Source organism: Stegodyphus dumicola, chromosome 9, assembly GCF_044657685.1.
Source record: "Stegodyphus dumicola isolate Sdum_Otavi_A_Nest chromosome 9, ASM4465768v1".
Lineage (NCBI taxonomy): Eukaryota > Metazoa > Arthropoda > Arachnida > Araneae > Eresidae > Stegodyphus > Stegodyphus dumicola.
Window position 1 is genome coordinate 90,078,942 of NC_140776.1, and position 288,358 is coordinate 90,367,299.

Sequence of the window (288,358 nt, forward strand, 5' to 3'; positions counted from 1 at the left end):
GAAAGGAATGTTACCTTTGCACCTGTTTGCAAAGCTGAGTGTATGCAGATGCCAGTGTGTCTTCTACAAATATGTAAATAAAATCATAAAATTAGTTTAAGGAGTTACAGTCTATCGTTTAGTAATTGGTCAGACCATTCTGAGTGGCCTGTTGAGAGGCATGGTCTTTCAGAATTCTAATAAATCTGCCATAGTTAGCATTTTTTTCCTTTCTTTAAATTTCTTTTCCACCATAGCTTAGTATTCTGATCACGTTTCTGGCTAAGAATAAAAGTAAATATAGTGGTTGAAAAAAAAAAAAAAAAAAAAAAAAAAAAAAAAAAAAAAAAAAAACTAATATTTTGTTCTAGACATTCTAATAATCATATAACTTCACATAACATCACCTAAATCTGCACTGCAGAAGCTGACTCATTCTTAATAATGGGAATGCTCATAAATCTCTTGAGATGTGCATACATTTGTTCTCTGCTATTTGAGTATCTGTCCTCCAGAAGACACCATGCTAACTTATAATTGGAATCAGTTATCGATATCGTTTGGATTTGTTCTAAAGGCATCTCCTTTCAATGCTACTTTAAAAGACTGCAATATTATAGCATCTCATAAATATGAATTCTGATCAATACTCGCTTTAAAAATATCCTTAAAGAAGAAAACCAAGAATGCATTTCTCCTGGAAATGTGAGTAATAAAATCTTAGGTAAATGCACAAAAGAATTTTCAGAAATTATAGTATTTCCAGTTTATTCTCTTTAACAATTTTTGACAAACTATTATTTATTTCAAATTCCATATCAATAAGGTTACTGCTGATTTCATCTTGCTCATTCAAAGTTTTTTGATATTTTCATCAGTATTTAATAATAGAATAAAAATACTATCAAACTCATTTTTCAGATTGTTAAATTTAGTTTCTAACAATTCTAAGTTACTAATACTTAAATTTGGCTCAGAAGTTTCTTTTATCATTTCAGTAAAACAGTTTCTTTTTAGAGAGAGCATCTTTCAATTTTGCAGCCATTTTGACGTTTATCAATAATAACAAATTATCACACAAATTTAATTCAGAATTTACTCAGTGCAATTATTAATAATAAACAAAATTTCAAAGACTATGTATCACTTTCTTTCAGCATATGGTCGTAATCCACAAACATAAATTCTCCAGAAACTAAAAATGGCAAAACCGCCTGTTCAACAATTTGCTTATTTACTCAGCCAATTTTACTTCGGCCCTACTGGACCAGTGACACTACAATACTTTTGATAATTGAATAAAAACAATCAGATAACTAGCCTATAAATGTTCCTGACTATATCAATGCTAAGCATGAGTGAAATGATTACAGAAGTGAGAAATTTTTAGAGCCTGTCAAGCAAAAAAGTAGGAAAAGAGAAAAGAAGAATTCTGATTTAGCTCTGGGAAAGGCTGCAGCCTCACAGCACCTCCCTTGGACTTGCCACTGAATGTCATTAAAAGTGCATTATGATTTTGATCAACGAAGTCAAGCAGCATCAGATGCAATCAATACAAATTTTCTTGCGATGATGTGATTCAAATTAATGTGAAAAATATGCAATAGGCTACCAATAAGGAAAAAATACAATGAAATTTAAGGAAATGGAAGATGATCAATATATTCTTGCAGGAGCTAGCTATCAGTTTTATTGATAGCTTTTGCAAGAATATATCATAATTTGCTTTTATATACACTTTCTGAATAATTTTATAAGAAGAGTTCATTGTCAGATATTGAGCTGCTGCATATATAAACTATAAATACAAGTACACTGAATGTAAAAAGTAATTATAACTTCAGTTTTTTCAATTTTTTTAAAATTACCTTAGACTGAGCAACAATTAAAAGAAAAAAATATTTATTATTCTGTAAAAATCTCACATACAGATTAGAATTATGAATACTCCATATATAACTATAAATGTCTACATAATTATAAATATTTGAGAGCATAATTTACAATGTACAATGACCACAAAATGATGCTCATGTTTTTTGCTATCACAGTATAAGAGCATATACTAAAAATTTTAATAAACATGCACGCTGAATCATATGCTATGCTAGTCTTGCAACATCTTCTGAATTTCCTTTTCCTTGTGGCTGAAACAATAAATAAATAAAACTTGAAAATGGAATAGCATCATTACATTATTATTATTTTTTTTTTAGATAAACCTATATACAAAATAAATCAAATTCATTTTTTGATTATGGCTTATCCTACCACATCATGAATGATTGAAATAGAAAATTTCTTCTTTCACAATAGACTAAGGAATAAAATTCATGTTTAACATAAAAATTAAAGAAAAGTATTTTTTTAGCAAGCTTCTTCAAGTTATGAGAAAATATAATAAATAGCATTTTCAGCACGAAAACATTTTTTTCTGTTCACTGACCTTGTACTTCCTGTACACAGAGAAACAAGATATTTATCTCAGTTTACCATTAAAAATAGAAATTATGATCTTACAAGAGTTTACAAAGAAGCTTTACTTTGAAAAAAAATTTTTTTTGAACACAAAAACTTTAACAAGTGTCTGAAAATAAGATATTTTTTAGAAAAGATATATTTATAGAAAATTATCAAACTGTAACTGTTATACTAAAAATATCCATTTTGAATTTGATAATTTAAATATAAATTATACTGAGAAACTGATGGGAAGTGAGGGTTATCTGCCAATGGACAAAGCCTTTGTAAAATAATTTTTAAAGTAATGATGAGGGTAATGATGTAGCTACTGCTATCTACTGCTTTCATTTCTTCCCTTTTTTATTTTGTAAATGGCATCAATAAGAATGGTTGTTGTTTTAATAACTTCTTTTCATAACATCAGTATTAGTATTGTCTGCAGGATTGACAATTTTGTCAATTCTTCAGACATTATTATCACTTAAACAATTATATGATGCTGGGGGAATTTGAAAGCTAGATATTCTACATAACATGTGGAATACCATATGCAGCAAATGCTTCAGTGTTATTTCAGAAGCACGATGGAGATTCATCAATAAAACTGATAGCTACTTTTTGGCCATGCTATATGACATTTGTAATGTATATGTCTGAATGACTCAAAAAGGAGGCCCTTTACAGGGCTACGCCTGTTTTTTTGTTTGTAAAACTGGAAGGAATTAAAATTTAATGGAATAAAAATTTCATAAGTTATTTAATTAATTAATGGAACCCTTTTTCAATTATGTGTTCTTATTTGTATTTATTTTAAAAACAGCAATTTAAAGATGTCATCTTAGATCACTACCAACAAATGAATCCCATTAACATTATGCAAGGAAAATTCTGTGGCATTTAGCCTATAAGACATTTAGGCAACATGTACATTTAGCCAAAATGGCATCTAGCCAACAGAACATTCAGCCAATGGGTACACTTCACTTAACTAACATGGTCAATGCAGACATGCAGATTAAAAAAAAAAAAAAAAAAAAAAAAATTGCGACAATGTTTTAGTAAATTATGCTCATATTTATCTGACAAAAGGCTGTTTCCAGGGTATACAATGAGAATGTTTAAGGACAAATACCAATTTTTTTTTTCCTTAATATAAAGTTTGAAGATGATATATTTAAAAGTTAGATAGAAATGCAATTTTATTTTGGTGTAGATTTCGAAATCCATTTTGAAAAAAGAATGCTCAGATACAGGTCTTCTATTTCAGAAGGAAAAAAGAAAATTTTAGCAATTGAAAGAGCAAAATGATTTTACATGGGGGGGAGGATGAATCAAGCAAATCGAAAACAAATGAATCTAATGTGATCTGTCGTGGAAAATAATAATCAAATCTGAAAATACTAAGATATTAGAATCTTGAAAACATCAAAAAATTAGTTTCATTACGTAAAGATGAAAAATTTTTGTTACTGTGAAAAGGTTCAAAGAAATCCAGTTTACTATCTGAAGAAGCTATACTTAAATTTTTGTAAACTGAAAGTCAAAGTTATGATAAAGTGTCCAGCTGCGAATAGCTATCAAAAATTTATTTATTTCTCCTTTCAAACATAAGATTCCTGTTACCTGATGAGAAATTTCAAAGCTGTTTCAGTTTAGCTGATATATGTAAAACCATTATTGACATGATAGGTTAAAATGCTACAAGAATTAAAATCAAAGATGGGATCTGAACAATGTTTACTAATAAATGAGAAAACAATTCTAAAGTTTAACTTATAGGCAATCTGAGCAATTTTGTAATCAGTGCTATTATGTTGTTTTTGAAAGCAAAATGTGTTTTATGATGACAAGAGGTACTTAGTTGCTTTTAAATATTGTTATGAACTAAACTTTTTCCTTGTTATTTGCAATGCATTTTTTAATATCAATTAAAGTAATGATGATATTAGATCATGTTTTATAAACATATACTGCATGCTAAACATTCACAATTATATATGCAAGCTAAGAATTAAAATAAATCTAATACTTATCAAAACTGCAAATACTTAATTGTTTTAATTAAATTTGATTTTAAGGTAAATACTTAAATAAATTTGGAACAGTAAAAAAAAAAATTAAATTATTAAATTTATACATCTTGTATTTTTTTACAACTGCTATTAAACACTGTTATGTGCTATATTTTCTTCTTTGTAATTTATTTGTGATGCATTTTTAAATATAAATATCTATTAGACTGAGTTTTACAGAATGCACATTTTTTTTTTTTTACTGCATGCTAAATACTCATAATTATATATATATGCAAGTTAAGAATTAAAATAAATATAATACTTAAATAAATTCAGCATTTGGAACTGATAAATTCCAAATTGTGCAAATGCTTGATTTTAAGATAACACTTTAATAAATTTGAAACTAAAAATAAAATAAAATTATTAAATTTAACAAACATTTTCTATTTGTATAAAGCAAATTTAAAGTTAATTTAAATTTTGTATTTTTTATAATTAATATATTTTCGGTTTATTAGAAGGCTGATAGCTGCAAAATGGAGCTATTTATTATTTTAACAAACTGTTCTGTTTTAGCAGCAAAATGTAATGGATATAACAGCAAAGTAAAAGAACACTTTTCTGTAAAATACCCATAAATATCATTTGAAATACTTCAGTGCTAAATATTTCACAGTAGTTCTTTTATATGGTGCATTATATTTCTCATTGGTAGCACATGCCTCATATTTCATTCAACTCATCACTGGTAACACTGGCCGCATACTTCATTGCAAAATTTTAAAACTTATTATGTAAAAACCAGTGGCGTGTGGTAGGTTTTCATGCAGGTGTGCAGAGAACAACAACAATAATAATAAAACCATAAAAATGTACATTAAACACTTCTTTAACTTTTTATTATTCATTTGTACACAAAATCTATACGTCTATACGTATTACTAACAAACTCATCAATTACATGATCATAAAACTCTGGTTTTGACCGTAATAAGTGTAACATTTCTTTTTCTATTGATATTAGAGATAAATTGTTTAATATATTCTGGCTCATTGTAATTGCGTGCATAATTTTTTACTCTTTTCAATGCTGAAAATGATCTCTCCACTGAAGCAGTTGAAAATGGAATTGTACAAATTAAATGTGCCAATTTATTTACTTCGCTTAGGGCATCTGTCAAGTCATTCAGCATTATATGCTGAATAAATTTTGATTAATTCATTTCATGGTATGACTCACTACAATAAAGAACGCATAATTCATTGGTTAGCTTTATAAAATCGAAATATTTTGCATAAGCGTTCTTTAACAAATTAGGCATTCATCCAGAAATTTACTTTGATATTTCTTAAAAAAGCTGAAATTCAATAGTTCAAAAAATTAGAGTGAATTTAATTTTTTAAAACGGACATCTAACTGACAATAAATAGTATCCATTCTTTCATAATATAAATTTTAAAAATGTTAGTCTTGGTCTACACTTGAGTTTTGTAAATTTACACGACGCTTTTTTTAAATTTGGGGGACCAACTACAGAAATAGTCTCTTCATAAACTTCATCAAATGCAACAGAAGTTCGCATATTTCAAATTGCATCTTTAACTTTCTCTACTTTTTGACTAGAATATGCTATATCTAAGTTAGTTTTTCGTAAAATGTCAAATAGAACATCAGTCTAACTAAACACTGGCAAAAATATTTAGGAGAAAATTACCGTTAAATTCTTCAAAAAAACATGTGATACCTCTTTGCAATATTAATTGTATCATTATCCCAGCCTTCTGGATTTTCAATAATATTTTCAAATAAATCAGATAGGCCTTGCCTTTCGCTTTTTATGGTATTTACCAAACGAGATGAATAGTTCCAATGTGATGTAGCTAATTTTGGAAATTTTCTTTTAATAATTTCATTTAAAACATGATTTCTTTTTGTAGACACCGGAAAAAATGAGGCTATGCCAGAAATTGTTGCAAAAAATAATTTACAATCTTTTATAAATAATACAGATTTTTCAGTCACCTCAAATTAATAAAAATTGCTTACCATGACAAATATATGAGAAGGAATCATTTCTCGGATAAGAGGATCAAGTGAAAGCTCATTTGATCTTCCAGGACTCAGAGTTAAACGCAGATGTGGCAAAAGAGCATAACCAGGTACCAAAGGATAAAGATTGTATTTCAATTTATAAACATCTCTTGGCAAAATTCGGAAATGCATCTGAAAAATTGAAAACATATGTTTTTCATTTGTTGGTGCTACCAAAAACTAAGTGAATAATACAGTCAAGTACCGATAAATGACTGCTTCTTCAAGCACTAAACTGTCTCTTTTTATAAGCAATATAATTTGAAATAAAGCTGTGAAAAATCAACAGTTTAAAAAAGAACCTTGGTCTGTGTAGTAGTTCATGACAGTTTTGAAAATTAAATAAGAAAAATGTTATAACATTTCCTAAACAATGATTTATATTCTTTATTTTTTGTATGCTATTAAAAACAATTTTGTGAACGAATATTGACTTCATTTCTTTAAATGAATAACATATTCTTATGACTATCAATTTATCTACTTATTATTTTCATGAAATTAGCATTCTGTTAGCTCTTAGCTCATACCAAATCTGACATTTTAAAATCTTTTAAATGTACTGATCATCCCTTTTTATAACATGATGTAACCGTTGAATTTTTTCATTTGAGAATCCTTCCCTTTGAAGATAACACAGATGTTTAACTTTGTTGCCACCCTGTAGCTTGTTATGGGCACTAGATTTTAAGAATATTATTTATCAGAAAAAAAAGGGGGTGGAAACATGCAATATAAATATGAGACAGAGAAGAATCGGCTCATCAAAAAAGTTGCATGGTACAAATTTTGAAATAATAAATTTAATTAATCATTTATATTAAAATAAGATTTATTAGCTAATACACAATTACAAAATCCACCTGTAAATATCTAGAACTTCACACAATTATGAGTGCAGACAGGAGAAGAAACATGAAGACATAAAACAAAATTATATACACAAAACAGAATACACTTAAAATACCTTGTATTTTCTATGCATTATATCCCAGTTATTTAAATATAAAAATATAACTTTTCAAAACACATAACAAATTTATTCTTATTCAAACAATTCTTTAAACAATTCTTTGATGGTAAAATGTATAAGTCACATTAAAAACAAATTTATAAATTAATATCGTATAATATCAATTCTAAGGCATAAAGCACATTAAATAAAAATTTTAAAATATAACCTATAAATAAATTAGTATTTAATAATAGCAATTCTTAGATGAAAAGTTTCTGAAATATGACTAATAAAAAGACAATGACCACTCTGTAACTTGATCCAGACCATCAAGTGTATATAACTCATATCATCAGAAATATCTTAATTTTGGCATCAACCTAAAACATTTCTTAATACTAACGAATTAAAATTGCATCTCCAACAGCAAAAGTAATTTTTAAGAAAAACCAAAACACAGATTTTTATCCTTATGTTACTGCAATGTAATTTATCTTATGCCTTCATTTGTGAACACAATATATATTAAATGAGTGTTTCTCAATCTATGATCCATGGCCTTATAAGTGTTCTTTGAAGCCCGCCCTTGAGTTCTTCCTAGATTTCCAAAAATGACCAAAAAAGCAATAGTAAAAATAACAAACTGAAAGACAACAGTTAATTGAACTCTCAAATGACACTTGCCTTGAAATGAAATTCCAAGCAGAAGATATGGTTAATTTTTGAACCTCATTACTAGTGAAAACAGAATACAGAGGCTGTACACACATTTTTTAGGCGATGTATATTGTATTCAGAAAACTAAATTACATAAAATTCTTGTGTTTTAAATGTTCTTTTTGACATCCCTTATTCAGAGCTATCTTTCGACACCGCAATTTCCAGGATAATAATTTGAAGTGGCAGAAGAGGTATTCTATCCCATTCCTCCCGAACAGCTTTCCAGAGTCCTGTTAGGGTTTTGGGACAACGTTTGGATATTGCAGTTTTTAAAAGTCCGAAAGCACAAAAATCCATAGGTGACACATCGGGAGATTTAGTAGGGATATCAGTGAAGGGTATGGGCTTGATACCAGTTTTTTGTTCCATTTCTTTTAGGAAATTTACAGTGGATTTTGATGTGTGACTGCTAGCTTTGTCCTGATGGAGTCTCACAGATTGATGGCACTGTAGGTAAAGCAATGGTATTTCATTCCGAAAAATTGGCGATAAAATATGTTCCTGATACAGTCAAAAGTTGTTAATTCAGACACCCATAATCCGGACCTCAAAGCTAAAAACTTTCTGCGCAGGCGCTGCGTTGACACATGCGCATAGGCGTTTATGTGTGCGCGTAAGACCTTTACGACTGCGCATATGCGTGTGCGCAAGCGCAGAATACGTTTTCCCGTGTGCGTTTAATGTATAACGGACAGTATAAGCTAAAATTATCTAATTATCTATTTCAGTTAATGTTGATGATTGCGTTGTTCCTTAATCTTCGAATTGGATGCGGCTTATTATTTTTTGCAGACTGTAAGAGCAATTTTATAAAAGTAAACTTTCGATTATGTCAAATAGAATTTCCGATGCTGGAGCTCCCAAAGGATCTACAAAACGAAAGTATGTTTTGATGTCCGTCAAACAAAAAGTGGAATTGCTGCAAAAAATGGATAAAGATATGAAGAAGGTGACAGAGAGGTTAGTGAAAACGGAAAAATTTCGATTTACAAGTTAGTCGGTATTCTCGGCACAGCAATTACGGGACTTGAACAGCGAAACTTTGTAACCGAACAAGAAATTATGTTTGTTTATAGAATTAAAGAGAAAGTATTATCACATAAAACGAAACAACTTACATTGAAAGAAATGTTTAATAAAGTAAACAAATAAATATTAAGCTTTTTTTTTTTTTTTGTGTGTAAATTTTGATACCCTTTAGATCGTAATTGTTCTTTATTTCATAAATTACGGTTTCATATTTTTAATTTTAGAATTTCTGCATGCCATCTTACGAGATTTAAACTGATGATCTATAATCCGGAAAAATCGATAATCCCGAATTGCCGAAGTCCTGACGATTCTGGATTAACGACTTTTGACTGTAGTATTTGGAGTTAATCTGGACATTTTTTTTGCACTCTCTTTATTTTTAACTTGCCATTATAAGAAAAACCAGCAACAATCATGAATCCCTTAGAAAAACTTTCTTTTGATTCTTTGAACCATATGCTTAAATTTTTTTTCTCGTCTTTTATGATACTAAATGGCTTTTTTGTTACAATCATTTAAATACAACCATGCTTCATCTATTGTGACAACTGTTTTCCATTTTTCTTTGGGTAAGTGTTTCTCATATAGAATTCTGCAGCGTGTCCTGAGTTGAGCTATATGCTTTGGAAGAAGACGATGCACATTGCATTTTTTTGCTTTCTTAAGATTTAAATCAACGTTTATCATTTTGTTTACAGTAGACACCGAGCATTTTAATTATTTTGCAACTATCCTTTGACTAGGGGAATTTTCTTTTAACATTAAACAATGTACCTTTGCAATAGTCGAAGATGTCCGTTTTTTCCTTGGATAATTGTTTGGAATTTTTGTTCCACTTGAGGATCCAATTTAACGTTTTTTTTTTCCTTTCTTGTTGATAATATTACCTATCTACACTTTAGATATCACAAAACCATGACCCTCACATCGTTTTTGGATAATGGAGTATGCATATTTCTTTTCGGAAAGAGCATAAATGTAGCCTTCGAACCACTGCTTTGTTAAATTTGCCATTTTGAATAAAAACAAAAGCCACAGACGATAATTTTGACTTTTAAAAACATAGTACAATTGCAATTACTTCTTTTGCAGCAAACGATTTTTTATTACCGCTTACCAAAATCGTCTAAAAAATGTGCGAACAGCCTCTGTATAGTGAACTGTACAATGTGTTTTAAAAATTAGAATTCAATTTGCTCCTATGTATCTGTATGAGAAATAAAGTACTACAATCGATTAATGTACATGCGAGAACTGGCAGGCTTATCTATCTCATTAAGTGTATAAGAGCAATGCTTTAATTTTTAGTAAATAAGATACTGACAAATCTAATAGCTTTAAACTATTAAAAGTAAATATAAATTTTGTTTTATTAATTTAATTACTTAACATCACTGTAAAATTTAATGAATTTTAATGAATTTTGTTTTAAAAATTTAAGTATACTAGTAGCGATATATGCTAAAAAATTGATTTGGAAGGGGACATGAGTAAGATGGTCTACAGAACACTCTAATTTTTAAAACTGGTCAACACCTGAAAAAAGTTTGAGAAAACCATGAAATTAATGAATTGTCTTTTCATTTACAGTTTTTGCACACTGACATGATGAGCTGGTCATGATAGTTACTTCAATTAATTATGATTTCAAGAATATTTAGAACATTAACCCGGCATTACTCGCGCAGGGTATGGCATACCCATCTTCTTGAAATTTTTAATGTTTCTTCCTAATCTTTTTTGGGAAATGGATGAGTCTTTGTATATCTGAACTCTAAGGTCATAACCTTGAAGAAGGGAAAACCTGGGGCCAAATTCTGAAAATAGTTCTTCAGATATTGCCTTGAATGGGTATATTATACCCTGCGCGAGTATTTGCGTTATAGTTCTGAGTATGCGAACAAACATTCAAATTTTCTTCTGATATGGCTCGTTATCGCAACTATGATGAAAATATGCAATAATTGAGAAATTTATTGGATATTGTATCTTTGAATGAATAACTATTGTGAAAAAACAAAAGAGATTTCTCCAATGTTTCTTAATAAAAAAAAGAAAGAGATTTACTCTCCATGTCCAAAAAAAAAAAACACAATAATTGTCTCACACACCCAGAAAAATAAGAATATTCTACTTTCAACTATCCATAATGATGATGTAATAGACTCATCTACAGGAGAATCGAAAAAACCTGAAACAATAACTTTCTACAATTTATCTAAAGAAGCAATTAACGTTGTAGACAAAATTGCTGCCACATATTCAATGGCTAAGAAATCTACTCATTGGTTCATACCAATATTTTTTGCACTGTTGAACGTTGCTGCAATATATGTGCGAAATATTTTGTTATATACAAAGAAACCACCTACTGAACATCAAACAAGACGGTCATTTTCGAAATATTTGGGATTTCAACTTGCAGAAGAATACAAAAAAAAAAAAAAAAAAAAAATAGAAGATAAAAAGCGATGCTTCCATGAAACATAAAAGAAAAAAAATCTGATGTGTACATCACATGACTTCCTTGTATTGGAATATTAAATTATATGCATTTTTTCTTGCATTTCATTTAAACTTATTGGATTGAATTAAATCTACTTCGCCGACAGCGCATAAACCACAATAGAATAAATGCATTCTTTAAAACTCACTCTAGTATTTGTTTACCAGAGCGACACTCTGGCGCTAGATTCACTTAACAGTATTAATAATTATATAACAGTTAACTTATATAATAATTTTATAATGGAAACTAAGCTAACTGTTATATAATCCAATAATTATATAACAGTTAACTTATATATTTCTTTCATATTATAACTCATAATGCACAAAATTTATATCATTTAAAGAATAGAATTATCTAATCGTTGCCTCATGTTCTATTCAAATACTATAATAAAGCTAGAATGATGTATAAAAGAAATTAAGCAAACAAAACAAAAAAGAAACAGTTTTTCACAGACGATTGAGTATTTCTCATTTAATTAATTCAGTTCTCACTTTGCGAGAAGGCAAAAATACATAAAAACTCAAAATATCTATATTAAAAATTACGAAGTAAATCTTAAACGCTTATTTCCTCGAAAAAATTCCAGAAAGGATTAAGCATGATTTAAATAATAAATGAAATCATTATCTTTGTTGTTGCGAAGCTAAGTTTCTCTAAATTGGCAACAAATCCACTAGTTTCCTGTTTCAAATCTAAACATCAATGGCCGCCATTAAAAAAGGCTTAGCGGCAATTAAACAACTTTAAAATTGCTGATAATTATAAAAATATTGCACACAGATTTACTAAAGGCATAAAATCCTTAACCGGAAGATAAAAACAACATAATTCAATCATTTTTAAAGCAAAAAATGTACAATTTACCAACATATAAGAGTAAAGAAACTGAGATCACTGAGCCAGGTAACAGAGTGGATATATATATAAATATATTTATATACGTTTGGTGCGGCCGATTGCAACCAAAATACGAGGTGCACATCTACATGTTATAGCAGTCCTATATACAAAATTTCAACATTCTGAGGCTACTCGTTTTTTTGAGTTATGCGGGATGCGTACGTACGTTCGTACAGACGCCATGAAAAATTCTCTTCAGAATTCATTTTAAAGCAGTTTTATAATTTTTTTGAAGGAAAAGTGTATTTTATTCTGTCCTTATGTACAGATATCACGCAAAAACATCGTTAAATTGCATTCGATAGAGGTCAAAATGGATATTTTCGTTGAAATATGCTGCCTGAAACTTTTCGCGATTACAATACTTCCTTTTTACTTCGTACAAGGAAGTAAAAAAGGATCCAATGGAGACATTGCTCCACCTACAAAGAAGGCCAATGTAATAGCTAAAAATGCCCTGAATACTGTAATAGAAAGGACAAAAAAACTAAATTTATTGTGAAAGGTGTGACAAACATATTTGTATGGAATCCATGGCCTGTATTTGCAGAAAATATGCAAAATAAATGTAAATAACATAATTAACTAGTTTTACAACTCTAGTTTTCTTTTTAAATTTTTTTTCTGCCTTTCATACATAGCTTTTCTGGTAGAAAATATAATGAAACACGCTTGGGTATGACACAACATGCACGAGTAACATTGTTCATTTTTGTCATGCGGGTAATACCGGGTTAATAAGACAGGTTTATATTCAACATCCATTAAATCAATCATATTCAAACTATGAACGACGATCACAAACAGGGTTGCAAATATTTATAGTGGGGTCACAAGATGGATAAAAATTATAAAAAAATCTGAATTGATGATACATAACAAAAAATCCATGCTTTGACTGGGGTCGCAAATTTTTTTGGGGTGTCATTTGCATTTTTATGAGGTAACAAAGTTTGATGGAGCCATAAAGTTTGAATAACACTGCATTAAATAATTGACATTCACAATTTAAATCTGCTGGGGGTTGGGGGAAAGAAGATGAAGAAAAGAAAAGGATAACAGTGTAAGAGTGATGCTGTGTATAATGTGTTAGGTAAGGTAAGCAATACTAATAACAACAAAAAATATATTATAACTGAGGTTTTTTAAAAATGCCAATAAATGAATGTAAGTTGAACGTAGATGGTATGAAAAGTATATTCTGGATGATAAGAGCTATTTAATCCTGAATAATAAGAGTAATTTTTTATTACCTTTAAATCATCTAAACAAGTTAAAATAATCAAGTTGTAATTTAAGAAATAATAAGATGGTTGACTTATTTAGGAAGTTTAAAGTATTTTAGAAAAAGAGTTACTAAACAAAATTTACTATATAAAATTTTTATAGATCTTTTTGTCTCATAACACATAATTTCTGTTTTCCACTAATGTTGTAATGTTGGATGCTTAAAACATGTTTCTGAAAAAAGCTTCAGGTTTTTGTCAAACATTCAATACTTTTTCTAGATATTCCATACAGAAAAATCTCACCATCTATTTTTAAGTTAATTTTTTCTTTAAATATTTTCAAGACTTATTTAAACATAAAAAAAAAAAAAAAAAAATTAATATCAAGATGTAATATTTTTTATTTACTTAAATGTAGAAAATACGCTTTTGCATGTAGAATAACAGTTAATCATTTCCTTAAACTCGCGTAAAACTTATAACAGTATGAGACACATCATGTCAAAGAAAACTTAATGAAAACATGCTTTGCATATGATGACTAGAAGGTGAACTATACCTGCTTATTCCCTGCATACATAAAAGCATCACTGCTATCCACTACTAACTCCATATCCTGTACACATGTAGTTCGATTGTGGATAAAATAAGTTATAGTCATGGGAGTGCGAACCCAACCATGAGCTGGGCTTTCCAGCTCTAAAAATATAGGTGGTTTTGTGGCATCTATTACAGGCAACAGAACATCAGTGTGAATGGAGTAGCACTGCTCACTAGATGATTTTCTGAAAAGTATTAAGAAATAGTTAAATGACATACAGTTCAGAAAATAACTGCTTGATAAAGAATTTAAGTTCCAAATTATTAATGGTTTTAAAATAGAGAAATTAATTAAATAGTTAAATGAAACTGAAAATACTGGACAGAATATCACTGTGGATCATTAGAAAAACAAATTATGAAATATAAACCTAAAAATAGTTGATAAGCATGATATTTTTATTTTCCTAGTAATTACTTATCCCTGATTTTCAGTGACATTAAATAATACACAATCTTTTTTTTTTGGGGGGGGGGGGGAGAAAGAGTATTTTCAGAGTACAGCTAAAAAAATGCATGGAATGAATGAAGTAAAACTTCTCTACTGGAATTTCAGCATATTTTTTAAAATAAAATTTGCTTATTGATATTTTTAAAAAAAAGTTTACTTGTAATTTGTACATTAACACTAAGTAAGCAGAAACATGGGTCCAAATTCACATGCTTTCTTTAATGCAGTCAGTCAGCTATTTTATTAATCAACAAACCTTATTTAAGAACTAAGCAAAATTTATTTTGCTATTTTTGTTATTTATTCATATGAAACAGAACTTCATAAAACAACTAACACAATTCCAACAATGCAAATCTTGGTACTGTAAGATCAAGGATTCAGCTGATTTGCATAAAATAAATTTATATGAAAATTTAAATACATAACTTGAAATAATAAACTAATTCAAGAAATTTGTCCATCATGCTTTTTGGAAAGTAATGTTATTGAACAAAATAATCAAAACTTCATTTACACATAGTATGAATTACATGCAGGTGCATCAATATATCCACAAATAAGTAAGCATATATTATGTATTATTGTAAAAATAAATATAGTCTTAGTCTGAGCTCTCTTCATTAAATTGCTGAACACAATGCTAGCTTTCTAAAATGATACAGCAGAAGACACATACAAATATAACATTTTGAAATATGTATAAACAAGTGTATACATACCTCTTCCATTTTAAAGTGTAAGCACCTAAGTTTATTTTGGGAGGGCAATCTGCATCTGATACAAGAACAAAGCACTCACAAGCAGCTTCATTGAAATGAAGAGTCACTGGAAAAGCAAATATAATTATATATTATATAATATAATTATATAATATATAATTATATTTAATATATTATATAATATAATTATATAATATATAATTAATATATTATATAATATAATTATATAATATATAATTAATATATTATATAATATAATTATAATATATTATATAATATAATTATATAATATATAATTAATAAGCAAATATAATTATATATTGTACTATATATAATATAATTATATATTATATATAGTACAATTTTAAATAAATAATCTTTCAAAAACTGTATCAATTAACTTTTAATTTATGCCCATGCTTTTTTGTTACAGAGCAAAAATATGATTATGTAACAATAAAATAAAAAAACTACACCTACAGTTATATTAAAAATAGCTTGAAATTCAATCAGATAGTTCCTATACTCGTATATTACTCTACCAAGAACCTTTGAAGTCTATAATAGAATTGAACTACCTTTATGTAGCAATGCAGTAAATATAGATTGCCATGATTACCAAACACTGATATGGGATGCTTACAAAAACAAAACATGAAAAAGGAAGCATAACAAAAAATTATAAACATTATAACATTCTAAAAAATTGAAAATAGTGGATAGGTAATGGTTTATTTTACTCTGATTAAAAAATCAATGAAGTTTAATAAAATGAAAACATAGAATAATTAAAAAAGTGGAAGGCTAATCATTTTTAGCTCAGTCATTACTTTAATTACATTAGTTTCTTCTTTCAAATAATTATAAAATTGGGCACAAGTCATTTTAAAATTATAATGACAAATCAAAATTGCTTCAGTTGTCTCCACTGACCACCTGCTTCTTTTGTCCAACCACTAAGCTGACATTAGGGAAAATATTCTTTCCTTGTTTGTATTGTGGGCTGGAATGGCATATATGTATTTGTATAACAGTACACTGGTTGTCTCACACAGAGTTTACAGAGAAAACAGGATATGTAATACAAGATTGAGTAATAGGATAGGTAGTGGAATAAACAGGAGCTGAGGAAACGGTTCAGGTATTACATGAATGAGTAGTGAAATACGGTAACAGTACTGTATATACAAGATTATATGGCAACCCTAAGTATATAACATAGAATAGTCAAGAATAATTATGAATAATAGTCAAGAATTTCTCCAATTACACTAACATCATCTAAATTACTGATTACTTATTTTAATTTAGCTTAACTACAACTTCTAATAAGATAAACAATATTCTCGGAATAATATATTAGTAAATCTAAATATTCAATAACATACCATTTTATAATAAACTTGAGACATAAAAATCAGCTTTTTTTCATCTGGAATAAATTATTTATTTAATCTCAGGAAATACTGAATCATTACTTTATTCTTCCTTTGAGGTATTGTTCACAAATTTCATACAGTCTATAATGCTTTTAAATGAATCAAATTTCAGTCCATAAACATTTTCCTTTGCTTTTAAAAATACAAAGTGACATGAAGCTAAATCTGGACTATATGAAGGAAGGTCGAAAAGCTTGAATCCTCAAACTCTTAGAAATTAAAATGTTTTGTTGCACTGTCAAGAAGCAATAGCCCACACAGAAAAGTATTATTGCATTGTCAAGACGCAATATCCTTGCAATCCAATTTCTGTCTAATTCACATTTCATTGACCATACTAAAAATATTTTGTGATATACGTAGGTAAGTCAGAAAGTTAGATGCACCCCTTCATAAAAATTTTCTGTCAAAGGCTTATTTTAATGAAACTGTTTGGCAACACTTCAGACATTTAGCTGTATCATGTGATGTAGTGGCTTTCATAAGGCAATTTTAATTTGTCTGATAATCAGTTGTAAACATGTTTTGACAGCTGCAAGCGGCATCCAAATTGGAAATGCATGCAGTGGTTTGGTTTTTGTGAGTGAAGAGGTGTAACTTGCTGTGAAATTTATCAACATTTGCATGAGGTTTATGGTGAAAATACAATGTCATGTCAAGCTATCACAAAGTGGTGCAACATGTTTGAGAACGGATGTACAGATATTGATGACGCTGAGCATGAATGAAGACCATCAACTGCCACAAATCCTGAAATTACTGCTCACATTAATGAATTCATTCCTGCAAACGGATGTATGACGGAATAGATATCTAATATCAAAATAGATAGACGAAATCTCTAATGAACTGGATATTTCTCATGGAAATGTTAAATTATTGCTGAAAAGCTTCAATTTCATAAAGTTTGTGCTGAATGGGTGCCTCATCTACTGATGGCAGAACATAAAGGGAAGTGTTTTGAGAGTGCATTGAAATTTCTGCAATGCTACCAAAAGGAAGGAAATGAGTTTTGGTACAAAATTGTGGCCAGAGATGAGTCTTGGATTCACCACTTCTCACCTGAAATGAAATGCAGCTCTCTCGAGTGGAAACATTCCAATTCCCCCACTTGAAAAAAATGTGTTGAACTGTTTTATCTGCGGGAAAGGTGATGCTGACACTGTTTTTCAGCAGAGAAGGTTTGATGCAGAGTTCATGCCGAAGGGTGCCACAATTAATGCATCTTCTTATTGTGAAACACACATGACTGTGACAATCACTTAAAAATCGATGGCCAGGTAAATTGTCGAAAGTCATTGTGTTATTACAATGTGACAATGCAAGACAGTATGCAGTAAAACAAACATGTGACTTTCTGAAAAAATTTATGTGGGAAGTGTAGGTTCACCCTCATTATAGCCCAGACCTTGCACCATGTGACTTTTATGTTTTTGGTCCCATGAAAGCAGAACTTTCTAAGTGACGGTATTGGATGGCAAGGTGAAAGCTGGAACCCAAGAATGGTTTATTAGACACTGGACAGGATTTCTTTACTTCAAAAAACTTGTACCCCGCCTCCACAAATGATTAAATAACAGAAGTAGTTACGTTAAGAAGCAGATTTTGAATGGAACTTTAAGATACAAATAAAGTTATTGCAAAATTTCTATCTTGTTTTGCTTCCTTAAGCAATGCAACTAACTTTTTGAATGACCCTCGTACTATTCAAACAGTCACTGCTCTTTGATATTCTAGCATTACAGTTTTAACATGCCCATTTCTACAGAGAAAAGAGCACAGCATTTTCTTCCCACCATTTCACAATACCTTGATGTTGATAGAAGAATATTCATAAATTCGTTTTGAGTGATAATGTTAAAATGTGTGTTAAAGTCCTTCATCATATATTTCAAACTCTTTTTTGGATACCAGTCTGTTCAAGCCAGTTTTGATTGGACGATCAGGAAATGAGGATTCCAAAGACTTCAAAGCCTCCTGACATCAAGTTTTTCTTGAAGAATACTTCTAATGGCTGCTGATCAAATATTTAAAACATCTTAAATTTAAGCATAATTTGTAAGATAGTCCTCTTTAACATCATCTCCACAGTGCTGATATTTTGATCAATTAAAGCAATGGCCAATCAGCCACATGCTCTTAATTTTGCAAAGAATTTCACTCCTTTCTTAATTCATTTAGCTGCTTGTAACTGGCTGCTTTGGAAAGAAAGGGTCTGGTGAAATATCACACAAATATTTTAAGTATTCAGCATTTACTTAATCTAACTTTAATGCTGTAATAAAATTGTGACATGAAAATGCTCAGAATTGAATTCTACATTTTAAAACTAAGTGTCAGTTAAATAAATACAATACTGTCTTCTTGCCAAACTGCAATTTTAAATCCTTTGTACATGGCACTATCAAATGTTTCCTCTGCATAAAATACAAAACATTTTATGTGGCAGCATCCTCAAAATTTCAAAGCAAACTATTACTCCAAAATTGTCTTATACTAATGATATTATTATTTCTACTTTAAAACATCTGAGAGTATAATATTAAGAGAACATTATTTTTACAATAATGCATTCTTCAGATTTCATAAATGTAAATAGATTTCATGTATGTAAAGCGCTAAGCTGGTAATGGTTTTTGTGATTAATTTTTTTCCATCAAATTTGGCGAGAATTTGCCCAAAGTTGCCAAACTCGGAGATCATCTGGCGACATTTTGCTCTGATCCCTATACAATTGTAATTATCTGATTGCTACATGTAACAGTAACTGTATCCAGCAGTATATGTAACTGTATACAGGTCTTCCAAGAATATCAAGAAATTGAAGGTATAGGAAATTTCCAGGTGGCCAGAACAAAACTATATAAGACCAGATAGAGCATCAGTAGTTTTAGTACATACTTGAGTTCAGAGTATTGAGAGATCTCTGTGTGAGCTTTGCTTCTTAGATGTGCTTTGTGCTGTATTTTGTATTGTGTTTAATGTTCTTAATAGCTTGAGGTGGTAACTACTGATTGTACCGAGAAGAACTGTACAAGTACTTCTGTGAAAAGTCTCAAAAACTATAAAGTGTTTCTTTTGAAGAAATAGACTTAATCAAGATATCATTGTTTCTGTATGCATTCAATCCATTACGAACCCATATGCACATGACAACACCTTATATCACTCTTTTTTTTTTACTACAAGTCCTGATTAAAATTAGAAGTCAAAAAGAATTTAAAAAATAATACAATTGTGAAACTAGGCAAAATAAGAACTTACAATTTTGCAGAAGTGAAGTAACATCCTTATCCACAAATTTTATTTGATAGGGCTGTAATGAAAATGAGAATGAGAATGAGCTTCTAAAAGACTTACTCTGTATTGAACATGATTGCAGTAAGGAAATGGTAGCAACAGAAAGATGTTTATGGGTAAATTACTATAATTTTTTGTACCTAACCATAGTTTCTCACTTTATATAACATATAAGTAACAAATGTTTTTGACAAACATATGAACAACAATAAATAGAGTTGGGGCAAAAGTCATGCCAACTATTTTTTTCTTGTAGATATGTGAACGGATCACAAAATGTATATGTGTCGTGTGGAAGTTCTGTAGGCATAGTGTGTATGCAGAACAACAGATGGCTCTGTCATAGCTGGCTATGTGGTAGGGAGGGCTCTGAAATCAGTCAGTTGGTGAGTGTCGTGCGAGATGGAAGCAACCCGTGTTGAGCACCGTGCTGACACCAAAATAGCCGTTCTCCGAGGGAGAAATGCGATGGAATGTCACAGTGAATTAGTAGAAACCCTTGGGAATAATGCCCTATCATATTGTACAGTAGCACGGTGAGTAGGAAAGTTTCAGCAAGGACGTATGTCAACCAGTGATGAGCAACGTTCGATTCGACCGGTGATTGTGTAGACCGATTTAGCACATGCCATCATCGAGCACCTCATGGATGAAAACAGACGATGAACGTTACTGGAGTTAGAGAGGGCAAGTAGCATCGAAAAACGCACCATCCACAGGATATTGCTTAATGAGCTAGCGTCATAACCCTTCCCCAGTCAAATTGATGGTGATCCTCGCGTATGACGTCAGGGGTGTCATTATTTGCCACTTTGTTCCTCATGGCAGAACAGTGACCGCACAGTACTACAGGGACTTCTAGGTACGATGTGGTGCTCGGGATAAACATCCAGATCTTGTGGACAGTGCAATAATTCTGCACGACAATGCAAGACCAAATAAAGCAGAAAATGTGTATGGCAGCTACTCCGACTTTGGAAAGAATTGGAACCACCATCGGTACTCTCCTGACCTTTCGCCCTATAACTTTGATTTCATTCCCAAGATTAAGGAACCAATATGAGGTAGGTGGTTTGCAACACGAGAGGAATTTGCTAATGCTGTGTGCCAACAGATGACCCGATTCACACATGGTGCAGCAAATGATGAGGCTGATGGTATTCAGCGCCTCCCCATCGTTGGCAGCAGGTCGTCACAATAGCAGGGGACTACATTGAGGGTCTTTAGGCCCAGGTTTGTCATGTCAACTTTATGTATATTGTGTTATAATTCTTTTGCACGGTGAATGCCATATTGCCCTGTATACTACCGTAATAAATTCGTGTGTTACGATATTTCAGTGCTATTTGTCCACACATGTAGTTAAGACCTTGTCCTTTCGTCTGTATATGTCACATTTTTCAACCGGACTGATATCTTCAAGGAAAAAAATAGTTGCCATGACTTTTGCCCCAACCTACGTAAATTGATCTGATATTTTATTAGTAAAATATGCAGTTTTTACTAAATACAATTTAATAAAAAAAGTTACATGTATTATATTACAAGCAATAACTACACAATGGCATGCTAACTAGAGAAAGCAGGCTAGTAATTTAACATTTTAGACAATAAAGCTTTTAAGTAAACTTTTACTTGACATTCAAAGGCATTAAAAAGAAAACCATTTTATCTCTTCAAACTGCTAGCGTTTGTGTACAATCTAGGTTTCACTGGAATTTGATGTGATGCTCAAAATGTGTTAGCTTTACGTTAGAAGAACTAGCTAGTTTTTCTAACGTAAACGAGATCCCTCAGCTGCCTTGACACGCTGTTACTGCTAGGGGTGAGCCTCAAGAAATTTTACTTTTTTCATGATTCTTATAAGTTAAATTAAGCAACTCTTAGTGTTATATTTAGTTTACATTCATGAAAATGCTCTTGTGATGCATGAAAGGATTCAAAGTAAAATATATCAACTCAGAAAATTTAAGTTAAAACTATGCAAAGGGGAGCAATAAGAATGAATCCGCACACAAGACATCATTATGGAATATGCATAAACAACACCTGAAGCTATTTTGTGACAATGTGTTGATCAGCTGTCAGTAATATAATCCCATGAACTTGATTGCCTGTCTACTATGTCTTTGGGAAATTATGTGTTCAAAAGAAGTAATAAAAAATTATAAAAAGTGCATCAACTTCATATGCTCTCATTTATACAAAAATTAAACAACACGTAACATTATATCCATTATTTCAGAGGGGAATGTTAAACAATTTCAAATGATTAATAATATGCATATAGAAAAGTAATTTGTTTTGCTGGTTTCATGTTCTTTTCTTTTTTAGAATTTTTATTTATTTATTTATTTTAAAATCATGGATCAAATTAAAAAATTATTTACGTATTATTGTAAGATCACTTTCATTTCTCCTTATCTGATTGCCATAACTTTACCAGTGCATATTATATATTATTGCACTAGTATCATAAGACTCTGGATTCAAAATACAGTAAACCCTTTAACGTAACAATATCCATAGACCACTTTTAAAGTAACAAACATTTTTGAGAAAATAAATAATCATTAGTGTTCACTTCCACGCCTGTCGAATTAATTTCTACCTTTTCGTTGCCCTGTGTTGGCAACATGCTTTTGAGATTTGTCATTCGTAGGATTCGGTCGCTAAAAGCGTAGCTGGCCTGTAACAGTTATAATTATTATTTTATGCTTATCTGTACTTCTGAATTATTACTAAATGTTTACGTGTGAATGTTATATTATTAAATGTATTCAGTTTGGTTGAAATAGACCGAGAGTGACTGAATTTATTAAGTATAATCAAAGTCGAAACCGCGTCATCCATGTCGGCGCCATTCTAATACAAGGTACGTAAACATCATTTGGAGGCACGCCGATGAGATCATATCAAGAATTCGTCAGCAATTCAAATACAGATAAGTGATGATTTTTTAGTTCGATTTACATCTAAATTTGATTCTTGAAGTTTTATATCTATTTTGTATTGATTTTGATTTTGAACTTGAATACTTCGATTACTTATTATGGATCAAGCTACTGTCATTAGATTGCGTGGTAGGGCAAAAGCGGCCTTCACAAGGCTTCAGAATACTATTTCTTCCGATTTATCTAAAAATGAAGTTATTTTGCATCTGGAGCGCTTGGAAAGGATTTATTCAGATTTTGATAAATTTGATGCCCAATTACCAGAAGAACAGTTAGAAATTGAAGAGTTTGAATCGAAGTATTTTGGTTTGAAACTTCAGTATCAAAATTTATTAGATGTATTAAATGCGGCTAATGTGCCAAATGTTACAGGAAATTCTAATATTAGTAACTTTAAGTTACCTAAGTTGAATATTCCTATTTTTTCGGGTAACTTTAATGACTGGATGAATTTTAAAGATTTGTTTGTTGCAACAGTGCATAATACTTCTTTATCGAATATACAGAAATTTCAGTATTTAATCGGATCACATGCTGATGAACCAGCTTCTATAATTAAACATATTCCGTTATCAAATAATTCTTATGAAGAAGCATGGGCAAAATTGCTCGCTAGGTACGATAAAAAGAAACAAATCGTACAATCGTTAATTAAAACATTTATGAATCAAAAATGTATTTCACAGGTTGATAATGTTAATTTACGGCAATTAGCTGATACTTCCGATGAAGTTATCAGAGGTTTAAAAGCTCTTGGTGACAAAGCAACTTCTAGGGATCCATGGTTAATATTTATGTTGCTTCAAAAGGTAGATTCAGAAACTTGAAAGTTATGGGCACAGAAAACAGCGGAAGATGATTTTCCTACATTGGAATCATGTTCCCTCTAAACAGAATCCAGCAGACATTGCTTCTCGTGGTATTGAACCTCAACTCCTACCAAATTGTACTTTGTGGTGGAATGGTCCACCATGGTTGCGTCAGGAAGAGGAAAAATGGCCTGAATATGAATTAAAATCTGAAGATGATGCTGAAGTAAAGGCCGAACAAAGATCTGATCCTATTTTTATTTCTCATATACGTGAATCGAATGATTTATTAGCTAATTTGTTCGAGCATTATTCTTCGTGTTGTAAAATTGTTCGTATTCTGGCTTACTGCCAAAGATTTATTACTAATTGCAAGAAGCATCATGTTACTCAGAACATTTCACGTAGTGGCATTAACTCCAGCTGCCTTATGCCGCTAACATTTCTAGAGATTCGAGTAGAAGAAAATTTCATTATTCGTTGGATTCAGAATCATCATTTCAAAGATGATTTACAATGTATTAAAGAAGAGAAACCTTTACCCAAGAAGAGCCAACTACGTTCTTTGTATCCATTCGTAGATAAAGATTGTCTCTTACGGGTGGGAGGACGTCTTCGAAATTCATCTTTAGCATTTAACATCAAATATCCTGTCATACTTCCTTCTCGACATAAATTTAGCGAATTACTAGTGAAAGAACTTCATATTACTTACCTTCATGCTGGTCCTTCTTTATTATCACACCTCATTAGACAATCTTACTGGATAATTGGAGGAAAGAAACTGATACGCAGTTGTGTCATCCATTGCTTAATATGTCATCGATTTAAAGCTGCTTCAAATTCGCAATTGATGGGTGACTTACCTGAACATCGTGTGACTTTGGAACGACCTTTTTAGGCATCTGGTGTGGATTACGCTGGTCCTATTACCATTAAATTTAATAAGGGTCGTGGCTCTAAAACAACGAAAGGCTATATAGCTCTGTTTGTTTGCTTGTCGACTAAAGCTGTGCATATAGAAGCAGTCAGTGACCTGACGGTAGACTCGTTTATCGCTGCACTTAGACGTTTCATCTCACGTCGCGGTGCACCACGGCACATTTACAGTGACAGCGGTACCAATTTTGTGGGAGCATGCCGAAAACTACAAGAACTAAATCAGATTTGGTCTTCCTTGTATGCAATGGAATCGGTTTCCCGAGAACTAACTAAGTCATCTATTGAATGGCATTTTATACCGCCTGCTTCGCCCCACTTTGGAGGAATATGGGAAGCCGGCATTCGCTCAGCGAAATTTCATCTGAGAAGAGTATTGAAAGAGACTCTTTTAACCTATGAAGAGTTGTCAATGCTACTTACCCAGATCGAGGCTATTTTGAATTCACGTCCACTTACTTATGTGACCGATACTGATATTGACTGTATTAATGTTTTAACCCCTTCTCATTTCATTACAGGTGATACTTTAACTTCCTTTCCAGAGAGCCATCAGAATTTACGCACAAGGAGTTCTAGGTGGGAACTTGTACAGAATCTACGTCTGGGATTCTGGAAGCGATGGAAAAAGGAATACTTGACTTCGCTTCAGCAGAGAGCCAAGTGGCAGTACAACAGACCCAATCTAAAAATCGACACCGTGGTTCTTATCATCGAAGATGGATCTCCACCGCTAGCTTGGCCGATAGGACGGATCATCGATGTCCACCCGGGCAAGGACGGCTTGGCTCGCATAGCCACTGTCAAAACTAAAACTGGTGTTTTCAAAAGAGGAATTAATAAACTTTCACCTTTGCCTGTGTATCAGGACTAAACCTGATAGGGTGGGAGTATGTTCACTTCCACGCCTGTCGAATTAATTTCTACCTTTTCGTTGCCCTGTGTTGGCAACATGCTTTTGAGATTTGTCGTTCGTAGGATTCGGTCGCTAAAAGCGTAGCTGGCCTGTAACAGTTATAATTGTTATTTTATGCTTATCTGTACTTCTGAATTATTACTAAATGTTTACGTGTGAATGTTATATTATTAAATGTATTCAGTTTGGTTGAAATAGACCGAGAGTGACTGAATTTATTAAGTATAATCAAAGTCGAAACTGCGTCATCCATGTCGGCGCCATTCTAATACGAGGTACGTAATGCCGACATGGATGACGCAGTTTCTACTTTAAACATACTTAATAAATTCAGTCACTCTCGGTCTATTTCAACCAAACTGAATACATTTAATAAAATAACATTCACACGTAAACATTTAGTAATAATTCAGGAGTACAGATAAGCATAAAATAAGAATTATAACTGTTACAGGCCAGCTACGCTTTTAGCGACCGAATCCTATGAACGACAAATCTCAAAAGCATGTTGCCAAAGCAGGGCAACGAAAAGGTAGAAATTAATTCGACAGGCGTGGAAGTAAACAATTAGTGTTAAAGTTCACCTCTCTGAAATGACCACCCACATCAAATGAAAACCAAAATCATCTGGAATCATGAGTGGTCATTTGAGAGAAGATTATAATTTCCTTACATATCTAATTTCCTTTGGAGAAAACTACTACATACCACTATAATTATCCTTTAACCCTTAATGCTCCATTGGCTCCGCTATGGAGCCGTCCGTCATTTGTTCCGTAACTCCTTAGGCTCCGCTGCAGAGCTGTCTCTCATTTGTTCCGTAACTCCTTAGGCTCCGCTGCAGAGCCCAATATTTTTAGCATGATTAGGCTTAAGATGTTACAGAATCGTCGGCGTTGGCATTTGTTATCTGCAGTTAAAACGTGCTCAGTCTCGCTACTGTTACGATTGAAACATTATTTGACCTATTTTATGGCTAGCAACATGGAGAAAAATAATTATTGTGATGAGAATATAGAGTGATAGTGAAGATGTGTTTAATTTTTCATTGTTAGAAGATATTGTGGAAGACAATGTTGATTATAATTCTGATACTTCAAGTAGTGGTTCCGAAATTATACTACCAAAGATATGACAAATGGTAGTTATTAAAAGTGAAAGTGAAGAGTCGCCGGAAGACTTAGAAGAATGGCGCAATGCCACGGAAGAATTAGATATTCCAGATAGAATACATTTTAGTGTATCGCCAAATGTCATTGGACCACAAATTCCTACAAATATTGTACAGCCGACACAATATTTCAAATTATTTTTCACAAACGAACTGGTAAATGAAATTATAAAAGAAACCAACAATTAAGCAGAAAATGTTCTAAAGAATAAAGAAATATCTAGTAATTCTATTTGGAAAACGTGGTGTGTGGTGGAAGAGGATGAGTTTTGGGCTTTTATTGGAGTTATTATCAATATGGGTACGATACCCCTGGCGAATATGCAGGATTATTGGTCAGTTAAGGAGAATTGTCACATCCCTTTGTTTGGTAAAATATTTACAAGAAAGAGATTTATACAGATATTCTGGATGCTGCATTCACTGCGAAAATGTGCCTGAGAACACTGTGAATGTGAAAACACTGTGAAATGTGAGTTGCTGGTAGGCAGTGGTACAAAATCATGCAGAGTGCTAAGGGTTAATAATTTCCTAGAACCTAACAATATAATACTGAAAAGGAATAAGAAGAAAGCTTGGAGATAAGAATCTGTATCGTGAATACCAGATGTTTCAAAAACACTTTCATTTGTAAACATAACCTATTGTGATCACAGAAAAAAATAAAGCTGTTACACATTATATTCTATACTTTTATTAATAAATAGTTGTAGTTGATAGCAGTTAATAGTTATGATGCTGATATATATAAAGAGAGAGAGAAAGAAAAAGAAGAGAAACATGCCAAAGTAAAATGCAAAATTAGGCAAAGCAACAACCTTGTGCTTGTCACAGATTTATATACAGATATTAATACAACTAAAATATGATTAGAAATAAATTTCAGACATATTAAACATTGAACATACATAAATTCATCTTTTGGGTAATGAATTGATTAATTACAGCAAATTTACTAAATAAGTCTTACTTTATAAATTGAACATAATACTTCTAAACATATTCTGGAAAAACAGACTGCAATTTTTTTCTGATATGTCTTCTTAGATATTACTGATGGCATACTAAATAAAAGTCTTCATCAAACAAGAACTATTCTTAGTTCAAATTAGTATAATTTTGATATTCATTTTCATGGTGCGGTCCCATATTACAATTTACATTTTTTAATATAACTTATTATATCTAATACTAGATTATAATTTACATACTGCTAGAGAATTAATTTTTTTAAATTTCCAGTTGGCTTCATTTTGTTCAGTAAGCTAAATATTGTTTCAAAGATGTGAATTACACTGAATAGGTTTCACGTATATAAAAAAGGTAAAAGGAAATTTAAACAGAAATTCATAGTTATCACTTTAATAAAAATAAATTTTACTGCCTCAAAATTTATTATAAAAAAATCCCCCAAAAAAGAAATGCCATCTTCTGTAGTGAACTACAAAATTACTGAAATAAAATGAGTAATTATTCACTGGAACTCAGAGTTTAATACTGCACTTCAAATTATTCCACTACTAACCACTCTCTCACATATATGAATACAACTTCTAACAAATATCATATTATAGAAAAGAAATTTAAAAGAAATGTTTTAAAAAGACACAGTGCTTACCAACTCAATTTTAGAATCTTCAAGATATAACGGTATTGAAGAAAAGGAATGCACATCTATTTTTAATATAAATGGCTCTTCTGTTCGAATATTCTGCTGTTCTTCAAACTGAGAAGGAGAAAAAGCATTTATTATTTGACAAAATACACAATAAGACTTTTGTGAATTATAAATATACAATAATACTAGTAATAGAATAACTAAAATACAAAGTAAACATTTAAGTGAATCTTAATTGAGTCTTTTCCATTAAATCCATATCATGCATTTTTGGTGTCATACTACCACATTTTAGTTTATTTTTTTCCTCCATGCCTTTTGCATGATACAATATGACATGCAATGATCAGAAATAGCAACAAGGAAATAGTCTCTAATTTCACATCTTCGTGCTAAAACTCAATGTATGTGTGGGAAGAGGAAACACAGGTCCTATGCTTTTCTTTTTGTGAATATGCTTTCAACAATTTCTGCAATTTTGCAGTATCTATCAGTTTTGACATTAAGATGAGATAATGAGAAATTGAAATGTACCTCTTTTTTGTAATTATACCAATCACTGCATGGTGTAATTCATTTGAAGCAATTTTTGAAAAACTCAACAGATGTTAACTCCTGGCATGATAAGTAAACAATCTGCTTGGCAGTAATGAAAGAAATGCTTGCTCCAACAAACTACATTTATGTTCACAGAACTGTTCCTTTCTTGCATAAGGTTGCACAGTAATTTCAGCTCTGAGTCATATTTTAATATCATGAGCTGGTTACTTGAATATAATCATTCTTTGTGAAGAATAATGCATTATTGAGGAAACAGAATTGCCACTTCTTCATCATCTCTTGAGCCTTCCTAAGCCAAAAAAACCACTTCAGCAAAGAATCCATCTATCCATGTAAGAAGTCAAACCAAATTTGCAATTCCTTTTCCCAAGGAAAAACCATAAAAAAGAGAAGAAAGCCACTAAGTGGTATGGCTTTAATGGAAAAATAACCTCAAATAAATGTCACACAGTTTAAGACAAGTTTTATACATACTTTCATGTTTAAGATTTTGACCATAAATTCAAAAGGTTCTATAGATGAAACTTCCAGATCTTGAGTTTTCTTGCAGCAACAACATAAAAGCTGATCATCTATTTCTATGTTAATATTATATGTTACCTGAAAATAAAGTAGAAAAGAAGAGATATCAAAATTTAGACTGCAAATTCCTTGATTATCAAATATAAGATAGATATAAAACTTTAAAAAAATTATACATTCAATTAAATAAATAAAGTTAAAAAGAATGAATTTGCTTTCAACATGAAAAGCAACATATATATTTAACACTCATACAAAATACTTACTTCAAAAACTATTTTTCGCACAGCCACTTCAGCAGCCTTCAGGTAAATAACCTTCTGAGTCTAAATACAATACAAAATGGGCCAATTTAAATTGCACTTAAAAAAAAAACTTTTTTGTTCTGATTTTTAATGCTCAGCTCAAAAATACATTTAAATTAAAAAAGGCAGCTCAACAATAAATAATTTTAATAATGATCATAAACAAACATACTTTTGTTTAAATATTTTATTTAAAAAATATTTTTAGTACACACAAGATAGTATGAAAAATTAAGGCATACAGGTTTTTCTGCAGCAAATGTACAAATGTTTTATATTCATATAAAGATATACAGAACTAATAACCGCATGGTACAATTAAATTCTAAATGTTTCAAATACTATTACAACAACAACAAAAAAGATCGGAGGAAGCCCCCACCAAAAAAATCTGAATGGTTCCAGATTTTAAATTACGTCCATTTTTGTGTGTTACCTTTATTTATTAAATATCCTGTTCTTTGCACTTAAACCATAAAATTCAGTTCAGAAGCAATGTTGCAAAATAATTTTAAAATGGGAATATCTTTAGAATTTTCGATACACGGTTCCGCACCCGCTGGAGATAAAAGGTCTCCACCTCCCACCATAGAGTGTTGCCATTGCTCGCTTTTAAATCATTGAGTTTGTTACTCAAAAATTCGTTAAAGTTTTACAAAATATGAAATCGATAATAAAACAAATTCCAAATTTCAAATTTGGTCTTTCACATGCCCATATTCGTGGGAGAATTATGTCATTCAAAATTCAATGGTTCTATGTACCGTTGTTTTATCACAATGCGAGAAATAGACATACATTTATGCAGATCTTTCATTATTTAGAAGTAAAATGCATACATATGAAAGAAATAATATAACAGAAAAAGTATGTTGAATTTACACTATTTGTAAATAATAGCCAAACTATCATTTATATATATAATTATGCAGTATTAATAATATATAATTATATACAGAATTAATAAAGAAGTTCAAAAAACACATTGGCGTAGTTTACATCAGACTAAAGCAGGGTGAGCAAATACTTTCAACCCTGGGCCAAAAAGGTCATTTTTGTGTATTTTGTAGGTCGGTGCTTTGCATGGTGTGCTGATGCTTGTGCAACTATCTTTTGTAGTGTTCCTATTGTTTGCTTGGCCCTGATGGCGAGAAAGGAGAACATTCCTATCCAGTATAAATAATAATTACAATTTAAAATAGCTTAAAAGGTTTTTTAAGCACTTAATATCATATTTTTTTATTTTTAATAAGCCCTAGACAGTGAGCATAGAGTCACAAGGGTGCTGCATGAGGGTCAACCAATGAAATATAAAATATGCACATAAATTTCAAGGAATATAAATAAAAGCAAAAAAAAAAGGACATTTACGATTAATCAAACATTTTTATAAATTTATAGCTCTGCACACATTTTTATTTTTATTACAAATACTTTGTTTTAAAAAAAATTATTCATTAATATATACTTAATGTGAGACATAAAATCTTGTATGCTTGCAGTTATATCTAAATTAGGTTCCAACTCACTTGTAGCAATCCTTAATATCTAAAGTTAATTTTCATCAATAATTTGTGATTGCTATTTATTTTTCATATACTTCATTAATGAAGAAGTTCTCTTCCATATATATGTTGATCTAAAAACTGAATATTTTTATATGGAAAGAATTTTTCCAGAAAATGTTAAAATTTAATTGAATTTAGAGAACCATAAAAATCATTAATTCACTTGAATGAAAGTTTTCTTTTAATAAATCATCTGATTGCAAATCAATCAGCACTAACTGAATACAAACTGGAGCACCCTAAACATTAAAATTAAATGGTATGCTTATTTAATGATAAATCTTTTTCAATTTTTTTAGTCTTCAAATGATCTCTTCCTAATGGTCATCAAATGACTGACATGTATACTGCTTCATTTTTAAATAATCAGTCTTTTTATCTTGACAATATTTATATTTCATTGTTCAGTTTCTAAATTAAAGCTGCTGGAAATGATAAAACTATATTTCCAGCACATGATAAAACTATATTTCCAGCACATGATGAAACTATATTTCCAGCACATGCTTTATGGAGCACTAAAGCTCCATAAGGCACATGCTTTCTAGCATATCTAATATTCTCAGACTGACCATTAGTACAGTCATGTGTATACATTATATGCACATAATACAGGTCTTGTGTATGCGCATATACATTATAGCAATAGACATGCACTCATGCTGTTGATTTTAGTAGCCTGTGTGAAACATTGGGTAAGGCAGACATGAAATTCTATTAAGCAGGATTTCATAATAGGCCAGATTATGCAATTAAAAGGGCTTCCTTTGGCCCACATGCCGACTTTTGTCCATTCTTGGTATTAAAGGAATACTATACTAACATGATACAGTATTATTAAATACAAAGACAGTAATTTTTAAGATGTAATTTCATTCCTTTAATTTTTTTTAAGTCTGTCATCATTTTCATGATAACTCAGTGGGCAGCTGCCAAAAAGTTAAATCCTCTTTAAATTTTTCTTGAGAGTTTTCAATAAATATAATCTACTTTATTCCAGCTATTATTAATTTATTTATCATTTAAATATTTTATAATTCAAAACAACTGACTCTCTAATTAAAAGAAACAATGTATTTAAATATCCATAAATTATGAAAAAATTAAAATTTTAGAGAGATATTGAAGGAGATTATTGAAATAAATGTATAATCCTAAAATCAATAGAATTCTTAAGTAAGATTTCATTTGAATAAATTTTTAGGTTTATATTAAAACTGCAGTTAAAGTTAGCTTAAAATATAAACTTAATTCTCCAAGTTTGCATTTTAAACTTCTTCAAACAAAACTGCAATAAAGAAATCTCTGATTCTACACAAAAAGCACTGTATGCAAAATTAATTCCCATCAACATCATTACAGGATATACTAAGCTGAACAATTTACCTAAATGACAATTACCCAAGTTTCAAGAAAAATATTAAACAGAATCAAAATAAAGAGCACTTTGCTGATGAATTTAACCTGTTCTTAATATATAAATATTTTAACAATGACGCAGTAAAGAAATTTAATATGTTTTCTATTATTTTTTGCATAAAAGAATCTTGAAAAGATAAAAATTTATATTAGTTATAAAATTATATACTATTTGCCATAATCAAAAAGAAAGAATAATAGATTTAAATACTTTAAATAATTTTTAAAAATATACTTAAAGTTAAACAATGTACTTAAAGATATGTTAAAAAATATATTTTTGTAAAACTTCCAGATTTAAAATTCCGGATAGTTTCCAAAAAACATACCTGCTCCCCAGGAGCAATTTCTCCAAGCGAAACATAAGGCAAATGCTGAACAAATTGTTGTGGTTGTTCTGGAACTTCAGAAAGATGAGCTTAAAATAAAAACATTGCATAAGCTTAATATAAAATTTTACATGAAAAGTTATTTAAGAATAAAAATAACTATAAAGTAAATCATGTATAATAAATATCATAATCATGCACTCATTTTAAAATATTTCTTTTCTGAACATGATCTCCAACATAATTACACATCTCTGATCTAATGCAACAAAAAAGCTGACTCAAGAACACCTAAGCCTTAGATTATAAACTAGTGTATGCATCTATTGCTTACTACAAAATTTCCTAATTTAACCTTTTATTATTTTAAATAAGATATTTCATAGTACTTTTCTGTTATTGGGACTGGATTCAGAAATGTAGTGTTAAATTCTATGGGTTCGTGGATTTGGATTGATTGATGACAACACTTGACGAAGAATCAAAAACAACTTATTTGCCAGTATTACTCAAGACAGTTCAAAAAACATGTTTACAATCTGCGAAAAACTATGACAAGCACACTGAAACAATCAGCAACACAGCCTTTATGCTATCAGGTTGTAACAGTGAAGACAGCTTCACGGCAAAACAATAAATACAGCTTCCAGCTCGGTCGATCGCTCTCAGAACTCAACACACTCAAAATACTCTTCACGATAAACTCTCGATATACTCAATGATACATTGCTACTCTGCATACAGGTAGAGTTTATATAGCTTTTGGTATGCCTTCGAGAACATTCTTGGCCAAAATGGTAAGAATTCATTCTAGAATGTTCTCCATCCATCTATGGCATATCGGCAATTTTGTCACCAAATGGGTGGTTTCGCACCCAAATCTGGCAACCCTAAACCTGCTTTGTGGGGAAGCTATCTTACCCCAACTGGACATCTTGTAATCGTATGTATGTATGTACTTGTGTAAAAAGTAATAAGACTTAATACATACACACATATATATAGATAAACACATGCATGTACATATGTGTGTGTATACTACGCACGCACATACATTTCTGAATCCTGTCCTGATAACAAGAAAAGTACCTAAACTAAACTGAAACCTTTAAAAATAAAGCAATATAGAGTAAACATAAAAGACATAAAACAAATAAACATAAAAGGAAAACACATAAATAAAGATCTAGAGTTATAGTAATATCTAGTATTATAGAAATAAAAATTAAATCTAGTATTATAGAAATAAAAATTATGTCTCAAACAGTAGACTTTAAAATAAATGAATGTCCTTATCTTTCTAATTAAAAAATACATTTAAAATTTAATTTAATGCTTCAGAATTGAACTCACTAATGAGAAGTGAACATCAAACCATATCACGTATTTTATTTTTGAAACCATATCACGTATTTTATTTTTGAAACCATATCACGTATTTTCACGTATTTAAAAGTATATGAAAAGTCCATTTCTAAATAACCTATAAGTGCACTATTCCTGTAAGAGCAACTGTTCCTACAAGGGCAATAAAGTATGAATTAGCCTCATACCATGGTCATTTGATTAACGACCCCAGTCTTAAAGGGTTAAATAAGGGTGACTCCCAAATATGTGTAATTCAAAGTTGATTTAAGTCCCAATAACAGAAAAGTACTATGAAATATCTTATTTAAAATAATAAAAGGTTAAATTAGGAAATTTTGTAGTAAGCAATAGATGCACATATTGGTTTATAATCTAAGGCTCAGGTGTTCTTGAGTCAGCTTTCACTATTAAGTGACTCCCAGATATGTGTAAAATAGTATATTCACTTTTATATTTCACCCCATTATGTATTATTCCCACACATGAGGTTTTCTAACATATGATTTATAAATTTCCAATTTATGGTAACAATATAAAATCGAAAGTATACTGTGTAACTAAAAAGAATACTAGTAAAACTAATAATTTCTTTGAAATATAAAATAGAATAATGTGTTCTTTAAGGTGTGAAACCTGAGCCTTCCCTTTAAAAAATGAAGTGTATAATTTTCCACTGTCAATTTTCAAGAAGTAAAACTGTTTAAAAAAAAAAAAAAAAAAAAAAAAAAAAAAAAAAAAAGGTGGGGAAGAGATTATGTGAGTAAATATGATTAAATATAGTTAATATACACTTTAATTTTTCCCTTTTGATTGTTTAGTACAGTTCAAAGTCCGAAATCCAGACTTGTCAGAACTTCGGTGATGCTGGATTTGGGATTTTTCCAGATATTAGATCATCAGTTTATTATAATGAAATGATGAAGTATTTATGATCTAAAGGGTATCAAAATTTACACAAAAAAGCTTAATATTTATTTATTTACCTTATTAAACATTTCTTTCAATTTAAATTGTTTATGTTGCTTTCTTTTTTGTGCTAATACTTTAATTCTGTAGACAGACATAATCTCTTGCTCAGTCACATTGTTGAAGTCCTGTAACTGCTGTGTCGAGAATTCCAACTAACTTGTCAATCGAAATTTTCTCATTTTCAGTAACTCTGCCACTTTCTTCACTACCAGTAGTGGTATTTTCTGGATCTAGAACCATACTACAGATTTTGCCATTCGTTAACTGATTGATGATTGAGAAGCATTTTTATCACAATGAAAAACTTCTTTCATATCATCTTCATTCATTACCACTTTTCCACATTCTTTACAAAATCTGTTAATTGGAAAATTTCACCTTTGTTTTGCGATATCCAAAAACCTTTAAAATTTGTGGCTATCGTCATCAAATTTAGCTATCGTTCATTATACATATTTGGCTATGCATCATGAGCTTGGTGATTACTGACAAGTTGTTCCATTAAATTTTATCTTGCTTCTATCGGGCCCTGAGACAATTAAGCCTGAATTGTATTAGTTTAGTTATTTATTATACTTATGTCTATTTCATGCATAAGATCAGAGTTCTGAATAAATTCCCGCATATACTTAAACCTTATTGAGGGCAGGCACTAGATATCTTACCACCTGATGCAGTCTCTGTGGGTCCTAAATTTTCGACCCGGTGTGGCCATGTGATTCCTGGAACTGGTGTTTATGTGAATAAAAAATCAGTTATTCTTAATTCAAATAGTCCTAAATGTAAATTTTGGTTCTATGAGTATCATCAACAAAATCTATTTTTAGCATATGGAAAGAAATTTTTCCCTTGTCAAAATTTTTTAGTGCATTTAACTTAAATCTGTAATCATCGCCAAAGCGTAATGTCAATGTAAAAGTTTACCATACTCCTTTATTATTCAATCACTAACACAAAAAAATTGTTCAGGCATCGCTATACGAGTCATTACTCAAGCTGTCATGTGTTGATAAACATGGAATGATGAAGGGAAAGTATAATAAATAATGATTCGTCAGGTTGGCATCAGATCAACGATGTATCTATGTGGAATGTTTCAGTTGAGATGTGTGCCAGCAGATATGCAGCAATGGAGTCAAATTACTGATCATACAAGTTTATGCTAAAATGATTGTTTCTTCTATAACAAGGTATTTTATTTAATGCCAAAGTGAAATTAAGAATCAGGTCTCTCCAGCTGTTTTATTAGGCATGGAGGGGGGAATCAAATGTGCATGCGTAAAGCCTCTGAGAAAACTGTTGTTTGCAGTTTTGAGGTCTGGATTTTAGATCAGTCCGGATACTGTCCGGATTTCGAACTTTGTACTGTAGTAACTAAGTCAGCCTTCTATATGTTATATTTAGTAATTTGACCATTTTAGTGCCGATTGTATTTGGATATTTTTATTAATTTTTATCACTTCTTGATAGAAATCATCAGCTTCTGTGTTTTACTTTTGAAAATGAAGTATTTTCAATTTATTTTGAGTAAGAGTTGAAGTTAAGAAAAATACCATATAGAACCATCAAATAATAGTACAACTTTAAATCTATTAACAATAAATATAATTAATGAAATTGTATATTGATTCCACCTGGTGAAAGCAAAATAATAATAATAAGGTGGCATTATTATACATTATTAATCGAATGCAGAACCCAAAGATAATTTTTCCATTAATAACACATACTTTGCATAAACAACATCGAAGAAAATGTCTAAAGAATTTGCTCAAAAAATTTCGAATCTGATTCTCCAGATTCTTGTTCAAGCAGGCAGAAAATCATACAAATGTTCAGTCATTTTTAAAATAAAAACAATATTAACAATTGTCACTTTATAAAAACTTTAAATTTTATAATAGTCTTTATCTCTTATTTAAACTGAAAAAAAAAAAAAAAAAAATACAAATGTCTGCGACTACACAGCATTCGACTAACTGGAAAGCTCAAGTAACTAGAATTTTTTTTTAATTTTAAAAACTTTTAAAAATTAAATTAAGCAAATAAAAAAGTTCTAACTCAGTTATAAAGCATGAATAGTACTATGATTCAAATCAAACGAATACTGTTGCTGAACAATGCGATTTAGCACTAATAAGACGTAAGTCTCTGGCTTTATGTGAACCTGATTAATTCTTAATAAGTTGCTTTAATTTTTGCAGGAAGGGATGTAAGTTAACTGCTGTTTTTCTGTTTTTCAATTGCATTAAAAAAAAAAAAATAAAAGAAGAAGAAGAAATTTGGAACTTGTCTTCAACAGAACAGCATGCAGTAGAATATTTTAGATTTATGGTATGTTGGCATCAAAAAAAATCTTACTTATAGGCAAACTGATAAACACTGACTGTGTAATATGCAAAAATTATGACAAGCGATTTAAGATTTTATATATTACATCTGTAACTTGTATATGTTGATCAACTAAATAAAGAGCTTATCCCTTCAAACTTCTGCCAAAATGACTAGCACAAGTTTCGTGAGATCACCACTGTCATGGTTGATGGAATTTCAGAATCGAATATTATGTTTTACTTCCCAATTTATATCTAGATTGCCCTTTTTCTTCCACATAATGTAAACGTAGGCAATTGATACTCAAGCTGGTAAAAATAAAATGATATTTTTTATACAGTACAAAGTCCGTAATCTAGACTCATCCGAACTACGCCGATTACGGATTAGGGGCTTTTCCTGATTATAGATCATCAATTTAAATCTGGTAAGATGGCATGCAGAAATTATATAATTAAAAATATGAAATTGTAATTTATGAAATAAAGAGCAATTATGATCTAAATGGTATCAAAATTTACAAAAAAAAAAATAAAGCTTAATATTTATTTGTTTACTTTATTAAACATTTCTTTCAATGTAAGTTGTTCAAGATGCTTCCACAAAAAATTCAAAAAGTTCCTTTTTCTTTTTGCTTATGTTACATACAGTTGACTTTCCAATGTCATACTCCTCACATAATTTCGAGACAGATAAGACTTTATCCATTTTTTGCAGCAATTCCACTTTTTGTTTGATGGACATCGAAACATGCTTTCTATTTGTAGATCCTTTGACAGCTCCAGAATTGGAAACTCTTTTTGACATAATCAAAAGTTCAAGCTTAATTTTTATAAAATTATTCTAACAATCTGCAAAAAATAATAAGCCGGATCCAATTAGAAGATTAAGGAACAGCGCAATCTGCAACATTAACTGAAATGCCTTAGAATCAGTAAAGATAATTTTAGCCTAGCTTATACTGTCCATTATACATTAAACGTGCAAGCATAAACACATTACACGCATGCGTAAAGCATAGAAAAAAAAAAGTTTGTGGCTTTGAGGTCTGGATTAAAGATCATTCCGAATAATGGACGTCTGAATTACGGACTTTGTACTGTAATTTTAAACCAGTATTCTCCCCCCCTACTCATCCATTCTACTGTGACTTGCATATTTTATGCAATTTTCAGAATTTTTCCATATCCAGAATTCAGCTTTTCCCAAGCTTTCTGGATAGTCGAGTTTTTTCTGCATATGTTTTGACATACTTTTGTTATCGCGATTAATTACCCTTAATGCAGACTACAGAATAATATGACTTAGGATAACATGAGACTAAAACAGCAGGAGAGTTAAAAATTCATACAGAAGGTTCACAAGATATAACATTAGTTTTCTTTTAAATTTATAACATAAATGCTCATTAAAAAATAAATAAAATTAAAGCTTCAAAAAATGTAACTTACTACTTTCATGAACAAACTGTTCCTGCCCTTCATTCAGATAAACACTGAGCATGACATTATCAATTTTGTTTATTTCATCATTCACAATGGTAAGTGAGAAAACATAAAACTCATTAATCAGAACCGGTGGTTGATGATCAATGTTGATACTAATTTGAGCACTTCTTGGCAAAATCCTGTTAAAAAAAAAAAAAAAAAAGAATTAGATTTTAATATACATGCATATTACATGCAAAACAGAAATCATAATTTTGAAAATTAGTTTATAAGCATATATTTTAGAAACAGAAAGATATAATACATGCAATTAAACTTATTTTAAATACATTTCTAGTTTTAAATTTTTAACAAAATATTAAGTTTTTAATGTACAATATTTTTTAAAAATATCTCACTTTTATGCAAAATTGTTTCTAAATAAAAATATAGTTATTGTGTTTTTGTAACTGCATTAAATTCAAAACAAATCTGTAGCTAAACTTTAAAAAAAAAAAATGATGTACCATATAATCCTGGCATATAATGCGCACAAAATAAGACTGAAATTTATAAGTGTACGTTATACATCAGGTATAAAAATGACAGATTTAGAAATAAGGAAAAGACAAGCATACAAAAAAAAAAAAAAAAAAAAAAAAAAAAAGATTTCACATGCAGCTAAATGCTGCTCATTTAAAAGAAATGACATACCTAGAGAACTTAATTTTCATTATGAAAACAGTTTTGTTTTATGTACACTATTGGATATACTACATTTTTAAAATGACTTTGGAATTATATCAGGTTTAATTTCATTCCCTGCTTTTATTATCCCCTCGCACATTATTTCTTAACTGGCATAAAGTATTTGCCCTCCTAACATCCACATACTCAACTGTCATTTCAAATTTTCTTTGAACGATTTATTGAAACACATATCTAAAAGATGAATGAATGGCATTAATCCACTTGGAATAATTGCCATTTACGTGTCAGACACTTCCATCAAATTCATTGCATGGGATCTGAACATGTCCCAAATTATAACTTTCTGGATTCTTTAAGACGACAGGACGCTTTTATATATTTATATAGATGTATAGCCGACATTTTAACTTAGGATTACTTGCATACACTTTAAACAGTTTTATCATTGTGTCCATTTCTTTACACAATTTTATCCTACATTTGGTTTCTTAAAATGCTATTCATATTTTAGTCAAATATTTTATTTTTGAAATCGCAAAAATCAAATATCATAGGATTAAAAAGTTTTAAATTAAAAAAAATACAAATACTAAATATTACGCAATTTTTTTTTTTTTTTCTCTTTTTTTTCAGGCATTCTGCTTTATTCTTTCTCTTTTCCTTTAGGCATTCTGCAAGTGTATTAAAAAGCATCCAACTTTTCGAAATATCTTGGTATTTCTGACAATCATTTTAAATAAAGTTATCGCCTTCCATTTCATAAAGGCCCACAAACGACCGAGCGGTAAAGTCACTGAACACTGGTAGTTCACTCCGGGGTTCGAATCTCGGTAAACAGGCTGGTTGCATGGGCGTTTTCGTGGATTTTCTCATGTGTACCGTGTATGACAGCTGGTTTCCCTTAGAAAGTTCTTCACGAAGTATTTTGTTAGAGCCTTTATCAGTCTTTAAGAGGCTAAACATTCTGAAGGTATGAGATGAAAGGAAAGACTGGTTTTATCAAGAGGTTTTGGTTTATTTAATTATGACATAGCACACTAGGGCTATCTGCCTAAGGGAAGGAATGCCTTTGTAGATGACTTTCTAAGGGAAACTGGCTCGTATACACGTTACACATGGGAAACCACGAAAACGTCCATGCAGCCAGCTTGTTCGCGGGATTCGAACCTCGGACCGAACTACCAGTGTTCAGGGACTTTACCGCTCAGCCGCTGTTTCATCAGGAGGGGAAAAAAATGCCTTTAGGTGACATTCACATACAATACTGGATAAACTCTTGAATCTTCAAATAATTCAACTGAGAAAATCGTGGGATTCTCCATTTATGATACGATATGATTTTCTGTAACGTAATTTAAATTTATACAACCATATAGTCTAAAACCAGTCACTCTTCACTTTAATCTGCAATGATATCGTTTTTGTCTTTTCTGTTAACACAAGCTCAATTGATGGTATTTGCTGGTGTACACGTCCAAGTGTTTTCTCTTTGAACGCCTAAATTCTTTGAAGTATCCTGAAAGTATATTCAAAAGCGTCCAACTTTTTGAAACATCTTGGTATGTCTGACAGCCAAATTTTCCCTGAAAACTTTTTGCTTACTTTTCTCCCTAATTTTCTTCTTTCCTTCTACAGTTATTTTCAGTGCTCACACAATAAAATTAAGATTTTTTGATTGCTAGACTTCTATAAATTTTGCATTCTTGTCAATTTTTTAAAATATGAATTGCATTTCAGCTGAAGACAGCTTTTTATTTTCTAGTCATTGTTACTATAAATAAAGTTTAAAGCAAAGTCCAAAGGATAAATATTTTAATTAAAAGATTTTTGCTAAATGACAAGGAAATAAAACAGTCCAGCAGGGTTTATTCTGTACCACTGAGTGAGCCGATTCTTATATCGGCTGAAACAATCTAAATCATATTAAAGATCATGTTTTATATACAATCTATAACGCGAGAGAAAAATTAGCTTCTTAAAACATTCTTTCTAAGAGGATTAATATAAAACATTATATTTATATATATTTTTTAAAGCTGGGACTTGAACCAAACTGTCAAACTTTTAAAGTTTTTAAAACTTTTAAACTTTAAAACTTTTAAAGAAAAATATTTGCATTCAGACAGAAAGTTTTTTGAAATATTTGCAATTACTTTATAAGAAGGATTAATAACTGTAATAATTACTTATTATATTACTGATGATTAGGATTCAGTTCTTGACAATTACATTTGAAATTAGAATTTTAAGGATATAATGAAAATACGCTACGCACAAAAATACATTTTAGGATAAAAAGTGAGTGGATTTTTTATGTTTTAAAACTTCTTGAATTCATTTAATAAACATCGTACCCTCGTTGTTAATTGAATCCAGAATGTTGGGTGTCGTTTATATAATTATTCTCACTTGTCCACAGAATCTGCTGACTTATCCAGCCATTAAGTAGCTGCAGATCATTTCTACACAACCACCGAACTTCCATTAATTCAGTCTCTAGAGGGTTGTATGTTTATATCATAATTTGACTTTTATAAAAATGATTATTCTAAATCTTATGTTTCTATAAAAATATACTGTGCTTTAAAAATATGGATGATAGTATCAGCCATTCTTTCAGATACTTCAAAAGCAACAGTTTGTTTAGAAATAAATTATGCAGTTAATGTCATAAAATTCAAATAAACATCAAACGAAAGTTCTCAGTTTTAGACAATTCGATTTAAATGAAGTAAATGACGATAAAACGCCGAGGGTAAAAATTTACTCTTATATATATATATAAATTAAAAAAAAAAAAAAAAAAAGATAGAGAGAAATTAAAAAATAGTTAAAAATTTGAATAATATCATCCATAATTTTAAAAAATAGCCTTTCATATAGTATTAATAAATACTTTTTATGCATCATTGAGGGAAAAAATGTCATATAATTAATTCTCCGAAAAATTTTACTTGAAATTTAAGGTTAAAAATAGCTGTGGCAATTCAGTGTAACAAAAACCCATAGCCCACATTTGGCGTTATTATCGCTCAAAAAAAAGATGCCAAATTTCAAAACACGAAAATATGTAAATTCGTGTATATCTTAGAAAATTTTTAATAAAAAAATCTAATTTTTTGCAGATATGCTTAAAAATACACCTACTTTAAGATGATGGTAAAAATTTTATAGGTTATGATTCAAAATTTTTTTCAAAAAATTTATAAAAATTATTTAAAAATAGAAATTTAAAAAATAAAACACAAAAAATGGGTAAATTTTATTTGGAATGAACCTAAATTTCGAAATGTGAGAGAAAAAGTCAAAAAAGTTTAATAAAAAAAGAGATATTAATAAATATTTGCCAAATTCAATTAACATTGAGGAGCTAAAATTTTGAGAGCTAATATTTTAAAAACTACTCATACGATTTTTACAAAACTTGGTATTCTGGCATAATTTGAGTCATAGAATCGAAATATGGAAAAAAATTGATATGTTATTTCAGAAAAAGTTCGATTTTGTGTCAAAATACCTACGTTAGAATAGTGCTATATATAAATCTAATATATATCCTAAGTCGCGCTTTCGAGACATGAAAACGCAGTTTGAATTTTGTCAATCGGCCCAGTAGAATGGAAGATATAGTACTGTCCCTTTTTTTTTTTTTTTTTTTTGAGCAGTGTACATTAGTTTGCCCAACAGTAAGATGAACACAATAAATCAAAGGATGAATATTAATATATATTGCCAAAGAAATATAGAGTTCAGAAATGGTGGTGCATAGAAAAAAAAATTCTTTTTCCTCCTTAACTTATAGTAGTACACCAAAGCTGACTAGCTCTTATTATAGTAATGAAGGTTAGTTGTCCTTGAGAGATGCGCTGCCAAAAACATGAATTTTTTAAACTGTTCTTATGAAATGAAGAATTAGATTCAAAGCCAAAAGAGGTAATCCCAAACTAGACTTGTGTTGCATTAACAAAGTCAAAACAAACAATAAGGAGTTAGCATGTATGTAGACTAGGCATGTATCACTAACGCACGTAAAGTTAGCCAGTTTCATTCTCACTACAGCCACAGTGATTGATTTCATATATCAATCTATGTAATTTTGAAAAACTTTCATTTGTATGGGACAAGCATAAAAATAACTTAAGAAGAGAGCAGTGATAATAACAGAGATGTTTTATGTCTCATAAGATAATAGAAGGGATGTAATTTTGTTTTCCCAATAAGATACAGTGCTTTTCAATATGCGGATAATGTATCTCAAATTGCAAATAATCCTTTGGTCAATTTCAGCACCTTTTGATTAGGTGTTGTAAAGTAATACTAGCTGTTTCAAATGAAATATATCATATCCAAGAAAAACAATCCATGGAAAATATATCATCAAGTCTCTATTGCTATTAATTCTGACATTTCCCAAGTATATGTCATACAAATTTTTTTAAAGTTTGTTAAAAGCATGGTAAAATGCACAAAATCACTTAGAAATGTGAATGTTGTTTAATGGTTTTACGTGCTCCAGAGTGCTTAAAAATATACTGAAATTTACTATTATATACAAACTCTCCAATTAAAATAAGGTTCATTAATATATATAACTAGTGTTTATTTGCTAAATAGTTGTACTTTATTTTTTGAAAATTAATTTATTAATATATCATAATTTTCATTTGCCCCCTTTAATATCAAATCTAATCCAGCTTTTATATTTGTCTCTTGAATTATTTCTACTCTACCACATCTTAATATTGCAAAATAATAATAACAATGTATTTTGTCTATAAAGTATACAAAACGGCTGGTGAATAAAGTTATTAAAGTGAAGATGAATCTTTATGAAATTTTTTTAAATATTTTATTACAGAATGGCATTCATCTGTTTTGCATCACTGCATTAAAGTTTTCAATCATTTAATGAATTTTTATGGTAATTTTACTCTTATTTATTGAGAATTAAGTATTATCTTCAATTTGCAGCCTCTTTTTATATTTAGATGTATTTAATTACTTTATTAATTTCATAATGCATGTAAATCCTGAGTAAACAGATATTGGAATTGCAAAATTAGTTTAAGGGAAACTGGAGGTCTAGGTTGCTGACATCTACTGGTCCTGGTCAAATATGGTACTTTCTAACTTAGCAACATTTTTAACTTTGTAAATAACATACTTTCAAAAATCTTAGATTAAGTTTTCTAGAAGATTCAGATTGTAACATCTATCCCATAGTTACATAATAAGTGCTTTTGAGACACCCTAAATAATTTGAGCATAGTTTACTTAAATTCATACGCTATTGAATTTTAAGTACTCAATGATTTTTAATCTTTTAATTTGCAAATGAATTAGTGATTTGTGATATATGTTCTATTCTTAGGGAAAATTTATAGCATTACATTTTACTTTTTTTTTAACTATGTTTATGTGTTTTTTTACATGTAAAAAATGCTCTTTATTTTAACACTTGCAAATAAAGTAAATCACTCTATACCTGGCTTGGTTATTCAGATCTACATTAATTGATAACACTCCGTTTAAATACACATCATGTCATTACAGCTTATTAATTATTTACTGGCTGGTTGCTCAGAAACAAACATACTTACATAGCATGTGACAAAGGAATTATGTTTTGGAATGTTGGATCATCACTGAAAGAGCCTGCTTTCACTGATGTTGCACCAGAAGCAAATACTGAAAGTATTTCAGGAGGAGTAGTCCAATGCAGAACAGAACACAAATATTCATCAGAGCCCATCTGCAGAGCAACAGATGTGATCTGAAAGTTAAGCATTTGAAGACCAAAATGATTCATCCAAATCATACAACAATTGAATTAAAATTGACATTAATACTAAACGCATATGCAAAATGTACTATGAATAAAATATTGATCAAGTTACATAAACTGGGAAATGTGCTTTGTTCATAGTAGCTGAAATAGCAGGTTGTATGGCATTCTTCCATGAGTAAAATCTTTATCAGACTTCAGAACTTCCATCTGATTAGTTGATCTATGCATAACAGAGTTTCCAGCAAAATATACCCCCCACACACATTGTAAAATATTGCGAATATACAGAGGAAACAAACATCTGATGCAACAGTTGCCCAAAGTTGAGGATACAAACCTACCATTCAAATTAGTTCTAGAAGAAGCACTCTTCTCAGGAAAGTACCTTTTGCATCTGTAGGTTTAATTAGACCATAACATGAATATGAGACAGTTTCCCTAAAAATGTTCTCTGCCCTTAAGTACTAACTTTAAACCCCTTTTTTCCCAAAAATGTTTTTATGACTTTCAAAAGGGGGAAAATTCAGATAATCACTTATTTATACTGAAAGAAGCTTAGTAATAACATTCTATTTTAACCTCCATACTAGTTACTCAAATTAAAATGTTTGTACTATTATATTATAACTATATAGTGAAAAGACATGTTTTCCTCTATACCCATTATGTAGCATGGTGTACGAATGTGCTATGCAAATGCACCTCACATAAAAATGAATTAACTTTTGAAATGATGCATTGTTAGCAAGTAAAACAATTTATACCTAATCCTTCAATTTTTGTGCCATTATTTTGAAATATGTCCACTAATTAATGGATACCACGTATTATTATTACAGTCACTCATTCTATTACTTGTTTTGACCCAAAGAAACATACAAAATAAATAAATAAATAAAATAAAATTGTGTACTATATTAATCATAGTTCCGGTAATTCCTAAAAACCGAATATCTAACTTTTTCTCAATTCTATTCACCAATTTACTCTTTTAATTAATAAAATATATATATCATATTTGTAAAAATAATTAAGAAATTTATCAGAAGGAAAGCCCGATAAAAAGTGTTACATATTAATAAATGAATTTTTTTCTATAAAATGGTTTAAAGCAGAACACCGTGTACAGTTTTCAAGTAATATAGATCTGTAAAAAATGCTAATTATAAAACATTAACATGAATTGATATAAAAATTGTATGTAAAGCTAAATCACATAAAAAAGGAAAGCTTGAGGCTGTAACATTGAATATTTTCATTATAAAAATTAAAAAGTAGAATTATGGCACAAAGATAAACAATTACTAAGATTTAATGAAGAAACTGCCATATTAATATGATTCTTTTACTTCACATAAATTTCTTCCTACCTGGATTGTCTTGCCTATGTCATTTAAATCAGGTATAAAACTAAAAGTGTAAGTGTAGGTATTTCGAGGTACAAGATTAAGCTTATGCACATTTGTTTCTTCAGAATAGTTAATTTTGTCATTAGCTGAGGGAACTTCACAGAAATGATTATAATACTGAAAAATAAAAATAAAATAAACCATTAATAAAAAATCTGCATAAATGAATTATAAAAGGATTCAAATGATGATTAATAATAATTGACAAACATTTAAAAACTTACTTCATTATTAAACAATACAGTTAATTTAGAAAATGAGATTGGCTGCGGGCAGTTCATCCTTTAAAAGAAAAATAAAGATTCAATCTCTATGAAATGAAAATATATAAGAAAAGAAAACAGCAAAATTTATTTCAGTTGGTAAAATATTAATGTCAAATTAAATATCTCATTCTTTCCATCCTGTGAATGATATGTAATTTATGCATCATTAAAATCTGCATAAGGTTTTACTTTATTTTTCTAATAGTTTTTATTTTTGAACTACTAGTTTCTCACCTACATTTCCCTGCCAGGATGAGTTTTTTAGGATAACGATTTATGCAAATAAGTTTGAAATGAGTCTTTAGCTGAAGTCTAGGTCACCTCAGTGAGAAAGAATGTTTTACCTTTCGACCACGTTGTTGCTATTAGTTAAAGTTTGCTATTCTACAGCCGTACTTAATACGTACATGCTAACCTATGTCTGTTATTCTTAATTAAGGACCAACTCGGAGAGTTTGATTCTGTGCAGCTTCAGCTACTTAATTTGATTTAGTATTAGTTAGTTTTCTATTTTCTGTTTTGGTTTAAAGCCCAAGTGAAAGCTTCTTGTACACAAGAACACAGCGAATAGTCACTACATAGTTCTATAATATTCTAGACTTGAAGAAACTCTATTTCAGCTAGGAAATTACATTCTAGATAATATGCAATGTATGCATCATTGAAAACATTCAAATCAGATTTTTTCACTTCAATCAAATCCCCAAATTTTTCAGTTCAGAACTACTAGTTACATTGAAAACTAATTCTTTGATTACTCATATAGCTAGGAAGATTTAAATCCTTTGAAAATTACTATCTTTTTATAAATTTTGCTGCTGCAGATATATAAAATATTAAAAGCTATTGCTTTCAAATAAATTTTATAAGGCACAACAGTATATTCTGCAAATTAAAATCAATTACTCATTGATACTTTTTAACAGTACTTTTACACTAATTGTTTATAAGAAAATAAAACATAATATAGCAATCCTTTACCTAGAGCAAAAACTTCATTAGCTTTCCCCAGAGACTTACTTTTATTTGAAATAATCATGCAATATTTTAAGCCTGACCTGCAGAAATATAACTTTTCCCCCTTTGACATGATTAAAAAATGTCATATTAAATATATTAAAACACTAATTTATTTTTTACATATTTCATATTATTACTATTTACTGTTGACAAATTTAGTTATTAAAACAAATAAGCAAATAACTAACATTTAACACTGTTATCTCAAATACATATCAAAATCACTAATTTATTACTGAAATAACTAATTAAAAATGGAGAAATATACTTTATGAAATATACATTCCATACCTCAAATAAACTGTAACTGTGATCCGCTGATCAGCCATATAACTTTCAGATGCAAAGCCAGCTTTACATTCAACTAGAAGAACATATCACACATTATAAAGATTATATTTTTTAACATAGTTGTATAAATAATATGCTATGTGTCTTGTAGATACAAAATTAATTCATAAATTCCTTAAGTTATTATTTTTTATCATTCTGTAGAATTCAAGTTTATAGGCTTCTTAATTAATTTCTTGCTTTCAAATATTTTTAATTAAAATATGCCATTAGATCATCAGCTTTAAAATAAGGAAATTGAAAATTATTACCAATGTAAAAGGATTTCAAACTGGCAAATATGATTTAAAATCAAATAACATAATTTAGACCATTAAAACAGCTGTATTATGATTTTAATGTAATTTTTTAAATTAAGAATAATAAATTAAATATTAAGCTAGAGTTTTAGGCTAATTTCATTCAATATATATAATTATATCTAATACTGGCAAAAGTGAAATGGGGGAAAATTGTTTATCATAATGTTTTTAAGTAGTATGAAAATGCAATTAACAACTCATGTGCCATATAATCTTGTACAGAGAAAATAGTAATATAGCATTTAAAAATTGAAAGCAAAATTAAATACAGGTGTCTATCATTTAATGTTAGTTAAATCTTCATAATATTGCTCAATAGACTACTGCAACATATTAAAACACTTCTGAATGAGAAAATTCAATCAGAGAAGTTGCTCTTAAGCTCTTTTACATGAAAGTGGAATATGTGCAATTTAAGTTTCATTAAGATAAAATAAGATCATTGTCTTAACTTTTTTTAAAAAATCTGTTATCAAAATTTTTTTATAGCATTTACTTTTCTTCTGACACATAGTTATCAATATTTGATTTTGATTTACATTTGAAAGAGATGATCTAAATTAAACAAATTTAAAAACAAAATATTTCGAAATTTACTGATTGGGAACCTCCTGGTTTTACTGGAAGGGTTGGTAGCTTTGCATTACACATTCTTGAATTTTATTTAGTGCAATGTTCAACCTGTATTCAAATATAAACTATTATCATAAAAGTGTGTATTTAGTGTTATGCATTTCACAAATACTGTAGAATGAGCTGTTATGTACATATTGCAGTTCATCATATATGGATGCTTGCTTTTAAAAATATCTAAAATTGCACATATAAATTATCAAGTCCTAACACAAAAATACAGAAAATGAGTCTCAGAAGGCAGCTTTCTTATTTCAGTTTCACCCAAATAATTTTTTTTAATGAAGTTTAATTTTATTATACTATCCAAAGATCAAAACATCTAATAAATTCAAAATATAAGCAGTTTTCTCATTGTGCAGAAAAATTAATGCAAAATCATATGTAAACCTAATCCATTAGTCAAGAGTAAGACATGTTTTTCTTTTTATTTGGTGGTCTTATAATTAAAAAATTTTAAATATAATAGTCAATTCTAATCAATAAAATATAAGAATTACAGCATTCTCAATTTTAAAAGAAACAATCTGAATCACTAAGAGAAGCACTGGCTTTACATTTTTCTAAAAATAATCTTCACCTTCTTCCCAAAGAACAAGATGCACCTCACACACATGGTTCAAATGAAACCAAATTTTGTATGTAAATATTGTAGTTTGTAAATATTGTGTTTTGTATGTAAATATGTAGGCTGAATATCCAAGTGATTAAAATTTCAAATCTGAAAAACAGCTCTTTGGTCTCAGGTCTAAAAAATAATCTTTGTTGTGTTTAGCTAATTTACGTGTTAAAGACAGCAGAGTTATCATGAAAAACTTGAATGCAAACACTGTCAGCACAAAAGATGGTTTAGCACTTAATTTTCCACAAATTTTGCACTATTAGTTTTAATGATGCAGACTAGGATAAACTGTTACAATCCAGCCCATTCTGGAGAGACAAGGCCCTCCAAAATTATTGGAAACAAAATAATAAACAAATAACATAAAAGGTCATAACAGGTAGAATCTGGTAACATCTGCAACTTGTCTAGCCAGGAAATGAAGAAGCAATTGTGTGAAAATTGCACAAACAGTGATTATTATATCATTTTTTATCATCCATGCTCATAGATCCAAATATACACAGTGGTAGATTTAGGATTTTGCCACCCTAATCTAAACTTGTTCTACTGCCCCTATTCACAAGTATTATTTAGGATAATAATAAATCAGAATACCATTTCACATATATTTCTATTCAAATAAAGATTTTATTTGAATAAAGATAATTCGAAGAAACTGTAAAATTTAAAATTAGGAGAAACACTACAAGGATTTTTCAAGGATAATTTTGTATATCAAATTACCTTTGACATTAATAGGTTTCATTCAAAATCTATGCCAGTTTAAGGCTACTTTTTCCTCCAGTTTAAAAAAAATTACATGTGTATTTATGAACTGTGAACATGTAGGAGTTAAAAAGTTATTAAAAATAGAAATGAAAAAGAAAAATGAAAGAAAGGAAACAAGAAAATTCAAAGAAAATAATAATTAGTTTTTAAATTAATTTATGTTAATGTGCATAGCATTAACCATAAAAAATACTGAAAGAAAAAATTTAATACATATATCTGTTTATTTTATTTCATAATTTTGTGTTACTCTTTTGCTTCTGCAAATTTCTTAACTATAACAGGGTTCATAGCCACATTTTAGTTAAAAAAATAAGCACCTATAAGCACTTTTCAAGCACATTTTAAGAAAAAATATAAGCACATGTCTAATTACATTATACACAAATGCATAACCTTAAAAATTAGACTTGTAATTTAAAATATGAGAAATGCAGTATTTATCAAGAGAGAATAAGCATTACCTCAACCATAAAAAATAATTACTCTTTTTTTTTTTTTTTTAATTTTAAGTAACAGTTCAATTTACAGAAGTAGTTTACAATGAGAGAAAAAAAACTATGCAGAACCAAACTATATTACAAGATTCAATGATGAAATTTCAGTTCAAAATAGAGAAAATAAATAATAATAAGGCATATTTATTGTATTCGCTTTGAACCTAATAATAAATACAATTTATTTTTCCACTCATACTGATATTTAAATAATTTAAATCTAAATTCTGAACATTTTCTAAATTTTCATTGTATATCAGTTTTTCCCTAACAGATATTGCAAGCAAAGTAATTTAAGTAAAAAAGAGGAACATTTCTGAAATCAGAAGACAGAAATTTACTTCATGCAGTCATCCTTTAACAGCAAAAGCTTAACTAACCCGCATACTTGGATATTGGCGAATATTCGGACAGTCGAGCGTAACTTGAAAAAGAGGAGCGGAGGGGGATAGACTGTAGCCGCTATTTAGATTTTTCCGCTAAATAAGTGCTTTTGACATTTTGATATGTGAATCATATAAAAATAAACCAATGGAACTGAAAAATATTCTGCTCAGGAAGCACAGTAAAACTCTTATAAGTGTTCACAAACAAATCTCAGACAGAGCATCAAAATTAATTATCTCTGCAAAATATCGCAAACCGTTATTGCGCAATACGTGCACCGTAATTTTCCCCTATGTGGTATTACGCAATCGGAACCAACAGCTGCCGGTATTGGGAGAATAAAGAAGTAAATAACTGGGGTGTGTTTTATTCTAATTTTCAACACACAGCGCTAAATTTACGGAATAGAATCATTCTTCACTTGGGTTGGTAGACCGCAGAACTTTTAGTCCTATTCAATCCAGATTGGTAAGTGACAAAAAAAAAAAAAAAAAAAAAAAAGGTCCATTGCTTGTTTTGCAGCGAACTGTAATAGTTTCAATATTCGAGATTTTGCGGAGAAAGGGAGAACCTCCCAATCTTCGTACTGTATAATGTATTGGCCAAAAAAATGAAATTATTTTGACTATTCGATTACTTTCCCTTTATTTAAGCCATTCCAAATATTTTTCCTTAGAAAGGTAATCTGTGTTAAAACACAACCATTTTTGGAAGTTTACTATACTTCAGCAGTTACTGCAATTATGTTATTATAAACATTCATACATATGCTCATAATATAAGCATAACGATCATAATAAACACGAATATGAACTGACCAAGCGGAACGAGAATGCAAATTATTGAGATCTTGATAGAAATTCAAATGTGTGTAGTATTTGGGTGGGAGGAAAAGAATGCCGAATGTACAGGAATTTTCTATTGCTTTCGCAATTCTTTGACCAATAGAACGACGGGCACCTGTCTGTACTCTTCGTGCACACCAAAGGTTATGTTAATGCAGAGAAAGGGGAAAAAGCTGTTTCTGGGAGTATGATTCACCATCTAACATTCCATATTAGGAAGAAAAGTTGTTTATTTAGTTTCGGTTTTGGTACGAGGAAAAATAGTGCTTTCATTAAAAAAAAGCACTAAAAACAAAAAATAACGGCTTTAAAGAAAAAGTAAGCACCTATAAGGGCCTTTATATTTTATTTTCAAATATAAGGACTTATAAGCACTTATAAGGACCGCTACGAACCCTGTATAACGTAAAAAGAAATATTTTTGAGTACATTATAATCTATTATATTAACTAAATTATGTAATCTTCCCTCAGATATTGTTGATCTTGGGGGGGGAGGGAAGTTTTTATTCATCAAAGACAAGAAAATGATTATTCAGATGTACAGTTTGTAACAGGAGTAAAAAATTTTTCATATGCCAAAGACAAAAAAAATTATCTTTCAAATGTACAGTCCGTAATAGACGCACTTTATTCTTCTTACTTACGGATATATTTCTATTTTCATCATCATTTAAATGTTCTCATGAATATATTTTTCAAATAAACTTGTAAAAATGATGATCAATAACTACAAATAAAATTTCAATTTTGTTCTTTATTATTTAAAATATGTTGCTCTTCTTAATTTATATTGAAGAATAAGTGTGCTTATGAATTTTACTTACTCTACAATCTATGTCAATTAATATATTTTCCTCCTTTTGAAGTAATAAAAATTAATTTTTATATCTTTAAATACATCAGTGAGAGTGAAAAATTATCTTTCAAATGTACAGTCCGTAATAGACGCACTTTATTCTTCTTACTTACGGATATATTTCTATTTTCATCATCATTTAAATGTTCTCATGAATATATTTTTCAAATAAACTTGTAAAAATGATGATCAATAACTACAAATAAAATTTCAATTTTGTTCTTTATTATTTAAAATATGTTGCTCTTCTTAATTTATATTGAAGAATAAGTGTGCTTATGAATTTTACTTACTCTACAATCTATGTCAATTAATATATTTTCCTCCTTTTGAAGTAATAAAAATTAATTTTTATATCTTTAAATACATCAGTGAGAGATTTTATAATTTCATTATTATGGAAATAGTCCTGTTATTAAACTGTATTTTTTACTTGTTATATTAATCCTATCCAAAAAATCTTCTAGAACACTGCCATTTTTTGAACTTCAACAAATTATTGACAAGGCTTTTTAATTTCTACCAAATCCTGATTGCAATTTTTTCCATTCATGGCTGCAGAAAGTAAAATAATTAAATAATTATACAGTTCTCTTAACAAATAAAGAAATATAATGTTTCATTACAACTTGACACTGCACAGTGTCTAACAAGGTTTAGGGAGCAAGCAGCATACATTATATGCACAAGTATTAATTTTCTTAATAAAGCTTGGATATCTGAGCAAATTTGTGATTTATTGCTAGCTTGTCATGGGGCAAACAGAATGCCCGTTAAGTCTCAGGTCAGTTCTTAACATTTATCCCAATATTTAGTTATAAGAATAAAAACAACTCCATTGAAATATTGTTCTCCTACATTTACCTCATTAGAAAAAATACTACAAATGACTAATATAAAGAAGAAAAACAATAACTGAGAAATATTTAGTAAGGTGGTGATTTCTCAGTTATTTTAGCCATTAACAAAGCAAAATCTTCATATATAATTAAACATGCATAACTTATGCATGAAAAACAATATTTATTTTCATTTAATAATTTGCAGTATGATTAACAAAAAAAGGGGGATAGATTTCAGTAGTTAACTGCACTGTCCTTAAAAAACGATTATTTCATCGCAATCTTCTAATGGATGCTCATGACTAGTTAATTTTTTTATTCCTGCATTGTAAAATTTCTTTCTAATAACTGATTTTTTCCATTAATCTGCAAGTATAGCTTTTGATTATCATCATTATTATTATTTGCATGTACATCTTCTGATCCTCCCCTAGATACTCTAACTTTTAAATTTAGCATATAGGATTTATGAAACTGCTAGTGCTGTTCAACTATTAAATTCCTCTAATTATCATATCCTGTATTTCCAAACTACTTACAGTAGAGTCTTTCATCCAATATCTAAAAATCCATGAAATTTTACTAACACTTTCCTCTTTGTCCAGTCTCTTAAGGCATCCAATTGCATTTCCATTGTCATGTTAGTCTGCCTTCTTTTCTTCTTGGTCAATATGTCACTTGCATAGATAGACAATACAACATTTGCAAGCCTATATAGAAACTAATCTGCCCCCCAAAAATTAAAAATTTATGTTACAATAAAGTAGAGCCATATACTGTCAGTCAAGCCTGTTAATGGCTAGTAATCGAAAAGAAAAGAATGTGACTAGTAATTGATAATTGCTACTTGATTTTCTTCAGCAACTTTATTACGAATGGGATGGATTGGAATTTTTGCAAAAAGAACAAAACCTATAACCAGATTCTTCATTCAGGTTCCAAGAAAAAGTGTCACAAAGCGAAAGAGACAAAGGCTGAAAAATTTGAATACTGTAACATATCTTTGAATAGAACAGAAAAACATGCTGACATTCATACACATAAATACATATTGTAATTACAAGAATAAAAATATACTTATTCTGTTTGCACAGTATAAGCTATGTTAGGAATTATTACAGTCTAGCTGTTAATACACCATTACATTATTTCACAGATAATTATGTTCTGCTTGAGAAGAAATCATTTAGAAACAACTTTTTTTTTTTTTTTAAACATTTTGAGTAAATATGCTAGTATTTTAGCATTTTAATATTATGTTTGATCAGAACAGCTTCTCCCTTATCACTTTTTTTTGGTGGTGGTGGTAGGGTACTAATAATTATATAAGCATTTTCTTGAGATGACTTTCAATTAATACTAAAATTAGTAAATTAAAAAAAAAATTAAACAAAACTCATCTAGCTTAGTTTTAATTTTTCTGCATTACAGAGATCATTTCAAACGAAACTCACCTAATCTGGTTTTAAAATTACCTTAATATACAAATCAATAAGCAAATAAGAAATCAGAGAACCAATTAAATGAATCTAAAAAGACTTTTTGTTTCTGTTCATCAAATAGCACCAGTCTGGAATAAGACAGGGCCAAATTTGCATCAATTAAGTAATAAAAAACATTTTTCAATATCAATATGTTCAACAGCATATAATGAGTCTATTAGCTAATACCGACATTTCAGGACAATGTGACAATATTTTTTTTACTATTGCTTTACATTAAGAAAAAATATAAGCCATAATATAGTTATTTATTTATTATCAGACATTTGCATCTGAAAATGTGTGAAAACTTTTAAAAATCCGTTTATAGTTAAGTTTTTTTTTTTTTTTTTTGTATCAGTTTAATTTTGCAAACTGATTGAAATTTATAATTCTAAGTTTTGCTAGCAATAAAATTTGTTGCCCTAGGCTTTAACTTATGGCTAGCCACCTCTGCACACAAATACATTAACATGAACAACCATAGGATGACTTGTACAATGTCATTCCATTCCAAGCGATCAATCTGTTGCTTAAGGCTGATCATCAAGTATTGTTGACACTGTCTCAAAACAAACAAACTTGTACAAAGTTACTTGCATAGTCATAGATGCATGGAATATCTCTATATTGGTAATTCCATAAACTTCCTGCACCAGGAATAACAACCTTCAGAACACTTGGATATGCTTGACAAGCTCTCAGTACCACCTTCACAACAGAACAACACACTAAAGAAATACAACTAGTTTTGTTATTCTTATCACAGCATCTCCATATCAGATTTCAACAGGTCAGTTTCCAGCCAAACGATACAGTTTTACCAGGATTGTGTTCATGGTATTAATTCCTTTGCATGGTTAATCCAACCACCTGTGATTAAGCACACCTGGTACATGATAAGATACATTTCATTCTAGAATGTTTATAAACTGGCTAGCCAATTTAATCATGTCTGGCACATCACATATCAGGATGTTTTTTGTGAAATACACATACAAAGTCTGTCCTGAAAGTAATGTCAGTAAGTGTATTAAAAATCATTTATTGAATTTATCATTACAAGTGTTTAAAAATCTTCAAAATAGTTTCCTTTTACATCGACACATCAGCTCCAGCAGAACTTCCAGCTCTTAAATGTGCTGCATTAATCTTCCTCCAGATGTCCTTTAACCCTTTGGGTACATTTGATGACTTAGACTTCTCGTTCACTTGTTTGCCTAAGTTATGGTTAATGAATCTTAATCACCATTCAAACTAGGACAAAATTAAACATGTGCATTCTTGTTCATGGCAAAAATGATTGGTATCAGTTATAAGAGCAAGTTTCTTCCTGTACTTCAGTGAACGTTGTTTGTGAAAAGTAAACAGAAGAATTTTTTCAAATAAATCCGTACCCTATGGGTTAATCTCTGGTGAGCTGCTTTGATCCTGTCCACTGTTTCAAAATGCTTGCCTTTCAGGTGTGCTTTGAGGCATGAAAAGAGAAAAAAACCCGAGGGGGAGGGGGAACCAAGTCCGGGCTGTACAGAGGCTGGAGGATTGTTGGCATCCCTGCTTTGACCAGTTAGTCCGTGACGATGAAGGCACTGTGGGCCGGCACATTATCGGCACGCTTCCAGTTGTCTATGATGTCCGGCCAGATGTGTTGAACTTTGCGTTTCAGTCTTTTGAGGACTTTCACACAAAATTTAGAGTTCACAGTGGTTCTAGGTTCTACAAATTCATGATGAATCAGTCCGTGGATGTCAAAAAACATGATGAGCATCATCTTGTTCTTTTATTTGCTCCTCCTGGCTTTCTTCAGGTGGGTGGATGAGGGTGTGTGCCACTCTGATGATTGCCTTTTGGTTTCCGGGTCATATTCAAATACCCAAGTCTCATCACCTGTAATGATGCTGTCCAAAAACTTTCGATCACATTTCCACAAGTTGAGGTTTTCTTGGCATGTTTCAATGCACCATGACTTTTGGTCATGAGTCAGCACTTTTTTTCATGAGTGAGCACTTTTGGAACCATTTCTGCACACACCTTCCGCATGCTGATATGGTTTGTAATGATTTCATGAACTTAAGTTTTTGGAATGTTTAACATGTCGGCCATTTAACAAACACTTAGTTTAATGCACTTAAACTACTTTTAATCATCGGTCTGAGCTCAACAGTTCCTTCACTCATGTCACATTGTCAGCCGTGGTGGTCATGGATGGCCGTCCAGCGTGGTCCTCGTCATCAACCTTTACCCAGCCTTCCAGAAAGGCCTTGTGCCACTGAAACTCTTGTCGATTTGACAGGGCATGTTCTTTGTAAACAGTCTTGATCATAGTAACAGTCTCTGTAGCAGTCTTGCCAAGTTACACGCAAAACTTGATCACAAATCTTTATTCTAATGAACGCTGCATTTTCAATTGCTGAAGATTTAAAAAAACTTTCACAGACAGGCCGTCCTCACTCTCCTGATGTTCGAAGCACACTGAGCGATGGTGTGCTACTTAGCTGAGTTCCCCCACTACCAGTTTCAAATAGTTAGGCCACGTTCCAACATACAATCACATACCAATAAATTCACTGATATTACATTCAAGACAGACCTTGTTTATCTTAACTACATCATGTAAATTCTGGTACATGAGCCAAAGAAGAAACTCTCCCAACTTTTTCCAAATAAAGACCCACTGCTCAAGTATCATTATCATTTCTTTCTTTATGTAAATTAAATAAAATGGCAAACATAAAATTTAAGTTGAAATGCACACTATTTCATTTTAGTTGCCGTAACGGCAAACATCTGACTTACTAAATGGAACAATTGATGCCATCTGAATAGTGAAAATAAGAGGTTCCTTGTGATTATGCATTGTTTCCTGCCATAACTTTTCTGCTTCTTTATTATCTTGCTCAGAAATTCCAGGCATAGCAAATAGTGGCTTTCCCTTAAATTACACAAAATTATAATATTATTAAATCACAAATGTACATATTATATTCCAAAATGGTTGTAAACAAACAATTAAAACCATAAACATAGTACATGGGGGAGAAAAAAAGGTTACATGCATTTTCCAGTTTGCATAGCTCCCAAATAACAAACTTCAGGCGAAACAACAGAAGTTACAGTTTCATTTCATAAAAACAATTTCAGTACAAAATCATGATCATAAATAAGTAGAATTCTGGATAGGTAAGTGTTGTTCAATGATGCTACAAGTATTTTTGGAGAAAAGGAGATAAAATTAATAGCACTTAACAAATATGAAATAAAAATCAGAATTTCCAAGATCTAAAATTTTTTTTAATTTTTAAGAGAAATATCTATGAATATAAATTCATAGATGATTGTAGACTCACATACCAGCACTTCTTTAATGTTGATTAAAATTAAAATAGAATAATAATACAAATTAATAATGCAAATTAAAATAGATGTGGGATAATCTCATGTTGCCCAATACTAAAAAGCTGTAGCATAGCTTTTAGAAGAATTTTAGGAATTCAGTACAGTCAATTCATGATTAACCAAGGGTGCATTTATTGGGTTGCAGATTAATCACACACTGCCTTAAAAAGTTAAATTTATGTATTGCATAAAGATAAAATGATTACTATCATGAATCATCAGCATAAAACAAAATTGTCTACAGAAAATATAAAAAGGAAAAGAAAAGTGTATGGGACAATAACAGTGACACCAGATAATGCTTTCCAGACGAAATCTGCCTAAAACAGAAAGTTTTAACTTTTTTTATAATGAGTGTGATGCAATGGCATTGTTGGATTTTCTTTAATACTATTTATTTTCAATCCAATGGTATTTTGGGTTTTGTTTAATGCTATTAGTTTCTTCCTTACTAATGATATTTATTCTTCTATTATTTACTGTGCATTCTTTACACTGCATGAAACTACCCTCATGTAATCATGATTTCTGAGTTAACCATGGACATCTTCCCAGGTATTATACTGGTTTATTGGAAGTTGTTATAACTTCCATTAACTTTTAATAATAATGCTGCCAAATGATGTCAAGGTCTTCAATGTAATACCTTTAAGTGTATATATGATGGGGGACTCTTTAGACCTTATAAAACATTTGATCCCCTTGTTACACTTCAGACCTTCAGCATACTTTTTTGAGCTGCTGATGGATAGGATTCAACATCTCAGCACATTTGATGTCCATATTGCAGGACAAAGATGTATGGAATATATCATTTATGAAGTCGAGCAGGCACTGGGCTTTCCTTGAGCCACTTTTCATGGCTATATGGAGTCTGATTAAACTTGAGCTTGACACCAGGTGGTTCTGACAAGTAATCTGTTGCTTTATATCTCAGCAGATTGCTAAACAACAATGCTACGAATCATTCAGCCATCCAACAATGGAGAACAATGAAGTGTAAACAGGCATACTATCTAGAACTATACTTTTGCAATGGTGTAGAGAAACCATCATCCAGTGAGGTGCTTCTGTTCACTGCGCATCACAAAAGTCAAAGAAACACTGCCATTAGATCCTTAAAGTAAGGAAAAATTGCACTTAGCCTGATGAAGTTAAGTATGAACTGATGAGCTAAGTATGTGTGTCACTTGCTGAAAGCAGGGTGCGAAGCTTATCAGCTCTTGTCAGTAGGATATAGTTCATGCAAGTGTAGTGCCCAAGGGATTAAAACCACTGAATATAGTCAAAAGTCGTTCATTCGGACACCCATAATACGGAATGATCTGTAATCCGGACCTCAAAGCTACAAACTTTCTGCGCATCCGTCGTGTCGACATAAGACCTTTACGGCTGCAAATATGCATGTGCGCATGCGCAAAATACGTTTATGCATGCACGTTTAATGTATAACAGATGGTATAAGCTAAGCTAAAATTATCTAATTCCGTTAATGTTGCAGATTTCATTGTTCCTTAACCTTCGAATTGGATCCAGCTTATTATTTTTTGCAGACTGTTAGAGCAATTTTATAAAAGTAAGCTTGAACTTTCGATTATGTCAAATAGAATTTCCGATATATATTTACTAATATGTAAAGGATCTACAAAGCGAAAGTATGTTTCGAAGTCCATTAAACAAAAAGTGGAATTGCTGCAAAAAATGACCTAACCATTCCGAAATCTGTTTATTAATTTCACGCTGCTCTGTGGCGGCGGCGGCGGGGGGGGAGGGGATGCCACAGCGCGCAATGAATTGGAAGTTGATCTGTCAGCACTATCCTTATATTCAGGGCAGATGTTTTTATTTTATTCAATCATTCTTTACTAAATGTAGTTTTTCATCTCGATGTACTCGGTCTTTGATATGATTTAAATCAAGTTCCTCGTCATTATAATTCGCTTCCGATAGTGAAGAAAGTGACACAAAGGTTATTGAAAACGAAAAAATTTTGATTGACAAATTAGTCGGTATTCTCGACACAGCAATTATAGGACTTGAACAGCGGAACTTTGTAACTGAACAAGAAATTATGTCTGTTTATAGAATTAAAGAGAAAGTATTATCACATAAAACGAAGCAACTTAAACAACTTACATTGAAAGAAATGTTTAATAAAGTAAACAAATAAATATTAAGCTTTTTCTTTTTGTAAATTTTGATACCCTTTAGATCATAATTGTTCATTTTATAAATTACAGTTTCATATTTTTAATTTTATAATTTCTGCATGCCATCTCACCAGATTTATACTGATGATCTATAATCTGGAAAAATTGATAATCCGGAATCGCCGAAGTCCCGACGAGTCCGAATTTGTAGTTTTGGTTTGTGCTTGATCGCAGGCAAAAGGGCTGGCCGCATGGTTCATTTTCATGGTCTTCTCCATATATAACATGGACGCAAGCCAGTTTCCTTAAAAAGACTGATGAACTTAGCCTGATGAATCACTGTCACTTAGCCTGATGAAATTAACCTGAAGCTAAATAAACCAATTTCTTCAAAAAGTCAGATGAACTTAGCCTGATGAATCACTATCACTTAGCCTGATGAAGCTAAGTATGTATGCAACATGCTGAAAGCATGGTGCAAAGCTTTCAAAGCTTGTCAGTGTAGTTCATGCAAGTCTAGTGGCCAAGTGATTAAGACCACTAAATCCTGGTAGTTTGAACAGGTCTGGGGTTGAGCCCAGGCAAAAGGGTTGGCCAGGCAAAAGGGTTGGCAGTTTTCTCAAAACGTCCTCTATGAATGCATCTCTCCTCTTAGGCAGGCAGCCTTAGTGGCTTTGCCATATTCAAATAAGCAAACATCAAGCAAGTGTAGGTGTAATTTTGTATGGGAACTCTTTTAACAGGGGAAAAAATTTGCCCCTCAGTGCATATACTTTTATCTGTCTCTTACCAACAAACAATACAGGAACCTTCTACCAGATTATGTGAACTCATTTGGTTGCTTACAATATCCTTCAAGACCTACAAGACAATGCACTGTTTCATTATTTCTAAACTACTGCTTAGTGGTTCAAGGAACACTCAGCAAAGATGAGAGTGCCGGCCTAGCTCATGAGGTCACATGACCTCAATCCTATCAAACGCATTTAGAACAATAATGGCAGAGATATGAGCATTTTAGACCCTGTTCCAACAAATCTTCATGCGGATATCTATGCAGCATGCAGAAATCAATATAACTCAGAGTGCTTCCACTATCTCATGGAATCCATATCATGCTACATTGCCATAGTCTTCAAAGCGAAAGAGAGCATTACACACTACTAGGCATGCATCCATATTTGAATTGCTTGTCAGAGTACACAGAGCAGGCTAGAAGAGGTTATGAAAATTAAAATAAGCATTTATTTTTGTCTGCAAAGTTAAATTATAGATTAATTACACATGTGAAAGTAACAGACTTATTAACTAAAAAACTTCTGCATTTTTATTGCAGATATTGTAATAGATCTCTTTTTTTGTCACTGTTTCTGAAGAATATTTTACAGCACTAATAGTGAAATTGTGTTTCATTCAATACCTTTGCTAAATTATGTAATAAATAAGGTTTTAGCTCCAATAATGAGCTCATGTAGAAGAGTTTAGAAGCTATTACATACTGGTTTGGATACCTGCTTTTGTGACCAAGTGTAAGCTGATGGTCAACAGTTTAAATATCTGCTTTAGTGCTTTAGTGTACTACAATGGTATCTGCCGAAAATATTGTGGAGAAAACAATAAAACGCAAAAATACATATTGTAAAAATTATTGTGAAAAAAATAGAAAGCTAAGAAAAAACATTGCAGTTCTAAATTACCATGGTATAAAACAACATTGTAAAAAATAAAGCTGTTCAAAAACATCACCATAAAAATATCGTAGTACAACATAAAGAATCTACAAATCATCGGATGACTATAATATCGCAGACATATTTTTCAAGGTTTAAAAGTTCCAAATGCATACTCACATAATGATTTATAAGCACAAGTAAGGATTAAGAATATTTTTATATCAATATTTCATATTTTTTGATTCATTAATAATATTTTTGGCTAAAAATGCAAGAAAGAAATTTTAGCATTAAAAAGCTGAAAAATGAGTAGAAAATTAATGTTAAGTATAAGTATGCATAAATCAATGCTACATATGAGTATTATTGCTACTAATTGTATTAATGCTACTTAGTTAATAGAATTTTAAAGTTATATAAACTATTAAATGACATCATTTAGTTAACCTTCCAGCACGAGTGCTTGGCAATTTTACATGAGCATGCGCGTGTTGCATTTTTTACGACATCCGTTATTTTACCGTTTTTGACATGAAAAACGATAGAAATGAGTGAATATTGATAATAAATTTGTTAAGAAATCAAATATTAATCTTATTATTGCAAAATACAAATGATATCACATTCAAATATAAGTAAATTATTTTTAAGTTAGTGAGATGGAAATGCAAATAATGAATTAGATGCAAATCATTATATAAAATTTTAAATTTTTTATTCAATAATTATATTTTAAAATCGAAGCTAATTTTAATATTCATCAAAGACAAGTATAGACAATAAAAAAGGAAAACACCTTGGTAGGAAAAAAAGTAAGTTTAGCATTACTTACTTCTGCAAAAAAATTTACTTCTTACTGGTTAAAAAAAATGCACTTTAAACTAACTTTAATGTTTTTATTTATTTCTAGAAAATAGAAATAAAAGAAAATAAGGAAAGGAAATCGCTATTGTTCTCACATCCAAAGGTTTCCTTGTCTTCCTTTTCTTCATCAGATAATTCTTGAAGAATCTGAGCAAAATCAGCTGGTTGCACATATTTTTTTGCCATGAAAACCGATATAAAATTTACAGAGCCAAATGTATTCAAATTAAAATAATACACGGCAACTAATAACACAAAATTACAAAATATTTGAGAAAAAAATATTTTCCGAATTTTAAAACACGACCACACTTTTATGAAAAAACTGCCATGTAGCACAAAAACCCAGTTTAAAAAAAAAAAAAAAAAAAAAGTCAAATGACTTTCTGTTGGCACATTCCATGATGTGGAGAAGGGTAGAAAGGAGAAACAGAAATGACGTTCAGACGTCTCAGCTTCGATACACAAAAAATGTGCTTTAAAAACTGAATTTGTTGTAAATTTTTCGCATACACGCGTGCTGGAAGGTTAATCTCTTTTACAAAGTTGTATTGGCAGTTTTTCGTGAAAAATATAGTCTAAAAAATTAGAAGGGAAGATGAGTATGAAGTAATTATCAAACTGTAAAATTATTTTCTTTTACCTTGTTAATCTGATATTCTTTTAGTAAAAATTAAGTCTTGTTTTGTTTAAGTTCATTTGTCTTCTTAAAAGTGTCATTAACATTTTTATGTACAGCCTTGATTGAATGTTAATTCGTTAGTTATGACAAAAAATGTCAAGACGAAGCTATGCAATATTTCAGGAGGGGACTTTGCAAAGAACATTAGTGCTCTCTGCCTAAAGGCAGGGAAACCTTTGTGGGGCTTTCTTAGAAAATCTATTGTATCCACATTATATATTAAAAACACACACAAATCTCAAATATCGAGTTTGTTCCCTGGGTCAAACTACTGTGTTCAATGACTTTACCCCTTGTGCTTGGTGGCCATTTCAGGAAGGGAATATTAACAAAAAACTAATTTATTTTTAAAACATTCATTGAGAAGACTCCAATTTAAAATTACACCTAAAAACTGTAAACGCAATTTTTTTTTTTTCAGAAAGAATATATAATTAAAATGAATCCTTTTCACAACTTTGCTCCTAAGATGAATAGTGTTTCTGAGAACATAAATAAAAACAGGTATAAAACAATACCTCTCTAAGATGATCACAGAAGACTAAAAACATACAAAATTATCAATAGTCTTTTCAAAGAGGGTTTTTTTTTTTTTTTTTTTTTTTTTTTTTTTTATATATATTTAGACATTTTTATAAATAATTTACAAATATGATTAAATGCCTTCAGATACATTTTATTCTAAAATTTTTTTAGTTATTGCTTGAACTTTTATAACATATGGTGAACTATCTTTCTTAGAAGATCATTTCTAAAAGTGACCAGTACAGCTGTGATACACGCAGCGTATTTTTTAAGAAAGGGCCATTTTGTTGCATACACTAATATGCATTGTAAAGGTGACAATGAGTGCTTGCATTGTGCCCCGGCATTCCTTGGAAACATCTGTACTGTGTAGGTAATCTGTAAGGTCAGTTCTGTGTCTTTAAAATGTTCAAGATTATCGAATCTCCTGTCCCGTGCGAGGTACAGTGAGTGATACGTTTTTTTGTTCTCAAGAAACTTGCCTACTACGGACATTCACTGGCAGATTTGTGATGCTACTGCCATGAATGAAGGCAAAGGGTGTAAGTGGGTCAGAGACTTCAAAGCTGGCCACAACAATGTTCAAATTCATTATAAGCCCCACACCGGTCGCCCATCTGTGATCACAGACAACATGGTAGCTTCAGTTGAATCGAAAATTCCTGAGAACAAACACTTCACCATAAGCACTCTTTTAAATGAATTTCCTGGAGTGTCTAACCTAGGATGTGAAAATGGACATGACATTTTTGTTATCAGAGCAGGTGGCAAGTTTCTATGAGAAGAGTATTCAAAATCTAGTTCCAAGATATTATACGTGTTTAAACAATCTTGGCAACTATGTTGAAAAATAGAGAAACGTAAGTAGATTCTGAAAATAAATTTGGTTTCTGAAAATTTTTTTTGGTTTGGTTTTTATTTTCAGAACTCTTGTATACATATATATATATATATATATATATACCCCCTGATCTTAAAAGTTCTTACCCAGCCTTTGTTTTGACAATCCTTTATCAAAATTATATACTTCCAATTATACAAGTGTTTTAAATGATGATAATATTCATGCTTTGGTAATCTTTGTTTTGAGAATCCTTTATCGAAATTATATACTTGCAATTACAGAAATATTTTAAATGAGGAAAATATTCATCTTTTGTGTAGCAATGTCAAAAAAAAAAAAAAAAAAAGAGACAAATAATGAAATCTAAATTTAATGTCTTTGTCATGAAATAATAAAATTATAAGAAATTTGACTCCCATGTGACATAAATTAGCCAGGAAATTTAATTTTAACATTTACAGTTTTTTATGTCCTTTTCAACTTACCTAAAGGATTGGTTATTCAAGTTAGAGTAATTCGAGGAGATAAGTTTAAATGAAAATGCAACAAAAAGTGTGTATATTTTAATAGGCCATACAAAGGAAGACATGTGGTGTTTGCATCAGATTTCTTTTTCTTTAGTAAGCATTTAATTTTTTGATTAAAAAAACTTTGAACTATTTCTTGCCATTTCTTAATACACAGTGAATTAGCTCAAAGGGATGTTGTCTTGGAGTGACCAATAATCAGTTTAGGTATATATAGACATATATTATCAACTGATTGTGAAACACTGGTTTCTTCCAGATATAAACCACTTGTTTTCTGTTTTGGTCCAAAACAATATTTTATATTTTGTTAATTTCAAAAGTCAATAAAGACATTACATAGTTAAATGGGAAACATTCCGTCAGCTGTAAAATGTCAGCTAAGCAATTTGCCATTTGATTTATTTTTAGTACATCTGATATTCATTTTGTTATTTTACAAGGAATCAGAACTATTTATGCAGATATATAAGGGGTTTCATTTAGAAGTCAAACAAGAAAAAATCAGCGTTATATTTTCAAATTTTCACAAGAATAGTTTCGATGGTTTTACCGAACCTTCATCCCCAGCTGCAAAAGCACAAATGAACAAGATAAGATATAGTATTTAGATAAGATAAGAAAGACTGGATTTACAGAATTCCTTGCCAGTGTGGTTTAATTTACATTGGTCAAACTAAGACAGCTCTAAAATTTCACGTTAAGGAACATGAGGCATATGTTAGAAAAAAGGAAACACAGAAGTCTTCTGTTGCTCAGCATTGTTGGTCCGAAAATCACACTTTCAATTTTTCTGCAGCCAAAATTATTCAAAAAAACATTTTCCATTGGGAAACTGGATTTTCTAGAGGCACTTCACATTCAAAAAATCTTTCTGTTCGAGTTGATGAGCTAATTCCTATCCATCTTTGCCTTCAGCCATTAAAGAAATTATGTTTTAGCTCAGGTTTCATCAACAGATGGCGACAGTAGCGTGACTCCTGTCCAGTCTTTTTTAGCTTATCTAATCACTATATTTTATTTCATTCATTTTCGCTTTTGCAGCTGAGGATGATGGTTCGGTAAAACCATCGAAACCAGTCCTGTCAAAATTTGAAAATATAACGCTGATTTTTGTTGTTTGACTTCTAAATTAATACTTGTTCGGCATGTTATTGTATCTTAATATAAAGGTTTTTCAAGTGAAAAAGTACAAAACATCACAACTAAACTGGTTGAAATTTGAATTTGCCACTTTGGATAATATAGTGAGACATCTAAGGACATAAATGAAGTGTCCAACGTGGTTGTGTGCATGCACAAGCCCTTACACATGATGCCAGAGTGAAGCAGGAAGTTGTGTGTTCCGTCCAATTGATGTGGCAGTGCATGTGATGACATCTTGGAACTCACATTGCAAAATTTGATGATTGAGCAGCAGCAAGATGTTATCAGATTTCTGACTGTAGAAGGGGTTAAAGCGGCCAATACTCAGTGCCAGATGGTGGTCATATATGGAGGAGACTGTCTATCTGACAAGTCAGTGAGAAAGTGGAGTGCCAGTTTTCGTGAAGGCTTGGAGCGTTTGAGTGATGACCCAAGATCAGGGCAGGTAAAAACAGTAATCCCGGCTGTACTCATCAACAAGTTGAACGACTTGTTGAAAAGTGACATCTCAAAGAGAAGTGCTTCAACTTGGATGACAAGCTGCTGGACACAGTGGAGGACTGGCTCTTGTAACAGCTACAGGAATTCTGGGAAGAAGAAATCCACTGTTTCAGTTGAGCTTAGGCCTTTGGTGATTACTTGTGAATAAAGACTTAAGTACATCTATTGTGTCATTTCATACCTTTTCATTTGAACACCCCCCATAGATTAATGATTAAATAAAAATTAAATTTAAGTTCTTGCTTCATTTGATGAATATTAATATTTCACAGTGAAAAATTAGTAAACAGAGTTTTTAAAATCAGAATAAATTAGAATTATTTAATTATTTTAAAACGGCTTAAACCTAAAGCAAAATGTCATTAAATTAAATGTCAGATAGATGGCTAGAAGATACAGAACTAGATGTAGACAACTAAAAGTATTACACAAATAAAAAATAAATAAATAAAAAAATAAGAGATGAGACTAGTTAGAGTAAAATTATTCATGTTGAAATAAAATGGAAAGAATTTAAAAATAAAATAAGCCCTGTTTAGCTATCCATATCAAAAGAAAGGCCTCATATGAATATACTATACATTGTTACTATTTGAACACTTTTAAATATCTAAATGATGAGTTTATATTAGCCAAATATTTTATTAGTTACTTATCTCTGTCCATCTATATTTATACACATACTGTCGAGCAACGAGTGCCTGATGTACCAGTCGCAGCCACTATCCCACCAAAAGAGAAAACTTTTATTTAAGAAACTTCATAATAAGTCAAACAGGAAAATCAAAAATAGGCTTTACATCTAAAATCATCTTGTACATTTTTATGAATCGTTTCCATTTTTATTCTGGTATTTATTATTATTATTATTATTATTATTGCCTTGAATTTTGTTCAATCAAACATTTTGCAAATCATTCCAATTTGTAAATACCCTGCTTGCTTCTTGTAAGCATAATTGTGGTCACATGAATAAGATTGCTGAATACTGGCAGTTTGCCCGGTATTTGATCCCAGGCTAACGTGTTGCCTGCATGGTGGTTTTCCGCATGTGAAACTTGAATACAACCTGTTTCCCTTAGAAAGTCCTTCACAGCGGCTTCTTTCCCTACAGGCAGATAGCCGTCATCTGCTGTACTGTATTCTAGTCTAATTTGCAAGCATAATATTAGTGATTTTGGAAATGAGATAATAGTGATTTTGGTATTGATATACATATCAAACATGTGTACATAACTAATTTACTAGGTTATGCATTGTACTTATTTTCAATCAACCTCTGATTTTTAGAATAGACTTTTGTGAAATAATTCCATCATAAGAACTTTTAAATACTTCCATCACAAGAACAGGACTGAGATAATGATAAAATGAAAGAAATATTCATCTTGGTTGAATGATTTTAAAAATACTAAATTATGACTTGCAATGGGAAAATTATCATCAACCATAAAAAAATTTTAATCTGAATTAAGTAATTCACATTTTTTTCAGTTTCAATAAACACGTTATACTGGTTTTGCAATAATGAAGTTTAGTTTAATCAGATTTTCATTATATAGAGTAGAATCCCAACTATACCAGATAATGTGGATTACCTCGAATGATTGAAAATATGTATAAATGTTCACCTATAATTTCATAAAAAGTTAACTTTAAGAAAATTTGCAGTGTTATTACGCAAAGTGGCAGATTGGCCAAACAGGCCCTGGCAGGAAAAAAATATGCCTGGTCTAAGGCCCCATATAAAATGTCATTATGCACTTAAGTTTTCAGTGTTATCATAATCATCATAAAAAGTAACTTTATAAAATAAAATATACTTTTGCAGAAAAGTAACACTATTCATATATATATATATTAATACAAATAAAAAGATAATTTTATTTGATTTTAAAGTGTACATTATGAAAATAAATATGTCTTCTTTAAAATTAGCTTTTTTCCAAAGTATCTCAGAAGCCTTTAGTTTAATTCTTAAAATTCAAAATATCTTCTTTTTACTGAAAAAGGGTTATATCTGATCACTTTAATTAAAAAATAATCATGGAGCATGCAAATACGGATATTAATTTATACTTATTATTTATATTCAAAATAATATATTTATAAAGCACTCAAAACAACACATTATAAACAATGACTTTTTTTTCTTTTAATTCACAACATTGGCCACTGACATATGAAACTTTTCATTCAATGAAATTTAAAGTCATGTAAAATATATACAGTTTTTACCTTTGTAATCTAGCTTTCCTAAGGACAGTTTATTGAAGTTTCTATTTTATTAATTTTTATCTTTAATAAAAAAATTATGCGGACAAACAGAAGCCTCAAATTTATTAATTAAAACTTCCAAGAACAAAAATTGACACAAAATTAAGTATCAATCAGAAATATTAATATAATTTCGCTTTCAGTTTCTGGTATAAATGTGCATAAATTAAGGTACTTTAAAAGCTCAGAAATTCCAAGAAAAACACATAATCTTATGAAATAAAAGACTATGACTAGTATTTTTATTGTACTATTTATTTTTATTGTATTAATATGAGGTACTTTCCTTAAAACGTTCTCTTTGAACCACATTTCCTAAGCGATAATTTCTCAGCAGTTCCATGATAAAATACCTACCTTCCTTAGCAGAAGCCATAATAAAATGCCTACCTGTCAATATATAAAATAATCTTTCACAATAAACCAATTACTGATCACTTCTAGAGAACACTGCTTAGAGATAATTCACTACGTATTAAGAAAGACCAAGAAATAAGCAAAAATGTATCAACTCAAAAAATCGAAAATTAAATACCTACTGAAAGAAATAAAAATTACTTAAGTGGGAAAGCTCAATGCAGTAAATCTCCTCTGAGGCCAACATTTACAGTTCTAAATGATTTACCTTTCAGTGAAGCTGGTTGTCTTAGAAAGATTTCCAAATTTCCCAGCTATACTGGTCACTTTTAAAAGTAGTAATCTAAGAAAGATGGTTAACTATATCTTATAAAAGATCCAGCAATAGCTAAAAAAATTTTCAATAAAATGTATCTGAAAAAATTTAATCATATTTTTAAATTATTCATAAAAATGCCTAAAAATAAAGTTAAATATATAAAAACCTCTTTAAAGCTACCACTTACAATTCTACATCTTTTTAGTCTCCTATGAATGTGATCATCTTTAGAGAGGTATTCTTTAATACCCATATTTACTTACATTCTCAGAAACACTAGTTATCTTAAGAAGACTGTTGCCAAGAGGATTCACAATAATTATGTATTCTTTCTGAAAAAAATCTGCATTTATTTTCTAGGTATAATTTTGAATTTGAGTCTTCTCAATGAATATTGTAAAAATGAATCAGTATCCATTAATATTCCCTTCCTGAAATGGCCAGGCTTTCCTGCCCTTATGCATAGAGACCTAATGTGCTTTGCAATAATCCAATAAATCCAAAACCTTTAGTGAAATATTATGTAGCTTCTACCTGATATGTTTTGCCATAAATAACGAATCAACATTGGAATGAGGCTATACATAAATTACATTAATGCCATTTTTAAGAAGACAAATGAACTCAAACAAAACAAGACTTAATTTTTACTATATATCAGATTAACAGAGGTAAAAGAAAATAATTTTACAGTTTGATAATTACTTAAACAATTTCAATATAGGCAACTCCAATGCGTGCACATCTTCCCTTTTCTAATTTTTTAAACTACTTTTTTTTTTTCAAAGAAAAACTGCCAATATTACTTTATGGAAGAAGTTAATTAAATAATGACTTTTAATAGTTAATACATAAATTTAAAATTCTATTAACTGTGTAGCACTAATTACATACTCCTGCATAGCATTAATTTTCTATGTATTTTCAGCTTTTGAATCCTAAAGTTTCTTTCTTGCTTCTTAGCCCCCCCCCAAAAAAAACTGCATAAAAAAAATATGAAATATACAGATAAAAATATTCTTCATTTTTATTTGCACTTACAAATTATTCTGAGAATATGCCTTTCCAACTTTTAAAGCCTGAAAAACACATGTCTGTGATGTTATCATCATGTGATGATTTGTAGATGCTTTACTTTTATCACAACATTTTTTAACTACTTCATTTTTTATGATGATACCACGATGTTTTAGAGCAGGGTTTCTTAAACTTTTTCCAGTCACAACCCCTTTTTGTTACTAAGATTTTTTCGCAACCCCCAGAACCCCATAATATTTACAAAAGTTTTGTGGGACCCCATAAGTATTGTGCAAATCTGACACACGCATGAGTGAAACTGTTAATTTTTTCACTTGTACTGTAATATACTATTGCAGTTTTAGGTCATTAATTTCTAATTTTAAGACAGCACAAAGTGAAAATTTTAAATAAGTAACAGATGAAATGACAGCATCATGTGCAAAGCAAGGAAATGAACGTTTATACTAATATAAAAGGAATCCGTCAAAACATTTTCATTTTTTAGTTTGTCTGTATTATTGTCTTATCTTTATCTATTTTCAGATACATTGTGTAAAATAGTTGGTAATTGTAAAATTATTATAATAAGTTAAGGAAATATCAGAACTGCTAAAATTTTTGGCAACCCCCTGCTGCAGGTCCCCCAACCCACACTTTAAGAAACGCTGCTTTAGAGCTAATTTTTTTTTTTTTTTTTTGCTCTATCTTCTCCCATGATGTTCTAGACATTTTTTCCTTGTGTTGTCTTCGCAGTGATGTTTTCGTCTGCAACCACTAAAATGGTTGCTTCAAATTTTACTTGTGATACACTGTTTATTAATTTGCACATCACAAAGATATCCTCGCCCCCCCCCAAAAAAAAAACAGTTACATGGCTACTCTTATTTATGACTTACCCTGCATTTACAAAATGTATGAGAAATACACATGAATATTAGCCTCATTTACACAATTCCATAATAATATTAAATACTTACCAATAATATATTACTTATATTATTTTGAACAACAGTTTTTTCATCTGTACTACATAAAATCCCTATTAAATTATATGTTAAGGAAAAAAAGAAACAGAAAAATAAATATATATGAACACTGTCAATTATTGCTACTAGCAAATTTCCAAATAAAAAATGCACAGAAAATTTTCTGAATGTTTCCCAAGCAGTAATGTAATATCAAATCCTGATATAATATATATATTTGATTATTACTGTATATAACTCTTAAAAAAAGTCATTATTTGCAAATACTGGGAAAATAATCAATGGCAAGAATGTAAATAATTTTTCTGTCTAACCATGATATTAAATACACAATGTCAGCCATCAAAACAAACTTATTCCGTATCGAAACATGACTATTATAAAAAATCTTGACATGTACTATGACTAGTTATAGCACATAAACAATTCGCACACATTATTTGCCAATATTTAAGGATACAATTGCTGATTATCTCAATGCCTAATAAAATATAGTCTTGCACACTAGCAGATAAATATGCAGAACGCAAAGCAGTGGAAAGTATGCTAGAAACAATTGGACGCCATTTTTCAATCCTATAGTCCCAAAGTACATGCTTCAACAAGCTGTAAAATAATGAATTTTCATTAAAGCCACAATACCATACAAGGAAAGCAGAATTTTTCAAAATTACTAGTAAGAAATAATATATTTATTATTAAGCCAGTTTATATAAAATTAAAACACATAAAAAATATTAAATGTTACGCAAGTTTTAAAAAATGCATAAATATGTTTATTAATTCTGAAAAATAATGGAACATGTATCTCCAAAGTTCTATGAAAACTCAAGACTGGTTACATCTAAAAATTCTACATACAGTGGCTCAATAGCAATTCTGTCTTCAAAAATCATTAGTTTGGTGTACTTATCCTAGTAATTATAAACTGCTTTTACAAAAGCATGATTAATATATCAATATCACCACATTATATGTCTGTAGTATCCTGATAAGTTTTAAGATGCTAGTTCATATAAAAAAAATTCCCTAGCTAGATTTCCTTTTTATATAAATAGATGCATAAAACAAAATAGTTGATTTCATTATCTTTTTTCAAAATTTAATTCTTTTAGACATAATTTATTAATAAAAAATAGCATTCTACTAAGCAGGGGCATGCCATCCATATGAGAAAGGTCATGCTGTGCTCAATGGTGGCAAGGTCTTCAAAAGGCACCTAGAGTAATTTTATTATCTACCAATACTAATCGGTGGTGAAATTATAAACCATTCACTTAGACTGTTCACCATTCAGTCAAAAGTTTTCAGGTTCAAGTTTGCAAAATTTCAGGTTTACTTAAACACTTTTGCAGTCGGTGCAGGTTTATTGATTTTTCATTATTCTCCTAAGTGTGCGAGCCATATGAGCATACCAAATATATGTATTCATTAAGTCCTAATTTGCTAATACAGTGATTGTGAAAAGTAATTAGAAAATAAGATGAGTTATTAAGTGAATTCAGCTTCAATAATTAATTACAATAAGTATAATGCTTTAATCAACTTTAAAAAAGCTTACGTAGTTGTAACTACATATTCAGTTTACCAAATTTCTATAAATACGTAATGAAATGTGGCATTACAGTAGTTCTAAAACTTAAAATTTTGAATTTTCTTTAATAATTTCTTTATATAAAACAAATAAAACTTTGTGCTTCCTAATTCTTAGTGTTTTACTGATTTTATTTAGATGGCCGAGGAGAAGAAAAGAAATTGTCTAGTTGTCAAAACTTGTTTAACAACCAATACTGGGAGGAAGACTTAAAGAAGAGCAATTACCAGCTTTTTTCGGAAGCTCGCACATTTTTGAAACAGTACTTCTACTCATAACAGTGGTTTTGTGAATGGGTTAATGATGTAAATATTATCTTAATGAAAGGAAGTTTATGAAAACAGAGACTAAAATAAGCAAGCATACAAATTTAGCTAAAAAATGCAGGTCTTCATGTGCAGATTCAAACAGCCGTGCCACTTAGAGGGTTAAGAAAATATTCCGTATATATATATATAGAGAGAGAGAGAAAGTTTTATTCTATTCTGTATATATATATATATATATATATATTTGTATACAGAATAAAACTGACTATAAATCTACTAATCTATTATTTCACAGCACTCTGCATGACATTTTGTATTTAGCATCATAAAGCATAGTTAACATTTTACTAATTGGATTTTTTTCTCTATGGAGATGATCTATGAGACAAAAATATCTTTTTCTCTATGAGATCAAAAAGATGAATTCAGTATTTACACAATTATTCTAATTTCAGTGCTAAAAGCATTTTCATGTGATACTGTACATTATTTCTAGAAACTTTGTAATTGGAAGTAAGCGCCTTGGATTAATATTTAAAACAATAAATCAGCAACCATCTTTTCTGAACACATTGTAAGCAGATTACACCCCACAGATAACTTTGGAGTTACCTGGTTAAAAAAAGATGTCAAAGGGAAAATGGCTCATATTAGTTAGACTAAAGAAAAACAACAAAAGCCTTACTGTTCTCCTAGAAGGAACCAATGTTAGAATGCAACGATCAGCATTCTAAGATTTTATTTTAATCACTTACAACCATTATGCATGGTTAAGATTCATAAATGACAGTGATTTTTAATAACACACTATATTCATTTTTCAACTTTATTTTATTACTTTTCTTATTTGAATTAGCTTTTAATGATTTTATTCTATTATTTATTAATTACTATTTTATTTGACTTTATGAGCAACATGAGGAATGTTACAGAAACTTTCAAAAAAGTTTTATAAATCACTAAGTAAAAAAATCTATAGCTAAAATATCAGCAATAAAAACTGACAAAATATATTATGCAATGAAAATAAACATGGGCCTCTTCATTTCATTTAGCATGGACATAGCACTGTTAAAAATTAGAAATTAAGAATATGCTGTCTTTTTTTTTTTTTTTTCCCCTACATGCTTCACATACTATTTGAACTTAGAATAACATAGTAAATAGAGTAAGAACTTGCTTTTTTTTATCACAATTATTTTCAAAAATTTATCCATATGAAATTATATATTTCAGTTTGCAAGATTTGCTGTCACTTCCAAGAAGTATCTTTTTAAGTTTGTTTTCTAAAATTTTTGTTTTGGTAAACATTTTACAGTTCAGCTTTAATTGTGAAATGAAAACAAGCGTCAACAATCTACATAATTTGTTTATTTAGCAGCATTTAATTGGAAAAAATCTTTTAAGTGTAGAGCAGAATTGTGTTTTATTACAGATATACGTAAATATATGAATACAAAATTCAAATTTCTAAAAATTATATTTAAACCCTAATGTAATACTTACGTTAAAGCCTGCCTGTAATCTTTGTAACAATAATATTCTTCTCCCATTTCTACAGCTACAATAAATAAAAATATTTATGAAATGAAAAGTTAACTAGACAAATAGCATTTTAAATGATGCCAGTTTGATAATGAAAGTTTTAACAATCTTACTTAACTGTCGTTTCATTCTAGGACACTTGTACTTCTTAAACTGAGCTACAGCACTGCTTAGAAGAGGTATAATTATCATCTGCAAGATTTTCAAAATGTCAAATGCTTATATATATATATATACACACACACACTGGTAAATACTGATTAGTTATGAATGTGTTTATAGAAACCATTTTCTCAAAATAAATAAAATCACAAGAATGCTGAAAGAAAATTCATTTTGTGCACATTATTTATGCTTAAAATGAAAATTACAATTTAATGTGCAATTTGTGCTTGTGGATCATTCTTTATTTGTGATCTGTACACTGCCATTAAATATTTCTATTAAAATACTGAGAACATAAATAAATAAAGAGATTGTACAGAACAGTTACAATCTTTATTATCGAATAGATTAATGAAACTAAAATTATTAGCAATAATATGATTAGAATATGGTCATTAAATGGATAAATTATATCTCTAATTGGAAAATAATGTTATCTCAAAGCTAATTAGAACTGCAATATGAGGTACATATGAGGGTTATGCACCCAGTAAGGAATGTCTTTGTAGAGAATCTTAAAAGGAAATGGATTTGTAGACATATTTCCCTAGGGAAAAACCATAAAAATCCCAAGTCATTCAATCTTAAACAAAACTCTTATCAACTCTTGAAGATCTTATTTACTTTGATGCTAGTACAATCTTGGCAAGCAGATCAATAATAAATGATCCAATATAACAAAAACTATCGGATTTTATAACATATCTATATTGTCATCTTTATTGAATATATAAGGTCTACCAGGCAGCACGTAGCCTGGCATTATCATGATGCCAGTATGATATGCTTCCTAATTAATATCACCCAGTTCTTTGACTGCTTTGTTTCAATTATCCATTTACTGAAAGTATCTTTCTGAATTGAGATTTTCATTAGCTTCAAAAGCTCATAATGTATTGGTCCTTGGATTTTCCACCATATACATAACATTCTCTTATTCAGGCTCAAACTCGGTTTAGAGGTGGTGCAGGCAGGTTGTCCGTGCTCACACTTTTCCTAACACTGTTTTCGTAGGTAATCCCCTTTTCATCACCAATTATCTCCAGTCCAAGAAGGATTCGTTTTTGTTTCAAACAAGCAGAAATATGAATATGATGACTTGATCATATAAATTTTTCTCACTTAAATTATGAGGCAAACATATGGATTATTTATAGATCAATCCTAGTTTCCAAATACAATCTGTAGTTTATTGAGCTGGGTTAATTTTTTCTGATATCTCCAGTGTTGTCAAAAAGGATTTTGCCCTATCATGATCTTGAAAATATTATCATTAATCAAAGACAGCTGCCCCCAGAATGGCTTATCATTAAGGTTGAAATCACTAGCTTCGAACTATTTTTTTATCATTATCATCTCCTGCATGTTCTATCCACCAAAAACTTTCAAATCTGTCTCTAAATTTTGACATGCTTCTATAGAATTTCTTGCTAGAATTCATAAAAATACAGTGTCGTAAATGAACTTTATTGGTAGCCATGTTTACACAATTAAGTATTACTTAATAATGACACAAGACCCTTCTGTTTCATATAATTTAGAAGATGACATGTGAAATGATAAAGAAACTACCATATAAGTCTTAAATGAATACATTCATGCATGTTGAAATTTGAAATGGTTACCAGGCAGAACTTTCCAGTAGATCTTACACAATAATAGAACACATACCTTAAAAAATAATTAAACAGAAATGAATTTCTAAGCTTTTAATAGTATTAAAACTTTAAAAAAATGTTCTAAAATCAATTACTATATAAATAAAGTAATACAAATATATGCAAAATCTATGAGACATTTACCATAAACATTAAGTTGTTTCATATTTATTAGATGAAAAAAAAAAATAAAACAAAAAAGCATCAGGGATTCCCAACCCTATACCCGCGGGCACCATGGCACCCATCGGTCATTTAATATGTGCCCGCCGCTGTGGGATTAGAATAAAAATGTTTCAGTTTTCAATAAAATTCTACTTGAAAGTTTTCTCATTTTTAATGAAATAGAAATTGCACCTAACACATATACCAGCACAAAGCGAAATGCGACCAATCTCTTTTTTAATGTGCATGTATTAACTCTATCCAACTATAAATCTATCTTGAAAAAGCATATGATGCCCGCTGTCCAACAGATATTCTAAAATGTGTTCTTAGGGGCAAAAAGGTTGGGGATCCCTGAATTACATTCTAATCAGAAAAATATATCCTCCGAGCAGCAATATACTAAATTCAATGTGTTTTCAATATAAGATACCATGAAGACTGAGGTTGACATCCTTGTTAAAGAAATTGCTAACATATGAACCTGGTTAGTGATGTTTACATCTCAAGAAGATGAAACATATAAAACTTCAAAGGACTCAAGTCCAAAGAATAAATATGCAGAGTGAAATAGGAAATTGTATCTGAAGCTATTTCCAACAGATGCATATGGCTACATCCATTTTGTAAGAGTATGATACCTTAATGATTGATGAGCAATGTTTGTTTGGTGCATAACTTTTGGTAACATTTATCCAACTAGTGGTAATACAAGTCATTTCTGACTATTTAGCTCTGCAACTAAAATTTATGCACCACAATCTTGGCAATCCATAATACAGGAATCATAACCCATACGTGCAAGTATGTTTCAAAATTTGTTTCAGAGGTTCACCCTCTATATTCAATGCTCCTGTTGGCATAGAGCATCCATTTTTTAACACACTGAGAAAATAATTATAAACGTTACATTCAAGGAGAGCAATGCATGCCTACAAATGCCTACTTATTGCTGTTTGACTAATTTGTGATGAACCCAGGTATCCAGGTATCAATTCAACAACCTACGCTTCAGTGACCATGGCAATTATTTCATACACATCACATCTAAATTTGAAATTGTACAAATGATTATCTTGTACCTTAAAGTACTTTGATCTATCTGAAATAAATAATCAAGTTTAAGAAGTGTTTATTAATCCCAACTATAATGCACCTGTAGAAATCTATCGCAGTGGTCAATAATTACAAAAACAACTAAATATGTAAACATAAAATATATAGGTCCCATTAATGTAACCACCTTTTACATTTGGCTTAAATGCTAAATAAATAATGATATAACACATGTGTCCGCAGTAAATTTGTTATGCATATAAAGTGCATTGTAGGCATTTGAGAAACATTTAAATTGTTGTTATCAATAAAAGGTGCAATTTATCAGACTTACACAAAGGATTTATTATTAGTTTGGGGGAAAAGGTGTGGTAGTATTTCAGAAACTGTGAAGTTTATGAATTGTTTGCATGCTTCTATGGTAAATGTGTACCATGAGTGGTAAAATAGAAATATGCAAAATATTAATTGTTAAAACTTGGGAACACAGATGAATGAAGTGAACAGCAGCTTGGTACATTCAAGTTGATCAACATGTTTAGTAGAGAAACTGACAGAACAAATGAACTTGGGGAAAGGGGTTACCAAAATTGAAGTCAAACGTTTAGCTCTAATGAAGAGAAAAAATATATTTTTATCAATAAAACATTTTCACAACATTTTGTTTCTTCAAAGAAACAAAATGTTGTGAAAATACAGCATAGAAATCTTTAAAACATTTGCTATACAGTGGCACTTAACATCTATTATAAACATTTATCATTTGACTACCACAGTATTTGCTTCTTTTGCTTTAATTTGTTGGATTTTTCTCAATAACGTGGTTTATCAGATCCTTTCTCATTTCGCTTGAAGGTAAATTCTGAAAGAAAGTACATGAAGATAAAGGCTTCAAAATTTTCAGAATATTTTTTCCTTGTTTTTAGTAATGCCAGTGTAACACTTCTTTGAAAATCTACCGGGGAAATTTTGAGGTCTACAGCAATCTTACAAAGTTTCCATGCAACTGATTTATCTACATCAATAAAATTTATAAAATCAGGCTCCCACCATTTTTTACTTTTACATGAACTCTATACACATCGCAATGAAATTGTCCAGAATGTCCAAGCCATCCAATAGTTGTTTTAATTTCCAGTGATCTAGATACAGATTTATTTTCTTGAGTACCTCTTGGTCACTGAAAGCAAAATAAATTAGAAGGTAGTTGTCATACCTATGATAGAACTGTCATTCCATAGAATTACTGCAATGTCATGCTCTTTATCAAATGCAGTCTCATATGTTGCATGGTCTTCTTTTCCCATTGTTTTATGCAGGTATAATAGGACAATTTCCTAATCTGTACTCAAGAACTGTTCCAGCCACATGAAATTTCAGCTCATTCAATTCCGACAACAACGTATGATGTAAAAAATTTGTCAAAATATACACACTGATTTGAAAGAATTTCCACCACACCACACAAAAATCTGTCGTAATATCTCCACCTAATCCAAGACCAGTCACTGTCTTTGAAGATTTTCCTCTATATCAACATGATAAAAGTATTCTTCATAGGAACACAAAACACTAAACTTCGTATTCAAAATGGATGAAACATTCTGCATGAATGTCCACTGAAGTATGGTATCATTTGTTTATCTATAGAAAGATACATTGAAAAAAGCCTTAGCCAGGTTTTTGGTTTTATTTAAGGCTATCAATTCAATTTTTGCTTGATGTTGGTATAGGCAGGAAGTGTCATTACTGAGCATACTAATGGATTCTTTGTCGAGAGGCATCACTACACGTATAGGACCAAGCAATTTTTTCTTTGGTTAGATGAATTTTTTTACCATTTTTTTTATGAACTCAATGCATTTTTATATTTTTTAGATGAAAAAAATATTGATCTCACCTGATACACCTTTTGGCATTGGCAAATTATCACCTAAGACATAATTATCAAAGCATTCCTTATCCATCACAATGTATGGATCTAGGGAAAACGCTAATAATCTATTTCAACCTCAACCATCATCATCTGATGAAAGTTCTAAAACATTACAATCATTTAACTCCTTCATAAATTATAATGCTTCATTCAAAGTTAAAAACATTGTCTTGGATATTCATTACTTTGGAACAGCTGTTTTGTGGAATCTATAAAAGGAAATACCACTTTCTATGAAAATCTGTGTAAATTCGCAAAGACTGCTTCAAGCATACACTACATTTTCACAGCATTTAAATAAATGCATAGCAACAAAGACAAAATAATAACTTCATCTTTTGACACCATTAAATAGTCTAATGTTTGTAGAAGACTGAAATGTCTTCATAAAATTATTTGATTGGTGGTGCCTTCATAAAATTATTTGATTGGTTTCTATGAGACCAACTCAAAATTAAAAGGAAAAAACTTTTCAAAAAAAGTAAACAAATTATAATTAATTTTCATAAATATTTTTAATGTGAGAGAAACATTAAAGTTTTATCTATAATAATATATAAGTTAAAAAAACACTATGCAGAAGACGAAAAAGTGTTGACTTATGTTGCAAAAATGCAACGTCACTCATTAATGGGTTAACCATTTCTGGATTAACACAAGCTGGTGGTGGCAAATTTAAAATTTGGGAAAGTTTTCATGGCATTTTTTGAGTTTGCTGACATTATGGATCTCATTAAGAATAAATCAAATTTTGCAAACCATGCAATTTTTTTCCTCTTTGGAATGACAGAATCTTCTGTGATGTGTCATGTCATTAAGAATGCATGTGGCCAGTTGTATGAGAGAAAAGTTTTATTGTGCTGCATAAGGAAAATTTTACTGTACTTCCTTGGCTCCTAAATTCCCGATTAAAACCCAAACAACCCAATCAAGAAATTATAAAAGCACCTAGATTGGCTGTTTGCTGTATGGGTCCTACATTTCATACCCTCCAGCAACTGCATAACAATCAGCCTGATTCCATCTCCCTGTGAACACTTTCCAGCACCATTCTGAGTCTCTCCAAGCCCACCCAGCTGCTATTCATTTTGCACAGGATGGTTATTCCAGACAGTAGCAGCTGGTCGCATTAATGTAATTAGAGCGTGTGTGTGTGTATGTGTATAACATAAATGTATGCTACAAAAGGAAATGCATAAAAACCACAGCAAATAGAATTCTTAGATAAGATTATGCAAAAGAATGCATAAAACCCCAAAATATTAAAATGAGACTAAAAAAGTTCAAAGATTGTTATGATTAAATAAATACACTTTAAGCAACTAAATGATTAAATTTATAAGGTCAATAATTTAGTATAAATTATTTATCAGTCATTACTTTCACGCTTACATTTTATTCAAGTTTAAGACATCTATCAGTGATGAAATATATTTGATCATTTCAGAAATCAGAAAGAATATTTTAAAAGCTTGTGCAATTATTAGGAATGGCAAATTACTATCAAATGTAAGATTAAATAAATGACAACATAAAATATTAAAATATAATTATGATACAGAAATTAAACATACAGAATGGTCTACTTCATGGTATTCCTTATACTTCAAAGCTAAGATTCCTTGCATTTCTTTTTGGGGATCAGGTGGTTCCAAACCTGAACAAAAAAAAAGGGGGGGCATCAAAATGCTTCTGAGGGAATTTATATGCATTCATACAAGACAACAAGAAACCAATTGAGATAACAAGAAAGAACATCTAACAACAAGAAACAATTCGAGAAAATATAGGTAGAAGTTAGGCCAATATATCTATTGTACATAAGCGATTGAGGTATTGCTTTACTTAGCTAACTTGTTAAGATTCTGCTCCAATTTTGAATTCCTAAAAGAGAACATTTGGGGGCTGCAGTTCAAAGGTATCCAACCCCGCTTCCCTTACCACGAACATTTCATCCAGATTTCAGCTCATCATGTATCTTGAGTGTCCCTTGCACAGAGAACACTATATACTCAAAAACATCCATGCCTTCTCTGGGATTTGAACGCAGGCCCTTCAGTTATGGCACTATCCCATCTAAGCAGCAGTGAGAAGTTACTTCAGCAGCTCACAAGGGAAGTGCCACCAGTCCTTAGTCTCACCAATTTTGCCCAAATTCTGCATAATTTTATATGGCCTTAAAATAAATATTGTTACAAAATGCCCAACTGCCGTAAGATAGCTTCCCCGCAAAGCAGGTTTACGGTTGCCAGAAAATGGCAAGGGAAGGCATGGTTGCCATGTTTGGCAAGAAATTGCCCATTTGGGGATATGACATAGACAGCTGGAGAACCTTCTAGAACAAATCCCTACCGGTTTGGACATGCAAAACGCAAGCCAAAAGCTATAGAAACCCTGCTGGTACGTGGAGTTAATACACGGACAGTAAGCGAATACGCAGTCTTAGTGTTGAGTTGGTCGTCGAGTGCATCAAGAGAGTCTCTTATTGTATCGTGAGTTAGTGCATCGTTGAGTTTTATCTCAGAGTGTGTTGAGCTTCAAGAACAACTGAACCGAGTCGGGAGCTGTACTCTAGTGTATCGTCGAGTGCATCATGAGTTGTAGCATGAAGAGTCTCGAGAGTAAGTAGAAATCTGAGAATGACCAAGGAGAGTCGGGAGCTGTTTTCTGGTATTTGCCATGAAGCTGTCTTCACTATTATAGTCTGAAGGCTCTGATTGTGTCAATGTGCTTGTCGTAGTTCTTCAACAACTGTAAATGTGCTTTTGAAGCTGTCTTGAATAATACTGGCTAATAAATTGTGTTTTCATTCTTCATCAAATGTCATCATTATTGACTCAAAATCCACGAACCCATATGTAGGAAGAAAGACAAGACAGTGTATATATATGAAGAGGTTATGCATTTTACAAAACTATGTGATAAAACTGATATTAAATAGTCTTGCATTATTTTTAAATCTCTTTTCCCTCCAAGCCCAAAGGGGTGTTAGCCAAGAAGGGTTATTGGTTTAAAAACAGCATTTTGTGTTGAATTGCTATAAACGGCTGTATCACTTTTCAAATTGTTGCCACCAAATATTAATATTATTATTTAAAGAAATTATATAACAAAGAATCTGTGTGAATGTATGTATGTTTACTGCATGGTAAAAAAACAACTATACCTAGAGCCATCAAAATATCAACAATGTAGTTCTCCACCCAAATATGGGCACCTGGAAGCCTGAATTTTGAATTTGTTTTATTACCTGTTTCATATTTTTTAAACTTTAAGGAATTTTTGATTAAGACTTAATGATTTCAAAGCTAGCAATGGCAACACATTGTTCGAAAAAAAAATCTTTTATCTCTAACACATGAAACTGTTTGTTGGAAATTCCAAAGATATGCTATTTTTAAATATTTTGAGCTCAAATGCTCCCTAAAAGTATATGGATGTGTAAATGATAAAAAAAAGTCCCTTTGGGCGTAATATAAAATCTGAAAACTTTCAAATTTCAAATATATGTGTACTTCCCCCCCCTTGAAATAAACACCAATAATTTTCTAGCAAACATACAGCACTATTATTCAGATGTTCCAGTGTTATAGAGCTGCTGCCATCATTCTCTTCTTTCTTCATTCAGTGCTCTTATGTATTTTTTGTAATGCTACTTTATTTGAAAGACAATCTATGAAAATTAGGAAAAATAAAGGAAATAATATAAAAAAGTCAAAATTGCAAAAATTTCATACAAGAAGCAATTTTTCATTTATTTCATATCGTACTTTCTGATAAATTTATTATGACTGATAGATGATATTCACTATAAAAACATTCAAAATTTAAAATACAGTCACTGGGTATATTGATTACATGATTGTTTACCATAATTCAAGCATTTTTCAAACTAATATTTCTTAAAACGTTTAAGGGAAAAAAGCACTTCTGCTAACCTTCATAAAAATTTTTTTTCTATATATCATTTGCAGTGCCACATTTTCTTCCAGAATATATATATGTTTCATAAATGCAAATTTATGTAAAAAAATTTGAATTGTGATGAACTATCATTAATTCAATGTATTGCTAAATATGTTTTCACGTTTTAAAAATAAATAGCAATTTCAGTTGTAAATAAATAGTGGAACGCATAAGTTAGAACAACTTAAGTGAGAAATTGCTTTCAGAACAAAATTTTTTAACACTGGTACATAAATTTTAACATTGTTTTCTTCAATACACTTCTACAGTTCTTATCTTCCAGTTCAAAGTTTTGGGAGAATTCTCATGTTTAAAAGGAAGTAAATTTGATTTCAAAAAATGTTTTCTAAAAGCAGTTAAAAATAAATACTAGCTACAAAAAGATACAAACTGAGAATTCCTAATTAGCAGTTTTATATGTTAAATAGGAAAACATTAGTGTTTGCTATAAAAGGAAAAATATAAATAATATGACTTAAAGCTTTAATCTCAACCTTCTCATTTAATTTTGAGAGATAAAAGCTCTCCTTTCATAGACATATTCTTTTAGGTCATCTATCATTATGCAAACTTTGCATGAAATCAGACAGATTGAAGTCATGTACTTCCTTTGTTAGTAGTGAAGCATAAACAAACTATTTAATTAAAGCACCTCTGTGAAAATTAACAGTACTTTCTGATTTGCCAGCTACCTCCCCCTCCCAGTTCAAAGTTTTAGGAGAATTCTCATGTTTAAAAGGAAGTATTGTAATCGTGAAAAACTTCAGGCATCATATTTCAATGAAAATAAATTCTGACTGCTATCGATTCTGACTATTCTGATTATGCTATTCTGATTCTGACTGCTATCGAATGCAATTTAACGATATTTTTGCGCGGCATCCATACATAAGGACAGAATAAAGGACTCTTTTCGCCCATAAAAATTATAAAACTGATTTAAAATTAATTCTGAAGAGAAATTTTTGTGGCATTTGTGCGTATGTACGTACGTATCTTGCATAACTCAGAAACGAGTAACCTCATAATGTTGAAATTTTGAATGTAGGATTCCTATAACATGTAGATATGCACCTCGTATTTTGGTTGAATTCAGCCACACCAAAAGTATGTAAATATATGTATATATATATATATATATCCACTCTGTTACTTGGCTCAGTAATCTCGGTTTCTTTACTCTTATATGTTTCTAAATTGTGCATTTTTTGCTTTAAAATGATTGAATTAGGTTGTTCTTATCTTCCGGTTAAGGTTTTTATGCCTTTAATAAATCTGTATGCAATATTTTAAGAATTATCAACAATTTAGAAGTTGTTTAAGTGCCGCTAAGCCTAATTATTTTTGCTATGCCGGCCATGTTTGTTTACATTTGAAGCAGCAGAATAGTAGATTGCTGCCAATCTAATGAAAGTAAGCTTTGCAATAACGAAGATAACGCCCTTTTTTATTACTGTGAATTAAATCAAGCTTAATCCATTCAGAAATTTATTCGAGGAAATAAATGTTTAAGATTTACTTCATAATTTTCAATACAGATATTTTGAGTTTTATGTATTTTTGCCTTGTCGCGAAGTGAAAACTGAATTAATTAAATGAGAAATACTGAATCGTCTGTGAAAAACTAGTTTTTTTTTTTTTTTTTTTTTTTTTTTTTTGTTGTTGTTTACTTAATTTCTTTTATACATCATTTTAGATTTATTATAGTATTTGAATATAACATGTGGCAATGATTAGATAATTCTTAATATGATATAGACTTTGTGCATTCTGAATTAAAAAAATGAATGAAATGTAATGCTTTTAAATGAACCTAGGGCCAGAGTGTCGCTATGGTAAACAAATATAGTGTATTTTAAAGAGTACCTTTATTCTGTCGTGGTTTATGCACAACAGAATAAAGGTACTCTTTAAAATTTCTTTTCGACGAAGTAAATTGAATTCAATCCAATGTTTTAATGAAATGCAAGAAAAAATGCATATAATTTAATATTCCATACATGGAAGTCATGAGGTGTACACATCAGATTTTTTAGTATACACGACAACAGCCAACCTTTGCATGAACATTAGCATTCATATGTTTAAATACACATAAATTTTTATGTTTTATATTTAACTATCGTTTTACTGAACATTATCTAATTTCAGTAAATTAGTGCCGTTATAAATGTACATACTTCTGTTGTCAATTTTGAAAACTCATAATTGCCTGATAAGTTTTTTTTATTTTTTTTATCACTCTATTCTCATTAATTCCTAAAGCATACTAGGTGAGAAGATGTAGCTTTGTGAATGGATCTCTAGTTACTAATATAGTCTGGTATTTAAGACTCTGAAAATTTGTTATAAAATACTTCTTTTTATTACTCTTTATAAACAGAACAATACCTACGAGTCGTAAAGTTAATTAAACAAATGTTTATGTCAATTCACCAGGTTTGTACACATTTCTCCAGAGGGAAATTAAATATTTTTAAGGAATTTTACAGATCATTAATGAAAAAAATTAAGGACTTTTCAGTAAATAGGAACTGAATAAATTCAGTTAAAGAAACAGATCTATAATTAAGACACAATAACATGCCGAATAAATACTAATTCAGAAGAGTATTCTGAAACAGATCTATGTTCAGATCTATGCCTGAACTTTACTTTTGTAACACCATCTCAAGAATAAAATAGATCCAAAAGTAGGATGCATTATTATTAAACATACGAGTGTTTTCTTTTTTTTCAACCTCCAATCGCACAATATGATGGCCAGGCAAGCGGCAGGTGGTTGGTGTGTGTAGTAGGCGACTGTGCATCTCCCCCTCCACATGCTCTGTCACTGGCGAGTTCAACATGCCATTTCCTGTTGAGTTGCAGTCATGTAAACATGGCTGTCACTGTTGATTCCCTTGCTAAGTGTGAATTGCTAGCTGTTATTCGTTCTTGCAGGCAGAAGGGAACAGTGCAGCAGAAAGTCATCAAAGAATGAGTCGAGTGTATGGAGACATCTTTATGAGTGATGCCGTCGTTCGAATTTGGTGTCGAAAGTTTAAAGGTTACTGAACTGATGTGCATGATGAAGTCAAGGATGCAAGCCTGTCACTACAGATGACATTGTTCAACAAGTTGACCATGCGGTTAAGGAAAATTGAAATTTCACCATAGGTGAATTATAGATGAAATTTTCAGAAGTTTCAAGATCTTCCCTGCAATCTATCATTAGTGAACAGTTGCACTACCAAAAAGTTTGCACTCGCTGGGTCCCACAGATGTTGACTGACGATCACAAAATTCGCCACATGTCTGCAGCAATGGAGTTTCTTGTCCATTACAATACTGATGGAGAAGATTTCTTGGTAGTTTTCGGTTTTGCCGGTGCATGCGTTAAAGTCGCCAATAATGGTGCAACTGATGCTAAACGGAATATCCTCGATGGTAACCTTTAATGCTTCATATTTTCAAAACAAGTCTCAGCCATTTGTTATCAGATTGATTGTTTCTTTCAATACTGGAATACAATTACATAGAATTTTTACCAGATACGTAAGTTTAGTTAAGTTTTATGTCCTAAGGCCATCCACGTTAATCAAGTCAATTAGGATGCAATCACACCGCTTACCCGAAGCCGAAAATATAGAATAGGCAAAGTCAAGGGTTAACTTCATCCATTCTAATGAGAATGCACTAGCGAAGTAAAGCACTGCAGTTTTACATAATTTCGGAGTAAGCTATTCGTACGAACTGAAATAATTCTTGCATTTAAACTTATGTTCCGAATTAAGATTTCCTTGAAATTAATGTACATAATTACTGACAGAATTAGATTTTTGTAACATAGTTTACATGAGATGAGATCACTTGGAGTCACATTATATGAACCGGCGAATTGGCATGTTGAATCATGTTCATAGTAAATTTTTAACTTAATGTCTTTTCACAGTTTTATTGTCTTTATTTATTGACTTTTTTACAAAATTTTAAACGATATTAAAATGCTTATGCCTTCAAAATAAAAAAATTCTTAGAACTAACATTTTTGTATATACTGTATGTTGTCGCCAATAAAGTCTGCTTGGCGAGATTTGCGCCGGCGAAACGGAAAAGTACCGATTTTTTTAAATCCATTGTGACAAGTGATGAGACATGGATTCAATATGGCATGCCCAAAAAAGAAACGTCAATCACAATAATGGATGCAAACAAATTCTCCAAAGAGACTCACAAAATTCAAACAAACCTTCAACAACCTTAAGGTTATGGCAAGTGTTTTTTTGGACCAAAAGGTGGCAACTGTTTTTTGGGACCAAAAAGGTGCGTTTCTTGTGGAGTTTATGCAGCATAGAACAACAATTAATGCAGATTCATATTGTGAAACTTTGTGATGCTTATGGACAACAGTCAAAACAAACGAAGAGGCATGCTGACTTCTGAAATTGTTCTGATCCACGACAATGCCCATCCTCACAGCACTCATGTAACTCAGCGGCTCCTTCAGCAATTTCAATGGGACATTTTCGAACACCCACCATATAATCTTGACCTAGCCCTGAGTGACTTTCATCTCTTCCCTGAACTGAAGCAGTGGCTTGGGGGCAGAACTTCCAAAATGACTTGGAGCTAAAAGAAACCATCACAACTCACTTCCAATCATTGGCAGAAACATTTTATGAAGAGGGTATTGCAAAGCATGTTCACAGATATGGCAAATGCCTCAATCGTCAAGGTGATTATGCAAAGAAACAACCTGTATTATACATTACGTTTGGTAATAAAATCTTTTTTGTATATTTACCTGTCTTTTCTTTATATCCCATTGGAGGTTGAAAAAAAATAATCTATGTAATTTAAGGGGTGTTGGAACCCCCAAAATCTTTAAAAAATTGTGATTTCGGATTTTTGCATTTTCAAATTTTCTACACTTTTATCTTTCTAAAAATACCATTCTTTAATCTCTATGAAAATTAGAACTGTAAAAAAATCTAGTTTTAATTTGTCATCTGCTGCTTTGATCAATGAGGATTTTTACATAAAAACGCGTTTTTCTCCCAACATGATTTTTTTATACTCGATGTACCTTTTCTCAGGAACTACTGCTCACAGGTATCTAAACTTTTTATGGCTTATTTATTAGGTTCTCTAATATTTACTGAGATGAGCTTTTTGTAATAAACTTAGAAAAAAAAAATTGTAATTTTTTTGTGTGAGAAAAGTGTTAAATTTTACTATGCCTAACAAAATATTCTGTAATTTACTCTAAAATTCAAAATGTTTCAAAAGCTCATTTCAGTATAATCAGATAGGTATACTTTAATTACAGAAAAAATTTCAAGCTTGTATCTACAGCAGATTTTGAGAAAAGGTACATCGATAATGGCCAATTTAGCATTGTCGGTATACGGGTTTCTGATATCCCTTAATAAACATAATTATAAAACAAATTTTAAAATAAAATCAATGTTATAAAATTTATCAAGTGGCACTAAATTTTTACAAGTATAACAGTTCAACATACTTGAAAGAAGATAAGTGACATTTTATTTACATTGTACTAGCAGTTAGCTTTAAGCTGATTTTTGCTTATATGTCTCATTTTATATGATTTTTGCTTATATGTTTCATCCCGTATTTGCTCAGGCCAGAGGCTTAGCAAATAGAAAGCAGATTTTATGTCAAACAGCATGTGTTAAAATAAAATCATAATCAGCATAATCTGTGAATTTATTTAAACATTATTTTGCACATTTTTAACTTACTCTGACAACAAGCTCGCCAGGGCCTCTGACCATAAAATTCTAATGAATCAGCTCCTTCCAATACTTCAAAATCTGGAGGTTTTTCAACAGACTAAATAAAGGAGAAAATATTTTTTTAATTATCTTAACACAGCTTCAATGAAATGTTTAAAATTAATAAATACTATAATATTTAATTATAAGTACATACTTTGCACAATTTATAGCATAACATTTTACGATTAGAAGCATGGTTTGCCGCCTGCTGATAATAAAAGCCTGGATGTTGAGTTTGAATTGCGTTTAATCCTTGTTGCACAGCATCCTCAAACAGATCTCCAAAATGACTAAATCTATAAATTTAAAACATAACATCAAATCTAAATATAAATGATGAATAATGAAACTTATAGAAACTGCACAATAAATCCACAATTACTGTTTTGACATCCAAGCACTATGTTCGAATGCTAATTCTGGGTGCCCAACTTTGTTCTTGAATATATCTACATGGTTTCGAAATTGTGCTATAGCATCTAAAGGGGCTCCATTAAGAAATGATAAGCGGCACATCTATAATAAATATAAGATGTTTAAAATATGATGCTTTAAAAACCTTCTAATTTGAAAATAAAAATGCAATTTAAATAAACAGCTTTCAATCAAAAGATTAGAGACTTTTATTTTCTAACAGCATTTTAAACTTAACACATTAATTCTAAATACATTGCTTACAAAATGATATTTTTTTATTATAATAAGAAACAGTCTTCTAAAACATAAATACTATTTTTCATTTACAACAGATCATATAAATTATAAATATAATGCAATCAAAATACAGAATTTAACAGATGATACAAGTTCACCGTAATATTCAGATGTATAATTGTTCTTTTAATTAAAAACAATTAGAGTTGTGGTAATATGGAATCGATTACAAATAACCTATGAATATGGAATACAAATCTTCTGATCTTTATAACACAGAAATACAAATGATACAAATGATCTGATTTGAATGGAAATACAAATAATCTCTGAATTCAACAGCAATTATAATATTTCAGTACATAATTTCTTTATTAATACCTTATAATTTATAAATCCTGCGATAGTCTTAATTTCCAACATATTGGCATCAGAAGCTCTTACTTCCATTAAATTTGCATAAGCTTGCTTGTAATTTCTAAAAGATAACTTTTGTCAAAAATACAAAGTTTTATTATATAAAAATATTTTTAAAAATTTATTCATGTAATTTTTTTAATACTTACTTTAAAGCTGTATTGATATCTTGTTTCAGCTCAGAAAGGAAGGCTATCTTAAACTGATGTCTCACAAAAAGTAGCTTAAAATAAGTAAATAAAACATAATTTAGAAAAATGAATAATTAAACACATTAGTTTGCATTTATATCAAAACAAATGATATGTTAAGTATATAATATGTATAGAAGTATACACATACAAGAAATGTAATATAGAAAATTTCTACCTTCAAAATTAATCAATCATCTTTCCTTCAATAATAGTCTTAAGTCTTAAAAGTTATGATTTTCCAAAGAAAACAAAAAATATTAAAATATTACTAGATAAACTAATAAATATTAATTTAGTGAATTTTGTTAAAAATACAGTGGAATGAAAAATAAACTTGAATAAAAAGAATTTAAACCATGCGAAAGGTAATGATGCTCAGATCTAGTAACATGATCCATTTTAATCCTTAACTAATTTTGAAATTTTCACCAAGCATTTTTATTATTTAAATTTACGTACAACTCCAAAACGTTTTAATAATGTTCTATTTTTAAAAATAAGTCTAAAAAATAATTACTTTCAGACAGTGTGTGAATTTTTATAGGTTATAATTCAAAGTATTTTACAATATATTCATAAAAATTACTTTACAACATATTCATAAAAATTACTTAATTTTTTAAAATATATTAGAGAATATGGAGCCTTATTTGGATTCAGAATATTCAGGATATGGTCTTCAGAAGAAAGCAAAGAAATTTAACTAGAAAGTGATATTGTATATAAGCCAGAATTCAATTAACATTACCAACCTAAAATTTTAAGTGCTGATTTAAAAACTGCCAGGACAATTTTTATAAAACTTGGCACACTGGTATAATTTGAGTCACAGAATAGAACAATGCAAAAAGATCAGCAGATCTTTTGCAGAAAGTTTGATTCGATATCAAAATACATATGTTAGAACAATGCTATGTATAAAAATTATAAACTGCACTTTTGAAACATGATAAATGCAATCTGAATGTTGTCGATCAACCAGTTGTGCAATAAAACTTAATAAATCATTTTTTATTTTGGATTTCTCCCCCCCCCCCCCATAGACAAAATTTAATAAGATATCACTTTTACAGTTGTAAAGTGAACAAGAAAACAAATACATACATTTAAACTACAAAAGAAAAAGTCTGATGTGGACATCACATGACTTCCTTGTACAGAATATTTAATTATGTGCGTTTCATTTAAACTTATTTCATTAGATATATTTCTCATTCAATTAATTCAGTTCTCACTTTGTGGCACGGCAAAATACATAAAATCTCAAAATATCTTTATTAAAAATTGAAAAATATAAAACACCAAAAACAGTTAAAACAAATAATTTTTTTTTCAATTAAAATTAAGTTTCTACACAAAAACAAGTAACGGCCAATGGGCAAGAAGGCAGATTTTTCAGTGTACAAAACTGAAAGTTTGCTTTTGGTCCCACTCGGCAAAAAGATACTGAAGGCACAGAAACTGAATTCACTATTTTGCCAAGTTTCAAATGTAAACAATAATGGCTACTTATGGTAAAAAAAAGGGGGGGCTTAGCTGCACTTAAACAACTTTTAAATTGTTGATAATTCTACAAATTTTGCATGCAGATTAACTAAAAGCATAAAAACCTTAACCAGAAGAAAAGAACAACATAATTCAATCATTTTTAAAGCAAAAAATGCACAATTCACCCACATATAAGAATTTTAAAAAATTGAGCTCACGGAGCCAAGTAACAGAGTATATATATATACACCCCACTCTGTTTGACTGTATACAGTCAAAAGTATTTAATCCGAATGTCCATAATCTGGAATGATCTATAATCAGGACCTCAAAGCTACAAACTTTCTGCGCATGTGTAAATGCATAATGCGTTTACACCTGCGCATATGCATTTACGCATACGCATAATACCTTTACGCATGCGCATTTAATGTATAACGGACAGTATAAGCTAAGCTAAAATTATCTAATTATCTATTTCAGTTAATGTTGCAGATTGCGTTGTTCCTTAATCTTCTGATTGGATCCGGCTTATTATTTTTTGCAGACTGTTAGAGCAATTTCATAAAAGTAAGCTTGAACTTTCGATTATGTCAAAAAGAATTTCCAATTCAGGAGCTGCCAAAGGATCTACAACGCAAAAGCATGTGTCGATGTCCATCAAAGAAAAAGTGGAATTGCTGCAAAAAAAGGATAAAGGCATATCCTTTGTTTTTGTAACCATTCCGAAATCTGTTTATCAATTTCACGCTGCTCTACCGGGGGGGGGGACATCGTGGCGCACAGTGAACTGGAAGATGATCTGTCAGCATTATCCTTATCTTTAGGGCAGATGTTTTTATTTTATTCAGCTTATAATTCCTTACTAAATGTAGCGTTTCATCTCAATGTATTCAGTCTTTGATATGATTTAAATCGAATTCCTCGTCACTATAAATATCATGAATACACATCAAATAGTTTTCTGGTTGCAATTTTCTAATTTCGACTATGCATAATGTATGCTTTACGCATGCGCGATTTGAAAGAAATGTTTAATACAGTAAACAAATAAATATTAAGCTTTTTTTTTTTTTTTTTAATTTTAATACCTTTTAGACCATAACTGCTCTTTATTTCATAAATTACGGTTTCATATTTTGAATTTTATAATTTCTGCATGCCATCTTACCAGATTTAAATTGATGATCTATAATCCGGAAAAACTGATAATCCGGAATCGCCAAAGTCCCGACGAGTCTGGATTAAAGACTTTTGACTGTACATATTTTTTGGTGCAGCCAATTGCAACTAAAAAGAGAGGTGCACAAAAAATCTCTTATGAATTTATTTTAAATCCTTTTTGCAACCTGATTTGGGGAAAAGGGTCCTTTATTCTATCTCTATGTACAGATGTCGTGCAAAAACATTGTTAAATTGGATTTGATATTGGTCAAAATGGATATTTTCATTGAAATGTGAAAACCTAAAATTTTCACGATTACAATACTTTCTTTACTCTGTACAAGGAAGTAAAAAAAGGTGAACAAAAAGATTCATTTACACATTTATTATCATGTCATGACTGATTTGGTTACAGTAAAACTTTGTTCATTTATTTCAGCTTACATATCCAATATTGATGGAATTTTGGTAAAAATATAAAATTGTAAAAAATAGATATTAATATGTTAAAAATATATTCACTTCATACAAAGAATGTCAGATTTCTAGTTCTGATAACAAAAATTTCATTACCTGGTGAGTGGTTTTATTCAAGTGATCTCTGTGATTTTTAATGCGCCGGCTTTCATGATGAAAATAAGTTTGGGCCAATTCATAGAAGGCATTCTGCAAACTAAAAAGCAATATTTTTTAAGATTTGGATTAAATTTCAAAGGTCAAATTCTTACCAAGGAAAGAAAATGCAAAGAACAGAGAATACCGCAAAGTATAACCATATAAGTGGTCAGAGTGTGGCAGTACAAATAATGTTTTCCCAGACAAATCACAAGCACTGCATAAAGATGCTGCTCTTTCAGCTGCAATCTGATCATCAGCTGCAATTTGAAAAATAATTAATTAGTTAACTTTATATTTCCCATTATAAATTAACATAACATAAGCATATTTTGTATCATTTTCTTTAAAAATCATAATTATTAGTTCCAATTTTGGAACAGCGTTTGTTTTGACTTCATTGTTATGCCTCTCCTTATTTATAACTTTACAGAGTAGACTGAGTAATTGAGTTTGGATTTAAAAAACAGTTTGAAATGGTACGTACTGCATATAGCTGATCTTTATAAATGGGCTGTTTCATCAACCAACTATAAACTGAATGCAGATATAGCAACCATCACAACTTTGAAACACAGTATTTTTTAATTAATTGAAAATAAATTATGGATTTCAAGTCCCAGATCGCTACAAAATGATATATAATATCATGATTTTAGCACAGAGGAAGATATAGGTTAGTTACTAATAAACAACCTTTAGTAATTAAACTTTAAACTAAATTTATACTAAAATTCAATTCAAGAAATTAAGATAAATAAATGCATTTACTATGATACAAAAATAATTAACCAGTAACTAATACATGGGTAGAAATGAGAGTGGAAAAAATTTAGTATGCAATTTGTGTCGAACAGGGATTCTTGGAAAATTTTCCAAATCATCTACATTCATGTTGCTATTAACTTGCTAGAACAATAAGATGAATGAATTTACTACAATAATAGCTTGTATTACATAATACATGAGGCTTTACAGAAGTCCTTAAATTCATTTTCTTCATACAAAGTCATTTCATTAAAAAGTAAGTCTATCAAAATGAATTTACAGAATTATCTTAAATTTCAGAAAGGTTTGAATGACTCAAAGAGTAACTAAAAATGTCAAAATTTTTAAACATGACTGAAAGTTCAAACTTGTAAAGTTTATCTGATTTTCAGCAGGATCTTGAAAATATTGTTATTTCTTTTGTTAACTTGGGGGAACGGAGAGTAAAATAAAACATTTCCTGTGAATTTACAGTAATCTTCAAACACAAAACTCAATATCTTGCAAATTTAAACATTTAGCAATGCTGGTCAAAATCAAATGCTTAAATTTTTTATAAATTTCTAAAAAGACATTTTTGCCTCTACTATTATAATTTTTATTCCTACATTTTTTTAGAAAAGCCTTAGATACAATGAACTAAAAGAAGTCACTACTATCTTTCAGATATATAACTTCAAGTACATTCATACTTTACAGATTTTGAGATAAAGCTAAAACTCATAATTAATAACAATTAAATCACAAAACTGTCTTTTAGTTTAGAGCCCGCCAAATATTTCATTCAAATTTTATAAAAATTATAGTAGTTTAATGCACTTCCCATTATTAAAACTTACTTATTATGGTCATTGCAGCTGAGGACACAGCTGATAAATTTCAAGAAAATTTGCCGATTTAACTATACATACAGATCAAATACACTGACCTACACACCGCATTATAATGGATTATCATATTAACTGTAAGAAAATGAATCCAACACAAAAAACTTATAAATATATATGCCTATATGTAATTATCTTCAAATTCCTTCAGCTATATCATACACCTGTAATTAATAACTTCAGCAGTCATTAAATTATGTTTGTTGCTAATGTTTCTTCATTACACTATAATGAATATAAAAAAATCTCTTAAAGGAAATTTTCTTTAAACGCCATACCCTTTCATATGTTGAGCCAAAAGATTAGATATACAATATAATTCAAAATTATCAAAATATTCATTTCTTTCACATAATTTCAACTGACTGACATAGTCTGAGAAAACTAATTTCTCATACTAATGCAAGTTTATTATACTCCAATTTTAAAACAACTGGAACTTTACTGCTTTTCACCTATGACTGCAATGCATGAAGATATATTGTAAAAAAAACTAAATTCAGTAAAATTATAAACACAAAATTTTTAAAAAATCTGAAAGCTTTCAAATTTTATATTATGCCCAAATGGGCGTTTTTGTTCATTTACATACACATACATATTTTGAGAGCATTTGGGCTAATGCCACACTGGGCTAAAAATATTTAAAAACACCACATCGCTAGAATTTCCGATAAAAAGTCTCACCTGCTGGACATAAAAATGTTTTATTCCCTACAGTGTTGCCAATGCTGTCTTTGAAAATGTTGAGTTTTTAAATAAAAAAAGTTTTACAAAATATGAAATACATAATAAAACAAATTCCAAATTCAGGTTTCCAGGTGCCGATGTTAAGGTGGAGGACTACGTTATTCACAATTTGATGACTCTAGGTACCATTGTTTTTTCACAAAAAGAGAAAAATACACACATTCATGTAGATTCTTCATTATTTAGTTTCTTTAAATATAATGCAGGGCGGTAACGTTTGGTGGAAAAAAAGTTGAGAAGTGATACAGCCGTTTATAGTGATTCAATGCGAAATGCTGTTTCGAGACTTACAGCCTTTCTGGGCTAAAAATAGCATAGAAATCATACAATAACAAACATATACATGTAAAACTCATTTTACTACATTTTGCAGATACAGTGGTACCTCAGATATGCCACTTATTTGTTCCTGATCCTTGGACTTATACCAGATTAGACATATACCAAACAAACTTTTCGATAAGAAATAAGGACAAAATAATTATCTGTTCATATAAAAAATCCTATTTTTACAATAAAAAGATCATTTAATGCTTAACTATAAATACATTGGGTGAAATATGTACTATGAAAGTAATATTGGGTATATACTATAATATTGGGTGAATACTATAAATATTGGGTGAAATATGTATGAAAATTTACCAAATTTATTTATATTGTTTCTGCGTCAGATTCTTACCTGAGGAACACTCAGTCTTACTCCCTGGTTGAGAATCACTGTCTTATATTAGTTGATTTAATAGAGACTTTGTTTTTTACAATCACAGATACAACTATTCTAGACATGCAGTATGCAATAGTTAAGTCCCAAACAACACGCATGCCATCTTCCCACTTTAAACTCTTTTCTTACCTTTATGGTGATCATAATCATTTTCTTCATTTTTTGAGTCTTCTCATTAGCACGTGTATTTTTTTAAGAAAAAACTCAATGTTGATGAATTTTAGAAAAAAAAAAAAAAAGTAGACACAAAATCACATGAAAACTCTAGAGTGATAACATGGACAGTAGCAACAGACATATTGACACCCATACTGTCTCATAAGCAGTCACAGCATTGTCTTGAAAGAAACAAACAAGGGCAGTACGTGCATTCGTGATTCACTGAACTCGAATATTATTTCAAGCAAATATTGTGCCCCAAACAAAATGTTTCGCATACAAATAGGATGTGAATCAAATTGGACTTATTTCAAAGTAGATGTATACCGAGGTACCACTGCATTGCATTTTACAACTGGAAATTTTTGGTAATCTTACAGCAAGCCAGTTAACTGCTGTTATTTTCCCAACCTATTTGCTCACTCCTTGTCTTATATTTTGCTATTATCACAATATTTTAAGTATCTTTGCTATCCTTATACTGAAATTAGGCATAATAACAATAATCATACTATGGCCTCTAAGCTTTTGGTGACTAAGTTTTCAAAACACTAATATTTAATTTTGTTTTCTTTTTAATACTCATTGATATATTTAATATAAGGTTATTCACTCTTATAATATTACAAGATTCTTAAAATATGTCAAGTTAATTCTTACAAGATTTCAAGAAAGAAGACTGTTAAATAGAACTAATATTATATTTAAATTAGGGTTACTTATAATCTTACAACTGCCTCTAAACAAATGTTCAAGTTAGAGGAATAATTGTACTATATTTATTTTAAATCAAATGTTTGAAATTGCTGATCTTAATTGCACCTAGAGATGAGAATTCACAAAGAAAATTAAAAATCTATTCTAATGAATATATAAATGATAAGGTGAAATATCCTTGATTATTTTAGATTATTACTGCTTATGTATGCACTGGAAGATAAAAAAAAAAAAAAAAAAAAAAAAGAGTATTACTTGCTTTACTGCTGCGCCCGATATTAAGTAACATTTGATGAATTCCAAAAGTGTTATAGCCACAAATGTCAAAATACTTCTTAACAAAGAAATACTCGAAAAAGGGCAAAGTTATATTAATTATTAGTTTGACATTTACTAGAAAATGATCAGAATATTTTAAAGCAAATTAACATTTCCTTAAAACTAAGGAAAAACAATTCTTAAAATATATCATTAAAAAAAAGTTTTTAAAAAATAATTTACATATATAATGTTACACATACGCACAAATGTGTCATACTAACCACCAGGCAGAGCAGCTCTTTTCTGAATTAAAACAAGTGCTACTCGTGTGCTTCTACCTTGGAGAGATTCCCTGAAAATAATAATAATAATAAAGCGTACTTTAAGAAATTTTAAACTCAAACCTAGTTGCAATTAGATGGATTATGAATATAAAGTTAAACAGAAAAATTAAGCATAAATGTTAGTAGAATAGGGTTACTTTTTCAAGAATTTACACTGATTATGCAAATGTCTGATGATATTACCAAGAAGCAGATATTTTTATGTATTTTGTATATACAATATCCTAGCATTTGACCCAGTTAATATCAAATCGCTTATTCTCTTTTATTACATCAGACAAGATTCACTTAATCAGGTATATTACCTCTCTTACTTCATATCAGACAAAATTAATGCATTTCATAGAAATATTATTACTGGTACTTATTATTAGCATAACCACCTTCTTGCAATTTAGCATTTTTTTTAACAGAAGAAACAAAAAAAAAAAAAAAAAAATGGAGATTTATGATTCAAAAAATAATTTATTATGTATGCACATATTACTACATACATATTTTTAACTTAAAAAATTAGGTATTTTTGACTTTTTTTTTTTTTTTTTTGTACCATAAACTTACATCCAACTCCTAATAGACTTGGAGTGAATTATTGCTGCATCTGAAGTTAATGGCAGACACTTGAGAAGGTTGAAATAACCTTTTTTTTATTAAATCAGAACTTTTACATGAATGCACATCTTGTGCTTAGGAAACCAACCACCACATGTGGTGATGAAACTTAAAGTCAAATCAAAATTTAAAACTAAGCCTAATAGTCAACAACTACACAATTTTAAATTCCAATTGGCTCAGAACTTCTCATGGCTGTAACAATTAAATGTCGGCAGCAATAATACAAAGCCAAAGAATTACAATTTTATGAGAAGTGGGAAAACCTAGTAATGTAGCCTCGAGGCAAAAACACATTTTGTCTTACAATCCAAAACACTTGACTTAAATACTCTCCAACTGATTTGCATTCTGGCGAGGAAACGGGAAGAAGTTAAGAGTAAAGATCTAAGTCATAACAACTGGTTAATTAAAATAATAATTTTATAAATCAATTAATAGAAAATTTTATAGTGATTGATTTAACAATAGATTCAGAACTAATGTTCTGTTAATGATTTTGAGGTTAAATACTCTATTCCTTTAGAAATTTTACACAGTTTAAGTGTGTGCAGAACTCTTTATTATAATTATTTGTCCACTGGAAAAAGAGAGGGCGCTACCAGTTTTCTCCCTCTTCTCCACTAAGGGAAAATTCGGACTGGTTACTCTGTTCCTGGCTGCCGTCGGTGAAGTACGTGCTCACCTCTCTTCTGCTTCGTGATGTCTTCGTAGCTGTCATATAACTTTCATAATTTTTTACCTACGTGGACTTGCTACCTATAAAAATGCTTATTATGCGAACAGTAATCAATGTGACTGTATATCAGTGAACGTGTAATGAAATACATATATTTTTCTAATGTTAAAATCCTCGAGCCAATCTATCATTGTTTTATCTGCTGCAACCTAAAAATGGCATCCATAGACGAAAGCCATAAATGATGACCCGTCAAGTTAGCGAAAATATCGTCTGTTCATGCAAATTAATATCGAAATCCATCATTATTTTCGTGTTATCTTCAAAAAAGTGTGAAAAACAATTTTGTCTCCTTAACAACGTGCTTGTGAATGTGCCTCATACAAAACGTCACAGTGCTTTGAAGCGATCCACATAAATCCTACAATGTGGTTATATATAACAAAATAAGTTTTTCAGTATATTTGTCTATAAGTGAATTCTGTTATGCTGGATATGCTGATGACTGAGCAAATATTTCTCGTATAAGTCGGAGGGAAGCCACGCAAATTCTTAGTTAGTTGTACTTTAAAATTTATGCTTATATTCAGTTAGCATACCTACAAAAAGTGTTTTTCTCTCTTTAACCTTTTCGCGATGGCGTACCTTTGTTTAAGACACTCGTGCGGGACGGAAGAGAATCGAATGCAGTCACCGTACAGGACAAAGGTTTGCATCGCTAAGCCTAATTTTACAACAAAAATCGGAAAAATAAAATTTTTTTTCTTTATTTTACATGAAAATATACTTAAAAAATTGCTTATCTTCTAAAATAATTTTCGGAAGCACTATTCAAATTATTCCAAAGTTTTAATTGATAAAATCCATCAATAAAGTTTAAAATTAATAAAAAGAACACAATAAAGACTATTTACAGTAAGAAGTAACAAAATTTAAAATGAAAACAAGTGTGGTAAATCTCGAAGCACAGAGAAGTATGACATTAGAAAATGAATCAGTACTCTCATTTGCGTTAGTAAATGGTTCACTAACCATACTAGGGTATCCTTCCTCTGATAAATAGCGCCTTCCCGCCATAATAGACTGGAGGTGAGGCTTTCCTAAATAAAAAAAGAAGGAACGGAAATATATCTGAAGGCAATGCAAAACATAAAAAAACTCCACATAGTAACCCTAAAACACCGTACATAGTAGAGGGAAAAAATAGAATAAAAAAAGGAATTGGATATAAATCATATATGAGAATGTTTTCATTAGCATGCAGCGATTGAAAGAGCCCACCTCTGTTTACGCTTACCCTCCGCCCCCCTCGAAAAGCTGATGAGTAAAATACCGAAGTCAAGCAGAATATATCAAACTCAAGATCAGGAACCTAAAACTGTGTTCATTTCAAAAGTAATGGACACAGGATGCCAACTAGTGGCCTTCAGAAAAATGTTCCACCTTAAAATGCATATACGCATCACCCGCCCTCTGAATGCGATCTTTACTGATGCGTGGATGGGACGCCCATCCTGAAAGGGTTAATACTTTCATTGACTTTATTTATTTTGCACTAGTATCGTATGTGAACTTATTTAGTGACTGATTTTCGTATATTTATCTCACGCTGGCAATATATATATATATATATATATGTTTTTGTGAATCATGGCTCCACAACAAACCATCACAGATGATCTTACTATCTCACGTGTTTCTGTCAAGCCTATCCCATTTTGGAAGGTCAATCCCACTTTGTGGTTTGCACAACTGGAGGCCCAGTTTGATATCGCCGGAATCACTGTTGACTCCATGAAATTCAATCATGTGATATCTGCAATCGAATCCGATATTCTCAATAGCGTTTGTGATATCGTTTTGCACCCACCAGTGACTGGCAAATACGATGCACTAAAAACACGCTTAATTGAACTGCATTCTGAAAGTGAGGAGTTAAGGATCCGTATACTTCTTCAAGGGCAAGAACTTGGCGATCAACGCCCTTCACAATTACTTTGCCATATGCGAAACCTCGCTGGAGAGACCGTTGGAGAACCTTTGTTGAAATCTCTATGAATATCCCGTCCCCCGCAAAATACAGAGTATTCTTGCTGCCTTAAGTGACGATAACCCAAAACTCGCAGTCGTGGCTGATAAAATTACATATCTCACAACTCTCCCTAACATAAATAGTGCTGCTACGGCATCTAGTTCTCCCACTGAACAGCAAGTTGCAGAGCTGACGAAACAAGTAAATGAACTTTCGCTAGCCACCAAAAACAGCCGTGAGCGTTCCTGTGAATGAGAAGGCGTAATAGATCCAATGGACGTAATCGACAGTATAAAATACCGTGCAACAACATTTGTTTCTACCATACTAATTTTGGTTCCTATGCATGGAAAACTAGATCGGAGATCACTTGTCGGCCAACATTGCGACTGCCACATTAATCGAATTCTTTTGGCCGATCCAACATAAAAACTCACCTTTTTAATTGACACCAGAGACGATTTATCTGTCATTCCCAAGAATTACCCAAAACCAAAAGCCTGCCAAAAGCTCAACTGACTTAATACTCTTTGCTGCTAACGGCACCAAAATAGCAATGTATGGCACCAAACTTTTGACCATCAGTTTAAACTTACGTCGCTCATTTACTTGCCCTTTTGTCCTGGACGTCAATCAACCCATCATAGGTGTTGACTTTCTCACGAAGTTCAATTTACTTATAGATGTTAAAAACAATCGTTTAACTGATGGACAAAACTATATTCTTGTGATAGACTTCCCAATGTGAACCCGCTCAGTACTAGCATTCACATTTTGATGGGTAACTCAAAATTTGACAAAGTTCTTGCTGATTACCCCAGCTTGACAAATCCTTCTCAAACTTTTGAGCGGGCACCAATGTCAACAATTTTCCATCACACTGAAACTAAAGGACCCCTATTTTTTCAAACCTAGACTATTATCTTCAGAATTACTTCAAGCTGCACATCAAGAGTTTGACTTTCTCCTATCAAAAGGCATCATTCAGCCTTCAAAAAGTCCTTGGGCAAGCCCCCTGCATATGGTTCGTAAGGCAAATGGCGACCATGCGAGGATTATCATCGCTTAAACGCTGTTACCATTCCGGATCATTATCCCATACCCCATATTCAGGATTGCACTCAAATGTTTTCAGGAAAGAATATATTCTCAATGCTTGAATTAGCCCGTGCCTATCATCAAATCCCTGTTAACCCTACAGGCATTCCAAAAACGGCCGTCACTACCCCTTTTGGTCTTTTTGAATTTTATGCCGTTTAAGTTACATAATTCAGGCCAAACTTTACAATGTTTTATACATGAGGTTTTATTTGGATTGGATTTTTGCATCCTTATTTTGATGACATCCTTACTGCATCAACTAGGGAAGAACGGCACAACCGTCATCTTCGTCAAGTGTTTGATCGTTTGAAAAAACACGGTTTCTTCTTAAACCCTAACAAATGCGTACTCGGAAAACTGTTTCCTTTTTAGGTTGCCTCATTACTGCCTCAGGTGTAAAACCCCTGCCTGAAAAAACAAAAGCAACTGCCGACTTCCCAAAACCTACCACTATTGTCGAGCTCAGATGTTTCTTAGCCACGATACACTTCTATCGCTGCTTCTTATCAAAGGCAGCTGAGACCCAAGCTTCACTGAATGAACTCTTAAAAGATTCACGTAAAAATGATAAACGTCCCGTTCCTTGGAAAGACGAACTCAATCAGGCATTTGAAAAATGTAAACACGACCTCATTAATGCTGCAACTCTCTCCTAACCAAAAGCTGAGTATTATGGTCGATGCTTCTGACATTCCATCGGAGCTGTCTTAAATGTTCGACACTCTAATAACTACCAGCCGCTAGGATTTTTCTCACGTAAACTGCCCCCCACCAAACAAAAATACAGCACATATGACAGTTATTAGCTATTTATGCAGCTATAAAATATTTCAGGCATAGTCTCGAAGGTCAACACTTCACTATATTTACTGATCACCGACCTCTAACTTATGCATTAACATCAAAATCAAATTCTGCTTCCCCGAGACAAATTCGTCATTTAAATTACTCGTGCACAACAAGGAAACCGTTCTGGGAATAGACTGACTGAAGCCTGCTTCTTCGAAGTTTCAAACACTCAGGGTCCTGTGACAAGCGATCCTCCTGCTTCCCTGGACCCAACTGTTTCTCCAGATGCTCCTCCTTCGATCGACCTTAAGCTTCTTCCCAGTGCTCCACCAGTCGTCACACGATTGGGAAGACGTGTGCGCTTCAACACCAGATATTTGTGAACTGATTTTTTTCATCGAACCTTTGGTAATCAGGGGTGGGGGGGGGAGGGAATATGCTGCAGAACTCATTATTATTATTTGTTCACTGGCCCAAGAGAGAAAGTTACCAGCTTTCTCCCTCTTCTCCACCAGAGGAAAATTCGGAATGGTTACTCTGTTCCTGGCTGCCGTCGGTTAAGCATGCGCTCACCTCTTTTTCGCTTTGTGATGTCTTCGTAGCTGTGATATGACTTTCATGAATTTTTACCTACGTGGACTTGCTACCTATAAAAATGCTTATTGTGCGAACTGTAATCAATGTGACTGTGTATCAGTGAACGTGTATTGAAATACATATCGTTTTCTAGCATTAAATAAAAATGTTAAAATCCTCGAGCCAAGCTATCACCGTTTTATCTGCAGCAACCCAAAAGTGGCATCCATAAACGAAAGCCTTAAGTGCACATCTTAAAACTTCATTTAAGACAAAATACATCAGGCTTTATCTTTTAAAACTACCGGAACTTTGATTATAAGAAAAAGAATGCATATGAAAGTGGGGATGTTTGTTGCTAAAATTGAAAAAGCATCATATGCATGATTATTTGAAGAACTGTCAAGGGCATGGTTATCACTATCTGGATCATTCCGAAATTTTGGTGACCCTTACCAAGGTGGTGACACTAATATAAAAGTACTATTTTATTTTACTAGCATTATTAACATATATTTTCATATAAACCTTAAAACTTCAAGTTTATTCGTACATTCCAATTATTTCACTAGCATTATTAACATATATTGCCATACAAACCTTAAAACTTCAAGTTTATTCGCACATTCCAAACGTTTCTCTGACCATGCAGGGCTATCCCAATCCAAATCAACAAACTGAACAGCAACAGCAGGAATTTCAGTCAAATGTTTTGCCAACCAATTTGTTTTTAAAATTCCTTTTGGCACATACCAGTCATATGATGTGCGCTGAAATGAAAAGAATTTAATTTACATTCATGAAATATTCTTTGTTTTATACTGTTACAAATGCACAGTATTAATACTTGGTAAAAAAAATTCAGACAATCTGCCCACCTTATAATAACAACACAGAAAGGCTTAAAACACATACATAATAAGATGAAATAGAAACACAGATGACAACATGGCTTAAAACAAAGAATCTTTTAATCGTACTAATCTTTAAATATTTCAGAAAATGCAGTATGTGCCAGAGAACTGTAAAACAATATCTTGAATTTATACTGATATGTTTAATGTCTGGAAATACTCAAAAATTACTACATGTTAGAATAATATTCCACCTGAACATATTCCAAAATCACGAAAACTGCAATTTCATGATTTAGTAACCAACTGTAAGAGTACATGGTAGGTGACAACAAACAATATTTATCCATTAAAATCATATGATGTGGAGCTTCTTTTGTTTTGATGCATTTCCTCAGAGCCAAGTGTTACCAGTCTGGTTTGGTTTTTGTCCAAACTATAATTATCTTTATAACTATCAGTTAAGCAACCATGTGTTTTCATCAGATTCATTCTTACTGCAATAAATTTCACAACTTGGGATCTGCTGAGAGATGAACAGGTAACTATCATGTTTCTTCGAGATGTTCTTCACAACGAAAGATTGTATTCAAATAACCATTTCATGAAATTAAAATGTGACTTGAAGCTGAAATGGCTATGAAGCTTTTTCTTATGCCAGAAAGAAAAGTGTCATCATAAATCGAAACATTATGGCTGATTGGAATAATTATACTCATCATATGCTATATCCTGCTATAATCTCAATCCAAAATTAAAATCAATGGATGCTACAAAGTTAAGAAAATCATTGAAATATTCTTGACAAAATAATAATAATAATAATGTATACAATATTCTTCCATCACAGTGGTTTTTTTCTGAGGATTTTGTCATGAAATTATAGAAAGTTAGCTAGTTGTTTTTGATCTCTCTCCATTAACATCTCCCATCAACCCAAAAGGTGTGGGAAAAGAAATAAGCCAAAATATGTCAATATGGTGCTGAAAAAGGAAAAATAAAGAAAAAATATTTAAAGAACTTGGTAATTACTGTAGGAATCATCAACGCCCGATGCTGAATTAGAATTGCAAGCAATGACGTCATCACCGCAGAGCGCAGCAAGAATCATTCCAGACAGCGTAAGATAGTGTCCAGACGTGGATGTAAGTGGAGATGCGAGCAGACGGCTCACATGCCCTCAAGAGTTGAAGAAGACAGACGGTCTTCTTAGGTCTTATTTTGGAGTTTTGATTCTTCTTTTGATGTTTCGCCTTTAGCTGTTATGACTTTAGATGATCATACTATTTAAAACTAGCTGGGGACTAATGTATTCTATCAACGCCGGAGGAACTCTGTGTGAAAGGACTGTCTGTGATTGTGCATCATTACATGAATCATTCAACATTTAATCTTTACCTAGTTTATCTTTATTATTTTTATTTCTAATTGTTAAATAAAAGCATATTTAAAAATGCTACATTCGAGCTCTCATGCTCTGATTTAAAAGAACCCTACATTACTTTATGCTGAAAAAAGCTACTTTATCAGGGGAAAAAATATAGTTATCTTATAAAGAATTTTCTACAGAAGAAAGGTTTGTATTTACATTAAAAATTGGAGGGGAGGGTTTTTGTACCCAGAATCAAACAGCAAAGGTAAGTAATACAGTCAAACGTCGTTAATCCGGACACCCATAATCTGGAATGATCTATAATCCGGACCTCAAAGCTACAAACTTTCTGCGCTTGCGTTCACGCATGCAGATAGGCCTTTACGCATGCACATAATATGTTTATGCATGCGTGTTTAATGTATAACGGACGGTATAAGCTAAGCTAAAATTATCTAATTCAGTTAATGTTGCAGATTTCATTGTTCCTTAGTCTTTATATTGGATCCGGCTTATTATTTTTTGCAGACTGTTAGAGAAACTTTATAAAAGTAAGCTTGAACTTTCGATTATGGCAAATTGAATTTCCGATCCTGGAGCTGCCAAAGGATCTATTTACAAAGCGAAAGCATGTCCATCAAAAAAAAAGTGGAATTGCTGCAAAAAATGGATAAAGGCATATCCTTTGTTTCTTTAATTATTCCGAAATCTGTTTATCAAATTCACGCTGCTCTGCGTGGGGGGGGGGGATGTCGTGTCATGCAATGAACTGGAAGTTGATCTGTCAGCACTATCCTTATCTTCAAGGCAGACGTTTTTATTTTATTTGGCTTAAAATTCCTTACTAAATGAAATATTTCAACTCGATGTACTCCGTCTTTGATATGATTTAAATCAAATTCCTTGTCATTATAATTCGCTTCCGATACTGAAGAAAGTGACACAGAGGTTTTTGAAAACGAAAAAATTTCAATTGACAAATTAGTCGGTGTTCTCAACACAGCAATTATAGGACTTGAACAGCGGAACTCTGTAACTGAACAAGAAATTATGTCTGTTTATAGAATTAAAGAGAAAGTATTATCACATAAAACGAAGCAACTTAAACAACTTACATTGAAAAAAAATGTTTAATAAAGTAAACAAATAAATATCAAGCTCTCTCTCTCTCTTTTTTTTTTTTTTTTTTTTTTTTGTAAATTTTGATACCCTTTAGATCATAACTGTTCTTTATTTCATAAATTACGGTTTCATATTTTTAATTTTATAATTTCTGCATGCCATCTTACCAGATTTAAACTGATGAACTTATGATCTATAATCCGGAAAAATCGATAATCCAGAATCGAAGTCCTGAAGAATCAGGATTAAAGAGTTTTGACTGTATTGTGTAATACACACTACAAACACAAGAAAACTGGTTCCATAATCAGTTATGATAAAAAAGTGAAAAGGCCTAATTTTATTCTTTTACTTGATTTGGCATTGTATCAAGGAGGGCTTCAAAATTTTCAAATGAACTTTAAATGAATTAAAAAAACTTTAGAAGCTTTAAAAAAAAAAAAAAAAGTTGAACACAGTGTATGGGAATTCTGCACCATTATTTACTACTGTGAAATTTTTCACAGCTAAATGTAAACATGAGCGTACTAACTAGCATGACAATAACATTCAAGACAACTAAAAACTGTGACCACTGAAGAAAACATCACTAAAATCCAACAAATGGTGTTAATGACCATTGAATCAAGGTTAGAGAGATAAGTGACACTATTAGCATGTCCAAAGAATGTGTTTGCCACATACTGAACTAAGATTTAGATATATGCAACCTGGCTGCACATTAGGTGCCACGTTTGCTAACTTTGGTCCAAAAACATTTCCGAATGAACATTTGCACCAGTCTGTTAGTGCAATAAATCGGAGTTTTTTCAACTATTAATCACTGTAGATGAAACCTGGATTCATCATTACAGCCAAAACAGTGGATTGCAATAAAAGAATTGGCTCCAAAAATGGCTCCTTCTGCTGGGAAAGTGACAGCAATACTTTTGTAGCACAGCCATGGGATTGTCTCAATAGATTATCTTGAAAAGGGAAAACCATTACCGAAGAATTGCATAAACTCGGTATCCATGTACCCCCCAAAATCATCAATTATCGCCAAGGGGCATCCGTAAATATAATTTGACTGTTAACTGTTAAAGTTCAGCTGCTTAACTATGCCAGATAAGAAACATTTATTTACTTCTTGCAATAAATAAATACAATAAAATATACTACTCACATAGTGCTAAAATTTTAAAATTTTCTCTTGTAACTAATACAGAAACTTGCAATCAACTTAGCTAGTTAATCTGAATAAATTAATAAATGTGAACAAATATTAATTGTAAATACTCCATACATGAGTAAACAACGGTGTTAAAATGTTAATTATTGTGTTAATATTAACTTGAGTATCATCAACAAACATGAGTATACATGAGTAACATGAGTATCATCAACAAAAAAATTTTTACCTATAGAAAAAAAAATTTTTTGTTTTTCATTAAATTTTCAACAAATAAATCTGTTTTTACTTTTAAAATGCAATTTGACTCAAACACTTTTTTATAATCAATAATTACTTGAAAATATTTTCCAAATAATTTCACATCAATATTTCATATAAATTTAGCATAAAATAAATTAGAATTTTAATGCTTTCTAAAGTTACAATAATGCTATTGATAGTTCTACTATTTTATTCAGCAACTGTATACCTCAACTGCAGGGAAAAAATAAGTTTTAAAGGAAAAATATTTTTATAAGCCTTAATAAAATTATTTATTTCTTATTTATTATTATTTCTTTAAAAAAATTGCTTTTGCTATAATTGAGATAATCGTACATCAGCAATATATAATTTATAAAATATGCATTATGTTATATTAACTTTGAAAAAAATTAATAATATATACAAAATTTTCACCTTTGGTTTAGCTTTAGGAAATTCATGGCCAATGGGTAAAAGTTTTAAAAATAATGATACTCGATCTTGCCGGCTTGCATTAAAAGATTCCCATATTGTTCTGTGAATAGCATTATTTTCAACGTCTAAGCCAGTAACTGCAATATATGCTGAAGGATTGGATGTTAATTCTACTGGAAGGTCCCCAATGTCCAAGAGCTTCATTTTTTAAAACTATAAAAAAATAAAAAGAATTGAATAAATTTATTGAAAAATTATGAATATCTGTAATTTATTGTGAATTCTTTTGCTCAGGTGTTTGGGAATAGAAAATGTTAGAAATTGAAAATGTTAATTTAAATTAATAAGCAATAAATACCAAATTAATATCAATCATCCTGGGGTTTGAGTGGCTACCAGGTGCTTTGCCAGGTGGTGGATAGCCAGTTTTTCCATTTCATAATAAATGCTAATCAATATATATAATTTGCTATACCATCAATTTTTCCCCTGTAGCATCTATTACTTCTTTTATATTAAAAAAAATAAGCTGTAACCCATGTGTAGATGTTTATATTATATATATATATATATATATACACAAGATAAAAAAATATGAAAGCAAACTTCTAAATTTAATTCACTATAACCTCTTATTTTCTATTTCATTTGGGAATTTCATCTATCTGTCTTAAAAATAATGCTTAAGTCTAAACTGTGTCATTCAAATTAATCATGCGATCTTACATAACCGTTAATGCAGATGCCTCTTGACCAATCACCACATTGCAAACCAAACCTTTTCTCTTCGTGTGGTTCCATCTTGCATAACTACGCACTTCAGCTTTGACTCTCTACTATGCTAAGATGTAATTTCGCTGGCTTGCTTTCTATCTCAAAAATATCAAAAATGTAAATCTTCTGTGGAAAGACACAACTAGAGTGCCAAGTGATTGTTGCCATGAATACCAATTGCAAATAAAAATGGAATTAAAACTGCCCCGACTGCCAAAATGTTTAGATATTACCAAGTTAACATCATTAGCATACTATGCAATCAAAATTCTTCTTCAATATGGATCTAAGTAAGCATCGATATTGCTTCGGCTTTTCCTAGTGCATTTATTATTACATATATATGAGGGAATCAGAGTCTTTAAATTTCCAGGAGTCAGAGTCCATCATTTTCCCTACAGGCTCCACAGCCCTGCTAAACGGTATCAAAATTTAAAAAAAAAAAAAAAAAAAAAAGCTTAATATTTTATTTGATTACCTTATTAAACATTTCTTTCAATGTAAGTTGTTTAAGTTGCTTCGTTTTTTGAGCTAATACTTTCGCTTTAATTCAGCAGACAGACACAATCTCTTGTTCAGTTACATTGTTGAAGTCCTGTAACTGCTGTTTCGAGAATTCCGACTGACTCATTGATCGAAATTTTCTCGTTTTCAGTAAATTCTCAGTCACTTTCTTCACTATTGATAGTGGTATTTTTTGGATCTAGAACTATACTACAGATTGATTGATGATCGAGAAGCATTGTCATCACAATGAAAAACTTCTTTTATATCATCTTCATTTATAAGCACTTCTCCACATTTATTTACAAAATCCGTTAAACGGAAAATTTCACCTTTAGTTTTTGATATCCGAAAACCTTCAAATTTGTGGCTATCATCATCAAATTTAGCTATCCTTCACTATACATATTTGGCTATGCATCATGAGCGTGGCGACTAACAACAAGTTATTCCATTAAATTTTATCTTGCTTCTATCACGCAGAGACAATTAAGCCTGAATTGTATCAGTTCAGTTATTTATTATACTTAATGTCTATTTCTTGTACATGTTTATCAGAGTTCTGAATAAATAAATTCCCACATATACTTAAGCCTTATTGAGGGCTGGTGCTGGATATCTTACCTCCTAATGTCGCACTGAGTCGCAGAATTTAGGACTCTGTGGGTCATAAATTCTGCGACTCAGTGCCGTCATATGAGCCCTGGTTCTTATGTGAATAATAAATGAGTTATTCTTAATTCAAATAGCCCTAAATGAAATCTTTGGTTCCATGAGTATCATCAACAAAATCTATTTTTAGCATATGGAAAGAAACTTTTGGTAAATGTTTCCTCGTCAACATTTTTTAGCACAATTAGCTTCAATCTGTAATTATCGCTAAGCGTAAACATAAAAGGTTACCATACTCCTTTATTATTCAATTACTAACGTAAAAACATTTTTTCGGCATTGTTGCACGAGTCATTACTAAAGTTATCATGTTTTGATAAACATGTAGTGATGAAAGGGAAGTATAATAAATAACGACTCACCAGGTGGGTGTCAGATCAATGATGTATCTATATGGAATGTTTCACTTTGAGATGTGTGCCAAGCAGATACACAGTAGCTGGTCCAAATTAGAGATTATACAAATTTATGTTAAAATGATTGTTTCTTCAATAACAAGGTATTTTATTTGGTGTCCAACTGAAATTAAGAATTGACAACTCTACAGATGTTTTATTAGGTGCAGAGGGGGGGAATAAATGCGCATGCATAAAGCCTACGAGAAAAACGTTCTTGGTGGTTTTGAGGTCCAGATTTTAGATCATTCCGAATAATGGACGTCTGGGTTTCGGACTTTGTACTGTAATATTTTATAACCCTGATGCCAACCTGGCGAATCATTATTTATTACAATTTGCTTTCATCACCGCATGTTTATCAACACATGAGAACTTGAGTAATGACTCATGGAGCGATACCAAAACAAATTTTTTTTATATATTAGCAATTGAGAAATAGCATCGTAATTTTTTATGATGATATTACACTTGGCGATGATTACAGATTTACGTTAAATGCGTTAAGAAATGTTGACAGGAAAAGTTTAACAAAATTTCTTTCCATATGCTAAAAGTACATTTTGTTAATGACACTCATAGGCCAAAAGATTACATTTAGTGCTATTTGAATTAAGAATAAAGGATTTGTTATTCACATAAATCCAAAACTAGTACCAAAGTTCATATGGCTGCACCGGGCAGCAGAATATAGGGAAGACAAAGAGAAGCGCTTGGTAGCAGAATTAAAGAACCACAGCGACTGCATCAGACATCAGCTCTCAACAAGTATATGTGGAAATTAATTCTTTCAGAACTCAGATAAGCGTTAAGCATGTGCAAGAAATAGGCAAAAGTTTAATAAATAAACTAATACAATTCAGGCTTACTTGTCTCAGTGCACGATAGAAGCAAGATAAAATTCAGCGGAACAACTTCTCCTTAGTCGCCAACCTCATAATGCATAGCCAAATATGTATATTGAATGATAGCTAAATTTTATGATGATAGCCACGAATCTGAAGCTTTTTGGATATCACAAACCAAAGGTGAAACTTTCCAATTAGAGGATTTTGTAATGAAATGTGAAGCGGTAATAAATGAAGAGGACAAAAAAGAAGTTTTTCACTATGATGACACTGCTTCTCAATCATCAATCAATTACCGGATGGCAAAATCTGTAGTACGATTCTAAATCCAGAAAATACCACTACAGAGTGACAGAAAAGAAAAAATTTTGATTGACAAGTTAGTCGGAATTCTAGACACAGCAATTACAGGACTTCAACAATGGAACTTTGTAACTGAATAAGAAAAAAAATATGTCTGTCTATAGAATTAAAGAGAAAGTATTAGCACAAAAAACGAACTTAAACAACTTGAAAGAAATGTTTAATAAAGTAATATTTTTTTTGTAAAATTTGATATATTTCATAAATCACAATTTCATTCTTTTAATTTTATTATTTCTACATGCGATCCTGCTAGATTTAAACTGTTGATCTAATATCCGGAAGAATCCCAAAGTTCTGACGAGTCCAGATCTGGGACTTTGTATTGCATATGATCATCTGAAGAAGACTGGCTATATAAGCTACAATGATTTATTGGTACCCCATACTTATGCAGCAGAATATGCTTGTTTGCTCAAATTTTGGCATGCAATTCTTTGCTGAAAAGAAATAAAAAAACTTTTTCTTTTGGCAGATGATATTTCATCATATTTTGCTTTAACTGAAAACGTATCATAAGAATTTTGACCTACATTAGGAAATTACCGCATGTTTAGTAAAAAAATATAGTAATATATTTCAAGTGGACATAGTAAGATGCTAAACATTAATGGCATTTCAAAAACGTAATTATTCATGATTATAAAAATGGCAAGATTGTTCAAAATATCAAAAAAAAAAAAAAAAATCCTTGATGTAGAGTGTTCAATATCTTGGATGCATTAAAATGACAGAAACTGCATGGAAGTTTAGATTGCATTCCAAACTAACAAAGAATCGGAGATTTATCACATGAAAAAATTAACAAAATCCAAAAATTACTGCTGTAAAACTTGCAGTGGATTAAGAAGAATGGTGTGCAATAATATTTAACCCTAAAACTATTAGAAAAGTCATTACGACATATGGATACACAGCATGAAGGAAATTCTTTTTCAACAAAAAACGATGAAAATAAGCCTGGTGTTCACTAAATCTATGGTCAACAAAGATTTACATTAGAATAATACTATATTTACACATGAATCAAAATTTAATATATTTGGGTCTAGTGGACAAATTAATGTGTGGTCTAGCGGACAAATTAATAATGAAGAACTGAATGTGAAAACCTATTGCATACTTTTCAACATGGGGACTTGAGGCATTATGGCTTGGGGATGTTTCGCTGTCTCTAAAATGAAAAATTCAGCTTTTATAGAAAAAAATAATGATCAGATTAAATATATAATTATTCTAAATAAAAACTTGAAAGCATCTGCAAGAAAACGAGAAATGCAAAATACTATCAAGTTCTATCAGGATAAAGTTCCTAGGGTTTTCATCCGCAGAGAACCCGTTGGCGCTTCGGGAAAGAACCTGTTGACGCCGTTGCATTTTTACTCGGCAAGCTCGCGGTTCATCGACGATGAGCCGAGCCGTAAACGTGATTTTTAGTGCATGTAAATTCAAGTTAGCAGATAAAACAATATATTAAGCATATGGTAGTAAAAATTCACAGATAATAAGCATGTAGATGTAAAACTAACCGGATAAATGTGATATACGAAAATAAATTTGTATTAAATTCAAGTTAGCACAGAAAAGGATATATTATTAAGCATAAGACAATATATAAGCATTTATAACGGAAATAAAAATTCATTAAAAAATATAAATTAGTATTAATATACTGAAATTAACCGATTAAACGTGATATACGAAACAAATTTGTCTTAAATTCCAGTTAACACAGAATACAATATATTCCTTACACCAGCAGTGGTTTGCTAATTTTGATGACCATGGTGATGCATCAAACTATTCTGTCATCTTAGATAATCAATAATATTTTTTTATTTCAATTTAATCATCTATTTATGTCACACCTGCCATCCGCTGAAAGCTTATTGTCAGAAAAGCATTAACAATATATTATCTTGTTAAAATTTTACACCATAAAAATTGATTTGTTCTCATAATTTTAGATGACAATAACCAATAATAAAAATAAAAGCTATACTTAATTATTTAAAATGCACATGCACATTTTTTCGGTCTACGAAAACAAATTATTTTAGACGTTGGAAACCTCATGGTTCTTAGAGCTGTTAATAATTAAGAACACAACGTGAACAGCCATGTTACAAATTAGCATTCACCCCTCCTTTCATCCTGAACCGAGAACCGCCATCTATCTACGAAAATATTTCTATCTATTCGTTGCTAATAAATTCAGAAAAAATAATAATAAATAAGAGAAGAATAATATAAATCTGCAAATGCAAACAACGACAGTGATAATTCAACAAAATAAACGCAAGAGGAATGGTTGCATACTTCGAACAAGCGAATAGAATTTATCCGATGGGTTACCAGGTTTGAACTATTATCGCCAAAGTTGGCGATGTTTACATTTACCGGGTTCTCTGCGGAAGTGCTTCCAGTTCTTAAATGTACTGGTCTTTTAAGTTCGGTTGCACTTATTATACAAATGTTCTGAAGTTATCAAATCCCCTTCATATTCTCCCGATTTAAATTTATTGAACATATATGGAGTGAATTGGAGAAAAGAATAAGCAAACGTGACATTGCTTCGAAAGCTCTTCTTAAAGCAGTTCTTATGGAGATATAGAACAAAACAGCATATTCTTACCCGAAAAAATTAACTGAATCAATGACACAGCAATGAAAAATGCAATTTAGCTACATAATATAGAACAAGACATTAAATGTCACATTTTATTAAATATAAACTGTTTGCTGAAAGCATCCGAATATTTACACAATTAAACTTTCATAACGTTTCGAATACATTACTTTTTCGGCTGATCTTTGGAATATGATAACAGATAGTTTGGCGACATTTTGGAGGCGATAAAGGTTACTACCTAGAACTGGGAATAATGTGAGAAGTACTCAGTTCCAATTATGCATTATTTTGTGAGGGAAATGAGAGATCATGAGATATGTCATGTGAAATTGGACGAATCACTGTTCTTTAATCGGAAAAGGGGGTATATTTGTAAAAATATCTGCTGTACTTTATAGCAGTAATTTCATTCTATGTTCTGTGAAACAGTGTTGTTAATTATTTGGATCCCATGGCCGTATATAAAGTAAATCCGAAATTTTTATTACGTTTATGTGTAATTGAAAATAATTGCTTAATTGCGGGTAAGTATGAATGTCCAATATGTGGGAATGAAATGAGATTGTGTGAAAGGAAGGATATTACAGATAGTTTGAATGACGGTGCAAGAAACCTGGTGAAAATGGACATTTTGTGATCCACCATGCACTCAAGATTCTGTAGAAGATTAGGCAAGTTAGTATTTTTAATTATTTGAGGATATTATTTTTATGCATTGTTCTAAATGTAAGGAGTAAATAAATTAATATGGTATTATTGGAAAATTGTTATTAGCACTGATTTAGTTTAAAGTAATTAGGATTGTAAGATAATTTTTATTAATTTAATGTATGTGCTTATTTATATTTTAAGTAGTGATTTTTAATTTAATTATATTTTAATTTAATGATCGTGATTTTGAGAGTTATATGTTTGTAGTATTTTGGAATACGTTTCAGTAGATGTAAATGTGCATGGAAAGAATTTAAGTATTTGTGATAATTTTTAATGTTTTGTTATAAATACGTTGGTGATGTTTATAATAGATAATTTAGAGGTAAAAGTTTTTGGATATTTTATTTATTTTATACGTGCAAATGTCCATCCTTGGAAAGGGTATATACTTTTTCGCGATCAGGTAATTTCATATATGTCCTTTTTACCAAATTTAAAGATTCACAAAATTTTCATGCATTTTCGAGAAATTTTTCTAATTTATGAGAAAAAAGCAGTGTACATGGATATACGCCAGACTACAGGGCAGGCCAATAAATGACCTTTCAGGGACCTCCAGAACCACTAGCTTCATAAATTTTATACCCCTGTGGCCGAGACTTCCTAGGTACAGATCCTAGACAGTAGCTTTGCAGAGTTCTCTACATCGATCCCCACGGGTTAAGCAACCATGTAAGATGATCTAGGATAACTTCAAGGTAAGAGATGTGCTTGGTTCAGAGAATTAGATATCACACATTAAGATTTGGCCACTTTCATTAGTATTAATTTTCCAAGTGAAAGTAAGGCATCTTACTTTTTGATATTTATTTATATTTTCTAGTCCAAAAGCCATGACTCCAGTGCATTAAGTGATTTCAAACTACAATAAAGTCCGAAGTCCGGACGTCCAATATCCGGAATGATCTAAAATCCGGACCTCAAAACCACCAACATTTTTCTCATAGGCTTTACGCATGCACAATTGATTCCCCCTTCTTCCGCGCATAATAAAACATCTGTAGAGTCCCGATTCTTAATTTCACTTTGACACTAAATAAAATACCTTATTACTGAAGAAACAATTATTTCAGCATAATTTTGCACGATCAGCAATTTTGCTCTGTTGCTGCATATCTGCTTGGCACACATCTCAAACTGAAACATTCCACATAGATACATTGTTGATCTGACGCTAGCCTGGTGAATCATTATTTATTATACTTTCTTTTCATCACCGCATTTTCATCAACACACGACAGCTTGAGTAATGTAAAAATGTTGACTTGGAAAAATTTCTTTCCATATGCTAAAAATAGATTTTGTTGATGATTGATACTCATAGACCCAAAGAATACATTTAATGCTATTTGAATTAAGAAAAACTGATTTATTATTCACATAAACCCAGAAGCAGCGCCAGAGCTTGTATGGCCGCACCGGTCAAGAATTTTAGACCCACAGAGACTGCATCAGGCAGTAAAATATCTAGCATCAGGCAGTATGATATCTAGCACCGCCCCTCAATAAGTATGTATGGGAATTTATTTCTTCAGAACTCTGATAAGTATGTGCAAGAAATAGACATAAGTATAATAAATAACTAAACTGATACAATTCAGGCTTAATTGTCTCAGTGCACAATAGAAGCAAGATAAAATTTAACGGAACAACTTGTCATTAGTCGCCAAGCTCATGATGCATAGCCAAATATGAATAGTGAACGATAGCTAAATTTGATGATGATAGCCATGAATTTTAAAGGATTTCGGATACCGCAAAACAAAGCTGAAATTTTCCAATTAGCAGATTTAGTAAAGAAATGGGAAGAAGTGGTAATAAATGAAGATGATATAAAAAAAGTTTTTCATTGTGATGACAATGCTTCTCAATCATCACTCAATTAATGAATGGAGAAATCTAGTATGGTTCTAGATCCAGAAAATACCACTACCGATAGTGAAGAAAGTGACAGAGAAGTTACTGAAAATGAAAAAATGGCTGATCTTTGGAATATAGTAACAGGTAGTTTGGCGACATTTTGGAGGCGATAAAGGTTACTACCTAGGACTTTGGCAATAATGTGAGAAGTTTTCAGTTCCGATTACGCATTATTTTGTGTGAGGGAAATGAGAGATCATGAGATATGTCATGTGACATTAATGGACCAATCACTGCTCTTTAATCGCAAAAGGGGGTATATTGTAAAAATATCTGCTGTACTTTATAGGAGTAGTTTCATTCTATGTTCTGTGAAACAGTGTTGTTTAATATTTGGATCCCATGGCCGTATATAAAGTAAATCCGAAATTTTTATTACGTTTATGTGTGTTTGAAGAATTTTGAAATACGTTTGAGTAGAAGTAAATGTGTATGGAAAGAGTTTAAGTATTTGTAATCATTTTTAATGTTTTGTTATAAATTCGTTGGTGACGTTTATAATAGATAATTTAGAGGTAAAAGTTTTTGGATATTTTATTTATTTTATACGTGCAAATGTCCATCCTTGGAAAGGGTATATACTTTTTCGCGATCAGGTAATTTCATATATGTCCTTTTTACCGAATTTATAAAGATTCACAAAATTTTCATGCATTTTCGTGAAATTTTTCTAATTTATGAGAAAAAAGCAGTGTACATGGATATAGTGAAGAGTGTGCGCAATGCCATTTTTGTGAAATTCTGGGATGTTTTTTTAAGTAAAAATAAGTCGACGTGTACATGCTTTAATTATATTTTAATTAAATGATAGTTATTTTGTGAATTATATGTTTGTAGCAATTTGATATACGTTTGAGTGGAAGTAAACGTGCATGGAAATAATTTAAATATTTGATACTAAGTATTTGTAACCATTTTTAATGTTTTGTTATGAATTCGTTGGTGACGTTTATAATAGATAATTTAGAGGTAAAAACTTTTTGGATATTTTATTTATATTATGTGTAGAAATGTTCATCCTTGGATAGGGTATATACTTTTTCGCAATCAGGTGATTTCATATATGTGCTTTTTACCGAGTTTAAAGATTCACAAAATTTTCCTGCATTTTCGTGCAAATTTTTGTGATTTATGAGAAAATAGCAGTGTAGATGGATAAAGTCAAGAGTGTGCGCAATGCCATTTTTGTGCAATTCTGGGATATTTTTTTAAGTAAAAATAAGTCAACGTGTACATGATTACTGTGTATGTGCGATTTTGAAAAACGCGGCAAGGAGTTTGCGATTCTGCACGTTTTCCCAATTTTGCAGTTAATATTTGTCATGATTAAGCAGTTTTGTTCCATAAAATTTCTAGCATAAGTGTAATTCGGCTAGCAAATTGTTGGAAAAAGTGTTGAGTAAATAAAAAGAAAAAAACATGTCTTTACTTCGGCGAAAAAAAAATAGGGGGTTGCTGTAGCAGAGTAGTAGCCAAATTTTTGCCAAAAAATCGCCAAGTTACCATAATCCAAAGATCAACCACTTTTTCTATCAAAAATGTTTTCAAAACGAGCACGGGAAAAATCTTAGTATATGATCCGGTCTTGGCACAATTTAAAAAATTGTCGGCAACATCAAAATGACTTGTTTACTACTCATAATAAATACCAGATTAAGTGCTTATCATAATGTCACCAAATCCTATATCGTACACTAGGATTAAACAAGAGCGGATTTTACAAAAGATGATCCGTAGTGTTATGCGAAAGTCATTTTGCTAATATTTAACACCCAAGTGCTCAAAAACAAATCTGAGCTACTCTAAATTATATAAATAAACATTAGAAGCCCTAATAAGATTTATACCTCCGGCCAACCCTTCATCCAGCAAAGATATTCGGGGAAAATGCAGAATCACCCACTGCTTCATGAGCTTCTCAAAATCGCTAACTTGAAAATAACAAGTCAAATAATTGCACAAACTCAGTATCCATGTACACATCGATCTATTTTCACTTGAAAAACATCAGAGAATTGGCATTGACTTTGTCCATGTATACATCATTATGCACCATATAAGTGAGAGATTTTACACTTTACCCAGATATTATAAGAAACAGAAATGAAAATTTAAAGATACAAGAATATATTTAGCTAAAGTTCAGAATCGCCCACTTATTTGTTTGGCACTTTTTAAAAGAGTAAGAATTGGATTTTTGTCAATTTTCTTTGACTTTTTAAGTGAAAATTGGTCGATGTGTACATGGATAGTCAAGGGAGTGCACAATGCCATTTTTGTGCAATTCTGGGATTTTTTTTTAAAGTGAAAATAGGTCGATGTGTACATGGGTACCGAGTATGTGCAATTCTAAAAAACGCGCAAAGCAGTGGGCGATTCTGCACTTTCCCCATATATTCAAGTACAGTTTACAAATTTAGATAATATGTTAAAACTAGTTAAAAATTAGTTCAAACAATCGTATCAGCAAGAAAGTAATATAAATTCGAAATGCATTTCATATTTCAATCAAATTCCTATCTGGCTAGTTGGTAACAAAATTGCATACTGAAGTTTACTATAAATCAATCATCCTAATAAACATGATCAACACATGGTTTCAATATGCGTCATTTGTTTATATCGTTATAGCAAAATACGACAAGGCTATCTACCAAAGGCAAGAGGGTAAAAGTTTACAATTGGGTGCCCCTTGTTTATTGGCGATTCTTTTTTGACGCAAAGAAGTCACAATTTCAAGATGGCCACTACACAAAATCAAAATAAGAAGTCAAAGAATTGCACAAGATCTGTGTCCATGTACACATCGATCTGTTTTTACTTAAAAAAAATCCTAGAATTGCACAAACTAGGCATTGCGCACTGCCTTAAATATGTCCATGTACACATCAATCTATTTTCATTTAAATAAAATCGTGAAGCTTAAACAAAGTTAAAACTATCGTGGTAACCAGAAGTGAGGTTTCATCGCCAAAAGTAAAAAAAAAAATGTCGCCAATCGAAGGGGCACCCAATTCTACACTAAAGCCGGCAAAAGAGATTTACTGACGAATGGTTCTTTCATAGAAACTGTATTCATGATATAGATTGGGAAAACCATATGAATGATAATACAGCGTGGCCATACTATGAGGATTTCGACTTCGGCAGAACTACCTAAAATCATCTACTCACCCACTGGCGCAACAAGTTTCATCAATATATCGTTCGAGGTTCCAGGATACTTTAAAATATTACTATGTTTGAATATTACAACATATGTCTTGATGACACGTTTTCTAAAATTCGCGAAATACGTAAATAATACGTTTATATTCAGAACTAAATTTACTAACGCATAATAATAAACACCACTCACTCATTAAATTACCTTGTTGCCATTACAACATACAATTAAAAAAATATATAAAAGTCTTCACGGGGGGAAAAGGCATGTCTATTAAATGCTCAATAAATCATCTTAATTCACCTTCTGCAGTAAAGGATTGCCAATATAACGAAAAATGTTATTCAAAAATAGAAAAAACTGCAATTTTGACGGTCAGTAAAAATCCTGGTTTACTCCCATCCGGTAGAAAGACTTAGCGGGTGCAAAACAAGACACTACTGTCTACTTTGTCTGTCTGGCCGTTACCAATCGAGTCGTTCGCTGTTTTTGAATTCCAGCGTGATTTTATTTGTGAAATCTGTCTCTAACTGACATTGCAACCACTACGCATCTGATTACATTCTGCCTTGTATTATCTGTACTGTTTGACTGTAATCGTTTCTTAAAATGGCTCATTATAGACCCGGTGACTTGATTTTTGGTAAAGTGCGTGGATACCCGCCTTGGCCAGCTCGCATTGAATCGCCAAAGCCTGGGCAGAAAATTCCCCCTAATAAATATCCAGTGTTTTTTTTTGGAACGTATGAAACAGGTATTGTTCAAGCAAAAGATATATTTCCATATGAAAAGTTTAAAGAAAAATACGGTAAGTCTCAAAAAAGACGGTTCTTTAATGAAGGTTTATGGGAGATAGAGAATAATCCTACAGTCAGTGGTCCTACTGCAGCAAGTGAAAAGCAAGAAGCTAGTGGTAGTGAAGAAAGTGAAGAAGAAACACAAGAAGAAGTGAAAGAGGAAGATAAGAAAAAAGATGCTCAGAAAAAAAAGGAAGAGAAGAAGCCGAAAGTTAAAACTGCCCAGAAGCGTAAGCGAACTGCCAAAAGTGTTGAACCTGAAAGAAGTCGTAGTGGTCGAATGATCAAAAGAAAGAAGTTTAGCTCCGACAGTGAGGGATCGGATGAAAATGCTGAAGAAGAAGGTTCAGAAGTGAAAAAAGAAGAATCTGCTGGTAAAGAGGATAAATTGGATGCCATTGCATCACCACCAGAAAGTGACTCTGAAAATAAAGATGCTCAGAAATCTGAAAAAGAAGAATTAGAGAGTGACTCTGATGATGAGCCTCTGTCAAAACATACGGAAAAATTGGAAAAGAAAAAGAAGGAAAATTCAAAGGAAGCTGTTAAAAATGATAAAAAAATAAGTTCACGATCTAAACCTGATGAAGACATTGAAGAGAAAAAAGCACAGAAAAAGTCTAAGAAGAATGAAGACGATGATGTGTCTCGTACAGTAGAATGTAATAACGTTTCTGTATCATTAGTCAAACTCTCAAATGAAAAATGCAATGAAGCTATGGGGAAAAAGACTAAAGAGAAGAAAGATATTTCTGACGAAAAGCCTCCAAAAGAAAAAATAGAAGAAAAGGCACTTAAAACAAAGGTAGAGGGAAAAGCTTCAAAAAGCAAAAACAGTGATATGAAAAGTAAAAGTGTGGAGGAAAAAGAAAGCAAGTCTACAAAAAATAAAAATAACAAGGATAAAAGTTCTCAGCATAAAGAAGAAAGGAGCGGGAAAGTAAAATCAAAGCATGAGGAATCTTCAAGTGATAAAGAAATAAAGGAGAAAACGCAGGAAAATAGTGTTGATAAATCAGCTAAAAAGCAAAAATCTGAAATAGGTGATGATCATGAAAAGAAAAACAAGGCACCCGAAGATGATGAAAAATTAAAAAAGAAACTTGAGAAGAAATTAGAGGAAAAAGAAGAAAAAAAAAGGATAAAATATGAAATGAAAAAAAAGGAAAAATTAGAAAAGTTGAAAGTTGAGAATGATCTTGGCATAAAGTTGTCAGAAATAGACAATAAAATAAAGCACAGTTTACATTTCTCGAATATGGATGTAAATGCATGCTTGGATGCCATGAATGAGCTTGACAACATGTCACTTAACATGGGAGTCTTAAAAAAGAATCAAGCAGTGTTTTTTACCTTGAAAAAATGCCGTAAATTTATGAAAAGTGAATCTGTACGTCAGAAAGCAGACTATTTGTATAATAAGTTTAAAATTTATTTCATTAGTATTAAAGATGGTGCAAGTGTTTCAGAGAAAGAAAACAAAAAGCTGGAGCAGTCTTCGAATGAACAGCACATAGAAAGTGAAATGGACAGTGCATCTCAGGGTGAGGAGGGAAAAGTGTGAAAAATAGTGATACACATCCTTTAAAGGTATGTAAGCATATTTTATAAATTTATATTGGTAAATTTGAATATGAAGGTTGTAAATAAGTAAAAAATTCATTCCTCTAGACTTTATCTCGTAGTAGAGCATTCCGATCCCACAGTATTATTTCCATTTGTCACTTTGCTTCCATGTTGCAAATTCATGAATTTGTCATTTCTGTTTATTATTATCTGTGCACATTTAATGTTTTATTTATTCTTGTCCAGTTTTTCCAGTATTATAAAAAAGAAGTTAAATCCTTCTTTCCTATATATCGAATGTATCGTTTTTATTTCAGTAGACTGTAAATCAGGAAAATCTGATTTTTAATTTAGCTACTTGACCATTTTAATCTGATCATGAGATACATTATTCGAGAAGCACAATAGGACCTGCAAAAGAATTTTCCAAAGTGATCAAATAAGAAGCTACTAACTTTTTCACAAAATAGCTTAATATTACATTTTTAAAACATTATCCATACCCTCATGAAAAATCTGCAACTCATTGCTGACTTGGCAGATTGGCAAAGAAATTTTGTTTTGCTAACTTTATGAAGTCTTCCTTTTGAAAGTAACAATAAAAAAGTCTATATGACTGATATTTAGATGTTTATGGCTGATGGATACTAATAAGCAAAGTGATATTTGAATCAGTGTGCAAATCCGTATGTTGTATGCATATATGTGGGTCAGTTGTTATTTTCTACATGCTTGAAAATGCATCAAAAACTGTTACTGAATTTTGAAGCCAGTGGTGCAGATAATTGGCAAGTGTTCTTAGTTTTTGTAATTATGTAAAATTGAAAAAAATGTATATATATTTTATAGATTTTTTTACACTGCTTCCTATCCAGATCTTCCATTAAAAATTTTAGGTATTCCTTAAAAAGTCTTCATTAATATTGTTGAAAAAAAAAAAATCTACCAACTGTTTCCTTTTCTTTTTAGTAACTGCAAGTGATAGTTTTGGGTTATCTCAAAGTCCATGTTACTATGCCCAGTCTTAAAACATTTCTTCAGGAGCATTTTCTGGACTTTCTATGTAATGCTTCTAAATAATTTACTGCATCTTAATAAGTGGCACAAGTTTTTTTATTCCTTTTGTTTTCCTTCAGTTTCAACCAGATTTTCAATATATTTTTTGCCTACGTATTCCATCACAACTTAACATACTTTTCTGTATTTACAAAACCAATAAAAGAAGCTAAATAAAAATTCTTTTCATTTTTTGATGTTTTCTAGTCATTTTCATCAATATCATACTTCTCAATTATATTGCAACCAAAGAAACCTACTTTATTAAAACAGTTTGCCATAATTGGTTCCCATCCGGTCTATATTTAACATTAATAATTATAAAAATATAAACTTTTAACACATTTGACTTCAATATTTTATCACAGGTTTATATTTTGCAAAAGTCAGTGCATAGTTATTTCCAAAAAATATTTCATAAATCCATTATTGATTCATGGTGTATGTGTTGTAACATGAACATAGAATTTGCAAGGATGAAAATTCATTCTTTCAAAAGCATTTAAGAAAATTTGTCATCAGTGAAACAGTTCTGAAAACAGTTGTTTTACCTTTTCATCTTAGTCTGTTGCTGTTGATAGTTGATAAGAAACCTAATTTGAAACAAACACTTTATTGACTGTTGTTGATATTATACATTTTCTGTCATGTACAATTTTGTTACGTGAAAATTTAAACAACCAGAATTTTGGGGCAAAATACCATAAGCCTTTACTATATATAGTCTTTTAGGGGTTAGTATGTGGAGTACTGTTATGTTTTGCATTGCCCTTCAGATATATTTCCGTTTCTTCTCTTTTTATTTCGGAAAGCCTCACCTCCAGTCTATTATGGCGGAAAGGCGCTATTTATCAGAGGAAGAAAACCCTCATATGGTCAATAAACGATTTATTAACGCAGATGAGAGTGATGATTCATTTTCTAAAGAATTAGAAAGTGATACTTCTCTGCTTCGAGATTTACCACACAGTCTTCATTTTAAATTTTGTTACTTCTTACTGTAAATAGTCTTTATTGTGTTGTTTTATTAATTTAAAACTTTATTGATGGATTTTATCAATTAAAAATTTGGAATAATTTGAATAGCGCTTCCGAAAATTATTTTACAAGATAAGCAATTTTTTAAGTGTATCGTCATGCAAAATAAAGAAAAAAACGTTATTGAGTGCTAGTTTTGACATATATAAGAGCTCAAGTAATAATCTAAAATGATACAAAAAATTACGATGCTAGAAGCGAAACTTTATTTTTTCTGATTTTTTTTATAAAATTATACTTAGTGATGCAAAACCTCCGTCCTGTACGGTGACTGCCTTCGATTCCCTTCCGTCCTGCACAAGCGTCTTAAACAAAGGTGTGCCATCGCAAAAACGTTAAGCTAGGCTGAAATTATCTTTACTGATTCTAACCTGTATAAAATACAATGGTCACCAGTTTTGGCAAAATATCTAGGTAGTCGTTATAGTACGTAAGTACTTTTCTTTTTCAGTGTGTAATAATACATATAAATTTTAAAGATGACAAATGATAAAATAATTATAATGTAATTATTTTTTGTCATAAAAATATTAGAATTCATTATAATAATAATGAGAATCGTACAATAAAATATTTTAATTGAAGAATTACAATTATAATGTAATAAAATTTGCTTATTAAGTTTCATTATAAAATCATGTATATATAGCAAAACTCTTTTGTTTTTACTAATATATGCAGAGCATCTTCAAAGATCATTGGCAAACTTAACATGCTGTTTGCCATATCATGACAAACAAGATTTACATAGCAACTTGTGTCTAAAATGTGAATGGTGACCACGAGAAGGGGATGTTCACAGGCTTATTTGAGAGTGGGAAGTGTGATCATTTCAGGCAAAGATTTTGCATTACGTGTACAGTGCTGCGGTATGAATGTAACTTGAGTGCTTCCCAAATGGATGTCAGATAAGTCATGCTTTGTTCAGACAATTGCTTCACAGATTGCTTGAGGCAGTAGCTTTCCACGTGAGTAGTCACATTGGTAGAGAATGTGCTACATGCACACTGTTTGTAGAAGCTGTTCAAAGGTAATTGGATGAACCCGCAAACAAGTCTCTGAGCAACCAAACACATTTTGCATTTACATTGTTCCACCATTATGCGCTTACTGCACAAGAGGCACACTACACCCCTTACCTCATCCAAATGGTATAGGCATCGTGCAGTGGTAAGTATCCTCAATGGGTTGCATTTGCTCAAATGGGGTGTGCAGCTGTCAATATTTCCGATGAGGCCTCTTTTGTATCAGATGGTGTCCTGAACCTACAACAATATGCTCATGTGGACGCATGAAAACCCAAAGTGTACACTTGCCCATGGAAGTTAAATGTTGCTCCATAAATGTTTAGGCTGTTATTATCAGTGACATGAATAATTGACCCTTACCTATTACCTCAGTGCCTTGACGGGAAAAGTTATCGAACTTTTTTTAAAAGAGTGTTGCCAAATCTGGTGGTTGACATTCCAGCAGCTACATGCAAAAAATCTTTCAGCATGATGGAGCACCTGCACATCTTAGCAGCACTGTGCGGGAATATCTTGATAGGATATATTCTGATCGCTGAATTGGCAGAGGCAGACAAGTTACATAGCTGATTCCCCCTGGATTTCTTTCTATCTGTGGGAATACATGAAGAATTATGCTATATGAGGTGACTATCGAATGTGGATCGTGAAAGCAGCAGCACGTGCCCCTGGCATACCTGCTTATTTTTGAACGGGTCCATGAATCCATGCATCGACATTGTGTGGAATGGAATGAATTTTGAACATCTTCTGTGTTTAACTATGTTCTTTAATAAAAGTCATATTAACATCTCTTTTGACATTTTTCCTTTCTCCCCCTGTACGTCTGGGAACATTGTCTTCTGGTGGTCACCATTCATATTTTCAGACACAAATTCCTTTGTAAATCTTGTCTGTTATTGTATGACAGATTAGCATGTTAAGTTTGCCAACGATCTTTTAAGACACGGTATAAATAAACATTGCACAAAATGCAGTGTAATAAGGGAGCTAATCATAAATGATGATCAGCATATCGTCTTAGTTCGCTTAAAAGTAATTTATCTGTGGTCTCTGAATGCTGTGGAAATAAACTGGGAAAAATTCCTTGTGACATGATTCGTGTCCCCATAAATCGGTCGGGGCGCATGCATGTTACACTCGTGGTCATCACAAGCCAAACTATACCAGTGTGTTGTCATTCATTCCATGAATTTCAAGATATTTAATTTTTCTTTCAAATTCATTTATTCTGTTATTAATTAATAAATTAAACGATTCAGAATGCAGTTTTCCATCTTTTATTAATTAGTTGGACCCATGAAATTACATAATGAATACATACTGAAAATATTTAAATCATTATTTATTTTTCATTTTTGTAATAACTATTTTAGGCAGCTGGCTGTGCAGGTGGCTAGTATTTCTAATATGTATTCTTTTTTATTCACATGTTTTGTGCAGTGGCGTAGCTAGGGGGGGAACATCTGTACCCACGGGCGCAGCATCTAGACGACGCCAAATTGATTTTACGAAATTTTTTAATGAAATGTTTTCTATTCTTGGCACACAGAAAGGGGCACAAATTCTTCAGTTGTCCCCGGGTGTTGGAATCCTAGCTATGCCACTGGTTTTGTGTTTAATTTTCTAATGATATACACTCGATACATAATATTCTAGCCTACTTGTTGTACAGAAGGTTATTCACACTTTATGGAAATTATTTTGATAATTCATTTTTATACATAAAGTGTGTATTTCTTGTGGTGATTTGCTTTTATGTAACAGTCTTAATTCTTGCATTAGATCTAACTAGAATTTTCCAAGGAAAAGTCCGTTCAGTGTTCTTGGTTGCTGTTTTCCTAAAGCTTGTTTTAACAAACCCAAAGAGCAAGTGCCCCTAAAAGAAACATCAGGTGATTTTATAGGTATTTCATTAAAGAACACATTTTATTCCTGTTTCTGATTCTTTGCTAAAAACGTTACTTTTGACTTAAATTACATGCAACTAGAGGCTTTGTCCGTATGAAGCTCAGTTTTATTGATGTCCTATTCATATAAGGATGAAATTTATTATTCAAAAATTGGTATATTAGCCTTGCCTGGATTTTTTTTTTTTTTTTTAAATGACAAAACTCTGCAGCTGTCATGAATCTTGTTGGAAACGTTTTTGTAGATTAACAAAGCTATTTCGTATGGTCATTTTTATCAGCTGAATATTTCTTATTTTTTTAATTACAGTCATTTAAATATACCTGTGCTTCATCAAGTGTTACCACAAATTTCCCTTGATCAGCAGCTATGTATGTTTCATTTAATTTTCTACAATTTGTTTTCTTTTCAGCAGTGTGCTTTTGCAAAAGCATATGAACTTTGGATTTTAACATCTTTTTTAAACTTTTTACTTTAAATCTGTATGAATGATTTTGCATAGTGTGCCAGAAAACATTCCTAGTTCTAATTCAATGAATCTTTGAGTCTGAGTTTTTTTTTTTTTTTTTCATTTCTGCTTTCAGTTAAATGCTTTTTACCTTTCAAATTTAATGCATTAAAAATACCTTCCTTTGAATTCAGTAACTTCTTTTTAAATTGTTTTGCAGTTTGTTCAAATAAATATTTTTTCGTCGGAGAGTGTAACCTTCAAGTCATCAGTCAGTTTTAAGAACCATTTCTAAAATAAATCTGTTATTCTGCATTCCATTCAAAACGAAACATTAGCAATCTTGAAATGCTAATGAGAAAATTTAAATAAAAAATTGTTTCCATAAAATGCAAATGGCCTTCTGCATATATAAGCACATGGCATTTAGCTCAGCATTCATAGATATGATGGTCTGTTGAGAATGTGTTCATAAAGTGTATTTACTCAGTAGATTGTCACACTTTACGTGTAATACTGCAAGCATTAGCCAAACAACATGTTTCAGAATTATACAAAAAATTATGTTCTAGAAAGCCCATTACTTCAATGTAAACTGCTACTCAAACAAAAGACTAGCCATTTTCCATTATTAATGAAGCATTCCAGTCTCCAAATGGACCAAGATTAATATATATATAGCTGCCAACTCTTCTGGTTTTCATCACATCTCCTAGTAGATCACAGAATAACTTTTTTTTAGCTTCTTTTATCACCGTTACCAATACAATTTTGTCCCTGTGAAATTACAGCTGCTGTATAAAGCAGAAAATAAATCTAGGAATAGTGCCATTTGTAAACTCTAAGCAGAATTTTCTTGAAGCTCCAAATTAAAAATCACTTTCATGAAAATTTGCAAGAGACATTATTAACACACATTATTGATCAGCAATGGATTTGAAATGGCAAACGGTGAAGGAAAAATATTCAAAGGTTTCTTTCATGCAGTATTAATTTTGATTATACATATATAATTATTTATCACAGTATTGGCAAATGTGAATGGATATTATGTTAAGTGAATAAAATAGGGACAGAATTTAAATAATTTCTTTCAAATGCAACTCTGTTCAATAAGAACTGTCAGTCACTTAGTATTGAAGAAAAAGAAAATGCTATGAAAAAAATTTCATTTTGGTGGTGAAATACTAAAAATTACTAGGAAAAAATACAACTATTCAGACTATAATAAAAATAATTGCAATCAAATGGAAATGTGCTCAACAAATCTTGGAAGTGTTTGCCCAGGGAAGTTAATCATGATGAAAAAACTAATTTATTTATTTATTTATTTATTTTTAAAGTACAAAATTAAATTCTACAAAACTAAATATTTTGTGATGGTTTAAAAAAAAAAAAATTTTTTGTCCGGGAGCAATGCGTAGGATTCTTCAAAACAGCATGACTTAGTGGCAGAACTCCTAGAAGAAAACTTCTGATCTCACCTCAGAATCAGCAAAAATGATTAGATTTTGAATCTTCTGTGACACCAGGTGTTACGTTGTTTTCTTCCTTCACGTTCTTACTGGGTTCATGTGTATTTGGAGTGAATAAGGACAACACTTCTTGATGAAGTATCGAAACACACTTTATTTACCAATATTAATCAGGACAGCTCCAAATCATTTTTACAGTCGTCGAAGATCTGCTATAATCATGCTGGAACAGTCAGCGACACAGCCTTCACACTGTCAGGCAATAGCGGTGGAGACAGCTTCACTGCAAAGCACCAGAGTGCAGCTCCCGACTCTGCTCGGTCGTTCTCGTAACTCCACGTACTCTCAAGACTCTCCACGCTACAACTCGCGATGCACTCGATGACACACAGAGCACGGCTCCAGACTCTTCGGTTCAGTCGTTCCCGGAGCTCAACACACACACTCTCCATGATGCACTAACCGCGATACACTAAGAGACTCCTTCTGTGCACTCACGATCCACTCAGCACTCGCTGCCCGGCTCCACAGGGATTGACTCGCTATACAAAACACCAACTCACACTGACGAGGTACACTCTCTCGCACTCTAGACAAGCGCACACACTAACTGACTGCGGACCAGCAGGGTTTATATAGCTTTCGGCTTGTGTTCGAGAACATTCGGGGCTAAACCAGTAAGAATTCGTTCCATAAGGTTCTCCAACTGTCCATGGTATATTGCCAATTTTGTCGCCAAACGTGCGATTTCTCGCCAAATGTGGCAACCCTGCCTTCCATTGTCATTTTATGGCAACCCTCAACCTTCTTTGCGGGGAAGCTATCTTACCACGCCTGTGCATTTCTTAACAATATGAACTTTGATTTTTGAAAAAAGAGCATTATTTACTGATAAAAGTAAGTTGGGTGTTTCTGGAAGCAATGATCATGAAAAGATTTGATGGTGGGAAAATGAAGAATTGAAACCAGAAAATTTGATACCAACTTTTAAACTTGGTGGAGAGAGTGTAATGGTTTGGGGTTCAATAGTAGGTTACTGAAGTAGATAAATTAGTTTTCATAGAATGCATTATGTATTGCTTTGTGTATCTGAAACTGTTGCAATCATCTGTTGAAAAATTGGAACTAGGAAGCAGCTGAGTCTTTCAACAAGACAATGATGTAAAACATACTGCTAATATTATTAAAGAATGGTTCTAGTATAAAGTACCCAGTTATCTATGTTCATCAGTCACTAGAAATAATCCTATAGAACAGCGGTTCCCAACCTTTTGACTAACATGTACTATCTAAACAAAAATTGAAAACCCTTAGTACCACCACTACAATGGACTATTACCATAACCACTCTTGAACGAAGCTCAGATCGCATAAGTTTACGAGTCTTAGAGAAAGAACTCAATCTACCTACTATGCCATGGTAGTTTGTAATAAGAAAGTTTTCATATACCATCTCCAAGGAACACAAATTCAATTTAAAACCACGAATGAAAAAAAAATTTGGTTAGAATTCAAATTAGTATTTAAAATAGTAATTTCAACTTCTTGTGTAAAAATCTGCAAAGAAAAATAGATTAACTGTGTTCTTAATAGAAACTTAAAGATTATTTGCTATTTTGTTTAACAAGATTCTTGGCTTAAATGGACTAATGTCTTTATTTGGATTGAGTATTAATTTTGACTTATGGTTTGAATCTAGCAAATGATTTGATGCTTACTTTGAAGTAAGATGAAACACTCTTAATTTAGTTGTTAATTGATGGTAGATTGGCTTGTCCCCTTGATAAGTCAATTAATCTGCAATCAATGACAATATTTATTTTTTCAATATTTAGAATTTACTTTTGGTATTTTTGCGATTTAAGATTTTTCCTTGCAGATTTTTAAACAAGAAGTTTGAAGCGTGTCGTATGTAAATATAGGAAAATAACATTTCCCTAACCCCAATAGAATCAATATTTTATTACTTATATATACTTATTCCTAATATTTATTTACATTTTACATGCACATTAAATCGCATGATAGAATACCGACTTTTGTTGTTCATGGAGAGAAGAAAAAGTGTTGCCATTCCGCTTTAACTAAACTTAATTAGAAACTTTACAGAACTGAAGCAATGCTACACACCCCTTCCTGTTGACAGTGATTATGGAAGATAGTCTTTCAAGTGACTTGGGAACTTTGCATGTCTGCCAGTTCTAGTAGTCTTGGTTTCATTCCGAGTTTCTGAATTTTCTTCAGCGTTCTTGAGTGCAAATGTTTCCCCAAGTTCTGCTTTCTTGGAATGGAATGGGGAAAGGAATATCAGAATCTTTCAGTAGAAAACATAGCTTTAATCTGTCTATTAAAACTCTTTTAACTTTTCCATGAATTTCAGTATCGAAATACTTATCCTTTCTTGCTCTTACAGGATACGTCCAAGACAGACAGGCTGTAGTGAAGAATTATTAATGTTGTTGCATAGGAATATGTGAGAACAGTTGGAAAGATTTTTAGAAACAAAGACTGTTCTATTTCCATGAGTGGTGGTAGGACTTGGCTTCATATCTCTTATTATTTTCTGAAGGTTTTGAGAAAATTCAGACCGTATGAGGTACTGTTGAAAAGAATTCTCCTAGTAATGCTAAAGCGGTTCTGCATACAAGTTCTGCAGATAAGCAATTTAAGTCTACCTTGACAGCAGTAAAAGAATGAAAGGTAATGCTTCCAGCCATGATTTTGATTCGAACAGATGACATTTAAGGCTTGCTTTTAAAGTTCAGTGTTGTCTTTCGATTAGGCCATTTGCCTGTGGATGGTATGCAGTTGTAGTGTGTGTATGAAAACCAAGATATTTTCCTAAAGCATGAAAAAGCTGGCTATCAAATTGCCGACCTTGGTGAGGTGTTATGTGATTCGGAATTCCAAAGCGTGAAAACCAAGTATAAATCAAAGCTTTAGCAATAGGTTCCGCCGATTGATCTTCTAATGGTACTGCTTCGATCCATCGTGCATAACGTTTAATGATGGTTAGAAGATATTTGATTCCTTTACAAGGAGGCAGCGGACCAACCAGATCTATGTTTAAATGCTGGAATCTGTGTGGAGGTACTTTGAATTCTCCCAAAGATGACTGTGTGTGTCTGTGAACTTTAGATCATTGGCATGCTCTAGTCCATAGTTGGTAGTCTTTATTCATATTGGACCATATGAAACGTTGTGTTAGCAATTTTATTGTGGATCTTATTCCAGGATGAGATAAATTATGGATTGACAAAAATATTTTCTGCCAAAACTTTGCAGGGATGTATGATCGATTATAATTTGTTGAAGTATCACAGTAAATTTTCTTGTTGCTGTCTGACATAGGGATCTGTAGGATTTTTAAATTCGGGTTGCTTTTCAGTGTCTCCAAATCTTCATCTTCTTAACAGTCTACTATAGTTTGTAAGTCTATTGCAGATGGTACACAAATGGTGTCTGTGCAAGAGAGAGCGTTAGCGACGGTATTTTCATCTCCTTGTATGAATTGGATATTGGTTGAGAACTGGCCAATATATGACAGTTGCCTAGCTTGCCGTGGCGAAGCTTTTTCAAAATTTTGCTGGAAGGCAAATGTCGGTGGTTTGTGATCCATGTATATTGCAAAAGGTCGTCCTTCTATGATGTATTTGAAATGTTTCACTGCTGTATACATGGCTAAGAGTTAGGCACTATATTTTTGTTGTGCTAGTGTCAAATTTCGGGACAAGAAACTTAAGGGTTGTTTTTCATTGTTCACAATCTGATGTAAAACTGCTCCAATGGCAGTATCGGAAGCGTCAGTTGTTAGCGATATTTCAGTCTTTTCGGATGGATGAGTTAAATTTGTGGCATGAATGAGTGCATCTTTTAAATCCTTTAAGATGTTTCTTGTTTCTGCCATCCAGGTTATTCCTTTTCTGCAGTTCTTTTTGATACCACTGAGCAATGTTGTTAAAGGTTGTTGCAGTTTTGCACAATTTGGTATGAATCTGTAATAAAAATTCACCATACCTAAAAATTGTCTTAAACTAGTAAATGACTTTGGTTTTGGAAAATTTTTGATAGCATCAACTTTCGTTAAAAGAGGTTTAAGTCCTTCAGCTGACACTTCGTATCCCAGGAATACAAGTTTTGTTTGACCAAATTTACACTTTGCCGCATTAATATACCAGGGCTGTGGATTCGGTAAAGAAAATATCTGACTATGACTATGACTCCGACTCCTGGAATATTAATGACTCCAACTCCCTCAAAAAAACGAGCAATAACCCATATGTAAACATATACACATGGGTTACTGCTCGTTTTTTTAATATAAAAGAAGTAATAGATGCTACAGAAAAAAAAAAAAAAAATTGATGGCATAGCAAATTATTTATATTAATTAGCATTTGTTATGAAATGGAAAAACTGGCATTAGTTGTGTCTAAGAAACAATATAGCTTCGGCAAGATTTTCTGTGTTGGAGGGCCATAGATCCGATTTGATAAACTTCAGAGCTTATATAAAGACTCTGAAGTTTATCAAATCGGTTATAGATCCGATTTGATAAACTTCAGAGTCTTTCCACATTAACTTCAGTAGGAGGAAGAGCTGTTACTGTTAGGGCTACTTCTTTTAACTTTTCTAGATAGATTTTTATAAGTTCTAAAAGAGGTGTCTTGCAAGTGCAATCATATTTCTCAATTTCTTCAAAGGCGGTGTAGAAATCTTGTTTGTATTTTTTCTTTTTTATATCTAAAGGCTCCTGTTTTTTTTTATTTTCATTCGCTTTGCCTTAGCCTTTTCAATATTATCCAAAAATATTTCCCAAAATCTAATTCATCACTCGAAAAGGATGATAGAGACTCAATTGCAATATCTGCAGTTTGGCTGTCCTGATTCGAAATCTCCAATTGTCCTGAGAATAATTTCATTCTTAATGAAAGTTCATAGGTGACATTCTTTACCTTTTTAATTTGTTTGTCATCCAAGAAAATTCGGTGTTTCGGATCTCCATATATTGAACCCAGCAAGATCTCATTGTCTAGGTAACTAGTGTCTCTTTTCTTCATTGAAGAAATTATTCCTTCTGCAATAAACCCTCCATTTCAGAAAGAACAAACATCCCATCCTCGCTTCCTGTCAATTCTTCAGATTGCAGCTTTTTCGTGACTGTATACGGTGTAGAAAGAAAAGTTTCCAATTCTGCAAGATTATTCCACTGTCTTTCTGTTAGTGAAACATTAGGGTTATCTACATCTCCTAAAAAAGTTCTTAATTCTAAAAACTTCTTTATCATCAAATATGTGCTTCCTTATCGCATTGCTTGATCAATAATTGCTCCTTTTCCTGCTTGCTTCCTAAGAATGGCATCAATTTTAGGAGTTCTTGATGCTATTACTGCTTACCTAAATTTATCAGTGAGATTTGTAACTAAATGAATCAGTTTAATCACTAATGGCAAATATCACATCCATCCCCTTCCCTTATATTCATTTATTAATAAGTCAACAAAATAGAAAAATAACTATTTATTAATGTATACAGTTCATAAATAAAAATAATAACTCAGCTTGTCATTAATTTTTTCGATTCATTTTAATTTAATTTCAAATTCAAACTGTCTAACGAAAACTGGAGTCGGAGTCGACCTGTTTTTAGCGATTTCAGCTCTGACTCCTTTTACCCCAAAATACTCCCGACTCCACAGCCCTGATTAATACACAGACCATATTCATTTAGTCTTTCGAGGACTGCTCGTATGTGTTGTCGATAAGATTCTTCATCAGGAGAGGCTTTTAGAATGTCATCCAAATACAGGGGTGTTTGTGCTCCGGGGTAACCCCGGAATTCCGGGGATTTTGAACACTAAACTCGATACCCGGAAATTCCGGGGATCGTCGTTCAAAAGGAAGTAGGAATAATAATGAATTATTTATTTTGATCTGGGTAATTTTGTTTGCTTTGAAAGCAGAAAACGCAAAGTCAGTGTGTGTGGTGAAAACTTTTCCTTTCTTTCTCCAAAGGCAGTGATAATGCGTGAAAAGGGAGAAAGACTTCTTTTTTGTTCTTTCCTTATTGCGAGTTATGACTCATTCCCCCGGTTCTCGGACATTCTCTTCTGGATTCTTTTCAGCAAGTAGGCGCGGCAGAAAAAAAAGGGAGAGACTTCGTTCGACCAGATGTGCGATCAGGTGACTCTGGGTTCAAAGGTCTTATCTCTCTTGGCGTGGTGCCAATAAGTAGAGAAGGGGGATTTTTCGCGGTATTAGCTATTTGTCATTGATCGCTTCTCAACTTTTTTTCCTCTGCTGTGTAAAATTTTTGTTTCATTTATTGATGCACGTGTAAATTTTTCGTTTCGTTTATTGAAATATTTTTTTTATTTATGTACGCAAGAGAATTTCACTATGAAATTTCTCGATATAAATAGTGATATTATTCAATTAGAAGAAGGTGTCCGGAATGCATTTAGGTGGAATTCGATTGAACGGAGAGATGGTAATGGGGATACCATCGGCACATGGTGCAAGAAAATAAATGTTGCTGGACAAGCATATTGTGTTTTTTGTAACTCACTGCTGAAGTATGGTGGGGAAGGATTCAAGGCTTTCACAAATCATTCTAAAACTGTGACGCACATAAAATATTCAAAGTGCATTAGACATTCAATGACTTAAAGTAATTATGCTAATTCAAAAAATTCTGATGACTTACTGGAGACTGATGCTCGGCCATTGGATATAGTGACAAGAAAAGCACGCCAAGAGGTATTAATAACTTTGTTTATCGCCGAGAATTCGCTTTCTTTCAATGTAGCTCCCAATTTAATTGAACTCTGCAAACAGTTGAGCCGCGATCAGACGGCACTAAACTCGTTGGAAATGTCCAGGACTACTGCATGTTATAAGATAAAATATAGGCTCGCAAAAGCTATTAAGGAAAATATCATTAAAACTTTAAAGGAGACTCCATTTTCTCTAAATTTGGATGAAAGTACTAGCAAAGCTCAAGAAAGTATACTGGCAATATTGATGCAGTTTTATGATAACAATCAAAATGAAGTTATAGTTCATCATTTTGCATCTCTAAAGATGGAATCTTGCAATTCAGAAGCTGTTTTTAAAGCAGTTGTTAATACTATTGAAGATAATAATATTCCGTGGGCAAAACTTAATTAGTGTATTAATGGACTCGTGTAACACCATGCGTGGAAAAAAAAGGGGTGTTGAAACCAGACTACGATCAAACAAAGCACCTCACTTATTAGATATTGATGGTGACACAGCTAATAACTGTGTAAAAAAATTTGCTTCATGTTTTGATAGATACTTAGAAGATTTGTTTGATGACATCTATTTTGATATGAAAAGCTGCAGTAAAAGAGAAAATTTTTCAAAATCTGTGAATCCCTTGCCATTAAAAAACTTAAGCCCTTGAAGAGACCAGACCATAGGTGGGCGTACATTTTATGTGTTTTAGAAAGAATCAAAGATCTGTGGGATGCTCTTATTGCATTTTATTTTCACTACTTGGATAAAACTGATAAAGGGGATTATTTTTCTTATGTTGAAATTGTATACAATAAAAGAAATATTTCTGCAGCTCAGAAAAAAATTGTTGAAGGGGTGTATTCTTGCTTGCATTCCCAACAACTCACAAAGGATGCTTTAGCTCGGAAAAAAAGAATACTAAATGGGTTATTTGTTATGCAAAACAAAACTTTATTGCATATGGCATTATATTCAGCAGTATTACCAGAGTTCAACACATATATTAAATTATTTGAAACAAAAAAACCAATGCTTCATTTAATACATTCCAGTATTTATAAATTGATGGCAAATTTTTCTCTTTTTTTATGAAGCCAGAAAATATAGAGTGCACATCTTATAATGATTTATTAAAGGTTGATGTCACAAATCCAGAATTCCATCTACCTAGCAAAGTAATATTTACTGGTGCAGAAGCTTCCACTCTCCTGAAGAAATTATCAAAAAATCATCCAATAGCAAAAGAATTCCAAATTTCTCTGATGAAAGCTTATACTAATACAGCACAGCATATGAAACAGAAATTACCCCTTAAAAATTCATATCTAATTAGTTTTACAGCATTAGATCCAGAGCTAAGAGGTAAAACCAGTACAATATTAGCTTTTGAAAAATTATCATTTTTTATGTCCCATATTTTTAGTGATATGAAAAGTCAAAAGTAGAAGCTGAAATAAGGTTATACCAGAGTGATATTGATATCACCAAAGAAATGCTTTACACATCTGATGAAAGTGGAAATCAAGTCAAGTGTACAATTGGTAAATATTGGTCTAAAGTTTTTAATTTAAAAGATGATTTCACAAATGATTATAAGTATCCTAAATTGGTCAAAGCCTGCCTTAGCTGCTTCCATGGCCCATTAGTGGAAAGTGCATTCAACTTAATGGATACACTTGTCACTGACTATAGAACCTCTCTTAAGATTGATTCCCTAGATGCAGTGCAGACTATTAAATATGATTTAATGGCTTCTAAAGAAACCTCATGTGAAAAATATGGCTCATAAAATCTAATTACTGATCCAATTCACAAAGATCTCTTACTGAATATGAACAGAAGTTGGAAAACATATCAAGAGGACTTAAAATCATGTATTTCAGATGAGTCACCTATAAAAGTCTCTGAAAAACCTTCTACATTAGCAGAAAAGCAAACTGCATGTGCAGTTCTCGAGGAAATTTCTTCAACTGTAAATGAGGAAAATAAAAGTCAACCTTCCTGCAATTATGAAGTTCACCACAAAAGAAAGACAAGCCCACAAACATCAGAAAATAAAAAAAAGCAGCAGAAATTAGATAATTTTTTTTTAAAGAATTAATTCATGTAATTTAAAATATTTACATAAAATGTAGTAGTTTATATGTTTGAAAATTTATATTTATTAATTTTGCAAAAAAAGTAATTCATTAAACTTTTATAATTAGGTCATTCAATACTTCATAATTGTAATTTTTCATTTCTCTTCCCCCCCCTTCTCGAAACTCCAAAATGTCGGTAGTAAGTCCGTAAAAGTTTCAGGGGATTTTTTGGGGGTCCCACAAACACCCCTGCAAATAGCAAAACACAAATTCTAGTCCATTCAACATACTGTTCATGAAACGTTGGAAAGTTTGGGCCACATTTCATAGGCCAACCGTCATGAATAGGAACTGAAATAAGCCAAAGGGAGTGAGAATGACTGTTTTTGGTATATTTTCTTTGCGAACTGGAATTTGTTGGTATGCTGTAATGAGGTCTAGGGATGAGAAAATTCTCATTGAAAATTGCACGTGCGAAACGTGCAGTTTTGGTCTATGCATGCACCAAAAATACAAAACTTAACCACAGAGTTTTTTTTATCCATGTATCCAAACGTCCTTAGTATGTACGTTCTTACGTTTTCACTACTGTAGAATTTTTTTTTTTTTCATTTTTTCTGATGATTTACCTTGTAACATAATATAAAAAATTTACATGTAATGCAATTCTCAAATATTTTTTTTATTCGCAAATTTCAATATTTATTGGAAGAGCACACGGGAAAAAGGTAAGTTTTTCCCCCCCTTCTACCTCAATAAGTTTCAAAGTCATAGATGTGTATTGGTGTCACATTGTGACCACCACCCACAGATCAATGGGCAAGAGTAGATTTTTTTAAATTCATATATTGTTTGTCTCTAGGATCATAATATTCTATTTCTAGAGTTTTTACAGTTGAAACATTATAAGAATAATATTGTGCATATTAAAGGGTTAACGCAAAGCATATGATCCTGACCTGCAACTCTTATGATCTGCCTAAGAATATAAAGGCTGGGTTCCTAAATCGCCACGTAAGACCTGATATTCAAAACCTAATTTGATGTTTCCAGTGCCAGCGTTTTGGTCATTCTGAGATCTCGTGCTGTGGCAACCAAGCAGGTGCATACACAATTTTCAGTAATTGGCCACTATAGCAAAAAGTGCACTAGTATAAATTTCAAGGGTGAACATATGGCTTTTTCTCACTTCTGCCCAAAATGTAAGTTAGAAAGGAAGCTCAGGATGCTAAAGCTATTAGAACATCCGATGTGCAGAAATCAAAAGGATCATTGAAAGCAGACAACCTCAACCAAATGTCTTTCACCAGTGCTGTAAAATCCAGTCGGTTAATTGCTACCGAAACTTCAGTTAGTACTGGAAGACAATTAGAAACCAGAGGGAGGAAGTCATGTTAACACATCTAAGAATTTTTCAGTCTCGAGTCAGATACAGTTGCCTTTTGAGGGGTGAGAGTGAATCTGCATGTTCAAATTGTTATAGTGTTCTATCCATGCTTCACTTTTAAATTAAATGTCCTCATCTTGACAGACTTCGCCTAAAGTATTTTAAGGACTGTGACTTGCCTGTTGACTATAATCAGGAAAGAGGTCAATACAATTTATTTTGCTACTTGAAAGAAATGGTTATCTATCATTTATGATTTGGTGTTGATGTTGTGTCTTGGTATTTTAATGTAGCTCATGTTTTATGATTTTACACCTGTTTTACATCTGATATCATTATCTGAATATCAATTAATTGTTCATCTCAGTGTTTATCATTTTATTATTGTGATTACATTGTTGATTTTAAAAATATATGTTGTTATTTTAAACTTGTCTTTATATCATATGTGTGCTTGTTGCTTATTTGTGTGTAGAAGTATGGGACTTTTGTTTGGTGCATATAGTCTGTAGAGTGTTGCACCAGAAATCCGCTACCACTCCCACTATCTTGAAGGTGATTGTTCCAATATATATGGTTGTAATGAGTTTTCAACCAAAAATTGTTTTTATTAAAGTTAAGGCAGAAAAATTAAAAAATTATTTATTAAAGAAATATGAAAGTAGTACCTTAAGTGTGGATAGTAAGCACCACCCAAATCTATGATTTTCTGCCAATCTTTTGGTAGTTTTTCAAAGCCTTCAGCCCGGAAACTTGGTGGCTGTAAATCCAAAAACAGATCAACCTCATTTTGGATGTCCCGTTCAGAATGGAAGATAGTGAAGAAGGGTAGAAGTCCAAAGGAGCGATGTCGGGGCTATATGGTGGGTGTCTTGCATCATCTTGATGGAACATTACCTTTTTTGCGCTGGAACTTGGATGTTTTTCCTTGTAACAGCTTCAACACGAGTAGCATCTTGCTGTACACCTTACTGTCAAGGGTTTTACCTTTTCCCAGATTCTCTTTGCGGGTAATACCCTATTAATCCCACCAGATACAAAGCATGAGCTTTTTGTTAGTTAAACTGCGTTTGGGATGCTGCTGACAGACTCCTCTGGCCCCGCTTTTTGGCCTTTGTTGTCGAAGTAAACCCACTTTTCATTACAAGTGATGATCCTCTCCAGAATTTTTTCTTTCCTTTGATATTCGCCTGATAACTTCTTTTTCGCCTTGGGTTGTGGAAGTACATCCATTTTTCATCACAAGTGATGATCTGGTCCAGAATTTTGTCTTTCCATTGATATAAGAACAGATTAGTGCAGGCCCAAACCAGTGTTGCCAGAAATTTTTCACCTAAACTAGCAAAAGAAGACTCAAAAATCGCAAATGACGTCATAGTTGCGCATGCTCACATGACCTCTGATGTCATCACAAATTTACTGTCTATTGGTTCCCTAAGTTACAGACTGTATTCATTCGTAATATTTTCTGTGGCAACCTTAAAGAATTCGTCTGTCACGAGGATCACGTGCACAGATGCATTACGTCTACGTTTGTCTTTCTGTTTGATATAGTTGCATCTAAAAGTTTGTAGAATAAGAAATGGCATGAAAAATAAATGTTGGTTTCTTAAAAAGCGTCGGCTCAGATTTTCGAACCAATAAGTTACTTATTGCACAGCATAATTAGTGATCCTGCCATCATGAATGTCACAGGGTGATATTATCGATTTTGACACTTAATAATTTACGAAAATAAGAGAAGTTCCTAGGTAGAAACATGGAGGATTTAGAAATACTAAAACAGAAGCAGAAAGCAATTAGGAGTGCATTTACGAAAACAGCTAATAAGGTGGAAGAACTGATACAATCAGATTCTCCGGATTTGAACAATTTAGAAATTTCTTTAGATGAAATTTCAGAGAAGTATAAAACTTTACGAAATACGGATGGCTCTTTTTTGGAACTTCTACAGAAAAAAATCTGTACTCAAGAAGAATATGAACGGGAATTATGATAAATTATCTACGTTGAAAGTAAAAGCCAACAGGGAAAAGGATAAGTGTTCACAGCCTTTTACTGGTTCAACGAATAGCGGTTCTTCATCAGGAATAGTTACAGTCACAAAACAGAAACTGCCAGAGATCAAACTGGTGAAGTTTGATGGAGACCCCTGAAACTGGTTGACGTTGTTTTGGACAAGGTTTAGTAAAATACACAAAGATACTCGCATCGACCAAAGAGACAAGTTTCATTATCTACTACAATATACAAAATCTGAGACTGTGCCAAGAGCAATAGTGGAAAGTTTTCCTGCTACAGAAGAAAATTACGAAAAAGCTGTAGAATATCTCGAAGAAGAAAATGTTTTATTTCAAATGTATGTTAGCTATTAAAACTGGTAATCAATGACAAACAAAAGACAGACATATTAACTCTTTATGACAAGTTGCAAACTCAACTATGCGCATTAGAATCACTCGGTTTAACTAAAGATAACTAAAGGTATTCTGGAAATAAGATAAGATTTGCAGTTGTTTTATTTCCTTTAGTGGAATCAGCACTTCCTACTGATTTAATACAAATTTGAGAAAGACAATGAGGTATGTCTCCTGAAACAACAGGTAAGAATGATTTGGAGTCATTAATTGATTATCTAAAAAGGGAAGTAGAAACTGAATTTGGAGTAAAACTTACCCGTGATGTTTTGGGTTCTGATAAAATAAGTAATAAGAAAAGTAAGTTTTTTGACACAAAACCTGTTGTTCCAACTGCATGTGAACTAATTAATGCAAATAGTAGTAATAGTAAGTGTAATGAAAATTTTCAAAAGTATAAAAACTTTGATACTTGTATTTTTTGTGAAAAGTTCCATTTGTTTGAAAGTTGTAAGGATGCATCTTTAATGAGTTTAGAATGTAAGAAAGATATCATTAAGAAAAAGAATGTTTGTTTTGTGTGTCTTAAGAAAACCATAGAGCAAATCGTACAGCTAAACATAGGTGTGCCTTATGTAAAAATCGACATTTTGTGATTATATGCCCTGATTTGCCTTCTAAGAAAACAAAAAGTGTCACAAAGTTAGGGAATGACGAAAACAAAACAGGCATTCTTAATAACTATGTTAACGTATCAGGTGTATATCTTCAAACTTTAATTGTAAAAATTCAGAATGGTTCCAAAGAGATGTTTGTACGAGCAATTTATGATAGTGGTTCTATGAAATCATATTTCTGTAATGATGTTGCTCAGAAGTTAAATTGTAAGTCTATTGGTGAATCAAAAGTTAAGCAATTTCTTTTTGGTGGAGTTGAGACTTCAGAAAATGTGTGTAAAAACTAGGTTATTGAAGTAAGCAATATATGTAGTAAATATAAGTATAAATTAGAGATACTTGATAAAAACAAAATTTGTTCTAAAATTAAATAACTCTCATCTGGTTCGTGATTACACGAACTTATGTCACATGGTATCAAATTATTAAGTGATTTAGAAAATGGTCCATGTAATGTCATCGTCAACGTGGTGCATATGCAGTTAGGATGGACTGTTATGGGTAAATTTACTGGCACTGAGCCAACTACAATAAATACTGCATCCCTCTTAATTTATTCTCTGTTAGTGAGGGGTCAGTGTATTAGTGTTCTCTGGAAGTTTTTTGGGTATGTTTTGGGTATTAGTAAACCTTCCGTAAGTAAAACCAAAACTCAGTTACAGGAGGATGCGAAAAAATATTTTGAAGAGACTCTTACAGTAAATTCAGACGGAAGGTACGAAGTAGCATTACCTTGGGTGTCGGATAGCTCGCTTTTACCCAAAAACAAAGTGATAGCAGAAAAATGCCTTGTAAGTGCTAAAAGAAAATTAATGACTACGGGAAATTTTGACGCTTACGAAGACGTTTTCCAGAACTGGTTAGCACTCGGGATAATTGAAAAAGTACTGGATAAGAATAAATATAAGGGTGTACATTATTTGCCTCATAGAGTGGCTGTTAAAGAAAATAATAGCACAAGTATAAGACCAGTGTTTAATGCAAGTTCTCATTCGCCTGGTTACCCATCATTGAATTATTGTTTATCTACTGGACCAAATTTAATTGAACTTATACCTTCGGTTCTTAATCAGTTTTACGAGAATTACATTGGTGTCACTTCAGATATAGAAAAAGCGTTCTTGCAAATATCTATAATGGAAAAAGATCGAGACGTTGATATTTATGTGGTTCAGTAGGGATAATCAAGAATAAGTTGAACTGCATTGGCACAGAAGGGTAGTTTTTGGTATTACGTGTAGTCCGTATTTATTGTCCGCTACAATATCATTTAAGTGTAGTTCCCGAAAGCTTAAGTCATGTAGCGGAGATTTTGAAAACATCCTTCTACATAGATAACTGTGTAGATAGTATGGATTCAGAAATAGAAATGAGAAAGTTTGTAAATGAATCGCAAATAATTATGACTTCGGGTCATTTTAATTTCAGATCCTGGAAATCCAATACAGTCAAAAGTTGTTAATTCAGACACCCATAATTCGGAATGATCTATAATCCGGACTTCAAAGCTACAAACTTTCTGCACATGCATCGCCTTGACGCAAGCGCGTAAGACCTTTCCGACTGCGAATATGCATGTGCGCATGCGCAAACTATGTTTACGAATGCGCCTTTAATGTATAACGGACGGTATCAGCTAAGCTAAAATTATCTAATTCAGTTATTGTTGCAGATTGCATTGTTCCTTAATCTTCAAATTGGATCCGGCTTATTATTTTTAGCAGACTGTTAGAGCAATTTTATAAAAGTAAGCTTGAACTTTCGATTATGTCAAATAAAATTTCTGATATATATTTACTAATATGTAAAGGATCTACAAAGCGAAAGTATGTTTCGAAGTCCATTAAACAAAAAGTGGAATTGCTGTAAAAAAATGAATAAAGGCATATCCTTTGTTTATCTAACCATTCTGAAATCTGTTTATCAATTTCATGCTGATCTGCGATGGGGGAGAGAGGGGGAATCCTGCGGCACGCAATGAATTGGAAGTTGATCTGTCAGCACTATCCTTATCTTCAGGGCAGATGTTTTTATTTTATTTGGCTTATAATTCCTTACTAAATGTAGTATTTCATCTCGATGTACTCCGTCTTTGATATGATTTAAATCAAATTCCTCGTCATTATAATTCGCTTCCGATAGTGAAGAAAGTGACACAGAGGTTATCGAAAACAAAAAAAATTTCACTTGACAAATTAGTCGGTATTCTCGACACAGCAATTATAGGGCTTAAACAGCGGAACTTTGTAACTGAACAAGAAATTATGTCTGTTTATAGAATTAAAGAGAAAGTATTATCACATAAAAAACAAAGCAACTTAAACAACTTACATTGAAAGAAATGTTTAATAAAGTAAACAAATAAATATTAAGTTTTTTTTTTTTTTTTTTTTTTCCCGTAAATTTTGATATCCTTTAGATCATAATTTATGGTTTCATATTTTTAATTTTATAATTTCTGCATGCCATCTTACCAGATTTAAACTGATGATCTATAATCCGGAATCGCCGAAGTCCCGACGAGTCCGGATTAACGACTTTTGACTGTATAAGAAGTGTTGTGCCAGAGGAAGATTCCTCTACAGAAGATGTGTCTGTTTTGGGCCTTGTATAGCATACAGTTACAGATACCTTATCTTGCAAAATAAGTCAAGATATAAAATTGGATTACCCAGTTATTAAAAGACTAGTTTTAGCAGTAGCTCATCAGGTGTTTGACGTTATAGGGCATATGGCTGCTGTAATGTTGATTCCAAAACTAATTTTACAGGAAATTTGTAATTTAAGGCTTAAATGGGATGATGTTCTTCCCGATGAATTATCCAAATACCTAGATGGGTAGGTCTCAAATCTATTAATGAAGCTGTGAGTATACATCTCTTTTGTGACAGTAGTAAAAGTGCATATGGTGTATGTGTCTTTTTGGTACACGCAAGATCAAGAGTAGCTACTTTAAAACCTATTACGATTCCTTGATTAGAACTTCTTGCTTGTAATATTGATTCTAGGTTATTGTCTTCAGTTATTAATGATATTGGCATACATGAAGTTCATATTCATTGTGGAACTGACTCCTTGACAGCTTTAAATTGCATACAGTGAAATCAATGTTGGCGAGCATTCGTTTTTATTTGTGTTCAGGAAATCAGGTCTTTGACCTTCCCCACTATATGGCGACATGTCTCTGGTAGTCTCAATCTTGCTGACCTACTTTCCTGGAGGTTGTTATGCAGATCAGTTAATAGAACGAAAATAGTGGGAGGGACCTGATTGGTTACTGGAAGGTGAGGCAAATCGGTGTAAATCTAATGATGAACCAGATAAGGATTTAGTTAATTCAGAAATACGTAAGACAGTTATTGTTACGTTGATAAAGAATGATAATTGTGTTGGATGGTACTACTGTCAAAAGTCGTTAATTCGGACACCCACAATCCGGAATGATCTATAATCCGAACTTCAAAGCTACAAACTTTCTGCGCATGCGTCTCGTTGACGCATGCGCGTAAGACTTTTACGGCTGCGAATATGCGTGTGCACATGTGCAAAATATGTTTACGAATGCGTTTAATGTATAACGAATGGTATAAGCTAAGCTAAGTTTATCTAATTCAGTTAATGTTGCAGATTGTGTTGTTCCTTAATCTTCGAATTGGATCCGGCTTATTATTTTTTTGCAGACTGTTAGAGCAATTTTATAAAAGTAAGATTGAACTTTCAAGTATGTCAAATAGAATTTCTGATACATATTTACTAATATGTAAAGGATCTACAAAGCGAAAGTATGTTTCAAAGTCCATTAAACAAAAAGTGGAATTGCTGTAAAAAATGGATAAAGGATAATGGATTTGTTTATATAACCATTCCGAAATCTGCTTATCAATTTCACGCTGCTCTGCGTGGGGGGGGGCATTGCGGCGCGCAATGAACTGGAAGTTGATCTGTCAGCACTATCCTTATCTTTAGGGCAGATGTTTTTATTTTATTTGGCTTATAATTCCTTACTATATGTAGTATTGGTACTTACGTATTAACGCAACCAGGCCAAAATTCGCATAAATCGCCAAATTTGGCGACCCTAGTTACGGCAACCCTAAGTGTTATACGTAGTTTTGTAAAAAGAAAAAATAACACTGGGCATGTACTACCTTAGCAATGGGTTTTCGGCGGAATTTGCCGAGAAAAGAAAGAGACTTTTTTGGTTACTGTACCTAACAGAAGCGCCGTTACCCTCATGGAAAAAATTTGTGAAAATATCAAGGAAGGAAGCATCATTTATTCGGATTGCTGGAAAGGATACAATACAAGTGAGTTCGAAAATGCTGGATTTCTGCATGGAACTGTTAATCACCACACACAACATGTAGAACGCATGTGGGGCTCAGCCAAATGGCGCAACAAAAAACAGAGAGGAACAGCCTGTCATCATCTTGACTCATACCTTATCGAATTTATATGGCGCCAAGCTCAAGCTGTTAATGACGAAGACGGTTTTCAATCAGTGCTAAAAGCAATAGCCAAAACATTTCCGCCGAAAAAATAATTCTGCAACTTATTCAAATTCGAAACCGGAAGGGTTTAATTGCTATTTTATAATTTAAAACAAAATAATATAAAAAACTGTATTAAAAATTATCTGTAATTAATAAATGTACATTTTCTTTCTATTCATACTTTTTTAGTCAAACTTACAAATCGCGACAACCTGGTTGCGATAATACGTAAGTACCGTAGTATTTCATCTCGATGTACTCCGTCTTTGATATGATTTAAATCAAATTCTCCATCATTATAATTCGCTTCCGATAGCTTCTTCGAAAACGAAAGAATTTCGATTGATAAATTAGTCGGTATTCTCGACACAGCAATTATAGGACTTGAACAGCGGAACTTTGTAACTGAACAAGAAATTATGTCTGTTTATAGAATTAAAGAGAAAGTATTATCACAGAAAAAACGAAGCAACTTAAACAACTTACACTGAAAGAAATGTTTAATAAAGTAAACAAATAAATATTAAGAATTTTTTGTAAATTTTGATACCCTTTAGATCATAATTGTTCTTTATTTCATAAATTACGGTTTCATATTTTTAATTTTATAATTTCTGCATGCCATCTTACCAGATTTAAACTAATGATCTATAATCCGGACTCGCCGAAGCCCCTACGAGTCCGGATTAACGACTTTTGACTGTATAAGTATTTCTCATCGGTTAAGAAAATTGTAAGAATGTTATCATGGATATTCAGATTTTATAATAATGTACGTAAGAATAATAATAACAGCCATTCTAAGGATTTGACTGTATCTAAAAGAGAAAGGGGAGAAATAGCTTTAATGTTATTAATACAAAAAGAGTTGTTTAATGGTGAAACAGATGATAAGCTGTCTCATACCATTTGTTGATAGTCATGGTCTAATAAGAGCTAAGTCTAATGTTGCTTATCGTGACGACTCTAGCAGCTTTAAGTTCCCCCATCATATAACCTTCTGAACATCCAGTAGTCAAATTATTGATATTAAGTGCCCACAAAGATTTGTTGCATGCAGGTACTACATTGTTGATATCGCATTTAAGAGAAAGATACTGAATCTTAAAATCGCATAAAACTATAAGGAACTGTATAAGAAAATGTGTAACATGTCAGGCTAAAAGAGGTGAGACAGTCCCAGGCGTTTGACCAAATGATAGGGTTCGTGATTCAGCCGTTTTTGAAATTGTAGGATGTGATCTTGCAGGACTCTTGCATTTAAAGGATGGACAAAAATCATATATTGGGCTCTTCACTTGTGCGGTTTATCGTGCTATCCATATGGAAGTGGTTACCTCATTAATAACTGAATCATTTTTTTCAGGCTTTAAGGCATTTTATCACAGGTCATTGATGCCCTACCTCCATATATTCTTTTGAATATTTGAAAATTAGGTGTTTTATATACTTTTTTAAACTTTAACTCAACACATACTGCCGGACAAAACTAACTAAAAATTCAAATGTAATCAAAACAAATCTAATTCATAATATTCATATGAACATTCATATATCATATCGAACAATCAATCGTATAGTGCTTTGGTTTAGTACAATAGGGCATGTTGTGAAGGCCACTAGGGAAAAATCAATAACCCCAATTCAATAAAACTCCTTGTTTCTTAAAAGCCTCCCGACTCAAACAAATGGAGGGACATGACAGACCACAGTAAATTACACACAAGATAAATACACAAATGCAATTAAATTTTAAACACACATTTATTAAATTCTTGAATATATTGTATTATTAGTAAATACTTGGGTAACTGATCAGTATCCCCTACCACATATTTTTCTATGCAAAATAACACATAATGCCACACCATATTACAGCTTACATTAATTAAGATTAACATTATCAAATCCTACTGTATCATAAGTGTAACACTAGTAATTTTTCCCATTTCATCTTCTAACTTTAAGTATTTATCATGGTAATTCCCTTTAAGAACACTGATAATTTCCACATCAATTAATTAATTTAAGTAATTATTCAAATTTCAACAAACATTAAAATGATGACTCTTGCTTGAGTATTAAGATAATTATTAAAGTAAAACAAAAATTTAAAAAAAAATCACTCATGGGGTGAAGTCCATACCGCACACTCCCATTACTCGGGAATACCTTCGTATACTGATTAATAAGGCGATTTGACAGCTCCACAGATCGTCCAGCGTCCAAAATTTAATCAAGCACCACATTATTCGTGCTGTCCTTTATTTACAAAACCCTCGTTTATGGAGACAGACAGTTCTTGCGAATTTTAAAGAGGACTTCGTTGAAACACCACTGAAGCTGTCCTTACAATTAATAAATTCCAGGTCTGCAAACCATTGACTGGGACTGCCTCTGCTCTAAGGCTGCTGAAAAGAGAATACAATGGAAATTTAATCCTCCATCTACCGCTTGGTGGGGTGGATGGTGGGAGCTTTTAATACAAATTGTAAAACAAATATTGAGAAAAATTTTTGGTTGCGCTTCTCTTGATTATGAAGAGTAACTCACCGTTTTGTGCGATTGGGAAAGAATTGTCAACTCAAGACCACTTACGTACGTGTCTGACGATATTGAAGATCCCTTGTCTTTAACTCCGGAAAAATTGCTGTATGACAGTCGGGTGTACCTGATATTGACAGTGTGGGCAAAGAAAAATTGAGTAGAAAAGCAAAGTATCTCCAGGGAATGAGATAATTGTTAAGAGTGAGATTTTGCTCTGGGTATCTAGGGCAGTTAAGACAACAGTATACCAGAAATTACAAAAATAAACCTTTCTCTGTAGGAGACATTGTCTTGCTGGAGGATCAAAATAAAAACCATGCATATTAAAATTTAACACACATTATTCGGGTGATTCCTGGTCAAGATGGCAACATAAGAGTTGCTCTTGTTTGGAGAGAGAGTTCGGGTGCTTACAATTAATAAATTCCAGAGCATGGAGGGATGAAAAAAATCGACACAGCTGACACAGGCAGATAAACAGCATCGCGCACCTTAGACGGATCCTACACGAGTCTCTTTCATTCTGGAAGCCTTGAAACCCACCAAAAACGTAGAGCACCTTTGGAACAAAATCCAATTAGGAAGGCAAAGTCGGGAAAAAACAGGAATACCGCATCAGGATCACCGCAAGAATCTGCATTACACTTCTTGGAACAAGAGAAGCGAAATTCTATGCTCAGCTCTACGGCTTATGCCAACGCAAATTCTCGCCAGCTAAATGCGGAGAGAAAATCATATCTGCTGCTCGCTGGTTCCCGCTGCAAGACAAGGCCGCAACATGTCAAACGTCTCAATCTTTTTTTTTTTTTTTTCAGCTTAACTTCACATCGCAGGACTCAAATCCGACACAATAGCCGGCGCCTGCGAGAGCAAGACCCGCAAGGAGTCAAATCCCCACTCTTTCTCTTAGCTTGAAAATCAGAATCAGAATGAACTCTAGCCTGGTGCAAGCACCCAGGAAATCTCGGTTTCTCCGCCTCTCTAAGTTCATAGGCCTACAAAACCCATAAAATTAAAATCACACCAATCCTGGAATTTTACGTTATCTAAACGGAGAAAATGACACACCCATGGCGAATCAAACACCAGAAAATCTGACAATGCAGTCCAAAAAACATCTGTACACACAGCGTGGGAAATACAGTGGACCCCCCCCCATCTATCAAGCGGAACTAAGCTTACGAAAATCCAATTATCTAAGCTTAGTACACCCCCCACTGTCTTGAAGTAACAAAATTGCAACTACAACAAAGCAAAAGCAAGACTATTTTCGTTTCAAATGCCATTAGTAAAAGGCAACAACACCATACCCTACTGCCTCCTTTGTTAGTAAAAAAGGCCATAAACCAATAAACCAAATGTGTTTCCTCGCAACCGTCTTTCGCCTTTCCTACACTTTCTACTCAAGAATAACGAATTAAATAAAGCCTTAACAACTTACTTAAGAATACTTTTTTCCAGATTAAAATATACATGAATACAAATAAAAATATTAGAATAATAATAACTTAAAACACATATTAATACCGTAATTTCGTACGTAAAGTCCGCACCATCGTATAGTCCGCAGACACAATTTTATATAAAAAAATTTCAAAAATCGTCAGATAGTCGGTGGACTATACATCCGAAATTACGTTTTTTTAATACGGCAATATTAATGTGTTTTAGAAACAAAGAACTAAGTATAAAAAGAAAAAAAGTACTTACTAATATACCTTCAGAAATAAAACGCTAAATACAAATAAAAACAGTCCTTACTAATTAATCACACATTCTACTACATTCACGAAAATCTTCAAAGTCCGATTCATCAGTATCAGAGTTAAACAGTTCTAATATATTTTCGGGAAGAGTGTCCGAAAGTTCATTTTCAGCATCACTATCTTCACTGTCAGTGATTTCCTCGCTTTCACTAACAATCCTGGCTTTTATAAATCCCGATCGGATGGTTGACACTTTAACACTTTTCCAGGATTTATCGACCCATTCGGCAACTTCACTGTATGAAGCACATCTCATATTTCCTCCTTTTGTGAAAATATGTAAACCTTCCAACATCCAGATCTCCCAGCAAGCACGTACGTGGGACTTGAAACTTTTGTTCACGCTAATATCCAGAGGTTGCAGGATTTTTGTTAAACCTCCTGGAATAACGCTAAGTTCAGCACCGATTTTTTTTTTAGCTTCCGCCTTTACAGTCTTTTATGTGCGCCCTCATGGAATCCATAATTAGTACTCCTTTGGAATTGAAAAAGGCACCTTCTCTCTTCTTCCAAACTTCTTGAAACCAATCGAGCATAATGTCCTCATTGCACCGTATTACGACGCTTCGAGGAAAATTTTCCTTGGGAATTGTTTTTCTCTTAAAGATTAAGAGCGGCTTCAACTTTGTGCCGTCAGCACAGCAGGCGAGAATCACTGCAAATTGGGTCTTTTCTTGACCAATTGTTGTTATTGATATTGTTTTCACTCAACGAATATCGACGGTGCGATTCGGTGGGCAATCAAATGGTAATGGAACTTCATCCATATTTATAATATTTTTTAGGGAATACTTCCCTTCTGCAATAACTTTCCTTGTAAACTGAAGGAAAGAAGCTTTTTTTTTCATCTACGTCGTCCAGAACAGCCTGACACATTGTCGTTCTGCTGCGAACTCTCAAGTTTTTACGACGCATGAAGCGGTAAACCCAATTTATTCCTCCCTTGAAATCCGTTATCTGCATCTCTTCTGCCGTGGACCTCGCTCGGAGACGGATTTTAACTGTTGAAATGGAGCGTCCGGCATTTCTTTGGTCGAGAACCCATCTCAGTAAATTTTCCTCTAAAGCTGTCCATTTTACTTTTCTGTGCCAATTGGATCGCTTTCTTCCCATGCTTTTTAACACTTCCTTTTGTTTGTGCCTTTTGATAAGTGGTAATGAAATGTGACCTTCGACCCCACTCACTCGGTGTTGCCAAACCACGCTATAAGTAAATGAATCTCGTTTTTTTTTTTTCGTACTCCAGGTACTTGCTACTAAGGCTCCTAAAAACCGATTTGACGCATCAACTACTTTTCCCCCTCCCGGCAGTTGCGCTAAAGCAGTGCGAAGGACACTGGGATACAAGACTCTGGTTGCGCTAAGTGAGTGCTCATATCCCGGCATCGCTTGATGCACCAGCCTGGATTTTGGGAGCTCTACTTGCTACTACTCATTCGTTCTGCACTATGCTCTTTACTATCGATACGATACATACGAATGTTTTCTTGGAATCTCGCGCTTTTTTTATATTTGATCATCGGCAGTTCACGACAGCGTGTTTCTTAAATTTCAACAATTTTAACCGTGAACAACCAGCATATTATCCGCACTGGTGGATAGTCCGCAGCTTCAAAAATTCGCATTTTAAACACAGATAGTCCACGGACTATACACGCGAAATTACGGTAATTAAAATTCATGACATAACAATTCTGATAATGGGACAAATTCTGTGGGTGCAGAGAGAGCAAACCATTGACTGGGACTGCCTCTATTCTAAGGCTGCTGAAAAGAGAATACAATGGAAATTTAATTTTCCATCTACCGCTTGGTGGGGTGGTTGGTGGGAGCTTTTAATACAAATTGTAAACTTCAGTTTATGAACTACCCTTCAGTTCCTTCAGTTTATGAATTTCCCTACACTGATTACGGAAGTGCATGCATTACATGAAATTTGGGAATTCATCTCGATGGAAAGAACCCCCCTAAGAGAAAAAATTGTCATTTTTGGACCAGACAAGCAACAATACAAAAGTGGGTCAATTTGTAAGATGACCAGACAAGCAACAATACAAAAGTGGGTCAATTTGTAAGGTGACCAGAGAGATATGACCATGAACCACTAAAACCTTGAAGAACTTCTTTGCAGAAAGAAGATTGAACAAATAATGATTTCGACATTTTAATGAGGGCGTATCTTTAAACTCTCGCTGTTGCAATAAATAAGCCACTTAAAGACCAACGTATGCACAGAAATCCATGTTTACATTGAAAATAGAAGGGAGAGAAATCAGTGAAGAAACTTTATAAAGCCTAAGCTACAACAAGTCTTTACTTGAATTAAAAATGCATGAGATAAAATAACAGACAGTTGTGTTGTCTGTTATTTTTAAAAAGCTCATTTGAGGAGAGCTCTATTACTTAACATGAGATGCTAGGGCTGGTGGTCTTGGAGGAAGTGAAGCAAAATGTTCATGCCGAATTTGTGATTTGAAGCTTTATGACAATGTCTAGAAGATATATGGCTGTATTGGAATAAATGGTTTTGTTCGTTTTTTAATATTTCTTGAATGTGAATATATGTGATTCTTGGACATAAACAAATGTTGATTATAGTGTCTGAAAAATAAGATATCCCCTGAAAATAAGCCTTAGTGTGTTTTTCATAACAAAAAAATAATATAAGACCATGTCGTATTTTCAGCAAAACACGGTATGTCTTATTCATTATCTGCAACCACAAAAACTTCAAGAATTTCGTACTTGCTTCAGCAGTTCCAATCATGAAAAATGTTTTCTCTATATTAGTATGAAAGGCAATTTTGTATTTCCTGAAATTTAAAATAAAGTACATTAAGAGTTAAACTTCGAGCTGCTTCTAAACAGTCTAATAATCACTCTAATAAGTGACTTACTTTCATTTTCGAATACAATTGAAAACATCACAAACTTTAGTGGTGTCCTTATCAGTTCTCACAAATGCTGTATTTGGCATGAAATATTTTTTCATATCTTTTGAACGTTCTTCTATCATTCATTTACTGTGCTAATCTTTAATTAAGGACTTATCTTCATTTGCCAACCATTCATTATGTTGAAAATTATTTTTTTAAAATCATCTAGCCTTTTCCAGCTACACAGAAATTATTCCTTAAATCTTTGATTCCTTATAACAAATATATTTTGTATCTTCTGTTGGCAACCATCATATTGTTTAATTAAATTCCTATCTGCAATTGACAACAAATTAGTATTTTTAATTCTTAGAAGTTTTAAATTATATAGCATTTACACATCAGTGCTGGTGCAAAAATTTGTTGATACTATATCTGCCCAAATTTTATTCCTAGCACTATCTTATATTCACAACAGTGCGAACCAAAAAGTCATTTATCCTTATAAATGCGACATTTGATGGAGACCACGTTCTCAATTTTCGTTTGTCTAATATTGTAAAAATTAAGCATACAAAAAGTATTAAAATCTGGTATGTGCTAAATCGTTTATTCACCAAAGGAATTAAAAAATTTTCCAAGTTGTAGATTTTAGCTGCTTAGATATACATTCTTTTGCAAAAAAAATCGAAGCACTATGAAGGAAGTGGTTGTTTTTGATAAATTGAATATGTGTATAGCTCATACGCAGATAATAAAATGATTAAAAAATCAAGGTCATTCACAGCTCACAATCGCCCATTGAGTGTTGAAATTAGTAGTTGGTCGAACCTTCCCTGCCGGCAATGCATGCTTGAATTCGTCAGGGCAAAAAGTCATAGAGAGTTCCTAATGTCATCCTGCGACACATTCTGCCAAGCATTAATCAGTTGTTGCTCCAGATCTGTCATATTTTGTGGTGCCCGAATCTTGGCGGCCTACCATGCCCCAGACATGCTCGATTGGTAAAAGGTCTGGTAACCTTACTGGCCAAGGAAGAGTATCAACCGGAGACAGTCCAGAGATATGCAAGCAGATATGCAAGCAGTACACCTGGCATTATCTTGTTCGAAATCGGCCCCAGGATGACGTGCCATGAAGGGTAATGCAACCGCCTGCAGGATGGTATCAACATATTGTTGAGCTGTTAAAGATGTACAGAGGATGACTTAAGATGACCTGCTGTCATAAGAAATAGCACCCCACACCATCGCACCAAGGGTCATGGCTGTATGCCTTTGTAAAACAAAGGCTGATTGGGACTGCTGGCCCCGTCTTCTCCAGACACGAACACGATGATCATCTGCTTCAAGAGTGAAGCGGGACTCATCGCTGAACACTATACGATGCCAGTTTGATGGCAGCCATGAAGTTCTGCTGCGACACCACTCCAGATGACTCCACCAAAGCATCTTGGTGCAAGTTTATCTTCAATATGCAGCTTATTTTCCAATCTAGTTTGAGGCGGCAGTTATTTGAAATTATTTGTAAAGAAAAATGATTGCTAAATCATGCTGATAATATTTCTAACTTTTGTAATGTATAATAAAACAAATTCATGCAATTTATAATATACCTCATTTATAATTTTTATAAAATTTTTCACCAATGCTAGAATTAACAGCAGATACTCCTAATGCTATACATTTAGATTACAATGACTTAAATTGTGATTTTCCATCTTCATTGATGCTTTTATGTTATATTCCTAATATTTCTTAATTTCATACAGATAAGTTTAACTCATTTACCAAACTTGTAAATATTCAGCACACTTTTGTGTTTACGACTATTTATTTTCTGTTTTCTTTAACCCATTAGCCACTGGTGTTGCGTTGACGCAACGGTCAAAATAAATGTGTATATAAATATAACTACCTAAGATATTTTATACCAGCAGATGATTTTGTGTAGGGAATATTATGAAGAATATTTCTGTAAAAAAATATTTGCCTTCAACAATCATTTTGTTTATAATAATTAATCTCATACTTTAAGCAAAATTTTCGACTGGGTATTTTTGCTCAAAATATTTAACGAAAGAATCGCCGTCTTTATGAGTGATCTATTTTTAGTCAAGGTCACCATTTATCAGAACATTACATCAGTCAAATGTTTATATTTGTGTTGGGAAGCAAGGGAAAACAGGTGTTACGTTGACGCAACATCAGCAGGAAACGGGTAGTCAATCTCCTTTTTCACTCATTCCATTCGATGTTCTGGTTCATGTTCTGGTTGTTTAAAAATTCCTAGAACGAGGTATCTTACATTAGAAGAAGCTCTTCAAAGTTTTTTGATGAAGAAACAAATGATGATAATGTTAATAATGACCAGAATGAAACTGATATTGTTGTTGTTCCCTCAGAAATTGCAGAGGATAATGACGAAGAAGAAAGGAATATCAATGTTTTAAATAATGATAATGATATTTTTCCAAATGATACTGCTGGGGAAGTTGAAATTCATGTAAGAAGTAAATTTCAGCCTTCTAAAAGCACTTACAGTCATACTAAAAAGTTTAAAAAGCAGAAGACTGAAATCTTGAAGTGGATAAAAAAGGAACTGTTAGTTATGTCTCAGGAAGAACATGAAGAAAGAGATAGAAGAAAAATTATAAAAGACAAAACACAAGGTAAAACTAGTGCACAGATTTTCGATTTTCTTTTTAATTTAGACATTTACTCTCTTCTCGTTGAACAGACAAATATATATATGCTCAGAAAAAAAAAAAAGAAAAAGAAAGAAAAAAAACCACCAGATTTTCTTGCATCTGAAGCTTATGTGAGAAGATTTATTGGAATATTATTGCTTACAGGATATCATTCTTTACCTCAAGAAAAAATGTATTGGTCTTTTGATAAGGACATTTCTGTTCCTGTTGTATGAGAATTGATATCACGGTTTGCAGTACAGGAATATGAAGCAGAATTTGCATTTGACAAAAGTCAAATTGACAATACTGATAAATCATATGAGGTGAGAATGTATCTAAACTTACCAAATATCACCACTTTTTACTACTGGAAATATAAAGTCTCTTTTAGATTCCAGATGCGAGAATGCATTATTCCTTTTGCAAACTCCTATTGAGGGTATAGAAATAGCCAGAAATAGATCAGCAATGAGAAGACCTAGTAAATTCAGCATTCAAAAACCATTGAATGGAGATGGTAGACATTTAATCGTAAAGTCCGTTGATAACAAAAGACTTTGTTGTAAAGAGTACCATAGCCAGACTGTTTATAGATGCAAAGTATGTAATGTAGCTTTGCATCATGATTGTAATCAAGCTTTTCATGCTTGAATCTTTCATATGAAATAATCTGTATTTGTAAAAGAAATACACTGTATATTTTAATATTAAATTAATTACAAGTAAAGTGATTTGTAGATTTATAAAACGTTATAGTGCTAAAAAGTTATCCTGTGCCTCACTCAAAAGAAACATCACACGAGTACAATTCTACTCACTAAACATCTGTAGTCTTAGTCCGCTGACGTTGCGCGAACACAACACTAGCGTTTTCCACAGGTAAGAGCATTTTTTTTATTTTCAATGTAAATTTATGTTATAAATGCTTAATTTAATATTTGTTATTATTTTCATGAGAAAAGAAACATTCCTTGTAGTTTTGGCGGTTAATGGATTAATATATAGTTCAACATAGTATCTCATCCGACTAATTACGAGAGGTCTTACGACCAAGTGGTAAAGTCACTAATCATTGGTAATTCAACCCGAGTTTCAAATTCCAGAGATACAATGGCTCTTTCTTTATCTACATATTTAATATGGAAAAATGCATTGTAAAAACTTCAGTTTATGAATTAAAAATAATTTTAAAATTAAATACTGCAAAATACTTTAAAAATGCTGCAAAGTTTTATTCATTGGTAATTTTCACCTTTACCGTAGCATATCTCTTTGCAAATCTCTTTAATGAGAAAATAGTAAGTAAAGAAACTCAGTTTCTATGATTGATACCTTAGTGCAAATTATACGTTAAGTTTTTCTAAAAACTTAGACTTTATATAAAAAAATTATGGATTATTTCTCCATCTAATTTCCTTAATATGTTTATTCCAGAATTATATTTTAGTACCGAATAATCATTTGCATGCCAGTTAACTGTGTTAAATTTTCCAGTCTAGTTCACACACCATGACTGTTATTATAAAAAAAAAAAAAAAAGATGTAAAATCAATAAACAACATTGGCAGATGTAATTTATAAAAAATGTAATGGATATGCTTTATAATTATCCAATTTATAATACTATTTGCTCTAGTATTTATCTAGTATATGTGCTCTAGTATAGTATCTAGTAACTTTACTCTAGTATTTATAAGAAATATAATGGGTATTCTTTATAATTTTTCGATTTATAATACTATTTGCTGTAGTAGTTCATAAACTGAATTAATGAAAGACATTTCTAATGCAAATATTTTTGTTTACTAATACCCTTTATTTTCTGTCCTAGCTCTTGCATTTATTCCAGTTTTTTCAGCATATGATTTTGAAACTTTTGATTTATGATAACAAAGTAAAATGTATGCATGAATAAGAGAGTATTTTGTGTAACTAAAAAAGAAAACTATTGAAATTGAAAAGTTCTTTAAAATACATAGTATAATATTATTAATATGTCTTTATGTGTGTGTTTTAATGTGGTATGTTTTATTATTTAAGCTATCTCTTCAGAAATGGTATGTACCGCATATTTTTTCCCTTCCTCTTTTCAAGCGGTAAAATTCGTACAAAAAGGGAAGAAAACACATGACTAAATACTGTAACTGAATTGCATCATTTCACTGTTAACTCCATGAAAATTTAAATTGCAGCGTAATGTGAAAATTTATTCCACACTTAACCTATATGCACTTTAATACACTTTCTCCAACTATAATATATACTGCTTGACATCTTATATCTACCATACCTCACTCCTCTGCTTTTACTGTCCTTTGCCAAATTTGTTTCTGCACTTTGTTTTAGAGCTGTTGTGATTGCCTTTTATAGGGGAGATCTCCGAGGGTGGGATGGAAAGTATTACTTCAGATGAGTTTACTCCTTCTTAATAAAAGCAAATTCTATGTCTTTGCGTGTAGAACTTGATTTTGATGTCAAAAAAAAGTTTTCCATTAATGATTCACTAAATATACAATTTCGGCTTTGTTTAACAATGCAAAAAAATTCATCTTTTGCTATCTTAATAGATAACTAAAATTGCTGAAATATATTTTACTTGTCAGAAGATGATTATTTCTGCTCTTAACCAATTCAGATTTAATTTTCTTTAAAATGTTTTAGTTATTTGAAAGTTTTTTCTCTTTTTGTGTAATTACTCCACTTGCAAGAATGTTGGCTCTTCTGTTACTTAAAACATCAGATGCAATCGTACAAGAATGTAAGTAATTTATAGTACCTCTCAATATTTTCTGCTCTACTTTTCACAATTGATCATGTTTCAGGTGTTATAAGATAAATTTAATAAGACTTATAATCTTTAGATGCATGTGATTCTCTTCGTTTACAGTAAAAAATGACATCTAGTTTTTCATTCTTGAATTTTTCTTTTTGGAGAGTATTTAAGCAGTTAGCTAGTTCATCATATTTTGTTGAATACTGTAGATAAATCATTGCTGATTGTTTGAGATTACATATCATCTGATTCAGAATCATTACTGTCATCTTCCTTATACAGTACCTGTCAGAAAAAAATGTGACACTGTAATCCGTAGGATGTATAATTATGCAAAGTGCAATGAATATGTTTTTTGCCTCAAACATGCAGTTGAAAGAGATGATAAGCAGATAATGCAAAATGAGTTTCAGCTTTCAGGGGCTTTTATAAGGGATTTTGCTTCAGGTTTATAAAAATATTTCTGGATCTACTATTATGTCACAGTTGAAACACCTGCATATGCATCCAATTACAAAAGGTGAAATGAATTGAAGATGCTCAGCCACCCATGCCAGTGACTGCTGTGGTATCAAAACAGAGTCTTCAGATAATCGAATAGCGTAGGATGATCAAATTGTATGACTTTTAAAATCACCAAGCTAAAAAATGCATACAACTTGACAAGGAATCAAATAAAATACCAGAAACTAAATCCAGATATGATATCAGTCATTGCTCTGTCTGCAAACATTGTGTGTCGATCTTGAGGTTTTGTTTTTGATACCAAAGTGAATGATCACTTATCAAATTGCAAGAAATAGTTCATCAAATTTATCCATAAATACTTTCAACATCATAATCGCAAAGCAGCTTTCTATTGGAATGTGAACTTCTTATTTGAAAGCACTAAATCCTAAGTATTATATTCCTGAATTAAAACAAATCTAAATTAAGAAAATTACAGAAAAAGTGCTCTGGGTTCCGTTTAAAAGAAATAAGTGTTTAATTGCAAAAGAAGGCCAGATTTACCAAATCAAGCTAATTGAAGAAAATGCTTAATTACCAGTTCATATAACATTTCATTACAAAAATAAAAACTATTATACTTTGACATTGATGCCTTGGTCACAGAAACAAGGACGTAATAAAGCAACCTATAAACTAGGAACTTGCTGAAGAAATGGTACTAGATGATTCGAAAGACCTTGAGACCATTCACATTGACATTTTAAGATAAATATTCTTCTATATCTTCCATATCTGAAAACCCTATTTCTACAAATTGCTTTTGTAATTTGTACAATTTTCTCAGTTTCAATTAATGAAAATTCTTTAAAATTTTAACAACTTCTGGCCAAAACTGATGCCAGCAAGCTTTAGTAGTCTCTTGTAAAGTGTATGTGAAAAATCATGTTCTGCAAATCCACACTCATTTAAGGGTTATTGTTTATACTGAAGCTGGAAATGAAAATTAAGTATGTAAGCTGAAGAAATCAATATATGGACTAAAATGATATATGGTAGCTAGAGCTTTAAATTTGTAAAAGTGCTTTTGAAAGCCTGTCATTTAAATCAAATAAAGCAGGCCCATGCATATTTTTTTTAAACAACAGGAAATTCACAGACATAATCCTGCGTGTAGATAATATACAGTCAAAAGTCGTTAATTCGGACACCCATAATCCGGAATGATCTATAATCCGGACCTCAAAGCTACAAACTTTCTCCGCATGCGTCGCAGTGACGCATGCGCGTAAGACCTTTACGGCTGCGAATACGCGTGTGCGCATGCGCAAAATACGTTTACGAATGTGTGTTTAATGTATAACGGACAGTATAAGCTAAGCTAAAATTATCTAATTCAGTTAATGTTGCAGATTGCGTTGTTCCTTAATCTTCGAATTGGATTCGGCTTATTATTTTTTGCAGACTGTTAGAGCAATTTTATAAAAGTAAGCTTGAACTTTCGATTATGTCAAATAGAATTTCTGATATATATTTACTAATATGTAAAGGATCTACAAAGCGAAAATATGTTTCAAAGTCCATTAAACAAAAAGTGGAATTGCTGCAAAAAATGGATAAAGGCATATCCTTTGTTTATCTTTAACGCCGCGGCGCACAATGAATTGGAAGTTGATCTGTCATCACTATCCTTATCTTCAGGGCAGATGTTTTTATTTTATTTGGCTTATAATTCCTTACTAAATGTAGTATTTCATCTCGATGTACTCCGTCTTTGATACGATTTAAATCAAATTCCTCGTCATTATAATTCGCTTCCGATATCGAAGAAAGTAACAGAGGTTATTGAAAACGAAAAAATTTCAATTGACAAATTAGTCGGTATTCTCGACACAGCAATTGACTTGAACAGCGGATCTTTGTAACTGAACAAGAAATTATGTCTGTTTATAGAATTAAAGAGAAAGTATTATCACATAAAATGAAGCAACTTAAACAACTTACATTTAGAGAAATGTTTAATAAAGTAAACAAATAAATATTAAGCTTTTTTTTTTTTTTTTTTTTTGTAAATTTTGATACCCTTTAGATCATAATTGTTCTTTATTTCATAAATTATGGTTTCATATTTTTAATTTTATAATTTCTGCATGCCATCTTACCAGATTTAAACTGATGATCTATAATCCGGAATCGACGAAGTCCCGACGAGTCCGGATTAACGACTTTTGACTGTACTTATAAATGAGAGTGAACAAAATGCAATAATAAAAGTAATTCAACAACTAAAAGAGAAATTAGAAATGGGAAGTCAAGGAGAAATCACCTATTATTTTGTCATAAATATTGTAAAATGGAAATTTTGCCTCAAGCCAAAAGAATAAAATCGAAGAAATAGCTCAAAGAAATGGACTTCAAGATAAAAAGCTGACATATACATCAGTGGAAACAAACTATTGCAAACTATGAGATGTAAAAACTATTTTTGAAGATAATACAAAATATGGACAAGCAATAGGGACATTATTAATACAATGCTGCAGTCAGTCAACCGAACATAGATTGTACTGTCAAATACAACTAAAACCTAGCAGTTGGTATTTAACAAAACTCAGCTAACAACCTATATTAACTGCATATTCAGATGCAGATTGGGAAAACAACAAAACCAGAAAAATCCATCAGTGCATGTGTATTAAACAATTGTATTTGATGGCACAGCAAAAAGGCAAAACTGCATACTATTATCTTCATTTGAAGCAGAGTATATTACAGGAGCTAACACTACTCAAGAAGCATAATGGCTGTTAACCCTTTCTGGACAGGCGTCCCATATACGCATTCCCTAAGAACGTCTCTTACAGCCGGGTGTCTCATCCACGCATCACTAGAGATTGCATTCAGAGGACGGGTGATGCGTATACTCATTTTAAACTGGAACGTTTTTCTGACGGCCACTAGATGGCATCCTATGCCCATTATTTTTTAAATGAACACAGCTTTAGGTTCCTGACCTAGAGTTTGATATATTCTGCCTGACTTTGGTATTTTTACTCAACTGTTGTGAGGATTTGGGGGGAGGGAAAGCATAAACAGAAGTGGGCTCTGTAAATCGCCTTGTGCTAATATAAATATTCGCGTGTCTGATTTATATCCAATTCCTTTTTTTATTCTACTTTTTCCTCTACTATATACATTCTTTTGGGGTTACTATGTGGAGTTCTGTTACGTTTTGCATTGCCTTCAGATATATTTCCGGTTCTTCTCTTTTTATTTCGGAAAGCCTCACTTCCAGTCTATTATGGTGGGAAGGCGCTATTTATCAGAGGAAGAATGCCTTCGTATGGTTAATGAACCATTTACTAGCGCAGATGAGAGTGATGATTCTTTTTCTAAGAGTTAGAAAGTGATACTTTTCCATGCTTTGAGATTTACCACACTCATTCTTCATTTTAAATTTTGTTACTTCTTACTGTAAATAGTCTTTATTGTGTTGTTTTATTAATTTTGAAATTTATTGATGGATTTTTATCAATTAAAAGTTGGGAATAATTTGAATAGTGCTTCTAAATAATTATTTTACAAGATAAGGAAATTTTTATGTATATTTTCATGTAAAATAAAGAAAAAAAAAACATTATTGAGTGCTAATTTTAACATATATACTCTAGTAATCTCAAGTAATAATAGAGCTCAAGTAATAATCTAAAATGATACCAAAAATTACGATGCTAGAAGCGAAACTTTTTTTTTTTTTTTTTTTTTTTTTTTTTAAACCCTCTGGGCGGCCAGGGGTTTTGCTAAGAAAGCACAAATTTCCCAAAACTACTATGAAAACTAATTATTTTTTTTTTGATTTTAATGTAAAACCTTTACTGGTATTTCATACCTGGATTTGTTTTCTTTTGATGTATTGCCTTAATTTTGTTGACATATTTTAATATGCACGTATATATACGTTCTTACAGATATCACAATAAATATTCTAGGCCGTATATATACGGCCTTGCCGCTTAGAGGGTTAAATAAAATTTGGCTTAGCGATGCAAAACCTCCGCCGTGTATGGTGACTACCTTCGATTCCCTTTCGTCCCACACAAGTGTCTTAAACAAAGGTGCGCCGTCCCAAAAGTGTTAAATTGCTTGAAGATTTAGAACTAAACCTACCGTTTACCCCCTATGAAGATAAGTCACAAATGAACATTTACAATCAGAATAAAATATTTCCATAACAAAACATATAGATATCAAAGATTTGCATGAACACCAATGAAATATAATCCTAAGCTTAGACTACTGAAAAAGTTCCAACATGATTGTAGAACTGCTCTCCAAACTGCTAGGGAAACCTCACTGCAGATGGTAATCCTAATATCAGTTTGTGAGGGGGGAGTATATATTGATAAATCAGCAATAGAGGCAATAAATATTCTACTCTAGTTGTACCATGGAGGTAAGAAAGGGAGGAGGGTCCAACCCGTGCTAAAAGTGAAGCACTGCTTTGAAGCTTGGGTCACCAAATGGAGTGTTCTTTGTTTATATTGAGAAGCTCGCTTGACAAGATTCTGATAGTATTTCGACACACGACAGTTCCATAGAAATCGAAAAAAGGACACTTTCGCATGAAAGAAACATTCAGAGTGTGATGGATAATAGCAATTTGTATAGTTTAGTGACATTTACACAAAAATCACATCTTGGTTATTTTTCGATAACTAACAACTGCGATTTTGATTATGAATTTGTTTTATAATAATATAAGCTGTTGCATTACAAAAATATAGATTTTAAGAAAAATGTTATGCTTAAAGAATGAAAAATACCTTACCTTACATTTAAAATTGTATACGTCTTTCGATACCCTTGATAGAGTATTCGCTACTTATATTTTATTTTCCAAACGTCAAAATGTTTTAAATAAAACAAATTTTTTTCACATCCATATATTATTGTAACATGTACCTTTTAAAATTTTTTAGAGGAGAGGCTTTACTGCTGCTCATTTTAAACCCAGCGTTTTAATTTTATATATCTGAAAAATAATCACTTTGGGCTTACACGTTTTATAAATATAAAATTATGTATGTTAAAATATTTGTAATTAGGCACATAGGTCAGATTAAGTTTTTATTAAATAGAGTAACGCATGCAAGGGCTATCTGCCTAAAGAGAAAGATTCCATCGTGGAGGAATTTTGAAGAAAAACTGACCTTTGAGTGGGTATTAAAAATAATACTTATAATATTCATTCAAATTATATTCATATATATTTTTTATGTAAAACTTTCGGGTGTATGCTAAATTAGTGTAAATTACTTTACACGAAAAATATAGTGAATGAACAGAAATTAAAGATTTGCGCATGCCGGAAATGAAAAATAGGAAATATGTATGGGTATTTATGCATGTGCTTGCAAAAAGCATGTATCTGCCTTTGACAAAATACTTAAATATTCATTAAATTATTTATAAATGTATTTGAAATGAAGAATTTATTCACTTATAAACAACTGTGAAAGTACTGTGAAGAAATCTAATTATTAAATGTATCTAATTTATAATGATTATAAATGTTATCTAAATATATAATAACCTTAATATTGAATTGTAAACATAAATTGAAATCCTGTTGACAAATCCGTTATAAAACTATTTAAGCAAGAATTGTTCGTATTGTAAAGCAATCTGTTAAAAGGTATTGTAAAGCAAATGCTATGAGATGCGCACTTAAGAACGTAATAAAGAGTTTTGGAATATGTATTGTTGAAATGAAGGGTAAAAAAAAATCTGATAAGTATATTAAAAGAATTATTCCCCTTACATTTTATAATAACTCAGTTACAAGTTTTAAATAATACTTAAAAAAAAAAAAAAAAACTTATTTTATTCCCTTTCAGAAATGTTCAGAGAAAGTCAAGTACTTTTTAATACCTATTTAATTATTAGGAATTAGCGAAATACTTATTTAAAGTATTTCGCTAATTCCTAATAATTCTCTAATTTAAAATGAACCGAATAGAGCATTAATTATAAATTGACTTACATTTTTCGATTTAAAAGATGCCTCAGAAGCCAAAAAATCATGTCATATTTAAGAAAGTATTTTAGGAAGAAGCTCTATAAGTAGAAAAGAAATAATGCATAATTTTAATATTAATAATGCAATAAACTTTGATCTTAATTTTTGTACCTTAACCGAATAAAATCGAATTACCTTAATTTTTTTTTCTAATGTAATTAACGAAAACTTGTGAAAATATTTCATTCAAATTAAACCATTCTGAGAAAACTGTCCTGTGAAAAGTATAGCATTTAATTCCGTTCAGAATGAAATGTTGTTTAAAAATATGTTGTTTTCACATACTTAGGACTCTGAAGTGTTGTAGAAAAAGAAAATATATACATTTATATGTATATTTACGACGTAATTACAAAATATTTACATCCGAATGCGTCAAATCCCATAGAACTCAATGGTAAATGACGCAATGTTTTGGTCACCACGTAGGGATCGCCGGTGCTTCAGAGCAGGGTACAGGAGAAACTTGTTTAGGGCGACTCCATCTTACTTCCTACCTCCATGAGTTGTACTGCAATAAAGAGAACTGCAAGACTTACAATACCTCACTTTTTCATAAAGGGTGTTTAAATTATAACTGAATATCATACGGTTTGCAAAACATCCAACATGTTCCTCTTCAACTTTATGTATTCTGCTTCAACTATATGTATAAGTATTAATAATTTTCATAACATTTGGTGTAATATCTCTCTATTACTCAAGAGGAGACAATGGTGAGGTTATTGTGCTACTGACAAGGTAAGAATTTTTTTTTTCTTACTTCATCTTTATTCCATTAATTGTTGCATAGAAATATTTACTATACTATGGAGAATGGTTGAAAGCATATGGTCTTCCATCCCTTAGGATATTATGTACATGTTGATTCATCTATGCATTGAATGGTTGCTTCTTGCATCACTGCAAGAGGTGATCCTACTTACTACTGATCAAAATGTATATACGATCACTCGATTGGATTATTATTTTTTTTTAAATTAAAATCATTTACTCTCTGTCTGCCAATTTTTATGACATTCATGGTGTTGCTTTTTCTCTGCCAGACAGTGTATTCAGAATCAGCATTGAATTCACTGTTGCTGCTACAAAAAGCTGTTTTCTTAATTTCTTGAACAATTTGGGAGGGGGAGTATTCTGGAGCAAGATTACAAGAAAGAAGTTTCCATCTAAAATGTTTGAAAAAAATTTTAAATCGTCAGTTGAATTTACTCAGTATAATTATTGCAAACTAAATTCATAATACTATAAAATTTTCTGTTGTCTACCATAAAAACAATATTTCTCATTCAAATTTCAAAATAAACTGTCCAAAGTAATTAGGACCATAACCAGTTTGATGAACCATGCCAGTTTTCTTTTGACAAGGTTTTTCCAAAATTGTTAATTTGAAATTTAAAAATAAGTATTACAGTTAACATACCAGCCAACACTATTATTTGTAAATATTTTTTTTTTAACTTGATGACATTAATATGGATTTAGTGAGAAATACATTGAAATGTTCATCTGAAAATGTTTCTGATTTATATCTTTAGACAAAGACTCATTCAATGCTGAAAGTTACGTCCAATGAAAAATTAATTGTAAAGTTTTTGGCCTTGATACGAAGATCATATTTGAATGTGACAAAAAGAATTATTAATGCATTTCTTTCCTTTTATGTCAATATACCAATGTCACTTCTACATTTCTTTCCTTTTATGTCAGTATACTAGTGTGAGTTTGGTTTTTCAGCTCTTCTGTAAATGAAAACAGAACAGCAGATTAGAGATTGAAAATAACTTATATTGTGCTTTTTCATATACTTTTCCCTATATCTCAGATGTAGTAAAGAAGACAAAATTCTCTTTCATTATTACCTTTATCAAAAACTGAGTGAGTTTTAGAATATTACTATGCTTTTTGAACTTTTTGTTTCTTGATTAACTTAATCTGCAAAATAACTTGTTGTAAAGTAGCCTGGTTAAGGTATTTAGTAATGAAACACTCCTAAAATTGTATGACTTTTTTTAATTAACATATATTTATTGGGATTTAACGAAAGTTTCTGACAATCACAAATATCATCTGTGCAAACAGTTCTTGTTGACATGTTTAATCATATTTTGTCAAACGATTTTTTTATATTTGAAAGAAAGAGACTTGCTTTAGAACACTGTGCTGTGAAATCTATAAAAAAATATCATTAAATACCAGGTGTCTGAAACAGATCTATCATACTACCAGATTAAAACCATCATTTACTTCCATTTCTGTTGCAAAAAGTCAGCTACGAATGCCACCAAATCATGTTTATAACTTTAGGTACTAATGTTGTATCATATGGCACTGTGAAGGTTTAGTACCAAAAGTTCAAAAACAAGGACTGTGCTATTCAAGAAGCAGAAGGTTTCAAAGTGAGTGACAGAGCTGAATGTTTCACAGAAATCATAACCTTCCTTTTCGGAAAAACCTTTGGCCAAAAGACAGGTTTTTAACTTATCAGTTTTTTCATTTGCATGATTTATATACACATGTATTTACAATGCTTTCTCTGGTACTTCTGCCAGGTAGCATGTCTCATTTTCTGATAAAGATTTTTGTTCATCTTCAATTGCATCATGGCACTTATTCACATGCTCGGACTTCATTGCTATTAAAATTACCATTAAGTAATTTTCAGTTTACATTCCACAACACAGCATTTCAGATGTTCAGGTGGTTTTATTTCTTCTAATTTTCTCAGTTATTGAAAACACTGTGTATTTTCACATTTGGATCAAACTCGCGCATAATATTGTCTGCAAATAAGATTATTTAGCACCTTGTTCCTGAAGGATAGTTGTTGATTTGACTTCAATAGCCATTGATCCTAAGACCAAAACAGGGACAAAAAAAAGTCCTTTGATTTTCTCTATCCTTCATGTACTTTTGAACTATGACCATTAGCTTTATCTAAATATCCAACTACAATACCTTTACAACTGATCCCTCAAGTCCCAATTCTTTAGCTACTGTTTAGGTGTGCATACATTCTCTGCCAGTGGTTCTCGGATGATTAGTTCATAGTCTTTTTCTCATCTGCTGATGTTCCAGCATGATGCAGCATGTGCACCACTGTACTGACAATTTTGGCCAATAGTGGCTTTGCATTAGAAAATACAATTAATCTTCCTAAATCAGCAGGTGCCTTTATTTGTTCAGCTGTCCATTTTGTTGTGGTGTATAGGGAGCACTGTAATGACATTTTACACTCATTCTCTTCAGAAGACCATTTAAATGTTGTTTTTATGCTCCTGTCCAAAATCATTCAGAACTACATTTAACTGGTGCTGCCCAGACGAGGAAGTGGTTAGTGACTCTGACTGCTATATTCAAGGGCCTGGGTTCAAATCCTGGAGAAGATAGGGATGTAATTTATCTGTCCCTTCATTGGAGGCAGTGATGGCCCTACTATTAGGTACCTCCGTAATAGAGACAACTACTTCCTGCCTTAAGTAGTGGCCAACGCCAATAAACAACTAAAATCTGTCGGGCTTTTATTTGGCTTTTTTTGTTTGATTCTTGAAGAAAACAAGTTTCATGAATGTAATTCTGTTAGTTATGTGTTCTGTAGTTCTAGCATCACTGCTTAATTTTCTGTTACAGCATTAATACTAATTTTCTGAAATTTTCAATCCTTTTTATATGCCCCCCCACACATATACCTAAAATATGTGTATTGCTTCTCTTGTTTATTTACAGTTATGTGATTTTGGTGCATGATTTCTTCCTGAATTATAAGTTTGGCTTTACTCAAAATTAGCTATGAAAGCATATTTTTGCTGAAGGATTCTAATGATCTTCAGTCTTATAAAATTAAAAGATTCTTTAGTTCTTCCTGCTCTTCTGATCATGTATACTAAGTCATTTTTAGATGTTTACAATAATTTCATAGCATTTTTGATGCTGTGAACCATTAAACTCAATGAATTTATCACTTGATGCAAAATTCATTGAGTTTAATGGATAAGTCACATATGTACTGAGGAACACTAATTTTACTATGCACAGTCACTGTAACAATTAATGTAATTTTAAGTATATTTCTTGGCACATTGGTAGTGGTTAAAAAATTCTGTTGCTTGATCAAGTCATTTTTCATATTAATTAAAGTATCATCAGCAACTTGCTCTGGTTAATGACCTTGCCAGAAAACACTCTAAATTCACTTACTTTTTCGTAAGTAAATCTTTATTCATCCACATCCATCTGAGCCAGTTTTCTGAGTCAAGAAGTTTCATCTATTGTAAATAATTCTGTAATTTTTATTAAAGGGCATTAACTGTTGGGATTAGGGTTAACTGCAGATCCGAACATGTTAACCAGTATGTAACAACATATAACTTATGCCAGTATCTACATCTCTTGTTAAAATGTGTGATTGAGTCCCCAGAGCCTTTTCAAATAATTGCTATTGAATGTTTAACTAGGTAACAATTTAAGAGAGTTTAATTTAAAATTACTAACATACGCAAAAATGTGATTATATATCATAAGCAGCACATGCACACAGTCTTATGGTATGACAACTGAGCTGTTGCCAGAATCAAAAAAGAAAAATTACACAAAAGAAAATTATATAAATTTAGGTCAGAAAAGTGTGAAATAATAAAAATTGTTGTTAATGTTTTCAACAACTTTAAATTTTATTTTCTGTTTGGAGAGCACCTTGGCATAAAAATATTTTAAAATTAAGAGATGGGAAAATAGTTCAATGTATTAAAACACTGGTTTGAATTACTAGGCTACCATATTTTGGAACTGATGATAATGATATTGAAAATCTGGATACTGATAATTAACTTGCCAAAGACTGTGAAATGTGTGTTGGGCGAAAAAATATGCACATCTTCAACATCAAATTTATTTTACTTGTCTCAGGTAGCTGAATGTGTAATAAACTCTTTTTAATTGGCAGACTTTCAAATTTCCTGCTGATTTTCACCATTGTCATCTCTATTATCATTGTTATAAAAGAAAGAAAAAGTACCATTTTAAAATAAATATGAGTAATTTTTAAACATCCATAATATATGTGGAAGATTCTTATTGGTGTATTTTCAGTCACTTCTTTTATATAGATTATTCATATCAGTTTTTAAAAAAGGTAAATGAAAAACTTTTTTGCAATAATTATATACCATTTATTATTATTGGCAGGTCTTTCTCAATTGAGGTATTCATATATGTTTGCTAATATTGATGTCTTTAACATAAGATGAATTGGTGCTTACCATATATACTCACGTATAAGTCGACTTATACGCGGGTATATACGGTATATCTTGCCTTTTTGTGAATATGCCATTAACAGTCTTTAATTTACCAAATAATGAGGTGAATGCCATGTAATATCTTCACATCCAAAGTCACAGACAAGACAGGACCAGTATGGTTCCTGCTAAGCCTGAACCTACCACTGAATAAACGATGGTTCTAGTCCTGTGTTATTTACCCAAGAGGCTGAAGCTGTCTAGATATAGCTCTAGTCAGTTGTCTGGAAGAACCCCAGGTCTCCTCCCATAAAAGGTCAGTTCGGAAATTCCACCCAGTCAGACCCCAGGGATGGTTGTCCAAAATCATTAGCCTAGGCGAACCTGGTTATTGGCAGACGCCATGAGGAGGCCAGTGTTGGACAGGGGCAGGAGAGGCTATAAGGGAGCGTGTCGCTGCCCGACAGCTGCACCCACTCTCAGAAAGTCCAGATCAAACCCCGGGTCTCCTCCCATAAAATGGTCGGTTCCGGAGATCCAATTCTTTCAAACTTCAAGGGAGTAACAACCCCCCCCCTGCCAGGTGAATGCCATCATGTTTTCAAGAAAGAGGTCTTTTACCTGACAAAAGAGTTTACGGAAATGGATACAATAAGAAAGTATATGTTAATGATGAAACCATTTGTAGGTGCAATGTTAAAAATTGTAAAAGAAAGAAGGATCTCCGTGCTGGAAATTGGTTTCAGTGGTTCAAGATTATCATTTGTATCTGCTATTAGGTTTATGTATTCTTGGGCAGAGGAGTTGACATCCATCAAATTATGTGACAAACAGCTGAATATATGCGAAAATATTGAAATTGATTGGAACAGTTACATGCAGGAAATGTGTTCCCTATATCTAATGCATAGATTCACTGGATGAATAGGCGGTCCTAAAACAGAGCAACATGAAAAAACTGTTACAATCATTTTACTGTGAACCAACCATAAATATAATGTTGTTAATCCAGAATGGGTGTTCACACCCAGAATGTGGGGTTCAGCCTACTGGCATAATAAAAAACAGAGCACATCTTGACATCCCCTCGAATCATATTTTTCAGAATTAATGTGGAGAAAGTACTTAGGAAAAATGATGTTTTTGCGAAATTGCTAAGTGCAGTTCCCCCATATGTTCTAGTACACGCATGTTACTTCTGGTAGAGACTATTTTCCTGCTATTGTGCCATGTATAATTTATTTCTTAGAAGTGTTGCATCAGCCCACCATAGAATAAAGGTTACTTTTAGTCCAAAGGAGCAATTTGCCCTGAAGGACTATTGATCTTGTTTTGGCATTTTGAATCGAAAACTTTAAACTGTATCAGTTTTCAAATCGTTGCCACCATATATTATCACTCTGTCTTATAGTTAAAGAAATTAAATAATGAAGAATCTGCATAAATGTATGTATGTTTCTCGCATTGTGATAAAACAACGGTATCTAGAACCATCAAAAGAGTATTAGTGTTGTTATTGTATATTGTGCTGTTTATTTTTGTCTTAGTGCTTCACATATCTCGATTGATTAATGATTAAATCTTGAGGGCCGCTATAATAAGGAAGTACCAATTAATCCTGTGTCAGAAAATTAAATTAGAATAACGTAATTGAAAATTCAGTAATGTTATTGAATTGTATTTTTATAAGAATTTTGAAATGTGTATGTCTTTAAAAAAAATTTCTGTAGTAGTATAAAGGAAAGGTATCAATACTGGGATACTCCCAATATAATTTTAAATGCAAAGTATTTCAGAATACTTATACTGTATAAATTTTATAAGTCTGTTAATATTTATTATATAAACTTTTAAAGTTACTGATTGCAGACCAGAATTTTCTTTATCAAGAGCGATGAAGAAAATATTTCTTAATGATGAAAGAAAAATCTTATTTTATAATTTTAATGATTGCATAAGAAGATTCATAATATTTTACTATTATAATTATTTATTTCTCTATTTTCAGATGTGTGGTTTATCTGTTTACATGTATAACATCAGTGGAGGAAGAGACACTATTTTATTGTGTGTTTAATTACAAAGAAACATGTTTTAACATGAAGAATCATCTGTTATCTTTTTGTTATCATCACTTGTTAGCTGTCGTTTTTATCCATACTAATGTCTTCTGCCATTCAATTTTTTTCCATTGTTGTTATATTTGGTACTCCATATTAGTAATATTTTCACTTGACTTAATTGCCTAAAACATATAGGCATGTGAGTTTGATATCGCATTTATATAGTGTTTTGCAATGCAATATAGTGAACTAACAAAATTCTTTATACCTGTTATTTTAAAGAGGAATATTTTTGTTAATTTGAAACCCATAAAAGTTCATAATTGCATTGTATTAAAAAAAGAATAAATTGTCCTGTACTACTTAATGATGTAATAAATTATGAAGTTTGATGTTTAAGTGCTTTATGCAAATAAATGCTTACAGTTAAATTTTTCTGTTAATGTGCATGTGGGTATAATGAATTATTCAATTTCTAAATTGCTTTATTGTCAGCTACTTCCCCCCCCTTCTGAAAGATAAATACCATGTATGTATGAGAGATAGAGTCAAAAATAAACCAGGATTTATCATTCATGAAAATAGTGAAATTTATTTTTCATAGAAGTTCTTGTACCATTTCACCTGCTAGGTATGCAGGGTGTTTCCTTCATCTTGCATACCTTTATTCTTGTACTTTAACAAAATTTCAAATCAATGTTAACTCTTCTGCTTATGTTCCATCATCATTTAAAAAATAATTTTGCCATTTTCTGTTAATTGAAGATTTGTTGTGTGTAATATCTGAGTTAATTGTAGTTTCATAAATAAGTTTTAGACTTTAGTAAATACACTATTTTCAGCTTCTTAAATATTAAGAGCTATGCTTTATTGAATAATGCGAACTTCAATTTATTTTTGTCTCATTATTTCATTTTCACCTCATTATCATTTACTTGTCATCTTTATTATCAGCTTAGAATATTCAATCTGTATTGTTATAAATCAGAATGTTAAATCTGGTTAAATCTCATCATTTAATAATCAAATTTTATTTGTTTTGGCAGTGTTTGTAATGACAAAGTAAGCCAGCAAAATTTCATTTATTTTTGATGAGAAAATAATATTAGAATAATAATGGTCAATAAAATTAAGTTTTTTAATTATTAAGATAAAAATAGTTGTCAAGTTTGCATAACTTTTTATTTGAATATGTGAGTATCTCAGTGTAAAATGAAGATTAAAACATGAATGATTTAAAAATTATTATAATTCCTTATTAATATAAAATGTAATTTCATATACAAACAACACAAAAGAATAATTTTACAACATAAAAAGGAGCACACTGTGGATTGTATTCTCTCAAGTATTTCAAAATTTTTATTAAAAATAAATGCATTGTCTTTGCTTACTTATTTGAATTGAGTATCGTGTGTGGTTAGAAATGCTATCACAGTATTATTTTTATCATCCTGTTCCCCAAAAAGTGGGTAATCATATAGTATGTGATCTACCACTTTTACTTACTTCGTAGATGGTGGCACTAAAATGATATTTTTAAATTTGAGCCTGCAATAAAATGGCAGGGGGGGGGAAGAAATTATTAAAACAACAGTCAGTTTTAGTGAGACCATCTGAAAATGACTAAAAGTGGTAGATTGTATACTACATGATAATCAAAAAGTATATTGTATAGATAATAAGAAATTTCCTCATTGAACATAATTACTTTAATCTCAATAGAAAGGTGAATTAAAAATTAAATTCTAGAACTATTTTATGAAATGCTTTATACTAAGGATATGAAAATTTAGTGTATGGCAGCAGAGGAGTGCAAAAAAATTATATTCTGGTATAGACGAAAATCTAATAATTTTTTTTAAAACCCAAATTCTTTTTGCTTTTAATATTGGCATTTTTGAAGCAAGTAGCAGGGAACTGTATCATAATCAAATAAATTAAAACTAAGATGAAAATTTTAACAGTATTTAAATAACACCTTAACTGTTGCTTTAACCGGCAACCAAGTCAGTTTTCTTGTACTAAATGCAGTCATCCTGCATATTAAGTTGTATCAAATTATTGCTATTGATAGTGCATGGTACTGTTGTAACTGCAGAAGTACAAATATGTAAGTAGGCATGATGAAACAGGCAGTTTTCTCTTTAATATTTGAAAATTATAAAGAAGTTAAAAATGTAAACAAAAAGAACATATCAAAGGAAATTAATTGGAAAAAAACAGGAAAAAATATACCATAAGAAAAAAGAGCCAGTAACAATTCTGATGTCTTTGTGCATTTTTCTTTGGCTGTTGATAAGAAAAAGGATGATATTTGCATATTATCTCATCCTTATGAAATTCTTAATGATGGTTATTGTATTTGATTTCTAATATGATAGGATATGCTTTAAAAACCATTGAAAGGTAAAATATAACTAGATATAATTTTAAGGAAAAAATTAATAATAAATGTAAATTAATCATTATATTATCAAATAGTTAAATGATGAAAATTAAAGTTCCATTAGTCATAGTTTTGTATGTAGATTCAATAGAAACGTGCTAACATAACATCTGATTGTCATTTTCGTCATTCAATTTCACATTTATAATACAAGTAGATATTTTCATTTTCAATCCCTTCAACCATATATACATGGCTTTTGAAAACACTTTTTAGTGAGAAATGTATTTTGTATCGCTGTTGTTTGTTTGATTTCAGGTACAACACCTTGCTTGTGGTTATTTTTGCTTTGCTTTTCCAGTGATATGATTTCTTCTTGAAAATAATATCTGGCATCTTCCTTCATTGTTGGTAAATTTCAGATTTAAATTTTTCCTCCTTATGCTGATGAATGATAGAAATGTAAATTATAGCAAAGGGTTTATTGAGGGAATTAAAATAAAGAATTGCTAGAAGTTCTTTCCCTATGTAGTAGTTAAGTACACAATCATGGGCACAAAATATTGAATCAAAGGCACAATGTTTTTCTTTATATGATAAAATAGATAGACCAGAACTACTTCTAAGTCGAGATCTTCAAAATCCATACTTATTGCTTTTTATGTATCCTATTTACTTAAAAATAAGATGAATAAAAGTGAGGTAGATATTTATCTTGTCTTGCAGTAATTCTGGGAAACAAAATCTTGTAACTACCTATGTGATTTATTTAGCATTCAATCTGTATAATTATTATATGTAGCATGATAATTAAGCTCCTCCTTTCCTTCTGCAATTTCATTCATCAAAAAGCATAAAGGTATAAGAAATCCTACCAAATTGTAGTGCCAAAATAGGGGTTCATACTTTCAAGCAAGTATAATGTAGTGCATCAAATAATATTCTACTTTAAACATTGTTAATTGATATCGCATAGAATGAATAAATATGTTATTTATATAGCTTCATAATAGTGCTAAAGAAACCTTTTATTGTTATTGTTTGTGGAACAATAGTGCTGGTTTGCTACTGATGGGTCTATCCATGCTCAGTCAGCTTAGTATAAACCACTAATGCTGAATATTAGATTTAATAGTAAACTGTATGTGTTATAACCCAAAAAGAAAAGAGAAAATGCTGTTTTATTCTACTATCTTTGAATCTGATTGTAAACTGATTTATAAGACCATTACAAGCCCCCCCCCCAAAAAAAAATGGTGAGGGCACAATCTATGTGAGGCGTCCAGTGTGTGGCCTGCCCGCACACTGCATGCCATAGATTGTGCAGTTTTTTTAAATGTGGAGAACATTCATTGAATGAGCAAAACAAATGGGGAAGTTACTAAAAGAAGTAAAAATAAAATCTGTATAGAAAAGTTAAATTATATATATATGTATTGATATAAAATGTACTGTAATTTGCTTTCAAGCATATTTCCTTGTATTTAAATATATACGAGGGCTATCCAGAAAGTAGATTACGTTTTGGAATAAAAAAATAAAAGTATAGGAAACAAATTTTATTATATACAGATGAAAGCCACACTCAAATACTACTTTTCTACATATTCACCATACAAATTAAGGCATTTATCGTAGCGATGTACGAGCTTGGAAATTCCTTCGTCGAAAAATTCGGCCGCCTGCGCCTTCAACCACTTCGTTACCTCTTCTTGCAGCTGTGCGTCGTCATCAAAACGCTGCATAGCCAGCCACTTCTTCATTGCTGGGAATAGGTGGAAGTCGCTCGGTGCCAGGTCGGGACTGTACGGCGGATGAGGAAACAACTCCCACTTAAAAGATTCAAGAACTTTACGAGTGACATTTGCCGTGTGGGGCCGGGCGTTGTCGTGAATCAACAAGATCTTAGAGCTCAACATTCCTCTGCGCTTGTTTTGAATTGCTCTTCTGAGTTTTTGGAGAGTTTGGCAATACCTTTGAGAGTTTATTGTAGTGCCTCTTTCCAGGAAGTCCACCAAAATTACACCTTTTCTGTCCCAAAAAACAGTCGCCATCATCTTCCTTGCCGACATTGTTTGCATGCATTTCTTGGGTTTTTGGGGAGAACTTGTGTGCCCCCACTGCATTGATTGCAATTTCGTTTCACAGTTCACATGTTTCACCCATGTTTCGTCACCAGTAACGATGCGATCGAGTAAAGAGTCACCATCCTTATGGTAAGCGTCCAAAAAGTTCAACGCTGCAGCCATTCGCTGATTTTTGTGGTCCTCTGTCAAGATTTTTGGAATCCATCTTGCACAAAACTTGTGGTAACCAAGCTTTTCGCTGATGATTTCGTGCAACAAACTTCACGAAATTTGTGGAAAACTCAAAGAAAGCTCCGTTATTGTGAAATTTCGATTTTCACGGACTTTAGCATCGACTTTTTCGAGAAGTTCGGCGGTCACTATGCTGGGTCTCCCACTTCGATCTTCGTCGTGAACATTGGTTCGGCCATTTTGAAATCTTATGACCCACTGACGCACTCCACCTTCAGTGATAATGTTGTCCCCATACACTTCACGAAGCTGCCGATAGATTTCTATCGGTTTACAGTTTTTTGCAGTCAGAAACCTTATTACTGAGCGCACCTCGCAGCTCGCGGGATTTTCAATTAACGCAGACATTTCAAACCGTCACAGTATCTGAACGGAGCACAGCACGAACCTCTCACTAGCACGGCTAGATGCAGACTGAGCTGCGCAACGCTCTGACCCCAAGATGGCCGCGCTAGCCCCGCCCCTAGCGGACACAGACGGAAATGTAATCTACTTCCTGGATGGCCCTCGTATATAATTATTGCTGTGAACTAATTTGCAGTATCATTCAAATTCAGAGAGCATAATGTAAAAAACTGGGAATGTAAATGGTATTGCTAATTTAATTCATGAAAATTTGAATATTTAAAATTAACTATTGTAATTAAAACAAGATATAAGTTTTTTTTATTTTATTTTATTTTATTTACTACCAGGAAACTAAAGAAAGCCAAATTATTAGAACATGAAAATGTCATTACCAGTAATTTGAAAAGAGAAATCAAACTAGGTAATTAGTGCTAAAAGCTGCTAAGTACAAACATAAGAATAAATAGGAAAGTTAAATTAAATTTAAATAATTCTCTTGTGCCATTGCTGCAAGGAATGAGATTTGAATGTAACAAATATTCTCTCATTCGTATAAAGCTAATTTAAAGCAAATTTAAGTTATGAAAATTTATTTGTATACAAATAAAATTTATTGCTGTTAACTAATTTGCAATATCATTCAAATTCAGAGAGTATATGTAAAAAAACTGGGAATCTAAATGGTATTGCTAATTTAATTCACTAAAATTTGAATATTTAAAATTAACTATTGTAATTAAAACAGATGTAAGTTAAAATATTTCAATACATTTTTTATAAAAGTTATTTATACACTTTCAAGGTATAGGGAAATTATTAATATTTTAAAATCTAATTTAAAACCACTAAATTTTAAAACAGTGGCTTTTGTGACATTAAATTTGTTTTCAGGTTTAGTTTATAATGTAGAAATTATGAATATTTTAAAATCTAATTTAAAACCATTGAATTTTAAAACAGTGGCTTTTGTGACATGAAATTTGTCTTCAGGCTTAGTTTATAATGTAATATGTTGACACACTGCTCATTTTGGCAAATATCAAATTATCAGTTATTTACAGAAGTTTCAACTTTACATGAATTTAATTTTTGAAATATTTCTCTAATGGGACCAAGCCAACCCCTTTGCATTTTAAGCTGTAAAATAAATGTTATTGCCAACTTTTTGTTATAAATATGGTAATGATGACATTCTTCACAGCAGTTATTTTAAGAAATACTACAGTCAAAAGTCGTTAATTCGGACACCCATAATTCGGAATGATCTATAATCCGGACATCAAAACTAAAAACTTTCTGCGCATGCGCCACATTGACACATGCGCAGAGGCGTTCACGCGTGCGCGTAAGACCTTTTAATACTGCGCATATGAGTGTGCGCAAGTGCAGAATACGTTATCGCGTGCGCATTTTATGTATAATGGACGTATAAGCTAAAATTATCTATTTCAGTTAATGTTGATGATTGCGTTGTTCCTTAATTTTCGAATTGCATCCGGCTTATTATTTTTTGCAGACTGTAAGAGCAATTTTATAAAAGTAAGCTTAAACTTTCGATTATATCGAATAGAATTTCCGATATATATTTGTTAATATGTAAAGAATCTAAAGCGAAAGTATGTTTTGAAATCCGAAATCTGTTTATCAATTTCACGCTGCTCGGCGGCGGGCGCCTAATGAATTGGAAGTTGATTTGTCAGCACTATCCTTATCTTCAGCGCAGATGTTTTTATTTTATTTGGCTTATAATTCCTTACCATATGTAGTATTTCATCTCGATATGCTCCGTCTTTGATATGATTTAAAACAAGTTCCTCGTCATTATAATTCGCTTCCGATAGCGAAGAAAAGTGACAGAGGTTATTGAAAACAAAAAAATTTCGATTGACAAATTAGTCGGTGTTCTTGACACAGCAATTATAGGACTTGAACGGCGGAACTTTGTAACTGAACAAGAAATTATGTCTGTTTAATAGAATTAAAGAGAAAGTATTATCACATGAAACGAAGCAAAACTTAAACAACTTACATTGAAAGAAATGTTTAATAAAGTAAACAAATAAATATTAAGCTTTTTCTTTTTGCAAATTTTGATACCCTTTAGATCATAATTGTTCTTTATTTCATAAATTACGGTTTCATATTTTTAATTTTAGAATTTCTGCATGCCATCTTACGAGATTTAAACTGATGATCTATAATCCGGAAAAATCGATAATCCGGAATCGCCGAAGTCCCGACGAGTCCGAATTAACGACTTTTGACTGTATTATGAAGTATATAAACTCTTCTGTATACATGCCACAGTTTTGAATTCACCATTTTAATTTAACATTTAATAAAACTGATATTCTGGCTTAAGTTTTCTAGATCAGTTTTGTAATAATAAACCTTTCATGTGAAATCTGTGAAAATTTTGTAGTAAAAATTGGTTATATAAATATGAGTCTGCACTTTTTCAAGTAAATAAAAGACATTTGTTTTCAGAATGAAAGAAAAATTCATGTAAAGTATTTTCTGTGAGAGGTTATAGAGCATTTGTCCATCTAGACAATAAATGGATTTCATGAACGAAGCCTAGTTATTTTGAAACAATCCAATCCTCAAGACAAACTCTGATATCCTCACAAGAATTGATCTGCTCTCCAGAAAGGCCCTTTCCTTAGATCAAACAAGTAGGACAACATGTTCCAGGAAAGTATTTTGATTGGTTTTCCAGCATGTGAGCCAACATTACCATGTCGGAAACTAATGTTCTCATGTCTTTCAACATACTTCATATTTGCTATAGTGCTTAATTCAAATTAATTAACTTTTGTCTCTAATGTTCAGCCTTGATTGTCTGACTTGATTACAATAGCAAACATTTTTTGTGGCTTTTCATACCCTTTCTCATGTGTATCAAAATCACTATTTTTAAACATTTTTTTGTAGCCAATAAGTGTTAGCTCAGAGAGGCTATTAATTTTGTTTCGGCATTTTACGGCAAATCACTTTTGAAACTGTTGTTGCCAAATATTATCATCCATATCATATTTAAAAAAATTAAATAATGAAGAATCTGCTTAAATGTATGTATGTTTTTCGCATTGTGATAAAGCAATGGTACCTAGAGCCATCAAATTTGAATAAGGTTATCCTCCTCCCGAACATGGACACCTGAAAGCCCGAATTTCGAATTTGTTTTATTATCCATTTCAAATTTTATGAAACTAAGGAATTTTTTATTGACAAACTCAACGATGTCAAAGGGAGCAATGGCAACACTGTACAGAAAAAAAGATATTTATCTCCAGCACACAAGATTATCTATTGGAAATTCTAAAGATATGCTCTTTTAAACATACTCTTAGACAAAAAAAAAAAAAAAAAAAGAGCCGCACCAAGAAGGAGTAATCCGAATGGGATGAAAATCGGTAGAAGTGATGTACATGTACAGAAAAACAAATGATTACAGTTTGAGAAAAATTGAATGATTTATTGAAGTGACAGAGCTTCACAAAGTGAAAAAGTTTGTAACGCGTGTGTCCACCTTTGGCCCTTATGCAAGCAGTTATTCGGTTTGGCATCGATTGATAAAGGTTTCGGATGTCATCCTGAGGGATATCATGCCAAATTCTGTCCAACTGGTGCGTTAGATCGTTAACATCCCAAGCTGGTTGGAGGTCCCTGCCCATAATGCTCCAAATGTGCTTAATAGGAGAGAGATCCAGCGACCTTGCTGGCCAAGGTAATGTTCGGCAAGCACTAAGACAAGCAGTAGAAACATGTGCAGTGTGGGGCAGGCATTATCTTGCTGAAATGTAGGCCCAGGGTGCGTGACAGGAAGGGCAACACAACGGGCCTTAGAACTTCGTCGACGTACTGTGCTGTAAAGTTGGGACATATGACAACAAAAGTGGTCCTACTATGAAATGAAATGGCACCTCAGACCATCACTCCTGGTTGTCAGTCTGCCTGAGGACAGGATGGTATCACACTGCTGTCTGGAACATCTCTAGACTCGCCTTCACTGGTCATCGGGGCTCAGTTCAAAGTGGGACTCATCACTGAAGACTATTCTACTCCAGTCAGTGACATTCCAGTGCGAATGAGCCCGACACCACTGCAAACGGTGACTTATTTTAGTTATTTCAGAATTTGAACGAGGAGCGCAATACAGAATGACATGCGAGATCCCAACAGACTGATATCTGTGTAACCTTGTGTAAGGAAACTGGCTACGTAGCACAGTGCTAAATATCCGCACAGGAATCAGCAACTGCAATAGTGTGCAGTGACACATATAGACATATCCATACGATTCCTACTTTTACTTACAGCATCATGATGGCCGTATCTGAACGTTGAGGCACTATGGAGAACGAATGTTGGTTGCTTCCTTTCTTCATGATCATACGGGATCATCTGCATTGATAGAATGATACAAATGGATATGCTTTTCCTTCTTCTTCCGTCCGTGTATACGCTACATAACCAGCTAACATTACATTACATGCCTGTAATTGTGCCATATATTCAAAAGTACCGTTCCTTCTCCTTTCAGGAAATGCGAAATTCAAGTTGCTTTGGCTGACAATTTCTCCCAATCTGTCATTGAAAGGCAATGTCTGGTCTATGGTTGCATAGAGATTGGCACTAACTAAAACATCCACCATTTAGTACGACAGAGGAACCCACTCAAGCTTGAAGCTGTATGAATCGTAACAACTATAACTGTCATACAGCGTCAGTGTGAACAAAACAGGTGCAAAATTTTAGAATTTAGTGAAACACTGAGCAGCAAAAGTTGAAATCCTAGGGAGGCACGAGAGAGCGAAATTTAGATCTCCAGAGGTTGCACTTGGCGGCAGTGTGCCCAGCGCCGAACTTGCTGCCATGTGTTCGAATCCATGCCTAGCCCTAAAACAATTTTGTTGCCAGAAGTAGATGCCTGAGTTACTCATTTCTTTATTTCTCAAAATGACCTGAATTTTTAAAAATTTCTTTCTTTCACTGTAAAGTATTCATAAATTAAATATGATTCTTCAAATTGCTTTCTTTCATTGTATTAGCAGTTTTAATGGCCATTAATGTTTATTTTATAGTGTAATGCTTAAAAATATATAAAGTGTAAAGCCTCATGCTCATGTGAGTGTTAAACATGCGTATTTTGTTCAAGAAGTCCGCCGATCGCGTAGCTCAGGTTCTTAAAGATGCGACTTTTCAAAATTTTAAGACTTCAATTTTGTGACTAACCAGTAGAATAACATACATGTCTCAAAGCTTGTGTAAACCAAGCTGCAAAATCAATAACCTAGAAAGGACACTAAACAGTTCTGCGCAGCTTTATTCAGTTGTCATCCAAAAAGTTCTCATTTCAGAGGATCTGTATAAGCATATTTGTTTATTGAATATCGAATTTGTAAGTCTTCTCTCAAATATTCTTTCCAATTTCTACAAAAATTAAAAATTTTCTGTGAATCGACCTCGCATAAAAATTACTTTGATGACTGAAAAATCGGTTTTGAAGGAGGAATTGTAGTGAAAAACATTTGTGTATTTGTATGTAACATCTGTATTTGTAAATGAGGTATTATTTACATTATAGAAAAGAAGGTTATTTGCTGTAAGGGAGAGAAGACTTCCTAAGAGAAAATGTTTCTCATCATATTCACCTTATTACATGGGAAAAACCCGAAAACTCCCATGAAGCCAACTTCGTCGGTCTTCAAGCTATAGTATTTAAGGATTGTTCTCCTCAGCCAATGCTGGGTGCAACAAGACGAGGAATGCAGCAGAAAGATATGCTGTTAATATTATCAAATCATTATTATGAAACAATAAACGAAATGTCTGAAATATTTTTACTGGCAGCAGGACTTAGTATTGTCTATAGTAGACTCACAGGAGCCGCAAACAAAAATAATGAGCAATTAAATAAAATATTAAGTAATTATATTAATGATAAATGAATAAATAATGTATGCTAAAAAAGTAAATAAAATGTTATATTAATAGCACGTAGTGGCGAGAATAAAAAGAAAGAAAAATATTTTGAGCTGTATTCATCATGGTTAAATAAAATTGCTTTTCTAATCAGTTTTAAATCGTACTAACTAGATGGGGCTAACTTCTAAATATTCTTCATCCTGAAGAGAACTTATCTGGACATGTTTGTGTTTTTACTACTTAACTGAATTTTTCTGCTTATTTTGCTCTTGCAGGGAAAATGAAGCATAGATTTAATAACTAGTCTCCGTATCAATTTTATTGATTGCTAAAAGAAACACTGCATTGGTAACAATTTTCTACTTATGTTATGGTTCATTCCAGATAGTAAAGTGCCACTACTGTGGAGCTCTTTAGTTATTATTACTATTTACGTGTTCCACCCTAAAGAGGCTATCACTTCTAGGGATAAAACGGCTATGCGGCATAATTCTGAGAAACAAGTTTCTTGTAGCACTGCTTTAAGCGGAAGGCTTCCGAGAAATGTTTCGTCTAGCTAGGAGGAACATTTTTAATCTTTTCCGAAAATGTTCCAGCTGGAGACGTGTTCTTCGAACGTTCAACCAATCAGACGAAAGTTCTGCTTCTGAAGGATCACAGGTAACTTTCAATATGGCGATGGCTCTCACTATGAAGTCTTGGATGGTGGAAATAGAGGCTGATTTAATTATTGCTGTTTTGTTGTAATATAACTGCCTGAGTCATTATAAAAATGTTTATATATTCCTTAATTATATAATCGGGGAAATTTCAGAGTTGACAGTATTTTACACGATGTTCTTGCAGTTCAGATTTGTTTACAAATTGTTCGTAGCCAAAAGTTCGCCAAATTTGTCATATTTTGTGCTGATCGTGTATTATCATTGCTATATAATAGAATTTTATTTCTTAAACCAGAGCTGAGCTGCAGTGTGCTGTCTTACTTTTTTGGCCAAATGGCTTTCATACCAGGGGTGCTAAATTTTATAATTTTTCTTGGCTAACCATTGCAACAATCTTTATAAAAGAGGTGGCAAAAGCCTTTTGTCTTTTTTTCATGTATTCTTCTTTTAACGTGTCCAGCTTCTATGTTATACAGAACTGCTGAAGTTAGTCTTTTTTTCTAGACTTTTTTTTTTTTATGTATGTGCTGCTGTTTCAAACATAAAGTAAAAGAAAGTATTTCTTAAGGTCTTGAGTTGAGCATCTGAAGAATATCTTTTTCCAATAGATGGCACCAACCTAGCAGAATCGAATCTTAATTATTATACTAGATGTACCGTTTAATGGGAGGAAGACATGATCAAGCACATGGTTTTGGTTACACCATGCTCAGAATTCAGCACACACATCTGCCACTTCTGGTAGCAACAACTGTATGCTAGAATTCATGAACTGTAATGGCTGGTAAATGGTGGCATGCCAGTCCCTCGGCAGCCTATGACCAAATTGAAGTTTAGCAATTTAGTAGTTGAAAGATTGATAAAGTGCTGGCTAGAGCAATAGTCGAACACTCTCTATCAAGGAAAGTCAGAACCGCACGGGTAAGATGCGATCGTGCGTGTCTCGTTGAAAGATGGTGTCTCGCAGGCCTGGAAGATAGGGCACAGCCACGACTCTTAACACATCAGAAATATCAAGGCGATGGCTTCATTCCCGGCAGTGTCAACAATAAGAAGTGACCGGGATATGTACACAATAGCACCTAATACCAGCATTGTCACAGGTCTGTGTGACGATGAATGTAAGTTGCCAACTTTCTTTCTCCTCCAAACACGGATTTCTCCAACATGATGCTGTATGCAGTACCGGGATTCGTCTGAAAAGAAACTGTGTCCAGTTTAGATGCAACTGTTTCTGCTGCAGCATCAAGGGAAGCCGTAACAACGGTGGTCACCGTTCTGACAAGTCGATGGTGCTGCAGACGCTATGCTGACAGTCGGTGGTGCTGCAGACCAGTGGCGTGCGGTAGGTTTTCATGCAGGATGTGCAGAGAACAACAACAATAATAATAACAAAACCATAAAAATGTATATTAAACACTTCTTTATTTTTTATTACTCATTTGTACACAAAATCCATACGTCTATCCGTATTACTAACAAAATCATCAATTACATGATCATAAAACTCTGGTTTTAACTGTAACATTTCTTTTTCTATTGTTATTGGAGATAAATTGTTTAATCTATCCTGGCTCATTGTATTGCATGCATAATTTTTTATTCTTTTCAATGCTGAAAATGATCTCTCCACCGAAGCAGTTGAAAATGGAATTGTACAAATTACAGAGGCTGTTCACACATTTTTTAGACAATTTTAGTAAGCGGTAATAAAAAATCGTTTGCTGCAAAAGAAGTAATTGCAATTGTACTATGTTTTTAAAAGTCAAAATTAGCGTCTGTGGCTTGAAAGTTTTGTTTTTATTCAAAACAAATTTAACAAAGCAATGTTTCAAGGGCTACATTTACGCTCTTTCCGGAAAGAAATATGCATGCTCCGTTATCCAAAAACAATGTGAGAGTCATGGTTTTGTGATATTTAAGCGCCGATAGGTAATATCATCAACAAGAAAGGAAAATAACGTCAAATTGGAGCCTCAAGTGGGACAAAAATTCCAAACAAGTATCCAAGGAAAAAACCGCCATCTTCGACTATTGCAAAGGTACGTTGTTTAATGTTAAAAGAAAATCTCCCTAGTCAAAGGGCAGTTGCAAAATCATTAAAATGCTTGGTGTCCACTGTAAACAAAATGATAAATGTTGATTTAAATCTTAAGAAAGTGAAAAAATGCAATGTGCATCATCTTCTTCCAAAGCATATCGCTCAACGCAGGACACACTGCAGAATTCTATATGAGAAACACTTATCCAAAGAAAAATGGAAAACAATTGTCACAGTAGATGAAGCATGAGTGTATTTAAATGATTGTAACAAAAAAAGAGCCATTTATTATCATAAAAGGAGAGAAAAAAATTTAAGTACACGATTCAAAGAATCAAAAGAAAGTTTTTCTAAGGGATTCATGATTGTTGCTGTTTTTTCTTATAATGTTATATATGGTTTTTTATAATAAAGAGAGTGCAAAAAATGTCAAGATTAACTCCAAATACTATCAGGAACATATTTTATCACCAATTTTTCTGAATGAAATTCATTCCTGAAAATTCATCCGGAAATTTACTTAAATATTTCTTAAAAAAGCTGAAATTAAAAAAAATTTGAGCGAATTTATTTTTTTAAAACGGCCATCTAACTAACAATAAGTAGTGTCCATTATTTCATAATATAAATTTTTTAAATGTTGGTCTTGGTCTACACTTGAATTTTGTAAATTTACACGACGTTTTTTTAAATTTGGGAGACCCACTACAGAAATAGTCTCTTCATAAACTTCATCAAATGCAACAGAAGTTCGCATATTTTGAATTGCATCTTTTACTTCCTCTTATTTTTGACTAGAATATGCTATGTTTAAGTTAGTTTTTTGTAAAATATCAAATAGAACATATTTAGGAGAAAATTACCATTAAATTCTTCAAAACAACATGTGATAACGCTTTGCAATATTAATTGTATCGTTATCCCAGCCTTCTGGATTTTCAATAATATTTTCGAATAAATCAGATAGGCCTTGCCTTTCGCATTTTATGGTATTTACCAAACAAGATGAATAGTTCCAACGTGTTGTAGCTAATTTTTGAAATTTTCTTTTAATAATTTCATACAAAACATGATTTCTTTTTGTAGACACCGAAAAAAATGAGGCTATGCTAGAAATTGTTGCAAAACATAATTTACAATCTTTTATAAACAATGCAGATTGCGACAGAACTAAATTAAGTACATGTGCGCAACAATGTACAAACATAGCTTCTGGGAAAATGTCTTTTACTTTTTTCTGCGTCCCATTCAACGCTCCTGCCATGACTGCCGCCCTTCGTACGCTTGAGCAATCAGTTTATTCTCACACCCCCAACTCAAAATCGTTTCTTGCACAACATTACGCAAAGCTTCCGCTGAACGATCACCACTAACATCTTTAAAAAACAAAAATCTTTCCACTGGTGCACTGCAATTATTAACATATCGTAGCACAACCAATAATTGCGATTTGTGAGGTATGTCAGATGTTTCATCCAGCATAATAGCAACAAATGGCGTTTCTTTTACCTCATTTCTAATTTCTCAAATTACAATATTTTTATCAGTGCAATAATATCATTTTGTATTCTGTTAGAGGTTCCAGAAAATATACTCGTAGTTTCAGTTCTTAGATGGTTGGCTAAAAGCTCATCATATTTGCTAATTAAAGTTATTAATTCTATATAATATCCTCGATTAAGGGAATTTATATTCTCATTGTGTCCACGAAATGCATCTTCTTGTTTTGCTAAGTAACAAACTACATCTATTAAACTCTTGAGAATATTACTATTTCTTGTTACTTTTTCATTGTGTTGAACAATCGATGAAGCCTTTTGTTGATCTAACATTAAATCTATCCTGGCGGTACCAAATGTTTTTAATAGTATTACGGCATTTATGTGAGATTGTGTTTTTTCATGTTTCTTTGCAGCTTCGTGGAGATGATTTAAATCACTGTATCCTTGTTTTGTCCAAATATTCTTGTCCCTTTTCAATCACAACAAACAGTAAACATGGCCAACAGTACAACTTATTCAATTCACTACAACCGGTTAACCATTTAAATTTTTCATACATAGATTTTTGAAAATGCCGTACACACTGCTGTCCTTTAATATTAACGTTTTGCAATAGAATAATATCCGGCATCGGTGTACTCAATTTAACTATTTCGTTTTTTGTAGTAACGTCTCGTCTTGAAAATGGATTTTCCAATAAATCTTTAATTATTGAGACATCTGAGTTCTCCATTCTGAAATGGGTTATTTATTATGAATATAAATTTAAAGAATACAATAAATAAAATTTTTACCTATCAGTAGTCGAGGTATAACTATAAAAACAGCAAAACTTACGAGAATTCTACTAGCACTGAAGCAAAAATCATGTCTTGAGTTGTATAGTGTCATATCGGCGGCAAGAAAACAACGCTTCGGGCTTCCACGAAAAACTTATATTTTCAGCAAACGTAGTACCACACGGCGCCCGTCGCTGCGGTGCCTCATCATCAGCCTGATGACATCAGGAGGCTCATTGGTGCCGACAGACCGAACGTCTGTTCCAAGTGCAGAGAATTTCACTGCACGGTAGCACAATAGAACGAACTGTTTCTTGTTTGGTCAGTGGATTAAATTATATTTATTAATTTTTTTTTAACATTTGGAAATCATATATTCTGCAAAAATTATCTTGACAATTTTTAAAAACAAAACCAGCGATATGGTGTTAGACAGATATAACTTATATACTGTCTGTAAGACACAATGAATAGTAAAATTTGCACTGTTCTGTTAAAATTCGTTTCTTTTTTTGTCTAACAAAACAAAATTGTTTTTCAGAAAATTATTTCTATAAATATAATACATCCCCGAAATTACTTTACCACACTAAAACATTTCCTTTTATATTTCCATAAAAACAAAATCTTACAATATATAAATTTAAACATCAATCATCTGCAAAATTGTATGGCCAGTTAAGCATGATTTTCTATTAGTGCGCAGTGCATACACATAAAAACTTCCTATGTTCGTTTGCTTTTGAATGCGCTATGTGGTGCAGCACCTAATACCGCACGCATTGTGGGAATACAAGCAAGCAAATTAACATAATATTTGAATATATTATAAATAATATTTATTATATACCATATAAAGATAGGTGCAGTGAATTATTGTGTCTCATAATTTTGCCAGGGTGTGCAGTGATGGACCGCACGCCACTGCTGCAGACACTGTCCGTGTGGACACTTGTCATCCTGAATATAGCCAGGTTTGTGACTCTGGTAAGTTACTTGGCTGTGCGATCCCTTAAGACCGAAAGTTCATACGAAGGCCGCTGAGATCCTACATGTATGGTCCTACTGGACCCATCGATTCCATATTCGGCTAATAGTCATAGGATCCCGTCCAACGTAATCAGCACTGCCATGGAACGAGAAACCACATTTTTGATAGGCCACGATCCTGCTGCGGTCGAATTTCGATGAAGGAGTTCTTCTTACACAGGGCTTATGCTAGGAAGTCAACATTCAAATGCAATTTTCAAATGAGAAACTCCCTGTGTAATCTTCCAATTTATATAGAGTGTAGATTGTTTTACTCATACCTGTTTTGTGTGCATGCGCTGGAATACTAATCATTTGCATATAGTGCCTTTTATGCAAATTTGACATTTGGTACATGCCTCCCTCTTGGTGTACCAATTTTGATAGCCAGCAGTGCATTTTAAACTTCCTGAGTTTATAAGGATAAAAGAAAGAGAAACATCCTCTTATCAAACCACTGAAAATCATAGAAAATGTTTACAATTATTTTAAATGTTATTTCTAACGAAACGAGCAAAAAGAAAAAATGTGACAAATTTTTCGGATCAAATCAGGATTTTGAACAAATTAAAGAAATTAGGAACATTCTTGAGGATTCTTCTCAGCCAGTGTTTACTTCCTGTATATGCAGTAAGCTGTTTCAAGGTCCCTCTTCTGTCATTTGATCTGAAAAAGTCTTTTTCACGATTCAGATAGATATATTTTGTCGTACAGACGCCATGATTTTCTGTTAAAGTTTAGTAGTACTATATACAGTCAAAAGTCGTTAATCCGGACTCGTCGGGACTTCGGCGATTCCGTATTATAGATCATCAGTTTAAATCTCGTAAGATGGCATGCAGAAATTCTAAAATTAAAAATATGAAACCTTAGTTTATGAAATAAAGAACAATTATGATCTAAAGGGTATCAAAATTTACAAAAAAAAAAAAAAAGCTTAATATTTATTTGTTTACTTTATTAAACATTTCTCTAAATGTAAGTTGTTTAAGTTGCTTCATTTTATGTGATAATACTTTCTCTTTAATTCTATAAAAAGACATAATTTCTTGTTCAGTTACAAGTTCCGCTGTTCAAGTCCCGTTAATTGCTGTGCCGAGAATACCGACTAACTTGTCAATCGAAATTTTTTCGTTTTCACTAATCTCTCTGTCACATTCTTCATGTCTTTATCCATTTTTTGCAGCAATTCCACTTTTTGTTTGTTGGACATCGAAACATACTTTCGTTTTGTAGATCCTTTGGAAGTTCCAGCATCGGAAATTCTATTTGACATAATCGAAAGTTCAAGTTTACTTTTATAAAATTGCTCTTACAGTCTGCAAAAAATAATAAGCGGGATCCAATTCGAAGATTAAGGAACAATGCAATCATTAACATTAACTGAAATAGATAATTAGATAATTTTAGCTTACACCGTCCGTTATACATTAAACGCGCAGGCGAAAACGTATTCTGCAGTTGCGCACACGCATATGCGCAGTAGTCAAGGTCTTACGCGCACGTGTAAAACGCCTGTACGCATGTGCCAACGCGGCGCATGCGAAGAAAGTTTTTAGCTTTGAAGTCCGGATTATAGATCATTCCGGATTATGGGTGTCCGAATTAACGACTTTTGACTGTAATAGGAATAATATGTAATTTTATAAAATAGTATTATTTGTATGTTACTTGTACAAAATTTTTAACATAGGTCAAACAACTCAGCTTTTGTAAATAGTGTATGAGTATGATTTGCATATATTCGAACTTTCACGTTTGTCGGTTATCAGGAATTGATCGCTGAATGAGAATGTATTGGTCTCTCCTTTTGAGGGTCCGAAGATTCAAGAACTGTATACTAACGAAGACCGAACTACATTATTAAATTCTCTTTCTTGATGTCTTCTGAATCACAAAACTGACTTGAGAGTACGAACTTTATTTTACAAATGTATGCACACTGTAATATAATATTAAATTTCAATTAGTATACAGAGTGTTTATAAAGTCCTGGATCCATTTTGATGTTTAATAACTCATAAAATAATAAAGATAGATTGAAATTAATAACATAAATGGTTAGATGGACTCAAAAAGTTTCATGACCCTTGTCAATGAACTTCCTCGTGTGCCCCCTTTGTCGCACGGAAAATATCAAGTCGATATTCAATTTCACGCCAGGTACCGGCAAGCATGTCGGCATCCACAGAGGCTATTGTGGTTGTAGTTCTGGCTTTTAGGTCATCAATGTTCGGCACTCTCCTCCTGTAAGCATTGTCCTTTACAAATCCCCAAAGGAAAAAGGTCCATAACATTGCAATAGTTGAGAGAAAAATGCAGTTAATAAGCAGACAATATTTAGATGAAATTAACCACACGCGTAGGCGATATTTACGAAAGTAAAGATATTCAAATCTGGTGGTGTATTTAATTATGGCAAAGCACACTAGGGCTATCTGCCTAAGGGGAGGGATGCCTTCGTGGAGGACTTTCTGAGAGAAACTGGCTCGTATACGCGTTACACATGGGAAAAACCATGAAAACACCCATGCAGCCAGCCCGTTCGCGGGATTCGAACCTCGGACCGAACTACCAGTATTCAGCGACTTTACCGCTCAGCCGCTGGTGTGCCTATTCAAATCTGAAAAAGGAAAATATATAAGTTATTCCATCAATAAATGCCATACGTTTGTTTATATCTTCATAATTTTATGGGTTATTAAACATCAAAATGGGTCCGGGACTTTATAAATACTCTGTATTTATTCGCGATTCACTAAAGCTACTCTCCCTTCCTGAAGTGACTAGTTCCTACTTAAGAGTTTCGATGTACTATGAAAATTTAGTTAAGGAGTAAACTTTTAATGAAGAAAAAACTTAACGAAAATGCAGTTTAAATGAATAAATAAATTTTCTTGAGATTTATTCATCTAAGCAGTACTGACTGAATCATAAAACTGGCTTGTGAGTTTAAAACATTCCATAGTTTCTTTCATGCATTAGAACTTTAATTTACAGTTTACACGCACTATAATATAACACTGAGATTCAGTTAGTATTTATTTATGATTGACGAAAGCTATTCGTCCTCGCAGAAGTGGCAACCTCCTACTTAAAAAGATTTTAAATCATTTCTTCGGAGCAAACTTCTGTATCTATTACGGGTATTTCCCAATAACTTGGTCGCACACAATTTGTAGTTTAACCATGTAGGTTTGTAACTGTGTCCTTGTGGTTTTGGTGAAAAATAATATAGTGCCATGCAGGCATTTTAAATATTTAAAATGTAGCAAATAGTACCAAGTACCATAAAAGAGGAATAGATATTAAGATGCTTCTCCCCATTGTCTTCTAAAAAGACCCTCTCAGACAGGATTAGAGTGACGCGCGTCTCTTGATGAAGGCATATATGTTTATAAGCATATATAAAGGAAGCACTCAGAATGAACGGCAAGCCGAAATCACCTCGAAAAATTTGTGATAGAAGAAAAGCGTTGGAAGGCCTTTGGGCTGCTTCCTCCAGATTGTTCTGCGTCAAAATCGCAAATCGGGGCGTATGCTTAACAGTTAGATACATCAATACCTCAGTCATTTGTGGTACCACAAAGGTTGATTAGGTTTGGTTTATGTGATTATGGCAAAGCCTCGAGGGCTATCTGCCTAAGGGGAGGGATGCTTTCGTGGAGGATTTTCTAAGAGAAAATGGCTCATATACACGTTTCACACGGGGAAAACCACAATATCACTCATGCAGCCAGACCGTTCACGGGATTCACACCGCACTACCAGTGCTCAGTGACTAAACCGCTCGGCTGCTGGTGGGCGCATACTACAAAAGTACTGGCTTGTACCTATCTTTAAAAAACACGTATGAATGTGGTATTAATATCTTAATGCGTTCAGTAAATAATTGATCAAATTTTATGAAGCGATGACATACAATGCTTTTGATCTGCATCGTCATTTTCATTATTATTTTAATTACTGATATAGAACAGAGGTTCTGAGACAAATGGGAATTCCCCCCAAGGAGAATTTTATAGTTCAGGGGGTGGAATGCGGCCAGTCTTTTATTTCATGTTAAGTATTTAGTTTATGATTATGCAAAACTACTTTTATTCAAATTCTGATATTTATCATCATTTTTTTTTTTTTTTTTTTTTTTTTTTTTTTTTTTTTTTTTTTTTTGTTTTTTTTTAATTTTGAAGATGCATTAAAAAAGTCCAAATTTAAATATATATACACTGCTGTCCACCGTAAATGCAACACCCTGAAGGAAGCATGCAAATAACATGAAATTTACAACATGCATTAGTGGAGGTGAGATATGCAAATGATTAGAATTTCAGCGCAGACGCACATCACGCGTGCCTGTGGTGCCACTTCAAGCACTATTTAAGGTTTGGAGTTTTCGGCAATTGTGGTTTTTTTCAAAAAGAGATCAATTATGCCTTGTAGTAAACAGCGATCATCGTTTGATCAAGTATCCGAGTTCGACAGAGGAAGTGACCTACCGAGAGTGTGGATTATCTTTCAGGGAAATTGGTAGTTGTGTTGGATGAAACCAAACAACTGTAATGTGAATATGTGACCGTTGGATGCAAGAGAATATGACGGATCCATGTGTTCGATTGCATCCACCGTAGTGCACCACTACACGTGATGACAGGAACATTGTGCGCATGGCAGTGACGGATCGCACAGTCACATGACGAACCATAGCACAGCACATTCCATCTGTAGCGCATCATCCAGTATCTGCGCGTACCATTCGACGCCATTTACAGCAGAGTGGTCTGTCCGCAAGACATCCATTACTTTGTCCACCCTTGACGCAGAACCATAGACATCTCACATCTCCGCCGCCAATGGTGCGATGAAAGAAGGACGGGGACGGCAGAATGGAATGAAGTTATCTTTACTGACGAGTCGCGCATCTGTCTACAACACCACAATGGTTGGATTCGAGTCTAGAGACACCATGGAGAGAGGATGCTGAACAGCTGCGTTATGCACCGCTACACTGGTCCTGCACTGGGTATTGTGCTATGGGGCAGTATTGGATATCACTCTCGCGCTCCTGTAATGCGCATTGCCGGTACTTTAAACAGGCAGCGCTACATCTCTGAGGTATTGGAGCCAGTTGTTCTTCCTTACCTTCAGGGCTTGCCCACAGCCATATTTCAACAGGAAAATTTGCTACCATGCGTGGCACACATTGTCCAAGGGTTCTTCGTCAAATGCCAGATTTAATTGCTCTTGGACGGTTCGCTCTCCGGATCCTTCGCCGATAGAAAACGTGGTCCATGGTTGCTGAAGGATTGACCCAGATTACTTCCCAAGCTGCCACACCAGATCAACTTTGGCAACATGTGGAAGCTGCTTGATCTGCTGTACCCCAAGAACACATCCAAAGTCTCTTTGAATCAATGCCAAGGCGTGTGGCAGCGGTGATCTCCAACAATGGCGGCTACTCTAATTACTCAAGCAATGAAGGCACATCCTGAGGGCTACAAAGCTAGAGATCACAAGTGGACGAAGGTCCTGACTGAAGAGCATCTGAGATGGGAAGTAGTCGGTATTCTTGTGGACAGCACTGAGATTCTGGAGACAACCACACTTCACAGAAGTCTATAAATTTAATCATTTGATACTTGGTTTAACATGTTATCTACTAAATAAATTTTGTTGGGATATCTCTTGTCTTTCTTGGTGTTGCAATTTGGGTGGCCAGCAGTGTATATATATATATTTAAATAGCGTAATTGAAATAGAAATTGTAAAGCTAACTAGTATAGAGACGCAAGACCTATTTGGTCTCAAAAATTTTTTGCGCATAATGCTGCAAAAAGATACGAAATAATAGTAGGTAGTAACATTGCAGCGATTTTGCTAAAAAGTTACCAGGAGCTGTAACTCCACGAAATAGTTCAACGCTGTATTACTAAAATATGAACTAAGAAGAATTTTATTTAAAAAACTTATCTGGAAAAAAAATTGTAAACACGCGAAAAAACGTTAAAATTAATGTTGGAAGAATGCACTAAAAATATCATATCTGACCGTTGTGATATGTGAAAAGTTAATACATATAAAAAATAGATTGACGGAAATAATATATATGAAAAGTTAATACACATAAATAATAGATTGACGAAAAAAAATATACCAAAACATAAAATGCAAAAATTATAATGAAAACACAAATTGCAAAAATACAATAATTACAAAGCGGAAAATGGTAAATTAACTTACTCGTACCCTCTGACAGGCTTTTCAAGGGAAAAATGACTGATTGTACGAGCTACACCAAATACCATTACGCGTTTCATCGAAACAGACCATTGAAGCTCTTGTTTGATGCGAAAAATTTTTTTATAAAACATGAAAAGTCCCGAATAAATCTTTTTTGGAGCTCACTGCTCTGTTCCTTTTTCCCGACGCGTCCGCTGTAAAACACATTAGGGTGTAAAGAATGTAATTGCAACTCCGAGCAATGTAATATTAAAATCAAAATAAAATAAATAGCGGTCTGCTATTAGTCAAAAAATTACAACAACGTACGGGCTGGTCCTGCACAGCTTAGAGAAGATAGAACTTTTATAAAGAGAATGGTGCTGTAGTCAAATTAAAATGCAATTAAATTTGCAAGAAAACAAACGTCGTTGGGTCTTATTAGGACCAAAGAAACGAAAAAATTGACCTGTGAGGTGCCGTCCTGAGCATCGCGAAAAAATTGGAAAAGGGTGCAAATCCCCTCTGTGTCCCTCCTAGTTTTGGCGGGAATTCCTATTCCCCCCCTTTTTTTATAGAGGGTGTGACAGACGTGAAAAGACACGGAAAGAACTCAAAATGGCGTCAGTCAAGTTGTTAGAAGAACAAAACTGCTATAAATAAGTGAAAATGGCTAATTCAGCTAAAATTACTTATTTCTGGCCACAAAAGAAATATAGCGTAATATATATATATATTTAAATAGCGTAATACATATATATATATTACGAGTTCTGGAAAGATTGTGTAGCAATGGTGAAAGGGGTGCTTGGGGCAAAAAAGGTTGAGAACCACTGATATAGAAAGTTTATGAAATTCATTGATCACTACTGATCAAATTGGTAAGATCGCTGATTATCGGTATTTCGAGCTGGTTTTACACCAGCCTATGCTACAGTACTGATCGCGATCTCGACAAAACAAATCCTTGATTTGCTTATGATGAGAAACGGAAACGTGGTTCTAATTAATTTTTAATTCTGGCTTTGGTATTATGTCGAAAGATTTAGATTTCACACAGTTTTGGAAAGATAGAATTTAAATTTTCTTTTTTTCTTTCAGATTGTTTCAGCTGTTTACTAATTTGAAGTTTGAACTGATTATTGCAACAAATGGCGATTCTGTTTCTTAATTTTATATTGGTAAATAAAGAGTGTAATTTAGTTAATATATCCCCCTTTCTCTTATACTTTAAGTGTTTCTTTTGTATTCTTCCTCAGTAATATTTTCTTTAGATACAGGTGCTTACTATATGTACGTATCGATATTCGTATCTCACTTTTTTAGGTGGCTGAAATTAAAAATACTTATTAAGTTCTGTTGCACCTAAAAATTTCTGTTCATTGATTTGTATATTTATGTTAACGAAGTATTTGAGTACAAACTGAAAAGCATGATTTTGCTCATGCAAAAATTTTTAATATATCTTGAAGTAAAGATTTGTTACATTTCTAAACATATAAAGCAGAACCTGCTTTAGAAGTTTTCTAAAAGATCCGCGCATAAAAAAAATTCTTAAACGAGAACGCGTTTTTGCAAAATTTTAGTTCTTCCCAAAACTGTATATAACTTCAGTTTATATTAAGAATTTAAAAAAAAAAAAAAAACTTATTACTACGGAGTATAACTTAATACTAAATCTGTAACTTTACTAAGTGTTTTGAAATTGAGTTTAAAAAACATTCACATAGTAATTTAATTTTTGAATTAAAATGCAAAACTCTATAAAAGTTTCTGCATTATATATAGATTTTCTAATATGTTTTTATGGAAATCCTTCATTAATTAAAACTTTTATTTATATATCATTAATTTTGTAGAAAAATTATTTGATGCTGTTTGTTTCCTTCTCTTTTCAGTAAACTGCAACCGAAAACATTAAAGTTATCTTAATTCCATATTACTAGGTACAGTTTTAAAAATTTCTTCAGGAGCATTTTTTGCCTGCCTCTGTAATGAAGTGATGTTATTAAACCGTGTTGCTACCTTTTTGTAAGCGTAAATTCTTGCCTTCTGCCCCACACGCATTTGATCAAATTTTCAGTATGTTGGTATATATCTTCCTCAGATAACATTCCTCCCGATAGAAGAAAGTTGTCTAGAATTGTAAAGTCATAAAAATTTATTTTATTGTGTAATTTTTTAGGTATAATAATTAGCAACGGTATGTCGGTGAAGAGCATTCACATTTTTCTTTAACTGAAAACGGCAAATTGCCCCTTTAAAATAATGCTAATTCTTACAAGAGTATTGACAGGGGATGCAGCCTTTATTTATGATCATAGTTCATGATTTTGCATTGAAAGTTATTTCAATACGGCAAAGCATACGTTGGCTTGTCTGTCTAAGGGAATGGATGCCTTGATGGAGGACTTTCTATGGGAAATTAGCTTGCATTCCCGTAACATGTGGGAAAATCCATGAAAACCTGCAGGGTCTGTCCAGAAAGTAATGAGAGTGAACATTTCTTGCCAAGAAGAAGACCAACGGTTCCAAGAAGGGGGGTACGGTTGGTGGGTGCTGTCAACCACAGAATTGGCGGAAGTCAGTTCGCCTTGAGCCTTTGAATCGCACCAATTGCTCGTGAAGTAGCCATACGTTTGAAAGAGGTGTTAGGTTTTTCAGAATGCAGCGGAGTGTCGAGTAGCGATATGCCATAAAGTTTTGCGCAAAACTAAACAAATCGGCTACTGAGACGCTTGCCATGTTACAAGAAGCCTACGGGAAGGATGTTTTGTCTAAGGCTCAAGTGTTTAGGTGGCGCAAAGCCTAAATAGAAATGATGTCGATGGAAAACAGCGTTTATCAAGTTCTCGAACTTTAGACAATGTGGCTAAAATTAAAGCGCTTGTGGACTCTGACGTTCGGATGAGTGCCCGAACGATTGCGGACACGTTAGGTTTATAAAATCGATTGTGCATCAAATTCTCAGGGGAGAACTTCAAATGCGGAAAATTTGTGCCAAGTTGGTTCCTAGGATTTTGACCAGCGGACAAAAACGAAAAATTTTGAGTCGATTTCGCCTGAAATGTTGAAGTGTGTAACAAGTGACCCTGACTTTTTGAAGCGACTGATTACCAGTGACAAAATATGGGTATTTCAGTATGATCCCGAAACAAAGAGAGTGTGGAGTAGCAGACTTCCCAGTCTCCTCGTAAAAAGAAGGCTGGAGTGAGCAAATCAAACTGAAGTCCATACTTATTGCCTTTTTTGACATGTGGCAATCGAAAGATGTGGAATATTTAAAGCTTTGAACGAAAGTTGTTTAGTGTTTGGAACAGAGACTTTTGCCACGCCTTGCGTGCGTATAAATTTAAATCGCACCTATATGTGCGGTAATTAGGCCTTGCGTGCCTAATTACCGCACATATAGGTGCGATTGTTTGAGTCACCGGAGTGGTGGGGCCGCAATTTATGTGCGCAACTCACTCCAGTCCTGTTTGATTAGCCAAGATAGAAACGACGGACATCAGATGGTAACAGTCTCAGTGTACTTACCGCAATATGGTAATTTGAATTTCATTTCATTTTATAATCCGCCCAGGAAACTACTGACGGAAAGTGTTCTTTCCAAACATTTCTCTTACACTAATAAGTATATCCTAACGGGTGATCTCAACGCAAAGCACTCCGAGTGGGGGTACCGTAAAACTAACCAAAATGGTAAGGTCCTCTATGAATTTATAAATAATCACCCAGTTGCCCTGCATGTTACTGAGGAGTATACGTACAGACCACAGAACCCAAGAAATGCAGACCTTGATATTCTTCTGACAAATACTTCAATCCCTATTTATACTGAAGTAAAGCATGAATTGAGCTCTGACCATATACCTTAAAATACCTAGGCACTAGTAGTGCACTTTAGTAGTGCCTAGGCATTGCTTACCTAGGCACTACTAAAGAGGCAGAAAATAAAATGATCCGCACGACTGACTGGAATAAGTTCCAGAAGTTTCTCAGTCAGAATCCGCCCATCTTTGATACTCTGAACTCGCGGAAAGATATAGATGATGCAGTTGATACCCTCACTGATTTAATCAATAATGCTATTGAAAATGAATCTAGACACGTGAGAAGAAATAATAACGCTGGCATTTTGCCACAGGAAATTAGAGAGATGATTAAGGACCGGAATAGGATGAGGAAAGCGTGGCACTTTACATGGAGCCCTCACGTTAAAAGAGATATGAACAAATTAAATAAATTAATTAAAAAGAAAATAGATGAGCATAAGAGAAATGTATGGGAGGAAAAAATTCAGAATCTTAGTCCGAATGATGGCACTCTCTGGACGTTCATGCGTAACTTGAAAAGGCAGTGTACATGCAATAAGCCGATTTATACTGAAAACTCTCTTGCTCTCAATAATAAAGACAAATCGACGGTCCTTGCGGACCATTTAGAAGAGTATTTCAGACCTAACATGACGCCCATGGACATTAATTTTGTCAATGAGACATGCTACTTTGTTAGAGATTGGCTTAATGCCCACACTGCTAAGAGATACATGGCCATTGCTACCCCCAGTGAAATCAAAGAAGCTTTAAGTCAAAAAAAGCCCCTGGCATTGACAGTATTAATAATCACGCACTTAGAAATCTGCCCTGCAATGTTGTGACAAAATTCACGAGTATTATGAATACGTGTCTTAGTCAATGCTATTTTCCCACAAAATGGAAAATCGCAAAAGTTATTTTATTGCCTAAGCCCGTCAAGGATAACACTAAGCCAGATGGGTACAGGCCCATTAACTTGCTTCCGGGACTAGGAAAGGTTTTTGAGAGAATAATCTACAGCAGATTGAAAAACTATATTGAATTACTGCTTCCGGAACAATTTGGTTACCGGAGAAAGCTTTCAACAACGAAGCAGCTGGTTCGGCTCGTCGAGTTTTGTGGGGATGCGCTCCACAAGAAACAAAATGTCGCCTTACTCATGCTAGACGTGGCGAAGGCATTCGACCGCGTCTGGCATGAGGGACTTATTTATAAACTTATAAATCTCCCTATTGATAGAGAGCTGATTTAGCTAATTATGTCTTTCATTACTAATGGGAAATTCACTGTGGCTATTGGAAAGGACATCTCCAGTTTACGCGCCATGAATGCAGGCGTCCCACAGGGGTCCATTTTAGGGCCCGTCCTGTATTTATTTTATGTTCATGACTTCCCTAGGGCTCACATTGGCAGAAATCACTTTCTTGGGTGCTATGCGGACGATACGGCATTAGCCGTAAAGTCCACAAACGCACATCATGCAATCAAGAAGTTACACGAGCTTCTACGAGTGGTAGAAAAGTGGTGTACGACTTGGAGGATTGATAGTAATGCCAGCAAGTCGCAATTATTAATGATAAGGAGGAAAAATACACAGTTGACTATTAATAGCAAGCTCTTCTTATTCTCTGAAGAGTTTCCTAGAGTTAGTAAGGCGAAATATTTAGGAGTAATGCTAAATGAAAGATTAAAATGGGGAGATCATATAACAGAGGTCAGAAGAAAAATTTTCACTGTCGTAAATAGTCTCATCCCTATATTGGGTAATTATTCTAGCTTAGACCTCAGGAAAGAGAAGCTAGTATATATCACGGCAATTAGGCCATTGATGACTTATGCGTCGCCGGCCTCGTGCACGGCTACCAAGGAGGATATAAAAAGACTTCAAATCATACAAAACAAAGTCTTAAGGCTTATCACCCATACTCACTTTTTTGTGAGCAATGCTACACTGCACTGTTACTTAAAACTGGACACTCTAGAAGAGCACCTGAATAAGATCAACAGGAAATTCTTCACGAAAGCTCTGAACTGTGACCATATGAGAAATTTTGATATCTTTACCTACGAAATATTGAATGAGCACGCCAAACTGCGCCCACTTGCGGCCCACCTTATCAGGGACCCGAACATTCCCACCTAGTGCCCACCTGTAAATAATATACCTAATGTGTTTATTAGCATTCTTAATTTTGTATCTTACTCATTTATTGTACTGTGTATTTCTTAAATTCACTAGTTTTATTTCTACACTCATTTTATGACTCCCACTTAGTCACGCCTTTACCGGGCCGGTTACTTGCTAGTGAGCTCTTGCGTTGCTGGACTTCCTATTCTTTATCCGTCTTTGCTCCTCCTTACGGCGCACATTATGTGAAGATAGTTCTATGTTATTGTGCCCATCTGGCATAAATTTGATTGAGCCAGATAAACTACTGATCTCAGTGGTATTCTGGCTATAAGTTATCAGTCAGTCAGTTGTTTAGTGTGTTGAATTCCACGACGATAGTAACTTGAATATTTTAGTTAGTTTATGATGCTGAATGCGCATAATTTGCTATTCTGTTTACGTTTAAAATTGACTTCGCAGTGCTTTGATCTGATAAATGTGTACATTTATTTACTCAATAATTATTTACAAGAATTATTCATTCTACTATTTTATGATGAAATACATATATATAGGACTATGTTTTTACTTGCAAAGCTGTTGGACTTTGTTTTACGCATCTAGTATTTTATCATGTCATTACTATTCTGTTTATATAAAATAACGGCGTTTCACTACTGCAAAACTTAAAAGTTACTATTCTGTTTACGTTTAAAAATCACATTTTAGTGCTTTCATTTAGTGCGCCTAAAAAATTCCCCAAATTTTGAAGGCCAAAATAGTTTGGCGCCAACTTACGCCGCTTATGGAATTTTAGCCATAAAGTTTTTATGCAAAGCTGATGCTTTTTATTTCAAGGCAACTAGACTGAGTTCATCACCAGAAGTTTTTGTGAAATGTTTAGTGATTTAGAAGAAGTTCAAATATATATAGATAACTTATTAGTTTGAGGAAAAGATAAAAAAGAACATGATTTAAGATTAAAGATGTTGTTGGACAGAGCCAGAAAAAAGAATGTTAAATTTAAATTAAATAAATGTAAATTTGGGCTGAATGAAGTGAAATATATGGGACATATGTTTTCTAAAGATGGTTTAAAACCAGATGAAGACAAAATTAAGGCTATTCTAGATATGAAACCACCAAAAAATGACAAGGAATTAGAAACTTCTGTAGGAATGATTATATATGTTTCTAGATTTATACCTAATGTATCAGAACTGACATTATGTTTAAGCGATTTGTTGAAAAAACAAGTTATCTGGAACTGGAATGCAACACATTAAAAAGCATTTAAAAGCCTAAAAGATGTCTTAGTAAATAAACCAATTTTACAGTGTTTTTAATATAACCATGCCAGTAGTTTTATCTGTAGATGCATCTCAGGACTAGGAGCAGTCTTACTGCAGAATAATTTACCAGTAGCATATGCATCTAAGGCATTTACAGATACTCAAAAGAATTATGCTCAAATTGAAAAAGAAATTTTAGCTATTGTATTTGCGTGTGAGAAATTTCACCAGTATATATTTGAAAAATATATTACAATGGAAAGTGACCATAAACCATTGGAAAAAATTTTCAAAAAGCCATTAAATAAATGCCTTGTAAGATTACAAAGAATGCTTTTAAGATTACAGCCATATCAGTTTGAGATAAAATATAAACCAGGAAAAGAACTTTTTATAGCGGATGCATTATCAAGATCATTTACTGATAAACTATCTGATTTTTTTGCAGAAAACATAGAAGCCCATATTGGTTGTAGAATGTATACTAATGTCTAAAGACAAAATGGGAATTTTTCAATTGGAAACAAAAAAAGGTGAAGCACTACAATTTTTAAGAAACTTAGTTAAAACTGGATGGCCTTATGAAAAATGTATGATTCCAGAGCTGGCAAAATCATATTTTAACTTTAGAGAAGAACTATCAGAAGCAGATGGATTAATATTTGGAAATTCCTGTGTTGTTGTACTAAGAAGTTTATGAAAAGATATATTAAGCAGGATTCATTATGGTCATTTAGGAGTAGTAAAATGCAAGAACAAAGCAAGAGAAATATTATATTGGCCAGGAATAACGAAAGAAATTGAAGATTCAGTACTGAATTGTCCAATATGTTTAACTTTACAAAAAACTAATACTAAAAAACCAGTAATATCTAAAGAAATACCTGATGGTCCATGGGAAGTATTGGGAACAGATCTCTTACTTTCAAGGAAGGGATTATGTCATAGTTATAGATTATTTTAGCAAATATGTTGAAATTGGACATTTGGAAGATTTGTCAAGTGTAGCAGTGATAAAGCAATTGAAATCAATTTTTGTAAGACATGGTATTCCGAAAATAGTATATTCGAATAATGGTTCACAATATAGTTGCATGAAATTTAAAGAATTTGCAGGAAGATGGAATTTTGAAACCAGAACTTCAAGTCCCAATTACCCATAATCTAATGGAATGCTTGAAAGACATATTCAAACTGTCAAGCGAATGTTAGAAAATGCTGTAGTTGATAACAAGGATCCATATTTAGTATTACTGGAATATTGCAACTGTCCTATTTCAGATGAAATTTATTCACCTTCAGAATTGATGTTTGGAAGAAAAGTAAATGGACTGGTGCCAATAAAAGGTAATTTCATCTAAATGATATGAAGACCATAAACAACATTTACCTTGCAAAAAAAAACTATTATGATAAGAATGAAAGACCATTAAAACCATTGAAGGTAGGAGACCATGTGTAGATAAAAGAGAAAGGGGAAAAACTTTATGAAAGAGGAAAAATTATAGAAGAAGCAGAAAGACTATGTTCATACAGGATTATAAGAATAGATGGAAAAACTGTAGAAAGAAACCGAAGAGACATTCTTAAAGGAAATAATCAGAAAGAGTTGGCCATGCAAAACAACTATGAAAATGAAAGTCATGAGGATGCAGTTGTGAATGAAGCCGAGATACCTGACACTAGCAGGAGCACTTCAAATTTAGATGTGCATTAAGTTCTTCAAAACCTAACAGGAGTGTTTTGCCACCAAATTCTGAAAGATGTATCGCCAAATTTTGTGAATGGACATAACTACGCTACTCGATCTGGTAGAACTGTTAAAAAACCTCATTATGTAAAAGAATATGTATAGATTTATTATTATTATTTCTGTTAAAAAAGGGAGATCTTATATATGTAATTGTAACTGTATCTATTATTATTGATCATAACTGTAATATAGAATATTACAGTAGAAAAGTAGTTTGCCTACATCTCGTAATCATCACTAAACACTTCTCCAACGCATAAAAATGATACAATTTAGCCTATTAGCGACTTCGGTAAAATTTGTTCTGAGTGGTGTTCTAAGTTTTAATAAAGTATCCATTAACTGTTTCACTCCATTAATAAAAACAGCCTTTTGCTAAAAACCAGCGTTCTTGTTCGAGCGCCACGATTTTGCGAGCGATCGAAATTCAAATTAAATGCAGTTGGAACAAATAGAAAAATAATCGTAAATTTTCTTACCTTGTTTCTTCGCTCGTATACTACTAAAAAAAAGGGGGGTGCGGGCAGTTCTATATTTCTCGTTCTACTGTGCCGGTTGACGCAATTCAAATTGCGTTTTTCATGTCTCGAAAGCGCGACTTGGAATATATATATTAGATTTATATATAGCATTAATCTAACATAGGTATTTTGACACAAAATCGGACTTTTCCTGAAATAACATACCAATTTTTTTTTCGTATTTCTATTCTACGACTTAAATTACGTCAGACTGCCAGGTTTTGTAAAAATCGCATGAGTAGTTTTTAAAAAATTAGCTCTGAAAGTTTTAGCTTATCAGTGTTAATTGAATTTTGTATATATTTGGTAATATCTCTTTTTATTAAACTTTTTTATTCTTCCTTTCACATTTTGAAATTTAGGTTCTTTCCAAATAAAATTCACACATTTTTTATGATTTATTTTTTAAATTTCTATTTTTAAATAATTTTTATAAATTTTTCGAAAAACATTTTGAATTATAACCTATAAAATTTTTACCATCATCTTAAAGTAGATGTATTTCTAAGCATACCTGCAAAAAGCAGAGTTTTTGATTCAAAAGTTTCTAAGATATACACGAGTTAACATATTTTCACGTTTTGAAATTTGGCTCCCTTTTCTTTTGAGTTATATTAACGCCAAATGTGGTTTATGGATTTTGTTATAGTGAATTGCCACAGCTATTTTTAACCTTAAATTTCAAATAAATTTTTACGGAGAATTGATTAAATGAAATTTTTCCCTCAATGAATTCGTAATAAATATTTATTAATACTATATGAAAAGCTATTTTTTTTTAATTATTGATAGTGTTATTCAAATTTTTAATTTTTTTTTTTTTTTTTTTGTAAGAATAAATTTTAACCTTCGTTCGCCGTGTTATCTTCTGCTACTTTACTTTAACTGCATTTAAACTGAGTTATCTAAAACTGACAAAGTTCCTTTGATGTTTATTTTCACAATGTTTTTAAGCAAACAGGAGTTGACTGCTTGGGTCATGTCCCAGTTTAAAAAAATATTAATTTTTACATTAATCCTCTTAGAAAGAATGTTTAAGTTGTAATTCTTTGAAAGAATATTTAAGTTTAAATGTTTTAAGTAGTAATTTTCTCTCATGTTGTAGATTATATAAAAAACATCTTTAATGTAGAAATTATTAGGCTTGAAAACTCTAAATAATATGATATAGATTGTTTGCATCCGATATAACAATCGGGTCACGCGGTGGTACAGGATAAGCGCTGCTGGATTGGTTTATTTCTTTCTCATTTAACAAAAATATTTTAATTCAAATATTTATCCTTTGGACTTTGCTTTATACTTTATTTATAGTTAAAATATCTAGAAAATGAAAAGCTGTCTTCAGAAACGCATTTGATGGAATTGATATTTTAAAAAATTTGACAAGGATGCAAAATTTATGGAAGTGTAACTATCGAAAAATCTTAAATTTCTTGTGTCAGCATTGAAAACAAATGTAGAAGAAAAGAAGGAAATTGAGGGGAAAGCAATAATTTAAAGGGGAATCTACTTAAGGAAAGTTTGGTGTTCAAAGAGAAAGCACATGGACGTGTACACAAGCAAATAGCAACAATTGAGTTTATGCTGACGGAAAACACAAAAACGATATCTTACAGATTAAAGTGAAGAGCGACTGGTTGACTATATGGTTGTATAAATTTAATTTACGTCATAGAACATCATATCGTATCATAAGCGAAGCATCCCGTGATTTCTCAGTTGAATTATTTGAAGATTCAGGAATTTATCCAGTAACGTATATGGATATCATCTAAAGACGTTTTCCCTCTTGATGAAACCAGTCTTTTCTTTCATCTCATGTCTTCAAAATGCCTAGTCTCTAAAGACTGATAAAGGCTCTGACCAAACACTGATGAAATTGATTGAATTGGATTGTTCAGTTACGGCAAAGCAGAGCTATCTGCCTAAAAGGAGAGATGCCTTCGTGAAGAACTTCCTCAGGAAAACCAGCTCGTATGCACGTTACACATGAGAAAAACCTCGAAAACGCCCCTGCAATAAGCCTGTTTGCCGGAATCCGAGGCCCGGAGCAAACTACCAGAGTTTTGCGACTTTACCGCTCGGCCGTTTGTGGGCCATTTTGAAATGGAAGGCGATAACTTTATTTAAAATTAATGCCAGAAATGCGAAGATGTTTAGAACAGTTGAATGCTTTTCAATACACTTGAAGAATGCCTGCAGAAAAAGAGCAAGCCATTAAGAAGAAAAAATAAATTTTTGCATAAAATTTAGTATTGTATTTTAAATTAAAATTATTTTAATTTTATGATATTTGATTCTTGCGATTTCAAAAATAAAATATTTGATTAAAATATGAATAACATTTTAAGAAATTAAGCTTAGGATGATGAAATTGTGTAAAGCAATAGGCACAATGATAAAACTGTTTAAAGCAATATATGCAAGTCATCTTAAGTTAAAATGTCGGATACTGTGATACTGTTTCTTAGCCTGGTCTCAGCACGAATTTCATCGCACTCTTACTAGCATCTCAGGTGCCCCTTAACGGGGATTATCAGACCTGATTTGAATTGCCAATAATGGGTGAATTAGATGGGGGAGAAAAAAAAATAGGCCCTTGCTTGTAATTACTGTGTTGCAAGAACACGGAGATATGAGGTGTCATAATATGTCCTATGTATGATATTTGAATGCGAAATCCCTACATGAAACAAAAATTGTTCCTTAGAGCCTTTGTGAACATAAAAAGATGAGAAATATGAAGTGACTGTGCAAAGGACAGGTATCAAATGTCAAATGTAAATAGATGGTTGGCATATGGGGCGTAGGCTGAAATCATCTTCTAGGAGTTCACACTTTAAGTTATCGGCAAAGTGAACTGTGTCGTTGCTGACCGCTTTGTTGAAAAAGTTATTGTTAATCTTTCCGATGTGATTTTTTATATCCTCGATTTTAAGATCTTTGTGTAAATCCTGATTTCGAATGAACCAGAGTGCTCCCATGATTTTTCGCAGGAAGGTATTTGGGAATGTTTGGAGTTTTAGGAAATCAGACTTAGATGCGGTACATCAGGCCGGTGAAGCATATGTGAGTATGGTCAGTAATGTAGGAGGTACTGGTATGGTGCGAAGAATTGATGTTACTATACGCTTTTTCCGTGCGAGATCAAGTTTTGAGGATGCATTGATGATCGGGTTGAGTTTGCGAGCGATACCAGTTGCTTTGCCGACAGCACTTGAGATATGGGGGTTCCAGGTGAGTGGTGTAATAAATCGCACACCCAAATAGGTTGCTTTGTTAACTTTCGGGATTTTATCATTAAATAGTGTGAGTTCAGTGTGTACGTTTTTCCTTCTATGTCGTCCGATAAGCAAAAACTGTGATTTGGTGGCGTTGATACAGGTTCTCTAGGTACGACACCATTTCTCAATTTCCCTTGCATACGCCCGTGTTTGCGTTTAATTGTATTGTCAGGATTTAAGGAACAGGACGGAACGGCTGTGTCGTCAGTATAACATGCTGTGATGCAGTTAATGTTATCGTTAAAAAGCGGGAAATCTAATGCATAAATCAGGTACACTGCGGGGAAAAAAAAAGACAGTTTAATATCTTTCGTTCTAAAGAGCCGATTGACAAAATTCAAAATGCCTTTTTCATGTCTCGAAAGCGTGAATAAGGATATATATTGGATTTATATATACCATTGTTCTAACATAGGTATTATGACACAAAAATCGGACTTTTTCTGAAATAACATACCATTTTTTTCCCATGATCCGATTCTACAACTCAAATTATGCCTGGATATTAAATTTTGTAGAATTTGGTGCGGAATTCACGGAGAAATTCAAAAATTTATCTTGGCGAATTATTTTCAGTTTGAGCCAAGAATAAATCACTTGGCGAAATTATTAATATGTGGCAACCAAATTTTCCTTTCTCTTCCATTATGCCGGAGAGGGAAAAAAGGCACCTCGTTCCTAACTTTTTACATTGTGCATTGAGCGGAAAAAAAGTTACATCGTTTCTACTTGCAAATAATTTTAGCAAAGTGTCTAAACCACATTTGATGTTTTATCGCTTTCAACAAATATGCCAAATTTCAAAACGGGCCAATATACACTCATGTCCATAAATTAAGGATAATTCGGAGTCACGCGGAAATCGAACTCTAAAATAAATATATCACCTGTAAAATCACTACACACATCTTCAAGAATCATATGCAAATTTCAGGAAGTAACCAGATGACACCGATGGTACGTCACAATGACAAGAGTGTAAGAGAGTGATATATAAGGAATACAGGCAAAGAAGTAAAATTGTTCGCAGGCGCATTATAAGCATTTCAGTGCAATAACCGAATAGTTATGACACAAAGGACGCATTTGGATGATTTTTTACGTGGTAGAATTATCGGCCGTCTGGAATGTGAGCTTACCCAACTGGAAGTATCAGACAGACGAACTTGGAATTGCCCAGAGTGTCATCTCCAGGCTTTGGCAACGATTCCAAGATGATGGTAATGTGAGTAGACGTTACAGCACAGGTCGCCCCAGAGTTACAACGCCGAAGGAGGACCGGTATTTGGCAGTTACTGCCAAAAGAAACCGGCGGAGCACAACCTCAGACCTGTCTCGTCAGCTCTCTTCAGCCACTGTTACGACAATTTCAAGGCAGACCGTGTACAAACGCTTAGGGCAGATTGGTCTATATGCTCGTAGACCTGTCAGATGCGTTCCACTTACTGCAACTCACTGTCGCCGTAGAGAGCATGCATTGTGGACACCGCAGCAGTGGGCTTGTGGAATGTTTTCCGACGAGTCCAGGTTTAGCTTGCAGTCTGATTCTCGCCGGACTTATGGAGAGCTCCTGGTACCCGTTACCACAAAGAAAACATCATTGAACGACACCGTTACGGTGGTGCAGGAGTGCTCGTTCGGGGTGGAATTATTCTGGGTTCCAGAACTGACCTGCATGTTCAATTTGGAACCATGACAAGCCAAATCTATCGGGACGTCATTCTGGAACAACATGTACGTTTGTTTCGGGGCGCCATGGGCGCACAATTTGTGTTTATGGATGACAACGCCCGTCCTCACCGTGCAAACATCGTAAGCGAATGCCTTCAATCGGAGGATATCACCCGTATGGACTGGCCAGCATTCTCACCGGACTTAAATCCAGTAGAGCACGTGTGGGATATGCTTGGCCGACGAGTTGCAGCCCGTCAACCTCCTTCTACATGTCTACCGGAACTTCGGAGAGCATTGCTTTTTGAGTGGTGTAATATTCCCCAAGATCAGATCGATAATTTGATACTCAGCATGCCTAGGCGTTGTACGGACTGTATTGCATTGTCTGGGAGACATACAATGTATTAACAATTATACCAACCATGTAATATTTTTTTTTTTTTTTTTTGTAAATAGGTGTTTTTGTAATTTGCTCCAGGGAGAAAAAATCCCTAATTTTTTAATATATTCAAATATATAGCATCATTTTTTGCTCTTTACCTTATCAGGTTCAATGTTTCTTCTAACCTTCTTCGGAAACATACAATGACCTGACTAGAACAGAGAGCTTACTAAAGCTATGTTCACTAATTGTAGTAAGTAGACAGGATACAGACGAAGGGTATACAAAACCCTTTATTTTTCTTTATATACAATGACTTCCGTACTTCGGAATACAATGACCCTCCACTCGGGGTCTAACGTAAAAGGTATAAAAATAAAACTAAACTCTAATTTAACTTTAGAATTACACACGTGTAAGATTGGCCTTATAATAACAGGAAGCGTATGTAGCACAGAGACTGTGAACACTACAATACGTTTAATTTATCAAGAGGATTAAAACCTCTGGCCTGGAAGGCAAATAGCAACTGCGTAACTTCTAAGGTAAGCGGCCTGCTTCGAACTCACTGCTTCCTCTCTCCCTTGCTTGGCAAAAAGCCACAACTTAAATACTTGGCGTTCGCCAGACAAACTTTGCATAAAATCCTTAACGCTTATAATTCTGGCCGGAAGTAGAAAATAAGAAGTGATAGTAAAGATTTAAAATAAAATAAACGTTAGTAAAACTTAAGATCCTTACATACTTCCCGCCAGAGTTAATTAGTTTGAAACTGAGGTCTAAAACGACCTTGTTGAAAACTTTTAGCTCTAAAATCTAACGCGAGGCCAACCTTTTACAATCATAACTTCGTTAGAAACTAGAAAATTTAAAAGAAAGAAATTTGTTACAATAGCAGCTCCCAGGATCTACAACAATCTTTTTTTTTTCATCTGTACTGCATCTAAACAGGAGCTTTATTCAATTCTGGTTTCTTCCAGAGATCTGGAAGGAAAACTAGTTTAATGAAATGTTACACAATGACATTGCAAATAACATATACAATATACTTCTCTTAACATTCTTATTTCATTCATGACTATTTTAATTATCTCTCCCCGTGCTCTCTGACATGTGTTGTAAAAGAACACCAAACACGAATGTGTTTCTGTCTACGTGTGCCACACTTCCTCCTACAATCAAAACACTAACGTGTTAAAATTCAACATAACGAGACCTCTTAACACACCCTACTTTCAACTCTAAACCCTGAGGTACTATTCTAAAAGTGGCTAACTCTAAAGTGTAGCGTCAGAGAGCCTAACTACATCATTCAACCTTTACCACATATTTGCCATGATTTAATCTTTACAGTCACACGAATAACAAATTTTTAACATTACTTTCACTTTTACCATATCACGGTATTTCTTAACATTTAAAATAACAGAACATATCAACATGGCGTTAATTTTACACATTTGAAAACATACATTAGTAGTACATTGTTAACTTCTATTCTTTTCAAAGCAAGTGCCAATTCTTTCTACATTGAAATAATACTACATTTCAAAAAGTCTTTCAGACTAAAACTTCTTTCTTGCTAGAATGTTTTAAACAAAATTTATACAATAACTTTTTAAATATTTAAGTCTTTACACAACGCTATTATACATCAACTTTAGTTTTACGCGCGAGTAATTGAAAAACATAATAAGAAAATCGGTCATAACTCATTTCTCGCCCTTTTGGCGATAAAGGTAGACCTCGCATGAGGTAAAACTTCTTGAAATCTGCCACTTGCAGTAAGAATGAAAGATTAACTTAAGTTTGCAAAGTAACATAAAATTTTACTTATCTTTGTAATATTCGGACATCCTTTTCTGGGCCCAGTCTTTAAAGGTATAGCAGATAGTAGCTTGGTTGATCCTCCTTCTTGTACGGGCTCGCCCTTCAGTGCTTTCCTCTGGAAGCTTCCGTTTTTCACCAGTACGGCCACCCTTGAACACCTTCCTTTTGTTCTCTGCTTGTGGTCTTGGCCGTTTGAAGGCAGCTGGTCTTGGTGGAACCGGGAAACTTCTGTCGTGATCCTGCTTGGACCTCGTTGTTGGCCGTTCAAATTTTTCTTGTACTTTTTCCTCCGCCGCTGATGGCCCTTCCGCAGTTCGGCGAATTTTGCTGCGGAGAGTTCTGTCGGATGAGTCGATCTTCCGTTTTAAAGCCGGGTTATAGTTGTCGTCATTTCTCCTGGTCCTCTTCACATACGTCGTCCTTCTCCCTTCTTCATTCTGGGGGTGTTCGTGAACTCTGTTTTCTGGACGGTGGAACGGCTTCTTTTTCTTTTTACCTTCAATTTTTCCGCGGGGCAATTTTCTTTTCACTTGCTTCTGTCTCTCATTGGCATGCCCTTGTACTTGTCGTTTTCCCACCTCTGGAACTTGTACCTGCGGTGTCTGCCGTGCCGGATCCTGCAAAAGATCTGAAAAGATTTGCATTTTATTACGATCGAAGTAGGGCTTAATTTGATCAATATTTGCGGAACAGATTTCACCATTTCTGGCCTTTAACACTACAACAGCGTGAGTTATTTTTTCTATAACATATGGTCCTTCAAATCGTGGAAAAAATTTGGCAGTTTTATCTTCTGGTGCTGAAGAAAGTGAATGCTTAATTTTTAGTACTTCATCCCCTACTTTATAAGTTACTCCCCGTCGTTTCAAGTCATAATACAATTTTTGTTTTCTCTGTGCTACTTCAGTATTCTTCTTTGCCTCCTTAATTTGTTTTTCTATATCACCCATTTTAAATTCTGGGGCTCTTTGTTGCACATAAAATAATTTATCTAACGGTGTTATAATCTTTCTGCCTAGAAATAACTCAGCAGGAGTTTTTCCCGTTGTATCATGTTTTGCGGTCCTAAGGGCGAAAGCAAATTCATTGACATAGTTATCCCAGCTTTTATGAAAATTTTTAACATAACTACGGATAATTTTCGCTATATTTCTGTTGACCCGTTCCGCTATATTTGATTGCGGCCGATACGGGACCATTTTTAAATGACGTATGCCCAGTTTTTTGCACATGTCTTCAAATATATTACTTACAAATTGAGGACCATTATCCGATATAACTTTTAGGGGCGCCCCGTATTTTAAAATATATTTATTTAAAATAGAATCAGTAACTAATTTCGCGGAGGCTCGTTTTAAGGGAACAATTTCGGTCCATTTACTAAAATGATCAACCATAACAAGGAGATAGCGACTTTTATTTAACTGACTTTTTGGGAAAGGGCCCAATAAATCGATGCCGATTATTTCATTTGGAAATTCGGATTTAATACTATTTAGAAACCCGGCCGGGTGGAAATTAATATAATTAACGGCTTGACATGTTGGGCAGGACTGGACATACGCCCTTGTTAACTTTTGCAGTTCAGGAAAGTAGACTGCCTCGCGTACGCGTTGGATAGTTTTTCGAATACCAGCATGAGAAGCTAAAGGGCTGTCATGGAGCTCTTGCAGGATATTTAATCTAAGACTAGCTGGGATAACAGGTCGAAATTCGTTGTTGGAATTCGTAGTTTTTGTATAAAATAATAGACCATCTATTAGTTCGTAATGGGCCGCCCTATTTCTTATCGCCACAATATCTTGGTGGCTAAAATTTTCAGGATCCTTCAAATACTCATAAATACTTCCAAACTCAGGATCCTTACCCAGTTCGGTTATTATAGTTTCTCGGGAATTTATTGTACACGCTGTCAGCATTGCAACTTTTACGGTATTACCCTGTTCGTCTAATTTAATTCGTGATAGGGCATCTGCTACGATATTTTCCTTTCCGGGGGTATGCTTGATTACCAGATTATATTCTTGCAGCTTGAGTGCCCATCTTATTAACCTTGGGGATAAATTTTTCCCTGAGTACAATCTAGTTACCGCCGCATGATCAGAATATACTGTTATCGGCGCCTTTCCAAAATAGACTCGGAACTTTTGCACTGCTAACAGAACTGCAAGTGCCTCTCTCTCGGTCGCGGAATAGTTTCTTTGTGTTTGATTTAAAGTTCGGCTAAAAAATGCCACGGGCTGCTGATTTTGCGAAAGTACCGCTCCTACCGCATAATCCGAAGCATCCGCTGAAATTTCTAAATTTTCATCCTTTTCAGGAAATTTCAACACAGGGGCTTGCGTTAATGCTTGTTTTAATTTTTCGAAAGCACTATTGGCTTCGGCCGTCCACGAGAATCTTGCCTTTTTCCTTTTTAATTTTAACAATGGCTCAGCGATAGCCGCAAAATCTTTTATAAAGGACCTGTAATATGAACAAAGTCCTAGAAAAGAAGAGAGCTTCTTTGCCGTGTTTGGAGTCGGATACTTTTGTACAGCGATTATTTTTGATTCATCTGTCTCGATCCCTTTTTGCGATATTTTGTAACCTAAATATTTTAATTCAGGGGCTGCAAATTTGCACTTTTCGACATTAACTTTTAGACCGGCCTCATTTAATAAAGAAAACACCTGTCTTAAATCCTGTATATGTTGGTCGAGATTATCACTAGTAATAATGATATCATCTAAATAGATAAATGTGGACTTTCCAAGAACAGGTCTTAACACAATGTCCATGCATCGCTGAAATGTTGCTGGGGCGCCTGAAAGGCCAAACGGCATACGCAAAAATGCATAAGTGCCAGACTTGGTTATAAAAGCAGTCTTAGGCACGTCCTCAGGCCTGACCCCTATTTGAAAATAACCATTCGTTAACTCTAAAGTCGTCATAAATTTGGTTGATTTTATGTTCCTTAAAATTTCTTCTATGATCGGTAACGGATATACCGGATATTTCGTTATGGAATTTAATTCACGGTAATCAATAGCGAATCTCCACCTTTTTGGATGCTCCAAAGGATAATCAATATTTTTCTTACATAAAACCACCGGGCTAGCATAACTACTTGAGATGGGCGTTATGATCTTTTTACGTAGCATATCGGTAATATGCCATTCTATAATTTTTTCCTTATTCTTATCATACCGGTATGGTTTTTGACGAACCGGCAATGCATCTCCGGTGTCAATACTATGGTTAGTAACCTGAGTAAATCCTGGAATATCACTAAATTAGGAAGCAAATTCACTTACCACTTGTCGGATTCTATCTTGCTCGTCATTAGGCAGGTGGTCAAGATTTAACCTTGGCGGTTCAACCTTTTCTACACGCACTGGTTTCATCGTCAGCTTAAGGGACGCTTCATTAAAATCCAGTGTAGCTTGTGCGTCTGAAAGAAAGTCTATTCCTAGGATTAAATTTGCTTGCAAATTCTTTACTATAAAAAACATCACCTTTACTTGTTCGTCCTTGATACGGATGTACAAAGGTACTTTACCTACGCACTTACATTGTTCTCCTTGCGCCGCTAATACTGTTGTATTATCCGCATTATATATGCGGTATTTGCGAAAATACTTTCTAAAAAAGACTTCTGCTACACAGGAACACTGCGCGCCGGTATCCAGGAGTGCGGTGGCCGGGATATTATTTACCAAGACTTCAATCTTCGGAAGAGTTAAATTTTTCACCATTACTGTATTTAACTTGTAGGAAGAGGGGTTTTCGTGGCCTTCGGATTTCCGCACCCTCTCGTCAGCAGAAATCCGTTTTACTTTAAATTATTTTTCCTCTCCGTGCTTTCCTTCTTTCTCCACTGGCCTTGAGACTTTTTTCCTGGGTTGCTATTGAACTGTCGACGTTCGCCGGCTGTTTTTGAATGCTCGGGTTTGCTTGCCCACTGATTCGCTTTTTCTCCGTAGCCATGTGCTTGAGTTTGCTGTAGTCTTGGCGTACCAAATTGGTTTCGCTGTTGATATTGGCGTCTTCTTTCGACGTCCGCCGTTCTTCTACTTTCAAACTGGATTGCTAGCTCAAATAACTTTTCCAGTGTAGTCGGATTTCGTAATTCAATAAAGTCTTGCACTTGGGGTAGTAACCTCGGCAAAATCACTTGAATTATTTCAGGATCCGGACGGTTTCCATACAAGAGCTTGAAAACGTGAATTTTTCTTAAAATAAAGCTCGAGAGGTTTTCCATTCTTTGTTGATATATACTGAAAAGTTCTGTTTCTAATTTTGCACGATCCCTTACAACAGGGAAGGCTTTTAGTAGGGCAGACTTGAAATTTTCGTAAGTATAGGTGGGACTTCCTGCTTGACCCAAGAGACTTCTGCCGATACATTTGAACCAGTTAAGCGCTTGGCTCCTCAAAGCGCTGGTAGCTAAGGTAACTTTTTGAAACTCGTGCACGGGGTAGAGCATGAAGTGGTCATCCAATTTTTCCAAAAAACTGGTTACCGGTGAGTTTCCGTTAAACGTTGCTTCTGGTTTCATCGAAGCGCGCATGGTCTGGACGATGTACCCAAATCCTTCCAGGGCGGCAGCTGGCATTTCTGGATTCTGAGCCGTTTCTGCAGGCAGCACAGGTTCTTCTTGAAATTCGGCCATGGTTATTCTTCGTCGGGCGCCACTATCAGGTTCAATGTTTCTTCTAACCTTCTTCGGAAACATACAATGACCTGACTAGAACAGAGAGCTTACTAAAGCTATGTTCACTAATTGTAGTAAGTAGACAGGATACAGACGAAGGGTATACAAAACCCTTTATTTTTCTTTATATACAATGACTTCCGTACTTCGGAATACAATGACCCTCCACTCGGGGTCTAACGTAAAAGGTATAAAAATAAAACTAAACTCTAATTTAACTTTAGAATTACACACGTGTAAGATTGGCCTTATAATAACAGGAAGCGTATGTAGCACAGAGACTGTGAACACTACAATACGTTTAATTTATCAAGAGGATTAAAACCTCTGGCCTGGAAGGCAAATAGCAACTGCGTAACTTCTAAGGTAAGCGGCCTGCTTCGAACTCACTGCTTCCTCTCTCCCTTGCTTGGCAAAAAGCCACAACTTAAATACTTGGCGTTCGCCAGACAAACTTTGCATAAAATCCTTAACGCTTATAATTCTGGCCGGAAGTAGAAAATAAGAAGTGATAGTAAAGATTTAAAATAAAATAAACGTTAGTAAAACTTAAGATCCTTACAACCTTTTGTTTGATAAATAAGCTTTACAAATAAGTCAAATTTGTTTTGCTTCTAACTCTTCCTTTGCCTGATTTTGCATTATCCTTAATTTATGGACATGAGTGTATATAAATGCACGTATATCTTCGTAAATTTTGAATAAAAAAAACTGTCTTTTTTTTGCAGGTATGCTTAGAAATACGTCTACTTTAAGATGATAGAAAATTTTTTATAGATTATAATTCAAAAATTTATAAAAATAATTTTAAAATTTAAAAATACAAATTTAAAAAATAAATCATAAAAATTAGGTGAATTTTATTTGGAATTAACTTAAATTTCGAAATGTGGAAGGAAGAATCAAATAAGTTTTAAAAAGAAATCATCTCTCGGGTTACACTGAGAAGAAGCATTTTATAAATAAGCCCATTATGCCAGACGCGGTCAAAAGCTTTGGCCACGTCTAGCATAAGAAACGCCGTCGTCTGATGTTTATAGATTGCCAAAACTAATGAACTCCACTATCCTAACAAGCTGCATGGTGGTGGAGAGTCCTCTTCTAAATTCGAACTGCTGATCAGGCAGTGAGCTCAGTACTGAATCCAGACGTTTATAAATAATTCTTTCGAAAATTTTGCCTAGTGTCGGTAACAGGCTAATCGGACTGTAGCTTTTTACCCATGTAAGATCTTTCCCGGGTTTAGGAATAAGAATAATCGTTGTCCTACCATGCAGTTGGGAAGTAGCTCAAATACAGACAGGCATTAAAAATCCCACATAGTTTGGGGATGTAGCGACTCTGTAAATTTTTAATCATTCTATTTGAGATTTTGTCCTTGCCAGGTGCTTTGCGATTGTGCAATTTTGAAATAATGGTGTTTACTTCAGTGGGGACAGGCCTCCCAGATAGTATAGTGGTTAGGGAAGCCTGACTGCTGATACCAAAGGGCCTGGGTTCGAATTCCGAAAAAGGCATGGTTGTAACTCTCCGACCCTTCGTAGGAGGCGATAGTGGCCCACCTATTAGGTGCCTCCATAATAAAGAGCCCACCACATCTGGCCTTATATAGATTAATGGACTGGGTTACATTGTAACTGTTCACAATCTGCCATCGAAAAAAAAAAAAAAAACTTCAGTGGGGACAGTGAAATTTGGGATGTCTCGAGCAGTGGGTTGGAGTAGCCATCTTTCGATAGTGTTATTAACATGAAATGTCGGATATACATCTCTCTTATTTATATATATATCTTTTCTGAACGGAACATTGAAAGGCGTGTTAAGTGTGTTTTACTGTAGTTTCTCTTTAAATATATGCAGTTTCCAAACGCATCGTAGTCTGACTCACAAAGTATTCTTCCGAAAGAAACGCAATTCAAATAAATAAAATCAAATTCTGGAAAATTTATATGAATAAATATATTTAAAATGCGCAGTTCGAATGACTAAATAGAGAATTTTAAAACAAATATCTGAAAAGACAATGCAACGCAAAGAATTAAAATAAAAATTTAAGAAATTACCTAAATGATAACTATGACTAAAAAATATAGTAAAGAAAACTATTTGAAAAAAAAAAAAAAAAAGAGATGCACCTTTTATTTAAACTACGCAGTTCGAATGAGTAAATAGAAAATTTTAACACAGTTAAAGAAACCATGCAACTTAAGCACTTAAACTGAAATTCGAAAAAGAAAAAAAATTATTTAAAATAATAACAATTATAATTAAAAATATAATATAAAGAACATTAGTTGAAAGAAAGAACGATGTAACTTTTTTTCGTTCATGCACTGTGTAAAAAGGGAAAGGAAAATAGGTTGCCATATATTAAGAAGTTAGCTAAGTGAACTATTCTTGGCGCAAACTGAAAAAAAAGCGCCATGATAAATTTTTAAATTTCTCTGTAAATTTGCAATCAAATTTTACAAAATTTAATATTTAGGCATAATTTGAGTCGTATAATCGAAATATGCAAAAAAATTGTCATGTTGTTTTAGAAAACTTTCGGTTTAGTGTCAAAATACCTATGTTAGAAGGCCCATCAGCGGCCGAGCGGTAAACTCGCTGAACACTGGTAGTTTGGTCCGAGGTTCGAATCCCGCGAACGGGCTGGCTGCATGGATGTTTTCGTGGTTTTCCCCATGTGTAACGTGTATACGAGCCAGTTTCCCTTAAAAAGTTCTCCACGAAGGCATCCCTCCCCTTAGGCAGATAGCCCTAGTGTGCTTTGCCATAATTAAATACACCACCAGATTTGAATATCTTTACTTTCGTAAATATCGCCTACGCGTGTGGTTAATTTCATCTAAATATTGTCTGCTTATTAAGCAGATAGCCCTCGAGGCTTTGCCATAATCACACACACACACACACCTATGTTAGAAAATCTAATTATATCCTTAGTCGCGCTTTCGAGACCTGGAAAAGGCAGTTTGAATTTCGTCAATCGGCACAATAGAACGTGAGGTATATAGAACTATGCCACTTTTTTTTTTTTTTTTTTTTTTCGCTGTGTGCATCCATATTGACGCTAAGAAGGCTGCTAGATGCTGCTTTAAATCCAAAATGCTACTATAAGGTTAACACACACATCATTTATTTTTTACAGGCACTCAGACTCAATACAGGAGACACTTAACGGAGACACTATGATAATGACACATATGACTGACTGACTGAGTGTTCCGGTAGAGCCGGAGTACCACATAAGGTGCAGTTTTTCCGGCTCGTTAAAAGCTTGCCGCATGAGCGCACCACGTACAACTATCCGGTCATGGTAACCCCGAAGGGAGCAGAGCGGGTAGGATGAGGGGGGATCGACACATCGCGCGGTCAGAAACCAGAATCGATCATGAACCGCAAGGCAAGTCGAAAAAGTGTTATTGTGAAAGGAACATGATACATAAATGCATGAATAGAATTTTATTATACGCATAAAGTTAACATATATAGAATATATACATATGATAAGATATCGCATATCGTGAAATTAGGTGGGAAAATTGGGGTCTTTTGTGAGGTAGGCCGCTAACGGTCGAATGTCGCAGTCCTCATTTAAAATGACATAATTGAGAGTATTCGGAGTCTTTAGATGAGAACAGCTGACAGCTTTCGTGTAGAAGTTTCTATTTATTTTCTGCAAATGTTCTTCAATAGGTTAAACTTTCAAGTCCCTATGCAGTGCATCATTTCTAACGTAGTGATGGGCATTCGTGATGGTCCGAAAGACCGTATTCTGAAGTAAGTGAAGTTTGTTTAAATCTCTCTTCTTAGCGGTGCTCCATGCAGAAGATGCGTGAGTAATGATCGGCCTAATATTCATGATATAAATAAGGCGTTTTCTTCGTAAAACCGAATTGGAGTATTTATTTAGTAGTGGCTTAAGGCTATTTATCATTCCATAGGCTTTTTTACGTACATTTGTGATGTGATCATTCCATTTTAGCTTATTATTTAACACAACTCCCAAATACTTGGCCTTGTTGACCTCCGGGACTTCTTTATTAAAGAGAAAGAGCTTTCTTTTAAGTGTCGCTCTAACATGCTTCCTTTTGACTACTAATAATTGTGATTCTTGTACATTGATAGAAATCCTCCAGCTAGTGCATCATGCTTTAACTTCAGTCAGAATATTTTGAAGTTTTCTAACAGCGTAATGAGCATTAGCGGATTTCAGAGCTAAGGCTTTGTCGCCCTCGTAGCATCCCAAGAAATTATTCGTGTCAAGGTGAGCCCTAGGAAAGTCTACAGCATACAGCGAGTAGAGTATGGGTTCAAGTTCCCTCGTGGACATCAGCATTAATTTCTCTTGTACTTGAAAAGCCACTTTCAACAGACATTGAAAATTTTCTGCTAGTAACAATTAGCTCAATCAACTCTCTATCAGTGTTGAAATTTATTAATTAGTGGATGAGACCCTCCTGCCAGACGCGGTCGAACGCTTTCGCCACGTCCAGCATGAAGATGGCAACATTATTTCGATGAGAGTATCTCCGCAAAATTCTACAAGTCTAACTAACTACTTCGAGGACCGGCGGCGCAGTGACTAGCTTATCGTGCAGCAGCACCACAGGTCCGGGGTTCGATTCCCGGGCTGGGCAAAGTCGACTCAGCCTTTTATCCTTTGATTTCCATCATTTGGGTCGATAAAATGAGTACCAAGTTCGCTTGGGAACTAAACACTGGGGGTCTTGAGACAAGCTGACCACTTGTTCAGGACATATACTTACGCGCCCGGGGCCCACGGTCTACAAAGCAGATTTTCAGGCACTACAGGCCTTGGGTCGATATCATTCGCACAAGCTCTCAATGCGCATGCGTGGTTAATATTGGTGCGTGGTTAATACATATAATATTACGTGGTTAATACATGCGCATGCGTGGTTAATATAACATGTGTGGTGGTTAATATTAACCGCTTGAGCTATTCACACCAACATTAACCACGCATGCGCATTGAGTTGTCGGATCCGTCATTTGAACCCAATCGAAAAGAACGGATTCTACGTACGTGAACAGTCTGAGTATAGTAGTGAATCTTTTTTTTTTTTTTTTTAAAGGCGGGTTAATTCTTACCATGACGTAGTTTATCATTTTTAAGCGTTGACGACTTTCGAAAGATTAGAAAGGAAAATGGGTTCCTCTTCTTATATATATAAAAAGAAGGAACACATTTTCTTTTAATAAAGTATATATAAAAAAGGGCATATTTTTATGTTCGCAATGTTTATCGTTTTCCTGAACAGTTGGAATAGTTTAAATAACTTATTGGGGGGGGGATCTTGTTTACATTTTTTGTACTTCTTAGAAGACATTTAGCTTCAAAGATGTGTTTTGCACAATCAAGACTTAATTGATACCTTTGAAAATTTTCATCTGAGAAAAGATAATAAAAATTAGACAGAGGATTTCTGTGTAGAAAATTTAGACATGAAATAAGTTAAAAGCGATTAAATCAACTATTAAATGAACAAGTAATCATACAATACTGGTTATTAAGGATTTTGTATGCCAGTTTATTTTTTATGGAAATACTTGGCATTTTCAAGACACAAAGTATTTTAAAGAACTTTGAAATATTAGCACAAGCACATTAATAAATTAAATTTTAATAAATAATGGGATGTAATTTAAAAGACAGAAGAGATGTAAGAGATTTAGATTTAAAAATTTGTGCACACAAATGATTTATCAGAATTTATAAGGTTTTATTTCATAAATAACTTTGATTTTGAAATATGGCATTTGAGCCTATAAACATGTATGGATACTGAAAAGTGATGAATATATAAAAATATTATAATTTTCAGTAAGTTTTCTCAGTGAATAATAAATTCTGACAGTCCTATGCTATAAGACTAGGGTCTAAGTTTGCATAAAAATTCCTATATTAAATAAAGGAATTTAAGTTTTGTAGCCTTTTTTTCAATACATTAACGATTTTTTAACTAATTACACGTCCTCGCTTGCAATTAGAACCACCATTAAATACCTATTTTATCTAATCCTTTCCTGAGCATTATCATGCATATAGATTGACCTCGTCTTTGTAACTGATAATTATTACTTGCAAATTATTCTCTTACTGGTGAACTATTAACAACCCGTTTTACTGCTGAGTTAGGTTTAACAACCTTCGCTCTCGCTACCGCCTGCCTTACGGAAATCGGCGTAAAATGCTGGTACCTGGGCTGATTGTGCGCAGGCGCGAACGTAGGAGGTGTGAATAGCCTCTTAGCTATTCGCACCGTCGGTGCGATTAGCCACTGCGCAGGCCTTGGCCCATTAGCGCAGTTACGCCACTGAGTTTAGTTTTTTTAACTAACTACTTTGTCTTGGAAAATTTACTGCGGAACCCAATTTGCTCCGGTGGCAGTACGTCTAAGAATGGACTGAGATTGCCCAAAATGATTCTGTCATATATTTTCCCCAGACCCGGGAGCCAACTGATAGGCGCGTACCTCTGAGGTCTGGTTGCGTTCTTGCCGGGCCTTGGTCGTAATGTTATTTTCGCATGTTTCTATACGCTGTGGAAGTAACTTATACAGGCATTAATGATGCTTGCAAACAGCGTAATTACATTGATGGGAAGCTTCTTAATTGCGACGTTAGAAATTAAATCCTGACTGGGCGCTTTCCGCGCTTTTAATTTCTTAATCAACTCTTTGATTTCCAGCGGTGTGATACACTTAATTTGCTTCCTTACCGTAGGAGCATTGAGCATTTGATTATAACAAATATCATAAACAAATTGAACGTCTCTAGGTGTCTGATTTAGTGCAAATTGCTGTTCTAAGAAATCAGCAAGAACAACAGCATTCTCTTTATTAGTAATGGAAATTTTATCATTCATGAAAATTGATCTCGAGCTGCTAGGCCTTGCACTTTAGATTTTTAAATAAACGCTTTAGATTTTTAAAACAACTGTGGGATTGTTCATTGGAGACGATTTATTTAATTTGTTTGCCACACAAACAAACTTATATCATAATCAGCAGAATAATGATAATAACAATTAATCAAAAACAATAAAGCTTGGATTGATACAAATATTGTAGAAAGGAAAAAAACTTTTGGGGTTTGTTATCCTAATGGGAATAGTAAGAAAACCAGAACAAGACGATTATTGGTCTACTCACCCTGGATTATATACACCTATTTTTGGGAATACTATGCCAAGGAACCGATTTCGGCAGTTCTGGAAGTATTGACACTTTAGTAATAATGAGCATTGCCACGAAAGGCTTGATAAAATAAAACCATTTTACTCGTACCTGGTAGAAAAGTTTCAAAAAATTTATAAACCCGAGAAAAAATTATCGCTGGATGAAGGTATCATTCCATGGAGGGGCAGGCTATCTTTTCGTACATATAATCCTGCGAAAATTATAAAATATGGAATTTTAGTCCGTATGGTGTGTGAAGCGACATCTGGTTATATATGCAATTTAGAAATATATTGCTTGCAAGGAAAATCGCTTATTGCAACAATATTATCCGTGCTATCGCCATATTTAAATTTATGGCACGATGTATATGTGGACAACTATTACAATAGTGTAAAAGTTGCAGAGGAGTTACTAAAGCATAAAAAAAATCTGTGGCACAATTAGAGTAAACAGAGGAATGCCAAATTGTTTAAAATCTGCTACATTGAAAAATAAGTCAATGAAATTTTGTAGAAAAAGGAAAATTATGGTACAAAAATGGAATTCGGCCAAAAAATTGATAATGATTTCTACGATAACTTCAGCAGACATGGTCGAATGTGTGAGTAAAAGAACCAAAAAGAAGTGCTTTAAATTTGCATACAAGAGTATAATAAATTTATGAAAGGTGTTGATCACGCCGATTATTACCTATCGTGTTATTCCATACTTCGCAAAACAAAAAAAAAAAAATGGACAAAAAGAAAACGGTTTTATATCTCATAAAATGTGCATTACTCAACGCGTTCCAGATATACATCAAAAATTCTGAAAATCCTATTAGATTCAAACAATTTTTACTAAACCTTGCACTAGCATGGATTAATGGGAATGAAGAGTAGCAACAATCAAGATCGGCTGCTCAATGTGATGAAAGATCGCCGAGGTTTGATCCACCAGGCAGACTTACTACGGACATGAGAAAACATAGAATAACACGTATTAGTGGTAATGGGAGAATTCAAAACCCGTGAAGGGCCTGTAAAGTTTTCACTGCCGAAAAGAAAAGAAGTTCCACTACATACATGTGTTTTTCCTGCAACGTTTCTCTGCATGTTGGAAAATGTTTTCAGAATTATCATACTAAACAGAACTATGGATCCTAGGAGTTAAATTTTTTAAATAAAACGTTTTAGTACTAATTAAAATATATAATTGGAATAAAATGGAATAAAAATAGTGTAACAGTTATTTTAGTACTTTCTTTAATAATAATTATATACCAACTACTTATGTTTCGAAAAATTGCGTAAATATCACCGTTGGCGAGCAGTAGAACCTGCGTGAACCGGCGGCAGCGTAACGGCGCTTCGATAAATACGCGACCCGCAGTGTTAACGAAGGACTAAAAGGTCCCCGTTAGGTTCGTTCAAACTGAGTTTTTTTCCCCTCTAATTTTTCTTGCCTGAATTTGTAAATATTCTCGTTAATAACTCGATTTAGCTTATTTAGCTCTTTCTTGTGGGCTGGGTACCAAGTCTTATTCCAGATTTTGCGGAGCTTATTCCACTCTCTGATTTGCTCTCGAATAAAAGTGGGTAGTTATTGGCAGGGAGTTTACGAGTGGCACTGGTAACTGCATGGTTAATAGAATTGGTAAGTCTGCAATAGCAACATCTATATCCTGCGGAGTTTTAAGCTTAGACATGCCGGTGCGCATATTGCACAAGTGCACATCTGTGTAGCCACTGAGGGAGTGGCTTCTAGGATAGACCAACGGGCATACAATAATATTTCTGTCATGTCACATGACCTTTTACGTGCTTTAAGATTTAAGCAAGATGGTTGAAAATATTTTGCCACGCAATTTTCTGTACAAAATAATTAAAGCATAGTCAATTTCTTCTGAAAAATCTTCATTGCAAAGTTAGATCAAATATAAGTAATTATGAAGATTTCACTACCTGGTTGAAAGAATTTGAAATAAATAAGTACATGGTACAATTCAATTTTGCGTCTGATTAATATTGTAAGGATCCTAAGTTTTACTAATCTTTATTTTATTTTAAAACTGTACTATCCCTTCTTATTTTCTACTCCCGGCCAGAATTAAATGCTTTAACTTGTTTATGCAAATTGTCTTGCTAACGCCCAAGTACTTAAGTTGTGGCTTTTTGCCAAGCGAGAGAGAGAAGGAGTTTTAGGAAACAAGCCGCTTGCCACTGTAGTTTTACGAGTTTTCACTCGGTTGTTAGTTGGCTTTAAGGCCAGAGGTTTAGCCTTCTTGATAGTTGCAAACGTATTGTAGTTTAAGCAGCTCGGCGTACTACATACGTACCTTTTTTAAATAAAGGCCAGTCTTAGTGCTAGGCATTTGTATACTAATTCAAAGTTAGTTTTCTAGTTAGAGTTTTAGTTATTAGTTTTTATATTCTTACGTTCAGACCACAAGTGGTTGGTCTTTGTATTCCGAAATTCGGAAGATCCTGTAAAAGATTGAAAATAAATCGTTTCGTATACCCTTCCTGCTTGTGCTGTCTACTTCACACCTTCTTGAACATAGCTTGAGTAAGTTCCCTGCTCCTATTCAGGATCATTTACGTTTCCAAAGCAAATCAAGAGAAACACAAGTCCTGACAGTGGCTCCCGAAGAAGAAAAACAACCACGGCCGAGTTTCAAGAACAAGCTGAGGTGCCTGCAGCAGCGGCTCAGAATCCAGAAATGCCAGCTGCCGCCCTGGAAGGATTTGGTTACATCGTCCAGACCATGCGCGCATCGATGAAACCAGAAGCAACATTCAATGGAAACTCACCGGTAACCAGTTTTTTGGAAAAATTGGATGACCACTTCATGCTGTACCCAGTCCATGAATTCGAGAAAGTCACCTTAGCTAGCAGCGCTTTGAGGGGCCAAGCGCTTAATTGGTTCAAATGTATAGGCAGAAGCCTCTTGGGTCAAGCGGGAAGTCCCACCTATACTTGCGAAAATTTCAAGACTGCCTTAGTAAAAGCCTTCCCTGTCGTAAGAAATCGTTCCAAATTAGAAGCGGAACTCTTCAGCATATACCAGAAACGAATTGAAAATCTCTCAAGCTTTATTTTAAGAAAAATTCACGTCTTTAAACTCTTGTATGGAAGTCGTCCGGATCCTGAGATAATCCAAGTGATTTTGCCGAGGTTACTTCCCCAAGTACAAGACTTTATTTAATTAAGGAATCCGACTACATTGGAAAAGTTATTTGAGCTAGCAATCCAGTTTGAAAGTAGAAGAACGGCGGACATTGAAAGAAGACGCCAGTATGAGCAACGAAGCCAATTTGGTGCGCCAAGACCAAAGTCAAGAACACGGCTACGGAAGCAAAGCGAATCAGTGGGCAAGGAAACCCGAGTATCCAAAAACAACCGGCGAACGTCGACAGTTCAATAGTAAGCCAGAAAAAAAGTCTGAAGGCCAGCGGAAAAAGAAGGAAGGCATGAAAGGAAGAAACAAAATTTAAACTAAAATGGATTTCTGCTGACGGGAGGATGCGGAAATCCGAAGGCCAAGAAAATCCCTCTTCCTTCAAGTTAACACAGTTATGGTGAAAAATTTGATTCTTCCAAAGATTGAAGTTTTGGTGAACTATATTCCAGCCACCGCACTCCTGGATACAGGCGCGCAGTGTTCCTGTGTGGCAGAAGATTTTTTTAGGAAATACTTCCTTAAATATAGAATATATAATTCGGATAATACGACAGTGTTAGCTGCCCAGTGGGAACGATGCCAATGCATAAATAAAATACCACTCTATATCCGTATTAAGTACGAGAAGGTAAAAATTACGTTTTTTATCGTAAAAAATCTACAAGCACATTTAATTTTAGGGATAGATTTTCATTCAGAGGCAGAAGCAACGCTGGATTTTAACTAAGCGTCCCTTAAGATGATAATGAAACCAGTGCTCGAAGAAAAAAGAGAACCACCCACGTTAAATCTCAAACACCTGCCTACGAGGGAGCAACAAAAAATTCGCCAAGTGGTAAGTGAATTTGCTTCGTTATTTAGTGATATTCCGGATTTACTCAAGTGACGAACCACGATATCGACACAGGAGATTCACTGCCAGTTCACCACAAGCCGTATCGGTACGATAAGACTAAATAAAAAATTATAGAGTGGCACATTAGAGATATATTACGCAAAAAGATCATAACGCCCATCTCAAGTAGTTATACCAGCCCGGTTGTGTTATGTAAGAAAAATAACGATTATCCAGTAACACATCCAAAACGGTGGCGTTTTGCAATTGACTATCGTAAATTAAACACCATTACTAAATATTCGGTATATCCGTTAAATATTATTGAAGAAATTTTAAGGAACATAACTTCTACGAAATACATGACTACGTTAGACCTAACGACTGGTTATTTTCAAATAGGTGTAAAACCAGAAGATGTGCCTAAGACTGCTTTTATAACTAAGTCTGGCACATATGCATTCTTCCGTATGCCGTTTGGCCTTTCTGGAACACCGGCAACATTTCAGCGATGCATGGACATTGTGCAAAGTCCTGTTCTAGAAAAGACCACACCTATATACTTACACGATATCATTATTACTATTGATAATTTGGATTAAAATATAAAAGATTTGAGAGAGATGTTTTCATTATTAAATGAGGCCGGTTTAAAAGTTAATGTTGAAAAGTATAAATTTGCACCTCCTGAATTAAAATACTTGGGATACAAAATATCTCAGAAAGGAATCGAGTCGGACGAATCAAAAATAATCGCTATTCAAAAGTATCTGCCGCCAAATACGGCGAAGAAGCGGTCTTCTTTTCTGTGACTTTCTTCATATTATAGGTCCTTTTTTGCAACTATTGCTGAACCATTGCTAAAATTAAAAAGGAAAAAGGCAAGATTCTCGTGGACGGCCGAAGCCAATAGTGCGTTTGAAAAATTAAAACAAGTGTTAACGCAAGCCCCTGTTTTGAAATTTCCTGAGAACGATGAGAATTTAGAAATTTCAGCGGATGCTTCGGATTATGCGGTAGGAGCAGTACTTTCCCAAAATCAGCAGCCCGTGGCATTTTTTAGTAGAACTTTAAATGAAACTCAAAGAAATTATTCCGCGACTGAGAGAGAGGCACTTGCACTTCTGTTAGCAGTGCAAAAGTTCCGAGTCTATTTTGGAATTGCGCCAGTAACAGTGTATTCTGATCATGCGGCGGTAACTAGATTATATTCAGGGGAAAACTTATCCCCAAGGTTAGTAAGATGGGCACTCAAGTTACAGGAGTATAATTTGGTAATCAAACACACCCCCGGAAAGGAAAATATTGTAGCAGATGCCCTATCCAGAATAAAAATAGATGAAGAAGGTAATACTGTAAAGGTGGCAATGCTCACAGCATATATGATACATTCCTGAGTAACTGTAATAACCGAACTGGGTAAGGATCCGGAATTTAAAAATATTTATGATTATTTAAAAGATCCTGAAAATTTTAGCCACCAAGATATTGCGGCGATAAGGAATAGGGCGGCCCATTACGAACTAATAGATAGTCTATTATTTTATACAAAAACTACGAATTCCAACAACGAATTTCCACCTGTTATCCCAGCTATTCTTAGATTAAATATACTGCAGGTGTTACACGATTCGCCTTTGGCATCTCATGGTGGTATTCGAAAAACCATCCAACGCGTATGCGAAGCAGTTTATTTTCATGAGCTGCAAAAGTTAACAAGGGCGTATGTCCAGTCCTGCCCAACATGTCAAGCAGTTAATTATGTTAAATTCCGCCCGGCCGGGTTTCTAAATAGCATTAAATCAGAATTTCCAAATGAAATAATTGGCATCGATTTATTGGGCCCTTTCCCGAAAAGTCAGTTAAATAAAAGTCGGTATCTCCTTGTTATGGGTTGATCATTTTAGTAAGTGGACCGAAATTGTTCCCTTGAAACGAGTCTCCGCGAAATTAGTTACTGATTCTATTTTAAATAAATATATTTTAAAAGTTATATCGGATAATGGTCCTCAATTTGTAAGTAATATATTTGAAGACATGTGCCAAAAACTGGGCATACGTCATTTAAAAATGGTCCCGTATCGGCCGCAATCAAATAGAGCGGAACTGGTCAATAGAAATATAGTGAAAATTATTCGTAGTTATGTTAAAAATTTTCATAAAAGCTGGGATAACTATGTCAATGAATTAGCTTTCGCCCTTAGGACCGCAAAACATGACACGACGGGCAAAACTCCGGCTGAGTTATTTTTACGCAGAAAAATTATAACGCCGTTAGATAGATTATTTTATGTTCAACAAAGAGCCCCGGTATTTCAATTGGGCGATATAGAAAAATTAATTAAAGAAGCAAAGAAGAACACTGAAGTAGCAGAAAGAAAACAGAAGCTGTATTATGACATGAAACGACGGGAGTAACTTATAAAGTAGGGGATGAAGTGTTAAAAAATTAAGCATTCACTTTCTTCAGCACCAGAAGATAAAATTGGAAAGTTCTATCCACTATTTGAAGGACCGTATGTAATAGAGAAAGTAACTCAGGGTGTAGTGGTGTTAAAAGCAAAGAATGGTGAAACCTGCACCGCAAACATTGACCAGATAAAACCATTCTATAATCGTAATAAAATGCAAATATTTTAAGATCTTTTGCAGGATCCGGCACGGCAGGCACAATCTCCAGAGGTGGCACAACGGCAATCACAAGGGCAAGCCATGAGTAGACAGGTGCATATGAAAAGAAAGTTTCCCCGTTGGAAAACTGAAGGTAACAAGAAAAAGAAGCCGTTCCACCGACCAGAAAAGAGAGGGTACGACAACCTCCAGAAAGAAGAAGGGAAATTTCTACTAATGCAAAGAGAGCCAGGAGAAATAGCAGCAACCATAACACTGCTCCAAAACGAAAGATGTACCCAACGGATAGGAGTCTACGCAGCAAATGTCGAAGAATTGACGAAGGAAAATCAGCTGCAGATGCGAGAAAGCAATAAACGTTTGAACAGCTAGCAACTAGATCCAGGCAACAACGAGAGAGTTGTCCCGATTCCGCCAAGAACAGCTGCCATCAAGCGTCCGGGAGTACAATTAGATGTTAAAAAGAAGTTCGTCAATGGTCATCAAACAGGGGAAAAAAAGAAAGCTCACTGAGGAAGGAACTGAAGGGCGAACCCGCACAAGACGAAGGATAAACCAGACTGTAGTCTTCGCCACTTTCCAGGACTGGGCGGCAAAACGGATGTCGAATACCACAAAGATAAGTAAAACTTTATGTTACTTTGAAACTTTAAGTTAATTTTTCATTCTTACGGCAAGTGGCAGAATTTAAGAAGTTTTACCTCATGTGAGGCCTACCTTTGTCGCCAAAAGGCGAGAAATGAGTTTTACCTATTTTGTTACTATGTTTTTCAATTATTCGTGAGTAAAACTAAAATTATTGTATAATAGGAATGTATAAATACTTGAACATTGTAAAATCATTGGTAATCTTTGAGAAAGGTACCTTAAGAAAATTGTCAAATTATTGTGTAAAATTTTATTTAAAAGATTCTGTCAAGAAAAGAAGTTTTAGTCTGAAGGACTTTTGAAATGTAGTATTTAAATGTAAAAGAATTAGCACTTACTTAGAAGAAATAGAAGTTAGCAAACATTGTACTACTAATGTATATTTTAAAATGCGTAAAATTAACGGCATGTTAATATGTCCTTATGTACAATGTGAATTGTTATTTTAAAAAGTTAAGAAGTACTGTGATTTGTTAAAAGTGAAAATGTTATACTAATGCCAAAATTTTAACTTATTGGTATGACTGTAAAAAGAGCAAAGTATCGTGAATATGTGCTAAAGGTTGAATGAATGTAGTTAGGCTCTGTAGTTAGGCTGACGCTACACTTCAGAGTTAGCCACTTTTCAGAATATATTTATAATACTTATATTCATCTCAGGGTTCTGAGATGAATATAAGGTGTATTCTGAGGTCTTGTTATGTTGAATTTTAACACGTTAGTGTTTTGATTGCAGGTGGTAGTGTTGAACACTTTTACATAGACACGCACGTGTTTGGTGTTTCTCTTTACAGCACATGTCAGAGAGCACGGGGAGATAACTAAATAATGGCATGACTGAAATAAGAATAGTTTTAAAAGAAAAATATACGTATTCATGTTTTTTTGCCATTTGATTGTTTAACATTTCATTAAACTTGTGTTCCTTCCAGATCTCTGGAAGGAACCATATTCAACTAAGAAAAACTCCTGTTTATAGATGCAGTACAGATGAAAAGTAATTGTCCATGGAATTGATCATGTAAAAACGACTTTTTAATTTCTAGATTAAATAGTTTCTAGTGAGGAATGTTTGTAAAAGATTGGCCTCGCGTTAGATTTAGAATCTAGAGCTAAAAGTTTTCAACAAGGTCGTTTTAGACCTCAGTTTCAAACTAATTAACTCTGGCGGGAAGTATGTAAGGATCCTAAGTTTTACTAACGTTTATTTTATTTTAAAACTGTACTATCACTTCTTATTTTCTACTTCCGGCCATAATTAAATGCTTTAACTTGTTTATGCAAATTGTCTTGCTAACGCCCAAGTACTTGTGGCTTTTTGCCAAGCGAGAGAGAGAAGGAGTTTTAGAAAGCAAGCCGCTTGCCACTGTAGTTTTACGAGTTTTCACTCGGTTGTTGGTTGCCTTTAAGGCCAGAGGTTCAGCCCTCTTGATATTTGCAAACGTATTGTAGTTTAAGCAACTCGGCGTACTACATACGTACCTTTTTTAAATAAAGGCCAGTCTTAGTGCTAGGCATTTGTATACTACACTGGTGTGCAAATGTATGAGCACAACCCAAGCTATTAAAAAATGTATGCAGCTTTCCAGAACTTATACTGGTGTGCAAAAATTAAGGACGAGACGGTTTTTTTCAATATAACTTTGTACAAAAGCTTTCCAAATCAACACATTTAATACCGTAAGATCTCCAATACGTAAGGACATAAGTAATGTAAGCAACACTTACTAAAAGAGAAATCAGAGGGATAAAAAGAAGCTTTATTGAAAAAGTAGCATGGAGCGCAATGCGACTGAAGGCCGAAACATCCCTGTGATGGGTGTCCAGCAAGAAACATCCGGTCTTTAATAAGGGATAGGATCTCCCCTGACTGCTAGGCAGGTTTCACAGCGTCTGCCCATGCTGAAAATGAGGGTGTCAATGAGTTGTTGAGGCATTGCTGCCCATTCGTCTTGCAGCGCCAATCGAAGCTCCGGAATCGTTACTGGTGGTAAGGTACGAGCTGCCAAGCGTCTGCCTAGAAAATTGGGATTGAGATCCGGAGATCGTGCCGGCCAATCCATACGTTCAATATCCTCACTCTCTGAGAGCTGTTCGGCAGCTACTGTGCGATGAAATGGTGCATTGTCGTCCATGAAAAGGAACTGAAGACCCATAGCGCCTCTAAAAAGACGCACATATGGAAGAAGAATCTCGTTACAATAACGGGTCCCGTTGACTGAACCTGCTTCGAAGATGTGAAGGTCTGTACGACTACCAAGCATGATGCCTCCCAAAACGAGAACACCGCCACCTCCATACCTGTCCCTTTCAATGATGTTCGAGGGATGATTGCGACTTCCCTGCTCTCTCCAGATGAGTATGCGATGAGAATCGCTACTCAGACTGAATCTGCTCTCATCTGTAAAGAGTACTCGTCCCCATTCATTGTCTCTCCAATTCCGGTGTTCCCGGCACCACAGAGAACGCCTTCTCCGATGGGCAGGCGTTAGAGGTACACACCGTACAGGGCGTCGTGCAAACAGACCACCACCGTGCAGCTTTCTGGCCACGCTAAAACGCGATATCGGTCCGTCCAATCGCCTGTGTCGTATGTCTAGCGATTTCTCCCACTGTCTGCCGCCTGTTTCTTCTGGCCTGTAAGGCAATATACCGGTCATCTGCGGGTGTGGTTCCTCGTAGACGACCGTTACTAAACCCCCGGATAGCTGTTCCTGTAGTTTGAAATTGTCTCCAAAGTCGTGAAACTATGCTGTGAGCAATTCCGATCTCTGCAGCCACACTTGTCACACTGCGGCGTTCCTCCAACTTCCCAATGATTCGACCTCGGGTAAAAGCATCCAGATGTCGTCTAACAGATTGATTATTCGCCATTTCTCGCTGAGGCAGCAACTCGGTGTGATTTTAACTGCTATACGGCGTGCGATCTCTTTGCCAGAAATACTGATCTTACACCGACAACATGCTTTATACTACTCAGACACTCCCCCATTACGTCTACCTGCATATCTGCGCATGTGCTACCGTACATCATTTTACTTAATCTCCTGATTGGTCTTTCTGTCCGCTCTGCCTCTTCGTTAAGTTGATATGCTAATTTTTCGACTTCGTCCTTAATTTTTGCACACCAGTGTAATTCAAAGTTAGTTTTTTAGTTAGAGTTTTAGTTAGTAGTTTTTATATTCTTACGTTCAGACCACAAGTGGTTGGTCTTTGTATTCCGAAGTTCGGAAGATCCTGTAAAAGATTGAAAATAAAGGGTTTCGAATACCCTTCCTGCTTGTGCTTGGCTGTCTACTTCACATCTTCTTGAACATAGCTTGAGTAAGCTCCCTTTTCCTATTCAGGATCATTTATGTTTCCAAAGCAAATCAAGAGAAACACAAGTCCTGACAATATTAATAGAACTATCGTCAGAATTCACATCGCTTAAGTGAGCATCAATGCAACTAAGCATTAGTTTGAAAATTTTAACCTCTTTAATTTTTTTATCATCTAATTCGCTTCTACTCTGTTCATTTTCCAACTCTGCAATAAGCTGCAGGAAAAAAGCCTTAACTATGTCCATGATAAAAAAAAACAAGAATTCGAACGCAGCCCCCAAGAGAACGCAAAACCCGCGGCCCTGAACCAGAGCCACACGTAGGTGTACTGGCAGACGGATGGGCAGGTGGAGACTTACCAGGCGTCTGATAACCGTCTAACATCGGAACCTTGGGGCTCTTTAGAATATCCCTTGTTGATCGGTGTAACACCTGGGTACCTGGGCAACAAGGCCTTACCCCTAATCGAATTATAAAAGTTTCCTAATTGATACTTCACATTATATATGCAATAAAAGTTATAATAAGTATTAAAACATAGTGATAATGATTTAAATATTTAAGGCTTTTTTTAAGTTTTTGATATGTTTAAACTGTTTAGCTGTGGCGTTCGAGCTAGGTGCAAGTGCCTGAAATAAAAAGGGTTAACACATTTGCAAGTACGAAAAGTTTTAATGCTGCTAGCAAAAACTTCAGATGCAATAGGAGCAAAGTGACACATGGAGAAAATTCACAGTAATACGACAATAAAATACAAGAATATGCATAAATATACAATAAGCAATAAACTATAGGTTAAATAGAAAACCGAATAAAAACGAAAAAACCTGAATATTTATAATAAATATTATAAATATTCAGGATGGCCATAGGTTTGTTTAAATTGGACAGTATAATCATAGTCACAGAATTTTGATGGCTGCATTGTTGTTTCTAGATTGGCTTTCATGAAATTTCTTGGTAAGTTTATAGTACTGCGTTCTAAGTAACGCGACGTTAAGTTCTTCGTGAATGCCGCTATTGCGTAAGTACCGAGGAGAACTTGTAATTTGACGGAGAACACAATTCTGCGCCTTTTATAATCTTTTTCTATTTGTTTACAGGTATAAGCACAGACTGGACATGCATTGTTTAAAATTTTTGTATTTGTTCTGCGACGCTAGCACATCGTCTGTGAGAATCGTCTGCTAGACTATCTGCGCAGTCGCAAAGTGTTACCATAGTTACCAATTTTTCCTTTACCGTTGTTATTGTTAAAATAAATAATAATTTTAAAAAAGATTGAAGTTGTGTTTAATTGCTTATTCGAAATACATTTCTTATATATTGGTGCATTGACTGAACCTGAGAAATTGTATGAACCACCTGGTGTAAAATTGATATCTTGTTTCGTAAATCTTTGGAACACTTCGAAGGTGGGGTAAGTAATAGTATTTAGTTAGAGAATTGGTTGATAATAGTTTGCTTGTAGTGAAATTGCATTGTGTAGTAGTAGTTTATTTACGGTTTCGTTCGACAGAATAGAATTGTTTTGTTGTAGTATTGTTATTATAATGGCTAAAGAGTTAGATAGACTTAAGAAGCAACGTACCTACCGTAGAGGGCAGGTCAGTAAATTAATATCATATCAAAAATAGAAAATCGTATGTCTGAACCACATATAGAAATAGATAAATTAGAAAAGCTTTTAGTTCAGTTATAAATCAAAGACGAACAGTTCAAATCAATTGATAATAAAATCGAAGATCTTTTAGATGATGCAGAAATGCAATTGGAAATAGAGAGTATTGATGAATGTAATGAAGTAATTATATTTAACTCGGTAAAACTAAAATATAAAATAAAATCGTTGCAATCCTCATCTGTACAAGAACCGCATGTGTGCAACCCATAACAAACCAAAATAGACCAAATACAAACACGAAGTTACCTAAACTGAAAGTTCATACGTATTATGGAGATCCATCTGAGTATTTCAACTTCTGGAATCAATTCGAAAGTTCTATTGACAAAAATACTTCCCTTTCAGATGTCAAAAAATTTTCTTATTTGCCTTGGAGGCGAAGCTCTCTCTTGTATTAAAGGTTTCGCTATTACCTCAGACAACTATAAGTCGGCTCTTAAATTATTCCAAGATGCCTTTGACCAGAAATATGTGTTAATCAATGCCCACATGTCTAAGCTGTTGAATATGACATCGTTAAAGAACATTTCTAATTTATAAGAGTTGAGAAACCTGTATTTTAAGTGCCAAACCCAAATTCGTTCTCTTGAGAGTTTAGGTTATAGGATTTATATTTATTTTAACTAACAATTTAAAGTTTGAGTTTAGACCTTTCCTGTAAGCCTTCATTCCCCTAATTGTCAGTGCCACAATAGTTAAATGTTGTAGCGTGCTTGAACGAATGCAAATTTTCTACCTTGAAGGAAGTAGTTAAAAGCCGAGTTTCGGTAGAAGAAGAAAGAAGCACTGTAGAGATTTTAGGTATTTTTGGAAATGCCGGAGAGATGAAATTTAACAACGCCTTCCCCGGGAATCGAACCACGGACGTCTGGAATACCGGCCCAGCGGGCAGAACCTCTACACCACGAAGGCGCGCTAGGAAGTTGGGAGAAATAAATATAAGGGAGATATAAGGTAAAAAATCAGAAAATTATAATTAATTACGCTGTTTTATAAAAATACAGCGTAATGCTTTGCGCTGTATTTTTGAAACTTTCCCAACGGCCTTGTTTTGGAATTCAGCAAAAATCAAATCTCGAGCACTAACCATAATTTGACGGAGTTGATGGATTTTTTTTACATGGTTCCATTACTGCAGGGGAGAGAACATTTCATATACACTCTCCATAAACACGTAGCTAACCATAGAACAAGCTAACCATAGAAATTTTGGAGCCCCTAATCGCAATAAATTTCGTTACTCTGCTAATGAATTGCTGACCAGTGCTACTTCAGATACTTGTATATTTTGCAGTCAGCAGCACATGAGCCATTTGTGTGAAAATTTGAACTTTCAAAAAAAAGAGAGAGCAGCTTTTTGGAGAAAAAAAGATGTTTATTGTGTTATAATATAAATTGCTGTGTAAAGCCCTGCAAAGGTGCAAACTGCTTCTTTTGCAACGGTAAACACGCCCGCGCAATATGCTTTAAATTAAAAAATTCTAAAAAATGAAGAATTGAACATGGTTCGGAAATAAAACCTAATGAAACAGTTGCTACTTCATCGAATTATATGCTGAATGACAGAAGAGGAATTTTGTTGCAATGTTTAAAGGTAGAAATTGTTGAAAAAGAGTCATCAGATTTGATTTTTTGTTTATTTGATAATGGATCTGAGCGCACATTTGTAAAGAAAGAAGTTTCTGAAAGGTTGGGGTTAAAGGTTGTTGGTTCAGAAAAATTGAATATTTATAGCTTTGGCGCAAAGACTCCGAAAGGGCAGATTTGCTGAAGGGTGGAAATGAGGTTGAGAAATATTTTGAGTGGAAGTGAAGTGCTTATTGAAGCATTAAAAATTGATGAAATATCGAAAGCTGCAATAAGTCTTCCAAATCGAAGGATTTTCCTTAACATTTGATCTTAAGGAGTTATCTAGCAAGTGTGAAATTTTATTGTTGATAGGAGCAGATTATTACTGGAATTTCATAAAGAGATTTGAGCGGTTGAACATGTCATTAGTAGCTATAGAAACTGCCTTTGGATGGTCACTACAAGGAAAATACGATGATTTAAGTAATTCAACGTCTATTAATTTCATTCTCAATGAAAGAGATTTGGTCTCCGCTGAGCTAAGGCGCTTTTGGGAATCGGAGAGTTTGGACATTAGAAGTGACGAAACAGGTATTTCCAGTGTCGAAGAAAGGGAATTCTGAAGGAGTTTAACGAATCGATTCAGTTTATAAATGGCAGGTACTGTGGGAAGTTCCCGTAGATAGCAGGTATGCGGGAGAAATTGGGAAATAATAGGGAGGTCGCATTGAAACGTTTTAATACTTTAGTTAAGGTTCAAGAGAGATCTGTCGTTGTATAAGAAATATCGGGAGGTTGTTGATAGTTATCTTAAAGAAGGAATAGTTGAAATATTTTCTGATTTGTTAGGGCATGAATTATCATTTTACTTACCCCACCACGCTGTTATTCGAGAAGACAAAGTCAGTAGCCGTTTGCGAATTGTATTTGATGGTTAAGCTCATGGAGAAAGAGAACTTTCACTAAATGACTCCGCACTGGTGCGAATTTGCATCCTAATTTATTTGAACTGCTATTAAAATTTAGACAAAATTCTATAGCTCATACATCTGACATAAACCAAGCTTTCCTGCAAATTCAAATTGACCCAGAAGATTGTCGGTATACTATTTTTTTTTTTTGGATTAATGATCTAAGTTCAAGCGAATTTATTGTACAGAATTTTACTCGTGTTTTGTTTGGACTTACACTAGGTATCAGGTACACTGAAATTTCATTTTGAAAATTATCGAAATTTGTATCCAGAAACCTGTGGATTGCTACTAAACTCCTTCTGGGCTGACGATTTTGTTGCTGGAGCTGAACAAAGTAGAAACAGCTCTGAAAACCATTCTCGAAAGCACTGAAATTCTTAAGAATGCTGGAATGGTGCTAAGGAAATGGCAGACTAATTCTGTCGAACTTCGCAACTTATGGAAGAGAGATGGTATAGAAACTATTGATACCGAAGAAGCCATCACTGGATATATTCGTCGAAAGTTCTAGGAATGACTTGGAATTACAGACAAGGACTTGATTTTTTTTTCGATATAAAAATTTGATGAATATTCTTTCCAGCAGATCCAGTATAAAGCGCTTTGTCTTGCAAATATTGGGTTGTATCTTTGATCCAATTGGATTCATCGGACCTTTCATAGATCGACTTAAGCTATTACTTCAAGAGATATGGACAGCTGGCGTGGACTTGGATGATGAGCTCCCCTCTTCATTGGACTACAAGTGGCAGTTGTGGTGCAGCGAAGTTGAACATTTGAATTATGTCGCAGTTCCTAGATATTATCTTTCTGAATTCAATTTATGTGATTTCGTTTCATTTGATATTCATCCTTTTTCAGATGCATCTATGGTGGCATATGGGACAGTGCTATATTTGAGAGTACTCACTCGAGACAATAGAGTTATTATTAGTTTTATATGTTCTAAGAATAGAGTCGCCCCTCTCAAATATATCACACTCCCACGTTTGCAACTGTTAACGTGTTTGTTATCTTCTAGGCTTGCTAAACAAGTAAGTAAATGTTTAAAATTTAAATGTAAGTAAATGCAAATTGCTACTTCTGGACTAATTCCAAAATATGTCTGTTTTGGGTAAAGGGTACGGCCTGTAAATACAAACCCTTCGTGAAGAAATTCAAAATTTGACTGATCCTAACAAATGGTATCATTGCCCTGGAAAGGAAAATCCCGCGGATATCCTTTCTAGGGGTATTTCAGCCTCGAACTTAGCTGGAGATGCTGTGTGGTGGCATGGACCACTTTGGTTAAGTCAACCTTATGAGTTTTGGCATGATAAGATTAAAATTGAGAATCTCACTGAGGATTTAGAATTGAAAAAGGAATTTTAAGCTATAACACAAAATAAATGTGCAGTCGAGAATTCTCAATTTATTTTAGATTTGAATAACTATAATAACCTAACTAAGGTACTGAAAATTAGGATATTAATTAAAAGATTATCTGGTAAACTTAGAAAAGAACATGTAAAAATTGGACCTTACACTGCAGTTGAACTCTTGCAGGCAGAACAGGACTGGGTAAAGTATGAACAAGGACTTGTGTACTGTTCTGAATTAGAAAGCCTTAAATGTGGTACCCAAATTCTTAAGCAATTGTCTCTTTATAAGCTAGCCGCATTTTAAGATGAAAACGGTATTTTGCGTGTATGAAGTAGGCTTGAGCAAAGCGGTTTGCCATTGATGAAATCCATCCAGTTATATTACCCAAACAGTCAAAATTCACTAAGTTATTAATTTTAAGGGAACAAAAAAATTTACCATGCGACTCTTGCTAAAATTAGAAATAGGTTTTGGATGCCAAAGGGAAGACAAGTTGTAAAGAAGGTTTTAAAAAATGGTCTAATTTGCAGCAGTTATTCTGTAAAACCTGCTAAACAGATAATAGCTCAATTGCCAAAGGAAAATCTTCCATTTACTGTATCTGGAGTTGATTTTACAGGTCCAGTCTTTCTTCGTTCCAGAAAAGACACTCAACAAAGATCATACATAGCCCTATTCACGTGTGGGGTTACTATAGCACTTCATATCGAATTAATTACTGATATGTCGACGAAATGTTTTATTTTCTCAAGGCGTTTTTTGGCAAGAAGGGGGAATTGTAAGGTCATCATTTCTAATAATGCTAAGAGTTTTAACACCACAGACAATATTTTGAAAGGTTTCGCCCAAATTTTGGTGGATTCGGACTTAAAACATTTTGTTGCTCTACATGAAATGTGTCAGTTTATTGTCCCTCATGCCCCATGGTGGGGTGGGTTCTATAAAAGACTCATGAGAAATATAAAGGACCATTTAAGGAAAGTCCTTGGAAAGGCTTGTCTTAGCTACGAGGAAATGACGATTATTCTAGCGGAAATCAAACTGGTATTAAATCATAAACAAACTGGTATTAAATCATAGACAAACTGGTATTAAATCATAGACCCCTTGCTTACGTAAGCAATGAATTAAATGAACCCAAATCTCTTACTCCAGCCCATTTTTTTGTTTCCTGGTCAAGAGAATGATAATTATCCTATACATTTTGTTGAAATTTTTGACAGTCAACCTTCTACAAAAGGAAACTTCAACTCGTCGAACATTATATCAGACAAACTTTTATGTCAACTATGGATGAAATGGAAAGATAATTATTTGATGCAATTGAGAAATGCACGTAATTTTGTAAATCCATCACCAGGAAAGGATCTTAAAAGAGGAGATGTAGTTTTGCTTGAAGAGGCCGCTAAATCAAAATTTCTCTGACCACTTAGTATTGCCCAAGAGGTTTTTGCTGGTCGGGATGAACGCGTACGTTCGTGTGTTATTCAAACTGACAAGGGACAATATAAAAGACCAATCCAGTTCATTTATCCACTTGAAATAACCTGACATTTCTCCTTTATTGTCTAATGCATGAAAAATGCCATTAAGTACAGTGTATGCTCATGTAGTACTATTTGTATTAAGATAATTGTATTTGTGTTATACTTATTAATTTGTGTTGTATTTGATCTCTTGTTAATATTTAATGTACTCTTAACAGTGTACAGGTTGGGTGTGTTTACCATTTTTGTATTTGTTCTACGACGCTAGCACATCGTCTGTGAGAATCATCTGCGAGACTATGTGCGCAGTCGCAAAGTGTTACCATGGTTACCAGCTTTTTCTTTACCGTTGTTATTGTTAAAATAAATGAAAATGGTTGTTCAAAAAGATTGAAGTTGTGTTTAATTGTTTATTCGGACTACATTTTTTATATATGCATAACAAAGTAACGGGCGTAAAACAGACTTATAAATGAGTAACTTGTTACTTAAGGATAAAACACTGTTTCGAGCAGTTAGGGAGAAAAGTTGAGCTTCACGCACTCCATATTTCTGTATAATAGATGTGATGTGTGGGGTCCATGTGAGAGTATTAGTGAGGATCACCCCAAGATAAAGGACTTGCTTGGCCCAGGGTAGGGTAGCTCAATAGAACTTGAGGCTCTCTTTGATAGTTCTTGTGAATAAGACAGCTTTTGTCTTGTTGACATTCACAAGAATCTTCCACTTGGTGAGCCAAGTCTAATACTTGTATGTGTTGCTGTAACCGTTGGATGACTGGACCTAGAAATGCACTTTGAGCTAGTATCGCTGAATCATCCGCGTACATTGCAAGTGTTATGTTAAGTGTGGTAAGTATGTCATTGACGTTAATGTTAAGTAATGTAGGTCCAAGTAAGGATCCTTGTGGTACACCGGCCTGGATGGCTCGGAGTTTGGAATATGTGCCAGAGATACGAACAACAAAGTGTCTACCTGTTAAGTAGGATTTTATAATGTTTATAGTGTAATCTGGGAAGCCCAGACAGTGTAACTTGTAGAGGAGTGTATCCAGGCACACACGATCGAAAGCCTTAGCGATGTCGATGAAAATTCCTCCAGTGACTTCTCTTTTAGCCAACCCTTCAAAGATAGTCTCCACCACCTTGTATAGCAGATTGGTTGTCGAAAGATTTCTTCGGAATCCGAACTAATACGGGATGATGATACTTCTTTCTTTGATGTGGTCGTTGAGTCGTTTAAGTAGAATGGCTTCCATCATCTTGTTCAGGCATGACAACAAGCTGATGGGTCTGTAAAATTCTGGTGCTGCAGTAGGTTCCTCGGGTTTCAGTATGGGAGTAATAGAAGCCGTGCTCCATTCGCTTGGAAAGTATTGCCATTTTAAGATGATATTGCATATTTTTGTGAACAGGAAAACAGTTTTCAGCGGAAATTTCTTAATCATGAGGTTGGAGATTCTATCGATGCCAGGGCTATTTTTCTTCTTTAATTTTTGCATACGACTTCCGATAGCATGACTGGAATTATGTTGACCGTGCGTGGGTTTGTACAGTAATTGGTGTTAAAGTTTGGAATTAAGTTTTCTGTTGTAGTATCATGAATGTTGTTTATGCGAAACTGAGATTCCAGATTGCTGTGCAAAAAGTTCTGCTTTCTCAGTTTCGGTGTGGTGAATCCTGTTTTGGATTTTAAGGGGCATAATGTTATTGTGCTATTTCTTATATTTTGCAATTGCTTTCCAGATGTAGTTATCCTCTGTACAGAGAGAATTTAAGCATTCAATCCAGTCGAGTTATGCTTGTACATGTGTAAGAAACTGGACTGCATTATTTAACCTATTGAATTTCTGCTTATCATCTCTGTGTCTTGTTTCTGAAACTGCCTCCTAGCAGCATCTCGTTCCTTGATAAGTTTAGCAAACGCTTTAGTTCTTTTAACTTTGACACTTCCATTTATTTCCTGGCAAATTCATGAGCATTTTAATCAGCGTTTGTGAATACCATGATTAAAATGTCATTGTCCTTCCCCGACTATATCGTTGTAATGGTCAGGGCTGTGGAGTCGGTAGGGAAAATGACCGACTCCGACATATATCCTCCAGCTTATTACCTTTACAGCTTATTTTTTAATACGAAAGAAGTAATAGATGCTACAGAAAAAATTGACGGCATAGCAAATTATTTATATTAATTAGTGCTTATTATGAAATGGAAAAACTGGCATTAGTTATTTCTAAGAAACAGTATAGCTTCGGCAAGATCTTTGTTGGAGGGCCACAGATGCAATTTGATAAACTTCAGAGCTGAGAAGAGTCTTTCCGCACTAACTTGAGTAGGAGGCTACTTCTTTTAACTTTTCAGGATATATTTTTTATAAGTTCTAAAAGAGGTGTCTTGCAAGCGCAATCATATTTCTCTATTTCTTCAAAGGTCGTGTAGAAATCTTGTTTGTATTTTTTCATTTTTATATCTAAAGGCTCTTGTTTTTTTATTTTCATTCGCTTTGCCTTAGCCTTTTCAATATTACCCAAAAATATTTCCCAAAATCTAATTCATAACTCGAAAAGGATGATAGAGACTCAATTGCAATATCTGCTGTTTGACTGTCCTGATTCGAATTGTCCAATTGTTCTGAGAATAATTTCATTCTTAATGAAAGCTCATAGGTGACTTTCTTTATCTTTTTAATTTGTTCGTCATCCAAGAAAATTCGGTGTTTCGGATCTCCATATATTGAACCGAGCAAGATCTCATTGTCTAGGTAACTAGTGTCTCTTATCTTCATTGAAGAAATTATTCCTTCTACAATAAACCCTCCATTTCAGAAAGAACAAACATCCCATCCTCGCTTCCTGTCAATTCTTCAGATTGCAGCTTTTTCGTGACTATATACGGTATAGAAAGAAGAGTTTCCAATTCTGCATGATCATTTCACAATCTTTTCAGGATGCAGATAACCCTAATGTTAGTAAAACATTAGGGTTATCTGCATCTCCTAAAAAAGTTCTTAATTCTAAAAACCTCTTTATCATCAAATATGTGCTTCCTTCTCGCATTGCTTAGTCATTAATTGCTCCTTTTCCTGCTTGCTTCCTGAGGTATCAATTTTAGGAGTTCTTGTTGCTATTGATGCTCACCTAAATTTACCAGTGAGATTTGTAACTAAATGAAGTAACTAAATGAATCAGCTTAATCACTAATGGCAAATATCACATCCATCCTCCTTCCTTATATTTATTAATAGGTCAATAAAATAGAAAATCACTATTTATTAATGTATACAGTTCGTAAATAAAAACTCAGTTTGTCATTATTTTTTTTTCAATTCATTTAAATTTCATTTCAAATTCAAACTGTCCAAGGAAAACTGGAGTCGGAGTTGGAGTCGACCAGTTTTTAGCGACTCCGACTCCTTTTACCCCAAAATCTGCCCGACTCCATGACTCCGACTCCACAGCCCTGGTAATGGTGTAATGCATGTTGTGTCGAGCTTTGGCGTATTTATGCCAGTCTGTAGTAAAGGCTCTGTTGTCTGGTCAGTTATAACTGCTAATATTCAGGATCATTCTGACCGGATTATGGTCAGACGGGAGTAGATCCAACACAGAAATATGCAACGCAACGCTGGTATTATTTTCACGGAGTACTTTATACTCCGTGGTCCCAACATACTAATAAATCGAAAAAGGAATTAGAGTCATCAAAGCTTCTGGGCATATGCAGATGCCCGAAGTTTAATCGGAAGCACTCTATTCTATACTGTGGAGTTGTAATGTGTATTCTGGCATTTTCCCTTTTTCATTATTCAACGCAAGCTTCATAACAGCTGTTTTGCTGTCGACCGGAAAACCCGTTTATTTTTTTTTCTTTCCGGTCCCCCCCCCCATTGCAGTGTTTGAAATGGCTCGTTTTGCATTTCCAGCCTTTTTAAGTGTGCGAGATTCCGTGATTTCATCATTTGACTTGTAAGGATCCTAAGTTTTACTAACGTTTACTTTATTTTAAATCTTTACTATCACTTCTTATTTTCTACTTCCGGCCAGAATTAAAAGCTTTAACTTATTTATGCAAATTTGTCTTGCTAACGCCAAGTACTTAAGTTATGGCTTTTTGCCAAGCAAGAGAGAGGAAGGAGTTATTAGAAGCAGGCCGCTTGCCATAGTAGTTTTATTCGGTTGCTGGTTGCCTTCAAGGCCTGAGGTTAATCCTGGTGATAATTTTAAACGTATCGAAGTTTTAGCAGCTCTCTGTACTACATACGGCTTTTTGTTAATCAACAGCCAATCTTGGAGTTAGGCACTTGTTTATTAATCCAAAGTTAGTTTAGTTAGAGTTTTAGTTAATATTTTTATATTCTTACGTTCAGACCACAAGTGGTTGGTCTCTGTATTCCGAAGTTCCGGAAATCGTTGTAAAGAGAGAAAAATAAAGGGTTTCGTATACCCTTCCTGTGTGTATTGTCTACTTCACAATTTATTGAACATAGCTTTAGTAAGCTCCCTGTTCCGAATCAGGACAGTTCATGTTTCCAAAGCAAGTAAAGAGGAATACCAGTCCTGATAGTGGCGCCCGACGAAGAAGAATAACCATGGCCGAGTTTAAAGAAGAACCTGTGCTGCCTGCAGAAGCGGCTCAGAATCCAGAAATGCCAGCTGCCGCCCTGGAAGGATTTGGTTACATCGTCCAGACCATGCGCACATCGATGAAACCAGAAGCAACATTCAATGGAAACTCACCGGTAACCAGTTTTTTGGAAAAATTGGATGACCACTTCATGCTGTACCCAGTCCATGAATTCGAGAAAGTCACCTTAGCTAGCAGCGCTTTGAGGGGCCAAGCGCTTAATTGGTTCAAATGTATAGGCAGAAGCCTCTTGGGTCAAGCGGGAAGTCCCACCTATACTTGCGAAAATTTCAAGACTGCCTTAGTAAAAGCCTTCCCTGTCGTAAGAAATCGTTCCAAATTAGAAGCGGAACTCTTCAGCATATACCAGAAACGAATTGAAAATCTCTCAAGCTTTATTTTAAGAAAAATTCACGTCTTTAAACTCTTGTATGGAAGCCGTCCGGATCCTGAGATAATCCAAGTGATTTTGCCGAGGTTACTTCCCCAAGTACAAGACTTTATTTAATTAAGGAATCCGACTACATTGGAAAAGTTATTTGAGCTAGCAATCCAGTTTGAAAGTAGAAGAACGGCGGACATTGAAAGAAGACGCCAGTATGAGCAACGAAGCCAATTTGGTGCGCGAAGACCACAGCAAAGTCAAGAACACGGCTACGGAAGCAAAGCGAATCAGTGGGCAAGGAAACCCGAGTATCCAAAAACAACCGGCGAACGTCGACAGTTCAATAGTAAGCCAGAAAAAAAAGTCTGAAGGCCAGCGGAAAAAGAAGGAAGGCATGGAAAGGAAGAAACAAAATTTAAACTAAAACGGATTTCTGCTGACGGGAGGGTGCGGAAATCCGAAGGCCAAGAAAACCCCTCTTCCTTCAAATTAAATACAGTTATGGTGAAAAACTTGACTCTTCCAAAGATTGAAGTTTTGGTGAATAACATCCCAGTCACCGCAATCCTGGATACAGGCGAGCAGTGTTCCTGTGTGGCAGAAGATTTTTTAGGAAGTAATTCCGTAAATACCGCATATATAATTCGGATTATACGACAGTGTTAGCTGCGCAGGGAGAAAGATGCAAGTGCATAGGTAAATTACCCTTATATATTCGTATCAAGGACGAGCAAGTAAAGATTATGTTTTTTATCGTAAAAAATTTACAATCACATGTCATTTTAGGGATACATTTTCTTTCAGAGGCGGAAGCAACGCTGGATTTTAACGAAGCGTCCCTTAAGCTGACGATGAAACCAGTTCGAGAAGAAAAAACAGAACCACCGCAGTTAAACCTCGACCACCTGCCTAAGGAAGAGCAACAAAAAATTCGACAAGTGGTATGTGAATTTTCTTCGTTATTTAGTGATATTCCCGGATTTACTCAAGTTACTAACCATAGTCTCGACACCGGAGATTCAGTGCCAGTTCGCCACAAACCATATCGATATGATAAGAATAAAGAAAAAATTATAGAGTGGCACATTCGAGATATGTTACGTAAAAAGATCATAACGCCCATCTCAAGTAGTTATGCTGGCCCGGTTGTGTTATGTAAGAAAAATAATGACTATTCGGTAACACATCCGAAAAGGTGGCGTTTTGCAATTGACTATCGTAAATTAAACTCCATGACTAAATATCCGGTATATCCGTTACCTATTATTGAAGAAATTGTAAGGAACATAACTTCTACCAAATATATGACTACGTTAGACTTAACGACTGGTTATTTTCAAATAGGGGTTAAACCGGAAGATGTGCCTAAGACTGCTTTTATAACCAAGTCTGGCACTTATGCATTCTTGCGTATGCCGTTTGGCCTTTCAGAGGCACCGGCAACATTTCAGCGATGTGTGGACATTGTGCTAAGGCCTGTTCTTGGAAAGACCACATTTATCTATTTAGACGATATCATTATTACTAGTGATAATCTGGACCAACATGTACAGGATTTAAGACAGGTGTTTTCATTATTAAATGAGGACACTCTAAAAGTTAATGTCGAAAAGTGCAAATTTGCAGCCCCTGAATTAAAATATTTAGGTTACAAAATATCTCAGAAAGGAATCGAGACAGACGAATCAAAAATAATCGCTGCGCAAAAGTATCCGCCGCCAAATACGGCGAAGAAGCTCTCTTCTTTTCTAGGAATTTGATCATATTATAGGTCCTTTATAAAAGATTTTGCAGATATTGCTGAACCATTGTTAAAATTAAAAAGGAAAAAGGCAAGATTCTCGTGGACGGCCGAAGCCAATAGTGCTTTCAAAAAATTAAAGCAAGCATTAACGCAAGCCCCTGTTTTGAAATTTCCTAACACCGATGAGAATTTAGAAATTTCAGCGGATGCTTCGGATTATGCGGTGGGAGCGGTACTTTCGCAAAATCAGCAGCCCGTGGTATTTTTAGTAGAACTTTAAATCAAACACAAAGAAATTATTCCGCGACCGAGAGAGAGGCACTTGCAGTTCTGTTAGCAGTGCAAAAGTTCCGAGTCTATTTTGGAAAGGCGCCAATAACAGTGTATTCTGATCATGCGGCGGTAACTAGATTGTACTCAGGGAAAAACTTATCCCCAAGGTTAATAAGATGGGCACTCAAGTTACAAGAGTATAATCTGGTAATCAAGCACACCCCCGGAAAGGAAAATATCGTAGCAGATGCCCTATCCAGAATAAAAATAGATGAAGAAGGTAATACTGTAAAGGTGGCAATGCTCACAGCATGTACGATACATTCCCGAGAAACTCTAATAACCTAACTGGGTAAGGATCCTGAATTTAAAAACATTTATGAATATTTAAAGGATCCTGAAAATTTTAGCCAGCAAGATATTGTGGCGATAAGAAATAGGGCGGCCCATTACGAACTAATAGATGGTCTATTATTTTATACAAAAACTACGAATTTCAACAACGAATTTCGACGTGTTATCCCAGCTAGTCTTAGATTAAATATACTGCAGGTGTTACACGACTTCCCTTTAGCTTCTCATGCTGGTATTCGAAAAATCATCCAACGCGTACGCGAAGCAGTTTATTTTCCTGAGCTGCAAAAGTTAACAAGGGCGTATGTCCAGTCCTGCCCAATATGTCAAGCAGTTAATTATATTAATTTCCGCCCGGCCGGGTTTCTAAATAGCATTAAATCCAAATTTCCAAATGAAATAATTGGCATCGATTTATTGGGCCCTTTCCCAAAAAGTCAGTTAAATAAAAGTCGGTATCTCCTTGTTATGGTTGATCATTTTAGTAAGTGGACCGAAATTGTTCCCTTAAAACGAGCCTCCGTGAAATTAGTTACTGATTCTATTTTAAATAAATATATTTTAAAATACGGGGCGCCCCTAAAAGTTATATCGGATAATGGTCCTCAATTTGTAAGTAATATATTTGAAGACATGTGCCAAAAACTGGGCATACGTCATTTAAAAATGGTCCCGTATCGGCCGCAATCAAATATAGCGGAACGGGTCAATAGAAATATAGTGAAAATTATCCGTAGTTATGTTAAAAATTTTCGTAAAAGCTGGGATAACTATGTCAATGAATTAGCTTTCGCCCTTAGGACCGCAAAACATGATAGGACGGGCAAAAATCCTGCTGAGTTATTTTTAGGCAGAAAGATTATAACGCCGTTAGATAAATTATTTTATGTTCAACATAGAGCCCCAGAATTTAAAATGGGCGATATAGAAAAATTAATTAAAGAGTCAAAAAAGAACACTGAAGTAGCACAGAGAAAACAGAAGCTTTATTATGATATGAAACGACGGGGAGTAACTTATAAAGCAGGGGATGAAGTGTTAAAAATTAAGCATTTTCTTTCTTCAGCACCAGAAGATAAAACTGCCAAATTGTATCCACGATTTGAAGGACCATATATCATAGAAAAGTTAATCAGGCTGTAGTGGTGTTAAAAGCCAGGCATGGTGAAACCTGTACCGCAAACATTGACCAGATAAAACCATTCTATAATCATACCAATATTTAAAGATCTTTTGCAGGATCCGGCACGGCAGGCACAAGCTCCAGAGGTGGAACAACGACAATCACAAGGGCAAGCCATTAGGAGGCAGGAGCAATTGAAAAGAAAGTTTCCCCGTTGGAAAACTGAAGGTAACAAGAAAAAGAAGCCGTTCCACCGACCAGAAAAGAGAGGGCACGACCACCCCCAGAATGAAAAAGGGAGAAGTACGACGAATGCAAAGAGAGCCAGGAGAAATGACAGCAACTATAACCCGGCTCCAAAACGGAAGATCTACCCATCGGATAGGAGTCTACGCAGCAAATGTCGACGAATTGATGAAGGAAGACCAGCTGCAGATGCAAAGAAGCAAGAAAAATTTGAACAGCCAGCAACGAGATCCAAGCAGGAACGGGAGAGAGTTGTCCCGGTTCCGCCAAGACCAGCTGCCATCAAACGGCCGAGACCACAGGCAGAGGCTAAAAAGAAGATCTTCAAGGGTAACCGAACTGGAAGGAAAAGAAAGTTCATGGAGGAAGGAACAGAAGGGCGAACCCGTACAAAACGGAAGATCAACCAGACTGTAGTCTTCGCCACTTTCCAAGCCTGGGAAGAAAAAAAGGATGTCTGAATATCACAAAGATAAGTAAAACTTTATGTTACTTTGAAACCTTAAGTTAATTTTTCATTCTTACTGCAAGTGGCAGAATTCAAGAAGTTTTACCTCATGTGAGGCCTACCTTTATCGCCAAAAAGGCGAGAAATGAGTTGTTACCTATTTTGATATTGTTTTTCAATTACTCGCCAGTAAAACTAAAATTAATGTATAATAGGAATGTGTAAATACTTGAATAATGTAAAAGCATTGATAATCTTTGAGAAAGGTACCTTAAGAAAATTGTAAAAATTTATTGTATAAAATTTTATTTAAAAGATTCTGGCAAGAAAGAAGTTTTAGTCTGAAACACTTTTGAAATGTAGTATTTCAATGTAGAAGAATTGGCACTTGCTTGGAAAAGAATAGAAGTTAACAATATACTTGTAGTGGCCCAGTTATTGCATGAGAAATAATTATTTTTTATTTCATATATTTGTTCATGTGTTTAATTATTTTATAAAATTAACTTTAATATTTTGTTAATATTCATATTTATATTTCTTTTATGCTGAATGGCAATAAGTAGTTCATATTTATATTTAAATTTCTTTGTGCTGAATGGGAACTAGTTCTAGTTCTGATTCATGATTGCTAGGTTTTGGTTTCAAAACTCTGCTCGTAGCGTCGCATTTCGATAGCCGGAAAATAAAATGCAATAACTTAGCTATTTGTTTATAATTCATGCTGTTTTTAGTCATAAATTAATTTTAAACATTAGTAGCCAAGGCTACATCGTGGTGACCCTGATTAATTTTCGAAATGTCAACAAATGACTCTTCTGAAACTGGTATGAAAGATACGATAAAGTCACCGGAGCTTCATAAGGTGAGTGTAAAAATACCTCCTTTATGGATTGATAAACCGGAAATATGGTTTTTTCAAGTTGAAGCTCAGTTCAAAATTAGTAATATCGTTTCAGAAGAAACGAAATTTAATTATTTAGTTTCACAGCTTGAACCTAAGTTCGTCGAAAATATTTGGGACATTGTAACGAACGATAGTGCCACAAAATATTCGGATGCTAAAATTAGGTTATTACATTTATTCAAAGAAAGTGAAAATGTACGGATTAAACGTTTGATTACTGGTATAGAACTTGGAGACGTGAAACCAAGCCAACTTTTGCAGAAGTTGAGATCAGTTGTTACTACAGATGTGTCTGAAAATCTAATCAAAACTTTATGGCTGGAGAAGCTACCTGACTCAATAAAAAATATATTATTAGTTAGTGATGAAGATGTAACCGTCTATGGCAGATAAAATTAGTGATATGAATCGGAAACTAGAAGTATTTAGTGCTAATGCTGCTTCCGTTTCCGCAAATGATTTGTTGCAAAGAATTACCTTTCTTGAACAAAAAATTGATCAAATAACCATTCGCTCAAGACGCAGGGACTCGGATTTACGTAATTCACGTTCACGATCTCGAAGCCGATCTCGTAAACGATATGACCCTACAGGCAAATTTTGTTTCTATCACTTTCGATTTGGAGCAAAATGTATTCCAGAGAAATGCCAGCCTCCGTGTGCTTCGGTAAAAAACGATTCCAAAAACCAGGAAAACTCGAATCTGCAGTAGGTTCAGCGGCAAACGCTGCTGCAGAAAATATGAAGGATTGTCGCAAATTTCGTTTATTCGTTCGTGACCGAAGATCAAATTTGCACTTTCTTATTGATAGCGGAGCTGACGTAAGCATAATTCCTGCTACTACACAGAATAAATGTAAAACTGAATACAAACTGTATGCAGCTAATGGCACAGATATTTCTACTTATGGTATAAAAACGCTAACTCTTGATTTGGGATTACGTCGTGATTTTCAGTTTCCATTCATAATTGCTGATGTCACAAAAGGTATTTTAGAAGCTGACTTTCTTCACAAATATAAATTGCTTATCGATATAAATAAGAAAAAATTAATTAATGGCGTAACACAGCTTTGTGTCTAGTGTGATGTCGCTGCTATTTCCACTGATTACGCAGTAACCACATTAAATAAATCCATAAAAATTTTCGATTTACTGTCGAAATATCCCGAAATTTCTAAACCTAACCTTTTTCCTACACAAATTAAACATGGTGTTACACATTTTATTACGACTGATGGTCAACCCGTTTATTCAAAGGCACGACAGCTCGATCCAAAACGCTTAGCTATAGCTAAAGAGGAATTTAAATTTATGCTTGACAATGGAATAATTCGTCCATCAAACTCCCAGTGGTCAAGCCCCTTGCACCTTGTTCCGAAAAAGGATGGTTCATATCGTCCTTGCGGAGACTACCGACGATTGAATGCGCAAACGATACCTGATCGATACCCAATTCCTCGCATTGAAGATTTTCATCATATTTTAAGAGGTACAAATATTTTTTCTAAAATTGATTTATTCAAAGCTTATTTTCAAATTCCCATTGCAGAAGAAGACAAATGTAAAACGGCTATCATCACTCCTTTCGGTTTATACGAATTTAATGTAATGAGTTTCGGTTTAAAAAATGCTCCTGCAACGTTCCAAAGATTTATTCATGAAGTCTTTAGAGGATTAGAATTCGTTTTTCTCTATTTAGACGATATACTCATTGCATCCAGTACCCATGAAGAACACGAAAATCACCTTAAAATAGTTTTCGAAAAATTACATACATTTGGGTTAAGAATTAATGTTTCAAAATCTGTATTTGGTGTTCCACAAATCGAGTTTCTAGGCTACCTAATTACACCTAAGGGTTTCCGTCCTTTGCCAGAAAGAGTTCAAGCTATTACTAACTACAATATGGATGAAGACAATTCATGAACAGAAACAATTCATGAACTTAGAACTTTTCTTGGAATACTTAACTTTTATCGTCGTTATATAAAGGATGCAGCGAAGAATCAAGCATTGTTACATGCGTATCTCAAGGAAGCTAAAAAGAGGGACAAACGTAAAATCGAATGGACTGAAGAAGCTGAAAAACAGTTTGAAACGTGCAAGAATGACCTGGTGAACACGGCACTGTTGTCTTTTCCAATTCTGAACTACCTCTGGCGTTATTTACAGATGCTTCAGATACGGCGATTGGCTCAGTGTTGCAACAATATGAAAACTCCTCGTGGAAGCCAATAGCTTTTTTTCTAAAAAAGTGATACTCAGCAAAAATATAGCACCTATGATAGAGAACTATTAAGCATATATCTTTCAGTTAGACACTTTAAGCATTATCTAGAAGGAATAGTATTTACAATTTATACAGATCACAAGCCCTTAATATTCGCCTTTCGTCAAAAACTTGACAAAGCAGCACCTAGACAGGCTCGCCAACTTCAATACATCTCCCAGTTTTCGACTGATATCAAATATGTAAAAGGTGAGAATAATATTGTGGCGGATACATTATCTAGAGTTAATGAAATTTCATCGATAGATTATGATAAAATAGCTGATGAACAAACTCAAGATGAAGAACTGAAGAGTTTGCAAACCACTACTTCCTTGAATTTCAAGCAATGTTCTCTACCTTCGGGGAAATATTTGTGATGTGATACATCAACTAAACATATTCGGCCGTATATTCCTCAGGCTTTCAGAAAACACGTCTTTCAACGAATTCATGGTTTATCACATCCAGGAATAAAATCGACTATGAAATTAATGACATCAAAATTCATTTGGCCTAACATAAAAAAAGATGTACAGTTGTGGACAAGAACCTGCATTCCTTGCCAAAAAGCTAAAATCAGTCGGCATACCAAAACAAAATTAGGTGAATTTGAAGAAATACTGTGATATGTTAAAAGGAAGATTTTCTGTCATCCATATCGATCTCATAGGACCACTTCCACCATATAAAGGGAATAATTATTGTCTTACTTGCATAGATAGATTTTCGAATTGGATGGAAGCAATTCCTTTAGAAAATATTTCCGCTGAGAACGTCGCAAGAGCCTTTTATAGCAACTGGATTGCGCGTTTCGGAACGCCAAGTAAACTCATTAGTGATCGTGGATCCCAATTTAAAAGTGACACATTACGAGCTTTGTCCAAAATCTGTGGCATCAATTTCCAACACACTACTGACTACCACCCCTCGTGTAATGGCAAAGTTGAGCGCCTTCATCGAACATTAAAAACAGCATTAAAAGCCCACAACAACATATCTTGGACGGACACGTTACCAACAGTACTTTTGGGTTTGCGTACTGCTATTCTAGAAGATACCAATCATTCTATTGCGCAAGTAGTTTATGGCCAGAGTCTCAGACTTCCTGGAGAGTTTTTCAGCGAACCATGTATCCATACAGCATCGGAGACTTTTGATAATAAACTCCAGAAACAGATGGAAGTTGTTGGACCGAGACTAATTCGTAAAAATTCATCTGAACAGATATTTGTCCATAAAGACTTAAAAACTTGTTCTCATGTGTTTCAGCGAATAGATCGGATAAAAAAAACCTTTGGAACCTCCGTATGAAGGACCATTTCCTGTTATTGATCGCAAGGACAAATATTTTACTATTAGCATAAAAGGAAAACATGTTAATGTATCCCTGGATCGCTTGAAACCAGCATATATTTTAGCTGAGGAAAATTCACACTTGATACAACCTGACTACACTAATTTGCAGAGACCGGACTCAAATTCGGATGTGAATCAAAAACATTCTCGCACAGGCAGAACTATACGTTTACCTGTTAGATTCAAGGACTGACTAAATTATTTTGATAGTGGTTAACACTGCAATACTAGTTACTACCTATTTCTCCATCTTCGTAACGTAACTTAGTTACTGGTGGGGGAGTAGTGTAGTGGCCCAGTTATTGCATGAGAAATAATTATTTTTTATTTCATATATTTGTTCATGTGTTTAATTATTTTATAAAATTAACTTTAATATTTTGTTAATATTCATATTTATATTTCTTTTATGCTGAATGGCAATAAGTAGTTCATATTTATATTTAAATTTCTTTGTGCTGAATGGTAACTAGTTCTAGTTCTGATTCATGATTGCTAGGTTTTGGTTTCAAAACGCTGCTCGTAGCGTCGCATTTCGATAGCCGGAAAATAAAATGCAATAACTTAGCTATTTGTTTATAATTCATGCTGTTCCTAGTCATAAATTAATTTTAAACATTAGTAGCCAAGGCTACATACTACTAATGTATGTTTTAAAATGCGTAAAATTAACGGCATGTTAATATGTCCTTAGATACAATGTGAACTGTTATTTTAAAAGTTAAGAAATACTGTGATATGTTAAAAGTGAAAGTAATGCCAAAAATTTTAACTTATTCGTGAGACTGTAAAAAGAGCAAATTATTGTGAATATGTGTTATAGGTTGAATGAATGTAGTTTGGCTCTCTGACGCTACACTTCAGAGTTAGCCACTTTTCAGAATAGTACCTCAGGGTTTAGAGATGAATATAAGGTGTGTTCTAAGGTCTTGTTATGTTGAATTTTAACACGTTAGTGTTTTGATTGCAGGCGGTAGTGTTGAACACTTGTACATAGACACGCTCGTGTTTGGTGTTTTCCTTTACAACACATGTCAGAGAGCACGGGGAGATAATTAAATAACGTCATGAATGAAATACGAATGTTAAAAGAGAAATATAAGTATTCATGTTACTTGCCATTTAATTGTGTAACATTTCATTAAACTAGTTTTCCTTCCAGATCTCTGGAAGGAACCAGATTTCAACTAAGAAACTCCTCTTTATAGATGCAGTACAGATGAAAAATCTTGTCCATGGAGTTGATAATGTAAAAACGACTTTTTTTTAATTTCTAGTTTCTAGTGAGAAATGTTTGTAAAAGATTGGCCTCGAGTTAGATTCTAGAGCTAAAAGTTTTCTACAAGGTCGTTTTAGACCTCAGTTTCAAACTAATTAACTCTGGCGGGAAGTATGTAAGGATCCTAAGTTTTACTAACGTTTATTTTATTTTAAATCTTTACTATCACTTCTTATTTTCTACTTCCGGCCAGAATTAAAAGCTTTAACTTATTTATGCAAATTTGTCTTGCTAACGCCAAGTACTTAAGTTGTGGCTTTTTGTCAAGCAAGAGAGAGGAAGGAGTTATTAGAAGCAGGCCGCTTGCCATAGTAGTTTTATTCGGTTGCTGGTTGCCTTCAAGGCCAGAGGTTTAATCCTCGTGATAATTTTAAACGTATCGTAGTTTTAGCAGCTCTCTGTACTACATACGGCTTTTTGTTAATCAACGGCCAATCTTGGAGTTAGGCACTTGTTTATTAATCCAAAGTTAGTTTAGTTAGAGTTTTAGTTAATATTTTTATATTCTTACGTTCAGACCACAAGTGGTTGGTCTCTTTATTCCGAAGTTCCGGAAATCGTTGTAAAGAGAGAAAAATAAAGGGTTTCGTATACCCTTCCTGTGTGTATTGTCTACTTCACAATTTATTGAACATAGCTTCAGTAAGCTCCCTGTTCCGAATCAGGACAGTTCATGTTTCCAAAGCAAGTAAAGAGGAATACCATTCCTGATAGACTTTACTGCTATTCGTAACGTTATTAGAGGCATTTTGTGATTCACCTTAATCATTTATGATGAACAAAGCGCATAAAAATTACAAACAAAACGCAGTGTTCGGGAAGTCTATCATGTATCATGAATCGTCATTCATCATTTAGTCTTCGACCTAATAAGGTACTTTTCCTCATCTCACGTAAGTCCTTAAGGCAATAATGTTTATAATTCTTAATAATCCATTTGATATGGAAAAATTTCTGAACTGAGTGGTGTGAGCTCTAAAAAAAATTCGAAACCGTATTTATATAGTTAAGGCTTAATGGTAGACCATCAGGAAGGAGGATCAGGAATAAATAAATAAAATGACTAATAAAATCATTAAGAATAAAAAAATAATTATTTAAATAATTAAGGATTAAAGTAATTAAATAAATTAAAATTTAATAAAACGTAAAATTTAATAAACGTTTTTAATATAATTATCCAAATGAGCTTTAGCTCAGAAGGGTTATTATCAAGATCAGTAAATAAAACCTTGGCTATTAGTCTCAAAACGGCATTTTGCATTGAATCACTTTAAATGTCTGAATCACTTTTCAAATAGTCACCACCAAATATTAAAATATTATATTTAAAGAAACTAAATGATGATGAATCTACATTAATGTATGTAAGCTTCTCACATTGTGAAAAAAAGGATTAACTTCTCAATTTTTAAGATAAATTACAATTTTAGCCGGAGCGCACCGGAGCCCTAAATAAGATGAGCTCCGGTACTTCTTTTTATAAAACTGAACCACAATTTAAAGGGAAAAATATTAGAATTCGTAACGTTTTAGTTTAACGAAAAGAAGACCTTGCAATACTCTATTTCCCTAGAAATACGAACGCATGAGAACATGAGACGTTCAAGTAAAGTACCCTCACTCACATGCGGAATCATTTCCCTTTAAGAAAAGCAATAAATTTGGGGGGAGTTTGTTTAGGAACGCCTAAATTTCTCGCCATGTCATTGTATCTAGTGTATTATTATCGATGCTTATAGTAATCCTCGCAGGAAGGAAAATTTGTGTTCTTAAATGTGCGTTAAGTGACAGGGAGTACAATAAGAGTGAAATACTGAGATAAACTGCTGAATCACGTCCTATATATCACCTTCCCACAGTATCCACTAATGTGGGGGGGGGGGAAGCGTAACCAGCAACTTTACATTTAGGAGTCCGATTCAGGACTCATTTACCCCTGACACCCATCTGCTTGATGGCTATAATTATATCAACAGAGAGCCACGGTTCAAAGAGAACGTTCTCTCTCACCAAGATTCCCCTCATTTTTTGTTTCCACCCACTCATACCCTCATTCTGTTTCGCCCTGGAATTTTCATCAGCTATACTTTAAGTATATTTAATTTTTGTGATGATAAAAGAACTCCCCCCCTCTACGATCAGAACTTAAATTGGGCCGGAACCCACCGGATCTCGGCTCCGGTGCTTCTTAGTTTTTGTAATAAATCATAATTCTAGCCGGAACGCACCGGAGCCCTGAATAAGAAGGCTGTGGTACTTCTTTTATGTAATTGAATGACAATTTCAGTAGAAATTTTATTTCGAAAATTTTATTTCAACAATAAAATTATATTAAAAATCGCGTATTAAATTTCAATTTATCTCCTCTTATTTTATATAATTTTAATTAGTTAATTACTTCAATCTTTAATTATTTCAATAAATAATAATTATCTAATAATTACCAATTAAATTATAATTAATTAAATTTATAATATTTATTGATTAAATAACAATTTATAAACATTAATTAAATATCGATTAATTAATTTGATAATAATTAACTATTTAATTTTAAAATTATTAATGAGTTTAATAGTCATTTTATTTATTTACTCTTGCTCCTCTCTGCTGACGGTCTTCCCTAGGGCTCCGGCACTTCTAATCTTAGAAATTAAGCCCTGGCTATATGCTAATAACAGATTTTGTTAATGATACTTATAGGGCCAAAAGATTACGTTTAGTGCTATTTGAATTAAGAATAACTGATTTTTTTGTGCGCCAGAGATCGTATGGCCGGCCGCACTGAGCGGCAGAATTTAGGGAAGACAAAATTTTTAGAATTTAGAGAAGCACTTAGAAACAAAATTAAGGGATGATAAAATTTTTAGAATTTAGCAAAAGCACTGGGACTCAGAATTTAGGATCGGTAAAAATTTAGTACTTCGGGAGGTGCTTGGTAGTCGAATTGAGGACCCGCAGAGACTGCATCAGGCGGCAAAATATCTAGCGCCAGCCCTTAGTAAGCTTAGGTGTGTGGAAAGCTTGTGTGGGAATTTATTTATTCAGGACTCAGATAAGCCTTGAGCATCTGCAATAAGTAGACGTAAGCATGGAAAATAACTAAATTAATACAATTTAGGTTTAATTGTCTCAGAGCGCGATAGAAGCAAGACGTATTTTGTATCTGTGTAGTATCTTCACTCACATATTTCTTATTTTTTGGTACTTATATCATGCATATGTATTATCTTCTTTTATTTTCTATCGCACCTCTGGGTTTACACTTGCTTAATAAGTAGTATATATATATATATATATATAATTTATTTCCTAAACAGTATTGATTAATTGATTATATTATCTCGTAAGTTTAATTAAAGTAGAATTATTTTTAAAGTGTGCATCCATACATATATATATATATATATATATATGTATGTATAATTTATTTCCTAAACAGTATTGATTAATTGATTATATTATCTCCTAAATTTAATTAAAGTAGAATTATTTTAAAAGTGTGAATCCATACTGGTAAGTTATATTTTGAAAGATGTTTTGAAGTAATTTGAAAGCAAAATGTTAATAATGTTTTAACGGGGACTGGAGTTAAATCATCATGAAGAATAAAATTTCAATTGTAAAAGGAAAAATTAAAACATGTAATCATTGTCATTGATCGGGAATTAGTTGACTTTACAAGGGTAACAAACCAACTCCCGTTCAATGAACAATAATTGATAAAAATACGTAAATACGAAAGTGTTTCGTCTTTACTCGAGTTATAAGTTAAAGCCAAACCGGCAATTCTAGTCAGGCCAAATATTTCCGCGAATAGAAGGAATTATGAACCAATGCTGATACTCAAAGAACTTATTCTTATGAAGCATTTTAGTCAATTCAATTTGGAGTAAAAATCAATTACTGTAGAGAAATCCTATTTAACTCGAGTAACCGTCCCCGACACTTTCATGTTTATGCATTTAAGTACTATATTATTTGTAGAAATTAAACATTGGAAATTGTCATTATGAAATCGAATTCAAAGTAAAGTTGAAAGAAACATAGAAGATTACAAAATAAGATAAATAATGAAAACTTTGTAAAAACAAATCAAAGACAATATAAAAATACTATAAAAATAATATAGAAAATAATATAAATAATATCAGTGAATGTACATGAAGATATAAAGGCCAGAAAAGGTATTAAGTAACTTACATTCTTTCTAGTGGAGAAGTTGGCAAAGTGTTCTCTTCGTGTCTGACTCATAAGTGTAGGGTGTCCGAAAATTCTTAGCGGCAGTAGGGGCTTTGAATAATATCAGTCGGTAAGACTTGGGTGAAGTAATTTATGGTAGTGTGTGGGACTTGGAATTCTTGAGGGATGTATTTTGTGGAGTTCTTATCTGAGTGAGACTGTCTGTTAAGATTTTTTTGAAAATACTAGTGAATGGAAATTAATTAATTTCTGGCTAATTCTCGTGTCGCAATGATTAAGAATTTAAGAAAGGAAAAAGGAATTTTGACTGTCCAAGAGCTGATAGACAGACTAAAGGCATGAAATTGGCCCATTTTTTTAGTAACAGTAAAGTAACAGTATATGTCTGAAGACAATTAGCTTTTTACAATGTATACAATTGAGTAATTACACTATATACAAAACTTGAAACTGACAGTCATCCAACTTATACCGCCTTCTCAGGTTTAGGAACAAATTATCATATCCCTATCAGTTAAATGATTTAGAGTGAGTATTTAACGTCTGCTCTTTTAAGGCAATGGTTGATAAATTGAATGGGAATTAGATTATTTTTGAGAATTTTAATAAGGATCAACAGCAACAAAAAGCTCTACAGCAACAAAACGCAGAGAGGAAAAAGAGGAAGCAAAATAAACAATAATGCGAGATTTCTATCCACTTTGGATACACTTGCATTGAAAAAACAATTGAAATGTTTTTTGACTCAGACTACTTTCCCAAGAAACTTCTCAACTGGTTACACTCCTGTACTAATAAATTCCTTATCAAACTAAAAAAATTCATTCAAGAAAGCTACGACGACATACAAATCATTAAAGACATGATTCTTGATTTTAGTGTTTTCAGACTCTCTAATAGTCTCACTCAACGCAAAATTTATTTTAAAGTAAATTTTCTGCATCCGCAGTTTGACAATATTCATTTCTCAAGAATCATCAGAGATTGTAAAGATTACTTCCCCGCAGTTGACACAATACCAATGATTGCATTTAAATATCAAAGGACGTTAAGCAACTTGCTCACTAACCACCATGAAATAGATGAAACTGCAGAATGACATTGTAAGACACCAATTTACAGCAATTACTTAGATTCACCAGCACATAATTACTGGCAACCTGAATATCATACAAAACCATCAACTAAAAACACTAATGAGTTATGGTACAAAATTTAGACCAGTCAGAAACATGACTACAAATTACTGTTACAAGACTTTCGAAAACAACATCAACGAATTTATAGTTAAAGCAAGCTATCAACTGAATTTACCCATAGATACCTTCTTAAAATGGAAAGCTAAAATTCTTCAACGCATATCCACCGAAATCAGTCACCTCAAATTTAAAAGTACACTGAATTGGTCGCAACTTACATCAGATATTAATAAATTAAAACAGCTTTTTACTATTACAAAAATAGATAAAGCAACTAATAACTTTAGCATTATATGAAAACAATTCTACGCTGAAATTATTCATAAAGAACTTCTCAACGCAACTACTTATCAATTAGCCAACCTTACAGAAACATCTATAATAAACAGGATTAAAACTTTTCATAAGAAACTCAATATTACTTTCAATGCAAACTACAACAGATTTACTAATCTTTATGCGATTCCCAAATTCTATAAAACACCATTAAAATTTAGATTTAAGCTAATGGAACTAATAATTACAAGAAAAATGCAGACTATTATTTTTCAATTCAACTTAATAAAATCTGTAAATTTATTTTCAATGATTGTAACACTAATCATAACTATTGCTGGATCATTCATAATAACACTCCTGTCATTAATACCATTCAAACCATTAACATCCAAAACATTAACTGCTATGATTTTGAAAACTTATATACCTCACTTCCTCTAGAAGAAATCTATACCAGTCTACTTGATCTACCTAAACTTTTCCCTAATATACTCAATATCATGACTCTTGACGAATGGAAAACCTACCTAAAATGCACACTTTTTCATAACTGCATCAAGTTTCAAAATCAACGTTTTAAACAAGTCAGAGGATTGCCAATGGACTTACATTCCAGCACCTCGATCTGTAATATCTTTTTATTTGTCAAAGAATTTAACTTCCAAAAAAATCTACAACTACAAGAGTTAAATTACTACAAACACACCTACAGATATATTGATGACCTTATTACAATTAATAATTTTGGTAAAATTGAACACTCCGAGATTTATCCGAATTGTCTTACACTTCATAAAACTAATAATTCACAAAATAGCATAGACTTTCTAGATCTTCAAATCATTAACTACAAAAGAATTTTACTTTTTGACAAAACAAGAAACTTCAATTTCAATACTAACAAATTAATAAATTGGAACTCCAACATATCCAAAAAAGTAATTAAGAATACTATAATTAATCAAATACTACGAATTAAAACTATATGCACAGATACAATAGATTTACAACGCGAAATTTTGATCCTTATTAAAATTCTCAAAAATAATCTAATTCTCATTCAATTTATCAACCATTGCCTTAAAAGAGCAGACGTTAAATACTCACTCTAAATCATTTAACTGATAGGGATATGATAATTTGTTCCTAAACCTGAGAAGGCGGTATAAGTTGGATGACTGTCAGTTTCAAGTTTTGTATATAGTGTAATTACTCAATTGTATACATTGTAAAAAGCTAATTGTCTTCAGACATATACTGTTACTTTACTGTTACTAAAAAAATGGGCCAATTTCATGCCTTTAGTCTGTCTATCAGCTCTTGGACAGTCAAAATTCCTTTTTCCTTTCTTAAATTCTTAATCATTGCGACACGAGAATTAGCCAGAAATTAATTAATTTCCATTCACTAGTATTTTCAAAAAAATCTTAACAGACAGTCTCACTCAGATAAGAACTCCACAAAATACATCCCTCAAGAATTCCAAGTCCCACACACTACCATAAATTACTTCACCCAAGTCTTACCGACTGATATTATTCAAAGCCCCTACTGCCGCTAAGAATTTTCGGACACCCTACACTTATGAGTCAGACACGAAGAGAACACTTTGCCAACTCCTCCACTAGAAAGAATGTAAGTTACTTAATACCTTTTCTGGCCTTTATATCTTCATGTACATTCACTGATATTATTTATATTATTTTCTATATTATTTTTATAGTATTTTTATATTGTCTTTGATTTGTTTTTACAAAGTTTGCATTATTTATCTTATTTTGTAATTTTCTATGTTTCTTTCAACTTTACTTTGAATTCGATTTCATAATGACAATTTCCAATGTTTAATTTCTACAAATAATATAGTACTCAAATGCATAAACATGAAAGTGTCGGGGACGGTTACTCGAGTTAAATAGGATTTCTCTACAGTTATTGATTTTTACTCCAAACTGAATTGACTAAAATGCTTCATTAAAATAAGTTCTTTGAGTATCAGCAATGGTTCATAATTCCTCCTATTCGCCGAAATAGACTTAGACTTAGACTGACTAGAATTGCCGGTTTGGCTTTAACTTATACCTCGAGTAAAGATGAAACACTTTCGTATTTACGTATTTTTATCAATTATTGTTCATTGAACGGGAGTTGGTTTGTTCCCCTTGAAAAGTCAACTAATTCCCGATCAATGACAATAATTACATGTTTTAATTTTTCCTTTTACAATTGAAATTTTATTCTTCATGATGATTTAACTCCAGTCCCCGTTAAAACATTATTAACATTTTGCTTTCAAATTACTTCAAAACATCTTTCAAAATATAACTTACCAGTATGGATTCACACTTTTAAAATAATTCTACTTTAATTAAACTTAGGAGATAATATAATCAATTAATCAATACTGTTTAGGAAATAAATTATTATTAACTAACTTTGCAGCAATTGCGCTAGTAATAACTTGTATTCGCACTAAATGGATTTAAGATCATACAACACATTATATATATATATATATATATACATATATATATGATATTTCGGCAGTCGTGATGAAGCTTAGTATCAAAGTCCAGGCATGGTTTTAGCAGAGTGGTAAGGCTAATACGAATGACGAGGCAAGTTGATTTAGTTTTTAATGGTACATCTTTATTCCATAGCTTTAATTCAATTTCAGAAGCAGATCACTATTCGCTACTGAATAAAATTATTTTAAATTTACTGCTTCATAGAGAAAAGGAAGATGGGAGCAGCAGCGTAGGTTTTAACAGCACAGGAAGAGGGAAGCTTCTAACCCAAAATGGCGCGCACTCTATTTATAGTAGCGGTTATGTAATAGGCTAGAATGTTCTGGAAAGTACTGGTCTAGAAGAAAGATCCTGAATTGTATAAAGTTTATTAAAGGTTGCGTGTTCGTGAAGAGCAAAACCATCGTATTTTTTTATATTTTACCTCCCCCCCCCTCAAAAACAAGAGGCCGGGTGAGCAAAGCACTAGTAGATTAGTGAAGCAAGAAGTATGAGGAAAGACGTGAAGAAACATCCAGGACATAGCTTATAGGCTTTAACTATGTCCTATCATAAATCATGATCTTTTCTCATATAATTATAAAGTTTTTGAATTATACAATTTTACAATGATTTATAAATAAACATATAACTAAACTTTATATGGAATCATAATAATAAATAAATTAAAAGCATAAAAGTCCTCAATTTTTCTTAAGATGTACATTGAAAATGAAATTTTGGTTTTAAAGTCCTTTCATAAAAATAATTGAAGTCGAATGAAATACCTTTTAAAGGTCTCTTGATGCAAGAAAGTCCAGCTTATTTTCATCTTGTGGACTAATAAGTTCACAAATATTATGCACTTTTTCCAATAAACATGATTCCATAATAATTTTTGAATAAAAGATATTTAAAATTTTCTTTTCATATAAAACTTAGAAGGTATACAATTTATGCATAATGTGCACTCATTCTTTTCTCCGTAGCTAATTAATAATACATTGACATATTTTTAAATAATTTAAAAATTCAATACAAAACATCATGATACAATTCAATATAAATAATCATATGATACAATAAGACATTAACACTTTGAATCAAAAGTTTTGGCATGCCCTCGCGAAAGATCAGGCGTATTTTTACTTCCTCCCTAGGAAACGCTACCCGCGACTAAATTTGGCGATTTATCAGCTTTTGGCGAAATTGTGACACCAAGCGCATGCGCAAAAGGAAATAACGCTGTCGGTTTATGATTCAAATTTGTGATGGTTGCGAGTATGTGAAATGAAGTGGAAAATGAATTTTATAAAATTTGATTTTATGGATATTCCTACGAAGTAGTGTCTTCCACGTTCGGAGAAAAAGAGGATTTCGACTTTGAGATCAGATGTGATCTTAATAGTGAAGATAGATGGGAGAATTAGGAAATACATTTTGAAGCTGTTTCCCAGGTGCATTGGTTTGTATCTTCCACAACAAAACAATGCAAATCGGAAACACCAAAGTTTATTTTTAAGAAAGATTATGTGTGTCAATATGCAAGACTAAATAAGAAAGAGACTAGTTTCAGAAATAAAGAATGTTTAGCTGCTTTGCATGCTAGAATTTTAAAAAATAATAAGATGTCATGAGGAGTATGTAAGAAAAGAATCTGTGCACTTTGATTAAAGTTTCATTTCGGCTTACACATCGATGTGATGTTGCTGAGGCGTGGAATTGCTTACGCCCAATTGATTCAGTGAAAGAAGTGTTCATCAACTATTTCGAGCCGGTAAAATAACAATTAATAATATATTTTTATTCTGCTATACATCCACAGAATTCACTGTTAGTAAATACCGTCAAAATGGTGACGATAAAGGCAATCTCATGTCAAATAATGTATCTGAACATAGAATTGTTCTACCTAATGGGCAATATGTTTTATTACTTTTCGTGATATTCAGTACCACATATTTCGTACAATGAATTTTACTTAAGACATCGCATTATTTTAATTGCCCTAGTTAAGGTATCCGACCTCGTTCGGGTACCATTTTTTTAAAACTGGTTTTGTTTTAACTATAAACATATTAATTTGAAGATAAGCATATTAATGAGTGAAAACAGTTTAAAACGTAATGCTAAGTAATTTTAATTTTGAAAAATAATGAAAAAAAAAGGATCATTTTTGCTTAAATTTTCTCTTTACGGCAACAACCACGGAGAACAATGTTTTGTTACGAATTTGGTATTTAAAAAGCTAATGTTAGTTCAATTATAAATTGAATGGTTTTATTTCTCGCGCAGTGCAGCGCTTGACGAATATTAAAAGAAAGCTAAGCCGGAAAAATTAAAAATACAAGAGCGCGTGCGTTAAATAAATAAATATCTCTTTTTGATTTCGAGAAAGTACTGGAAAATTCTAGCGCGTGATTTTTAAAATCTTATAAAAGGAGGAAAACATCTCAGTTTGTAGTAGTTGCTTAGTTTGTTGTTGTTTAGAAAACTGCCGTTGTTGATTATAGCGAATTCGCGGATTAGCGTTCTTTAGCTGTTTTGAATTACATTCTATTGTACATTTAAGTAGTTAAAAGATAACTACTGTGAGATATTGTGATACTGCATGATAATTTGAGAAAATTTAAGCATTTCTGTTGTGATAATAATAAATTTTTGTTCATTTTTCATCGGACTTGTGCATTCATTTCATAACGAACCCGTACGCACGCAACAATTTTTGGTGTCAGAAGTGGGATTTGAATGCCAATAACAAGAGGGATGGAAGAACAATTGAGACAGCTCATTACTGCTTTTGCTGCTTTCCAAGAAAAGATGGAAGCTGGCCAAACATCTTTTAAAGAAGAAATTAAAGAGAAAATGGATGCTGGTCAAAGGTCCGTTAAAGAAGAAATGAAATTGGGCCAGGAATCCCTCAAGGAAGAAATGAAAACGGCACAGGAACAAATGAAGTTGGGCCAGGAATCCGTTAAAGGAGAAATGAAATTGGGCCAGGAATCCGTTAAGGAAGAGATGAAATCTCTTAAAAATGAGATGAAAGCAGGTCAGGACGAAATGAAAAGAGAAATTACCTGCGTAATAGAAAATAAATTTGAGGCTATGGAAGGCAGAATAGACGCGGTTGAAACTAAAGTTGGACAAATAGAAGAAAGAGTTTCTTCGGTAAAAGAACAAGTAGAAGAAAGAATTTCTTCTGTAAAAGAACATATAGAAGAGAGAGTTTCTGCCGTCGAACAACAAATTGATGATAGGGTTTCTGCTGCCGTCGCCAAAGAAGTTGACAGCCTAAAGAAGTGCATAGCGACGGTAGGAAACAATTCTGAAGGTTTCAAATTTTTATCGATGCCTGCTCGTTCCGTTCTGAAACTATATACATATGATGGGAAGACCTCCTGGCAGGTGTATAGGACACAATTTTCTATCGTTGCGGATGCGAATGGATGGGATTCCCAAGCTAAGGCCTGTCATCTCGCCGCTTCTCTGAGAGCAGACGCAGCGGATATCCTGCAGACGCTTCCCGAAAATCAAAGGCTAGATTTCGAAGCTCTATCCGGCGCTTTGGAGCTGCGCTTCGGCGAGAAATGTTTAAAAGACTACAGCAGGCTTCAATTAAAATCCCGTCAACAGAAGCCCACCGAATCACTCCAGGAACTCGCCACGGATGTTGAAAGGCTGTCCCACCTCGCCTTTACGGAGTGCCCGAGAGAAACGAGGGAAATCCTGTCGCTGCAATATTTCGTCGATGCATCCGGGACCCTGAAATACAGAAAGCACTGCGAATGGCGGATGTTAAAGATTTGAAAAGCGCTTTAGTGTATGCCATGAAATTTGAGGCAGCCCAGCAAGTAACTCTTAGGGATAGCTACCCAGTCAGAGCTGTGCGAGTCCACGACCCAGGGGACCAATTGATGGCTCGTTTAGATGATTTATCCAGACAAGTCGATGCTTTGATACGGAGTAGCAGTGAGAACAAAGTGGCTGTAAGATGTTGGAGATGTGGTTCTGAAGGTCACCTACGACGGCATTGAAGAACACCCCAGGGCACGGATAATAAAACGGATGAGTTGACAAGACCAGTGAATGCTTTAAGACGGAATAGTGGTGAAACAAAACCGACCCTAAAGTGCTGGAATTGCGGTGTTGAAGGCCACCTACGAAGGAACTGCAGAACTCCCCAGAGCACGGAAAATAAGGCATACGATTTAAACAGACAATTAAATGCCACGGCAAGGAAAAGGACTGACAAGAAACCAAAGTGCTGGAACTGTGGAGCTGAAGGCCACGTACGAAAGAATTGCAGAACACCCCAGGGTACGAAAATTGAGACAATTTCTGAGCAACGACGCAAGAAACAAATTAATGACCATATCAAGGAACGGAGGTTTCCAGATAATGAAAAACCCTGTTTTAAAGCGCTTAAGATCTCTATAGTGAGTGGCAACAATAACGGACTGTCCATCAAAGGGAATATCGATGGAGTTCCTTGCAATATGATCATTGACACAGGAGCTAATGTTACCATCATTAGGAAAGATTTAGCTGAACAGTTTAAAGATAAACTTATTTGGACGCCATCCTGTGTTACCCTTCAGACTGCGTCTGGTGACAAGATCGACATAACTGGGAAGTTAAACGTAAACATCACGTTTGGAAGTGCCGCCTACCATCACACGGCATATGTGGCGGATATTACAGATCCATGCATACTCGGATTGGACTTTTTAAGGAAATACAATTTTTCCTTAGATTTCAAAAACAATAAGCTGCTTTCAGCATCTAAAGGCATGACTATCCATCCTCAAAAGGGATCCTCGCCTGGAAATGTCGACGCCTTGTCCGAAAGATCGAGCTCGGGAAGCTGCCGAAATCATACTAGGGTCGAAAAGAAACTCAAGACTACCAGCTATTCTCCATCCCAGAAGCTCTTCGGTCGAGACCTTCGTCTGCCTTGTGACCGCCTGTTTAGTCGCCCTACGGATGCGCCTTCATCGCCTGAGGAACACATCCAAGATGCCCAGGCCCGGTTTGAGGGGATGCACCGTTCTGCACGAAAGCGAGTCAACTTGGCGACGGAGAAAATGAAGATCAGATGCGACACAAGAGCTACTAGACAGAGATCCAATAAAGGAGACAAGGCGTGGTTGTGGAACCCAATTCAACGAAAAGGACTGAGTCCTAAATTACAGTCACCTTCGGATGGTCCATATACAGTCCTGAAGAGACTAAATGACGTCATGATTCGTAAGTCTTCGAACTCTAAACCTAAAGTCGTTCATTACGACAGGTTAGCTCATTACTATGGCCATAGTACGTAATGTAAATAATTGTAAATAGTATCAGACCATGGTCCTTTTTGTTTATAAATGTGTATTTAGTATTTGATTGCATTTAGTATTTGATTTGTATTTAGTATTTGTTTTGTATTTAGTATTTAATAGCCTTTGATTTGTTTAAGTTAGTTATTGCATTTATTGTTCATGTTGTTTGATATTGTAATGTAATGTTCATGCCACAGTTGTAAGTTTAGCTTCCTGTCCAGGGATTGTACTGCCCGGGACGTGCAGTCCTTGGGAAGGGGGCAGTGTTACGAATTTGGTATTTAAAAAGCTAATGTTAGTTCAATTATAAATTAAATGGTTTTATTTCTCGCGCAGTGCAGCGCGTGACGAATATTAAAAGAAAGCTAAGCCGGAAAAATTAAAAATACAAGAGCGCGTGCGTTAAATAAATAAATATCTCTTTTTGATTTCGAGAAAGTACTGGAAAATTCTAGCGCGTGATTTTTAAAATCTTATAAAAGGAGGAAAACATCTCAGTTTGTAGTAGTTGCTTAGTTTGTTGTTGTTTAGAAAACTGCCGTTGTTGATTATAGCGAATTCGCGGATTAGCGTTCTTTAGCTGTTTTGAATTACGTTCTATTGTACATTTAAGTAGTTAAAAGATAACTACTGTGAGATATTGTGATACTGCATGATAATTTGAGAAAATTTAAGCATTTCTGTTGTGATAATAATAAATTTTTGTTCATTTTTCATCGGACTTGTGCATTCATTTCATAACGAACCCGTACGCACGCAACAGTATATATAAATATGCAGTTTTTTTAATTTGTAATTATGTTTACACTTGTTTTGTATGCAATGAAGCAAAAGTATTACGAAATATTTATATATTCTTGAGGATATGGCAAAATGTATAGTATTTACTGTATATTTTTCTATTATTGCATCCAAAATCTAAAAATAAAAACTAACAATTCAACTTCTAATTAATATTTCTAAAATCTTCCTCTTCAGAGCATGCATCAGATTATATGAAACATATGTAGAAAGTATCATTTAATGTTATCCATAAAATTTTGTGTTATGGCTGTTACCATTGGCAATATTTACAGAAAAAGCATTTTTCAGAAAACAAGTTTAAAGTTTTCATGAAACAATTTCGTAGTGAAAGAAGCATCCCTGATAATTAAAATTCCCCAGCTTTGTAACAGACACCTAGTTTTTTCTTCACACACTTTGCACTTTTTCTTTCGAGAAAACATAATTTTTTTCTTTGTGGTTTTGTAAAACATGTGGAATGCCGCCAAGAGTCATGATTTTGCACTTTATCAAGTTTTCGCATTCTCTGCTCAGTGTAAAATCCAGGACACATACCTAACCTTGAAAATGCTTCAAGCAAACCTATAAATTCAACATTAAGTAACATTAAATAGCACAACACTTACATTTGCTCCAAAGATTAATGTTCGCAAGTTTATGAAGTTTCTTTCGGAACAATTTGCAATAAAATGCCATTAAAATGTTCCTTGATATTTTGAGTTTTGCCATGTATGCACCTTTTTAATAACTCTTGTTTATGTAGTCAACTCCATATATGTAGGTTTAATCAAATTCAAAATATATGTTCATATACCAGAGGTTTTTGCCTGATTTCTGCAATGAACATTCATAGTTGCACCAACTCATTGATTGATGAGGGCGTTGGCTACGAAGAAGAGCTACAATGGAACAAGCAACTAGTACAACCTGCTGCATCTCAGTTAAATTTCCAGCATTACTTCTAATTGCAATCCCTAATTCTGCAGTCTATCAATAAAAGAATCAGTCAGTTACCTTTTCCTTTCAATTCAAGAGCAGAGTTTTTTACTTTTCGTAGTCTACTACCAACCTTTTTCTGTACATGCCCAATGCATTCCAGTTCCTTGACTGAATCTTTACCATGTATATCTTTCACAATTAAAAACCCCTTAGAATTCCCATCCTCATAATACTCCGTGTACTTCAGCTTTCATAATGTAATAGATCATTCAAACAGCGAATAAGCACCAACTGCTTCCATACCCGAACTGCTTCTTTATAATTTGCAGAACAATTATGTTACGCTTTACTTATGTCATGCTGAAGATTGCATACCATTCTGTTTATTTTGTTGCAAATGATGCAAAAATGTGACATAGCTTTCAAATGGAACACTTTGTCAACGGTAATCGACAAAGCAGCAACACATCCATTCAACGTCGAATACCCTCTGCGCCAAACTAAATACGAGATTAAGGGAAAAAAGTAACGCCAGATTCTTAAAATGTATTACAAAATATCTAAACTTAGTACGCAGGTTTATAATTTACAAAACCTTGATAATAAATTAAGTTTCTAAATAGGTATATCTATTTAAACGCTCACTTCCGGTACATAAGATTGGAACTTCCGGTTTATTCCATTACCGAAAATTGCTTCTAACTTCAGTTCTAATTAACCTATCAACAAGCAAAAACTTGTATTTGATAGCTTAATATGTATTTTTTAAGATAATGTAATAAAGTAAATATCGAAATTTTGACCGAAAATCGCCTTTTGTACGAGGTCGCATACCTTAAGGAGCTTTGAAGGCATTTTTTTGCAACAGCTGAAAGCACATTAGATTGCAATTGTGAAGCATATTAATTCATCCATTACATTATAGAATAATGAATAAATTTATAATTTCTATATGTATATTGAAATGATTGCTTCAGAATATAAAATTATTCAGACACGATAGAAGGAAAAATCACTTAACTAATTAATTATTTAATAATAAATTAATTGAATGTTGAAGCAATTAATAACACATCGTAACTTTTGATTTAGTGAAATTCTAAATATAATCACAGACTGCTCTGATAGTAACATCAAAAACGTCTACGAAATCATTGACCAAGAGTAAAGTGACCACACGTCCCGATTTTGGCGGGACAATCCCGCTTTTGGGGGGACTGTCTCGCGTCCCGCCGCTTTTTAAAAATGTCTCGCTTTTTAGAAAACCTCTGCATTTTTTATTTTAAATGTACTGTAAAAATATATTACCTATTATTTATTAATTACTATAGTAAATATAAAGAAATAAAAGATAGATAAATAAAGAAATATAAAAGATACATAAATAAAGAAACACACCCACATAGCACAAAAACATCCTTGGGATATCCCAAGGATGTTGCTCGCGGGATATGCGCACATCCTCAGGACATCCCGGAATATCCCGCGAACCTCCTAAACACCTCCTCCCGAGTGCTTAATGTCACATCCCGGGATATCCTCAGGACATCCTAACCAAGTCCCATCGACAGCGTGCGGGATGTTATTAGGATATGAACTCCTACTTACTACATCCTCAGGACATCTCGGGATATCCCACAAACCTCCTAAGCACATCCCATTATATCCTAAAAACATCCTATATATGTCCCATCGACAGCATATGGGATGTTATTAGGATTTAAAGTCCTACTTACTACATCCTCAGGACATCTCGGGATATCCCACAAACCTCCTAAGCACATCCCATTATATCCTAAAAACATCCTATATATGTCCCATCGACAGCATATGGGATGTTATTAGGATTTAAAGTCCTACTTACTACATCCTCAGGACATCCCGTAATATCCCAATTTCCTCCTAAACTCATCCTCCTGAGCGCTTAATGTCACATCCCAGCATATCCTTAGGACATCCTATCTACGTCCCACCGACAGCGTATGGGATGTTATCAGGATTTGAAACACTAGTTACAACATCCCTTTAACCTCTTAAATACATACTCTCAACTGCTTAGTGTCACATCCCAGTATATGTACAGAGGAAAATTCCAGTGAAAGTATGTGAAGGTGTGATGATCTAAAACCTACTTTTTTTTACACAGATAGTCTCAAATCGTTCTCCTATGGTTACTATGGAAAAATCAGAAATGTTGAAAATATTTATACAACTTATTTTGTTTTTAAATCTGAATTTGTGAATATATTAAAACTGAGCAAGGAAATTAAAATGAATTATTAATACAAAATATTAAAACTGAAAATTTTGCTTTTATTTTTAAGATATTAAAAATCTTTTGATCATTTTTAAACATCCAATAGCCCCCAAATTGAATTATTCATAATTAAATTATTTTACAAAATCAGTTTCTAATTTCAGTTAATTTGTATTAAAAATTGAATAATAAAATTACCCATTTAATAATCTTTACATAAAAGAATCATCTTTCTTTAAAACATGTAAGGAATTTATAGTGTTTTGATGACACTGTTGGGAAATTGTTAAAAGGAAAAAATTGTATTTTTAAAACTAAATCAATTCCTAGCCTCAGAATAAATAAATATGTTTTCGTAACATGAGAATGCTGCAGGCTTTTTTATATATTTAATATTTAGTTGTAAAAATTTGACATTATGTTAACAATTCTTTATATCATTCAAAAGGTAACTCAAGAAGCTCTTCTAAAATTCTATCTTTCTGCTCACATAATTAAAAAAAAAAATCTGAAAGGCCTCAGATTTTAGCAGTCACTCAAAGAGGCTAAAAGCTTATGAATGCATAGATTATCAATACAGATGGGGCAGTGGAAATAGCAAAACATTTTATAAGATACTGACACCAGAAAGTTATATATCTTCTATATATTTGAAAAATGAAGAAATATATATCATGTAATTATGTAGAAATATTAAAATGTTTTCAATTAGATATATCATGAATTAAATGCATTTTAAATCAATCAGATTAAAAATTAAAAAAAGCATTGTTAAGAACTGTGTGCAATGCTTTTAAATAGCTTGGCTTGTTAGTCAATAATATATTAGATTTTAAAGGTAAATATGTTAAATTTTGCCAAATGGCAAGACTTGAATGAAAAGCGAAACAAGTTTACGACTGACGATATGAAGTCAAAAGTTCTGAAAATAATTTGCAATGGTTCATTGGTATTATTTTATGCAAAATTCAGTAAAATGAAATTTACCCATTGAAATCAGCACCAAATTAAACTTTGTAAATTCTAGCGCATGTTAAAGGTTGTCTCATCCAGAATTTTATTACTAACCATTCATTTCAGAGCAAAATAAAACAGTAATTGCCATTTATATGACAATCAATATCAAAAATTTAAATCTGCATTTTACGCAACATAGAAAAACTTCAAAAGATCTACTGTTTACCATGCAATTAAGGCATTTTATTCTGCTATCAATTCTACCAATTATTAATTCCATTAAGTATATTCAGTTTACTTTTTCTGCTCAATATATGCAATGTAAAATTTTCCATAAATTTATTAATTCATTTTATTTTGAGGTGAGCTTTTATTCAACTCTCAATGTCAACGAAAATGTTTAGTTCATTTTTTATTCGGTCTCAAAAGAGAAATCAAAATACGTGGATTTATGTACGTGTATTTATGAATCAAAATACATGAGAAATCACAGTGAGAAAAGCACTGCTACCTTAAACTGTGATTATATATAATAAATGCAGTGAATTATAGTTAAAAAATAGTGAAAATATTTATATTTCTGAACTATTTCATATATAACATTTTCAGTTTCGCATATGTGGCAATTTAAGAACTTTTTTACGTATACCAATTTTTTGAAATATCTGCAAATTTTTGTATCTTCAAGGAAAGCTTATTCTTCCACCTTTAGTATATAAGTAATGATAATTTACCAGATAAAATTACTTAATGGGGAATACAGAAAAATATCTAACCACTTACCTTTGTGACTTCATCTGCAAAGAGACTAAAAAAGTAGTTCAGCTAAATCTGCTATAATAAATATTTATAATAATGCTAAATTATGCAATATCTATTAATATGACAAATTTTTGTAAAGCTATTTATTTGGATGAAAAATAAACACATTCAGAAATTTATGGCACTATATTATGATTAACAGAGGAAAAACACTTTTCAAAATTCAAAATAGTTTTTATTAATCCAATTTATCACATTTTATTTGAATTCATGAAAAACAATCTTATATCCATGTATTCTTGTGTATATAAGAACTCTTGATAAATTGGATCTCTGCCATTGCCTTTCACAGCACCTAAAATAAAAAAACACTCACAATTACTATATGTGAATATAATTCATAATTAAATTTAAACAAATGACTATTAGAATGCAAATTAAAGGAAGCATTTAAAATATTTTAACATTTAGTACCTATAAACAGAGTAGCAATTATTTGATTTTTCGATTACAGTAAAATAAACATGGGGGTGCCTTTTAAAATTTTTTATGTCAGAAAATAAACTCAAACCACCAGCTGAACATATGAGCAGTTTTATCAATCAGCCACTGGTAGGTAACCTGGATACCGAATCAACATATAAAGTTGCCAAGATAAAGAGAGAAACAAAATTATGATAATCACATCTTACCTATTCATAAAACTATTTTAAATTTAATGTGTAGGCAAGTTCAAAAAGAGTGAGAATGAATTTATTTTGCAACACAAAGTAAAGTCTTGCAGGAGCAAAAAAAACTTGTCTCGTGAGATTGGCAAGTAAAAAATAATTAACTGCATCTGGTAACATTTATCTGACAACACATAAGTAATTGTTAGCTACATGCAGAAAATAAAATCTGATCAGGGGCGTAGCTAGAGGGGGGCAAGGGGGGGCATCTGTCCCCGGGTGCAGAATCCAAGGGGTGCCAAACTGATGTTAGAACATTTTAGAATTAAATGTTTTCCATCCTTGGCAAGCAGTAGGGGGCGCGAAATCTTCAGTTGTCTCCGAGCGCTGAAAACCCTAGCTATGACTCTGAATCTGATTATGTTAATGCAATTTTAAACTTTTGAATTTAACCGCAGAAATTTACCAAAGAAGTACTTGTAGCAGTAGTAAATGAAGATGTGGCTAATCTTTACTGTATGGTACACCTTGGTTTCTGTCTGAAAAAAAATCGCAAAGTGGTATTGGTTGTTTGTGAAATGTGGAAGCCCATTGCGTCAAATAAGTTTTTCGGTAACCCTAATGTTGATAATGTTGGCGAAAGTAGCCTTTGGGGGGGGGGGGAAACTTTTTTTGTCAATAAAAAGGAGTTATTTCTGCAAATATTGCCAACGTGCTGTGATAAATTTAGTTTTGGGCTACTTTTTTTAATAGTAAACCTTTTGTACGGTCCCAGGTTTTTGGTTCTTACCATTTTTTTCAATTGCTGTGTTTGGTTGCAAGGAAGTGGTATGGTCTTGTATTTTGAACATGCTATTTATTATTTTGGTGTGGGTACCATCGTTTGAGTATGTCTGAGGTGACTAAGAGACGAAAAATTTAATTGAATTGCTTACCTGGAGAATGGTGGTGGGAAGCCTAAACATACGCATGTGAAAAAAAAGGTATGTTAAAAAAATGACGTTTCATTAATTTTTTTGTCTCTGTGTGTTAATTTTTGTTAGAAGATTTGTTGTTTAATGTTTTTATGTTAGGAAATATGTATTTTTGGTAACTTATTCCTCTCTGTTTGTGTATTTTTGGTTGTCTGTGTGTTAAGACAGTGGCGAATTTTTTCTGGTAACTGATATTTTTAACTTTTTGATTTTCTTAAAGTGAAAATAGATCAATGTGTACATGGACAAAGTTAAGGCAGTGCACAATACCCAGTTTGTGCAGTTCTCTGTTTTAATAGGTCGATGTGTACATGGACACAGAGTTTGTGTATGTCTTTGACTTCTTATTTTGGTTTTGTGTAGCGGCCACCTTGAAATTGGTGCCAATCCTCTCAGGTGACGATCTTGATATAAAAAAAAGAAACGATTCGCCAAGGGTTACAGTAGAGTAAATTTTTACCAAAGATGTTCTACCATAATCACCATTTCAGTGGTTTAAACACTAGTGGAGCAGTATGCAGAGATGAAGATTTGAGTTTTGTTTACACAGCATGATGGTTTAGGCACTCCAACCATTACAGTGAACAAAATTATAATAAACATAGCCACAATAATTGTCTATAAATATTGATGTATAACACTGCATTAACTAATATATTTCTTATGCTACTATATACAGAATCCTTAATCGAAGGGAAAATCAGAAGACTGTGCATGCATTTTCCTTTAATTGAAACATGGATTTGACCATACAAATCTCAGTCTTACGGGACATGCCACACTATGCAGATACAGTAAAAAGTGCTTGTGTTGCTTTTATTTGTTAGAGGTATGAAATAAATATACTTCTAGATTTTAATTTTTCCTTTTCTTGTTTTACATTTGGATTACCTATCAAAAGTAAGGAATTTTGATATTATTACAATATCGGAGTTAAAATAACAATTATCGGACATGTTAAAGTAATGAAAATTTTAAATTAGGTTAAAAAGTAACCCTTAATGTGGCATATTTTTGAATTAAACTCTATCGACATTAAAAGCAACAAAACGTCCCTCTTTATTAAAGACTTTAATTAACTAATTTTAAATACGGAGCTATGAATGAATTTTCTCCCTTGCATGTTATAATAACTGAAACAAAATTACTCTGATACAGTCAAAATTCCTAAATGCAAGTACATAAAATTTACTTTAGCAATTTAAAGAGATGAGACACACTGAACACATGAATAAATTTCTATCAAAGAATAATTTATTAAATTTGGCCCGTTCCATAGTAAACTTTAACCATTAGATTACATTATTACACCATGTTATCAGTTTGAAAAGCAAGTCATATGCCAGATCTTGATGTAAAAGAAATGCACAAAATAATATACAGATTATTGAAAAATGATGTATACCAATGTTTATAGATATGATTAAATGTAACAGAAAATTTACTGTCACAACCACATTTTTAAGTGAAATGTATTATTTTAACATTTTACAATATTTAAGGTATGGCATTAAATGCAACATTATGTGCCTGGATATAAGTTAGTAAATTAAAAAAAAATAATAATAATAATCAAAGAATGAATGTCATGAAAAATTTCAAAAACAAGCAGAATTTAATTTAGAAGACCTTTAGACACTTATGATAAATAAATTTGAGGATTCTTCACCCAAAATTAAATTATAATTAACTAAAACCAGTTTGACTGACCTTCTACAAAATCCTTCAGCTGCAATTTTTTCTAGCTTGAAAACCAAATTCTTCTCCACATGGTAATAACATCTTAACCAGTTGAAGTTCCTGCAGAAAGTTTGATAACACAGTAATAGAATTAATAGAATAGAAAAATTAACACAAAAGTATAGAACATCATTTAAACTTAACATTATTACAAATTTTGGTGCTTTCTGACTATCTGCAAAGCTGTGAAAATTGGCAAAATGGTTAGTTTATGGTTCATATCTACTGCTCTGTTCACAAGTAGTAATTCAAATAAGCACTTTATAAGAAACAAGAAATTTTAGGATGCACACACACAAAAATATATACATTGGTCAATATTCACATATTTTTCATCCAATGGAATACTATTCAGAAATAAAGATTAAATATAAAGCATGTAAATACATGCGTGTGGTATGCACATTCATAGTTTGCTATTATCGTGTGCATACTCTTGCTGTTTTAGCATAAGTTGAAGCTGTGAGGGCAGATGATAAGAAAGTATCAGAATTTTTCATGTATAAGAAAAGATTGCCCTGACAATAGTATCTCAATTGTTTAGCACTGACATTTACATAGCACATTAGAAATATATAGTAATATATGTATAATAAAAAGATAATTGCATATTATTAATTCATTTTTTAAATGCCAAACTTTAACAATTCTTTCACATATAATTAAACAGAATTCTTTCACATGAACATCTAAAATCCATTCTTAACTACAGAATAAATAATAAAACCGTGTAAATTTCTTATCAAGCCCATCATTTCCGAAATGTCTACTTCTGAAAGTTCCCAGCATTTCTCAATATATTGTTGCGTGCGTACGGGTTCGTTATGAAATGAATGCACAAGTCCGATGAAAAATGAACAAAAATTTATTATTATCACAACAAAAATGCTTAAATTTTCTCAAATTATCATGCAGTATTACAATATCTCACAGTAGTTATCTTTTAACTACTCAAATGTCCAATAGAACGCAATTAAAAACAGCTAAAGAACGCTAATCCGCGAATTCGCTACAATCAACAAGAGCAGTTTTCTAAACAACAACAAACTAAGCAACTACTACAAACTGAGATGTTTTCCTCCTTTTATAAGATTTTAAAATCACGCGCTAGAATTTTCCAGTACTTTCTCGAAATCAAAAAGAGATATTTATTTAATGCACGCGCTCTTGTAATTTCAATTTTACGGCTTAGCTTTCTTTTAATATTCGTCACGCGCTGCACTGCGCGAGAAATAAAATCATTTAATTTGTAATTGAACTAACATTAGCTTTTTAAATACCAAATTCGTAACACTGCCCCCTTCCCAAGGACTGCACGTCCCGGGCAGTACAATCCCTGGACAGGAAGCTAAACTTACAACTGTGGCATAAATGCATTAATAAGCATTACATTACAATAATAAACAACATGAACAATAAATGCAATACATAAAACAAATCAAATACACATTTAAAAACAAAATGGACCATGGTCTTATACTATTTACAATTATTTACATTATGTACTATGGCCATAATAATGAGCTAACCTGTCGTAATGAACGACTTTAGGTTTAGAGTTCGAAGACTTACGAATCCGAACCACGACGTCATTCAGCCTGTTTAGGACTGTGTACGGCCCATCCCAAGGTGACTGTAATTTCGGACAAAGTCCTTTCCGTCGAGTCGGATTCCACAGCCACACCTTGTCTCCTTCGTGGAATTGATGTTCAGTAGCTCTTGTGTCGTATCGGGTCTTCATCTTCTCCGTCGCCAAGTTGACTCGCTCTCGTGCAAAATTGTGCATCACTTCAAACCGGGCCTGGAGATCTTGAATATATTCCTCAGACGATGAAGGAGCATCCGGAGGGCGGCCAAACAAAAGATCACAAGGCAGACGAAGGTCACGACCGAAGAGCATCTGTGATGGAGAATAGCCGGTAGTCTCGTGGACAGCACTGCGATAAGCCAGTAAAAAGAGTGGTAATTTCTTGTCCCAGTCCTGTTGGTTTCTGGAAACCACTAATGAGAGGTTATTAAGGATGGTTCGATTGAACCTCTCTACCATGCCGTCCGACTGGGGATGCAATGGCGTCGTTTGAGTTTTGTCAATGCCAAGTAGTTTGCATAGTTCTTTGATTACTGCCGAGGCAAAATTCCTTCCCTGATCGGAATGTAACTGAAGAGGCACTCCGAACCTGGAAATCCAGTGCTGTATCATTACCTCAGATACTGTGACTGCCTCTTGATCAGGAATAGGATAAGCTTCAGGCCACTTGGTAAAGTAATCAATGACAACGAGTATGTATTTGTTGCCATCAGCAGTTCGTGGCAGAGGTCCCAGGATGTCAAAGGCGATACGTTCAAAAGGCGCACCTACGTTGTAACGTTGCAGTCTGCCTCGGTTGCGTTTCCTCGGTCCTTTCCGACCTACACAGGCATCGCAAGATCGGCACCACTTTTGCACGTCATTCTTTGCATTATTCCAGTAAAAGCGCTCACGAACTCTCTGTAAGGTCTTCATAATTCCAAAGTGACCTCCTGTAGGGCTGTTATGTAGTTCTTTGAGGACATCAGGAATCCGGGATCTTGGAAGTATCAGTTGCCATCGGAACGTCTTCCCATCATCCGACTCGAATTTCCGGTATAAGACGCCGTTTCAAATGTGAAGTGAATCCCGGAGTGCCCAGTATTGTTTTGTTGTAGGACTACAGATAGAAATGTCCTGCCATGTAGGTTTTCTGTTTGATGACTCTATTAAATCAAGTATGGGTTTAATGTCGCGGTCTTCCAGCTGGTCTTTCCTGACTTCATCATCACTCCACGGGTCTCGATCAGCCGATGTTGATGTTGTAATTTGTCTTGCGACCGGAGTCAGCAGCTCGTATTTCGCTTCCACCCTGGAACAATAATGGCAGCTTTCTTGGCAAGGTCTTCTAGACAGGGCGTCGGCGTTTCCGTGTGATGATCCCTTACGATGACGGATAGTGATGTCATATTCTTGGAGTCTCTGTATCCACCTGGCTATTTGACCCTCAGGATTTTTGAAATTTAAAAGCCAGGCCAATGAGGCATGGTCCGTGCGGAGGAGGAATTTTCTCCCGTATAGATAATGATGGAAATGTTCTACAGCTTTGACTATGGCGAGCAACTCTTTCCTTGTGACACAGTAATTCCTCTCCGGTTTAGACAGGCACTTGCTCCAGTAAGCTACTACACGTTCTTGGCCGTCTATTTCTTGGGACAAAACAGCACCGACACTTTCATTGCTCGCGTCGGTGTCGAGAATAAATGGTCTGTCGAGCTGAGGATACGTCAGGATTGGAGCAGATGTTAAAGCTTCCTTTAAGTTGTTAAATGCATGCTCGCATTCCTTTGTCCACAAGAATCTTTGCTTGCTCTCTGTCAGCTTGTGAAGTGGTCTTGCGATGGAAGAAAAGTTCTTCACGAATCTCCTATAGTAGGTGCAAAGCCCTAGGAAGCTTCTCAGCTGATGGACATTTTCGGGACGCGTCCAGGATTTAACCGCTGATACCTTTTCAGGATCCGTGCGCACACCTTCTGCAGAGATGACATGTCCCAGGTAAGTCACTTCCTTTCGAAACAATTTGCAATTAGCGGGAGTCAGCTTCAGATTGTCCTCTTTCAGTTTCTGAAGCACCTTTCTAAGATTTTCTAGATGCTCTTCAAAACTCTTTCCGACGATGATGATATCGTCCAGGTATATCAGACAGGCTTCGTAGGAAAGGCCTTTCAAAACAGTCTCCATAAGACGTTCGAATGTTGCCGGCGCATTACACAGTCCAAACGGCATCA

The 288,358-nt window shown here is 33.1% G+C and overlaps 2 protein-coding genes and 1 long non-coding RNA gene across 5 annotated transcripts; 1 reads left to right on the top strand and 2 right to left on the bottom strand.

The window, feature by feature from the left end:
* Positions 1 to 1,864: 1,864 nt before the first annotated feature.
* On the bottom strand, positions 1,865 to 124,142 carry gry (trafficking protein particle complex subunit 11 gry). Of its 3 annotated transcripts, none has more exons than XM_085823758.1 (31): positions 123,942 to 124,142; positions 111,946 to 112,158; positions 107,346 to 107,515; positions 100,894 to 100,964; positions 96,489 to 96,603; positions 96,302 to 96,401; positions 93,032 to 93,105; positions 92,847 to 92,943; positions 92,194 to 92,327; positions 91,966 to 92,107; positions 91,776 to 91,866; positions 83,637 to 83,719; positions 77,196 to 77,274; positions 77,044 to 77,098; positions 74,135 to 74,280; positions 73,666 to 73,727; positions 59,204 to 59,339; positions 49,110 to 49,182; positions 47,757 to 47,814; positions 47,494 to 47,649; positions 45,936 to 46,087; positions 39,649 to 39,824; positions 33,527 to 33,615; positions 30,172 to 30,231; positions 29,858 to 29,983; positions 28,823 to 28,930; positions 20,380 to 20,431; positions 15,677 to 15,782; positions 14,463 to 14,688; positions 6,508 to 6,684; positions 1,865 to 2,126 (listed from the first exon to the last, which is right to left on the bottom strand). In XM_085823758.1, the coding sequence occupies exons 2-31, from the start codon at positions 112,147 to 112,149 to the stop codon at positions 2,082 to 2,084; spliced, it is 3,363 nt and encodes a 1,120-aa protein (XP_085679884.1). In that variant the 5' UTR covers positions 112,150 to 112,158; positions 123,942 to 124,142; the 3' UTR covers positions 1,865 to 2,081. The 3 variants fall into 3 exon arrangements, with proteins under 3 accessions (XP_085679884.1, XP_085679882.1, XP_085679883.1); XM_085823756.1 differs by having other exon boundaries at positions 45,936 to 46,108; positions 123,942 to 124,141; XM_085823757.1 differs by lacking the exon at positions 123,942 to 124,142 and adding an exon at positions 123,817 to 123,834 and having other exon boundaries at positions 45,936 to 46,108.
* A 229-nt stretch (positions 124,143 to 124,371) lies between these two features.
* On the top strand, positions 124,372 to 185,114 carry LOC118189721 (uncharacterized). Its single transcript, XM_035360380.2, has 2 exons — positions 124,372 to 126,320; positions 177,434 to 185,114. Exon 1 carries the CDS (start codon positions 124,543 to 124,545, stop codon positions 126,292 to 126,294), a length of 1,752 nt encoding a protein of 583 aa, XP_035216271.1. The 5' UTR covers positions 124,372 to 124,542; the 3' UTR covers positions 126,295 to 126,320; positions 177,434 to 185,114.
* Positions 185,115 to 281,394: 96,280 nt separating this feature from the next.
* Positions 281,395 to 286,052, bottom strand: LOC146995412 (uncharacterized). The gene is made up of 2 exons (XR_015043033.1): positions 284,534 to 286,052; positions 281,395 to 281,536 (listed from the first exon to the last, which is right to left on the bottom strand). It is a non-coding gene; the product is annotated as an uncharacterized LOC146995412 (long non-coding RNA).
* Positions 286,053 to 288,358: the final 2,306 nt, after the last annotated feature.

Bases quoted from the DNA above. Each gene is read 5' to 3' on its own strand.
- gry (XM_085823756.1), bottom strand. From the start codon at position 112,149: ATGAAGCTCTTGGACATTGGGGACCTTCCAGTAGAATTAACATCCAAT. The intron at 92,944-93,031 runs GTAAGTATTAAA...GTTATCTTTTAG, and splicing joins GATATCAATACAGCTTTAAA to AAATTACAAGCAAGCTTATG. The intron at 59,340-73,665 runs GTAAGTATTTAA...GTGTAATTTAAG, and splicing joins ATATAAGTAATATATTATTG to GGAAAGCCACTATTTGCTAT.
- LOC118189721 (XM_035360380.2), top strand. From the start codon at position 124,543: ATGGCTCATTATAGACCCGGTGACTTGATTTTTGGTAAAGTGCGTGGA.